The following is a 288,358-nucleotide window of genomic DNA, read 5'->3' as shown; positions in this document are numbered from 1 at the left end:
TCAAGAAATTAAAATTCATCGTTCACAAGGATGTGCCATTCTGGATACTGCTGACAAGCCCCCATCATGAGCTCTTAGTTAATGGTTCCCTTGATACATGTTACACTGCTTTACCTCAAAATAATCTGGATCTCTTGGTGTGTTTCTCTCCAGATCTCCAACACTGTTCTATTGCTATTAATGTGCACCAAGACACTATGATTTGGAGCACCAGTATTTGCCTCTTCTTTTTGCCTACAGTTGCTACTGAGAATCTGTGCCAGATGAATTCACATTAATAGACTGAATCCTCTCGGAGAAAGCAAGCTTCTTTCAAGAAACTTCTCACCCTCTGAAGAGCTCAAATTGCCCTCCAACACAACCACCAATCTGACAAAAGCACAGTATGTACTACCCCACTTCATATGCAAACATCACTTACATAACATGTGCAACAGAAAAAAAACCCAGAACTGTATTTTTCTGTTCTCATCAATGCTTCTACACTAACCACCACACTGTAGCCATCAATAAAGCAATCACTCCCTTGTTACTTTCCAGATTATAACTAAACAGTGCTATTAAACGGCTATCATTTAGCTTAATCAGTTTGCTATAAACCAAAAGAATGAAGAAATGATGAAAATAATTTCCAATCACTTTCTAATCTGGCAGTGAATAGCAAACCAATGCATCTTGAGGAGATTGACACCTGGTGATCATTTACTTCCAGCCAATTACTATTTAATGAAGCACAAAACCACAATGATGAAAGACACCAGGGTGATTGCAGAGTACACTTTCTGTAGCATATTATTGAATAATTAATGTTAAGATAACTTACAATGCAATTTCAGCATGGTGAAATAAAGGTAACTAGGACTTTAAATAACACAATGCCTGCTTGTGGCATAATAATGACAGATTGGCTTTGCTCCAGTGCTCAGTGCTTAACCAGCAGTACTCATCCACCAGTAAGTCATAAACACACTTCACTTGGAAGTTTTGATTGTCAAGGGATGCATTGACATGTGTGTTGGCATTATTTAGCACTTCAGAGCTATGAAATTAAAACCATACTACTACACTAATTAACAGTATGTAGTTCAAAGTCCTCTTGGAGATTCAAATTTTACAGAATCATTGACTCAAAAATAATACAATACTTGCTTAGATGTTTTGCCAAATATTAATGGTTATTTCAATTTCCCCTTCTATTTCTAGCTCTTTCGGGTTGCCAAAGATATTTATCTTTATAACAACAGAAAAACAGTAGCTCCCATTAGGTCACAGCCATGGTGCTCCACAACTACCTTTTCATTCCATTAGCAAAACTTGTGACAGCATCCACATATAAAGTTCTTAAAGCGAACCCCAAAAGTGAATAAAATGTCAGGTTTGATGTATTTAAAAAGCAAAGCTGCATTTCTTTTTAAGTCAATTGACAGTAAACAGACTTGCCTGTCTATCTGTCTTTGTCTAACTTTTTCCAGCTGGATAAACCCAATTGCTATTAAAGCTGACAAAAGCCAACGATATTATTAATGAAAGCAGCTACATGATGTTAGAGTTTTCATTACGGGCTTCTATTGAGCTTCAATTAATTGCATGGCTGCTATCCCTAAAAAGGCTGCAGATGAAAAGTTGGGGACATGGAGGGAAGCGGGTATTTTTAATGTTTTGCTTTAAGGTCTTGAATCCAATAGCATTTCCCTCCTCAACTGCAAATAAAATATTGCTTCAGAAAAACTCTTTTTAGATTAACCAAAAGTTTTCTGCTTTTAAGCATAATCTATATTTGCCAACTCTTTGGATAACTTCTGATATAATGATGTTTATATCTTGTCTTTGGTGAAACTGTCTTTGGTCAACAGATACAATTTTACACAAAGAATTTATGAATAGAATACAGAAAAGACAATGTCATCAAAACCAACATGTACTTAGGGAACCTTTCTCTTGCCCTTCTCTTTCTAGGATGCTGTCCCTGATCACACAAAGGCACTCCCTCCATACAAACCTTTAGCCCAGCATCATTCAGAATCATCCTGTGCAGTTTTGGTAAAATACCTCCAAGCACTCTCAAGCAATATACTCCCTGCTGGTGGGTTTCTGACCATTTTCTCTTAATTTGAAGCTGCAAATACCTCATTAGAAGTAGAGATGCAAATGAAAGCTGTGCTTGACTGGGCTCTTCTTGACTGAACTGTTCATAAATTATTAATAATTCATATTTTAAGTCCTCTTTCTCACCCAGGAGGGCACCATTATCTCCCTCCGAATGCTTTCCATACACTGAGCTTTGTGCACCTCTAAATATCAACATCAACAATTCATACAGAAAAAAATTGAATTAATTGCTGCTCTTCATTAAATACTCTCCATTACTGACACATGCAAACTCAGATACTCACTTTAAAATGGCTGGCCCTCTAGCCCAGCTTTGGGACTTATCAACAGATACCCAAGAGAAACCACAGATTTGCCCAAAAGAAGGAGTGATATTCTTTTAGAAGTTGTTCCTGATATCTAATATCTCACTCTCTTTCAGTACAAATTTAAGTAAAGGCTGGAAGAATTGAAGTTATTTCTTGGGTCATAGACTTCGTCCTTTGTAACAAATGCCTCAGCTATCCAATCCCATTTCTACAAATACTAAATCCAATTGTCTCCCAATTAAAGCAAAACAATGAAGCCTCAAGAGCTTCTGAGAGCATTATTCCTTTCTTCACTTGACCTTACTTGTAGGTTTATCAAATTCAGGCAGCTTTGGTTGGGTTTTGCTTTTACTGCTGCTGTGATCTCATCCCTTGCAATGACCTCAGCCCATCTTCCAATTTGTACTTCTAGATCATTTTTACACTGGTGATGCTTTTTCTTGAGTGTTTCTGGCCCTCAGAGTAGAAGATTCTATCCCAAACAACTTGTGTTGAGAAGTCATTAAAGCCTCACTTTCCTTCTCTACAACTTTTAATATTCATCCCACTTTGAGAAGGCCTTTTAGCCATTGTACTGATTTTCATTATGGTCATGCTGAAAAGATGGTATTACAAGTATTTTCAAGTGTATAATTCTGTTCTGTCTTGGGTTTTCTACTCAACCCATTTATTGTTCTTTCCATTCTTCATTTTTATTGATCCTATCTATTTTTATGAACAGGTAAGACGCAGTAGTTCAGAGTTCTGTACAATTCTTTTCCTGTTATATGCATTATACAGTTATAAATTACCATGCCTTGGGTAGCACACAGCAGAGTTCAGCTAGTTTTAACTAACCTTGCAAAAAGCAACCATCAGTTAAAACATTTCCATGACTAATACTCAAACTGGCAACTCATGTTTCCACTAGCAGTGACCAGCTGGTTGCTGCTGCACTAAGGAGAAGAGATTTCTGACTGAAGTCTTCACAAGTTCTTAAGACAACATTCAAAAAATGCCTTAAAATTCTTAACATCTTAAAGTATGGATGGAGTCTAGAAAGAAAGGTTTCTGTTCATACTTTATAGTCAACAACTTTCAAAATCTGATTGTATTACTTTTGGAACCCATTGGAACACTCATACACACAGGTTACATGAGCAGCTCTTCACAAAATAACAGACTGCACATTTGATCAGTAAGTGCCAAGAGCTGCTTATTGTGCTCTGTGTGATCCAGAGCTGGCACACATGGGTTCGGAAAAGCCTCCCTAATGATGTCTCAGTTTCACATCTCTGAAAGCAGAGCTTTCATTCTAGGTCAACACTTGAGAAATTCACACACACACCAGCAAAAGCCACTAATGAGTATTTTCATAACCTTGCAAGTTAGCAGGATTATGGAGAGGGAATCTCTTGTTTTGATGAAATTATATGAAACTGCAGAAAACTCATTTTAGTATTTTTTTTTAAATTTATTTAAACTGCAATGTCTGCCTAATTATCTTTTGAATTTATATCATTTATGTCAGAGATACTACACTGACCAGAAAGGAGATACAGCACACAAAGCTAAGTGGCACCTCACTGGGCCAGCTATCTTCTCCTAATAATTCCATTATTCACTGGAAAGAAAGTTAATGTGTTCCAGGAGGGGATTTCTGTACATACTACCCATCATTTCCCAGAGTCAGCATTCCTGGAGTTTCCGCTTTTAGTTACACTTTTCATTAAAAAGAAGCTAAACTAGTAACTTGCAGTGTACACAGAGCAAGCAGGCAATAGTCAGGGAAAAAAGGCTAAACCAAATAAAAGGTATTATTTGTCATAATTTTAAACAATATTTGGAACTTGTTCCATGACTGTTTCCTCATTCAATTTTGCTGTTTTGGGACTTCCCACCAAACATCAGTTCTAACTTTGCAAGTTTTTAGCTAACGTACTTCTTTCTGAGCATTTTAAATTTACGTCATAGTATCTGTTCTGCCTGTTTTCTGTTAAGCAAACCAGGATGTATTCTTTTCTTCTGATAGTGCTGGGTTTTGCACTGATATCATCTATGAGGAATCAAAAAACCTGTGCATTTCATCATCATGGTGGAAAGGTGGAAAGGATATAAGTTCTGGAAGAAGTGAACTCCACAGCTGTACAGTTTCTGCCCTTCCAGATTTAGCTTTGGCTCAAAATAGCTCTTTCAGAGAGCAAAGATGAGGGCACCCACCCATCTGCCATATTCTTATGCAAGAGGAGTATGTACTTGAATCTATAATTGGAGAAAGAAATCCATGTTGTGAATGTAGCAAGCAATTCTTTCAGTGGGCTTTTAATATTTATAAATATTAAATACTGTAATATTTACATTTTGTGATCACAAAGATATTTACATTTCATACTAGCATATACCCAGCAAGGAGCATAACTGCAGCTAGTGCCAGGCATCAGAATTTTTTTTTTATCTTCAATAAGCAATGCAATGTAAAACTCTCAATAATCCGTAGACAGTACAGTTTCCAGTCTCCTCACTGGAATGTGAGAAATGACTGGAAGTGACTCTGATGCATCAGAGCTCATTTTTAAGTCCTTTTACATGCATTTTGTAAAGGAGGAGTCTGAAAAATCTGGCCTAACTTTAAAACTAGATCTTCTAGGACAGGCTGGACTGGACAACCTCTTACAGGCCTTTCTAGCCTGAATTATTCTGAGATTCAATAGCATAATCCTGGCCTTGACAGAGGGCCTTTTGATAGCAATAATCACATCTGCTACATAAACTGGATGAAATGGAATATTCTAAACATTGTTATTCTCCTTCACAGGTAAGCATTATTAATTTTAATACATGCACATCTGCTCTTTATTATTTCTCTGTGCTTTCTTGAAACAGGCTATCTACATAATGGACTTTAAAAAAATCGCTGGGGAAAAAAAAAAACAAAAAACCCACAACATATTAAAAGCACCCTAAAACAACATATTTCATTCTGGTAATGGAGAAAAAGAAAATCTTTCCAAGCCACAATCTACAGACCCTTAAATGCAGACACATTCAGTGATAAACTTCACTCTTGTCTGAACAAAAATATAATAAATGGAAGGCTTAAGTAAGGCTGCACAAAGAACCCTCAAATTTTATTAGTTTCAGGAAATACCAATTAAAATATTCATATGAAGATGTGCTAGACATTATATATTATCTCCTTACAGAATCACTAGAGCATTTCTAAAAAGCCTCCAAATAAAAACTATATCCTGCAATGAATCTATGGCACAGTGCAAGGTAAATCTGTCTTGCTTTCTGATCCACGTTATCTATGCTTCAACAAACACAGAGCTTAGAATCTCTTCTCCCCATGCACTCTTTCAGAGACAAGGATCTAAGTCACATGAGGGCTCCTCACACTTGCAAGAATCAGTTTCTTAAAGGATAACCTGAGGAACTGGTACAAGAACACAAAGACAGCTCTTGCACCCACTATAATTAAGTACTGCAGGATTACAGAGACCACCACCTTACTGTAAGCGAAACAAGGAAACTAGCACACGTACCAATTGTGTTTGTTACTGTGTCTCCTTATTAGCCTCCACAAGATTCAGTCATTCATATTTGCTCACTTTTCCTACTCAAATGGGAGCCAGTGAGGCTCACATCCACATACCCTTCAGCCACACAATTTATTCTGCAAGAAGTATTAGTTACGTAAAAGTACTTCTAATAACAAGCTTTGTGGTAAGTGATACTGCATGCTTAACTGTTCCAGTGGAATACAAGGGGGGAAAGAAAGCATTACCACAATGTCATCTTTTTACACTTCTGAATTTTATTTTAAAAAGTCTCCATGAGTGTTAGGTGAGGATAGCACATCCCTGCAAAAATAACATTAAAAGCTTTCAAACTGACCAAATAGCACAGTTAATAAATGTTAGCAGAGGTCTACATTTTCATAGGTTACATTCATTTTCCTGTTAAACAAGCATTATACTACTGTGAGGAAGCCATCCTTTTGATAATAAGTAGTGGAAGTCACATAAATGGTCTATTAAAGGATAAAAAGTGGAAATGAAATGACTGAAGGTCTTTCAAATCGCTTGTGTGGCATTTTGATGCATTCATCGTGGTACTTAAACTCTTATTTCACAGCATGCACAAAGTTTGTGATTTAAAACAAATTTCCTAAGAGACTGATTTGGTCCTCTGCTTCTGACCCATTTCATGATTAAAAGCAGGCAAAACTATGGGATCACAAAAAGATGTGCTATCTGAAACTTGCTACCTTTGCATATCCTTTACATTGAAAGACTTCTTTAGTGAAATTTCTATTCACAGTCACAAATAGCTTTTGCTTAATAGTTTTAATGATTGCAGGGCTGAATGAATGGATTTTAAAAGTGGGCAATTAATAAAAACACCAAGTGATCCCTAAGGTCTAAAACATGACTGAACAAGGATTCACCAAAAAAAGGCTCATGAAGAGATATAATATATTCTATGAGTGTTTTGGTAATCTGCTTACAATTTCACCCCTTTGTGGCTATAAATTTGCCAAAAATCAGTTTCTTAATCTTGCTTTAAGTTCCATTTTCAGGAAAGACAGCAATAATCATATCTTTCCTGCCAATACAGCAATTCAGCTGGCAGTTAGTGGAAATCAAACTTAAGAAAGAATACTTAAAAAGTGAGTTTATTGAGTTGCAAAGGGGTGATTTGCTTAGCTCAGATTGAATTGGTTATTTCAGATTTAACCTTTTCAAAGGTGGCCAGGAATAAAAATACTGCAATGAACCCTCCATAAAACTTTGAAATATACTTAAAAAAAACCCAAAAAACCACAAAACCAAACACAAACCAAAACACACAAAAACATCACATACTTCATGATTTGATCTAGGTACCAAGATAGTTATTTAAAAGAGCCCCTGGAAAGGTGCTGAGACTGGCAAGAGCCCAGTCAGATGCCATTCTAAGAGGAACTTAGAGATGTAGCCTTTAAGTGTACTGCCCATGTTTTAGTTATCCATCTTAAAATTTGTAGGTATTAAGAGTATACTACTGCTCCTCACTGGTATTGCACCATTGAACTTTTATATTGCATTCCTGAGAAACACCCCCACAAATATCAGAAACGGAATATCCATAAATATCTGTTGAGAGTGACAGGTGAAAATAGAGCTTTAGAAGTACAGTGGGGACAAACCTCAGCCTTTGACCCAGCAAAGAATTATGATTATTCATTTCCTCAATTGTGTTTTCTTTTTTTTTCTTATTACCTTCAAACTCCTATAAGCAATATGAGTTATTATTGCCAGTGTGTCACTCAACATTGCTGTTTTCATTGGGTTTTCCTTCTTTTTTTTTTTTTTGTATCATAAGATATCACTTGTAAAAAAGAACCTTTATTTTACTTCAGTGCTCTCAGAATTTTCTGCAGGCCTTAATTTAATTATTTTTTTTCTGGAAAACCTGGGGTTTTAAGAGAAATATTGAAGCTAAAGGTTACTAAAAGAGAAAATACTGAATCTTGAAACGTAAATGAAATTGATTCTCAGACTAACAGATTCAAGACCAATGGCAAATTATCACCAGTGATGACAACAGAACCCTGACTCCCAAACTGCACTTGCTCTCTTTAGGCTAAAACACAATGCACAAGCATTTCCTGACCTTTTATTGTCTGCACTTCACTACCAGATCATAATATGATGCATATAAAATATCCAATACTGATTTGTTGCTAATCACTAGAGGTTACTAATAGTGTACACATTAGTTAGATAAGAGTATATGTATCTAATTTTCATAGTTTTTTTAATATTTGAAACTCTGAAGTGTCCCTTTAGTAGAAATAAAATATCTTCTGCCACAGTAGAAAGATTTGGATTTAGCATAACTAATACAAGCCAAATGGACAACCTTAGCATTCATTCTCATGTTACAATTATTTCAAGAGTGTGTAATTGTTTATACCTTTTCTAATATACATATAAATTCTTGAGTCTATGCATATGCTCATTTCTCACTGTCTGTCATGTTTTCAACTAAATAGTGAGAATTGGGCATATGCAGAGACTCAACACACAGCCAAGCCAAGGTCGAGCCAAAAAGCAGGTTAATCTCTCCTGAGTGAAGCAAAGAGAGAAGAGATCAGAAAAGAGAAAGAATTGTTTTGGTACAGCCCATCTTACAGCAAATATCTCTCCAATAAATATGTTTAGAATAATCTTTTGTTTTCCTTTTTACACCCAATAGTGATTTATTGATATTTTCCCTACTTTTCTGCTCAAAATCTGTAACTAATTTTAAAGGCAGAGCCTAAAACCACCATACCAGCATTAAATCTGCTACTCTTAGATTTGGACTCTAGATTTTGAAGGTGAAACAATAAGAAAATGAAATAAAATTTTGCCAGCACTATTGGAAATTTCAATAAATAAACAAATAGAGATAGAAAACAGAAAAAAAGGAGGATGATTGCTAGAATTGAAACTTAGGATCAGTACATCAGCCATTTTCTTAACATAAAAGTATTATAAATTCACCTGCTACTCTGTCAGGATTTAGGATTGATCAATAAACTGCATCTCCTGTACAGGTGCAGACTTAGCTGTGCCATGTACATCGGTTATAGCACTGCACTTTGAAATCGATGGTCTCACCTGCTATAACTTGCTTATGAGATGGAATGGCAATGAAAAAAGAAATTGGCCTGATTGAATGAGTTATGAAAAGCAAATTGAAAATGTGATAATACCAGTTCAGAATTCAAAAGAATTAAATTAATATGTGGCCATTCCACCCTGAAAAGATGAGCTACAGAAGAGAGGATATAGTAGTACAGATGGCATTTGAAAGAGGACAAAGATAAAATTTTGAAACCATAAGTGTTTTTTATGGCAGTCTATCACAAAGTAACATACTTGGATTTGAAACTTGACCTGTTTTTAAGGTCAGAAAAACACTGGTGGTGGAGAAACAGAAAAGAAGGTGCCTCAATACTACTGTAAAGAAAAACAAAAAGAAAAATGTTTCAGTCTAGATTATATGGAGAAACTCACCTCTATATTCCCATTTTTCTTCTAGGAGAAAACAACAAAATCCTCTAAGAAGCTATTTTCCCTCTTCAAGGCTAGAAAGAAGAAGATCCATGCTACTGTCTGTATCTACATGTTTACCCTCACTGCTCCCCATGGCTGTCCAGGGCAACATGTCCTTGGCCAGAAGCAGCACCCCAAGGGCTGGTACCCCAAAAGCTCGTGCCCAGCCCTCAGACCACTTATATGTGCACCAGGTAGGAGATGGAGACACCATTTTAAACCATTGTCCATTACCCCAGAGATCTGTATGTTTCTGGGTTTGGGCTGAAACTGCCATTCGCAGATCAAACTCTTCCAAGATACACTAACCAAGATGCCTAATTATAAGGTTTACCATTGCCACAAGGGCATCATTGTACTACACAATCCAGCACACCACGCAGTTTTGTCACATACATAATCATGCAGAAGCTGCACAAATAATTCAAGATTTTAATTTCTTTTCTGTCAATAGGGGACAGGCTAAAGGTTGTGTATTAAGGTCATTATACCTTTGTCAAAAGTTACAAGGAAGAATGGTAATTTGCTTGTAATCATCATGCATAGAATTGTAAAACTCACTTTAGTGTACTCACATGCTCAACACAGAGTTGAACATTCATCACCATTCCCACCCACCTCCCCCCCATTAAAACAGTGAATCAGTCAAATAAACCTTTACTTAAAATGAGCTTTGGTCAGGACAGTAGAAGTAGTCGATGTATTTCACAGAACCTCCAGCAGGTGTATTTCAGGGAACAGACCAGTGATATTGGTTGAAATTCTGGCAGGTGTTGGAAGTGCTGATTTTATCAACTTACCTTACGTCCTGTAGGTCAGTGATGACCTCAGCCACATGGTTGAACAAATCTGAGCACACACATTTTAATATGAAAAGAGACTTGGCTTTTGACTTAAAACAGTTATGAAAGCTAACAATTCAGGCACAGGAAAAATGTGTTACTGATATAGCACTGTACTCTGCAAAAATACAGATGTTGGATACCCTACAGAGATACTACAGCAGACAGCTACAGAACAATTGTTTTTTCTTCAGCATACAGGGGAATGTTGCCAGACTTAATTCATATCTGGACAGAAACCTTTATCATAAAGAAACTCTGTGCTCAGAAATGGCCAGGGGCCTTTCTGGACAGAAGTAAATGCGCACGTGTTTGTGCAAGGGATGGCACATCTCTCCCATCATAGGAAACTATTAATAGAGCTGTTACTGTGGGTGGAGATGCAGGCACTGGGCTAGCCAAGCAGTGCCATAAATAAAGCTCACCTCCATAGATAGGATGGCCCATTTTTCCATTTAGCTTTCTCTACTTTTCTCCTCTGTGGAGTATTAATTTATCAAAAAGACAAAGGCAAGGTAATTCAATTGATTCAGAAATAAAAATACATACCTATCCCTTACAGCCATTAACAGCATCACCATTATGAGCTTGGATAGGCTGGTTCCAGGGATTTGTACCAACAATAAAACTGAAAGGAAGGAAGGAAGTTGGGTTTTATGCAGCATTTGTCACTGGCAGTCTGTGCTACATTTTCACCAAGAAGGTGTGTACAAACGGCCCCAGTGTTGCTGGAGCAACACCACTAGACTGCAGCTATGTACTCCCTAAATGCAGTATCAAAAGGAACTTTTATCAGATCTAGAAGGTATAGTATTTTAGAGCTTATTTCTACCTAAACAGATTCCTAGTTTTCTCAGTATCATGCCAAAATGAATTATATCAAAACATTAAGAAACAGCTACCTGTAATATCTCTTACAAACAAATAATCACTTCAGTAAAACTGAAGAACACACAGCATCAATCACTGCCTGATTCATTAATGACAAAGATCTAACATCAGTGCTTTTATGATCCAGGTCTCATACTAAAATACCAACAGCCCAAGGACAAAATACCAAATGGCTGAATGTTTCACCTAATGCTTGCAATATCTGATCCATCATGTCAACAACAACAAAAAGAATACACCAAAGGCACACAAAGTAAACTACATAATGCTACTTTAGGAGTCCAGGGGTGACTGAGTTTACACACAAAACATCTGGACAATGTTTTAAGTATAGACAATGCCATGGCCTTAGTTTGGCTTGTATATTTATCGTATAGATGCTCATCATATTTAAATGTTTGCGCAACAGTGCCTTAGCAGAGACTATGTCAATGCTGTCACCATACACATAATTCTATTAAAGCTTCAAAATGGTCAAGTTGCCAAAGCCTACCAGGACCTCCCACAATCTCCAAAACCTTTCAAACTTGATAGTGAACAGCCACAGCATCTCAGCCAGCTCTTCCAGCACACTTGAATGACACCCATCCTTTCCTGAAGATTCTGTATAGTTTCAGGCTGCTCAGGGGCTCCCTAACTCAAGTCTCTTCAGGGGCTGATAGGCTGAGGAGAGACCTCATTTCTCTCTACAACTACCTAAAAAGAGGTTGTAGTGAGCTGAGGGTTGGTTGCCTCTCTCTAGTATCAGGTGACAGAATGAGAGGAAATGGCTTCAAGTTGTGGGGAAAGTTTAGGTTGGCTATTAGGAAAAAAATCGTTATTGAAAGAGTGGTCAAGCACTGGAACAGACTGCCCAGGGAGGTGGTGGAGTCACCATCTCTGGAGATGTTCCAGAAACGTGTGGACATGGCACCTTGGGATATGGCTTAACGACCATGGTGGTCTTAGGTTGACGGTCAGACTCTATGATCTTAAAGGCCTGTTTCAACCAAAACAATTCTGGGATTCTGTGACTAACTAATACACATAGGCATTAAAAGAAAAAACAAAAAACAAAAAACTAATAATTAAAAATAAGCATTCAGCAATGTATTGCAACTCAAAAGGAAAAAATCTGTCTTGACAGAAAGCTTCTACTACCTTTGGCCTTCACACTGGGGCAGAAAGTTATATCCCTCAAGCCATGCTCTTCACAGGTACTGAAGAAAGCCATTGTTTTAAGATGACACTTCGCTCCTTGAGTAATTTTGCCTGTACTGAGACTTTTTAGCTATAAAGTTACATAAGTTTACCATGAGCTTGGGAAAAGTACCACTGACTTCCATTACAAAAGTAAATTTCGCAGCTGGTGTTCATAACCTGGGCTCAGCAGCAGCAGTGACTCACAAGTTACTCCAGTTATGCCACGCTGGAGATGCATAGACATCTTGTCTCACTGGTTCTCAACTCTAAAGGTGCAACAGAAAGGAAAAAAGAAAAAGTTTCTAACATAGTTGTTAAAACCTTGTGCATAAGGACGTCCATTGGCTTGATTAATCCATATGAGTGGAAGAATTTCTGAAGTGATGATTGAAAAACTGCTCTAGTTCAATCACCTTAGTAACATTACAGCACAAATGCATCGGGATCGCTTTTTCAAAAGTTGGCCTTTAGTCTTCAAGGAGTGTTTGTACATAATGCCAGATTCAGAACTGCCTCTGATGATGTGAATTTTAGCAACCTGATCTATACAACTGTAACAGCAGCCTGACAGATCTGCATCTTAGTGACACAAAAAGTGACACTGAACATTTCAATATCTGATAGATTAGACAATAAATGATAGATCACTAAAAATGGAAAAAAAAGGAAAAAAAAATAGTAAAAATGCTGCCTCAGTAATTTACAGGGAACAATCATAAGTACACATATACCAACATCCCTCCTTGAAAAGCCCACCAAAAAAAAAAACTCGCCAAAAATGCTTTATAGCCTTCTGAACATCAGCAGTCATACAAAAAGTGAATGTTAAGAGGAAAGCTGGAAGCTTATTCCCCTCCCTGTCCTTGGGGGAATCTGTTTCAATCTGAGAACAAAATGAGCTTAAAGGTAGTTTGTTAACCAGATATCTCCCATCTTCTTTTTATCCTACAGCATACATGTCATTTTGCCAACTTTATTCCCCTGAGATCTTGAAATGCTTCAGGTACAGAACTGGGTCTGCAGTAAGAGCAGTGACTTTTGCAGAGTTATTACTGATTAATATTGCTATTTCTAAGGAATGTTCATGTTCACTTCCTTCTTTAATTGGTGTCTTTTTGGTCAGAACATTTAATCTCTGGCACTTCAAAGTCATTGTACGTGGCTGTTACGTAATACAATTGTACATCTGCAGTTAAGTGATTATATTCCATACATTTCCTCCAGTTTGGATTGTTCAAAACCAGAATTTTCATCTTTTATGTGACCTTTGCAGATGTGGTATTGTCATTATCGCCTTAAGCCTTTGAATGTAAAGCACACACAATGAGAAAATCATTCACCTTTTGCAACTGCTGCACTTGCAGACAACTCAAAAGGCCTTTTTAAGGTTTTTATATGGTTAAGTCCATGTCACCGAATGCATAATGCAAGATTCACAGGAAAAAATGTCAGATTCAGTATGTACCCACAATATAACTCTTCCTGTCACATGTAAGGTTGCTAGCCTGCTGCTCTGGTTGTCAGTTTTCATGACAGGGAAGTCCTACAGAGGTGACAATTTTAGAAGAAGTTTCATGCCACACTACTCTTACTGGACCCTCATCTTCAGCGTACAAACCTTTATTCCCCGTCTCATTGCTACCAGAAGACTATCAAAGACTATCAAATGTCCAGCAGCTGTAGGAATGAGTTAGCTTTAGGGGTTTGGGTTGTGTTTTTTATTTGTTTCACAGTATGAAATCACGTAATTCAAATTCCCTAAAGGCAGACAAAAAATAATTACATTTAGCAGCTGAAAAAAACCACCAAGATAATTGAATTCAATATTGTTATTAAACAAAATACTAGTGGCATAGATACTTCATTAAATTATGTTATAGTGCAATGACATCTACAAAACCCATCAAATGTGTCTTCAGAAGTTTCAGCTTGTATTCTTCCTGAAGTTTTCACTTATTGCATAAAATTTAAAAGCTGTTACATAGCGTGCAGGGATGGAGAGGAAACCACATCGCTTTCATAAAGGCTTGCACATAAATCCAAGACATTACCTGTTTTAACAGTTATGAGATACAAAATGCATGCTTCAGAAAAATTCTAGTTACAGTCCCTGAAGTAACTGGGAATAAGATTAGATGATCATGCAAGAAAGAGCATGGTACTGAAACATGCAGAGTTTCTCATTCCTTTTTTCCACATTTGTAGCTCAAATGAGGTAAGGTTTGAAGAAGGCATCTAAGATACAACCACACTGACTGTAGATTTTTAGTCTGCAACTTTGAATAGTTCTTGATCCTAGACACAACACACAAAGTTTGTGTAGTGCAGGAAACAGGAATAGCTGATCTGATTTTTGTAAAACTAACCCTGAGTGGGCCAACCTGTCATGTTCTGCCAAAATTCTAAAAAGCCAACATGATACGCTTTTCATCAGAATACATTAAAAGATGTATACACTGGTACCGGCCAGAAACTGTTACAAGTTTTTCAAGGTAGGTCACCTTTACTTGCTGAATTTCAGTAAATTAGAATGGAATTGAATTGACCAGGTTGGAAGAGACCTTTGAGACCATCGAGTCCAACCTGTCATCCAACACCATCTAATCAACTAAACCATGGCACCAAGCACCCCATCAAGTCTCTTCCTAAACACCTCTAGTGATGGTGACTCCACCACCTCCCTGGGCAGCCCATTGCAGTGGCCAATAACTTTCTATGAAGAACTTCTTCCTAACATCAGCCTGAACCTCCCCTGGTCCCCTCCCCCTGTGTCCTCTCGTTCAGGACACAGTCTCAATTGTTTCCTTTCTTTAAAATTAAAGTTCTACATCAAAAAGCTTGTAAACTTTTCAGTATTTGAAAAGTAAAAATACAATTATTAAAATACTTCAGTAAGAATATGGTATGTATGAATACAAATGCATCTTTAGGGGCAAAGGAATTTACAAAGCCCCATTCACTATAAATATCCATTTCATTTCTAACTGAAAACTGGCTCTAGTTCCTTCCAACTTTTCTGACACTAAAAATTCCTTTAATTACATGGAAGGTCCATCATCATGAAATGTAGGAGCACAGAGTAGACTCTCTTTATTTGTGTGTTTCACATGGTATCTCTTCTCTCCAATCTCATTTTTATGTGACCACTGATTTGTAGAGTGCAGTAACAACCACACATACATGCACTCACAACCATTAAATAAGTTCATAAATCCTTTTTCTTCAGGAAATAGAAGTAGTGACTATGAATGCTGTCAATCAACAGAATCATATTGCCCATCTTATACTTCCCTCCCAATTTCTTTCCTCCTCTGCTTCCTCACTCCTGCAAACTCACGCTAAGAGGAGAAACTAAGCCCTAATTTAAATAGTAAAACAAACAAAAAAAAATCTAATGTCAGCTCATTGAGTCCAGAAACTTAAGATGTTGATCAAATAAGTTTTGTCATGTGGTTATGCTGCTACTTAAGTAGGAAGGATGCAAATTGCGCCACTCTATTCAATGCTGCTGTTAAACCAGATGGGATGGCAGAGATGGTCCATCCAAAAGTCTGTCTCTAGTCTCATTTGTGGTACAGCAAAAGACAGCAGCAAACAGTCATTATGTTTCCTTTTGAGCAGCCTGTGTACTGCACTGCTTTTGTCTTTTTGTGGCTCTGAGTTATTTGTCTTTGCAGAGAACTACACCTCAGAGATCACAGAGAAGCACTCAGCACAGCTCATTTCAGAGCAGCAGATGTCTTTAGAGACATCTTCATCCTGTCCTGTGCTAGCCTAGATAGCTGATGTGGACCTGTTACCTCACTGAAGTTATGAAAGATAATCCCAGTTACTGGGTATGCAATACTGAAATATTCTTGTCCAAAAAAAACTTTTGCCCTAAGTACTTTGCTGTCACCATTACTATTACAGATGCTAAGCAACTGAAAGTAAGATCTTCTAATCACCTCCATTCCCCAAGAATAAGAGAAACACAGGAGCCTACACTTCAGCAATAAGAAACCTATTGTGAATTAAGTCAGGACTGTGACTTTTAATGCAATTACTTGTTAATTTAATATCCCTGAATCATTATTGCTCTGGGGCTTTTGCCTGTAACTCCATTAATTCTTCTCATTTTCTTCAGCTTGTAGTGTACTGAACTATACTATGCTAATGGAGAAGCTGCAATTATTTATTCTGTGCATTTCCTGCTGACTGAGGTTATTGCACCATGCAAGAAATGCCAGTGTATTGGAATAAAATACTGATAATGGCACAACATAAAATAAGAAGAGACTGCAGTTTCATCATTTGTCATTGAGTTTTTGCCTTTTGGGTAAGCAGAAAAGCATTAAGTTGTTAAGAGAAAGCACGGCATTAGTAAAAGTCTATCTTCAATTTTTAACAAGAATTAGATTATTTTTTCCATTAGTGAAACTATTCCAAATTCCATTTAATTTCCTTGAGAGTCAAGTTCTTACTGTTCAATAGAGCAATAGCTGTTTAAAATGCTTACTATAAACATGTTCAAAAATTCAAATGCATGGAGGTTTGTAAGAAAAAGGAAAAATTAAGTGACTTCTCTGTAAAAATCTGGATTACATTGCCTTATTTTGTACTACTAGGTTATTTAAAGATCAGTAACACAAGAATAATTAATGAAGCAAAAGGTCACACTGCCAAGCTCTACAGGACCTTTATCCAAGTTTTATAGAGGCAGGGCCTTTCAATTAAAACAGACTTAAAAATAATATTAAGAGAGTTAAAAGTGAAATAAATTTTCCCATGTCCACTTATCATCACACTATATGACATTTTCTTGCAGAGAGGTGAAGCCTAAGGTAACACTGCTACGATGCAGTCATAGAATCAGGGAACCTCTGGAGACCATCTATCCCAACTCCACTGCCAGAGTAGGTTCACAGTCATGGGACTGGATTGCTTTCTGAGTCATGACAGGGTTAACAATGTGCCAGTAAGCTACTCCAAACTATAATTAAACTGTCTTCGGTATACTAAGGAAGACTGATGTGATTCAAATACACTAGTCTTTATAAAACACACCAATATAACCTTACAAAACACAAAAGCCTCCAACCTAGACAAGGTATAAAAACAACAACAAAATCAAACCAAAACACATAGATTAAAATATAGTGTAATTAATTTTTAAAAAAGTATAAAATGTTTACAAATGTGGAAGGAAAGGAATCAACAGGGAAGGCGGGGGGGGGGGGGGGTGGGGAATAAAAGGGCAAAAGCCAAGAGATGGGTCATCAAAACATGATAGACTTCTAAAGTGTAAAACACAGGTTTGAGTTTCAAACGCAGTGAAGAGTCCTTGGCTGGAGTGAATTTTTAGCAGAAATGCTCTCTGCTTTCACAGTCAAAGTCAGAATTAAAATAATAGATTTTAAAAGCAATCAGGGGAAAAAATGCATTCACTTGGTCTTGAATTTTTCTCCACAGCAGCTCTTTTATTGGTTGTGGTTTTTCTTTTTACTAAAGGAGAGAATTGTCATCTATAAGGTCATTCACACAAAATAAGATGTAAACAAAGGGGAAGAAAAAAAAACAAACACACACAAAAAAACCAAAACCCAAACACAAAACCCCAAGCCAATTCCATGAAACTTGTCATATAATTATAAAGACTCACCAATAGTAGAACTGGATTCTGCAAATCTCTGGTGTTCAAAGAGTTTATAGATAATAAGTTGGAGAACAATTGAATTAAGACCACATATTCCCTACTCATGCTACTGAATGACAGAACTATTCTGCTTCTTAGAGCCACTTTCACCATTTCAAAAGCAACAGATATCTTTCTTCTGCCAGAGCAAGTCTCCAGATATGAAACTCTGGAAAATGTCTATTTTAATGACATTAAATCAAGCAGAATTTTCACACTATTAAGAACTAGAACACCTTCATCAAACATTCTTTGGCTCCAAACAAACACCCCCGTTACACAGGCAAAATACTCCTTACAGAGAATTTCTGTGAACCTTCAGAAAGCAAAACCTAAAGTCTATATAGTCTAAACTATCTTGTTAGCAGATGTTTTACCACCCGAATTTTGTAAGCTTCTCCATAGTCTCAGGATAAGTAGCTGAAATTTCTCAACTCCTATACTTTTTGTGCCATTTAATTCACAGACATTCCTTGAACATCCAATTTTTATAATGAAAGAGCTTTCATTTATTATCCAGTCACTTTCTACTAACACTATTCTATTGCTTTCAAATGCAGGAAGAAGTATAAAACAGTCTGTGGGGCTTATAACAGCATGGAATGAGAATTGCATTAAAGTTGGTGTCTCTTGACCCAGAAAAAAGCACTCCCTGATTGTACCTTTCGCTCGGGGTAAGAACTGTCAGTCAGTCCACTCAGCAAAAGAGCAAATCACTCAGGAAGCAGCAGGTATTTAGGACTTGCAAAAGGTTTGGAAACATGTGAGTTTCACGGAAATATTAGTATCTTAAACATCAAGCTTAAAACTAGGTTCATTATTTTGAAATCCTTCCCTAAACTGAAAGGTTCCACTGATGGTGCAGGTGGGTCACAAAATCAAAGCTACTACAAAAATTACATTCTAAATTTGGTGATAAAAGTTAAACTATAGTTTTAAATTAAAAGAGTATGAAAGTTACTGACAGTACCAGAGAAAAGCACCTCATACGATTTCATTTCAGCATATGTAACACAGCTCAAAGGACAAACTTTTATCTGGAAAAGATGGGTTTCAAACTGATAAGCATCCATCAATGGGTGCTCCAAAGTAGACCCCCAAAAAAATTAACTTTAAAGGCAGAAAGGAGGGTAAAGGGCAGCTCCCAGTGCAAAATCAATGCTGAGGTGCTCAAAAAGCCCACAAACCCGACTCTGTTCTTAATAAGGCACTTATACTCGTCACGGGCCAATGTATCAGTGATCCTTGTTCTGCTCTGCAGAACAGCATGATAGCATCAGAATTGGCCTGACCTCAACAAGAGAGAAAAAGCAAATAGTCATAGAGTAAGAACATGCAATGGAAACCGTTCAAGTTTCTTAAGTTTATCAAGGTCAGCCTTGATAGGGCTGTGAGCAACAGGGATCTAGTTAAAGATGTTCCTGATTACTGCAGGGGAGGTTGGACTCCCCTCCTAACACAATTAATTCTATGATTGTATGATCTGTTTAACTGCACCTTCCCCCAAACAGGGCAGGACCCACAAAACCAGAACAAAACACAAACAAAACAAACAGCAAAACAAATAAATGGCCACAGAAAAAGTCACAAAGAGGTTTTGTACAACAGACAAATCAGTAGCAGGCAGAAAGACAAAAAGAGGATGGACTAGTGTCTTCAAACTTCATTCTAAATTAGACTAAATTGAAGTTCTGAACATGTACTCAATAGGAAAACTTGAGTCATCAATAATTAAAAACCACTTTTGCAGATCACACAGCAAGATTCAGCTATAAACTTCAAAATTATAGACAAAGTAGAAGACAGCAGAACTGATGTATCAAGACTTTGACAATAAATGGCCAAAGTAAAGAATATAAACTTTGAATGACCTTGTAAGACACACCTCTCAGCATTGTTCAAGTATTCTGATTATGTCAAAAATGCTGGTATTATCCTGTACTACACAATTTTTTCAGGGACAAGAGTGATGAGTGATTGGAAGTGATGAGAGTAGAGATCAAGGCACATCTACAGTAATGTGGAAGAATTTACAGGTCACATCAACAACTCACAGTCTATTTAAAAGCAAATTAAAGATTGGAAGACTGCTCAAGCTTATGACTAGTAAAGAGTATTCATTCATGCTGAGTTTCAAGCAGCAATCTTCCTGCAAAGATGTTGATTTAACGTGGTGGTCAAAGAATTCTACATCACTAAATCACCCCAAAGAGAGAAAAGAAAACTCATTTCTCCTAGTTTAATGTAGGCATAGTTTCTTGATCAAAATACCTCCAGCCTGTCAGCATGCTCAAGACCAGTGTAGATTTCATCTTCATATCTAAGTTAGGAAGACTCCCAGATGTATAGATGGGGGAGAGATAACCCTCCAGGTGATTAATTCAATGCTTCACTTCTTGGACAAGGTGCTCCTCTTAGGCTTTATTTTGAAAAGCCATTCTCCCACTTTGTTATCTTAACATTATCTAAAAATTCTTTAATTTATGTATTTTGCAAGGCTAGAGAAAATAAAATTAATATAAATTGGTGGTTTATCTTTACCATGCCTCTTGCGAATTTCTGTCCTTCTCCCATCAATAGGTAATGTTTAATCTAGTAAACTCTGGCATAATTTAAAACAGCAGTAGTCTCAAAAGTCTTGCCAATCTCCAGAATTTACAATGTTATTCTTCAGGGAACCCATTAATCTTCACAAAAAGGTCTCAATAGGCCATATTAATTAACAGATCCAAGCAATCTACAAAAACTGAAATACTGCCAAACCACTCTACATGTACTCCCAGCTCATTAAAATTACCAAAATCCTCAGTTTAACACTAAATAATTCCCATAAGACTTGCAAAAGAAAAGAAAAAAAAAAGCTCACAGAAGTCTGATATTCAAAAACTGGTTGAAATGCTAGGGAAATTGACTATGATTTATTATCACAGTTACACATAATAAGCCTTGCAGAGCTAAAGTTCTAACATAAGTTTTAACTGCTACCGTGTGATAACATGCTTCGTTGCTGTGTCCTTTCCTTATGGATTTTGCACTCCCACCTGCCCCCTCCCTCACCCCTCCCCCCACACACTCTTTTTATGGAGCATACTAACAAAGCTTTCCTTTTAAGAGTTGTGACACTGAGAAAGTCACAGAAGGTGTGTTATTAAACAGTTACAGTAACCTGGAAACCATCAAAACAGAAACACTTCCAAGTCCCTTTCTGCTGTTGATCCTTCTTTCAGCATCACCTTTACTGACCAGTGGATACAGATTTTACTTCATCTATGCCAAATTTCATAAATATACTTGAAAAGATCCCAGTATTCTTACTTGAGGTTGTTACCTTCATATGGCTGTATTTTTATTCATCACCAAAAATAAAGGTCTAGAGTAGGTAGTTATAATTTTCAGGGTAAAAAAAAAAACAAAACCAGATATCAAAAATGTACTTTCCCCTCATCAATCCAATCACAAAACAATCCTAAATGCCTACAGAAACAGACTCAACATTCATCATGATTGATATGATGTCTAAAAAGGATGAAGAGCTCAAGAAGCAATACTAAAATATGACAGTAGACAATCCTAAAGAGATGAGGAAGCAACTACGGCCTCTCTAACTCCCTCTGAAGGCAGCCAGTACCACTGCACTTAACATTATAGTTTAGAATAATTAAAGTACACTACATAATGTAGTTTTTATAACTGTATGGAACTGCACCAGGAATATTTCTAACTGGATCAGAGCAAGAGAAACAACAGGTGCTACTCATTTTCTGACTGATGGCACCTCTGCTTTTGAAAGCAGCTGTATACATATGCACATATTTTATTAAGACAGACATCTTTACAAGGAGGGCTATATTAAAATAAAAGTTCTTGGGAAAGCACCATAGAATTTGGCAGCCACTGATTCCTGTAAATTTTTACCAACCACCTTAAAGATGCTTAAAAAGTTGATTTATAGTTATTTAGACACCACAATTATAAGATTGGTTTCCTAGTATTTAAATCAATAACTCCTGAACCACATGCAAATTCAACCACATATCGAACAGATATATGGGAGCTTTATTGATTTTAATTTTGAAAAAACCAACAACTATATTTTAAACATTAACCATATTTTGATAGATTTTACTTCAAAGAAACTAAAAACAAAGTAAAAAACCACCACAAACCTGTGTACTCTACAAAGGACAGTTGATGAGGCCACACCAGAGATACCACACAGCTATAACAAAGGAGCAGCAGCTGCTCACCTCAGACCCCTCTGGTCCTCAGAAGCCACAGAAACTTCTCCTATTACCTTGCATGGTCTTGAGGTTTGGTTTGCTTATGAAGTATTTGGTGTCAGAGCACAACAGCAGGTAAAACAGCCTTCTACTGAGGTAAGTAACTGACACAGCAAATTACAAAGCCTACCAGAATGTATCAACAGTAAGTGACTATTTAAGACCAATTTAATGACATTAAGGTCTAGCAATGACACAATGAGTGAGAAAACAACAAAAGCAGTAGGCAAACCCTAACCCACATTACCCAAATGACAAAAACCAAGGAGAACAATGAATTTGGTACCAAAAGATCAGCTACTAACCAGTAGTCATCTGCTAAAGAAAGAGTTTATCAAGTAAAAACTAAAATATGCTTACCTAATTTGCCTCCACTAAATTTAACACACCAGCATTTTGGATTTTTAGAACTTTTTTTCTTTGTTCTGCTCAGGTCAGCCTTAGGACACTTCCTCTTGCATGGGAGCATTCAGACCGTTACCCACCACCCATTGCTCCACAGGACTCTCACAGCTGCTCCTACTCAATTACCACACAAAAAGGGGACACCTGTGTAGTTAGTTATCGTGCAGTTTTAGATAAGGTGGTGGTTTTTCGTTGTTGTTGTTGTTCTCAAACCTGTAATTTCAAAGACTATTAAACACAGAAGAAGGTTTTGAATATCAGCTAGGAATTAATCCAAGATATTTTCATTCACAATAAAGCACAAGTTTGCTCTTTTCACGAAATTAATAGAAAATATTTTAAATAACCTCTGTTTCTGAATTGATTTTTAAATCAAAATAAAAACAATGCAAGCAAAAAAATCCTGTCTGCAGCTGCACAGAGAATTTTAAGCAGTAAATAGTTAGAAAGCAAACTGGTATTGTTTTGAACAGCCTCTGCCTAAAACATGCCATTTCACATGCAGATGGTTTTATTTTTAAGGGGAAGAAAAACCCCCAATAAACAAATAAATATCAACAGTACAGAAGATTAGTCTGGAAACAGCCCTGGAAAATGTAGAAACCTTGGTCTCCAGTGTTGCAGTCCATTAACTTTCATGACTAGAAATGCTCACGAGGAAACAAGGGTGATCAGAGTTTTGGAATGACATTCACCTGGCTGACATTTTTATTTTCAAATGCAAATGCCTATGTCCCAGAGACTGGAAATTTGCATCTCTATCAATTTTTTTTTGTTTGTTTGGGGGTTTTTGTTGTTTTGGGTTTTTTTATATAATTTAGAGTTTTGAAAAAAGAAAAGAAAGGGATGAAAGAAAATCTGGCAAGTACTATACTAGCACTTACTATCAATTAATGTAAAATTAAAGTTAAGATGTTCTTTTGTCTGGTTAGATAGACCTCCAGAGATCATCAAGTCCAACCCTCCTGACAAAGCAGGATAACCCAGGGCAGGTAGCACAGGTATGCATGCAGGCAGGTTTTGAAAGTCTCCAGAGAAAGAGACTCCACAACCTCTCTGGGCAGCTTGTTCCAGGGTTCAGCATCTTCACCACAAAGTTTCTCCTCATGTTGAGGTGGAATCTCCTGTGTTCCAGCTTATACCTGTTGTTCCTTGTCCTATCCTTAGGCACCACCAAAAAGAGACTGCCACCTTCATCTTGACACCCACCCCTCAGATATTTATAGAAATTAACAAGATCCCCTCTCAGCTTTCTCTTCTCAAGACTTCAGCCCCAGTTCTCATAGTGTTTCTTTATAGGAGAGATGTTCAAGCGTTTGCATCTTGTTACTTGGTTAGCTCAATAGATACTCTGTCCTACACTGATAATAGAAAAATCTTATAATGAATTGAATCATTTGCTTTAAGACTGAACTAAAAACTCCATAGATTTTCAAATTCTAGCAATATTGAGATGAGATTTTCAGAATATGCTGAGCAACCCCACCATTTTGTGTAAGTCTCTGTGTGGGAACTTCTTTCTTCTGGAATATGGATGCTTGTTTACACACCTGCATTGAAAGCTGGATCTGAATTTGAATTTGAACATTCAAGTGATATAGGAAGTTTGTCCCTTAAACTGAGCACAGACCCTACATTTTTCCACATTGATGAAAATATTCATGTAAGATTATTACTGCCATGGATCTGCTCCATTTCATAGTTCCTAAATCCCTAGACAGGGAGGTTTCCCTTACTCCTTAGCTGATCTACATAGAACCTAGTGTCATTAAGAAACACAAACCAACATGAGCTGGTTATGATGTCAAAGAAATTCTCCAGTTCTACGTCAGTCCTGATTAATTATAACAGCAGCAATTAAATTCCATTCAGTAAATAAGCCCATAACCATAACTCATCATTGTCATGCATCTTCCACCTGCTGCCAAGTATGCACTTCAGTACAAGGACATGCCATCGTTCCCATAGACAGGAGACACACAAACGCCCATTACAACCTCTTACATTCATGGCATGTCCTTCAAACAGAAGTTTTACAATCTGGATTCCTGGCAGTGGTGTGTTATTCCAAGTAGTGTTAACTATAGCAAGAAATACAAAATTTAGAATAGAATAGAATAGAATAGAATAGAATAGAATAAACCAGGTTGGAAGAGACCTTCAAGATCATCACGTCCAACCCATCAACCAATCCAACCCACCTAAACAACTAAACCATGGCACCAAGGACCCCATCAATTCTCCTCCTGAACACCTTCAATGATGGTGACTCCACCACCTCCCCAGGCAGCCCATTCCAATGGGCAATCACTCTCTCTGTATAGAACTTCTTCCTAACATCCAGCCTAAACCTCCCCTGGCACAGCCTGAGACTGTGTCCTCTTGTTCTGGTGCTGATTGCCTGGGAGAGCCCTCTGTAGAGCCCAATACAGCCTCTGTAGTACCTTAAGAAGCCTCTAGAGAGCCCTAAGGAGCCTCTATAATGCCCTATGGAACCTCTATAGAGCCTCTGCAGAGATTCTGTAGAGCCCTAAGGAGCCTCTGTAGATCCCTATGGAGCCTGAATAGAGCCTCTATAGAGCCGTAAGAAGCCTCTATAGAGCCCAATGAAGCTTCTATAATGCCTAATGGAGCCTCTATAGATCCCTATGGAGCCCTATAGAGCCTCTGTAGCATCCCATGGAGCCTCAATAGAACCGCTATAGAGCCCAATGCCGCCTCTATAGAACCCTACGGACCATCTATGGAGCCTTTGGGAGATTCTATAGAGCCTCTAAGGAGCCCCTGCGGAGCACTATTTCTTGGCCTAAAATACCAATACAAAAATTGCTATTGGGTACAGAAGTGAAACTACTGAAAACTTGTGGGTTTGGGGGTTTTTTTGTTTGTTTTTCTTTTAAGGCAAATTTTGGTGCAGCACCCCAAATATAAAGGATTCTCTGTTGCTTGATTTTCCAACCAATTGGGTTTGGACACTTTCAATACAATACCTGAAATTCTCCAGGGAGAAAATTAAGAATAGAAGCCAGTAGAAGAACATGAAATGAATTGTGTTGAGAACAGGCCAACAGTTGAAACAAACCTTTAACAATCAGTTTTGGCATTTCAGGTCATAAACCCAGGGGAATTTACGCTCCTCCCATGGGACTCGAACATGGTTTTCAATGTTTTTGAAACTTCACTTTTCAAACTGAACTCAGCACTTAATTTTTCTGTTAGTCTAATTGGCTCTATAGCTCAAAGTGTGTCAATACTGATATTTTCAGAAATTACCATGAAGAAAATTTTGAAATTAAAATGGAATAAAAAGAAAGTCGACACTAGGAGCGGCAAAATAGAAGAAGCAATATGTATATTTTATGAGCATGTTCAATACGTACTCTTTTATATCTGAAAAAGATAAATCCGCCTGCAAATGGGACAGTAGTGGAAATGTGGAGTAATTCCCATCATCTGATTTGAAAGGAAATCAAAAGGTCAGCATTTAGCCATAAAATCAGACATTTCGAATATATAGTATCTTTAATTTAATTGAATTATAATTCTGTCTTGAAAGTGCAGATGTATAATACAGAGTATTTTCAAGTGCAAAGGAACTGGCTCTTGTTCAAGAATGCAGAGCCCAAGATACTTAAGTTGCAGCCTTGGAGATGCTTTTTCTGGGCAGTTCAGATCACCCCGTAGTGTTAAACCACAGGACTGTGTTGTCTTAGTTTATCTTTTAGGGAGATACCCCTAAAAGGCAGTCCCCTGTTATTTTAAGAACAGCACTTATTCCTTTGTCCATTCTCATCTTCATGTGCAGTGTACAAAACTGACTAAATCTTTTTAATGCTTTTTCTTTTATATTATCCCAGGCAAAAATTGTGGAATAATCCAACCACTTTGTCATAGTTTAATAGTTTATTTGGTGACTTACAGAAGAGAGTATCCACAAAAACCTCTGAAATGGATATTAAAAGCTGAGCTTCTTCTTAACCATATTGAAGCCAAATAATGTGAATGTCCTGAGGAAACACTTTGTACTATAGTTACAGTGATTCTGTCAGTTCTGTTTTTACAGATAGTGCTCCTTTTTGCTCTTTAGTACTAATGAACTTTCATTCAACAATGCAGCAAGTTTGCCTACATTCCAATATTTATTCTTTTCCTACCGCATATTTACTCACTGGAACACAAGGTGTAAATATGTCTATTTTCTTTGCATTTTTTATATCTGTCTGTCTTTTCTTCAGAGACACTGTAGCTACTATAACTCATATGCTAAGTTCATTTTAATAATTGAAAATCTCCTTCAAAAATATTTAGATACTGGGAAAAAATATTACTATTTTTTTAAGCTTTGGATAGTAACAACCCATGGGATGAAACACCAATATGAGGTCTTCAAGCTGAAGGGGTTAGGAGATAGAGTTATGCAAATAGAAACCACCATCTTTATGTACCTCTCTGTTACTGTTGTATCTCTAAATCACAGCAACCATAAACACCCAAAGCCCTTAGTGATTTTACATTTGGGTTTATGCAGTTGGCCTACAAATGAAGGGTAGGTAATTTCAGCTTCTATTACCTTAGCCAATAAAAAAGGCATCGTTACGATAGTAGATTTCTAATACGTGCACATCTTTTCATAGGTCAGACTAGGAAGAAGGAAAGTGCAGAAGCATTACGAGATCAGTTCAAGATATCTAAAAGATAGAATCAAATTGAAATCTGCTTTATGGTATTAATTGCAATGCCCTAAATGTTTTGGCAAATGGAATTCCTCATTAAAACACGACATGTCCAATTTCACACACTATTTTAGAGTAGCAACTGATTTTCGTACATTGTGCATCATTCTTTTACTGATGTAAGGCAAGTCTACCTATTTATATAACCTTTAATTTGGCATTACATTACATTTCTCTTCCTTTTTTCTACACCACAACATAATATACATTGAACTCTCTCAGGCTCTCAGAAACACTGCTTGGCACTGCTCCTGGCTCTCCCAGAAAAAAAACTGTTTATCTATAGGCTAATTGTATATACATTGATGAAGTCAATTAAAGTTTTGATGTGACTCCTTCTCCTTTAAAAAAAAAACAAAAACCATAAAACCAAAAACCTTTTTATTCCTTCATATTGAGAAATTCATTGCAAAGTTCTGGAAAATGTATGTATTGAGTTTGCCCGAGCTGGAGTTAACTCTCCTCACAGCATCCTTCTAGCGTGGCATTTTGCAGTACTCCAGATGATAAAGAATCATAGAATCATAAAATCAATAAGGTTGGAAGAGACCTCAAAGATCATCAAGTCCAATCCATCACCACAGACTTCATGACTACTAAACCATGGCACCAAGTACCACATCCAATCCCCTCTTGACCACCTCCAGGGATAATGACTCCACCACCTCCCTTGGCAGCCCATTCCAACGGCTAACAACTCTCTCTGCGAAGAACTTTCTCCTCACATCAAGCCTAATCTTCCCCTGGCACAGCTTGAGACTGTGTCCTCTTGTTCTGGTGCTGGTTGCCTGGGAGAAGAGACCAACCCCCCTCCTGGCTACAACCTCCCTTCAGGTAGTTGTAGACAGCAATAAGGTCTCCCTTCTCCAGGCTAGAAAATACCAGCTCCCTCAACCTCTCCTCATAGGCCTTTCACTACCCTCATTGCCCTTCTCTGGACATGTTCAAGAGCCTCAATGTCCTTCTTAAACTGAAGGGCCCAGAACTGGACACAGTACTCAAGGTGTGGCCTAACCAGTGCTGAATACAAAGGTACAATGACTTCCCTGCACCTGCTGGCCACCTATTCTTGATGCAGGCCAGGATGCCATTGGCCTTCTTGGCCACCTGGGCACACTGCTGGCTCATGTTCAGCCAGCTGTCAATCAGTACCCCTAGGTCCCTTTCTGTTTGGCTGATCTCCAGCCACTCTGACCCCAGCCATTAGCACTGCATGTGGTTGTTGTGCCAAAGTGCAGCATCTGGCACTTGGACTTGTTGAATGCCATGATGTTGGACTCTGCCCATCTGTCCAGCCAGTCAAGGTCCCTCTGGAGAGCCCTTCTACCCTCTAACTGATCAAAATCTGCTCCCAATTTATTGCCATCTGCAAATCTACTGAATACTGACTCAATCCCCTCATTCACATCATCAATAAAGATTATCACACTAGTGTTTTGGCTACTGCTGAACAAGCACCCAGGCTGTGCTTTTCCAACATTTCCCTGCCCCAGGAGTATGCTGAGGGGTAGCAAGATCTTGGGAGGGGACACAGCCAAGCCAGCTGACCCAAACTGGCCAAAGGGGTATTCCATGCCATATGACATCAGCTCAGATATGAGTGAAGTGAAAGGAGGAAGTGTGGGATATTTGTCCATGGTGTCTGTCCTCCGGAGGACATGTTGAACCCTGCTTCCTGGGAGTCACCGACCACTGTGTGCTGATGGGAAGTAGAGATTAACATTTCTCTTTGCTTTTCCTTCCATGCATGGTCTATTGCTTTGCTTATTGTTATTATTAAATCTCTTTTATCTTATAACTGGCCTCTCATATTTTCCCTCTCCCTTGTCGTGACCGTTTGAGGCTGTGCCTTTAAGAAAGGGACACTCTGGCTGAATATTTTTGTAAATATTGGTATTCTAAACGAATTTCATTGGTAGATAGGTGGGAATGCAGTTTTAAGTTTTTGGTGCAGTTAGAATCTTGGGCAGTGTGGGTGTGTTCCTGCTCCTTTCTGTTCCTCTTCGCTGTCTGCTTCTGGGCTTCTGGCCAAATAACAGATAAGTATTAATCCTGCTGCACTAAGCCTCTGCCTCATTAACTCCCCTTTTCTCTTTCTAACCCTCTTTGGGGAAAAAGGGAGGTAGGGGGGTGAAGGGGGTACAGGGGGAAACCCCCTCTTCCGGGGGGTTTGTTTCTGTTCTTGTTTCCTTGCTGTATATTTCTGTATATATTGTAAATTTTGTATATTTGTGTACACAAATTCCTTGCGTCCTATATTGCTTTGTAAATACAGCACTCCTTTAGCTTCACTGACTGAGTTAGTTGTGGTTATTCCTTCTTAGTAGGGGAGAGAAAGCTAGGCCTTCTTTCTCAACCCACCACACTTGTCCATTCAAGAAAGGGGGTGATAGAGCAGCTTTGGCAGGCATTTGGCCCCCAGGTAGGGCCAAACCACCGCAACATAAAACCTGCCATATGAAAACAAAGAAAGCTTCTCAGATAAACACTTTCCCTCACATTTCTTGACAGAGAGTAGTTCTGAAAGAGTGCTAAAATTATAATAAAAAATTAAATGCATTTTCAGTTTATAAGAAAATTTCAGGATTGTACCTTAATTGAGGATCTTTTTGCAGCTAAATCTTCAGAATTGTATCAAATCTGGTGAAGTGTCAAGACAGATACTATTCACCTCTGAGAATTCCTGGAGTTCAGCATTTCTCCATTCTAAAATAAATTGACCACTTTTTAAACAGAAGCAGAAGCACATTTCCCTAGTGTGAATTCCCTCATGCAAATGGGTGCAGGTTTGTATGCTCACCAATATATTTCATTTCCATAACATCTCAATCTCTTGTTCAGTTTATAAAATGCATGGATAAACAAACCTATTTTCAAAATAATTTTCTTTAAGTTAGCACTTCATCCCATATGGCAAATGTCAGAATTTCTTTTATTTTTTATAAATTACTTTTGTTCAAAGTCAGCACACTTCAATTAAATATTTAGTTATTAGTGTATTTGGTGCTCGGAATAGTTGAATCACCACAAGCTGACTGATTCCAGTTAAAATTACTGACTCAATCTATTCGACCTTCCTCTCGCCCACAGACTATTTGGAAGAAAAAGAAAATAACCCACATTTAGTAGAGCTGATAGTTATCAGGTATCATAACCTTCAGTCTGTGGAGAATATGCAAGAGCCTTAATAAAGCTAAGACAATATCTTTTTACAATTATGTTTCTATGGACAAGTACTTCCAGATTTTTCTACAGTCCATGAAGGTAACTAGTGAAAAAAACCCAAACAACTATACTCTTTCCCTCTGGTGACCTTCCCTGAATGCTTTCTGGTTTTCTGACAAAGATGCTTGTTCAATAATGAAATTACAGAGATACCCAAGCTCATTTCAGGTGTGCACCATAAAAGAACACAATATGACTTCAAACTATTACTGCTACACTTCCAAGATGCCTGTGAAAGTGATGGCCAGTGCCTTCCCACAGGAGTAATCACTTGTGGCCAAATTTGCAGACAAAGCTAATGAGAAAGAAAAAGACTTCTTAAGACTATGATAACCAAAAACTTAGAGAGAGGAATAGGAAGGAACATTTACTGGGTAATAAGTGAATGGGGGGAAGAAGCAAATGTGGAGCCAAGGGAACCATTTACTTCTCTTATTATTACTGTGTTAGATAGAAAAAGGCTACAAATGAGGTTGAAAAGGTTGTAGCCAGGAGCTGTGCATTCATGCTGTTGCTGCAGCAAGCCCTCGCAGAGCTTATCAAAGTGTGATCCACATAGTTTCCACTGATTATTCACAGAGTGCTTCCTTTTGCTCCTTATTACATTGCATTATAGGGAGCTAAACTACATTTGACATTTTCCTATGAGTACATCTTGCACATAAACTGCATTAAAGCTGTTACAGAGACTGTACAGTAATGAAGAGACTGAAGTCCATGAAATAATCTCTCTGTTACAATGTGGCCCTTAATGCAGAAAGAAATTAAGAACTCAATTTGTATAGGAAACAGCAATACTCTGTAATCGAAGGTTAAAGCACTGAACTATGACTCAGAAGACATGAATTTAATTTCTGGATCTTCCACATAGGTAATCTTGCAGGTATTTTTTCACATGAGGATAATACCACCTCACTCACAGGACTGTTGGTGAGGTGAGTGTGTGCATGAGGTCTCATCCAGCAGGACAGTCAAAGCCCTGCAAGTGCAGACACAGATATATATGCCTGCTCTGTTTTTACTGCATGTTCGATGTAAATTAAATCTGCACTGCCCACTGCAGCCTGGCACTCTTCACTCCATGACTCAGCTTTTGAGTTTTTCATGCAGCTGCTTGCAGCACATTTGAGAGCAGCTCAAGCCCAAGCTGCTTCACACATCAAGCTGTGCCTGAGATGCAACCAGAGCCTCTGGGGAAAGGATCTTGGTGCCAGTCCATGTGCCTGCCATCAACCACACATGCAGAACAGAGGCACAGCCAGGGCTAATGTTAGACAAAACATATTCTTGCCAAACCACTGTAGGTGTTGTTGTGTGTAGCCACCACACCATGAAGCTTTAGAGTTCTTGGTCACTTGTTCTTTGGCAGGAGCAAAAGAACTTGATTTACTTGCAGTGTAAACACTCCTTTATACCTCTTATCAAGGCCCACAAAATGACTTTTCAGTCATTAATGCCAGCATTTACAAAAGCAAATTACTTGAATTTCCTACATTGCAAAAATCAATATAACAAATTAATTATTAGCTGTAATTTAATGCTAAAATACTTGACAGGATGCATCAGATAAAGATAACAGTTTAAAACACCACAAAAAAAAAGAACTTTCTGCAAGTGTGCAGATGGATCTGTCCAGTGACCCAGGCAATTATTCCTGTTTCCCTCTTGTGTCTGGAAGATCCACTGCGTGACTGCTGCTAATTCTATATTTAACAACCTCCTTCAAATATATGTAAAGGTTGTTAAAATGGGGAGGAAGATAAATAAAATAGGAGAAATAAGAATTTCTTTGCAAGGAGATAAGAATCAACTGAAGCTTTCACTCATATTTCTTCTGCTTTTGAAGAAAAAGGAAGAATTTGGGTATTTAAAAAGAGACAGAATGTGAGTATTTGAATACTTTAACAGACAAAAATCCAACATTGCAACCTTACTCACCTACACTTATTCAGCAGGCATTAAAAGCATTAGATGTTTAGATATGTATAGTTTATAGAATCATTGAATCACTGGGGTTGGAAAAGACCTCCAAGATCAAGTCCAACTATCTGTATATGTTATACGTGTTTACAGAGGTGTTTATGTGCATTTCTACATACAACTAAATCATAGGATGATCGAACTTGGAAAGGGCCTCTGGAAGTCATCCAGCCCAAGTCGCCTGCTCAAACAGGTCTACATAGTTGCCCAAGAACATGTCACAGAGGCACCCTCAAAACAGACAACAACAGCCACCAAAAAAATGTGGAATTACTGTAACCAAAATACTCAGCACTCCTTATGACACAATTAAGTTCCAAATTCAGATGCCAGTCAGAAATATACTACTATGCAATCAAATAATCTTTGACCTTAAGATTCAAGGAATATTCTTGCTACAACGATGAACTAAAATGTGTGTGCACTCACTCATTAAGGGCAAATCTCTCACTCAAGGGTACTCAAAATATACACTCACCAAAAAGGGGGTGAGGATTCACTCAGTCCATGGTTGTAGCCAGGAGGGGGTTGGTCTCTTCTTCCAAGCAACCAGCACCAGAACAAGAGGACACAGTCTCAAGCTGCACCAGGGGAAGTTTAGGCTCGAGGTGAGGATAAAGTTCTTCACTGAGAGAGTCATTCGTCATTGGAATGTGCTGCCCAGGGAGGTGGTGAAGTCACCATCCCTGGAGGTGTTCAAGAGGGGATTGGACGTGGCACTTGGTGCCATGGTTTAGTCATGAGGTCTGTGGTGACAAGTTGGAATTGATCTTTGAGGTCTCTTCCAACCTTGGTGATTCTGTGAAGTGGCCTTAGATGGCTTCCGGGTTTGAGGGAAGAGGATCTGACTGCCAGGGCACTTGCTGAATGGAGACCAACTCAATATGTCTCTGTAGCAGGGTGCCATTTATAACCCAAGTCAAGGGTGCACTGTGTTAATGTCTAATTAGCTGGAGGTTCAAGCCCAGAGAATCATACCAAAACAGGGTGAGGTCCTGAGCCTGGAGCTGCCAATTCATGTGTGGGAGAATAGGATAGGATAGGATAGGATAGGATAGGATAGGATAGGATAGGATAGGATAGGATAAACCAGGTTGGAAGAGACCTTCAAGATCATCGCGTCCAACCCATCAACCAATCCAACACCACCTAAACAACTAACCCATGGCACCAAGCACCCCATCAAGTCTCCCCCTGAACACCTCCAATGACAGCGACTCCACCACCTCGCCAGGCAGCTCATTCCAATGGGCAATCACTCTCTCTGTATAGCACTTCTTCCTAACGTCCAACCTAAACCTCCCCTGGTGCAGCCTGAGACTGTGTCCTCTTGTTCTGGTACTGGCTGCCTGGGAGAAGAAACCAACCTTCCCCTGTCTACAACCTCCCTTCAGGTAGTTGTAGAGAGCAATAAGGTCACCCCTGAGTCTCCTCTTCTCCAGGCTAAGCAACCCCAGCTCCCTCAGCCTCTCCTCATAGGGCTTGTGTTCCAAACCCCTCACCAACTTCGCTGCCCTTCTCTGGACTTGTTCCAGCAAGTCAACATCCTTCCTAAGCTGAGGGGCCCAGAACTGGACACAGTACTCGAGGTACAGCCTAACCAGTGCAGTGTACAGGGGCAGAATGACCTCCCTGCTCCTGCTGGCCACACTGTTCTTGATGCAGGCCAGGACACCATTGGCCCTCTTGGCTGCCTGGGCACACTGCAGGCTCATGTTCAGTCTACCATCGACCAGCACCCCCAGGTCCCTCTCTGCCTGGCTCCTCTCCAGCCACTCTGACCCCAGCCTGTAGCACTGCATGGGGTTGTTGTGGCCAATGTGCAGAAGCCAGCACTTGGATGTGTTAAGTCTCTTGGAGGTACCAAGCTGATCTAGTAAGCCTCAGCCATTTGTCCAGGGTTTGCCAGGCTTTTGTGTTTCTGTCATGGTGGCTGTGCCTGCTAAGCCATGTTCAGACAGCTTTTGAGTACCTACAAGAATGAAGAATTTACAACCTCTCTGGGCAGTCTGTGCCACTGCTCAGCCACCCTCACAGTGAAAAAGCATTTCCTGACAGTCAGAGGGACTCTCCCCCTGTGCTTCAGTTTGTGCCCATTGCCTCTGAAAAGACCCTCACTCCATCTTTTTGTAGCTTTCCTTCTGGTATTTGCACACGTTAATTGTTGAGATCCACTCCAGGCATTCTTTTCTTCACGCTGAATAGCACCAGCTCTCTCATCCTTGCCTCACAGGAAGGCTGCTCTGGTCCTTTCATCATCTTCATAGCCTTTACTTGACATTCTCCAGTGTGTCCATATATCTCCTGCACTGGGGAGCCCAGAACTGAACACAGCACTCCAGAGTGGCTTCAGCAGGGACAAGTAGAGCAGATGAACCATCTCCCTCCACCTGCTAGAAACACTTCTCCTATTTCAGCCCCAAACACCATTTACCTTCTTTTCCACAGGCCCCAAAGTGCTTTTCTGACAAATTGCTTTCCAGGTGGTCATTCCTGCCCAGGTGCAGGACTTTTACAGTTCTCTTTTTGAATTTCATGAAGTTCCTGTAGGCCCATTTCTCTAGCCTCTTGAGATCCCTTTGGATAGTAGCATGAGCCTCTGGCGTGTCATCCATTCCTCCCAATAATGTATCCTCTGCAAGCTTGCTGACGGTACACTCTGCCCCATTGTCCAGATGAGTAATGAAGGGCTTCATCAGGACCAGAGGTAGTACTGACCCCTGGGATGTGTTGCTAGTTAGTGGGCTCCAAGTGGACCTTGTGCCAGTGATCACCACCCTCTGCACCTGGCCATTCATCAAGTTTTCAACCCATTTCAGTCTGTAAATAATAGGCAAATCTAGATATTAGGAGACTGAGTATTTTTATACACAGGTGAGACTAAATTTCTTCATCTTTGACTGCAATATTGTGTGTAAAGTTGAAGAAATAATTAAAGTTTGGATTCTGAAGAACAATAATGGAAAATGAACATCTGTAGTTCTAATAAAAAAATAATTTCTTATATAATAAGTCCTTGAAAGGTTCATTATTATAAATTATTTGTTTACAGAATTACAAGGACACAAATTGGTTTTAATGGAATGTCTGAGATCTGAAAACAAGGACCTTCTCTCCTAAGCAGATTTTTAGAAAGGTGCTCTTTTGTCTCAGCCAAATAATATAAATGTTTTCAAAGTGCTAACATAAAAGTTCACATGCTGGGATTGTTTGTCCCAAGGAGATACACATACCTCAGGCTTCCAGAGCAGTTTGATAAGGAAAGCGAATTCCATTCTGGAGCTAAAACTTCACTATCAGAGGCACAGCTTTGAAATCCATACTTTCAAGACTCCCAAATTAAATTTTAAGAGTTGTGGACTTGAGTCTGAAGTATGCAATGGAAATAAGTAAGATACAAAATGAAGTGAAAAGAAAAGAAAAAAAACCCAAACCCATGTGTCCTCTGAATCACAGAGGTTGAAAGGCAGGGAGCAGCATACTGGCCCAGCAACCCATGGAAGACATGCTCCGAAAAGCTTTACATCTGCTGTGCTGAGGCTAAATTCATCAAAATGACTACAGCATGAGAGGTTAGGATATGTGGTAGTTACCTTGCATGTCATATTCCATTAAAATCAAAGAAACAAGATCTTTACAATGAGGGTAGTGGAGCAGTGGAACAGGTTATCCAGGGAGATAATTGAGGGCCCCATTGCTGGAGTTATTCAAGGTGAAGCTTGACAAGGCTCTGGGAAACCTTGATCGAGTTGGGGATGCCCCTACTTACTTCAGAGGGGCTTGGACTAGACAACCTTTGGAGGTCCCTTCCAACCCAAACCATTCCATGATTCTATGAAAATTAAGCAGCAGCTAATGTCGCTAATGTAAATCTCCAATTCACTGCAGCTATTCATGCCAGAAAACAGCACACGATGGCACAATTAAAAAGTTTTATTGTTAATGGGAAAATGTTTAATTAAAACATTTAATTAAAAAAAAAAATCTTTTCTGATGCTCTAGGGTGACAAAAACAACATTTAAATAACAACTGAGGATTTTTCCACCTCCCTATATTTTGTCTCCTCAACAGGAAATTTCACCACATGAATTTCAGACACTGAATTCTTTGTTTTTCTAGCTGGTGTTGTAAGAGGTCACAATATGATTCATATGACTGATCACCTCTTGGTAGATGGACCTTATTTTGCTTGGCATTGTTCAGACATGGAACACAATGATATTACTTCACCATCTCTAAGACAATTGAGAGATGGAAACACATGGGCAGAACACAGGAAGAAGGGAGAAAACATTCATCAGTATGACAGGCAGCAGCCTCAGCAAACCAACAGGATAACTCTACAGGCATCATAGTAAAGAAAAAAATACCAAGGAATGACAAGACTATGAGAAAGCTGCTTTGAGATGTTAATAAATAGCTTTTTCCAAATGGGAGGGGCAACAGAAAAAGAAATCTATCAAGATGTTTGCTAAGAAATAACCTGCAGTACTTCTGTTACTTTGTTTATGCAGAATACAGTCTTAACAGCCTGCTCTTCCCATTAGCAACTCCATGAAAACAGAAGTTTGGGTATGGAACAGAAAACTTAGAGCTATGTCTAAAAGAGACCAAAAAAAAAAGAGTACAGCCCAAACAGCAAATTCTGACCCACACAACAGAATGTGTTGTTCTACACATTACTTCCAAATTCTCTCTGCCTTACCACTATATAAAAGGAAAACTTGAATTTCTAAAGGTAGAGTACAACTTGGAATTATCTAATTTTACAGCAAACCTATGACTGTAATCTATTTCAAAAGAAGTCTCTCATGTCACTCACAAAGAATTCTCTTTCCTGCAAAGATTATTCCTCTGTGTGCATGTGTTTGTACATCTGTGTGTACAAATGGACTTACATGTTAAGGAGAAACAGTAGCAGAGAAGAAGTACAGGGGTTTGCAATAATTTCTGTGTGGTTTTACCTCCATAACTTTGCACAAGGCAAAGCTACAAGACTGTAACTTTAATTCCAATTGTGAATGAGTCTTGTATATTCACCTACACTATTTAATGCTGCAAATCAATTTGCACAGTTCCCAAGGAGATAAGTTTTTTAAAATCTTCTCTGGAATCCACTGATAAAAATAAATAAATAAATAAGTAAATTTTTTAAAAGGAAGAGACTAGTAAGATATAATGATGAATTAGTCCCTAAAGAAAAGCTATCTTTCAGTGAACCCATCAGGAAAGCTTAGATAACAACTAAACATTTTGTATCTAATTTTATTTTCCCTTTTTTAAATATTTTATCTCCAGCTTCACATGATTACTGTGCCTAGGCAGAGCATTTGCAATTCTCTATCTTTTTCTTTTACAAAATGTCAAACAAGGATAAAGGTTTTGGGGAACATCAGGTTGCATGTAAACAAGAGTAATATATGAGACATTTTCCATTTGTACAGATACACTTACAAAGTAAGCCATATACTTTACAAAATTCTACCCACAATCAACAGTGTCATTTTTATAGCAATTACTATACATGATGAACATCAAATCAGCTTTGAATGGACAACTGAAACCTCTGTTATATGTCAGAGAAGATGATGATGTCATCTTAAAAAAACAAACAACAATAAAAACCCCACACAAAATGCAAGGTGATGGAGACTTCACTTGTAATTCTGCTTGAGTTAATGAGTCTCTAAAAAGTTAATACTTAAATTGCAAATAGCTACTATTTTCAGAACACTAATTTTCTGATCAAAGATTTAAACATGGTAAATAGAACTATTTTCTATCTACAAAATACATTAAATTGTATGCTAAATATAGTGTTGTACTAATCTGAAACTGTCATGCCATTACTGCTGATTTTTCAGCTGCATCTTAGGTAATCATCTCTACAAACTAATACATGACATTTTTGCATTTTTCAACACCGTACTAACCATTAAAAATCACAGAATCACAGAATGTTAGGGACTGGAAGGGACCTTGAAAAGTCATCCAGTCCAAGCCCCCTGCCAGAGCAGGATTACCTATACCAGATCACACTGGAACGCACCCAGGTGGGTCTTGAATATCTCCAGAGAGGGACACTCCACAATCCCTCTGAGCAGCCTGTTCCAGTGTTCTGTCACCCTCACAATGAAAAAAATTTCCTTCAGGTTTCCATGGAACTTCCTATGCCTCAGCTTCCACCCACTGCCCCTTGTTCTGTCACTGGACATCACCAAATGCACTGAACAATGTTTGCATGGACATCTTTCTTTTGCCAAGTGAAAGCAATATAAACCATGTCAGATGCACTATTGTATATGGTGATTGTAGAAGTACCTTCCATGGAAAGCCATGTAAAACCCTTAGGGTTACATGAAAGATGTAGACAGCAGGTGAGGAGAAAAGGAACAGTAAGCAAGACTGGGAAGATCATTTCAGCATTATAGATCTTAGAGTGACTTCTTGTACACAGAGTAAGATTTACCAGGGTGTTTACAAGGACACTAGGGAAATGTTAGCTTAATGTAGAAAATAAATGCCTATGTGATGATGTGAAAAGTGGGAAACATTCAGATTGGCAGAAAACTAATATGTTTTCCCAAAGATATTTACATACGCACACCCCTTTTACTAGTATAAGCTTCAATGAATGCTGATGAACGTCAAAAGAACTAAATTCCATCAGCTTTAAGGCACATAAAATCTGTGAATATGGATTTGCAGGTGCTCCAATTTCTTGAGAAATGCAAAGGAAGCCAGTAATATACATATATGGGAACCAGATTCCATTTTGTCTTTTTGATACACTGGTTCTGTGAGAAAAGACTAAACCATAAAAAGGCAAATTTGGTTCCTTAAGCTGATAGTATGTCTTCTATCTTATGAAGTACAAGAAAGAATTGATTTTCAACCGGTGGATACTGATTTCCACCTTCTGTCTGTAAAATCAAATAGACAATCATAATTACTACAAATACATTTTGTGAAAGTTCAGGTTATCTTTCAATGGGCCATTTCTATTTAATTCCCTGTACAGAGAATTTAATCTAAGTCATTCTTTTCTGAAAGATCTTGATTTATGCATTTAATAACCTCTTGGAGCTCCAAGGAAAGTCAGATTCAGGACTGAGTAGTTAGTGAGTCAAACCAAAAATGAGAAACCATAATATTCAGATAGGGAAAACTTTGTTTACTGAAATGACTATAAATTTTAAGCATTTTTCAGACATTGTTAAATGTGTAGAGACTACAATTCACTATGTACACAAAGGTTTTTAAGCAAAAGACAAGTTTAACTACGTTGCTTACATTTTTTCAAGGACACTTGAAAATTCTTCTTTTGCTCTTTACATGCTATTATGTTTTTACATCTTCTAAATAAGCATTCAATTTAATTTTAGAGCACTATCACAGGCTCTCACTCTCTTTAAAGCATTATCTTTACATGAAAGTCAACATCGTATTGCCAGGCTATGAAATTAAATGTACCTCCTCACTGGGTGTTTTTTGTGTTTGTTTGGAGTTTTTTTTAGTTGCTTTTCCTTCAAGCAAGTTCCAAATTAGTTTAAAAACATGCAATTTATTTTTCATTTGCTTTCAATTGCTTTCTGAAGTGCTGTTGTATCCTTAAGGTGCTATATTAGGCTATATCACACTTAGATATAGCCTAATACTTACAAAATACTCAGAATTCCTCCATATGTAAGAGCACCTCTTCTAGCAATAATTAGAAACACTGAGTATAAGGATCTAGAATAATGAGTTCCAGTAAGAAATACAAAGAAAATGAATGAATCACAGAATTACAGAATGTTAGGGGTTGGAAGGGAACTCCACAGGTCATTGAATCCAACCCCTCTGACAAAGCAAGATCACATAGGGCAGGCCACACTAGAGCACACATCCAAGCTTGTTTTGAGTCTCCATACAAGGAGACTTGACAACCTCCCTGGGCAGCCTGTTACAGTGCTCATGCACCCTCACCATGAAGAAGTTTCTCCTCATGTTAAGGTGGAACTTCCTGTGTTCTAGCTTGTACCTGTTGTTCCTTGTCCTGTCATTGGTGTGGTAGTTTCACCCTGACTGGGGACCAGATGCCCACCAAAGCCTCTCTATCACTCCCGTTCTTAGATGGACAAAAGCGCAGGAGTTGAGATAGAAGAAATTTCTTAAAGTGCAAAGCCAAAGCAAAGCCACGCATGGAAGCAAAAGCAAAGAGAGATATTATTCTCCACTTCCCATCAAGCAGGTGACGTCTTATGACACAGAATACTCCTTTAGTCAGTTTGGGTCAGCTGGCCCCTCCCAAGATTTTGCCCACCTCTCAGCATACTCTTGGGGCAGGGAAATGTTGGAAAGCCTTGGTGTCTGGCCCAGCAGTAGCCAAAACTTGTTATCAATACCCAGCTACAGCACTGGAAAGATGCTCTGGGAAGAATTCACTCCAGTTCAGCCAAACCTCATTTTGAGGTGGAATTTCCTGTGTTCTAGCTTGTACCTGTTCCCTGTCCTGTCACCAGGCATGAACAAAAAGAGCCTGGCACCTTCATCTTGACACCCACCTCTTAAATATTTCTAGACATTACTAAGATCTCCGCTCAGCCTTCTCTTCTCAAGACCCTCTGTCTTTCCTTAAAGGAGGGATGTTCAAGTCCACCAGTCATCCTTGTAGTTCACGGTTGGACTCTCTCCAGCAGATCCCTGTTTCTCTTGAACTGAGGAACCCAAAATTGGACACAATATTCCAGGTGTAGTCTCACCAGAGCAGCATAGAGGGGGAGCTGAACCTTCCTAGACCTGCTGGACACACTTTTCTTGATGCACCCAGGGATGCGATTGGCCCTCTTGGCCACAAGGGCACATCACTGTTGCAGAAAGAGAAAGAATACAAGGAATAGTTTTACATGAACATGTATGATATTTATCTGTTGTTGTTCAAATAGAAGATAACTGAAAAACGCGTAAAGGTGTCCTTTCTTGACTGCCCTATGAGCTTTACTTTTTTCATAGGACATATTTCAACGTCCATGAATAATTTGCACCAATGTTCAAATGTAATTTTCAACTTGAAATTAACTTTGTACTACAGGTAAAGGCAAACTTTTAACAAGGGGAACATCAAGATGAAAAAGATTACTTGAGTTTTGCCCCTCTGCAGCCTGTCATGCACGTCAAACTTGTGATGCAATTTTGGTCATCCTTCCACCTGAGTCACTGAAAAATTTGGAAAGTGTGAAAGTGTCTTCTTGGAGACTGGGAGTGGTTTTAGGTTGTGATTATTTTTGGTTTGGGGATTTCATTGGGTTTTGTTTCTTTGAGTTTGGGAGGCCGGGGGGGGTGGTGTTTATTTGTTGGGGAATTTTGGTTGGTTGGTTTTGTTTGTTTTGGGGGGAAGGTTGGGTTGTTTGTTTTGTTGGGGGGTTTGTGTTGTATTTTTATTTTTTTAAACACACACCGTTCTTGCACCTCATGTTCTTCACAGAAGCCAATGAACCCACTGACATTTACTACAGCCTCCTCAGAGGAGCAGCACAGAGACATGACTTGCAATCTTTCTTTCCTGATAGGACCAATATGTCTATACAACACAGAAGAAAACTATTCAAGATGTTACCTTAGGAATATAAGTTAGAGAAAACCAGAATTTAGCATCTAAAAGACTAAGCAGAAGCCTGCCCAGCTAGACCAAAACTCAGGGCAGGTATTTACTGCAAAATATGGGCAGTCAGCTAAAGAAAGTATCTGTGTCATTTGCACTGTGATTATTAAATGTGTGAATATTGTTCCCATTTTCAAAGACAGGATTTACAACCCACCCACATCAGCACACTCAAATTTGTACCACTGTTTTCCTCAGCTGTGATTTTGTCTATTGGTTTTATGGTCCACTACTCTATTTCTTCACAAAACTGATTTTTTTTTAACAAGTCATCCAATTGTTAAAATTTTTAATCTGTGTGGAAATTATGTTGCCCAAAATCCAAGGGTTTGGATTTTTGAAACATTGAATTGTGTTTCTTGGATGTAAAAAGAAATTAAGTTTCCAAAATTAAGTGTAGGAATATAGTTTTTCTTTGGGGCAATGTCTTCAGAAGTAATCTGAAGTCTGAGTGCAGCTAGAACAGAATGAAGACAAATCAAAAGGTTATTTGAATAGCAGAAGTATTCACAGAATCACAGATTGGTAAGGTTTTGAAAGGACCTCTGATGCTCACCTAGTCAAACTGCCCTGCCAGAGTGGGATCACCCAGATTCTTCTTCAAAAGCCTTTCCTTGCAAGGATAATGCTGATAAAAAGCCCTAGTACATATATATACATATAGTCGATCCCGAAGCCTCATTTTCAATTGATGTGGTCTAAAATGACAAGAAATTTATTACTAACTCTAATTAACCAAGGTAAATGGCTGTATTAAAGAATAGATTGTCATTAAAGAATGTAAGGAGGGTAGCTGCAGCCAGTATATTTTAAGGATTGCATGTCATTACAAAACTACTTACAAAGGCTATGCAGTTTTCAGAAGACTTAACAGATCCTTTGCATTTGCAACATTTTCAGACATCCTGCTGTGAGAAGCTTCAAAGGAAAGGCTTGAATTACCAATTTCTTTAAAATGTCCATCAACCACTAAGAGTAAGAGTGAAATAAAATCAATGTGTTTTAATCTGGAAATGTACACACACAGCAGGGATAGTCACTACTTTGTTGTTGTTGTTGTTCTTAGTTTCATTTAACTCGAGGGCAGCCGTCCTGTTAATTTTGTAGGAATGAGGGTACAGCAAATTTCAGAGCTATAGACTATCAAAAGAATATCATTTTGGCTCCATTTCAGAAGCTCTCTGCACTGCGTGTTCTAGAAGGATGCTATTAACCTGAGTCCAACTTTTTGAATTATTATGAAAGTAATTAAGCTAATGACTTAATGATCAGTGCAAGCACATCTATTACCCAGGACCTGGAAGATATTTTTAAGTGGCTTAAATCACATACATTACCTGACAAAACCACTACACCACTAGGGTGGGGGTTTTGTTGGTTGTTTTTATTTTGTTTTATTTTGTTTTTATTTGATTATATATAATAAAAATAATAAATTAAAACTGTCTGATAGAAGCTGTAGATGTTCACTGCTCAGTTTTTGCTCCACTTAAAACATATTCATGTTTCCTCTTTAAAGCTAAGAAGCTACATGCAGACTTTTGTCTGCAGATAAACACCTCAATATTTTTATCCTATGCAATTATTTTGTAAGGTTTTGTAGATATGCAAAAGCTTAGCTTCAAATTGCTGTAATGATGCTCAGAAATCACATTCCCAGAACACTAGACTCAATTTCCATGGAATAGTAGGGACTTAAAATGATGACTGACATAGGACATCAGTCTTATTATCTTCCTTTCCTGACTGAAGAGAGACAATCTGGGAATCACAGACAACAAATTATCCAAATCACACTTTAATGTCTTAACTCAGACATCAGCAAGACACCTACATCTTAGACTAAAGTGTTAACTAAACATCTATGACTTGAACTAGCCATTTCACACAGATTAGCTGTGTCTAAATACAGTTTTCTTTATTTCCACTTCTTATGTGTACTTAGGTGTGTACTAAGAAGCAAGGAGGTGTCTAGAAAGAAAAACCTCAAATGAACACCCAGACTCTAAAAATTCTATTTGAAACTTGTAAAAGATAATTGTTAATAGAAATCAAAGGTTTTGACCCACAGATAAGTTTTGGAGAGAAACCATGTGGGAAAGAAAGAAACAATAAATAAATTCAGAATTAGGAAATAAATATGTGAAGTACAAATAAGTAAATATTAGAGATTACTTTAATCTTGCATTGTCCTAGGAAGAAATCGTTATATGTTTGTGGCTAAAGCTGCACATTGTTATAGAAATACATGTCAAGTCCTGATTGTGTTTTGGCTGTAATATTCCTGCAGAAATCTGAAGCCAGTTTCAAGAAAATTCTATATTTTCCAAAGTTAGGACTGCTTAAAATGGGTCTACAGAACTGATTATATAGAAAGAGTAAAGACGCTAACTAAAAGCAAATATAATCTGAATATGTGGCACTGCCTTCATTCAAATCCTAGAAACTTTATGTGCTCCTTGACTTACAAAGTTTTACCTTTCAAGTATTACAAATTTGAACAACTAGAATTACAAGATTAAAAATGCATACAATCAACATGCTTTCTGTAACTTGTGCCTCATTACTCTCTACAAATACCTGAAAGGAGAGCGTAGTGTGGTGGTGGTCAACTTCTTCTCCCTGGTATGAAGTAATAGAATGAGAGCAAATGGCCTCAAAGTGCACAATGGGAGGTTTAGATTGTCTATTAGGAAAAATTTCTTTGACCAGGTAGATGGTGGAGTCACCATCCTTGGAGGAATTCAAAAACCATGTAGACATGGCACTGTGGTACACGGTTTAATGGCCATGGTGGTGTCAGGTTGATGGTTGGACTTGATGATCTTAGAGGTCTTTTTCCAACCAAAACAACTCTATGATTCTACAGTTCTATAAAATGTCCCCGTTTACTGTGGGGGATTGGACTAGATAACCTTTAAAGGTCCCTTCCAATCCAATGCATTCTGTGATTCTATAAATTTTCAATTGCTAAGTCTTCAAGTTGAGATCTTGCATAACAAGGCTTTGTGAAACAGTTATTACGTACATCGATGCACAGCAATGTGCATGCCAAAATTCCAGAAACACATGTCCTGAGTGCTGAGGAGCCAGAGCACAGCATTATGTTTTTCATTCACTCTTGTATCAGCAATGTACCAGACATCTGTACTATGACGAACATAAGAAGCTATTAAGCTTTCCTCTTACATCAGTATAAAAGAGAAAGTAATGCATTCCCTGCCTGTGAAATTAAACATCCTATTACTTTATCATCAAAGGCAAGGAACATTACGTTCAAAATAGTGTCCTAGAAAGAATCTCTGTGAACCTTAACCATTCTGAATGCATGTCCTCAGTCACTGACAATGGTAAAAGCAAATGGTGCATTGTGTTTGCCCAAACTGTCATTTAGAAATTACACTGTCATAGCTATCTATAGTTTCAGGTGTAACAGACTGTCCGCCATGACTCTTAGTCCATGGAGTATTTCCACAGCTCTCAAAAAAAATATTAGGAGGAGTGAGTAAGCATCATTATCTCCATTTGTTCTATAGGTACAGGGAAGATATTCCAATACCAGATCCTTGGAAAGGTAGTAATGCAAATGCATCTACACCCTCAAGTCATAAAAAGATCTAATACTGATTATTATGATTTGCCTAGAGAGCTCTACAGAAACCATAACTGCATGAAGTCATAAAGGCATACTCTGCCCTAAGACCTTACAGGTTCAAATACAAAAATAAACTGGAAGTGAAGAGGAACAGCTTGCCTGGCTGGGGACTTTTTTTGTGGTTTTTTGTTTGTTTGTTTTGTTTTGGGGTTTGGCTGGTTGGGTGTGGGGTTTTTTGGAGGAACTTTTTAATGGGGCAGTAGTTGGGAAGACAGGGTGGGATTTTTGTTGTTGCTATCTGGGTTTTTTTGGTGTTGGTGGTTGGGTGGTTTTTGTGTGTGTGTTTGGGGTTTTTTTGGTATTGATTTTGTTGTTTGCTTGTTTGTTTAATATCCTGAACCACAGGAGGATGTAGTGATTTACCCCAGATGAGGCTGGAATTCTCTAGCAAACCTTGTCAACCAAACTCATCTTCAGAGTCTCAAGCTATAACTTAATTCTCCCTAATAAGACACAAATCTCAATGGAAAATTTACCCTTAAAGCTCTCAGAAATATTTATTGTCTTTCCTGTCCTGAATTTGTATAGCAAGACTGTCTTTTTACTTGTAATCATGGGGCTTCTCACAGCAACTCTACAGCTTTTGTTTTTCTTGAGGAAGACACAAGAGACTAATTTGTCAAGATGCACAGAAAGCAATGAATAGATGAGTGGAACTGATCAAAATCGTCCCCCAGCTGAGAAAAATGTAGCCTGTTTAATACAAAACAGAAAACATCCAAATCAGTTTATCTAAATCATAGCTCGGCCTTGTCTATATCATTATTATACATAGTGCTTAGTTTCTCCTTACTCAGATATTAAAAATTAAAGTTGAAAAGAAATAGATTCCCTAGGCAACTACAAGCAAGATCGAGCCTTGGTACTGTATTTCTAAAAGACAACACAAGCCTAACTGAGGCAAAGATCATTGCAAAGCAATTCAGTGAGGAGACAGTCTCAAGCTGCGCCAGGGGGAGTTTAGGCTCGAGGTCAGGAGAAAGTTCTTCACTGACAGAGTCTTTAGCCATTGAAATGTGCTGCCCAGGGAGGTGGTGGAGTCACCATCCCTGGAGGTGTTCAAGAGGGGATTGGACGTGGCACTTGGTGCCATGGTTTAGTCATGAGGTCTGTGGTGACAGGTTGGACTTGATGATCTTTGAGGTCTCTCAACCTTGGTGATTCTGTGATTCAGTGATTCTGTGATTCTGTGATTTTGAAAATCCTTTCGTGATGATTGTCATCACCAGGAGTTCCAATCTGAAAATCAGCATAGTGATAGAATCATGGTATGCACTGGGTTGGAAGGGACACCTGGAGGTCATCCTGTCCAACCCCCACTTCAGTGAGCAAGGACATCTTTATCAGGTGGCTCAAGTCCCCATCAGGTTTGACCTTAAATGTCTCCAGGGATGGAGTCTCCACCACAACTTGCCACAAAGCACTTAATATTAACTAATAATGTAGTATTAACTATTAAATCAATGCTAATTTAGTAGTTTCCTGCTAAGTATTTTGTTTCTTTTGCAGCCACCTATCTCCATGGGATATAAGTGTACAGTACTTGGCCAAATACAGCAAAGCAGACAAAATCCTGGGGTTTGGGTGATTACTGAGAACACAATATTTCCATGAACATATTTAGTAACAGAATCCAGATTATCTTGCAGAATATTAGACATAAACAATAGACCTGCCCTAACTATAATTTAATTTTCATTAATTTGCTCTCACTTATGAACAAAATATTTAGTATTTGTTTTTTTAAGTTGAATGGGACTTTGATTGTCTACCTTGTGTCAGTGTTGACCGCAGACTTAGAGAGAACTCCAAAGAGAGGCCTCAACCCTGGAAACATTCTATGATGCTAAGATTATAAAAGTGACAGTGAATTAATATAAAATACAGTAGCCAACCATTATTTTTGTCTTCTTTTTCTTGTTTTCCTGTAACTAAAGGAATAAATTATCCTTTTCCTGCAGGCTATGACAAAAAGTGAATGAGGATATTTAGTGCACCCATTGAACAGAATGCTGTCAGCAATATACTCAGTAGTCAGTGCTGTACAATTCGCAATACTGAAACAACTCAATGTCAAAATGGTCCAGGGTTTATAGTATCTGTACTACAACAAATCTTCCTTTTATTTCATTATTTTAATCATGACCACAGCTATTTTACAAACACCCAAAATGTAAGGAGAGGAAGTTGAAAGCAATAGCAGGATTGCACAGTAAAGCTTTTATTATATACTACATCTTGTTTGGCTTGCTAATAAAAAAAACCACCTACAAAGGTTGTGGCCACATATATCCTCCTTATTCAGTTTATAGTCCTGACATTTTTGCCTTCTAGTATTTTTTTTAATAGAATAAACAAGAAAATAATATGAAATAGGAAGCAAAATTCATTTTAATTAAAAAAGCAGCAGTAAATCTGTTCCGTCCCCACGTTCAGGGCTAGAGTATTGATGAAGCTCTTCAGACAAAGTTTGTGAACTGGTACTCACAGTAAATTTAAGCTTGAAACTGCTCCTGACCATGTCAGCTTTAAGGGTCTGTCAAATAAAATCTTCCTATGGACATTTCCTATGCAGGAAGAAACAACTATAAAGCACCACTACTATCAATGTATAGCTGTACTATAGGCACTTCATACCTTTGTGACTAGAGGTCTTACCAGCACTTACTGATTAATTTACAGAAATTTTTTTTCTACTGTAAAAAAGATAAACTTGAAGATTGAAATCTGCTGCACCTCACTAGTGTTTTGTTTCTTTCATGGTGTCTGTTAAAAAGAATATATTTCAATGATTAATAAACTGAGAGATTTGAAGAATTACAGTAGGCCAACAATTATAGAAAAATCCATCACTGAAATGCAGTAACTTTCTTGCGATTTTTAGTGCTACAGCTTGTTTAATTTTTATTACCACTACTTCAGAAAGTAACAATATGAGTTAAAAACAATCTATGCAAAACTCGCAGCCAACCCTATAGAAATAAAACAAGTGAAACATTTTAGTTTCTGCAAAAACTTTAAAAACCTCTTGGCAAACACCCAAGTAAATCACATTCCTCAGTTTAAAGCAATATGATTGTAGATGATGCTGCTAAGGATAAACACAATACTTACATGTGAGGACTGTAGCACAATTTGGACACTAGAGACAAACATCCAGCAAGTTGCACAGTTCCTCAGAGGACAGCTTCAATCTCAAGATGAATAGACTAGACTAGAACAGAATAGTGCATTAGCATATGTGCTCTTCAGCTAGGCTGCTGGTTTCACCCTTGACTCCAGCTTACCACCCTCAGACTCCTGTTTGGAGAGACTGGTTTCAGCCCCTTCCCCCTTCAAATCTAGTTTAAAGCCATGTCAATGAGACCTGCCAACTCCCTACCCAAAACCCTTTTCCCTCTGTGGGATAGGCTGAGCCAAGAACCTCAGAATGGCTTATTGAGCTTGCTCAAGACTGACCACAGAAAGATGAGTAGATTTAAGATGAACCCACATTGAATGGAAAACAAATACTTCAGCTTTATAAAGATTAACAGATTATTTTTTCAGAGAAGCAACACTCCTCAAAATAAACTCTTCACAGAACACCTGCTCTATCTTAGAAAAGATATCTATACTGTGCAGAAATACTACATGCAGTTTCTTCCATCACTTTGGCTACTCCAGCTCCATCACCAAATGCATTTTTAGCCCTTTGTGGCTAATCTAGTCTGTTACAGGATATAGCATGGCCAACAACCTGTGGAGTTAATAAAGGGAGTGAATAGTTACAGTGAAGTTATTCTAGTACATGAATGTCCTGATAATTCTGAATTCAGCTATAGGCTCAATAAGGTGATAAAAAAATCCCTCAGCTCTTCATTTAATACTCCTTTATGGTAGGAATTTAAATTAATATATGCAATTAAAATTAATGTATTAATTGAAAATTCTGTAATTCTGTATTACAGTTGTAAGAAACTGGTGCTGATATGCTTGGATTTTAAATATCTACTTCTGATTGACATTAACAGGAGTGGTAAATGTAAAATCATCACACATGAAAGAATTAATTCAGTACTATTTTACTGGTGTCAGTCCGGAATGCATCGACCTGATTCTTGTCATCATAGCCTAACCACATCAAACCAATGAAATACGTTCCTGGTTTTCAAAATATCACACAGATAAACAACCTTTTACAAAGCACAAAACCATATTCCAGACTCACAGACCATTAGGGTCAGAAGGGACTTCCAGAGATCATCGAGTCCTACCCTCCTAATAAAGCAGGATCACCTAGGGCAAGTCACACAAAAATGCATCCAGGCAGGTTTTGAAAGACTCCAGAGAAGGAGACTCCTCTCTGGGCAGGCTGTTCCAGGGCTTTGTCACCCTCACCATAAAGCAGTGTCTCCTTGTGTTGAAGTGGAACCTCCTGTGTTCCAGCTTGTAGTCTTTGTTCCTTACCCTATCACAGGGCACCACCAAAAACAGACTGTCACCTTCATCTTGACACCCACTTCTCAGATCTTCATAGACACTGATACAATCCCCTCTCAGCTTTCTCTTCTCAGGATTAAACAGTCTCAGTTCTCTCACTCTTTCTTCATAGGAGAGATGTTCAAGTCCCCCAGTCATCCTTGTAGCTTTCCATTGTATATGTTACTACATATAGCACACATAGTACATATATATAACATACAATATATGAACGTATCTGTGTTTATGTACTATAGATGTACATCACAACTACATATATAACCTAATCTTGCATAAATCAGTGAAAACACTGTTGAAAAAAACAAGCCTGATTATCTGCCAAGGAGAAAGAAAACAACATTAATGAAAATGTTGCAATACATTATGCTGATATGAGGCATGCCTTTGACTGCCTGGATTTTCCAAGCATTTTTTTAAGTCACAAATAACCACGTGCTATTCCCAAAGATGTTCCCCATCCCTTCCTTTAAAAGGCCTGTGCTTGAAAAAGCAACTAAATTTATGATCAGTGTTTAAATAAACAATGGTGCAATAAAATATAGAAAAACTTCTAGCAATTTTATTTTGTAGCTTTAAATGTTGATTACAGTGCAATTAAACTTCAGCGATATTTTAAGTCACAGCGCTACGCGCCGCATGTGTCATATAATTCAATTGCGCATGCTAAAGAGGTAATGCAGATTATATGATAGGCATCAAATTACTGCAGTCTTCTGACACACTCCAAAATACGTTGCAGTATTGTCTTTTTTTATATGTATCCTTAAATTTGTCCATAGTGATTAATGCAGCATCACAGCCTGTATCAGGAATAGTGCGGCCAGAAGGAGTAGGGAAGTGAGTATGCTCCTGTAGTCAGCACTGGAGAAGCCACACCTCAAATACTGGGGTTCAGTTTTGGGGTCCTCACAAGAAGGACACTGAGGTGCTGGAGTGTGTCCAGAGAAGGGCAACAAAGCTGGTGAAGGGCTTGGAAAGCAAATGTTATGAGGAGCAGCTGAGGGTACTGGGGTTGTTTGGCCTGGAGAAATTTCTTTTCTGAAAGGCTGGTCAATCATTGTAATAGGTTGCCCAGGGAAGTGGTGGAGTCACTGCCTGGGAGGCATTCAAAAAACCATGTAGACATGGCACTTCAGGACATGGTTTAATGGCCACAGTGGTGTTAGGTCAGTGGTTGGTCTTGATGGTCTTACAGGTCTTTTCCACCTGAAACAATTCTTTGATTCTATAATACGAATTTTCTCTACTACAGAAGTATCCTATAGTAGAATCAAAAAACAAATTCAGATGCTTTCTTCAAACAACTTGTCGAACTTCTGGTTCCTTCCTTGGAACAGCCAGATGAATTTTAAAAAAGAGTTATTAAACATCAAGTGTTCAGATCTAAGTGTATGAAAAGTCCCCTACATCATACATATTGATGCATGTTACAGTATCATAGATACCAAAGCATCATTTTTATTAAATCGTAACCTATATCAAAGCCACACTTCATGTATGATTCATCTTATTGCAGTACTTAAACTCATTTAAAATCTGGGATTAGAGCTAGTAACAGCTGGTTTGCTGTCCACTGTTGGGGAACCTAGCATTAACACAATAAATATATTAAATGTGAATAAAGACACTCTTAAATTCAATACATATTACGCAATAAGTTACCATGAAATATTTGTACTGATAACCTGAGGTTAAAGTGAAAGATAAACAATGAAAACAATTTTCTGATGTGCTTAATAAAATTGTATTTCATCCAAGCTATGCATCTAAAAAATACTTTTTGTTTTGCATACCATTCTAGCACAGTGCAGTTTGGCTGTGAAAACAAAATTTGCTCACATCACCACCAAGGCAAAGCACACCTTCGCCTTCCCTGAGAATGTGTCAAATTGTAAGCTCTATGGGCTGCTTTAACCCTAGTTATCAAGTCCCAATATTTCACAGAAACACTCTGGTTGGAAAAGACCTTTACAATCAGAGTCCAACCATTATCTAACTAGCAAGACTGATGCTAAACCATGTCCCTCAGCAGCACACCTACATCATCCTGATACTAGTTCTGAGTTGGGTTTTTTTTGGTTGGTTGGTTTAGGGTTTGGGGTTCTCACCCCTCACCCCACTGAGGTATATATGGAAACTCTTAACATCCAAAAATAGAAAATATGCCTACATATCTACAGAATCCAAATGCACATTAGAAAAATAACACTGCAGTTGCACAATAGGCTGGGAAGATGAGAGATTTACACAGGCAAAGATTGGTTCTTTAAATACAGCAAGACTGCACCACAATATCTCTGAATACTGTTTATAAATAGGCTTATTTGTTGTAACAGTAAAACTAACGCATTGCTCTATAATAAGTGCAAAGTGTTTTACTCATAGAATAGCTATTATATATAAGGACTACATCTATTGCATATGTACTAAATATAAATATAAATTTTAGATACACAGGTACCTGTAAGTCTCCCTACAAAACCTGTGTGCAAGACCAGAAGAAAGCTGAAGAATCTGCATTTGACAATTTTAAGTTTTACTGCCTGTAGTGGATGCTGTTTTTTCTTTAAACCAGAAACACGAAACTAATTATTCTTTGAAAAAGAAAACAAAAATGTTGCCACTTGACATAAGCACCAATGAAAAGAAATGGAAAGTGAAAACTCTTGTAGAGGCCCTGTCAGGCTTTTGGCTGGTATGTTAAATATTGATTTATAGTTATTTAAGTTAATTTATAATATTTTGCCAACACAGGCTTGTTAAGTCATTATGGAGTTTAGTCCAAAAGATTATAATAATTTAAATGAACATCACTAATCAGCTATCAAAATGTTTTGATACTACAGAATGCTGCCAAATGTTTCTTCCCTAATTCCTTCCTCCAGCACATGCAGCATGTCTTTTGTAAGAAGCATCTTCCCCACTGATCAAGAGAGCAAAATCACAAGCTTAGTGCTGAAATAACAGCAAGATCTTCATCAGAACAGTTTTCTGATCATATAAGCTATTGGAAATATTTGTCATGAAGCTCAAACTACATCCAAAAAAAAATTGCTAAGTTTTTCCAAGGTTACTGGTTAAAGAGCCTTTTTACATAGCTCCTGTATTTAAGCTAAGCAGCAGCAATTACACATGGTTGGAGTCCCAGAAGTTTAAGCACTGTCCTTACAAATTCGGTAGAAATAAGCAAGGATGATAAAGCACCAGCAAAGCCGCCCTCAAGACATCAAATGAGTGCACATGAAAGAGCAGTGCTGAAACAGAGAACACAATTCCTTAGAAGCTAATACAAGATCATACATTCATTTAACAGCTGTTCCAAATTACAGTTAATAAAAATTATTTTTTATTTTCTTTCTAATACTTTATTGTAAAAAAAAAAAATTGTGGAAAATATATTTTTTTCATTATTTACTTTGACAAGATCCTACCTTGTGTTTGTAAGCAGAGAAAAAAACATTCTCTCCCAAATATTCTCCTGTCACTAGTAATGTCCAAATTCTGATGCTAGAGATTCAAACATGTTTTAAATTTTGCTCTTTTTTCCCCCCCACCAACATTACAAATACTACCAAACCAGTTTCCTTTTTCTTCAGATTAATACTCCACATCTAAAGCATTGTCAGGAACCTCAAAAATGCATCTATATTCTCAGTATCTAGCATGCACTAATTTTTCACATGACTGAAGTACATATTGTAACCATTTCAGTAACTGTTATAAGGCACATAGCGTTTGCAAAGGTCCATATATCACTACAATGAACTAGTAAACACATTCAAGGACCATTAGTTATTGATTTATTTGCAATTACCCTGTACAGATGCTGTCCATGTTACTCCTCTTTGCATTTAATCATACAGTTTCAGTATAGGTAGTAATGGTTATTGCAGCTCCACATAATGATAAATAATGAAAACAAAGCTGTAAGAGTATTTTGACACGCAGGTACAAAGCACTCCTCTTGCCAATACTGGAGAATAATGGATTCTTTATAATAAAAAGCTAATTAATTGATTATTATAGCTGTTAACAGGAAGTACTATATCAAATAGTGATAATGCTGATTAAATATTACTGTAACTCAGCATAAATATTTTCATCACTGCAGAATGTGGGTAACTACACAATCTGTGAGGTGCTGCCAGACTGATTTTACAAACATGCCAGCAGTGAAACTGAAACTGCTAAACACTGCCTTAAGGTGCAAAGAAGTCAGTATGTTCTAAATTCATCAAGACACGGATTATAAAGCCAGACCAGACAATGTCTGTAATTGATTCTGGACTACATAAACCCTGTGTTATTGCTTCTTCTTGAATTAATATCTATTTGAGCTAGACACAGTTTTTTTAAAGTCATTATCTAGAAATTGTCCATTTTTTTCAAGACTGATAAATTTCTGCAACAGCCAGTACATTTGTGACATGCCAAAGTACATTCTTTGTTTAAAAACAACACTTTATTTCTAATCCAGAATGTCCTTAGATTCAATTTATGTCTACTAAAATATACTCTATTTGTCTCCCAGGTAAACAGTCCTATTAGGAATGTATTGTGCTCCATTTCTCACAGTTAATGATGAAGAACTCCTTAACAAAACCTGATCCAGTTGAAGATTTTTCTGCTCACTGCAGGGGTTTGGACTACACGACCCTTAAAGGTCCCTTCCAACCCAAATCATCCTGTGAGCTTTAACATACACAGCAGTAAAAAAGTAGATTTTTATTTATATTTATTTTACCCAAGTGATGCAGACTTTCCCTCTTCATTTACTTGGTGTCTTCATTAAATAAGACACCATCCTTGTGTCAGCTCTTAATTTAAGCAGCATCTCTGAATGAAATCCTAATCAGATTTTTGGATTATTGTTCTTTAGGTCACACATAAAACTGCTAAATAGTTAATGAGAAAAAAAATAATCTCCAAAAACATTTGATGACTCTCCTTTTAAGGTTTCATGTGAGACTTTACCATACGAGTAACACTATTTACGTTGATTTTGTACAATTGCTTATCTTCTACAATCATGGGATAATTTCTATCAATATTAGACCTAATCATGTACACTTCAAGGTCTCTGTATTATTCTAGTTCTCCATTTCATGAGTCACTTTTAACATCTTAAAGATAATCCACAGATTGCTGGCACAAGTTTACTGAGATAATTTCTTGGCCCAGAAGTAGATGAAAGAATGGAATTAGTTTATTACCACTGACTCCTAAATTACAGGACTGAAAGACTGAGCTTTTGCAGGGGATATCAAAACCTGCAAGATTTTATTCAGTTCATGAGACCTAATTTGTTTATGTGAGTTAGGCCAGATGGCACAGGGATTAACAATGAGTTTTACTCTGAAAAACACCAATGTTTTACCCAATAGAGCTGTTATTTTTTTGTATGCAAAGTCATATATTCTTAGTAAGAATGCAACTAAATGCTTTTTATTACTATTAGCCCCTTAAAACCAAATATGTTCTGAAATGGCACTAGATTCTATTTTTTAGTCTCCCTCATAGAAATGTACGATATACTATCATACGGAGTGGCTTTTTGTTCTGTTCACTCTGAAAAAGCCAGAAGGAATATCTGAACCAAATTCTCCACAACAGCTGATCCACAGACAGAACCAAGACAACTTGCAATTTCATTCTGTATCTAGGCACTTGGGCACTGCCTTTTCAAAGCTTTTATTGGAGATGTCAAATTTCATTCAGCAGTGATATATCCTACAGCACAGGAGAGTATGAAAAATGTGAGCATTAGCTTTATTAATTTTTAAGAATGTTATATATCAATATACCTCTGTGGGCTCCCAGAGTAGTGGTATGGCCAGTTTTGAGCTGGTGTGCAAAACCCCACAGGATTTGCTGAACACAGTTTTGAGCCTAATGCTGAAAAAGACAATGCTAGAAACTTAAAACAGAGAATGATATAAAACACTACCCAGAAAAATTAAAAATTTATCTGATCACCAGACCAGTGTGCCTGTAATTCACAGGGCATTTATAGAGACAAACCCTGGACACTCTGTTTTGTAATTAAAAGACAGTCTGGATGTAAGGGGAGTGAGACACAAGTGGGGAAAAGACCAGACTGAGAAGTGGAACCCCCAAAGAATTCTCCATAGAGCATATAGAACTTAGCAGCATCCACAATAAGTTTGCAAGAAAATAATCAAATTGCACAAACAGTGCACATCAATCCAGCTTTTCAGGAAATTACCCTCTCCACCTGTTATTTTGACTACCTTATACCTTAAGCTATTGCCTCTGTTTCCTCCATCTACTCCTCTAGCAAAGGCTTCTTTTAATAACTTCCCCCATTCTTGAGAATCTACAGTGGTTCAAACTCTCCCTTGAGTCTTGATTCACTAGTCATAAAATTATGTCTTAAGTGCCCTTTGAATATGCCTGAGTAGGTGTGACTCTTCCTTATCCATAGTAATAAACCCCACAAAATTAATTAATCAGTTCTAAATCTGAACTACACTCCCACTTGTATTATAAAATCCCTTGTGTTAGTAAACACCCATCTTCCACCTCATATTCTTGGCATCTTTCTCTACGAGTTTAGTAAAAGCTTTAGGATAACAATATCACAGTATCACAGGAACATTCAGGTTGGTTTCACAACAACAACAACAAAATTCCACTACAACTTTCCATACACAAATTTAACTGTAGTTTTTTGCTCTACTTTTTCTTCTGAAATTCTAAATCATAATAATCTTCTATCTCTTTATTTCTATCATCTATAATACATATAATTGCCTCACTCTTTCTTTGCTTGCAGTGCACAGTCATCTGCCATGTTCTTGCCATTATTCTTTTTCTGGCTTCCATATATTCCTAGGTAACTATATTATGGTATGTGGAAAACTGTGTGGACCATAATTATTCTGATTATGCAGAATAATTGCCACCTTTCCCATTTTAAGTCCTATTCCAACTGATACGAATTTCACAGTATCATTTAGACTGGAAAAGGCCTTCAAGATCATCAAGTGTTCAGAGAGAAAACAATAACATAAAGATAGGAATAGTCTCAGAGAAAGAGCATTTCTGGAAAATGCTTTTTGCATCTAGGTATAAGACCTGTTTCTCCTGGCAGATCTTCAGTTTCTCATTTCTGATCTAGAATTCATGACTGCAAACATCCACTTCTTGGTAATTCAAGCAAACATACAAGTGTTACAGCTTACTTTTCACCTGCAACACAGGACTAACAGACACCTGCTCTCCTCTATGCTTCCCTGAGCCTGTGCTAATTTCTGCATTACATTGCAAATTGCCTTTTTATTTCAAACTCCCCAAAGATCCAGTCATCTCACTCTCAGGCCTGCCTTGTCTTCCTCACCTGGCATTTCATTCTTTTACCTTTCATTTCTACCCTCAGGTGTCACACCAACACCTTAAATCATTTCATTCTCTGTTGTGCTTCTGTTTTCAATCTGCAGGCACTGAAGGCAATATTTGGCAAGAGCTTTAACACAGTAAAACTGGGGAAAAACAACACAATTCTTACTCAAAAGGAACTGCAAGTTACTAAAGGCATTTAATACATTTAAAAAGATCTTTTCTACATTATCACAGCCATTGCAGCACATCAGATAAAAGGTCTGTAATGTTTCAGCCATAAACTGTATCTCTGGGCCTGCTTTGTATTTGCCCTGGAGGAAATCCTAATAAGGTCTCCAACTTCCAGCTGCTAACCGAAGACAAATTCTGTAATACCCTGCTTCCAAATCACACTCAGAAATTTACTGGAATCACACTGGCAATTTTTTAGCTATTACAGAGTTTTGGTTTGGGGGTTGGTTTGTTTGTTGTGAACATTCAAGTTCAGCTACAAAAAGTAATGCTCACTAAAATATACCAAACATAATTCCTCCTTCAATTTCTATTATCCCCAATGTTACACACATACTTTTTCTGGAGTTGAAAAAAGTGTAGCTTAAATATATACAGGTGACACATTTGAATTTTAAAAAGGGACAGTATCACTGATTCTGTTCTCTCAGGTTTACCTTCAGACCGCTCATTTCTTCAAAGAGTGTATTAATTTTTCAGAAGAGTAACATTTAAAAGAAAATGCCTTTTATAATTAAGAAACCTTCTCTACCTTTGGTTTTCAATACACCATCTAGAAAGACTGGTAAATCTAAATTACTTCCAAGTCCTTTAACTGGTGTCAATTCAGCTAATGAAGGCTGGAGACGTTACCACACTAAGGGACCTCTACAGAGGAATTCGACTTTTTTGATGCTTCATCTCTTTTTCTTCTTGCCTTTGAAGTGAATGCTCAAATTGATTGCTGAAGTACTTCAGTATTGTCATCAGTGTCTAGTATGCACAGTACTGACTACTTCTATGGGTGAAACCTACAACATGCAATCACATTTTCATTCAAAGAGTTGGAAAAAGAGAGAAAAAGAGTGAGTTAAGGAGTGAGCTAAGAAGTGAGTGAGGAAAACAGTGAAGAAAAGACTGAGTGAAGAAAAGAGTGAGTGAAGATAAGAGTTTGAAAAAAACATAGGGAAAGAGTTAGGAAAGGAATTAGGAAAAGAGATAGGAGAAAAAAATATGCTGCAAGAGCATAATTAAAACAGTTTACATAATTGTGTTTGAGAAGCAGAATCCTAACTCTTCATTTCCACATCTAGGTTAAGCTATATAGGATACTTTCACCCAAGGTTTTTCTGCTAATACAAACTCACATTATTTGTGTGTGTCTGTGACCTTCTTACTGTCATAATCACATTTTTTGGAGGCTTCTATCAAATTGATGAGTAAATTAAATAAAAAGTTTCCTTTTCTAACTCAGAATCTAAATTGAATAAAGCAGAAGATAAATTGCTATCACAGAAACTCAAAAGAGTAACACTTAACTATATCATATTTTTATTCAATTTAAGGCTTAAAAATTTTAACTTATAATACTGCATAAAGGACATGGCAATAAAAGAGCACAGAATTACCTGGGTGGAGGTGGAGGGATAGGGAAGGGCAAGGGGAAGAAACAACCACAAAAAGTAGCCTTTGAAGTGACAGCTGGGAGCAGAACTTCAAATATCTGTAGAAAAAATGCTGAATAGAGGGACTAAATATATAACCAGTATGAGTTTTGCACTAATATATAAAGTCTCCGTATTTGCAGCTTGCATGCACACTTCAATCAAAGCTAAACACAGTGATTTATATAGCAGATGAGCCTTTTTCATAACACCAGAATTTCAGCTACCTCAAGCCTAAGTCATGTCTTTACTGTATTATCTGAACTGGACCAGACGGAACACTTAAAGATGTAAAGTTGAGAGGAAATTTGAATATGAAGCATATAGGCATGAAGACCTCATTGTAAACAGACAAACATTCACCACTAGTTCAATTAGCTTACTCATTCCACAACAACTTCAGTAGAATTCTGTCTCAGGTGTAGAAAGGCTGTGTAGATTACAGAATCACAGTCACAGAATGTTAGGGGTTGGAAGGGACCTCCAGGGATCATCAAGTCCAATCCCCCTACCAGAGAAGGATCACCTAGAGTACATCACACAGGAACGTGTCCAGGCTGGGTTTTGAATGTCTCCAGAGGTGAATCCACAACCTCACTATTCCATTTTTTTGTCACCCTCAGAATCATCACAAACTTGATGATGAAACTGTCACCTACTATGCAGTGAATAGGAAAGGAAAATCAGAGTTCATGTAACATACCATTTAACAGCTAGCAGCCATAGAGATGATCCTCTACCCTCACACATGCTATTGCAGCTTCCCCTTCCCTTGCAGTGGACAGCTTTACTTTCAACTCGTGGTGACGCTGATCACTAAACTAGCAGAAAACCACAACCAGAAAAATGTATTCTGCTCTGCATAGAATGGAAGAGAGGAAAGACAAGAAAACACAGAGAGAAAATTGGAAACTTGTCGGTGGAAACAAGCCATTAGATCTAGCTGACCATTAAGATACTACATTACAAGAAAATTAACCTCCACAGTACATTATAGAATGATAACTTATTTTAAACAAAACTTGGATATTTAACTCTCTTAAGCATGCCTGGAAAATTCATTATACAATAATGCTAATCCAATCTAAGCATATAAGCCTTATAGTGTAGCTAAAAATAATAGGCAAATTACAGCTGCTGCAGACTCACCAAAAAGATAGCACTAATAAAATCAAATCTCAGCTGTGTCATTAATAGATTAACTAGAACAATCCAATGACATACTAAAATTATATTCAAAGGGAAACAAAAAGGTTACCCTTGTCTTGCTTCCTCATTACTTTTATTAAAGTAAATTCTGACATTAACTTCATGATGAATGATTTCAATTAGTAAAAGGAATTTTGGAAGTAATATAAGCAGGATTTGTAATATTAAGAACAATATTTATAGCTCCAAATCTCCAATTTAAAAGCTTTCCTGACATTCAGAAATGATTTAAGAGAACAAACTTTTTATTCCAAAGAAACAGAAGCGGATTGCTTCAAAAGGCACAAAACATAAGGCTATCTAAAGCATTGTTGAAGAGCTGATATAGCTGAATGAGAAGAGTCTCCTGCACAGTGCTGGCATATTCTGAGTAAGCTCCTAACCACAGCTTTGGCACATACAGACTGGTTTACTGCCACTGAGGTTGTCTACTCATTACCATATGATGGCTGGAAGCTTACTCTGTATATCCTGACAGAAATAACCTGCTCTCAGATGCAAAGAGCTCCTTAGTGTGATTCACAGACCAAGAGTCAGTTAAATTAGCATGAAGGTTAAGAATAAATGCGAGCATATCAGTTTAGCTGTGTTTTTAGAATGAGTACAACAGTTAGGGAACACAACACGGGACACAGTATCATAGAATCACATGGGTTGGAAGGGACCTCAAATCTAGTCCAACCCCCCCTGCAGTCAGCAGGGACATGCTCAACTAGATCAAGTTGCTCAGACACCTGTCAAGCCTCACATTGAATATCTTCAGGGACACAGCCTCAACCGTCTCTCTGGGCAGCCTGTTACTACCCTCATTAAAGAACTTTCTCATAACATCCAATCTAAATCTACTCTTCTCTAATTGTCCCATTAAACCATTGTACCTCATAATATCACTGCTGGCCTTCATAAACAGTCCCTCTCCAGCCTTTCCGCAGGCCCCCTTCAGGTACTGGAAGGTGGTAATTAGGTCTCCCTGTAGCCTTCTTTTCTCCAGTCTCAACAACCTATCCTAATAACAACATATCCAAATAACCTTAAATATGTTCCAAATAATGTCAGACTTCCCCTCTCATTCTTTTTCATGTTTACATAGGTTCAAAAATATTTAATTAGTGCATAATAGCTGTCTTACATTGCAATAAAATGAAACTATAAATAAACAACAGTGCTGACAAAGCCCTTTAAGCTACTCCTCATTATTTTCAAAACTATTTAGCCTGGGTGGATTTTTGAGATCAAAACAAGTATGTATACACTGGTTCTATAAAGCTTTGGTGGCAGGCAAAAACTGGCCATGAACTACTAGCTTGCAAAACAGAAGGGATGCTAGACAGGCAAAATCAGAATACAGGAAGTTTAGTCAGCAACTGGACAGAAGAAGCAGAAGGAAAAACTCCCAGAGCCTTATATCCTGGAACTCGAAAGATCCTCTAATTATTGTCTTTGGACAAACAGGATCACATCAGAACTGTTTATCAAAAATTCCAAGTACAATACACTCTAAATGAGGTTTGGGGTGGTGTGTGTTTTTTGGGGTGGAGGGTTTGTTAGGGTTTTTTTGTTTGTTTCATTTTTTTCCCCTAAAGGATAATCTTTAAGAATAAAAACATATATCCTATTTCATCTCTACTATAATTTTACAAAGTATATTGAAACTGTTCACTGAATACATGGCAATTTGCTATCACTTCAGCATGTTTGGGCCTGTATTTGGAGTAACTGAATTCTATGCTAGACTTTCAAACTTGTGTAAATAATGTTTTAATTCATCACCTTAAGTTCAAAGAATTTAGAGGGCAGATGTAGGAAAGACAAGGCTCTTGTGGGTGAGAGAGAAGTGAACAGAAACAGAAAAAAGCATTCTTTTGGATGAGCTGTGAAACCACTTGAGTACAAAAAAATACATTGTGCTTTTTGCCCTAGAGACAAAGCTCTGAGAGATCATGGCCAGACTCCATATCAAGAGACTTGACTGCACTTACTTGAAACCAAATACTTCTTGCAACATAGTATGAAAATATTCCCAATGTGTCCACAACTTTTTGTCTGTTGTAGAGCATATGCTGCTCAGCAGTTGTGCTCCTCACAAGTGGTTGTGCTTTGCAGCAGCAGCAGATGTGATTCATCTCTGTTACCTAAACATCATTGTGAAGTTATTTCTCTTCCATGGGCATAAAACTCCCACCTGTATTTACATCATTACAGGTTCATTTCCAGCAAAAATCCTTCACCAAGGAACATTCTCCAGGAAAGGAAAGACCTTACTTGTCAGGAGTGAAGGTGCTACCATTTACCAATTGTTCAGTAGGCTCTATAAAACAAGCTGGTGTTAAGCACAAAGCAATTACTAACAGGGGTGGAGGGAAGCAGCCTCAAAGGATCTCAGACACAGCAAGGCCAACACCAGCTCCTCTCCATCTCAGTCATGTTCCTCTTGAAGACTGTGGAGATTATAAATTGCAGTACACTGCCAGGCCTTAAACTTCCTGTGGGCAGAGATTTTGCTTTGATCATTGTGTGTAAAAGAAAGTAAAACCAACAAATCCACAATTATACAACAACTAGTTTTAATCATGATCAAACCTGTCAGGCGTAGATTTGAACTGGAAATCCAATTATGAAAAGTCCTCTGACCCATTAGTATTATCTTCATAGTATGTAACACTCCAGTAAAATATAATTGAATCTTCTAGAGGAAAAAGTCTGATTATTAATTCATAAACACTTTGGAATACAGCCTTAGCATTTTATTTCATTTCATTGTATTCAAACAAAAACAATTAAGGCTTTACTTTCTACTCCCAGAACTACTGTTTGAATATACAAGACAAACAACCCTGAACACAATGAGCAGTCCACATCCTTGCCAGAGTACTTACAGCATGTTAGAGAGGTTCATTACCATGAACACTAAATGCTAATTTTGAATTTCATTTTCCTTAAAGTGATGTTTACACATGCAAAGGCTTTGTTTAAATATTGGGAAAAGAGATTGAAACACCAAAATCCATAACTTAGCATAGAATAGTTAATTTAAAATACAAATACCACAGTCGGTGAGCACCTGAGCCCACCCTTCCAGATTTTAGGGGTCTGAGTACTTATTTTATATTTCAATCACATTTCAATAATTTGAAAGGGATCTCATTTTATGCATGAATAATGCAAGCTGAATTACATTAAAATGGAAGAAAGGAAAACAATTAGTTGATAACTTTGGCCTCATTTAATCTACTTTTTTGTGCCTGTGTAAGTATATCATGCACTACTTCACATATTTTCCTTCCTTTTAACTGCATTTCTGAACACCAAAGTAAGTCAACTGCTGAACTATATATTGCAAAAGTTTCTTCTGAGAAAAAAAAAAGAAAAGAGTTTTCTTAAAAGTATAATAGTTTTTTTCCAATACATTTACCATTCTGAACACCTTGATTCGCAATTGCATGTCAACTGAAATTAACTAATTAACATTTTAATCTGTATTTTATCAATACACAAAAATACAAAGCCAGATTGCTTTGGTGTTTTGGAAACTAGAACTCTGTATATAAGGTTCAAAAATACTACAGAACTCTTCCTACCTCTTGGAGTATAAGTTTTTTATTATAAAACAGACCTTAAAAACTGAAAGAATTGCAATTCCAGATAGACTTTTGTGGGATTTAGATTTTAATTCTCTCACATACACACACAATTATTAAACACCATTTCTATTTTTCAAGTGCAACAAACTTCGCATCAGTAACTTCGTAACAAAGGTCCCGAAACAAGGGTACAGCTCTACAAGCCTTGTGCAGAGCATTCTAAGGATACTTAGTGACTCCTTTTTCCCTTTAGAAGAGCACAAACTCGGCTAAAGTGAAACACTGCAAAGAGCAGGACTGCAGTGCTACAGGCAGTATCCCATTTGTTGGCATTTCACGTAGCACATTTCAGAAAGTGTGCTGTAAGCACCATACACGTTAGTGAAAGAACAAACACAACTAAATCATTCTCATCCTTGACCCCTCCAAAATTCCCAAATGATTTCCAAGAGCAATTGAAGGTCTTGACATTTTAATTAAAAGGAAAACAAAGCATTATTCCAGAGTTAACGATTATAGTCTCAAAGGCCAACTACAGAAACAACATTCAACTACAGGAAGAGTTATATGGATGTAATGCATATCTACAATCAGAATTAGGATAGAACATATCTTACTTTTCCTGTTTTCACTTTTGGGGGCCTATTTATTGTTATTATTAGCAGAGTCCAAAGACTCAAATTATGCAATATTCTTTAGCGCTTTGGATGCTGTGCAAGGTAATTTTGTCAAGTACCAAAGGTTTCAAACACCAAACAATCTATTTCTAGAAATGCATGGCACTTTGCATGGCTTTTCATGTCTTGATTCAGCATAGCTGCAATCATGGATGAAAAATTAAATCTCTGTTGTCTTTTATAATTTTTTCTTGCAGATGTTTTTCTATACAGCTTTATTTGTAATTGGCATTCTTAAACATATTCTTATTTTCTCTGTGTTGGTCTGACATATTTAAAAAACACATTTAGGCAAAGCCTAAGACTAAAACAATCATCACACATCCTCTATTTCACACAGAATGCATGGATTGAATCTAAAAGGAGCATATTCTTTTTAGCATTTTCAAGCCTACAGTAGGAATTTTTAAAAACAGTAAGAGACTGCAATTCTTTTACATTAAGTTCCATCAAAACCAACTAAAGAACACTTTTTTGCTTACATCCAGTTAATCTTGGATCGCACTCTTAACATTTTAAGTCACAGAACATTAACTCCGTAAGTTGAAGCATAGTGGCATCATATTCTAAAGACCTGTTCTCTGGTGCTCAATATTCACTATCTCTACGATAACGCCAGCTCCCACTGTGTATCTGATGAGAGTTCCTCTGGAAGAGAGGCTGCACATGCTGTACTAGTTCAGGAGCTACAGGCATGCTCGCCAGTTCACAAATACACATTTGCTGCCTGGCATGTCTTCCCTATGCTTTCTCATCTGCAGGCACTAATGCAGGCACTTTTTTCCACAGACATCAGGTCTAAAGGGAATGGTAAAAACTCATTTTTACATTGCTGTTCTTTAACAGAAAGTTAAGAGTGGCATACTGCATTAGGGCAAGGCAGAAATCTTCTTCCCTTAAATAGAATTTTTCTTGGAAAAATCAAACTAATCTATGGTTAGACAGCTTCAAATCCTCTCCTGCTCTAACAGTTCTTCCCCTTTTCCAAGGGGTCACTGCACCTCAGTTATTCCTCAGAAAAATCTATCCTACTCCACTAACACTAACTCCCTAGGCAATCTATTCCAGTGCTTCACTGTATTACTATCATCAATTGTTTAATATGAATCATACTTACTGGATTACCATTTCTTGTTCTAAGAGGTTGTGGTGTTGTTTTGGGGGGGTTGGAGTTTTTCTGTTTATTTTTAAACAGAATTCTGTCAGATCTAAGGATGTATTCTGTCTCCCCTCAGTATTTTCTGCAGACTATGCAACATTTCCTTTTCATATTTTCTTTGACACATTTCATAGACTTCTAATCACTCTTACTGCCCTGTTATAGATGCTCCACTAGCCACCTGAAGAGCTGTGATCAAACTGAACCCAGTACTGCAGCCAAAGCTACGTGCCAACTGAACAAGGCAAGAGGAACATTCCACATCCTCCATACAGTACTTCTGGTTTACTCTGCAGCATAGTGCTCAACGTTCTGCAATATTTCTGTCCTTGTTGACTAATGCTAATCTTGTTTTATACCAGCCCTAGAGCCTATTCCAAACTAAAGCTATTTGATCACTTTTTTTTCCCCCCTCTTATCTCCATGTCCTGTATTTATACACATGATCATTTTTTAAAGGTAGGGCTTTGTACCTTTTCTTAAATTGCTTGTTATTTCTTTAGATCAATTCTCCAATAGGTCAAGTTTTCAATTGTGCTCCTGTCCTTACTTGTACTTGCTGTTCCACCTCCACCAATCCCAGTGCACTCTGCAAGTTTAGTCAGCATATTTTCTGTTCCATTTTCCAGATCATCAATGCAAACATATCCCAGCAAAAGCCTATTAAATATACATGCATGTTTCCAATCTATTTTCCACTAATTTAGGAAAGTTTCCATCAGGCCAGATTTCCACAGCTGCTAACAGGAATGGTCTGTAAAACAATATCCAAATCCTTATTAAAAACATAAAAGCTCTTCCATCTTAAGACAAAACTACAACATTTATTGCTCCCCTTCCATCCATGAGACCTCATACCCTATTATAGATGCAGTTTAGACTGGATTGAAACACCTTCCTTGCAAATCCATTTTCACAGTTACTTTTCCTGGTTTCTTCCAGATGTTCAGTAAAAATTCATTTATTCACCACAAATTTCCTTGGGGATTTAAGTTATACTGTCTACTCTGTAATTTCTTAGCTTTTACTTTTTAATCTCATTTGAAATACAGACATTGTATTTTCCTTTCCTTTCCTTTCCCTAGACTGCAGTATTATATCTTTGGAACTGGTATTAATTTTCTTAGCTATCTGCCTGGCATTTTATTATTCCACTGAAAGACTGCAGAAAAAAAGTATTTCCAGTATTATCTGCCAGTCATCTTCTCTCTACTGAATATCAAATCAGTGCTTTCTTAGTAACCTTACTATAAACACAAGATGATTGCCTATTTCATTACAACTCTTCCTAACTATTTTGGGACCTCAGCTTTCCAATTCTGTCCCAATATGCCTGTGCTAATTTATATTCAAACTCAATAGTCTGTTTAAGTACTCATATGATTTTAGCTCCTCTTCTCTTTGAGAGCACAGAAGTGGGCGTTGTTCTAAATTTCCACAGAAATGAGGGGAAATTTGGGGTTTATCAATGTACATATGATATTTTGACCCAAAGTCTCAAAAGCTATGCCTGCATGATCTTTGGATTTTACTTTATCACTGGCCATAATTCCAAAAGCCTTTCCACAGAAAGAGATAATGCCTCAACTCCAGAAATACCCAATGCATCTTTAGTAAAGTTTTACACCAAGTAAAACTTCAGAAAACAAAACTGCACTGTAATACAATAGATGTGGAAATTTACTGAACAAAGAAGCTGCAATTGCCGTGCTAGCAACCAATTAAAGGAATCAAGCATAGAATGTTCTCTGTGAGGAACTTGGGAGACCAAAAATACATAAATACGAAATGTATATTTCAACATGATAATGAAAATCACATTATCAAAGGTTCCCTACAATGTTAATGACCTGTGAGTGCATTTTAATTAATTTAAATGTTTAAGGCCATTCTCTACGCACATTCTTAATCTAAGAATATTTATGGTATTGATACTGGCTTATTAAGGGCTAGATATCTAAACAGTTTAGCCTAATAGCCTGCTACTGCATAATTCAACTGAGTCTTGTAACAAAGGCATTACATTCAGGAGAATACATGCTCAGAAAAACTCCTGTTGCTTTTTGACTGTTTCAGTGATAAACTCCGTACCAAAGCGACCTTAGGTTTTAAATGACGTGTCAGCTTTTACAGGATATTACAATAACACAATATATGTCTGTCCTTGAAGTAAATGTTCTAGCTCAGCTATGAGTCATATTTGCATCTACTTAAAAGCACAGGCATTTGTTAGATCACTATGCAGCTACAAGAAACAGAAAAGATTTTAAATCATTTTCATCACCATAGTTCACTCCTGTGTAACAGTACAGTTAATAAAAACATTTATTATTTTGTCTCAAGGATACAATTTCATGACAATATATTTGCTTTTTACTGAACACGATATAATCCAAATGCCTATATTTTAAAATTGGATTAACTGTTCACTCTGAACTTCTGTAGGCTTTTAGCATTCGCTTACACTTACTGGACAGTGCTAAATAACACTTGACAGTGAATTTTACCTAGATTTTCCTTTATTTCCTCATTTCTTTTCCTCTTCTTGTCATAAATGTGCTGTTTGAATACAGAAGTTTTAATTGCATTTAGTTCTAAATATTTCTCACGTGAACTGCATGGCACTGACCAGTTAATGCTCCAGCCTTACTTCCTTTGTGGTATAAAGTGAATTTAAATTAAGTGTGACCTTAATCTGAACACATAAGTTAATTTTACCCTCCCCAAAACATTTAAAGTGTATTTTCATTATTGTAAATGAGAACAAGACTATTATTTCTGGTATGCTCCTCAACAGACACATTGCCATGTTGAATCATTGTAAGAAAGCAACTAAGTTATATAAGACATGTCAGAATTAAAAAGGTATTTTGACACAGGTCCATAAAGCACATAATATGATCTAAGGAAGGTAAGTCTCCATCCTAGAGATGATTTTAAAAAAGCCATATGGATATGGTCCTGGGCAGCCAGCTCTAGCTGGGTCTGCTTGAGGATGGAAGTTGGACTAGATGACCTCTGAAGGTTCCTTCCAACCTCAGCCCTTCTGTGATCCTGTGAAGTGACTCATTTACGTCTAATCTTTTTGACTAAACTGTTGAGTTTACATCAGGAGTGTAGTTCAATAAATATGCTCAAGACAGAGTTCTGTGAGCATGGTTTAAACAATTTTAACTCACCTTTTCACCTTCTACACACTCATCATCCTCTCCACCGTTTATTTCTGACAGCCTAAGAAAAAGGATCATTCACAAGCAGTATCTGAGACAGCATCCTGAAAAATAACAGATTCAGGAAATGTGAAGCAAAAGAAAGGTATTGTTCTATTGCTGGAAAAGATTGCCTAGTGATGGTAACATCTAGTGCATTCAAACATGCCCATATTTTCTGATGTCTTATTTCTGGAGTTACTCCAGTTTTCTAATTCATTGATTAAATAAAGTCATCAGGGTCTCTGCTAGGACTCATTTGGGAAACGTAAGATCTGCAGAAACACAGATGCTTGCCAGAACCCTTCAACTAACAGTGCTCGTGAATTTGAAAGAACAAGAGAGTCAGACAAACACACTACCTGTGTAGAGTTCATATATTATGGGGTGAATAATAACTGCACTGAAGTTCACTGTAAAAATCTTGATGACTACAGTAGAAACAGGGACAAAAAGTAAGATTTTGTAAGCCAAGAAATACTCATCTGTTCACAAGTCAGAATGAAAAGAAGAGATATATGTCTGAGTCTAAGAGGGAAATTTCTAAACACTGACAGAAAAACAGGGAAAGTAGAGAAGGGCTGACTGGTGGGTGCTTCAGAAATAATCAGACACTAATAGGTAAGGAGACACGGAAAATTATTTCCAGTATGTGGTGAGAAATGTTTCAGAAAGCAACAGAATATGTAATTACTGTTTTTAATTTGGGGCTTGAAAGAATACAAAGAGATAAAAACAGAAATAAAATGGCTTGTTTGTCAGAGGAGAGTTGTCAGATAGAATAAATGCCTTTGCAAAACCAGACAGAAATAAACAAAAAGAACAACAATCACCACGGATTTTTGTGGATACAGGGAAAGGGAAGACTGAAGCTGTTTCAGACTACCTCAATGTAAACTACAAACTTTTCTTTTTAATTCTTAAAAAACATAGTGTAACTGTGGTTGCCAGACAAAAATAAGCCAGTGTAACAATTTTAAGGCTTAAAGAAATGTTAGATATCAGGATGTTAGATATCACTGACTTGGAAAAGTAAAAAGCACCGTTATATAGTCCAAACTGCAACTCCAATAAATCAATCAAGTAGAATAAAATAAATAAAGAAAAATGCATTTCAACAGTTAAAACAAAACAAAAAAAAATGTATTCAGGGATTAATTTTTATTTCCACAACTTCAAAACTGAAATGGCCACATGCATTTGGTGTACTCAGGTTTAGAAACTTCCACTGACTATCAAGAAATGACCAAATTTTTTGCCCTTCTCTCCTGGATGTTACAGCTTTTAAACCCAGCTGCAATGGATACACTGAAATGCTTGAAAGTGTTTGTACACAGTATGGAACAGGTCAGGACTTCTCCAGTTCACAAAAGAAAGAGAACAGAATAACAAGCAGGTGCTCTTCCTCTGCAGGGTGATTACATCAGACTCTTGAAAAGTGGCTTGCTAGCTTCAATTCATCAGTTTCCAATTATTCCCTGAAAAACTGCAATAGAAAATAATATTAAAAATAAAAGCCTTGTTATCTACACCACAACTTAGAAGCTGAAAGTGCACTTTGAAACTGAGCAACTGGAAAGAATACTGCATACCTCTGCGTGTTTCTTGTCTACTGTCTTCCCTTCATCTGCGACTGGTGAAGAGCTTTCAGCATCTAGGATTTTTCTTTTGCCTGGCTTCCCGAAGAGCTTTCTGGGTAGGACCTTCCAGCCCTTCCTCCATTTCACATTTGTGACCCACTTATAAAACAAAATCAACAGTAATATAATCAAAATGCATTTTTTCACTCACTCTTCTGGAAGATTTCTCCTTACTTAATATTAGCTAGACATGTGAAATTCTATGAGAAACGCTCTTTTATAAAAGAATATTCAGCTTACTATGCCATCCATATTTAGTATTCCAAGACTACACAGAACTCTGCTCCACAAATTACTTCAGTGTGACCAATTTCAGCTTACCTAATGGTACCCTAGATTTTGCCCTCATAACACAGTATTGATTTTGAATATTGCAGTAGAATGTCACAGTAAAATGGTTGCAATTCTTCACTCAGACCCAGAAGAAACATCACCTCACTGCACCATACCCACTATCTGCTCCCAAAGCACTATTCCAATTTACAGCCTTCATTTTGCTTCCCTGCACTTTCTCCCAACCCATTTTCAACCAAGGAGTTACTTTTGAACCAGCAACTAAGCAAAGAAATCCTAAGCAGAAAAGGCTGAAAGGAGCATAAGGCGCCGTACAGCTCATGTGGGCTACTGCACAATGCATCTGCCATAATCTGGCAGAAAGAACACTACTTTCTGACATTGTCTTTGTATTCGCAGCTCACACATCTTAAGACAATTCCCTGTGGTCTCTGTATTCTGTTGCAGTATGTGCATGCATCTACAGAAAAGAGGGGGAAAAAAAAGAATGGAATAGTGGATTCCAACAGCATTTGAGCATTTTAGTTCTTTGAAAAGAAATCTCAGACTGAAAACCACATTATACAGCTAAAATCCAGACTGAAACAAATGTACTTCACACTAAGTATTCTAAATGCTTGCTCTTGTAAAATATTTCTATTAAGATCTTGACACCAAAATACAAATTTTCTGGCTTAAAGTGGAAAAAAACCCATCCTCTCCATTCTTGAGGAAAGAAAAAAAGCAGATCAAGTAAACACAAAACCTTCCTGGATACTATAATGTGACTGAAGCCGAACCTAATAAAAAGAATTGGCCTAACAATATGTATGTATTCTCAGTGCTTTAAAAGTTGAAGCTGCTGTCACAGATGTCCTGAATAATAACTGTCTCTGAGGAACTGTATCCTGCAAAATTGGTTTATATGTCAAACACTTGCTACACACTCAGTAACTGCTACCCGCTAGTACCTCACTCACAGCATGTTTGGTTTCTTGGTGCTTTTGAAATACAAATACTTATAAACCAACTGAGTTATGACATTTGAAAGGCTTTAAAAGTCAGTAACCATTAAAAAAATGAAAGAACAAACTCTAAAGAACTCTTTTGATTGCACTAAGATGTCAACAGCTTGTGTTTACAGACTTCCTATTCCAACTGCACTGTAGATGGAATGGGGACAACAAGCCTTAAGTACTTGAACTGGTGCATCTGAAATTTCTTTTTGCATGACCTTCTAACAGCAATTACATTAGATCAAGACAGGAAAAGCACAGTTAACAGGCTTAGCAATGAGTTAAGTCAACCATGAGTAAAGAAACTCACTGAGTTCAACTTTTGAATATAATTGGGTAATAAATAAACAGCTGCTGTTTTTAGAAAATACAAGAAATGTACTGAGCAAGTAACTGGTTTATAACATGTTTTTAGAACCAGCTGTTAGAGCAGCATTCACTTTTGTTTGCAAGCAAGACACGATCAACAGCGTTTAATTCCTTCAGGCCAGGCAAAAGTGGCCTTTTTTCAGAGCTCTACTTAACACTGTGTCCTGAACTCAAAGTATGGGTGGAAGGGCTCTGTTCATATACACTAGTAACTGAAATAAAAACATCAGTTATTTCTCTTTGATATTTGGATCCCTCTATCCCACATCAGGGATGGTCAGATTTAAAACAAAACCAGCTTTTAACACACACTTTCTTACATGAAACATCCAAACCTTTAAAAAAAAAAATCTAACTCAATATATTTCTCTCTCAGAACCGGCTACTGAACGAGCATAGCACAGAAGCAGTCTAGAAGATGACTGAGCCCTAGGCCTAGCTCCTCTCCAGCTATTAAATGTCCTTCATATAAACTTTAATCAAGCAAAGTAAACAGGAAAGAAGAATTTAAACTTCTGTTCATGTTTAGAATACCTAAAGAAAGTTTTCCCTGAAAGGACTTGTGCACAAAGCACTGTTTGCAAAAATAAACAGCAGCCTGGCAGTGGGACTGCAAATAAACCCTAGCAAATAAATTACATGATCTGTATTGTGGATGCAACTCCCTTCAGTTGATTGAAATGAATCAAGCTGAAAGCTGTTACATCAAAAGTCTAAGTACTAAGTCCAGAATAATTGTACTACAATAAACATTAACTACTGTTAAATTTTATTTCCAACTAGCCATTAGATACAAATCCACACTGCATACTCATGGTCAATACTGCAGAGCTTCCCTTTGTTTTCCATTATGCACTATATGACTCAAAAAACCCCAGCATAACTCAAAACAAAAAATGAACCTACAGTGGTTGGATGTGCAGGACCTCACTGCCACTATTCTAAACTTCAAACGATTCAGCAAGTCCAAAACTAAAAGCCACTTTTAGTGCACTCCAGCCAAAGCCAGCATTCCAGATATTCTCTGCAGTCATGTCAGGTTGTGGGACAGAAGCAGCACCAGGAGCAGCAAAAGCCAATCTCTTGCTGCTGGACATAGCCATTCTTGGTCCTTCATCCTCTGCACTGCAGCAAAAGCAGACAGCTGGCCAGAAAAGACATCTTACGTTGGCAAATGGTAATTTGTCAGTCTGAATGTCTGTTTTCTAAAATGTAACAATGTAGTAATACACAGAAGCCAGCCCTAAAAAGGCAGGAACCAACAAGAACAAGAGGCAATAGGACATGACCATCTTTCAAGAAGCATCAGAAAACATCTGAATAAGAGGCAGAAATCATGCACTGAAACATCAGTATGGCCTACAGAGGGCAACAAAACTTATGTAGAATAGAGAGGGCAAAGCTCTGGTAATAAATGAAGAGTAATATTGCTTAATTTATGATACACAAGTTATGAAGCAAATTAAAGTCTTGTATAAGCACATAGGTGACTGATGAGCTTAAAAATTTGTGTTGAAGACTATGTGACAATTTTCTTTTCAATATTATTATTTATAAAGTGTTCCCTGCTTGTTACTTTTTGGTATTATAACGTTTATTTTCCACAAGTATTGAGAGCACAAGTACTGTGAACAGCAAATGAAAGTATAGGTAATAGGTAATATGAAAGTGACAGAATGGGCTAATCTATAGTGTAAAACACTAGCAGGGGGGAAGACCCCACACTGTATATCCTCAAGCCAGAGTATAATGAAAAGTTGACTGCTACATGCCCTAAACTAACATTAAACAAAAAGGCTCTTCCCTAACTCCCTATCAGAAGTGGGACTGTCATAGGTTAAGTTTTAATCTGCTGCTGTTACTCGAAACCATCCTGCCTCATGCCTGCTCCAAAATGAAAATGCTGTCTCGAGTGAAGTATTATAGGGCTTAAAGGTCAGATTGTAACATTAGAGGCTTCCTGTTCTGGTTGCTACTTTTGGGTTCCAGGGTTTTGGGTGTTGCCTTTCTTCCACCAAGATGGCAGTGTGACAGGAAGGGATGGAGGGGTAGCTCCCTGGCTTAGGTTTCAGCTTGCTTCCTTCTGCTTGTGGCTGCTTTCTGCTGTGCTTTTTCTGCAAAAAAAGAAGGCTAAAGCAATTGTGATGATCTGATTTTGCTCAGTAAACTCTTATCTCACTCTTTTTTGCCTCAACCCCTGGTTTTGATTTAAAACCATTACAGGGATGAAAATGAGCACTATGCTTTTTAGAGGGGTAGAGGTTTACGCTTTTACTTGTAACAAGATTTAAAGCCTACAGAAGACCACATGTAGTTCATACAGCCACACGAAGGTATTTTGAGGGCCTGTAACATGCCTTGCTGAGGAGACACATAGAAAAAAAAAAAAGGCATCAGAATCCAAAACCAGAAGGATATTGTGAACACTGAACAGAGTTGCTGCCAGTAACACATCTGAATTCTGCATTCAGAAAAGTTATTAGTTTAGTAGCTATTTGTTTGTATACAAAGTAAAATCACTGAAAGCAGTTATGCTCTTAACAGTAGTTTAGAAAAGGAGTAGAGCATGCTCCAAGACTTCTCAGCAACGTTAAGTCTCCCACAGCTGCATGGAAAGACCTGAGCTAGGAAGAGGAGTAACTTCCAGATTATTAGATCTCAGTCCAGTGGTCATAGCAACAGATGACAATTTAGGAGAACAACTGTTTCAACCTACATTAAACAGAGAGGAAAAAAATTAAACGGAATGTGCTATGCTCATAAAAAGCAGACACCAGCAAGATCTGGACAGTAGTTGAAGTGTCTGCATTAACAGTAAATAAGCCTTTTATCAAGCAAAGAAATGCTTGTTCTTCTCTCAATTAAAAATCCAAAAGAAACCAAAAATCTTTGTGGATACTGTTCTTCTTTTCAGTCTTTTATTTCCTACAGGAATTTTACATAATGGAAGTAACTCCATGAACAAGGGAACAAATGAAGCTTGATTGTCAAAGGCTGGTGTAACTCAGTGACTTTTTACCTGGGGTATATTACCAGTGCAAAGGAAGTTTAGGCCTTTAAGACACTGGGAAAAAAACAAACAAACAAACAGACAAACAAAAAAACTCTACCCACAAAAGAAACAGATATAAAAAAATGCCCTAAATGTAACAAATGCTTCACCTGGAAGTTGTATGTTTGATACCTGCTCACCTACACGGCTAAGAAATGTAGGATTCTCTAATGTCAGACAAACTACAGTCTCTGATTTGAGTTCTACTCATGATTAAGGCAGGTGCAACATCCCCTGTTCCCTTTTTCATTAGGTCATCTATTTTCAGGAATCTTCTAGAAGCCTGGTTTCTTTGAGACTTACCTCACTGTCAAATGTAGCTCCAATTGGAAAATAGGTTCAAAATTATTAGTAGGAGCTATGTTCACGAAGAATATGATAGCATGAGCTTCATTTAATTAAGAAACCAGAGGTGCTATTTTTTTTTCTGATGGAGTTAGAAAAATAATTTAATAACAATACTTCTATTCAAAGCACCAGGGAAGGAGAGTAGTACCATGTAGATACAGATATTATTCCAGCAGGTATTGTATAACCCTAGCAACCTCCTGTAAAAATGAGACAATGTAAAAATAAGAGGCTGGATTTCCTCAGTATCTTCAAAATTCTTCCAGACTACCAGATGCATCCTCTTAAGAGAGTGAGGTAAAAAAGAATACTCACATGAAACAAAAAAAAAGAAAAAAGAAGAATGCTGCTAGTGGATAAAATAACAAAATCAGACACAAAACATATTTCCAGGATGAAGTCTTTCCAGTTACTCAAATACTCCATATTGCCATCAGAAATCTCATTGTCCTCATTTTAGAATAAGTATCCAAACGGCAAAACTGCTCCTCTATCACCAAGACAGCTGATAAAATCTTTATAGCTCAAATATTTTTTATTTACTATTATAAAAGATTTTGAAATTCATGACAACAGAAAACTCCAAACCAATCTGAGTTTGGAGATGAGAATACTTTACCTTTTGGCAAAGGAAACTGAAGAGCATGTATGGATGCTAAATTTTGCAATTTTGCTTGCAAACCTGTAACCTAATTTTGAAATGAGGGGAGAAAAAAAGAAGACAATATGAACACATTGCTTTTGAGCGATCTGTTACACATGCAACATTTATACCAGCATATTTAAGTAATAAATTGCATCTCTACATTTTTACTTTGCTGATTACTTCCTCGAAGTTATAAACATTGATCCTAATACAAGATATTGGAAAAGCCCAGTGAAACGATGGGGCAAAGTACAGGCCACAAAAAATCTTTCACAGCTCTATTAAACCAATGCGGACAGGGAATACTAGGGCTCTTACTGCACCATTGACTTCCAGCCATGGTTATCACTGCACTGATCTTTAACTTAATGGCACAATATGACACAAACAGCTTTGTCATGAGAAAATGCCTCAAAATATGGTGTTATGTGTTGCCAATTAAAGGTCATTGCTCCAGAATGTGCACAGTTCATAACAGGATAGGTCTTTCATATGTTTCTGTCATTTCACAGCATTGGAACTGTTCTGATATTTTATAGTCCGAATACAGCCTAACCATATATGGACAGTAACTTTGCTTTTTTTGGAGCACATTTTCTTTTACTTATTGAAATTTCAAACATATAATCCCCAGCCTTTTAAAAGTAATCTCTCAGGTGACCTGAGAAAAATTGGAGGCAAAGGAAAGGAGAAAATGAGAGATGAGGACTGTTACAGAAGGGAGTGCAAGCCTGATTAATTCCTTTCATGTTAGCACATATAATTGATGCTACTGCTGAAATGCCATGCATTTTGAGAAGTTCTTTTCTTTCTTTCCCCTCTGCCTTTTTTTCTTTTTTATTTTTTTTTAACAACCTATTGGTTAAACACATGCAAGACAAGTTTTCTGTTCTTCATCCATCCTATCTATGCTTATACTAACATCTTGTATACCAATCTATACATCAGGAAGATTATCAAGTAAAATGCTACGTTATTTTTCCACTCACGAGACAAAAAAAAATAAATCTCGTCTCTGGTATGTTATTGTATTTTTTCCTACACTAGTAGCTCATTCCTAAATACATTTCAAGGAAAAAAATAATAAAGAAAGTTAAAGTAAGAGATTTCTAAAGGCATACAAAGAAGAAAAGAAGCATGTGAATCTGTGGAAACACCATGCCTTTTCTTAAGCTGTCAATACTGGAAGTAGAACAGGGTCTGCACATTGCTGACACTGAACACTGAGACACTTGAACATGTCCAGAGAAGGGGAATGAGGCTGGGGAGAGGCCTTGAGCACAAGCCCTATGAGGAGAGGCTGAGGGAGCTGGGATTGTTGAGCCTGGAGAAAAGGAGGCTCAGGGGAGACCTTATTGCTCTCTACAACTACCTGAAGGGTGGTTGTAGCCAGGAAGGGGTTGGTCTCTTCTCTCTAGCAACCAGCACCAGAACAAGAGGACACAGTCTCAAGCTGCACCAGGGGAAGTTTAGGCTTGAGGTGAGGAGAAAGTTCTGCACTGACAGAGTCTTTAGCCATTGGAATGTGCTGCCCAGGGAGGTGGTGGAGTCACCATCCCTGGCGGGGTTCAAGAGGGGATTGGACGTGGCACTTGGTGCCATGGTTTAGTCATGAGGTCTGTGGTGACAGGTTGGACTTGATGATCTTTGAGGTCTCTTCCAACCTTGGTGATTCTGTGATATAGAACAGCACTGAGCAAATAGAGACTGAAAACTACTGCTCTGTGGACATGTTTGACACACTTTCAATATTAACATTTCACTGGATATCACAAAACTCACTAAAACATTCTGCTTCAAACTACTGCAGGAGTTTCTTTAACAGAAATATCCTATGTATTTATCAAGGTAAAACCCAAAGCATTCCTTACAGCTCTGCAAGTGGTGTTCACCATATTTTTACCTGCTCAACTGCTCTGTCTCGCTCCAAGCTAGTTAATGTTTTCTGTCTCAGTAGAGTCTGGTATTTTTCAGTCAGCTGCTTCAGCACTGGTTCATATGATGCATAGTGTGCCTTCAGCCTGCAAACAAGAGAACAAAGATGAGTTAAATCAGAGACTTATGCCTGTGTAACTTTTTCCTTTCCCAAATAAAAGTGCCAAAAGGTCAACACGGAGAAGACAGAAAAGGTATTTAGTATGTAATCACCCAACTCTGTTCTCATTAGATCCCATCTGGAATACTGTGTCCAGTTCTGGTGCCCCCAGCATAAGAGGGACATGAAACTGCTGGAGCAGGTCCAGAGGAGGGCCAAAAGTTGATCAAAGGGCTGGAGCACCTCACCTATGGGGACAGGCTGTGAGAATGGGAGCTGTTCAGCCTGGAGAAAAGGCGGCTTTGGGGAGACCTTAAAGCAGCCTTCCAGTGCCTGAAGGGGGCCTACAAGAAAGCTGGGAAAGGACTTTTTACAAGGGCTCGTATTGATAATATGAGGGGAAATGGATTGAAGCCTGAGGAGGGCAGATTTAGCCTGGAGATTAGGAAGAAATTCTTCACAGTGAGGGTGGCGAGACACTGGAACAGATTGCCCAGGGAGGTCCTGGCTGTCCTCTCTCTGGAGGTGTTCAAGGCCAGGTTAGGCAGGGCCCTGAGCAACCTGGTCTAGTGGAGGGTGTCCCCATTGCAGTGGGGCTAGAAATAGATGAGCTTTAAGGTCCCTTCCAATCTAAACCATTCAATGAATCTAGAAAATGGGAATGCCACAAGAAAACAAAACAAAACAACAAACTGCACATAGACACAAAAAACCCAAACCAAAAGCAACCAAACAAAAAACACCAAAACAACCCCACAAAAATAAGAAGTCAGATCAATAAAAGGATTCAGTTTGTTTAGTCCTATCTTTTAAAATAACACATTCAATTTTGATCTGTTCTTAATTCTTCACACACATACTGCATATTTCTGTTCATTGGTTTTCCTGCAGAGGGATAATATTTCATTGGAAGGAAGAATTACAGCTATTACTCGACTACCAACTAAGATCCTAACCTAGACAAAATAGTCATGTGATTACTATTTCTTTCTCCACTGCACATCACATCTAGAACAGTTAACTTGAATTCTTCAGACCAGTTAAAAGTTAAGATACACAATCTCTCAAGCAAAACACAGCTAACAGCTTAAAAAATAGTGCATTTTGCAAAAAAGCTGACAGACAGAGGCTAAGCCAGTGAATAATGCTCCCTTGTATTATTATATCTGGATTTCAAAGTTAAAGGTATAGAAAATGTAGCTGCTATTAAATGCATTGACTGATAACAATAGCAACAAAACTCTGTGAGGGGTTTGGAGCTGCAGACGTAAGCCACTCTCCAATGTTACTTTAAAACAAGTTCTGGCATAAACATGTGCACAGAAGAGATTTTAAACTCAACTCTTTCATCTGGTCCATCAGTCTTCAGATGAATATCAAAGTTCTACTCACGGAGACAAAAAACAGTTAATAGAAAACTTACAGAATTCCAAAATGACAAAGTCACAGAATTAAATATTATAAATTATTATAACTCAGTATCTATGGACTTATGATTTGCTGCCAAAACAACACAGTAAGTTTCATATAGGAAGGTCAAGACTGAAAAGGACCTAAAATCTCAGCTATGGCAATCATTACTGTCATGTTACACCAATACCACTGAACTCAGTGTAATACCAATTACCCTTAAACTGGACAGAGGATCTCAAATCAGAAATCACTACATATTTACAGGGAAAAAATCTGGGTAAAAGAAAATCTCATTTATATTTTCAACTATTAGACATACTATGTACTTATTAATGTCACATTACACAGGGAAAATTGAAGCAATGTCTTATGATTTCTTGGTATGAGACATGGCAGAATGGTCAGACGACACTGCTCTTTACCAGGACACTAAATGCAGATGGCTTTAGTTCAGCACGCTGAATTTCCCAATGTTACCGCATTACCAGGCAATAATTGAAAATATTACCTTTAATGCTTCATGCATATTAAAGTATTTACCTTTTAATGTCAGAAATAAGCTTGGCTTTCTCCTGGAGCACTCGCTTATGGTGCATTCGATGGAAGTCACGTTCTTTCTGCATTTTCAGGAAAGCTTCTTTGGCTTTGCTATATGTCAACACAAAATGCAAGACAGAAGTTTTAGTCTCCTAATAATTGCTCATCAAGGTATACTGAATACATACAGAATTAATTTTCAGATATAGACATGCCTATTTCATTCAAGCTGGAAACTTTTGGTAGCATACCCTGTGATGACAAACATGAGGTCTTTTTCCTGCCATCTTATGTAAGAAATCATGGGTACTCTTCACCCTCTTTCAGTGCCTTTAGCTGGAATCCATAAGGATTGAGTGCACCCTCAGCAAATTTGTGGATGATGCCAAGCTGAGTGGTGCAGTTGAAAAGACTGAAGGATGGGATGGCATCTAGAGAGACCCAGACAGACTGAGAGGTGGGCTGAGGAGAATTTAATGAGATTCAATAAGGCAAAGTGCAAGGTGCCACACCTAGGTTGGGACAAAGCTCAGTATCAATCCAGGCAAGGGGATGATAAAATTGAGAGCAGCCTTGCAGAAAAGGACTTGAGGGTACTGGTGGATGAGAAGCTGGGCATGAGCCAGCAATGGGGACTAGCAGCCCAGAAGGCAAATCACATCCTGGACTGTATCAAAAGAAGCATGGCCATAGGTCGAGAGAGGTGATTCGGCCACTCTAGTGAGTCCTCACCTGGAGGTGTCCAGTTCTGGGACCCGCAACACAAGAGATACATGGACCTGCTGCAGCAGGTCCAGAGGAGGGCCACAAGATGATCAGAGGGCTGGAGTTCCTCACCTGTGAAGGCAGGCTGAAAGAATTGGGGCTGTTCAGCCTGGAGAAGAGACAGTTCCAGGGAGACCTTATAGCTGTATTTCCCAGAGAAGTTGTGGAGTCTCCTTCTCTGGAGACTTTCAAAACCCATCAGGATGCATTCCCATGCAGCCTGCCCTAGGTGATCCTGCTTTGGCAGAGGGGTTGGACTCGATGATCTCTGGGGGTGCCTACCAACCCTGAACATTCTTTGATTCTGTGATTCAAAACCTGAAGGGGACCTACAGGAAGCCTGGTGAAGGACTGTTTAGAAGGGTTTATAGTGATAGAATGAGACACAATGGTTTGAAAATGGAGCAGGGGAGATTTAGGTTGGACATAAGGAAGCAGTTCTTTACAATGACTGTGGTAAAATACTGGAACAGCTTGCCCAGGGATGTGCCCAGGAGGCATTCAAGATCAAATTTGATGTGGCCCTGAGCAGCCTCATATACTTGGAAGTGTCCCTGCTCACTACCAGGGGGCTCAACAAGACAACTTTTGGGGGGTCCCTTCCAACTCAATGCAATCTGTGAATCTGTGCTTATGACACTATAAATCTCAGGACTTGAAGTCAACCTTACTTTAGGCACACAGGGTCTAGTGGAGGTGCATATGCCAACTCCACGAGATTAGAATAAAATACTCCTGGTATGGGTTTAAAATTCTACATGACAATGTATTGCAATACTGATTTTCTGCTATTTATATCACCTTTGAGCCCAACATCATGATGCATGCTAGAAGGACACACAAAGAAGCATAATTCTTGTAGCTTCTGGGGGGGGAGAAATGTGCTAGAAAAGTTCTAGGCTTTGTTCAATCATGTTTGTAGTCAGTCCCCAGGTGTCCCTTGTATGTGACAGCAGGAAGCAAAAGGAATCAATTTCAAAATTAATTGCAAACATACTGATAACCTGTTATTCTCTAAACACATTCTACACACAACCATGGGACACCCTGAGATGCTTTGCTCCATAAACATAAAAGGAAATACTCTCTGTATATTCTTTAAATTTTCTCTTTGCCTTCCCTGATGTGGGTTTGGCAGGAAAGATTAGGAGATTAATTGTTTAATTGCAATAGAAGCTTGAAATTACCTCTCACAGAAAATAGATTACTTGCTTTTTGCAAAAATAAAGCTAATTTCCTCTCCAACAGGAGCTGAAGAATTAGGAAAAAAATCTGTAACAGTGGAGCATGCCAAAATCACAGGTCCAGGAAGGAAACTCATAACTGCCACTGCATTGTATTTAATTGTAGACATAATTTATGATATACGCATTTGCTGTATTTATTACCTATACAAGCTACCCTAGATATATATATATGTACATGTACATTTATATATGAATTGTTGCTTGTAGCAGGAGCAGTTAGAAAGAGCATAGTAAATCAGTGTCCCTGTATATCAGTCAAAGCTCAGAAAAAAATGGCAGGGAGATGAAAACAGGCAGGGCTGTCCCTGCAGTAACACTGAGAAGCATAAAGGAGCTGTGGGCACACACAGAGCTTTGTGTATACATGTTCACAAATACCAGCAGTCAAGAAACAGAGTAACTTAGGACATCGGTATTGAGATACAAACTACAGATTAATGATTCTGCTCAAGCTCCTGTGAACAGCCAAACATTTGAGAGGTAAATGACTCAGTGGTCTCAGGATAGTTCTGTGAAACAACTCCATTATGACACCACTCACAAAATTTGACGTGCCATAAGGTCTTGAATACAAAACCTGGCACTTCAGAGCTGAGTAGATGGCTTGTTCTAAGAACAATATATGTTGCTACAGCCACAGCAAAGCCAATATCCATTCCTTTTAGTGAAGATATATATCAAAGACTGCAGGTCTCTCCATTTAAACTCTTCTCTAACAAGCAGTTTCATAAAAGCAGCAGAAGAGTACAGGGTCCAATAAATCCAAAGAGGAATTTTCAAAGGTGACTTACATGCCCTGTTCCCACTGAATTTAGGTGGGACTTTATTCCCCAAGACACTGCAAGTTGTAGCCCTAAAATTTTAATCAACACAGTTTCAGAAACCATATACTCTTATGCTTTAACTCCTCCTAGTTTATATAGCATTTAGCAGCAAGCATGCTAAATGTATCACATAATTACACAGAGGCATTTAAATATGGTGCACAGTACAAAAAGTGTGCACTTAATTTTTTATGGTCTAAGTTGGGAAGTGTGTGCAGGAATGACTAGATTTTGGCCAAGAAATAGGAGAAGAGCGGAGGATTTCATTGCTGTTAATAGTGCTAGCAGTAACAGTAAATGTGATTTCGAGGATTGCTTTATATTTTGACTGTTACTGTGGCTGTAAACTGGATGTATATTTGTGAGCATACTCCAAAAAAGCAGGACAGAAAGATACCTGTAAATATTTAAACTTTCCAGCTGACATTTGTGAACTCAGTTACACACCTTAGACAAGAGCTGCACACAATCATTGTAACTACTAAATTCCTAAATGTTTAAAGAACTTAAAATATCAATTAGCAATCCCTGTGATTAACACAAACTTAATTCTGATACATCATGATGTTGTCTACCTACTCATTTAAATACAAAAGCAATAGAAAGGGTTTGACCACACGAAAGCACCAAAATGTATGGGATTGCAGCTATTTAAATTACCAGATAGGCAGAGTTTAATGCTGTTATGAAATTACAGTTATAAAACTGTGCTGCTTTAACGCAGCTTTTCCCGTAGAACAGCAAAGTGAGGGGAAAGTAACACACAAACTCTGGGTTGAGATAGAGTTGAGGTCCGAGTTTACTGAATAAATGAGATAATAATAATATGCACAATTACCTGAGCCTATTTGCAGAAAAAGCACAGCAGAAAACAGAAGCAAGCAAGCTAAAAGGCCAAGTCAGGAGCCACTCCCCCATCCCTCCGTGTCCCACTGACATCTCAGTGGAAGAGCCAATCCACAAAACCTGGAAACCCAAAAGCAACCAGAATAGGAAACCTCTCATGTTACAAACTGATCTTCAAGCCCCATAATACTTTGCCCCTATCAGCACTTTCATTTTGAAGCTAGTATGAGGCAGGATGGTTTTGAACAACAGCAGCAAATATTCAACTTAACCCAGGACAACAAGTCAAGCAAGTATGACTAGACTATTAAATACTTGAGTGACAAATCAGATATGTTATTTCCAATTTTTTCTTCCATACTGAAAAGGATATTTATGCTTCCATTAGAGAAATGCTGCAGTAGATAACATCCCTTATCAATCAATCAGGGCTCAGCTGTAGCCTTCAACATCAAAGAAAGAGAAAGGGAGTACACTTAATGTATATTTTAAGTACTGTCACATGGAAAACCAAGGTACAATTAGTTTTTATTTCTATCACAACACAATGTTTTTAGAAATTATCTAAATACAGATTAGTAGCATAACTAAACATAACAACTACCATGAGCTTTGGCATAAAAGAATTACACTGATACTTATTTCTTCTAATACATGCATTCAGAGATTATGTTACGTCTCAAGACGCCTCCGGAAACTGGACAGTCTATTAAAAATACATACTCATTGTGTACAGGAAAGGAACCTAATTGGGATTTTCTCTCTAAATAATGAAACATCACACTAAAATGTAACCAACAGCCTCCAGACTACTCTCTGCTCACCTGCTTGCCGTGCAATCATGTAAATACTGCACTAAAATACCCAAAATGTAATTATAGTTAGCTTCTAGACACTGAATCTCCTCCAACAATTGCTAAACAACATTAAAGCAGGAGGTAATTGGTTTACAGCCATTTATTTATTTTGGGCCCCATGCTGCCTAAGTCCCAAATGACATCTCTTTTCTGCAAGATGGTTGCCAAGAGTACCAAGATCAGACACACCAAATGTAATTAAAAGCTGTCATCAAATACACTCCACAGCACTTTACCTCACAATGGAAGATTTCTCACTAACGCCCACAGCAAAATATGAGATTTTTTTTCCTCACAAATCCTTACTTTCTAACCAGCCAAATCAGCATTTCTATGGTGCTCTTAGGCATTCTGTTTTCAGTGTAAGCTGGTGAGTTTTTCTCTCAGTACCTGAAATCTCAAATTGTCCTCCAGGTAATTTTGGCTCCTGATGGAATATTTGCTTTATCATAGTAGGAGTATCAATGACTCTGGTTATTCAATGTACAAACAAGAAAAAAATGCTGTTAACAGTCACTACAGTAAAGGGATTTAGTAGAGAGCATTATGATCAGGATTTGCCCAAAAGACACAAAGGAACACTCTAACTCATATTTCATACAGCAGAAATAGTCAATTTCATCCATTATTCCAGAAACAGCACTGCTTTCATTCATAAATTATTCAAAACAAAGTCAAATTAATTTCACAGAGGTGCTGAACATTAACATTAGCATCAATGAAAATTTTGACTGTTATTTGAAATTAAAAGCTTGGAATATTACGTAGAGACCACTAACACAAACCAGGTTTCACAGCTACATATACTTCATTCTAATATTAGCAGAAAGGCTATGAAAAGAAAGTTCTCCCTACAAGTGGACAAAGGAAGACTATTTTAAGAGTATTTTAACAAGGCACATGCAGAATAAGCAGCAATGCAACGAGACAGGAAAACTTTAATTAAGTCATAATCCTCTCAGATTATCTTGTTATAGCATGGTCTGCTCAGGGAGGCAGGGGTCAGTGGATTAAAAAAAGGTGGAAAAAAAAAGAAAAGCTTGTTAAACTGCTGTGGTGGCTTGAAAATCCCCCCCTCCCCCAACATTAAATTTACCAGACCAGCTCAGCTGGAAGCAAATGAAAGCTGTATTTACAAGCAAAACTACAATCTACAATGGAGTGCAACGAATATGTACAAAATATACAGTATTTACAATAGTTGCCCTCTACAACTACCTGAAAGGTGGTTGTAGCCAGGAAGGAGTTGGTCTCTTCTGCCAGGCAACCAGCACCAGAACAAGGGGACACAGTCTCAAGCTGCACCAGGGGAGGTTTAGAATAGAATAGAATAAACCAGGTTGGAAGAGACCTTCAAGATCATCGTGTCCAACCTATCAGACTCGAGGTGAGGAGAAAGTTCTTCACCGAGCGAGTCGTTCGTCATTGGAATGGGCTGCCCAGGGAGGTGGTGGAGTCACCATCCCTGGAGGTGTTCAAGAGGAGACTGGACGTGGCACTTGGTGCCATGGTCTAGTCATGAGGTCTGTGATGACAGGTTGGACTCGATGATCCTCAAGGTCTCTTCCAACCTTGGTGATATTGTGATACTGTGATATTTAAAGGTATTTACAACTAATGAACATCACAAGGACCGCCCTGATCAAAGACCAGGGGAAGCTAATAGCTTCTTCCTCCCCGGCCCTCCTTACCCCCTTGTACATAAAAAGGACAAGAGACAGAGCAGAGAAGATAATACCAATCACAAGAAAAGCAATGCCACCAAGGTCAGTAAGGCCAGTTAGTATCTCCCAGCCCAAAGAAGTGAAGAGAGAAATTGTTTACATTACTATCTTAAGTCCACTATCTTTCCAATGCAATGGTTTAGAACAATCATTATTTTTCAGTTTACACCCAATAGTGATTTATTTACATTTTACCACTTTCTGTTCAAGATCTGTGAACATTTTTTAAAGGCACAGCCTAAAACTACCACAACAGCCAGTAATACATTTCCAAGTGGCCATAGCTAGTCTTTCCTTCTTTTACTATGTATTACTGCTTCTTACTCTCCCATTCAAAATGAGGACAATCCCTAACTGTCCATCGCCCAAAGAAGCTACAGAAGTAAGAACAATGTTTTCTATATGGCCCACCTCCCAGTGCAACAGCATAATCAGACTGCACAGTATTTGCTGTTTCCTTAACTATTAGAGTACGGCAAAATAATTTATTAATTTAAAATGTGATAAATCATTATCATTGGAAACTAATCTATCATTACTATCAGCAGCAATGATTATTTTAGATCTGAGTAGCTATTTTTCATATAAAAAAAAAATCTAAAGAAAAATTAGTAGTTTGAGCAATCCTGAGGAAAATCAAAGAGATGGGTTAACATTTCTTTTACAGCTCCATATTTTAAAGCTATGCACTGCCAAAACTGAAGTGACTGTATTATTAGGTTTCAGGGTAAATTCTCAGTGATCATGTACATGTGCAGACCTACCTGTCTTCAGAAAAGGCTATGTTACATAGAGTTCATTATTGCATCTCACCATTATAAAGGCTAAACTTTTTAACTCTCATACAACTGGCTTCTAAAATCAACTACTACAACATACACACAACTATATGAAATTATGGTAATTGACTCTGACATATTACTTACCTGTAGGGCCATAGTGATAGATGTTTTGCAATTAAAAACATGATGAGTAAGTGTATAGTGATTTTTTTCCCTATGTTGATAATTCGTGGTAGCTGTAATTTAAAGTGCTATATTTTAATACAAAATGCATATAACCATTATTTTTAGTTCTACATATTATACTCTCATGATTCTTTGTAGCAATTTGCTGTGATTGCTGGACATGGAAAATTATTTTCTACAGCACAGGCTGCCCAGACAGGTTGTGGACTCTCCTTCTCTGGAGACATTCAAAACCTGCTTGGATACATTTCTGTGAGACTTAACTCAGTTGATCCTGCTCTGAAAGGGGAACTGGATTAGATGATCTTTCAAGCTCCCTTCCAACCCCTAGTGTTCTGTGATTCTGTGAAATCAAGATTTAGGTTTCTAACAGAGCTCAGAGAAACATGAACTTTAAATTACAAATGTCACCTATAAGCAAAAATATATGCAGCCAGCACAACAAATTGGAACTTAGTATTTCCCCTAAGCACTTGGGTTTACTTTATCTGGTCATTTACTGCTGTATATCAAAGCTTCATTAAGATCCAATAACATACTTTGCTGCAAGTTTATAGTTTTCCAAATCTTTCCTCAACTGCATATTCTCATCTTCAAGTTGCTGGTTGCGGGTATACACAGCTGGAACCAATCCAGCATCTCCAACTGCAATCACACCTCTCTCTATGAGTTCATACCTAGTAGAAAAAAAAAATATATGTATTTTATACCATTTTCCCTTTTATTACCTCATTGATATCTTCCTTCTCATGCTAGCATTTTCCTAAACTAGAATCACAAAGACATTTATCATCTTGAGACATTTACCTTTTACAATCATTAGCAATTAGCAACAGTATTATCCCATCACACTGTGCTCTAATTTACTGCTTTGCATTCTAGACTGAATTGTTGTTCATAGCAGTCAAAAGATGTCTTGTATAATACAGCAGTTCAATTTAAACAATTTGTTCTTCTCCTTCCTTGCAAATAGTGTAAGTAGGACAGAAAAACAACATTCTTTTTCAAATAAAAAGGTCTGAGTATATACAAATGTTACCTCATATGCTCAAATATAAGATCTTTACTTACTTTAATTTTATGCAAGATTTTTTTTTCTATTTTCTTTTTTAGGACTCAAATAAGATGACAAAATGGCAGATAACCAGATGAATGACTCTATGAACTAACTTCAAAATGGAATACAGACCTTACCTAGGGAAATACCTTCCTTACTTCCCATTCACCCTCTACTTATTTGATTATATTTACTCATACCTGCCTATTTTACCAGCTCCTAAGAAAACATAATTCCATGATGTAGGTGCCCGAAGCCTGCTTTAGTTAAGCACTTGTAGAGGTTAAGCTGTATTTTGAGAATTAAAAAATCTAGAGCAGTAGGTAATGCTCTGTAGCAACCTAGGAATCTCTACAGACCCTGGTGATAAAGTCTGCTCAGTCAATCTTCTATATTTAGAACCTGCCATCTTTTGGTAGGATGCCTATGAAAGACAAGAATAGGCAGGTAAAGGCATTAAAAAGGACTTAGGCATTGATGCTATCCATTTTAGGCTTACTTTAAGGGCATTTAAACACAGAGCAACTGAAAGAATCTAATGTTTTTCTGTACAAAAAAAAAAGATGTTACAAAGAATTCAGAAAAGCAAAATTTGGTCAAAAAAATGTGACTGTCACTACATAAAATAAATGCTTCTGCATAGTCATGCTTGTTCCAGCAATGGTTAGAAGCTACTAGGATTTGCTAAAGTATTTAAAAAAGACATCAAGACATCTACATGTACAAGAGTAAGATGCTTCTATGTAAGCACACGTTCCAGAGGTGATTGCATAATCTGTGCATGTGCAAAACATCTATTTCTTTGTCTGCTTCTGTCTAGGAAGACAGGAGAGCAAGACCTTCAGTTGGTACATCCACTGACAACAAAAATATTGTGCACTACTGTAGCCATATCAGTTCAACATAGGTTCAATGGAACTAGCCTTTATTTCACATAAATGATTTACATAGTCTCACAATTTTCTTCCCACTGATCTTCATAAAATCATAAGATGGTTTGGGTTAAAAAAAAAAAACCACTTCTTTTTGTTTGTTTGTTAGTTTGGGATTTTTATTTCTTTGGGTTTTTTTGGTTGGCTTGATTGTCACTTTGGGTTGGCAGGGTTTGAGCTGGTTTTTTTACAAATAAAAAGTCTTTTTAACAATCCTGACAGCAGCTTTAAAGTGTTCAAGGAGAGAACACACACAGAAGGAGTAATATGAACATTAATTACCTTTTCAGGTGAAAAATATGTTGAACCCATGCAATTTTTTAACTAAGTATTATAAAAGTATGAAAAGAACAGCAGCAATTAGAAATAAAAACTATACTAAATGTTCTCTCTCGCACTTGGCCACAAGCAGCAGATTTGTAACTTGAAGACAGAAAGCACAGCATTCCTATATCAGCAAAATACACTGCAGAAACCAAGTGTTTGTAGAGTAAGGGATTCTTGACAACCAACTTTAGCTAAACAAAAAAAAAAGGAAGGGGAATGTTAGAAACTTATGTCCAAATCACGTCCCAGAGTCAGCTGCTTATCTGCATTCTGTGGATACTTCCAGGAATGCTCATCCCTATCAGTTAAGCCACAATTATTCACCACCAGTAGGAAAGAGTTATTTTTTAAATTTTAAACTGAACATGTCCAAAGCAAGACTAGTTAGGCTACACCTTGAGTACTGTGTCCAGTTCTGGGCCCCTCAGTTTAGGAAAGATGTTGATTTGCTGGAACGTGTCCAGAGGAGGGCAACAAAGCTGGGAAGGGGTTTGGAACACAAGCCCTACGAGGACAGACTGAGGGAGCTGGGGTTGCTTAGCCTGGAGAAGAGGAGGCTCAGAGGAGACCTTATTGCTCTCTACAACTACCTAAAGGGAGGTTGTAGACAGGTGGGGGCTGGTCTCTTCTCCCAGGCAACCAGCACCAGAACAAGAGGACACAGTCTCAAGCTGCACCTGGGGAGGTTTAGGCTGGAGGTTATGAAGAAATTCTTCATAGAGAGAGTGATTGCCCATTGGAATGTGCTGCCCTGGGAGGTGGTGGAGTCGCCATCACTGAAGGTGTTTAGGAAGAGACTTGATGGGGTGCCTGGTGCCATGGTTTTGTTGATTGGATAGTGTTGAATGATGGGGTGGACACGATGATCTCGAAGGTCTCTTCCAACCTGGTTTATTCTAGTCTAGTCTAGTCTAGTCTAGTCTAGTCTAGTCTAGTCCATAATCACTTTGCTTTCTTAAACAGCAGGCTCCCCTCACCTTCAAATAAGCAAGTACTCAGATACTTCTCAGTGCAAATGATAACAACTGAATCTCCACTGAATGCCCTAACTGCACCTCATGAAAACCACAGGATTTCTGCACAAAGACACATTAGACATGGATAACTGATGAACTTAGCCTCCAGCAGAGCTAAGAACTCCGAAAGACAATTTTAATGAAATATGATTAATACCAATACATTCACTATGCCCTTGTCTAAGAACACTACTAAAACATGGAAGGCTTTCGTGCATGTAGCAGAAATGGAGCAGAAAACCATGCAACAAAATTGCATTGTGAAATTTCATTATCTTTCATCAACCTAGTCCTGTAAAACTTGCAGGACTCTTACATACATTGCCAACTCCCAGATAGCTATTGTTCTCACCTCTTTCCCTTATGGAAGGAAACTGTGATGCAAATTACATTAGTTATTTCCATGCATGCACAGATAAGCTTTTCAGAACAACTGAGTTATTATTCTTCAATCATTATTTAAAATTAATGAAGAATCTGGAAACCTAAGGAACAGATGGTCAGCTATGATTTTATGATCAAAGCCCAGTGCAGGCTGACTAAAAATAATACACTACATACATTACACTGAATACAAGTTTCCAAGAGTTCTAAAGGAATCAAGTTGTACAGAGGCCCTGAAATAATCCAAATATTATGTAGCTCAGGATAATCTTTTACAAAGAGACAACTCTCCTAGAGATGCATTCAGGGATAAAGATTTTTAAGTTTCAACTTTTACAAGAACTTCTTGCTGAAAATTATCATCCCAACTGATAACCTGTTACATAGTTTCAACAGAAGGCTAAGAAAGAAATGAGACAAGGAAAAGAAAGCACTTTTTTGCTCAAGTGTACTCCTCCAATCTGTCATGGCAGGTAAGTAGAAAGTCTTGATTACCATGTTATGCTTGTTATGTATGCAAGAAAGTAGGTATGTCTAAGTGGCTTTTTGCAAATCAAACTGGAGGTTACTTCACTTGTGCTCTCAGTTCTAATCCTAAACTGGAACCTGTTTCAGTCTGATGCTGTCCTGAAACTGACAACCCTTGTTTCTTTCAGGGTATTCTTAATTACAGTGTCCATTAAAATGACCATACAATTTCCAGGCCGAAGAACAGACAGAGTAGAAGAAACTGAGGTCTACCTAAAATAAGCAGATTGTTTCTACTGTCTTCAGGGAGTTGTAACATGGAGGATTGCAACCTACATCCAGGTTCTTCACTCTGCAAAAAGGACTGGGTTTTGTAATGAGCCTAACTTTATTCTCAAAGTAGACATAGTAGAGTTGTTGCATGTGCTCCAAGATACAGAAACCAGGCAATCATTGCAAGACATGTACAAAACAGATAGCTTTTAACCTAGGTTGGCCACAAAACTTATTCAGAATTTTAAGCACATCAAACAAAAGAATTTTCAAATAATGTTTCCCTAATTAGTCTGAAGCTCTCCTTTTTACTCACAAGCTGAAACACAGCCAGGTCTCTCAGAATACTTAGTCAGAGATTACCAGTTCAAGGAATGCATGAAATCATCACAGCAATAGCTTGGTGCATGTGTGTGAACAGCAAATGATTCATTTGCTCATCAGACTGGCAACAAGCTGCCAACAGCAGTGAGCTCTCTGGGATCAGGAGGTATAGGCTGTCAGATGCATGAATTTACAGTCGATCAGCCCTTGCACTTTATACTCCAAAGCTGCCAATCCAATATTGTTAATATGCAACAAAAGCACTATAAAGTCTGCTATGGTAAAGCAATAGAAAATTTAATGCTAAATTAGGCACTCTAAAAATAATTTAAGTGAAATTTTAAGTTCTTCAAAGCGTAACTGGAAGAGAAAAAGTCTATGTGCAAAAAAAGCTACAATAAAAAAAATCACCTGAAGTGTGATAAAATTATTCATTATGTCACAGAAAAAGAGTGAGTTTGGCTAAAACCAAAGCATAACCAAATGATGACATCTCATACAGCTAGGTAGAATAACTGATTGTTTTCTCAAACTCTGGAATGAGCACAGATAGTTTGGTCCAATTTAAGTGACCTTTAGATCTCAGACAGATAATTTCAAAGCAAGCATTTTGATAAATTTTCCCTACGTTAATTCATTTCTCATTTTAAATTCCATTAGTACTTGATCACCACAGCATGAGAGTGAGAGTGTCGTCCCAATACATAATGAGGAACCTGAGTACACTAATCTGCTCTCACTTTCATTAATATTGTAAATTATCTATTTCAAACCAACATGAAACATTTTGAAATAAAATATTAATGCAGAAAGAATCTCAGTACAGTAAGATTAGATCCTGACACACTGAGCTCATTTGTAATGCTACTGAAATTAAAAATATTACTTATAGAGGGGAAAAAAAAATATATGTACAGCTAAGGATTTACAAGATAGGGCCTGCACTTCCTCTATTAAAAAGTAATATGAATTTTGCCATTGATATAAATTCACACTCTAAGTGCTTCAAAGAATGCTGTAGCTTCATAAAAAGGTCACTATTTATATCTGCCTAGTATTAATTATCTTTTAGCACAAAAAATATTAAACTTCAAATTTAATGTTATTCATATCAGTTCTTTTGTAGAGAAAGAATGCAGAATTAAAGTGCTCCTTCCCTAAGGAATCATTTAAGTTGCATTGTTAAAGGCAATGCCTGATTGGTGAGCTCTATGTTAACTAGACCAGAGCCTTGCAAATCACAGCAATGATTCCCTTTTAGAGACTGTATCTAAGAAAATGTAAAATCTTTAGAGCTTTTGTAGAAAAAAATAAGATGTTTCTACCTGTTCAAATTTACTATCTTTCAGACTGAACAATTTCAAAAGACCTTATCAAAAGAACTTGGAATGTCTCATGTTTAAAGACTGACTACAAGATAATTCAAAGAGAGGTGTTTCTTCTTTTCAGAGTTTTTCCAATGTAACTTTCAGATTGAGCTTGTAACTAACGTGTCATTCTGCTGCAAAATAGTTAATCTGTCTTCTCAAGCTTTGTACCATTCCTGATACATCATGCTTAATATAAAAAAGTATATACACAACCTGCAGGGTTCTATATGTGAAGATGCTAGAGGAAATGAGTATTTAGACAAAGTTCCGCACAAAGTATGGACAAAATCCTTGTAATCTATAAAAGCGGAGGGGGAAAAAAGGATAGCAACAGCTCAAAAGTTTACTCTTCTAATTACTATAGGAATTAAATTTTAAAAGAAAAAAACAACCAACCATATTATTTTGACTGATGTACCCAAAATTACCAAGTATTACAAATACACTTAAAATATAAAGTAACAATGGTGAATGTCCAACCCCACAGTTAAGGTGCAAATACCACAGCATACTGCAAAATATTCATTTTTTTTAGGTAGGCACCCATGTTCTGGAAAGCAAGAAAATAAAAACACATGATTTCTCAAGCACAGCTGAAGGGAAATGCTGGTCATTTTGCATTGGGCTCATCTGATCCACTGATGATCCCTGTACTGTAGCTGCTCCTTTTAGCTTTCCTTGGTAGTCAGTGGAAAGTATGAAAGACATTAAAACATATAATTGAATTCATTTTATTTGAAAAGTGCTGCCTTAAACTCAGATAAGTTGTGTCCTGAAAATGAGTATTGCTCTTCACTGATCACAAGGGGCATCAGGTGGCCAATTCAGGCTTGTAAATGTCTAGAGTTAGGAAAAAAGCATCTAGGTCTTCAAAGGTACCTGTTTAGGATCTTCCCAGAGCCAGCTTTCTTGAAAGCCTGCCATTTAAACCACAGCTTGCATTCTCATTCTCAATATTTAAGAATTACTTGTCCTCAGAAGATTTTTCTGCAAGTATACTCTGAAATGCTGGAAATATCTGAATCTTGAACATCTACTTCCTAATTCTCAAAGTAACACGGGCATTTAAAATATTTACCATTCAGTTTGGAAGCAGTCAAGGGTTCTGGACATTCCCAGTCTGACCAGGAAATTGCAGAAGAAGTCATCAATTGCTTCAGGTATTTCAGCCACTGATTTCTCAGAAGTCAGAACTGATTGCAAAGTCTGAAATTAAAAATTGATACTTATTATTAAACCTACACAAGAAATGCAGTTATCATACTTTCTAGTTTTGAAATCATTAAATCTAAAGTCATGGGTCTACTGAAGTACACTTGAATGTTTGCCTCCATCAGATCTGTAATCACTGATCCTTCTAATGCTGAGGTCTGACTCTTCTAACATTGAGGCCTGTGAAAACTTAGAGAAATAACTCAAAAAATCAGCTAATTTAAGCACGTATTCTGAACCATACATAATTTGAAATTATTTAAACTGATGGATAATCTTCTGTCACTGATCAGAGAATAAACGCTAGTTCTCATAATCCTGCACCCTTCAGCAACCTTCAAACCTGCTGATGAGAAAAACCAGTACTTCATCTAACACAAAAGTCCAAGGTGATAGTAAAACAGCTTACATTCTTTTTCTAATGATGCATGGAATGGAGAAACTGAAAGAACTGCATCTCCATCATTAGATCTCTGAGGAAGTCTCGTGAAGATCAATTCTCCCTTCTCAATATCCATATGCAGACACTCAGTGAAGCTGCCAGACAACACTGCTACAAGTGTTAGAAGAATGCAGATGGTGTACCTAGGCTTCATACGCAGCTCCTCCAGTGCCGTCAAGATAGACAGCTATTCAGATAAGAGCAGCTCATGGGTCAAGCACAGTCATAAAAAGCAGAATCCAAGAAAAACAGAGCAATCCCACAACAGAGGGGGAAAAAAAAAAAACAACAACAACAAAAAACCCAAACAGCTTTCTGTTGCAATGCAAATTTCTTTCATTCATCCAACCCTATTCAGCTAACTCACTGCAAAGCCTGATATTAAGATTTCCTAGAAAGATTTCAGGATGCAGGGATATACAAGAAAAGGTAAAATACAATCAATTCTGAGACTACCCCTATGCAAAATGCATTTAAAGGTAATCAGATGATATAGACTGCCAAACTTGGTAGCCAGAGATGGCTTTAATTCATTCAGACTCCAAATTTATTGCAGCAACTTGACATACCTAAACATGAGGATTTGGGAACTCCACATGGGCACAATGTTGCAATGGACTTGCTCAACAATGCAGGCCACTATCCAAGACAAGATACTGAACTGCACGTACCTGCCCCCTCAGCTTGCAGCTATCACTTATTATGCTCTTGAAAGAAACTCCAGTTCTACAATGTGTGCAACATATTGTTCAAATAAAAGATATCACTGCAGAAGCAGTAACAGCTTCCACACATGCCTACCTTCTTTTCTTCATTTCAATATGAACAAAACTGAAAAAATAGTCCAGTGAGATTTTCATCAAGACATGATAAGGGTTGTGACTGTGAGTTATTTATTCCATCTATTTAAAAAAGACTCTGTGGGCCACAGGTTTTTGATAACTCCATTCATTTATGGCTTATTCATGTCCTTAGTGGGAGCTCTATCAACAGAACTGCATAAATTACCTAGAGATAAAGGCATTTCTCTTGATAAAATAAAAACACTGCAAAAAATCTCATAGCCATTTTGTACAACACAGAAAGCACTGTGTTACTGGAGAAGAGAAAGCTGAGAGGATCTGATCAGTGTTTATGAATACCTTAAGCATGGGTGTCAAGAAGATGGGGCCAGTCTCTTTTCAGTGGTGCCCTGTGGCAGGACAAGAGCAATCAACACAAACCAGAACAGAGGAAAGTGCACCTCAACATAAGGAAAAACGTATTTACCATGAGGGTGCTGGACACTGGAATGCACTGCACAGAAAGGTTATGGAGTCCCCCTTTCTGGAGATTTTCAAACCCTGCCTGGATGTGTTCCTGTGTGACCTGCCCTAGGTGACCCTCTTCTGGCAGAGGGGTTGGACTAGATGATTTCCAGAGATCTCATCCAATCCCCTACCATTCTGTGACTCTGTTTAATTCAAGCAACCTACCTAATGTAAACAGCAAGAATTGTGCACACACAATGACAGCCAAGTAACACTGTCATATGAATAATACAATATGCCAAGGGCAATACAATATTTAGCATCTTTCTATTACTAGAGACAGCACATCAGACACGGCTACCTTCTAATTGAGGTAGTACAGGAACCAAAGAGGGTATATCTGCAGACAGCTGCATCACTTTCTTGCTTCTTTTCTTTCTATAAGTGAGGCAAATGTCTAACATTGTTGCTTGTAGTTTCCCAGACATATCTATAAAGCCAGTCTTCAGAAGAAGCAACACAGCTTGATTCCCCTTAATAAATGAAAATATTATAGGAACTCACTTCATCCCTGCAGAAAAGAATTTATTAACTAGATACTAGCACTGAGAATCATTTCAGGAGCAATACAGGGAAAGATGAATGCAGTCTAACAGGCAGTGTTGGAACAGGGCTTCAGGAAACCAGAACTGTTTTGTGAGTCATACTGATGCTCTAACTTTCTTTAATCTTAACCATTGATGGCTACCAAAAGAATGCCATCATTGTTGTTTTGGTAAATATATTTATCTCTTTCAAAATGAGGAAAATACAACTGATGAACGTGGTACAAAAAGACACCCTATAGAAACTATATACACAAAAATACCTTGTTAATCTTTTGGTCAGAATCCAAACTAATTATTTGCTTTGGTAAATATTTTTTTTAATTATTTCTTGGTTAAGCATTTATTTTTGAATGAAAATCATAGACTTATAGAATACTTCAGGTTAGAAGGGACCCTTAGGGGTCTGCTAGTCCAATTCCCCCGCAGTGAGCAGAGGTATCTTCAACTAGACCAGGTTGCTCAGAGTCCCAGCCAACCTGACCTGGAATAGTTTTCAGCAATGGGGCATCTACAAAGCATGTATTGCCCAAAACAGGTGTATTTTGAAACAGCTGCCATTTCAACACCTGACTAAAGGAAAATGATACTTAGAGATTAGAGATCCACCTCTCATTTCCTTGTTGGGATCAAAACAAACACATGAAGTATAACTGCTGAGGAAACCTCACCAAACTGTAAGGATGAGAAGTTTTACTGCATGCACACTGAGATGCAGAAGAAAAGTGAACATGTCTCAATGTCACCTGCAGAAACACCTTTAATTTCTACACACCCATTTTTCTTTTCTTTAAAGGTAAATAGCACCATCTCTCATTTACTTATGCTTGCTGCTCTTCATTTAGTAATTAATTACTTTGGAAGAAAGTTTGAAATAAGTATTTTTATTATATATTCCTGTTTATACTTGACCTTTTTAACAGAGTCTAAAAAATCCTGGACTCTCTCAATTTAGAAACTCTGGATATTTATAGTATGTGGCTTTGGCAAATCACTGAAATATTTGTTGATGCTCACTTGACACGTGCCTTTTCTGTGTAGGCTCTCCTTTTTTTTGTTTCAGCAAAAAGATTTGCATCTAGTATTGAGATGTAATTTATAATATGGGATTAGGTATATAAATTACAGAAAATATATGCAATCACTTAAAACTGTTTCTCACAGGGTAAGTATTCTATGACATGGTTGTTACCTAATCTAACCTTTTTTTAGCCAATATTAGAAGCTAGTAATTGAAAAAGTGTACCCATTATTTATCACTTGAAGAAGACAGCCTTCTGCTGTGCTTCCTAGCTCAGAATCTGGATATTGATTCAATATTAATTCACAGGGAACAGTGCTTCTAACTTGAGTCACCAAAAGCACTTGGTTTTTCCAGTGAATTGGCATCAATCTCATCACTGAGTCTCACAAAATATACAGTAAATCATTATGAAAGCTGTCAAAGAACTAGCAAGTGCATGAAAACATTTTTCTATCCATGTCTTTCTGCCTAAAGTCTGACAATATTTCATAATTTCAAAATGAGTCCTTTGAATAGAATCTCAGAAAAGCTTGGGATGGAAGGAACATTAAAGATCATCTAATTCCAAACCCCTTGCCATGGGCAGGGACACCTCCCACTAGATCAAGTTGCTCAAACCTCTATTCAAGGATGAGTCAAGATGCAAGAAGGTAAACATCTACCAGCATTAAGCACTGAACCAAAGAGAATTTGTATTTTAGCACACACGTTCTTCTTTTTGTTTTAAAGAAATGTAACATTTTCTTCAGTTTGATTAAATGAGGTATTATCATACCATTTCCTACCACTTAAAGTTTAACAAAGCAATAAAGAGATAAAAGTTTAAATACAGCACTGTCAAGAGATCAATAGATCAAAAATATTCCCTACCACCCAAAGTTTAACAAATCAATAAAGAGGTTAAAGATTATTTAAATATAGCACCGTCAAAAGATCAATAGATTAAAACTATTTTTCCACTTTTTACTTGAATGTCAACTCAATAAAACAGACATAGTTTTAATTATCCTTGAAAGGCATTAAAAATTTCCACTACAATCAAACAATAAGCATGTTCAGTCTTAAAAACTTCTGCTATCTCACATTCATTTTCAAAACACGGAAGACTTCAGTATTCTCACTTTTCATTCCAAGTGTGTTCTAAAATACAGTAGCGATCTGCTGATATGCACTAGTGCAGAAGAAACTGCACATTTTCCCTCCATTTTGATGTTAAGAATGAGTAGCATAATTTTATCTTTTCATTATTAATCCTTTTCTTTTGCAAATCAAAGACTACGGTGATAGGTTACTAATAAGGCTGGGATACCGGTGGCATTAGAAACAAGGAAGGTAAAAGCACTTTTCCATTAGATGGTTATAAGCAAGTAAATTCAGGTAATGCAATGTAAGAATCCCATTGTGGAACTCATGGCTGCTTTGAAATAAAATTGAAACTGTAACAAGTGTCAAAAACCAATGGTGTGAAATGACTGATAATTTCATTAATATTTTGATTCAACATGATGTAACAGCCCATTGTGTATTTTCAATGTATGAATATTTTTAGCAAAGTACAAGGCTTTTGTGGGTCTCAAGCACATGCAGTTTTCTCCCGTGTCAAGGATCACACTCTGATTCAATCTCCTCAAATAAAGAAACAAATCCTAAAATACTGATACATTGTAATAACAATATATTTTTGATTTGCTATAGTTGTCACACGTATTTGCAATATCGGGTTGTTCAGAATGTACGGAAGTTAAATGTAGATGAAAACCAGGAAACCTAAGTTACCTTTCCCACTGCGACATACACTTATCTCCAGAAACTTCTACAAAATAATAGACAAACTTTTCCATACAAATATTCCATAAATGAAGTAAATTGTGATGTGTACATTTTAAGCAATTAATGCCAACTGAATTACGGACAGAGTCTTAGAATGCTTAGGAAGTTCTTACTAAAATCCGGGCATCTTCAGCCTGCTCTTGAATAGTCTGCAGAGCCTTTGACAGATCCTCATCATCCTCCTCCTCAAGACTAAATTCATCATCTGTTGGAATCTGAATGAAATTATTTAAGGTCAGGTATGAGCCCATCTCATATACATTTAGTTCAGAATACAATTGTTTCTACTGCCAGTACATTTATTAAAGATAATCTCATTCTTGTTAAAATATTTTGCCACGTTTCAATAGAATTTATGTTACTGAACTTTCCATTATAAATTAGTTGAAACATCTATATAGAAGTACTGGAATCTGAATGAAATTATTTAAGGTGAGGTATGAGCCCATCTCAGACACATTTAGTTCAGCATACAATTGTTTCTACTGCCAGTACATTTATTAATCTCAATCTTGTTAGAATATTTTGCCATGTTTCGATAGAATTTATGTTACTGAACTTTCCATTATAAATTAGCTGAAACATCTAAATAGAAGTACCTCTGTCTTTAAATAAAGTATGTCATGTTCAAATAAAAGCAAAACATAACAAAACAGCTGACAGTAAGATTTTCTCTTGAAAAATAAAGATCTGCCTAGCATCACTGTTCTTTATAGGTGATTTGTGTTGGTTTTCCAAGGAGGTTTTTGTGACAAATGCAAAGCACAACAAAAAAATGAAACATGAATACTCTACCACATATGTCAGAAGACTATGAATTTAATAAATTACCTCTTCATATTGATAATCATCTTGAGAATCATCTGCTATGGTCAGTTCTGGACATTTTGTTAAGTCTGAAACAACTGATGCATGTGATGAGTTCTAACTTAAAAAAATGCAACCATAAAACATATATAAAAATATATAATATATAAACATATCTATATAAATATAGAATATATAAATATATATATAAATATATAATCTATACATCTGTTATCACCACTTATCTTTTTTCTTCTTTTTTTTTGTTTTAACACAAGACTTTATAGTCCCAAGGCTTTTTTCACCCTTTGGGTGAATAAATCCAGCTCCAGTGAAAACTACATGCCCAGAGATAAAATTTATAGCTTTTATGGCAGGTTGAAACACTATTAAAATTTGCCTCATCAGATCCAGCAAAGTTAGAAGTTAAGCACTGTTTGAAATTAAAGAGTAGCTACATTTTGCTCTCACACAATCATCAGTTTTCATCAGGGTCTTACTGCACTGAGGTTTCCATAGACTTTATGCTTCTAGGCATAACTAGTGTCATGCTCTCTAAGGTGTTGATGTGGATGTGGTGCTTCAGGAAATAGTTTAGTGGTCATGGTAGCTGGGTTACGGTTGGGGTTAATGATTTATGGCTGGGCTTGATGATCTTAAAGGTCTTTTCCCACCTTAATGAGTCTACGATTCCATGTTCTCAGAACAGCATTTTTTATCAAATTGAGATATACATACTAAAACACGAACATCTGAGATCAAAGATTGAGCACTGAAGCCCTATTTACTGAATCTGATACAACACATATTACAATAAGCAGGTAAGAAACTGTCAAAATATAAAAAAAAATAAATCTGAAAATTATCTACAGTTCCTCCAAAGGTCTAAGAAACACTTTTCATTAAAAGTAACTGTAAATGGTGTAAAATGCAAGCCAAATAGAGGATTTTTCATCACCTAGCCTCACAGCCCACAAAAAAGATGCTCTGTTGACAGTTTCCCTAGGAAATCTGTTAACCTACACAAGACCTTTGTAAATAAACAAGAAATTAACTTGTGAAGAAAAGCTGGCAATTCAGTACTCCACACACAGAGGAGGGGAAAAAAAAACAACAGATTATTTTCCATCTTTGCATCAAGTTTCCCAAATCTGAAATCTTTTCCTAAAAAACAGACCACTTACTACAGTTCTTGTAGTACAATATACACGTAAAAATATCATCTGCATTCAGACCCCACCCATCACAGGACCAACAAACCATCAGTTAAACTGTAACCATCTGGAAGGGTAACAACTGAAGTTCACATCCCAAAAAAAAGGATAACTACCATTTCTTTTGCAGAGATCTTTTTAGAGGTTTGAGATAAATGGTGGAGAGATTTCACTTTCTCTTGCCAACAATAAAAAAACCAAATAAACAAAAAACCTACCCAACCAAAACAAACAAACAAACAAAAAATAGGGAAGTCAGTGAGTGAATAAGACCACAATTTTCAAGTAACCAATTCAAAGCACACCTGTGTTATTTCAGCTGCAGGATAACATTATATGCTTACTATAAAAATTGTATAACTACAAAGGAAACTGGCATGAACAGTTTTCAAGAACCTCCTATCTAGGCTTAATATTGAAAGCAAATGTCAGTTACTATGTGCCCCCAAATTTAATTCCCAAATTGCTGTGTCACAGACTGCAGATGTGGAACACAGGACTTTAATTCAGGTCACCACCTCTCTGCATCTCAAATTTTGTTCTCTAAAAAAGCTTCATTTTGTAACCTGACTGATTCTTAAATCCTTAATTCTAAGATCTGAATTATGCAGAAATTAAAATAATAAAAAAAAAATGCTTATCTGCTTTCTTTCATTAGGAGATTTAAAGGAATCCCCAAACCATAAGATTACACAGATCAAAGTCCATTCTCTACCTCACCAGAAATTTGGATTAACTCTTCTGGATTTTAATAAGAGAACTAAGAAATTGTGTGGTTCAGCAAATGCACCTTTTCTTAGTATGGTACTCCAAGACCATATGTGGGTCTGCCCACAGACAAAGAGAACAGATATAAAAACATCTCATGTTAAGACACAACTTTGAAGAGCTGACCCAATAGACTTAAAATCATGGAATCATAGAATTATTTCTGTTGGAAATGACCTCTAAGACCATGGGGATCAGGGGCATCAGGCTAGCTTTCAGTTGTCTGCCTGCTTGCCAGTGCAACGGGAATGTTTTGGTCCTCACATCAGTGTTTTACCACATCCTAATCAATCAGCTCCTAATTACTGGACTTTGTTCCTTCAACTCAGAGGGAGTAAAGTTCATCTGAACAGCTGTGTACATAAGAAAAAGGGAACAAGAGCAAGGTGTGACTACAGGAGGAAGAGGTTTTGTTTATTATTTGAAAAAGCAAGGAAGATGCTTGCAGCAGTCAAGATAAAAGACAGCAATGCTGACTGACTAGTTATAGAATCTAATTTTACAAAGGGGCTTTTTAGAACAAGACATCTTAGCACTAGCTAGCTGACTACACATTCTCTCTTTAAAGAATGAGACTTTTTTTTTTCTTTAAGTGTGGTTGTGTTTGTATGGTGTGAATACTTGAGTACAACATTTTTAGTATGAAGCAAGTGAACGTTTCCATATATACGTAGAGTAATTCCATGTACAAACCAGGTATCTGCATACTTCTCTGGAAACCCGAAGTCTCTTCATTACCTTATAGCACAGTATTTATCACCTTGAAATTAATTTAAATAAACCACATCTAAATAAAATACTGAACTCAATGATTTTTCATACCATATTTAATGATTTGACCAGAACAACTATTTCTTTCTGCATTTATCAAATCTTTCAGTGCAGAAATGTCACCACAGTATACCCTTGATAAGTACAACACTTTCAAACACTGGCTTTTTTAGTAATTTTTCTACTGACCTGACTGTCCTTGCAGTCTACTATGGTCACAAATAATGCATCTTTGCAAAAATGGGCTAAAATACTACTTTTAAAAAGATCTTTATTATTTTTCCCTCCCTTATCCGCCCCCCCCCCCCCCCCCCCAAAAAAAAAATAAAAATTAATCCTAGCCAGGTGCACAGTAACATGAAGGAATTATTTTTAACTATTGTATTTTCCAAAATACTGTGAATTATATATATTTTTAGCATGTCCTGATACAGGGCTTTTTAAAGCACCCAGCACAGCATAAAAATAGCTGTCAATTTCAAGAAGATAGAAACTGAGGCACAAGCTTGCAAAGGACAATCTTCCATCTTTTTCTTTTTTTTTTTTATTTATTTTTACTTGCTTTAATACTGGCTTACATCTTAATTCCATAAAGGCAGGAAAAACTAAGGTATTAGTAGGGCCTAACACTTAATCAAACAAAGCTTAAAAGACCTTGATTTAGCCGCTCCCAGCTGTAAGAGAAAAGATAGATTTAATCTGATCTAATGTGGGGGGGTGGAGGAGAAACAAAAACAACCAAAAAGACCCACACCAAAACCCAGAGTGTGGGTCATCTGACCAAAAATTACACATTTAAGAGCCATAATGTCCTAATACAATTTGTTAAACTTAATTGTGAAAATATTTCATACTGTTCTGGGTTTTCTTCCTCTTAAAGTCACAGCAAACAAAATTATGTCTAGGTTATTGCATCATAGTCTTTATATTTGGTCATACACAGCACTAAACCAAACCACGGATATCTCTCTGTGCAGCAGGCAATGGGAAATGAAAAGAGCAGCATGTTGGGACTGTGGGCCCTACTCATAACTCATTTCTCTGTAAATGTTTTGCATTTACTGCCAAACAATACAAGTAAGGCGACAAGTGTCTTTCATGTCAGGATTTTAACTCTTGCTTAGATTACTTCATCATCAGGGGAGGGAAAAGTTACCCTGCTTTTCCGAAGGGTCAATCAAGGAGTCTTGCCATCAGCACTGAAAACAAACCACATTTTAAAGCCAGCAAGACCCTACAGTCTCTGCAGGGAAAATCCCCAAACCTCAGTTTTGTCCCGTTTTCGCTTTCAAGGGCAATAACACACAAAAAGAAGCAAGAAGGTGATGGGCTTTGAGGTTTCTTTCCCCCTCTCTTAGTGAAACAAGTTGGCTCCCCGGGGGTCTCCTGCCAGGACGCTCCTGGCCGGCTCCCAGCGAGCAGCCCTCGCCCTGCTTGACTCCCCTCCCAAGATGCAGCCGAGGCAGCCCTCGGGGTCTCCCTGCCTGTGGATAGCGTGGGGAGAAGGGCAGGAGCGCTGAGGCAAAAGCCCGTTCGCACCCGTCGCCGCCTGAGACAGGGAATCGGAGTGATCCTGGGGCTGCCCGATCTCCCCAGCCCCTTGCCTCCCAAGGAAGGATACTCTGGAGGTAGAAGGACTCCTCGGAACGCCCCGCCGCCGCCGCGAGCTCCATGGCCGTTGCCCGGCCGCTGCAGCGTGGTGCCGTTGCTAGGCGCGGCCTCTCGCGAGAGGAGGCGCCCGCGCCCCACGCCCGGCCGCTGCGGGGAGCTGGCAGAGGCGTTGTCCCGGCGGCCGTGGGAGGGCTTGTAGTGACAGGAGGGAGAGCGCCTCTAAACTTGAGGAGGGAAGATTTAGACTAAATATTAGGAAGAAATTCTTTACAGTGAGGGTGATGAGACACTGGAACAGGTTGCCCAGAGAGATGTGCATACCTGCTTCCTGGAGGTGTACAAGGCCAGGTTCGATGAGGCCTTGAGCAACCTGGTCTGGTGTTAGGTGCCCCTGCCCATGGCAGGGGGTTTAGAAATACATGATATTTAAGATTCCTTCCAACTTAAACCATTCTATGAATACGAACTGTGAATATTTAGTGCCCTGCAGTTTAATTCTGCATTATGCGTACTTCACTTTCTTGCCCTTAGAGGTGCCAGCAGATGGTGGATTTAAGTCAAGGCGAAGCTTCCTTTTTACTAGCAAAGGAGTCACCCCAGAGCCAGAGGGACTGTGAGGATGTTCCTGGAAGTTCTCAGGGTTGTCAATGGCAAAGCCAGAGCAGGTGGCTGTCCTGTGAGGATTCTCCCTGCTGGTTCTGCAGCCATTCTGACAAGGGATTACTATGTTTTCTTTAGTAGAAGCAACAGAACAGAAGGGAGGGGGAAACTGCTTCAGTTTCACTAAAAAGGAGTAGTTTCTTCAGAGGGAATGTTTTTGTAGCTGAAACAGGTGTTTGCTGGTTCACCTGAGCTCAGTCCTGTCAGAATGACTGCTTAATTTAAGTTTCTGCAGTATGTTCAAGTTTAATGAGCAGTTTTCCCAGTCAAAAATTTGGGAGAATCATAGAACAGTTTTAGTTGGAAGAGCCGTGTAAGATCAAGTCAACTGTTAACCCAGCACTGTCAAATCCTCCACTAAACTATGTTGCTCAGCACCATATATACACTTCTTTTAAATACCTCTAGGGATGGTGACTCCACCACTGCCCTGGGCAGCCTGTTCCAGGGCTTTACAAGCCTTTAGGGGGAGAAATATTTCCTAGTATCCAACCTAAACCTTCCCTGGTTCAACTCAAAGTTATTTCCTGTTGCTATCCTAAGCATACCATCCCCTATACATTTGTGGAGAATACATGTTATGGCCCTTAAGCATCTGAGACAAAGTTATAAGAGTCAGAAAATTTTCTCTTCCTTCTTGCATTTCAAAATAAACCTAGAGATCCCAGTCCATTGAGTTAATGGGCTCTGTGTGCAGTAGGAATTCAGAATCAGTGTTTGAATTCATTGAAAGTAACTGAAAACAAATGTCCAAATTATCGGGGGGGGGGAGAGAGGGGAGTGGGGGAATACCAGCCAAAAAAACCCAACAACATCCAAGTTTGATGTATGTTAGGGCTTAAACTAACCTGGGTTCAAGAGACAGAGGGCAAACGTTGACCTATCTTTCTTTTTGTCTTGTAGGGTTCTTTTTTTCCCTTCAGTGGGAAGTGATGTGGCAAGAGCAAAGTTTTATCATCCATATCCAACCCAAAAGAGCAGTTGTGAACTGCAGCAAACTGCAGTTGTGAACTCACCACAAATCACAAAGTGTAGCTGTACTTACATAACCTAGGCAAGCATGGCTGATTACTCCAAGTTAATACCACTCACTTCTCTCAGCAACAGGTTTGCTGTTAGCCTTCACATAAAGAATTGAATAAAATGCTAAGCAGCACCCTTCTCCACTTCTGAGTTTTCTCTCCCTACAAATCCTTCACCACACTCCTCTATCTTACTACAATATGGAAATGTATAGTATCTGCAACTGAAGAAGGCTAATGAAAGCTTAAGAAGGGCTCAGGGAAGTGCTTCAGGGAAGATTAAGATTGGAAAACAATTAATAGTGAAGGATAAAAGAATCTATCTTCTTGGTTTATTAAAGAAGTAGTTTAACAGCTCTAAGTGCAAGGGTAATAGATCTGATAAGGAAGGATATGCAAAGATAAAATCATGTCAAGAATTAAATCAAAATAAATTACACCTGAAAACAAAGAACAGATTTTTAACAAATTTATCTACTGGACCAGATTTCAAGTATAAGGGAAACTAGTTCTGGAATATTTTAGACATGCCAGGGGTTTTCATAGAAGTTATTTTCTACACTCAGACACCAGCAAGTTCAGGGCATCCTAGGGCTTACATTTTCAAAAAGTCAGATATAATCACTGCAATTGTGCTTTCTAGGGGGCAAAAAATGAAATGAGAAGATAAAACGTTCTACTGTATATGGAGATTTGCCAGTATCCTAAAGGACCCACAGAGGTTTGGTGTGGTTTTGCTTTTAAAGAAGAATTGGTTTGTTACTGTTTGCTATTTTCTAAACTTTTAAAGCTTTGTTGGGCAACAGTGTTTGTTTGGCAACCTTTAAACTATTTATGTCATCCCATCATGTCTATATAAATGACCTGGTAGAACAATATTTTTCCTTCAAAAGACATAACAAGCCAATTGTTTCTCTCTACCTTGTTGAGAGCCACCTACCATAAATACATTATATTTGGTTATTGCTAAGCTGAATTCCAAACACCCGATTCACCCTGCTTTATAGCCTCATAACAGTCTGAGTTATAAATGATTATCTTCTCCCAAATGGCAATAACCAATGTTGTTACTGAATCCCATAACTTCTCTTGAGAAAGACACAGAAGCAGCATCTGCTATAGTTGGAGCATTTAATTAGAAAGGCTGTTTGCTTGTCTCACACAGCAAAAACTAAGCCATGCACCTTCACCAGATATATCTGCCAGACAAGTTATAGTATTTGAGAAAGATTGTTCATGAAAACTGGGTAAATTGGAATGCTCCAAAAGTGTTGCATGTGCTTGCAAGCTCTAAGGGCAGATAATCATCCAGCTTTATACCACCAACTGAAGGCCTGCGAGACTGTCCTGTCATTCAGTAGGAGGGGATATTTGGCTCTGAAGTCAACAAGTAAACTGAGCAGAATTCAGACAAGTTCAGTTAAAAACTAGGACATCCAGGTAAGCAACTTTCCGTGACTTTCCCTACACATCCCAAAGGTTCAGTTTACACACTTCATCACAACAGACAAGCTGCCAGCAAAGAATTACCTGCCCCACTGACTTTTACACACCCATTTCTGATTGTTCTTCAGTGCAGCTTTTGAGGAGAACAGTCAAGAGAATGTCATTGATGGGAATGAGCACATAACCTGGCCAGTAACGCTCTAAAGGCACTATCATTTTGACAGTCAAGAAGCCATAGTTTGTATGGACATGGTGGAGCACAGGACCACAGCTGGAAGCCAGAATGAGTTGGCAAACATCCTGTTCCAACTTCTGCTGTGCCATCTGGCTTCCAGTTAGGTGACTGACGTTAAATGCATTTTCTCCATATTACCATCTGGCAGCTGCTTGTACAACAACAGAGTAACATGCAAAATTTGGCTAACAGTTATCCTAAGAAACACATCAAGGATACTTGCAACGTAGACTCTAAAATGAAAAAAAAAAAAAAAGTGAAAAAGCTTACAAGGAAAACTTCTTTAACTGAGAGCATTACATGCATGAAATATTGCAGGTGGGGAACAGGGAGTGGGGAGTTACACATTCTTATGTTTTCTGCAGTTTTATTTTACAAAGTTCCTGAAAGTTTTTCTAAAGAAGGGGGCATACAATTTTTCAGAGGATGTGAGCATTGTATCCAATGAAATGTTCATTCCTGCAAAGCATCACCACTTCTGCCATGGTATGGAAATATATTTATGTTTTCCAAAATTAGAGGACCAGGACTCATTGGTTGTTTCGTTTGGTTTGTTTAGTTGGTTGGTTTGGTTGTGGTTTTTTGATATTATTTTTTTTGGTGGGGGTTTTTTGTGTGTTTGTTTGAGTGGGAGTTTTTTGTTTGGTTTTAGTTTTGATAAAGGAAGCAAATTAAAGGAATTGATTAAAACAGTCTCGAAAAGATGGTACTTCAAAAAAAAAAAAAGGTCATCTAAAAACTTAAGGGTTGCCAAATACAGTATAACCACAGCATGAAATACAGTGTAATAGCTGTAATGCCAGGCGTTCATATTTATAAAGGTCACATTTGCAAAGCTTAGGGGCCATGGTAACCTTGCTGGGCTTTAAATGTAACAGAAAGGAGTGCTTGAAAAAACTGAGCAGGTTTTACAATAAATAATGATCCCATGACAGTTTAAATCAATACATTTCCTACTCTACCTCCTGCTGCACATTCCTGCTGCTTTCCTCACTCCAGTACTGGTGCTCATATAATTCTCAAACAATTTAAACCTTAAAAAAAAGGCTAATCCTCCTTTTTTAAACAAAAGGAGGTTATTGTGGGGTGGGTTTTTTGGGTTTTTTTTGGTGTTGGTTTTGGTTTGTTGGGGGTTGTTTGGTTTTGTTGGTTGTTTTGGTTGATTGCTTCTGTTGTTTGGTTTGTGGGGTTGTGGTTTTGGTTTTTTGGTGTTGTGGTTTGGGTTTTTATTGGTTTTGTTGGCTGGGGTTTTTTTGGTTGGTAGCTTCTGTTGTTTGGTTTGTGGGGAATTTTTTTGTGCTTTGGGTTTGGGTTTTTTGGAATGGTAGGAAAATGCTAGAATTTTGTCATTCTGAGTTAAACTGACTTATTAACTGTAATATTGTTTTGTCTTTACACTGCAGAAGAATGCTCAATATATAACCTTCTGCTAAGTTACCAGATATTCTATAACTCAGATCTAGGTTATACTAAATCTCTGGAAAGAAGGGTTTGAGTTGATCTTTGTATGAGGACAAGAATGTCAGTTTCCTAATGCATCAGCACTTCTGATGTTCATTCTCCTAAGCAGTTTATGAAGAGCATAACCAGCATTAGCTGGAATACTGGTTACACTATTTAATCACCTAATCCCAAAGCTGATTCTATTAGAAATCTCAAAGGTTTGTACTGGCTTCAGTTTTCCACAGCTGTTTCACAAGAAAGAGAGGCAATGCTCTGCTCAACACTCAATGAGTGCCAACAGAAGAAGTATGAAGAGGTTTGACTCCACTTAACAGAAAAATTTGGGAACAGTCAAACATATTGTTACTAACACAGAGTCAAATCAGTGATCAACACATCACAGATTTTACAGGGCACAGGACTGTGACATGCTACTTTCCCACCACAGATGCTGGTGGTGCAAGGTGTACAGTCTGGTCTGTACACGAACATGTAATAGTTATTCTATCCACACTGCTGCTGCTGTTTCCCAAGAACTACAACCTCCAATCTTCTGCTGTTTTTGCCTTTGAAAATTCTCAGGAGCATTGGACAGATGGTACACTTTGGCTCTTTGTGTACTAAATTTGAGACTATTTCTGCATTGCAGACAAGAACAAATTCTGCTAAGAGAGAGAAGAGAGGTGGCATACAGTATTTTTTTATTTTCAAAGTGTTAAGTGACCCATGTTCTCTCTAAGCTCCATCCTTATGAACACAGTTATTTATGCAGCTTATAGGAAATAATGATCATCTGTTCCTGATTAATTAGAGGCTTTTGGTTTCATATTTTCTTCTCCTCTTCAAAGTTAAGTTTAGGTTAAGTTTAGTTAATACGATTTTCAGATTCAGGTAACTTTAACCACAAAGCAGATAATGTAGTCTGTGATAACGTATATGTGACAGCTGTAAAATGAAGAGCCACCATCCTTAAATCAGAGAACACAAAGTGCTTGACTGTCCTAATCCATGCTTAGGAATAGAGGCAAGAATTGAGGTGCCATCATGTCAGAAAACACACAAACTGAAGGACAAGCAACAGGAAAGCTAGCAGACATGATTATGTTTATTTTGCCCTGCTTCCAAGTAATCCACTGCTTGTTACCCAGGTAATGCATCTTCCCTTTGGAAGTCTGAGTCTCATACTCATTAGCACTCGCCAGAATAATTTTAGCAGGTTTCCTGCTTGATTTTTGTTGTGAGAGAGAATATGTATATGCAGACATCTAGACCTCACATGACTAAATTTTCCCTGTGAAAATCAGATTGAAGATATAAAGGAATATATCTGGCAAAATTATACATTATTCACAATTGCTGGGTGCTTCCTCAAGATTCAGTTTTCTCCCTGCACCAAATCCACTCTCTGTTATCTATATCATGATTGGCTACAGTACTTCTTTTCATCCTTCTTACCCTCAAACACATTTGCCTGCTTGCTGCAACTTTCCTTACTTTGGTCTGTTGCTTCCTTTTTGCTCAGATTTTCCCTGTTCTGGCCAGTCTCCTTTGAAATCTGGCCATTTCCATATATGTTTTAGCAAGCTCAGCAATCCTTGGGTATTTCTTCAACACATATCTTTTCGCAGATACACCTAGAAGATACTCCATATTCCTATTCCATGAAAAAAAAAAACAAACAGGAAACTAACAAAAAAACCACTTGTCTGAGAGGTCACAGAATTTGAAGCAACATGGGCAAAGGCCAGCAGGGGATTTGTAGCCAAAACTCGTTTGCTACCAGAATGTTTATCCCAGCCTTTCACTAGCTGCTTAAAATCATTTGTATTGATTGAGAATTGAACATAAAATTTTAAATTCCTCTCTAATATTTTGTTTGTTCCTACTGCAGCATCATTTTCTCACGCAGAAAATGTGAAGATACAAATAATTAGAAGTCAAGTCATCCACCTCTTATTTGCCTTAGCTGAGGGTGGCAGTGTGTGTTGGTTTCTGTATGTCAACATGTAAAGGAAACAGCACAGCTTTTATGTCCACCTTTTACCTTTTTGCTTTCTTATTAATAGAAATAAAATACTTTGGGCAACAATTCTGTAAAAATCCAACATTTTGGATAAAATGTGTATTTCTAAGAGTCTTCTACCCAAATCCTGATTGCAGTTTGATGTGAATGAAGCATTTTATGGTTTTCATTTTCATGTATCTCTGATGAAAGCAATAGTACAATATTGACACCCTATACTTAAATGTCAAACCTTTGCTTTGTGTCTTTTGAACATTTTGTTTAAATATTGAAGTACCACGAAATTGAAGTCTGAAAATGCTATGTTTAAGTTCTTTCCTTTTACCTTCATAATGCTTATAGTACTGCTATAACTTTTGCTATCAAGCCATTTGCTCATTTTGATACAGAACAGAATGAGCAAATATTGGTAATTCAGCTTTTCTTAAACTATACTTAAATCTTGGGCACCCTGTGTTGTGCTTGAAGATTCCCAAAACGGTTTAAAATGTGCTACCTCGCACACTACCCACTTAATGTAAACTCTTACTGTGATTCATGCCACTTCATACTTCAGATACATGCCCACTAATTTAGAACCAAATCTCTAAAATAAGGTGAGAATCTAGAGAGGCCTAAAAGGAGCCAGGTACCTGAAACCAAGGGGAAAAGCTGGTGGGTTTTCATGGACTGTGAATCCTTAAAATTGCCTCTGCCAGAGTTGTCTGAAAAGAGCAATTGCAGTGCCAGGGTCCAAGAGAGGTCTGCTGTATGCAGGCCCCAGTGCTCCTTCAGTCCACTCCTGTAGATCAGAGATGAGGTACCCAAACCCTTGAGAAGGTTGTAATTTCAGATACAACTCTTTGCAGCTCTGTGTTCTGACCAGATGAGACAGCTCCTTGCTCTGTGTGTTGATTACTATACTATCCTCTTGAGGAAGCTCACTGTCTAAACATGTATTTACAGGGCAATCTGAGGGTTGCTGGTTCCTCTCCACTGGTCAGGAGTAGAGAGAAATGTAGCTTTACTAGTGGTTTATTCCAGTGGCCAGCAGATTGAGAGAAGTGATTCTGCTACTCTGCTCTGGTGAGACCTCTCTGGAGTCCTCAGCAGAGGGAGGACATGGACCAGCTGGAGTGGGGTTCAGAGGAGGGCCATGATGATAATCAGAGGGCTAGATCACCTCTCCTAAGAAAACAGGCTGAAAGAATTGGGATTGTTCACCCTGGAGAAGAAAAGGCTCAGGGAAAACATTATAGCGGCATTTGAGTATCTGAAGGGGAAGAGATGGTTTATGAGGGCATGTAGTGATAGGATGAGAGGCAATGGTTTTAAACTAGAGCAGGGTAGATTTAGGTTGGACATTAGGAGGAAGTTCTTTACTGTGAGGGAGGTGAAATACTGGAACAGGTGGCCCAGATATGTGACGGAGACCCTTATTGCTGGAGACATTCAAGGTCAAATTTGATGGGGCCCTGAGTAACCTGATCTAGTTTAAGATGTCCATGCTCACTGCAGGGGGACTTCAACAAGATGAGTTTGGAGAGTCCCTTCTAACCAGATGCATTCTGTGATTCTATTTAAGGACTACAAAATATATCTCTTTAGCCAGATTTTAAAACAAATACCTCCCCATAAAGATGTTTCTGAACCTTCAGAATATACAGCTGGCTCAGAAGAGAAGTGTCAGAACTCCCTCATCTAAGTTCACCTCTACTAACTTCAGAACATGGATTTGTACTGGGACATAATACAAGTATCTTCATAGGCCATCTGTCACACCATGATCGACAACTCACCTTGCTGTGCTTTGTAGAGTTGCTCACTCTGGAAATGGTTCTGCTCAGAAATGACTGTTTGATACTGGCTGGTGTGCAGTTCTGTATCTACTGCCCTTTCCCAGGGCCAGAAGCAATTCAATGCCCACATGAGAGCCCAGTTCCCTATTGTTCATTCCATATCATAGGGAGAAATTTAAAACAAAGGATGAAAGAAAGTCCAAGTAGGCTGAGTAGGCCATATATATCCCTTTTGATATTTCCATCATGGATGTGCAATGTTCACTTTCTATACTTTATAAAAAAGGGTTTTATAAGCAGAAGGAAACATTACAGTTTTCACAAGCCAGCAACTACAAATGAGTATTTGTGAACATATGACAAGTGATTGCAGTTGTAATTCTCACTCTTGCAGAAGGCACACCACTTGCTTTAAAACAAACAAACAAACCCACAAGCAAGACAAAGAAACACTTGGCAGACAAAAACACCTTCACACATGTAGTGGAGTTCTGAGTGAGCTGGAGTTGTTGCAGGAGTACATGCCTGTCCAACCCCAAATTTCTCTTTCTTTTCTCCACCTCCCCCCTCAGGGAGAAGCATGCATCTATGGCACAATGCAAGTGTATATCTGTCTTCAGTTGTCCTGGTAGACTACACATAATGTCAAACCTCTGGTGTCCCAGCAGTTGGAACACTTCAAAACCTGACCAGTCTTTCTTTTGCACTCCACAGAGCATCTTGCCAAGCCTTCACCCTCCTTAGCCCGTGTTTGGTGACTTTGCAATGAGCCAAGTTACTCAGACTGACATGTGGTCAGGTCATGTGTCAAAGACATGTATCTCACTTACAGGCAGAAGAGTGCCAATGAATAATTCAAGAAGAAATAATCACCTTCATTGTCAATTTTTTGAACACAAGACTCTGCTTCTAACACTTAATCTGGTGAAACATGCTGACTACAGAATAGACAGATCAAAAAATCATTGTTTATACCACACCTGCAGGCATTGCCCTGTGGTTTTACTTACTGCTAAAGACAAAAAGCAACCTGTTTGCCCAATGCTTAGTGAAAACAGATGAGGTTTTCCTATCAACCTAAGATGGATCTGATAAAGTCAACTTGTAATGTCCACCATTCACAGGCTCTCATCACAAGGCCACTCACTGACTTTTTGGAAGTTACTTGGTATTTTCAACAGCTGTGGGGCACACTGATTTGCACCAAAGCTTATAAAAAGAGCAGTAGCTGCAATATGAACCGCCAAGCAAATCTAAGGCCAAGGAACGCAAAGTTGATGTCAGCAGTGTTTTCTTCATCCCTCCTTTTTAAAAATGAGATTTGCCACACTTCCTAAACACATGGCTAAGTCTGTTTTCTCTTAATTTGTGCATGCACTTCTATTATAAATGTATTAAAACAGTGCAGAGAACCTAATTCTTACATCTGTATAATATCCCACGGGTTACCTTGCTTTGTACAAATGAAACAGATTAAATTTCAGCAATTAGATTACACAGGAAGACGATAATTTGTGTTAAATAACATCTCCGGGGAAAAAGTGTAAAAATATAACCTTTTTCCCTCTAGACTTTTTCCTGCTGAGAAGGAACAGCGTAATCAACGTAATTGCAATGTCTAGCCCAAATCCTCTTATACCTGAAGGAGGACAGGTAGGACCAAATGCAAGTCCACTTTTCTTAACTATCAGCTAGTCTAATTAAAAAATATTATCATTCCCCCAAACATTGCCTAAAACCCAGCAATTTTAAACACAGGAGGAATGCAGGAATAACCTTTGAACTTTGCACACTAAATTACACAACAGTCAAATGTGACCATTGAAGTTCCATGTGACCATCATCGCAGAACACCATGCCCTAATTAGCATTTAATTAGCACTATAATTAGTGTAAATTAGTGTTAACAACTACAGTAAAAAACCCACCTGTGTCTAGGCACAACAGCAGTACCAATGTACACAGACCAAAAGCTGCCTTCTGCAAATCCAGTCTGAATTGGCACTGGAAGCTGGAAACCTGCTCTGGGTCCAGGTTTCACAGATGGACTCTGTAAAGTCAGACAAAGACACCACACCTAAACATTTATTCTTCCACACACGTGTAAGTCAAAGTCTCAGCTTTTTAGCTCAGTCCACCCTGGATTTATCAAGCAGGAGTTAGCAAGCACAATGACATTTCATTGCAAATGAAGTTTTATAGAGCTACCGGTTGTTAGGACACAGCTTTGTTCACCACAGTTAACCATACCATCTCAATTCATCATGTATCCACTGTACCATAAATCTGCTAATTAAGGAGAGACTCATCTTCTACTACAGTGTTTTATAATAGCCTTCCTCCTAGGCACGCAGTCAGTTATGCTTCTTTCACTGTACTGTGTCAGCTTTATGTTTCCACTGGTCACAGCTAATTAGGACTGAGTGAGCTATTGCTATTGCAGACCTAAACTGTTCATGTTGTAAGCAGCTCCTGCCTATGCCTTCAACATGGGAGGGTGAAAGGAACCCTTTGTAGAAGCAGGACTCCCCATAGCAGTCTCCTCACTTCCCTGGCCATAGCTGCTGCTTTCTGCATCCTCCTTAGAGCTGTCCGGGAGGACAGACTGAGCTGAACTTGGACCAAGCTCAGGTAGTTTCAACACAAAAGCTTGTGCCCAGCTTCTGTGAAGAGCAGCTCATGTCCAGTGGTTTAGAGTAATATGAAAAATTGGTAGAAGAGAGGGTCTCCACATCTGAACACTTACAGAAGGGACTGTTTGACTTGGTCACCATGAAGCCACCTGCAATATCAATGCTAATACCCTCTGTGAGGACTGTTGGCTTTGCCCATAGAAGTTCCCTGCTTTTCAAGCAATTGTATCAGTGGAAATGAGGGCCCTTAATGGGAACATTTATAATCTTTCTCTAACCCATCCTTTTACTCCTTAGCCATTACTTCATAGAGATCTCTACTTTTGTGCAGAGAATTTATATTTCAGCTATGTCAGTTCCTCAAATAATGTACTGGCCGTTCATTCATTAGAGGAAAGATTTGAGATCTGTTAAAACAAAGGAAAAGATCCCATGAGAATTAGGTACCTGTGAAAGCTTTATTCCCTCCTGACAAAGCAGAGTAAGTTTCCTCAGATCAAACATTATTGAGGCGACACATTAGTAATGAAAAAACAAAACAACAACAGAAATTTGCAGTTTTCCTTCCCATTTCATCTTCTCAAGTATTGTCACATCAAATTGCTTTCCTATGGCAGTGATAAACCATGGCCACTGAGGACATGTATGTTGTCCACAACTGAAGGCGTGACAGTGAATCTCTAACACAACAGTTCTTTCCTCCAAAGCAAGTAGTGATACACATAGTAAAGACATAAGTGGTAAATTTCAGCTAAAGTTAAAGGGTCTTGAAATGCTTTTCCTAAACAATCCACAGATCCTTATCCCCTGGTTACCTTCTCCAAGCATAAACAGACCTAAAATCCCCTTTTCCTTACCTGGCTCATGTAGTAAGACCTTTCCAAAACTTCTCCATGCATCAGATTGTCCTTTCATTTAACAAGAGAGTTATTCTTTCAATGTTTAGGGAAAGCAAAGCACTTTCAAATTATCAGATATTTGACTCTTAAGTGCGAGGCCATCTTGTAGCTCATGCCTTGAATTCATTGTGGTATTTCCCCAAGGATGTTGTCCTCCCTAGCTTCTTTCCCAACTAGCAACTTTACAAATTGACAAACTATAAGAAGGGCTTCTGCTACAGAATGAAGAATCAATATCTGTCTACTTGGATAGCCTCAAAAAGCGCTTAACTTTTAATTGAACGCTGGAAAAGAAATTGCAAAGCACAAGACTCAAAACAGCATGAAGCCTGCATAATTATCTTTCTCCTTGCAGTTCCTTATACAGACTAGAGATTAATTAAACACGTGTGCAAGCTAGAAAATGATTTGCCAAGATATATCTTTTGTCAGTTTACAAGGACACCTAACCAGAAGGAAAGTACTAGCAGAGAATGGGAGCCATTGCCACCTGTCTTGTACTGTCATTTTTACTAGTACCTTGGCATTCAATTTCACTCATCTAGAGCAAGGACAAATGAGATTTTGCTTCTGCTTTGCAATGAGATAAATAAAGTTCAGGACAACAGTGAACTCAGGCCTCAGGAGTAATATGAGCAGATATACAGGGGCTTTAAAGGATTTTGGTGCTAGCTTCATGCACTAAACAAATATATTTTTCATTTTAAAGCTACCTATAATCCATTTACAACATAGAAGCAAATTAAAATAAGCATTTTTCTTCCAAAACCCAAGGCAAAATGAAGTAAAGCCTTCCATCTTAAAATTCATTCTTTAATATTTATCAAGCTAGCAAAAAAATATTAAACCATCTGAAAAACAACACCAAACACAAACAACAACAAAAAAAACCCAAACAAACAAAAACAAACAAACCAACCCCAACCACATTTAGCAAAGTCTTTATCCAACAAAGTTAGCATCTACCTCTTCTCTCTCCTTTCAAGGGGAAAAAGGAAGAAGAAGCGGGGAGGATGAGGTGGGGTGGGGGGCAAGGAAACAAAAAGAAGGAAAAAAACCCAGAGCACCTTAGCCTCCTCACCAGGGCCTCTTTTCACATCCAAAGTGAAGGCACCTGCTCAAGCTGGGTCTCAGATGGCAGGATTGAATAAGAGCTCAGCAACCATTGCCCTAATAGGAGGCAATATTATTAACTTTAATTCATTCACATCAGCATTGATCAGAAGCAGTTACTGTGTATCAGGAAGACATTGGGATGTCAGTACATGGTGCTCAAGGCCACTATAATTACCACAGAAAGGAAGCATGCTGTGATCAATCAAACAATCATGTGTATGATAATGAAAAATTCTGATATTCTGTGGTTTTCATCCCACATACACCATCTGAAGACTCATGTCATTCAAAGGGTTGTGGTTTCTGTGAGTCTAGGCCTGGAGTCCAAGGGAAAAAAGAGAAAAAAAGGCAAAAAAAAAAAAGCTTCAGCTAGTTGGTCTGAAAGCTGTAGTTGGGGAGTACATTTTTAAGGTGATGATGACAATCTTCAAATGATATTTCCTATCAGTGAACCACTGAAGGGCAAGAGAAAAGGGACTACAGTGCCCATGAACTGTGCTGTTCCAGTCTTGCAAGCCCCTTCACAAATGAAAATGAAATTCAGCTCCAGCAGAATGGTTCGATGTCACTTTAGGATCCAAAGAGAGCCGGTGGAACAAGATTGCAAGACTTTGCATGTGTCAGTGTCTCTAATTAAATATATATATATATATATATATATATATGTATATATATCCAAAACCCTGAAATTCCACAAGCAAAGGGATGCCTTCCTGAAAACACATTTGCTGTGAGAGGTGCTGTAGTAGAAATTGGGAGGAGAGAAATCTTCTGAGATGAATGATCCTTTCTCAGCTTTCCTGGCAATTGCACTCTGTCATCTTTTTGAAACCTCCTGTGTAAATAAATCACAGAATCACAAAATGGTTGGAGGGAGAAGAGACCTTTCAAGGTCTTCTAGTCCAACACCCTCGCAGTGAGCAAGGATATCTTCAACTAAATGCACTGCTATATCCTGTTTCCAGTTATAATCCATTTGCCTGATTCCTCTTCCTCATGCCAGACACTCCCTTTCTCCCTCCACAACAGGGGAAGCACAGGAAGCTTTGGGGGGATAGAGCTTTGGCATGTGACTGGTCTCTTTTGCTCTCATTCAGTTTCTCTCTGCATGAATTCACTTTCATTGGCATCAATGCCCCTCACCCCAGCAGGAGCTTTCTGTCCTCAAACTCCATCCATCTTCTTTCTAAGACACTGAAAATGGAAGGGGACAGCAGAGACAAGAGGTTTAGTTGCTCACATGTGTCCTCACTGTAGCAAATACCAGGCTTAGATTCAGCTCCGTGAATACAGCTGGCTACACATAGATGTCTTGGACCACTTCATGACATAAAATATCCCAGAGCTGTCAGAGAGTACCACTTCTAATTTCAACCTGGTGAAACATCATTTCTGGAGGAGTTTTGCAGGGTCTGGTGGTACATGCATTACCAGACTGCTTCATGTCCCTTGATTGCACAGCACCTATAGCTCATGCAGGACACGCAGTAGGGGCCGAAGCAAGTCCCCATTGCATGGCCAATGCTGCCACCCTAAGCAAAACAAAGAATTTGTCTGCAGAAGGCAAGAGTGAAGAGCTTCTCTCCCCATCACACAGATCCTACCAAGGAGCCAAACTGGGGGCATGGAGTCCTGGGCTGAATGTCAGTGATTCAAGAGTAGGTGCAATGAGCCTCCTGCAAAGTGCGGGAACTGGTCAGGAACTGGTTGGAAAACCATCCCAGGCTGGTGAAACTGATGCTCAGGGGTCTTTGCTGATGGGACATGGGGAGAAGAGAGGCCCATTTGCCCTTCTCACACCTTGCATGGGCAAATGAACAAACAATAATTTCTTAAATGCTCTTTCTCAGTTGTACTCTGAAAAATCCTTGAAAGAAACCCTACAAAGAATATCTGGCAGAGCATTAAACTGATGGCAAAAGACACAGCACTGTCATTTTTATCCATTTAAGAGATGAGGGAACATGAATATTTTCCAAAAAGCCTAGAAATATGCAGTCTGGTTAAAACAAACGCTGTTGCCCGCTGCTTGTGCATTTCTTCCGTGCGCCTCTGCTCCCTGATTCCTTCCCCGCTGCCGCCTGCCCCCCGCAGGCGGCGGGGGCCGGAACGTGGAGCGCGGCCCCGCTGCCGTTAGGGAATGGCAATGCTGACATCTACTGACGGCAGCGGAGCCAGCCCCGTCTCAACAACTCCAGCCAAGGGCAAACACACACGGTCAGTAATACACAGAAACAAAGCTCACGCCGTGATGTTCCACCCCGAGATAATGAGCTGAAGTGCAGATGTTTACAGAAGGTTGCACTGCGCCGATCTCACTGTTGTTTCTGGGCTAAGGTCCTGTCAATATCATCGGACCAGATGATCTCTGGAGGTCCCTTCCAACCTCTACCATTCTGTGAAAATGTACATACCCAGTGCAGGTAAACATTTGCTTTCTTCAGGCAACCTCACAGGACTTCTATGCATTAATTCTCTCCTCCTTCTAGATTTATGTTCTCTATTAAGTTTTACACTGCTCCTTTCATCTGATGAGTACTAAAAGTTTTCTTGTTTTTTCACCATGGCGCAGATAGGAAACATGTTTTATTCCCTACAGCAAGAAAGAATAAACTGCTCTAAAGAAGAAAGCCTTAAAGATTACAAATGAAACTTACAGTGTTTTTTGTGCCTCTGCCATGGTGTTTGAAGGCTGTGTCTCCAATAACATTTAAGTGACATTCAGGAGTCTCTTGTTGTGTGCATTACAAGAGCCATCAACAGGGTGGGGAGGAATAAACCTCAAAGCTGCAAAGCAAACAGAATGTTGAGAGACTGGCAATTAATAGAAACAGGGAAATTCTGTGTGGCTATGCATGCATTAGGAGGATATGCAGAAGGCACACACAGCAAAGCAGGAAAAGCAGCTTTTGGTTGTATGTCAAAACATTGCAGAAGTTTATTGTAAGATGAGTTACTCCTAATGACATTTTTAAAGAGTGCTCTTATTGGAGCATTTCCAACTATAAGCTAGTTAATCACATAATTTTTTCAGATGTAAAAGACCTGTAAGATCATCAAGTCCAACTGTCAACCTGATACCAACATGGCCATTAAACCACATCCCAGAGTGCCATGTCCACACATTTCTTGAACATCTCAGGAGATGGTGACTCCGCCACCTCCCTGGGCAACCTGTTCCAATGCCTGACCACTCTTTCAGTTATGAAATTATTCCTGATCACAGAATCACCAAGGTTGGAAGAGACTTCAAAGATCATCAAGTCCAACCTGTCACCACAGACCTCATGACTAAACCATGGCACCAAGTGCCATGTCCAATCCCCTTTTGAACACCTCCAGGGATGGTGACTCCACCACCTCCCTGGGCAGCCCATTCCAATGGCGAATGACTCAGCGAAGAACTTTCTCCTCACCTCCAGCCTAAACTTCCCCTGGCACAGTTTGAGACTGTGTCCTCTTGTTCTGGTGCTGGTTGCTTGAGAGAAGAGACCAACTCCCTCCTGTCTACAACCACCCTTCAGGTAGTTGTAGACAGCAATAAGGTCTCCCCTGAGCCTCCTCTTCTCCAGGCTCAACAATCCCAGCTCCCTCAGCCTCTCCTCGCAGGGCTTGTGCTCGAGGCCTCTCCCCAGCCTCATTGCCCTTTTCTGGACACATTCAAGTGTCTCGATGTCCTTCTTAAACCGAGGGGCCCAGAACTGGACACAGTACTCAAGGTGTGGCCTAACCAGTGCAGAGTCCAGGTGCACAATGACTTCCCTGCTCCTGCTGGCCACACTATTCTTGATGCAGGCCAGGTTTGTCAAAAGCCACTTCAAAATAAGAGAAACTTGAGGCTTGTCTTTCCTCTCACCTCCTCACCAGTATCCAGAAATGGTATGCATGAGGCCCAGCTGTGGTGCATTCCCATGAAACTATGTAAGATGAACACCTGATGAGCATTTTAACTGTAATACAAGGTGTATTTTGGTGGGGGTGATGATTTTAGTGAGGCTCTTGGGAGGAAGACAGCAGCTGGGTTGGGCAGAAGTTGTCTGATCAAAGACTTCCTCAAGAAGAGAAACTCCTCAGACAGGTTGGTAATAGTGGCATTCTCTGGTATGTTGGGGAGCTTTAGCCAAGCCCCTCTGTTGCTCAATCTGGGCTCAAATCCCTTTCTGGCTTCCTTTGGTGTTGGCTAATCTGGAGGAGCACTGTTTTTTCTCCCTGCTTCAACAATATTGTGTTCTCCTGGGGAAAGAGAAGGACCTCAAAAAAGGCTCTTTTTTTGCAAGATTAAAAAATGGTATCTTTCTGAACTGTTCTTTATCCTAGTATTTATATTGCAACACCATCTGCCTCTTGCAACATGTTTGCTGTGCATATGTGCTACAAAGATCTGTTTGGTGGATGGATGCAGGAAGACCAGTGAGGTCATGGTGCTGTCTTTATCACAGTTGTTCTTTTGTGGTTAGTTCTTATTTTCTCCTTTCAGGAACTAGCATGTCCCTCTTGCACATCACCTCCTGTGATGATGCTCATTTGTATTAGGAAAACATCTGCAAAGCCTCAGTAGGGAGAATAACTTTGTGGGCACTGAGCACTGAAGAACTACCAGAAGAGGAAGAAGAATTACATGAGCCATTAAAGTCAGGGCTGGGGCCTGTGGGATGCTGCTGGGCATAGACAACCCTGCCACCACTTAGCAATGGGGTATCTGAGTTAATATGTTGTCATCTTGGCTGGAGCTGTTTGGGGAAAGAAGAGATCTAGACATCTTCTGGGAACCTCCAGTCCTTTCATTGCAGCATAGGAGGTCCCACCTGCAATGCCTGAACTGGGGGAAACTATCACCTAGGTGGAAGAGCTGCTTTGAGGGAGATGCAGTGCTTTCTGACATAATAAAATAAACTCCAGCTGTCTTTAAATGGAAAGAGGAAGAAAGCATTGAGTGCAATTCTCTTCTGTCCCAATTCAGAACAGTCAGCCCTACCTGCATGCCAGGGTGCAAAAAAAATAAATGGTGCATTATCAGAACAGAGACAGTGTGGTGCTGGACTGGGGACAGCTGCTCTAAGTCATCCAGGTACCTCCATGGAGTTTGGGATGTCTACAACTAGCACCTTCCAGCTGAGGGAGAGGTGGGGAAAAGTATTTTGAAGTAATGATATAATCCCACTCCATTATTTTTTTTTCCCCAGTGTATGAGGTAATGAACATCTTTAGTGGTTAAAGGTGCTGTGAGAAGCTGCAGGCCATGTGTAAATGCCAACATTTTATGGAAGGAGTGGTTTTACTGCCACAGACTTTAAAAAAAAAAAAAATATCCTTGCAGTTTATATTAATAAGAGTGGATGTTATTGCATGCCAGGAGTTATTGTGATTTATAAAGTACTTCTTACTTGGTGTGTAATGAAAACACTTGGCTCTCAGTTCCAGTCACTAACGGGAGATGATAGTACCTTTATCTGCAATAGCCAACTTGACCTGGAACCTTCTATCATTTTTAATGATATTTTAGTGCTGCCTTTTGCTTTCACCTGAGCTTAGGGAAGTCTCAGCTTTCCTAATGTGAATAAATAATAGAATCCTTTTAAAAAAAAGGAATTTAAGAGAGAGAACTGCACTGCTTAATATTAATGCCCCAAACAGTCCTGCTCCATGAGGGCAGATCCTCACTGTACAATGCTGCAAAGTTGCAAAGTTGGTCCTTTAATAACATGCTCTGCATGCTGTTCCCAAGCCTCTCATTCAGGACTATTATTCTTCTGTTGAGAATCTGACACATATTAAAGATGCCAAAAATAAAATAGAGGGAAAGGCGTGGAGATGGGTGTATGTAGACGGATGGGTCCAGAACTAAGTAATTGTTCCCAAGTGTGCTGCTTTAAAAAACCACCCTGTATTTAACATCAGAAGTGTATTACTGTGAAACAGCTGTGGGTGGGAGAAAAGACACTTTCAGAAGGGCATTTCTCAGGACTACATTGGATTATTATTTGCTCTAAAAGTGTGTGCATTTATATGTATATATGTCTGTACACTTTAAGAAGCAAGAGAGCTGATATACACAGGGCTATCTTTGCTACTCTTCTGTTCAGCCATTCTTTATATAATTAGGTGAGGTAAGGGATTCACTAATCCTGCAAAGGTAGGGCTTGCCCCAAAGATAATGCCTGTCCCTGTTGGCTCCTGTCATAAGAATACAGCCCAGCATGTAACTTTCTACCTGTGCATAATCTTTGCAACAGGAGCTATTTCAGTATGATCCTATGGCATCCCTAGGGTTAGAGCAAGTGGGAATTACTGGGAACACAGAGAAGAGCTCAGCAACCTCCCTGTGTGGGGAAAGGTGAATGAAGTAGCTCCAGGCTGAGCAAAGCCCCAGTGCGAATTAACACTGCACTGGCTCCCTCTAGCTGCAGGGAAAACTTTATTGTACAAAAGAATTGTAAGTAGCTTCTGTCCTTCCCTGGGAGTAGCTGGGAAATTGGGCATAGTGACCACCTCCTCCTGCAGATCTAGGTTTCCTTGCTGCACATGTGGTCACAGGTACAGGGGAAATCCTGCCCTTGCTTTTCCTGCTGTGCTTATGACACTGCCTGCAAGAATTCTGGCCCAGCTGGCTGGAAGCCAGCAAAAATCATCATGCTTGAGCTGCTTGTAAGTTGACTACTGGAAACAAGTACATATGACCCTTTTCCAGAGAGAGGAAAAAGGGGCTTCCCACCTGAAGAATATCATAAATATCCAGAAATGTGGTAATTTTTGGCAGTGAAGATGAGTGATGTCATCTGATCTACTTTGGACCTCTTGTCCCTGAGAAGGGCTGGCCCACTTTGAAAGGAATAAGCTCCCATCAGGCTCTTGCTGAATTTCCACTCCTACAAACCCCCATGAGCTATTGCACTGGCAGCTGGGACATGTGGTAGGGCCAAACCAAGAACCTGGAAAAACCTGGATGAAAGGAATTGCTACTAGATATATTGACATTGTACTTGGCAATCTTGTCTTTTAGGTTGTGCTTATTTTACAGCTAAATGCAAAACTGGGTCCAAGGCAGAAATATGAGAAATGATAAAAAATGCTTAACTTTAGGCAATGAATACCATCCTCCTGTGAGATAGAAAGATGCCTCAGGAGCATGGCAAGGAAAAGTCTTCTCCAGAATCACTGTGGCAGCCCTGAGAGCCAAATGCAAGGGACAGTACAGTTGCCTTAGAGAATGGCAAATATTTCAGAGGCAGCTTCCCTCTGAAATGCGGGTGGAGAATGACCACAGATGCTTACAGGATGCTTGATTGTCCTTGCCAGCAAGGCTCATTATCCATACATAAGCATATGTGCTGCTTCTTAACTGCAATTTTTTTCAAGAGAGTATTTTAAATTTGAACTGCTTGAATATCAAATTAGTTGAGTCTGGCTTCATTTTAATTACACCAGCCATTGAATCATGCAGGAGGATGAGGGATCTGCTACTTTTGTAGGCAGAAGAATATGTATTTGCGAAATTACTACCTACATAATATTGCTGTGCCATTCAGCATTGCCACAGGAGCAGTGTCAGAGGTCAATAATGAGTCTGAGTGCCTCTTTTGGTGAGGTTGTGATCGGGGCCTCTGCCAGGGTTACCTTTTTAAGAGGTTTCTGCCTCTCACTGATTGAAGCTGCGTTAAGTGAAAGCTGCACCTTGGGTCTGTTCTCCACGCCTCCTGCAGTCCCTTACACCAGAACAGGCAGGTGCAAAACACAGACAGGTTAGACTAATAACTTATTTAATCCTTGTTCTGCATTTGTGTGAGGCACCGGAGAGAGGCACCCCAGGGAAGCAGGCAATTTCCTGCAGGTATTTAACAAGGTGCGGTAGGATAATGGGGAGAGGGCAGCATCTCCTGAGGCAGAATTAGGGACAAAGAGGTTTTCTCTCCTCAGACTCCATTTATAACCACCTTGCTGGTGATGAAGATGAAGCCCAGGTATGTCAAAATATGTCTGCTGTTGGGAGTGGGCTCAGAAAGAGCAGCCTTTGAAGTGTGAATTGAAGAGTAGTGGGTTGGGCATGGGATGAGAGGGGTGAGCACCTGACAAGTGGAACAGGTTGGATGAAAGGAGGGAGGGGATTTCCCCTCCTCCCTCCCTCCCCCCCCCCCCCCCAAACTATCATATAATTGTTAACCAAGAGACTTCTTCACTTCTCTTCAGCTTGGCCATATTTTTCAAATAATAAAGTAAATTGTGGTGGTGGTGATCAAACTGCCAATTATTCTAGTGGATAAAATCTGACTTAAACATGCCAGAACCCAGCTGTAGTCAGATGGTGCTCAGTGAGCAAGTGGGTTGTTATGGGTTGATGTTCTGTCCTTCTTGTTCATGGGAGGGAGCAAACAAAACTCACTTCAGCAAGTGAGTTGGGCTGGGCTTGGCACGATGCCCCAAGCCTGCAGAGCTCAGGCAGTCCTGCACTTCACAGAAAATTAAATAAATCACCAGAGTTGTTTCACATGTACCCCAACCTTTGGTGCCCTGGAGATGCCACCACTGTAGCTCGGCAGTCCACTCTGCTAACATACAACTTTGTTGTCTCCCCACACCCTGAGCATGGCTAAAGCACAATTTGTTATTTATTTCCTAGTACTGGAAAAGCTGCCCAGGAGAGCCCAGACAGTTGTCAGTGTGAGGTGCATCCTGCCATAGATTTCTCCCAGGAGCAGGATGGCAGATTTTATAAGTGTGTTGTTGGGGTGTCATTTTCTCCCAATAGCCAGCTTATGACATTTGAATGTGGATTTGGTGGAATGATGAAAGCCAGAGCTGCTCCTTGAAAAAGTCCATCTGTCCTCACACTGTAAACTTAGCAGGAAAAGCTCAGAGCGTGTGGGAATGGAAATCCAATGCCTGCAGCAAGTCTCTCTCAGCTCATACCATTTGAGAATAAAGGTTAATAATGTTTGAAACTCTTAAAACTCTGAGGCCAGTCTGCCATCCTTAGGCAAAAACAAAACCTTTAAGAATTAATTCAGGATTTCCCATGTCAGAGCAAGGCCATAGACTGAGGCCCTGCAGCTTCCTGTGTGCTGCTTCCAGAATCTTGAGCCACTAGATGCTCTTCATATCGAAACTGGGAGGAGAAATATGAGTGATGCCTGTTCCTTCTCAATCAGTACTGAATTTGGGAGTCCTGTCTGTTTGTAGTGAATAAAACATCATGCTGGGAGGGCTGTTTGCTGACCGGTTCAGGCTAGTGTGAGACTAAGCACAGAAGGAAAACAAGTAGTGTGTTTTGTCCCATCCACCACCACAAACAGCAAACCAATGTGTGCAATCAAGTCCAGGCATCAGAGGAAAAACAACAACAAACACCAAAAAAAAGTCAAACTGACCAAGCAGCAAGAGATTAAAAATCAGAAAAAGGCACTACAGTCTGTCATAATTTCCACCTCTCCTCTTGCCAATGTTCCAGCATTTAGGGCTCACATTTTCATTTTTCTCAGATGAAGATACGTTTTCTACCTTCCCTTCTACCATAAGCTTTTACTTACCAAAAAAAGGACATCTAGAAAATGAGATGATGTCCCAGGACTGACATCACAAGCAATGCCAAGCAGGGGTGAAACCCAGGCAATTGCAAGAACACCCAACATATTTATATCTCTCCCTCTTCATTAGTAAGGCCCCCAAAAGGCACAAATCCCCCCCAAAAAAGTCCTGTTGTGAATACAGGGCATGAGTAGGAGGCACATGTAAGTCCTGTTTGGCTGTTACAAAACCTTCGGTATTTGGTTTTTGCCTTGTATTGAAAAATTATGAACTAAATCCTGCAGAAACTAAGTTAGTGGCTTTAAAGAAAAACAGTCCAAGGCAGGGTTTTTCATTGATCTGTTGTTTGTTTTCTTTGGGGGGTTTTGAGCCCATTAAGTGTTGCTGAACCAGGGTTTTCCATAACCATGAAAGCTACACATTTGCTTCTACAAAACTATGAAATCACTTGGTGTGCTGACAAAAGTCTGGCAATGGAAGAGCTTTGGGATTTGGCTGCAGCTGAAGGCAGTCACTAACAGCTTTCAATTACCATCAGCTACAAGCTGGAGTCTGGAGCTTGTTAAGAGAGGAGTAGTTTTGGTTTAAAAGCCCTCTGCACCCCACTTAAGTGAGCTCTGAGTGAAGGATGGAGAACTTTAAGCTCTTGGCTACATGTGGCTGTGAAGTTGCTTGGTGAGTCCTGTTGCATTTATCCTTTGGAGAATTTGGATGTCTGCTCTCCAGCTGGTTCTCTCTGCCTGTAATGGTTTTGCAAGCCTGGTCCTGGGTGCTCACAGAGCAGTGGGTCTGTCTCTTTCAATGTAAATTGCATCCTAACTTGGTTCTCTAAGCGTGAACAGAGTATAAGGAGAAAAAATTTCGTTACTGTGAGGGTGACAGAGCACTGGACCAGGCTGGTCAGAGTGGTTGTGGAGTCTCCTTCTCTAGAGACTTTCAAAACCTGCCTCTATATGTTCCTGTGCAATCTGATCTAGGCAACCCTGTTTTGGCAGAGAGACTGAGCTCAATTTCCAGCGATCTGTTTTGGCCTCTATCATTCTATGATTCTATGAATATTCCTTCTTTGTGCTAGGTTGGCTTTTTCTCCTACCTTGCTTGCTTTTAAAGAGATAACTTGCCCCATGTGCCCAGCTTTCTGGAACAGACCACTTACAAAGCCCAGCTCAGTGACAGCCTCATTAGAAAAGCCTCACTTTTAGAAACAAGGTTATAAACCTTTTCCAGTCCCATACTGGGCTGATTGCTCTTCCAAAGAGTTTGCTTGGAACTTTTGAAATGATTGGAGTCTCCTACTGTGCATAGATCAAAAGGAGTAGCTCTCTGTGATAAAGGTTGGAGCTATCAGGACATCAACAAGTAAATTAAATTTCTGGCCAAACTGTCAGAGCTGGTGAATGACTGCAGGGTGGGCCATTATTATAGAAAATACTGTATCTGAGCTGATATCCCTCTGGCCCTGTTCTCCCAGGTGCTAGACACACAAAAAGCCTCTGCCTTGAAGAGCTTATTGCTTAAGTGAAGGATTAAATTTAGGGAGCTCCCTAAATTTAATCCTTCACTTAAGTACAGTTACATTGGGAGGCTCCAAGTTACATGACAGCTTAGGGCAGAGCTGCAGACAGACCTGGGTTTTCCCAGTTGTCCTAGCAGAGCTTGCACTTTGCTCCTGCAACAGAAGCAGGCTGTCAGCTCCCCTATCACCCTATCGCAAGGGCAGAGGCATCTTACAAAAACAATCAACAGTTTTTCTTTTCATCTATTCTTGCTCACTTTGCTATTTCTAAGGGGTCTTCTCCTGAAAATCCTGATGCTGTAGCCTTTGAGTATGTGGAGCAAGCTTCCTCTGTTTGATGTCATCCTGCTGAACTCATCTCATGTGTTGGCTATAGCCTCTGTCCCCCTCCCCAGGGAGCACAGACTGCAGCCCCTTCCAGGTGTGCTGCTTGAAAGGGCTTTGCCGAGGTGTTGCATATGAATTTGATGCCATCAAGGCTTTCTTTGTTTTCCTTTTGCTGAGTTATTGTGAACATTTAAGTTTACTAAGACAAGAGCCTCAAAAGTGTTGGCTTCAGTGCTCAGGGAGAGGGATTGCTGCTTTTTTTTATTTTTATTTTTTACCTTCCTGTGTTTTCTCATGGTTCTCACAGTGTGCATCACAGATGGAGAACTTGGGCAACCAGGGCCAGCAGCTGGTAAAGTAGCTGCCTGCTTGGCTTCTCTTTGCCATTTTTGGGATGCTCAGGTGCTGTTCCAGGGCACACCAATGAGTTTTCCATTGCCAATGAGCCTGCAAAGAAAGGCTGCTCTGCGTGGGTGATTATTTTCTTTTCTTTCCTTTCTTTCTTTCCCCCACCCCAGCCAGCGCCTTGGCACAATTTCTGGCTCTCCTACGTTACCATCTGACTGCAGTGCATGTTTTGCATGGTGGTTGGCACCCACAGAAGGCCCTATCAGGCATGTCTTTTAGCAAGGAACCATGAAGCCTCTGCTCTGTGTTTGGGACGTGGTGCAGCAGCATGCGGCCAGTCCTCAGGTTAAGTGTGCAATATCCCTCCTGGGGCTTTCCCTCATTGACAAATGGGAAGCTCCTCTGCGAAGGGGAGAACAGAAAAAGGACAACCAAAATTGAGGCTTCTACAAGATACAGTGTGAATTAGTTAGCTTAGTTTTTAGTGACTGGGGGGAATATCAGCATCATTGTACCTCTTGCTTGTTTTTGAGACCAGGCAGAGCTTCATTACCTGTCACTGCAATTGCACGACATTCCCTTCCTACCTTTTGCTTTAAAAATCAACCTTTCTTTTTTTAGTTCTTTGTTTTGTTTTCTCTCCCTTTCAACTAGTGGCAGGAGAAGGCTCTTCAGCTACTGAAACATACTTGTTGGTTAATTGTATATGCTCGTGAATTTGCTTGGAGGGCTTCAGTAATCCCCAAATCTGCTGCAGAAGCCAGCCTTGTGTCTCCATCCTCTCTTCTGTGAGCAGCTTGTGGCAGCCTGACCTCTGAGTGGCCAAAGGCACTTGGGGGTGGCCGATTAGCACATTTATTTCTCTGAAATGCAAGGGAATGCCTCAATAGGGAGGAAAAAAGAAATTAGGATGCTTAATTAACTGACCAAGATAATTAATATGCCAGCTTCAGGCCTGCAGGAGGGTACCCAAGTCAAGGGGAAGAGACATGTGAGGCTTGCGGTGGTTAACCCTGCTGCACTGCTGCTGAATGATGAGCCACATGGGGATCCCTGGTTAAGGGATCTTGGAAGCTTTGGGGAAATGCATTGGGTTTAATGGCCAAATGTCCCTGGCCTGTAGATCCAGGTGTTAAATAGCAGTGATAAAGCTCTGCTCCATTGGGGAGGTTATGAGAAATGTAGTGGACTAACGTAGTTGAAATATTAGGAAGAAGCCATCCTAACTCTTTGAGAGCATCAGGGTTTAAGGGATTTTTCTGCTTCTGGCCAGGAGAGGCTTTCTGCACAGGGCAGAGCCAGTTCCTGCCTGACCCTGGCATGTCTGAGGTGGTGGATGGGAATGCTGAGCTTCTCCAGGTGCCTCTGGGGAAAATGTTGCCAGGCTTGGGATCTGCCAAGTCTTCCCTGTGGGTAGACTGGAGGTGAAAAACAAGCAGGTTTGTTCCACGCTGAACATGCCCACGTCTTGTCACACAAATGTGCAGCAGGGATGAAAACAAAAAACAAGCTACAGATGGACACTGGCAACCTGTCGCTAAGCACAAGACTCTAAATTCAAAATAAACATAATGCAGCAGCAAGTGTCTTCTGAATGGGATCTGCTGAATTTCCATCACAGATTCTGTAATGTCCTGATCATCGTTTGCAACTGGGATTTAATTTTCTCTTAAATTTCATCTGTGTATAAAATAACTTCCTGAACAGGTCACAAATTCTTACATTGCATATTGGTGCTTGGTCAGAAGAGACTTTTGAAAGATGACTAGATCTGTCCTGAGACTTGTATATCTGCTTAGGTCATCCCTGAGAAGTTTCTTCAGACTTAGACACCACAACTTTCAAGGGCATGTGATCTGTTCTCATGCCTGTGTTCCCCTGTCATTAGGAAGGGGGTTTTTTTTAATACCTCCAGCTTGCCCTGTCCTGCACTGAACAAGGTCAGGAGAGGAGGCAGCTGTCCCCAGGAGGTCTGGTAGGCTGAATGTGACAGATAAATTGCCAAAGGAAATGATGCAGGTATCATTTGTGATGTATATGAAACTGTCCTGACTAAATGGGGTCATTTCTGGAGGGCAGGAGCTGAGGCAGCCTGGGGAGGTGGTGCAGACGAAGGCATTTCTCTAGAGCTGCAGCTCTTCTGGGCTGGCTCCCACGCAAAACCTTTTCTGGAGGAACTTAAGAAGCTTTAATTCAAGCTGCTTGCCGGTGCCAAGGCTTTCTTCTCCTACCCAAGCAGATAAGAGCAGCTGCACTTGGCCAGACCCAAGCTACCTCTTGCCTGGTATTTTGTCTTTGACTGAGATCAGAGGTGGCTGAGGAGGGGAAGACAGGCACTTTCCCCCACTAACCTCCTTGCTGGCCACATATCACCTGTCTGTGGCTCCCCCAGCACCAAAAATCCCTGTGCCCACCTCTCCCTGTAAGGGGCTGCCAGACAGACACAGGGAAATGAAGGGCCAAATTGTGGAGAACAGGCTTTTGTTGAGTGTGGCGGAGTCCCTGCAAAGTTCATTGAGCTCCGAGTAATTAATTGTGGAGCACGTGTATTTGCGTGTGTGCCCAGAGTAATTAACTGAAGTGAAACACATGTATTTCTAATCTTACATGCTGTGGTTAAGATGGAAATGAAGATGACCGTCAAATTGAATTATTTCTTTATTAGCAAGGCTCAGGGACATCTCTACAGCTACGTAATTAATTTTAATTGTGTATTTGAGTGACTTCTATCAGGGATTCGAGTGAGATGCATCTGCATCCCACGAGGAAGACCATAACTATCAGTGCATGGGAAAGTATGTGGACAGTGAAGATTTGGTGACCTGCTTTCTTTTCACATCTGAAAATTTTCAAGCTGATGAAAATGAGGAAACTTCTCCCTGAGAATGCAAATCTTCACCAGCAGGCAGAAGAAGGGATCTCTACACATCAATATAGAGCTTGATGTTTTGTATTTGAATTTATACAAAAAGAGACTGAAACAGAACTAATCTTCTTGTTCTGCAAGTATCTTAAATACTATAGAATGGTTTGAGTTGGAAGGGACCTCTGAAGGTCATCTAGTCCAACCCCCTCTCCAGTAAGCAGAGCCCTGTCAAGCCTCACTGAATATGTCCAGAGATGGGGCCCAAATCACCTCCCTGGGCAACCTGTTCCAGCATTCCACTACCCTCATGGCACAGAGCTTGTTCCTAACATCCAATCTAAATCTACTCTTCTGTAGTTTGAAAACATTGCCCCTCATATTATCACTGCAGGCCTTCATAAACATTCTCTCAACGTCTGTCTGTAGGCCCCCTTCAGGTACTGGAAGGTGGTTATTAGGTCTCACTGAAGCCTTCTCTCCTCCAGGCTGAACAACTGCAGCTCCCTCAGCCTGTCTTCAGAGCTGAGGTGTTCCAACCCCCTGATCATTTTTGTGGCCCTCCTCTGGATCCGCTCCATGAGGTCCGTATCATTTCTGTATTGAGGGCTCCAGACCTGGATGCAGTACTCCAGGTGAGGTCTTAACAGAGCAAAGTGGCAAATCACAGTATCACAGTATAACTAAGGTTGGAAGAGACCCCAAGGATCATCAAGTCCAACCTGTCTCGATAGACCTCACGACTAGACCATGGCACCAAGTGCCACGTCCAGTCTCCTCTTGAACACTTCTCTGGATCTGCTGGCCACACTTGATGCATCCCAGGATGGGATTTGCCTTCTGGGCTGCAAGCACACACTGCCTGCTCATGTCCAGCTTCCCATCCATCAGCACCCCCAAGTCTTTTTTCATAGGGCTGCTTTCTATCACCTCATCCCCCACTCTGTATTGATAATGAGGATTGTTCCAGCTGAGGTGCAGAACCCTGTACTTGCTCTTGTTGAACCTCATGAGGTTCACCTGGGCCCACCTCTTCAGCCTGTCCAGGTCCTTCTGGATGCCATCCCTTCTGTCTGGCATATCAACAGCACCACTCAGCTTGGTGTCATCTGCAAACATGCCGATGGTGCATTCAACCCTGCTGTCTGTATCATTGACAGAAGCATTAAACAGCACAAGTCCCAGCACAGACTCTTGAGGGACACCACTTGTCACTGCTCTCTGTCTGGACTTCAAGCCGTTGAGCACCACTTTCGATGTGACCATCCAGCCAATTCATTATCCACTGAACAGTTCACCCATCAAATCTGTATCTCCCCAACTTGGCAAGCAGGATGTTGTGGGAGCCCATGTTGAACACCTTGCGGAAGTCCAGATGTATCACATCCATAGGTCGTCCCTTGTCCACTGATGTAGTCACTTTAGCACAGAAAGCCGCTAGGTTGCTCAAGCAGGATTTGCCATACTGGCTGTCTTGCATCACCTCCTGTCCTCCACATGCCTTAGCACGACATTTGGAGGATCTGTTCCATGATCTTCCCAGGCACGCATGATGCTAACAGGTCATTGTTCATCTCATTTCAATTAGTTAGGGTTTGTTACCCAATATCTGTTCTTCTCGGGGTGGGGGGGGAAGGGTGGCCTCCAAGTATGTCAAGCAGTCTTGAGTACATTAATATGCATGCAGCAAGTTACAGCATAGGGAGGAGAAGAGGCCATAGAAGGACTTTATTCTGTACTTCTGACATTAAGTTGTTGGGGAAAAAAAAAATAGACAGTGACAGCAGCAGCTTGATGACTTTCCTTGCTGTTAAAAGGTGCATCATTTCTGGGTCTTTGCAGCATCATCACAAAATCATTCAGGTTGGAAAAGACCTTTGGGATCATCAAGTCCAACCATTAACCCTACTCTACAAAGTTCACCCCTAAACTGTATCCACAAGCACCATATCTACGTGATCTTTAAACACATCCACGGTTGGTGACTCAACTACCTCCCTGGGCAGCCTATTCCAATGTCTGACTGCTCTTTCTGTAAGGCAATGTGAGGATGCTCCAAGATCCTCACCAAAAAAAAAGAAGTTATTCATGGTTAAGCTGGTGGAGGAGGTGCACCTGTGAATGCAACACAATTAGAGATGGGGGTTTGGAATGCCAAAATGGGAAACTCAGGCAGAACAAGGCAAGTCCTGCACATCTCTCTGTTGGTCACAAAGGAGGTATAGCCCTTCTGGGTGATACACAGTTTTTAGGTATTTGCATAGTAAATTCACATAATATATTTTCTTAAAGGCTAAGTGCTAAAACACAAAGCAAAGTTAATAACTGTAGCCTGTATCACGACCATGGTGGAGAAAATATTTATGTTGGTTTATCTTTCCTTTGCTGATGAAATACCATCTAATGGCACTGAAAAAAAACAAACAAAAAAAACCCAACCAAAACCCAAACTATGCTATTATGTTTTGATTGCAGCCTGGCTTTTGATCAGATGCATATTTCGGGGGGGGGGGGGGGGGGGGGGGGAGGGGGAGTGGCGGGGAGAGAGAGAAGAGGGAGAAATGTGGCTTTGTGTGTTTTCTGTGTTGCATTATTATTATTCACTAAGCTTTAAACCACAAAAGCTGCTACGGGAAGATTCATTATCGCATTAAGCATGAGATAGGGAGGGGATGCCTTGCTAGCAGTCATAGACAATATGTTGCTTTTTTACTTTGTTTGGGTTGGTTCCCCCTCCCTTTTGGGGGCCGCAAGCTCTAGAGAAACAGTGTAAGACACAGTTGGATGGCGGGGGGGGGAGGGGAAAAAAAAGAAGGCAGAGAGAGGCAAGTGACCGCAGTGTGAAGCGCTGCTTCGCCAGGCTGGAGGTTTCTAACGGCTCCCCTCCAACTTTAAACACCACCCCAGCCTGCGGCAAGCCCTCGCCTGCAACTTTGTAGCCTGATAAGTATCACCAGTGAGAAATGCCACTGTATCCAGAATCACAGAAGCCAGCCTTACAGCTCAGGCATCTCCTCGTTCCTGCAGAGGATTCAGGCTCTCTTGCCCTGCGCTAAGTATCTCGATCCTCTCTACTTCTTTCCCTGCGGTGTTGCTTTTTTATCTTTCCTCTTTTTCTTCCTTTGTCCTCTGAAAGCTTTTTGTGCTTTCCCAGGGGAGCAGGGTACTGTGGGGTGATGGGGAGGGCAGTGGCCCAGCTCTGTCAGGGATATGACCTTCTGAAAAAACGTTTCCAAAGCACCCACATCTTGTTGCAAGTAACAGAGAAATGAAAGTGGTTTAGTCCCTGAACTGCTGATTTACGGTGGCTTAGCTTGTGGGTGACTGATCTGAGCTAACACTGGGGGGGGAAAGAGCCAAGATTTTGTAAAACACTTAACACCTGACTTCTGACAGGAGGCAGGTTTCAGGCCTGTTGTATGGGATGCTCACTAATGAACCCTGGTAAGCAGGGTTTCTTTTCTTTATTTATTTTTTTCCCTAAAGTGTAGGCCATGTTCTCATAGTGATGATACTTTTTAAAAGGAACAAATATATATGTTAAAGCTCTGCTCTGCTTTGAAAACTAAAATCCGTGTGCTAGAGGCCTGGCCTGGATTTTTCTTTTGGTTACAAACCCCCATTCTTCTTGCGAGGGAATTCCACAGTTTCAAGACTGACTGGTTCCCTAATTTGTGTCTTTAAAAAGAAAAAGAAAACAACAACAACAACAACAACAACAAAAAAAAAACACCAAACAACACCAACCCCAAAAAACAAAACAAAGATACCTCATTTGTGCATTACATTTTATTGATGTTACTGTAAAATACATATTTGCTTGCATTCCTAATTGGGGAAGCACAGATGGCAGTGGCTTCTGCTAGAGTGATACAGTCTTTAAAATATCTGGTAACATTACAACAAAGTGTAGTCATTAAAATGAGTGGCTGCATGTGCTGGAAGAATTTAATTCTTGGGACCAGGGCTCTCTTTTGGTTTAAGGAGAGAGGGCTTGGTACATGTCACAGTGGGATAAATCCAGCACAGTTCACCTGACTGTGGGGCTGCTGGAACGGTTTGCTTGAAGGCAAATTTGCCCTTTTTGCATGGATGTGTTTGGTAGGGGGTGATGTGCCTGCAGGGTCTGGAGCTCCCCAAAAGTGTGCTGGTGCTTATGGTGCCTTGAGGACTTGGCCCTTGGAAGGATGATAGCACTGCTTTGGGGGGGGGGGGGGAAGTTGAGGGGAAAGAAGCAGGGGCGGGGGAAGGAAACAAAAGTAGCATTCGGTACAGGTCACCCATCTTCAGAAGACTGTTTTAATTCTGTCTTCTCATCCAAATCGAGCTGTCATGAGCAAATGCAGAGCAAGTGAGCAGCATTTTCCAGTGTTTGCAATGTGTTGGCAGCAAGCAGCGAGCACATGCTGGGAGGGAGGGGAAAGCTACCACCATCGGGTACCCTGTGCTCTTTGATACACTCTTCGCCCTGCACCATAAAGCTCAATGCAACCGGGGCATTTTGCCACTGATGCCTCACCCGCCCCAGTTTAGGGACAGCTCTGCTCATGTTAGTGCCCTTATGTGTTACTTCATGTTAAGAGTGTTAAAGCACTCACAGCTCATCTGGAGCTGGAGTTTCATTAACTTTATATTTTAAGAGGCTCCACTCCAGCCATGTGCATACCTGGTGTTTGGTTTGCAGTCTCTGGTGAGGCTAATAATGTACTTGGCTTCTTACTTCCAGCATCCCCATCAGCCATGTTGTTTTTGGATGCTTTCCTGAGCCTTTTCAGAGCTGTGCAGGTTGGGGCAGGGGGGTAGAGGTGGGGGGTGAAGGGGTGGGGTTAGGGACAGACAGTAAAGCCCCCTTCCACAGCTGGGGTGCGTGCAGGCATTATGCTTTTAATTAGAAGTCACAGCCATCTGCCTTATGGAGCTGTGAAGTTACAAGATCCTCTGTGTCATGGTTTGTGTTGGGTTAAAGTCGGCTGGTAAAAACCCAGGCCCTTGGTGCAAGAGAGAGTGAACAAGGTATGGAAACCATATACCACCTACCCATCTCTGCCTGCTCTGCGCCCCTTTGCTGGAGTGGAAAAGATTGCTAGGATGGGATACAATGGCCAGAGGGTTGTTATATGCCTTCTGATGGTAAGACTGCCCTTGGTTCAGTAGCAGCAGGCTTGAACGAGCCATAGGGAATGCCATGGATGTAAATATGTCTCATTGTTTAACAGGATATGTGACTTATTAAAGGGGTTTCCCCACACACACGCCACTATTTGTGGGTTGAATTTAGTAGGTGTGAGAGGATTTTGAGGAGAGGGAGAAAATCAGGAAGGTGAAGCCCTAGGGAAGGGTTTCCCTTTTAACAAAACACTTTCATGTTTGCATTATGGACAGGAACACATTTCCAATGCCTCGGACTGGGGAAGGTGAGAGAGCTGACCCATTCTCTTAGCTGCTAAGAGAACTGGAACTGTTTAGTCTGAAGAAAAGCAGGCTGAGGGGAGGCCCCATTGCTCTCTACAAGTATCTGAAGGGAGGTTGTCTTGAGGTAGGTGTTGGTCTCTTCTCCCAAGTAACTAGTGATAGAACCTCAGGCTCCAGCTGCATCAGAGGAGTTTTAGACTGGACATTAGGGGAGGGAGGGGTGGGGAAACAAACTTAAAAAAAAACACTGAAAGGGTTGTCAGGCATTGAAACAGGCTGCCCAGAGAGATGATTGCATTCCCTTACCTGGATGTGTTTAAAAGCCATGCAGGTGTGGTACTTGGGGATATAGCTTAGTGGTGGACTTGGTAGAGTAGGGTTAATGGTTGCACTTGATGATCTTGAAGGTCTTTTCCAACCTAAATGATTCTATGAGTCTAAGTGTCACATGAGCTGTCAATACACTGCTAAGAAAGAGTCAGCTATGGAAGGAGATGACAACCTGCATCCCCCATGGGACACAAGCATGTCTTGTGCACAGTGAGTGAGCAGCCATAGTCACAAAGCACTGGGTTTGTCTAAGGTATTGATACACCTCCAGACAGGTGGGTGTGGGGGGAGGAAGGCAGCCAGGAGGGGGATGAGGTACCAGCTGTGTTATTAAGCCTTATCCCAAGCCCTTTGAAGTCAATAGAAAAATTATCCTCGACTTTGGTACACTTTGGATTGGGCCTTTTAAGTCATGTGAAAGACATTTGTGTTATTAAAACAGCAGCAGCAGAGCACTGTCAGTTACATCTGCTTTTATTTTTTAATGGCAATGGTAGGTTTAGCCTTGGGCACTATCTGAGACTCATAAATAACCCATGTCAAGTGTAACACACCTACTGAACAGCCACAGAAGACAGAGGACTAGGCTGTTTATCTCCCTGCATTTTTCAGTAACGAGCCACTTCTACGTTAGGAGGGGGTAGATGTCCTCTAGCATTCATTAATAAAGCATCCTTAAATAGCCAGCCTTCTCCTTGATCATGCAGGGCTAATGCGATAAATATCTTCTTTCCACACTCTCCTGACAGCTGAAAGACAGGAATGCAGTCTAACTTACAATGTTGGTTCTGCAGGAATATTACAGGATTTATTTCTTGTCTGCATGTGTCTGTGCAGCAGCTGCTTGCTGCCCAGATCACAAAAGCAGAGCAGAGAGGCTTTCCGAGAAAGCTTTCCCAGTACAGCAGTGGAGTCACCCTCACCATGGTCACAGGGTTGTGTGAAACCTCATGGGAAAACCAGGATCATAAGAAAACATTATTCTATAGGCACCTACATGGACATGTATACAAGCCACAGCCTGCTCAGTTAGCAAGGTGTGGCTGATGAAGGTCGGTTCACAGAATGGTAGGGCATGGAAGGGACCTCTGGGGATCATCTAGTCTACTACCCCTGCCAGAGCAGGTTGCAAAGGATGGTATTCAGACAGGCTTTGAATAACAGCAGAGATAGAGACTCCATGACCTCTCTGGGCAGCCTGTTGCAGTGCTCTACTGCCCTCAATGTTCCTCCTTATGTTTAGATGGAACTTCCTATGTTGAATTTTGTGCCCATTACCTCTTGTCCTGTCACTGGGCACCACTGAAAAAGACTTGGCCCACCCTCCTGATACTCACCCTTTAACTATTTATAAGCATTGATAAAATCCCCCCTCAGTCTTCTCTTCTGGAGGCTAAAAAGCTCCAAGTCCCTCAGCCATACTTCATGAGATGTTCTAGTTCCCTAATCATCAGCCCTTTGCTGTACCCTCTCAAGCAGTTCCCTGTCCTTCTTGACAAGCAGCCCAGAACTTGACACAGCACTCCAGATGAGGCCTCACCAGTGCAGAGTAGAGGGGGAAGAGAAACTTCCTTGTCCTGTTTGCCACACTCTTCTTGATGCAATCCAGGATACAATTGACCTTCTTGGCTACAAAGGCACATTGCTGGCTTGTGGTCATCTTGTTACCCACCAAATATTCCAGGTCTTTTCCCAAAGAGCTGCTTTTGAACAGGTCAGCCCTAACTTGTACTGGTGCATGGGGTTATTCCTACCTAGATGCAGAACCCTGCACTTGCCCTTGTTGTACTTCATAAGGTTACTCTCTGCCCATCTCTCCAGCCCATCTAGGTCATGCTGGATGGCAGCACAGAATTGTGGTATATCAGCCACTCCTCACATTTTGTGTCATTATCAAACTTCCTGAGGGTACACTCTATACTTTCATCCATGTCATTGATGAATATATTGAACTGGACTGAACCCACCATCAAAATACTTCAGGCGCCATCATTGCTCTCAGAAGCTAAAGTGGGCCTATAGTATCTGAATCTGTCTATTGCTGCTTTTTCCAGTATTTTGGTTTCTTTTTCCCCAATAGTTCATTCCAGCAGGAAGGCCTTATGTAAATGTATATTGCTCTTCACACTGATAAAGTGTAGATGCAGCCACTGACCTATGGCATCAGCATGTCCCACAGCAGTCACAGAGAAGAGTTGGTTTAATTCAGGCAGCACCAAATCGTACCAGAGACTCAATTTCAACCCTCATATCACTTGCAACACACCAATCCTTGGAAATCTTACATTTGTGTGAGCTTGCATTTGGGTTTTCCACTTAACTGACATGTTTTATTTACTTTCACCTCTTTGCAAGCTTGTGGGCAACTCATCTTAGCCCTGCTGTTCTCAGAGAGAAGGGAGCATTTATCTGTATGTTTGGGGTTCTCCACCCTCACACCCCCACAACATGCGTGTTCCTCATCCTCTTTCTTCCAAACTCTGCCACCTACTAATGACCAAGGAGGGCTATACCACCCCTGAACAGCCCAACAGCTCTGGAGCTGACATTGCTGCATAATGTCGTCTTTCCCTCATTTTGTTTCTAAGAGCAAGGCAAGGCCAGAGCTTCCCATTTAGGAAGTTTGAGATGTTTGGTGGATAACAGGTCTATGACAACCTGTGTTTGTAGTTCAAACAGCAGGATTACTGGGTACAGCTGGTTCTGAAACTCTGATCTAAAGAGGTTTTGTTTTTAAAGCTATTTAACCCCTTAAAAGAAGAAGAAAAAAAAATAGGTCAGCCATGAAAGGGAATTTAATAAATGCAGCTCATACATAAATATTTGCTTCTGCTCCCAAGTGGCTGTTTCCTCTAGCTCGTCTCATTAAAGAGGAATACTTATGGGACACTGAAGTTTAAAAGCATTTCTGTTTCCAAAGCTTTTTAAGGACTGTTATGTCCATGCAGTCTGTATTGTTCTGGGGCAGGGAGAGGGGCCAGAAGGGACCTCCCTAACAGAAGTATCTCTTTGATATTTCCCCTGCTTCCTGGATGAGGGTGAGGAGCAGACCCCTCCTCCCTCCAAGAAGTTGTTTCCTTGCCATACCTGCACCTTGGCTTGGCCGCAAGTGGAGATCTGTAAGCTCCCCGCGGGCTTTGGGAGCGGACCCACCCTGTTGTCAGGGCAGCAAAAGAGCGGAGCGCCGTGAAATAGCATCTCTGGAGCTGCGAGCCTATTTCCAAGCCGAAGGATGGAGCTCAGGCTACAGCTCTTTCTGTGCCCAGGAACTGGGCTGCAGGAGTCAAAACAGGATGGAGCAGGCAGGGCTTTGGGCAGAGGCTACTTGAGGGGAGTGTGAATTAATCCCCCTCCTTAACCCCTGTTTGAATGGTCACAGGCCAGAGGATATTTTAAAAGCTAAAAGGGAGGCACTTCATTGTGTTATCCCGATGGCTGTGGATTTTCAAAGGAATCTGAGTATCCAGAAAGATTTTGATGCTGCAGAGGCCATGTATTCTCAGTAGTCTCCTTTTCTTATGCCATCTTTTCATCTCCCTGATCCCTTTCTCCCCATCACTGAGCCACATCTGCCTTTCCTGAAACCAAAGCCTCCATTTAAAAAAAAAAAAAAAAGACAGTTCAAGTATTCAACCTGGTTTCCCTCACTGAGATTCAGCCAAGCAAGCGACAGTCCTTTTTCAGCAGAAACTTTAAAGGAAAAAGTGTTAATTGCTCTGGGGTTTGGTTTGCTAACCACAAATGCAAGTGGAAACAGCCTTGTAGGATACAGTTGCACTGAAAGCTGGCAGGTGTTAAATAGCACACCCAGGGCTTCAGCATCCTCCAGCTCCGCAGCTTTGTGGTGGTTTCTGACTAATAGGCACCAAGTTAATTTTTACCTTTGAGGAGCTTTGGCAGATAAGTCAGTGAACCCCCTCTTTTTTCCCCAAGGCTCAAGGCACAGTAAGTTAAAACTCTACTTAAACTCACAAACTGATGTATCAAATGAGGTTGCTCCAACAACATCTTAAAAGCAGCTTTCCACTCTCTTGCATGTGGGCAGAAACCCTGAACCCTAATGACCTCTTTCATGTCGAGCAGCTTCCATCTAAGGCACTGAACTGAAATTTTATTTTGATGTAGGAAGTGTACCTGATGTTAGTGTCTTAAAGGACAGGAGGTTTCATCCAACCATCCACTTTAGAAAACACCATTTAAGCATCTCCTTTCTCTCCCCAACCTCCTCTTTCCTCCTCTTGATCTTTCTCACAGGTAGGAACAAAAGTTTGTTTTCCTGACTTGCTGTATTTCTAGCTCCAGGTGCCCCAGTGGGACGTCTGTACTCATACCAGTTTGGAGATCCAAAGCCTGGACCTGCTATAGTTTTACAGCAAGGGGCTGTTGGTTCAAGCACACACACGTGATCCTGTGTTTGGACTTTACACATTTATGATCCTGTGCATGAAACAGGGTTTTTCTAGTACAAGAAGTTGGTTATTGTGCCTTTCTGGATCAGAAATGCACCAAGATTCCTTTTTAACTTCTATTAAAAATGGGACAGCCAAGAAGCTCCTGATTTTGCCAAATCTCACAGCATGACTACTTAAGTCTGATGAGGGTTCAAAATAAGAGCTGTTTCTTGCCCTCATACTTCCAGCTAAAAGGCCAAGTGTGGGACCTTGCTAAAAGGCCAAGTGTGGGACCTTGCATGCGTGCTGAAAGCCCAAACCAGAGCAGTAGCAGGGACCAGGACCACAAACTGAAAGCGTATTTTCAAATGGTTGAGGGAAGAACTAGGTCTTCCTAGCCCTACTGATGCAGAGTGCTCCCAGTCCAAATGCAATCATGCCAGAATTAAATCTAGGACAACTACATGGACTAGGGGTTATTTTGTCCTCCTGGCATGCTGTAGAGCAGATGTGACCAAGACTTTCCAAACAGGGGCAATACCAGCACACAGACCATGGTGCCATGACTGAAGAAGGGGTTGTGTGCTCCTTCTGCCTGTCAAAGATATGAAAATGGATTCTTAGATGCAGCTTTTTTCTCTCCAGGACCTCATCCTAATTCATATCTCTCATCTCACCCTTCCCCCTGCACACCTGCTTCTTTCTTTTGTTGGCTGGTTTCCTTCCTCTGCCTGCAGAAAGATGCCTGCAGCACAGTGCTAAAGGCCAGGGGACACCCCAACTGCAAAGCATTTCCCTATTTCCTCTCTCCACCCACTCCAAATCCTCTGGGTGCTCCTGGCACTCCTCAGCCAGGTTTGGTGGAGGGGCAGCCACATGGGAGAGGGGAGGCACCCAGGTGGATGCTTGGTCTGCACTGACACATCTGGAGCCCACAGCTGGCAAATGGGTCTATAGCTTGCCTTGCTGTCTGTGGCTTTTCCTTGGAAAGGAAACTTTTTTGGGGGGAAAGGTGAAGAAAGCACAAGAAAAGGGCTTTGAGGGGGCCATGATGGGGTGGTATTGCTGTAGCTGGACAGCTGGGGAAGCCACTACCTCCTGTGGCACATTTTAGGGGAAGCCAGTAACTCACCCAGTCCTCTGCTTTCAGAAGACTCGATGAAATTAGTTTCTCTCACCATGAGGAACCTGCTCCTCTGAGACCCCTCTTGGTCACACCTTCTGCAGAAGCAACAGGTTCTCCTGCAAAAAACTTTCCCAAACCCTGGCTGCACAATGCCTTCCTTCTCCCTGGCTGTCTTGGATTGTGCCCTTTTAGTGCTGCAACACTCAACCTCCCTCCTTGGGGATGTCAAAGCCTGAACCCCACAGTGCATCTTGGACCAATGTGTGGCCTCCCCCAGGCTGCAGAGACATGAAATACCTCTCAGGGGTAGCTTGTATTTCAGTCCAGCAGTAGGTGATTCAGTGTCCCTATTGAATGGCCCAGCTTAATTCATCTTCTGAACAAAAGTAGACCCTTAAAATGCCATAGGAAGGAAGAGGTGAGTATTCTGCAAGGGCTGCTAGTACAGGACTTTTGTAATGATCACTTTTTTTTTTTTTTTTTCCTTATTTTATAAAACTCAACTGGATTTTATCAAAGTGGCCCTTCTTGCACACCTGGTAAGAGGGAGGAAAACAGCATTTGTTTAATTATTTATTTATTTAACTTCTGCAATATGAAAGAATTAAAACATCTCTGCAGATCTTATACTCCTGCATTCACTCAGACACCAAAGATGAGCAGAGTTTAAAGTCCTCATTCTGTGCCTTTTGAAACAAACACTTTCTTCTTTCTGATCAATGATTAAAGCACCAGCAATTTGTTTTTTAAAGGAAAAGATCACAGGAATTTCCACACCCTGACTCAGGTATAAATTTGTCCTTGCTAAGGTGATATTCCTGTGCTTTAACTGTCCTGTACTTCTTGCACTAGTATCATGGAGAACAAAAAGGTGCTGCCCCAAAATAACAAATGCAATGACAAAGAAACTGTGACTTAAGTAAAGTTCTGCTGGAATGCTTAATATGCCAAATTCCAACACTGAGATTGTGACACTGAATCCATGTAATGGTTTGAGCCGAATCATGTATAAATCCTGCACCCTTCTGAGCAATGCTTGCTGCATGACTGCAGTGAGCATTGCTGGGATTTGTGAGGCTCACGAGATGTTACATAGTTTGCAAATTTCCTTGTTCCAGGGTTGGGGCTGGGTGTTCTCCTTTCCAGTTTTGATTTTCATGTGGGGTCTTGGCATGGGTATCTGCATGATTTTGGTCAGGTATTTTGCCCTTTTTAAATTTTTTTTCCCCCTGTCCCTTTTGGTGTAATCTGCTGGGGAGGCAGGGGGGGAGGGGGTGGAGAAATCGCCATTCAAATTATTAAATTGCAGAATCACCATGGTTGGAAGAGACCTCAAAGATCATCAAATCCAACCTGTCACCACAGACCTCATGATTAAACCATGGCACCAAGTGCCACATCCAATCCCCTCTTGAACACTTCCAGGGATGGTGACTCCACCACCTCCCTGGGCAGCCCATTCCAGTGGCTAACGACTCCCTCAGTGAAGAACTTTCTCCTCACCTTGAGCCTGAACTTCCCCTGGTGCAGCTTGAGACTGTCCTCTGTTGGAATAAACTCCAAAGGGAGATGATATAGTTTCAAGGCCCAGCTTGACATGGTGCTAGGCCATCTCATTTAAACTATATTCTTACCATGAAAGGTTGGACTAGATGATCCTTGAGGTCCCTTCCAACCTAGTATTCTATGAATCCCTGCAATAGATTAGTAAACCACAGTGTATCTCAACTAAAACTCTCTACCTCCCTTTTGTTATTCCCAGTCAGTGGGAGAAAGAGAGGGGGGGAGGTGAAGAATGTATTAACCCCTTACAATCCAGGAACAGTGAATTTGGGTTTTCACAGAGAGTATTTGTGTGCTTTGGCTTTTTAAAAAGTTATTACTACCAATGTTATGGACAAACTTGAAGGTGTAAGATTTTATTCTGCCTCTGCCACCACAGATAATGAAATTTTATCAACTCTTTTTTATTATAGTAATCTAAAACTGTATTCTATAATAGAGTCATAAACATTTAATGAAACTGGACGCTCTATGAATAAAAAAATAGGGAGAGAGAGGCTTTAGGGTGGACAAATGGAGAACAAAAGAGAATCCAAACAACTCAGGTATCTGTAGCCCAGGGCCTCAGCAAATGATGCTCCTCCATCCTCATCTCAGTGTCAGCAGGTAGCTCAGACACCTCTTGCTTAATTCCTATCAGTGGGATTTTGTCCTGGGTTTGAACTTTACAATACCCAAACTGACATGCTGAAACACAGCCCTGATCATTGTGATTTGTTTTTGTTACTACCTTTTAAACCCTTTCTGGTATGTTCTGCAGGAGCTTTTAATGTATTGTTTCATTGCATACTTAAAACTAAGGGGATCTTAATTACTCTGACACCATGAAAAACATAAATACTGCCTAACTGACATTCACCGGTGCATATCAAAGAGCAGCTGTATGTCACTGTAGCATGGCAGTTACATGAACTCTGCAAAATGTCAATAGGAAAAACTGATAACATTAAACTTATCTGTCCTTTACCACAGGAAAAAAAAAAAAAAAGTAAGTTCAAGTGTAGTGGAAAGTTTTTGGGGTTGTTTTGTAAACTACCCCTCACTTTCTTGCTCTAAAACCTTTTGTGGGGGAAAGTTTTCAAGTCAAAAAAGACAGCAAGCAGCCCACACACTCCTTAATTCTAGATATGCAAGACACTTGTGACCCTGCCTTCCTCTTGTGTGTGGTTTTTACCAGGATATACTCACGAGGATGATGATGACTATGGGTTGGGGATGAGAGATTTATAATGCCCTACACAGATGGATCTGGAGAGCACTGGAAGCTAAGTTATTAGAAAGACATGGAGCATGTTTTGCTCCAGAAAGGTTATTCAAAGAGATTCCCTGCAAACACCTGCAACTGCAAAGGCAGTCTCTGTGATGCAGTGTTCTGTCATCTGCTTTTGCTCCTTCAAAAATGCCCACCTGAAGATATTCACCGTTAATTTGGAGTACCCAGCCAACTGTAAATGATAAAGAATGTTCCCTCACAAAGAAGTAGCTAATGTTAGATGAAATGTGGCAGCATGGCCTTTGCCATGCCGAAATGGACTCTAGTGCCCTAAAAAAAATAGTCATATATAGGGGTAGAAGATTACATACATAGTGGCAAACATAAAAATGGCCAGAAATATTATAGATTCTTTTGTGTAAGGGCTGGTTGATGGGAACCACTCACCCTTAGCAATGTGAATGTCAGTTTCTGGGGGGGATAAACTAAATAGCCAAAAAATTATCTGGAACACCCTAATATTTGTGACTGTGGCATTGGTTTATTTTTTTACATAGGTTGGTAAGAAATCATAGACTATTGGGGCCTGCTAACCCTGAACAAGGAACCTGATCAGAATAAGGCAAATAATATTAATTGTTAGTTGTTATCTGTGTGTTTCCTTTTCAGGGGACTTCTCTTTGTTTCTGTTCTTTCTTCAGTTTGTTGCCATGCCTGCACATATGGACTAAAACCAGAGGAAAGGTTAAAGCTAGACAAAAATGTGTAATAAAAATGGTTTAACAGAAAATGTGCACTTTAACTAAAACATACAAACAAACAAAACACACACAAAAAATTATTCTCATTCACTGTGCTGTTTATTTTCCTTGAGAAAACTAAATACCTCAAATCCAGAAATATGTTTCCAAAAGTAGAGAATTTAAGTTTGGGGTAGACATTTTTCAAGTTTAACTGTCAGAAATGAAAATGCAAGGAAAACCCCAAGAGTTACATAGAATACATAGAATACATACATAGAATAAACCAGGTTGGAAGAGACCTTCAAGATCATCGCGTCCAACCCATCAACCAATCCAACACCACCCAAACAACTAACCCACGGCACCAAGCACCCCGTCAGAGTTTGGGGGGGCTGGATAGAAAACATTCCACAGAATTGCACGTTTTCATCTGTTGAGGTAAATTGTGAAAGATGGGTCCTCAGGTGTACAATAAACTTGCATAGCACCTTTTATTTTGTCTCATTCTTCTACTCTGATCTGATGATCTTAACAAATATATAGTAATTTGCACTAAATTCTACTCTTCCCTCTGTTTGTTGTGTTTTGTTTTTAGTGTTACTATTCATGGGGTAGATTGTGGCCCAAAAGGACTAATGTGATATAGAGAGCAACATGATGGAAATTTTATTCTTCATCTATACAGGTATGTCATAGATGTTTTGGCTTTGGTTTGGGTTTCAGGTTTGTTGTTTTTTTTTTGGGGGGTGGGAATCAGGTTTTTGTTTTGGTTTTTTGTGTGTGTGTGCGGGGAGGGGGGGGGGTTGGTGGGATTTTTTTGGTTGGTTTTTGTTTCAGGGAAGATGGGGAACGTCATTGTGAAAAAGGAAGCTTTAAAATAACATGTGATCTGGAAGCGTGAGTGCAGAACTTACCAGAGCCAACTTTTGAAACATGCATTTGCAAGTGTTACAATCAGATGCCTTTCCGAAAGTAAACTGTAGTAGTTGTAAGATAAATGGCTCCCCAGAGGAAAGCAATAAATAGTACAGCCACACACATTTTTTTTTTCTGCATCTTGGCTGTGTATTTCCGTTATTTATGAAGAGGTAGAAAGCAAGCTACAATTCCAGAAAATCCTTTGATCATTTATTTTTCAAATGCTTGTAAAAATAATATTAAAACCCCCCAAACAGAAGAGTCATTGAAAGACTAGAAACTGGATATGGATTTTAAATATGCATGAATGGCAACAAATTGGGATGAGCCCAGAGTTTCCCTTGAAACCTCTCCTTGGTATCCATGATACTGCAAAAATTTATTAGACCACTGAAAGACAATCCTTTCTCCTATGCTGCCTTCTCTTCCTTCTCTCCGTGTTTCTTGTATATGTCAATTATAACATCTTTGAGTCTTTTCATTCTGTTATGACCACAGGAGAGTCTTACAGAAAATATTGTTACTACTAATGTGTGTGTGTGTGATGACTTACATTGGAAGGGAGACATCTGGAGTTCTTCTAGTTCAGCCTTCTGATGAGGGGGAAAACCAAATTACAAAAAAGCTAAATACAAATTAAGATGCTGTTTTAAGTGCTATGATGGATTGAGATCTAAACTTGAAAATTGAAAAGAAAAATTCTACATGTTTCACACAGCTGAAAGGAAGGATAAAATACCAGGAGCCAAAAAAAGCAAACAACCACATGTACAGTTTTTAGTTATCAAAGGAAAAAATAAGCAGGTGTGTCACAACAGAAACATAGCTGGTAAAATCATGGCAACACTGGTTATGAGTGTATAAACGAATTTGCATTGACAACACAGTTAAAGCTGGCTCTTGGGGTTTTCTCTGTGAATTCACTTGCAAAGTTTCACTTACAGAAAGTGTCTGGATTGCATGTCTAGAATAAGTGTCTGGATTTCTCTATAGATGTTGAGATATCTTAGTGAAGGTATGGGAAGTCAGAAGGGCTTTAGGGTTTCAGTATCTTGAAGTTCTTCTCTTGAACCTTCAGCCAACAAGTTAGCATATATAGACATAGAGTAACGTTATGCGGCATGTAACTAGTCTTTACCCAGTGCCACAGACTTGTTGGGTATTGTTTCTATTTGTGACATTAGTGTAATATATAATGACTTTGAAGGGTCTCCATGCTCTCTCTCGGAGGGATTTCTCAGCATCCAAACATTACAATGTATCCATGTCAGTTTGCAAAGGGCTCCTGTGTGCTTTTCAGAAGTGTCCTCAAATCGTTTTTTGCTACCTAGGAAAGAATACTTGTTTCTGTTGCTGCAGATATATTGCCAGATATTAACATGAGAAGACAGAAACACAGGTAGTAAGATACTAACCTCACAGTTTATGGCATAGTGAAGTGGTCTCAATAGGATGCAGTAGAGTGGTCTCAATAGGATGCAGTAGAGTGAATGTGATGTCTAGTTTATAACAAGTCTAAAATTAATGAGGTCAGGGTTGTACATCAACACCGCAGGCTTAATATGGAGTTGGGAAATTGCAAAGCAGACACTGCCTTGATGGGGTCCTGTTAATGCACCCCATGATACTGTTTGCCTTCTTGGCCATAAGGGCACATTTCTGTCCCATGGATAACATATTAGCCATTAAATATAACTCGCATCCAAGCAGGCCTAGGCTGTCAAAACCATGACCTGATAGCATGGAAGAGAGCAGGGACTCTGTTCAAATATGTCCACCAAACTGGGTGACTGAAATGGGTTCTATGCCTCTTCAAACATACAGCCTCTTCTTGTGCCCCCATGTTGAGAGCTAGAGCAAATTATCCCTCTTTGGAGACAGTGAATAAGCAAATACTCAGAAGGGTGGTGGGGTGGGTCCTTTTTCAGAAAATGCTTTGAGAAGAAAAATCTGAAAGCTAAACATGAGGTTCATCTATGTATATAAACCATTCTTTACCCCAAGAATCTCACTATATAGAGACAAATAGTGTCTGAATAAGGAAAAGAATATTCAAACAGAATCACAGAATCACCAAGGTTGGAAGAGACCTCAAAGATCATCAAATCCCACCTGTCACCACAGACCTCATGACTAAACCATGGCACCAAGTGCCACATCCAATCCCCTCTTGAACACCACCAGGGATGGCAGCACATTCCAGGGGCTAATGACTCTCTCTGTGAAGAACTTTCTCCTCACCTCCAGCCTAAACTTCCCCTGGCACAGCTTGAGACTGTGTCCTCTTGTTCTGGTGCTGGTTGCTTGAGAGAAGAGATCAACTCCCTCCTGGCTACAACCACCCTTCAGGTAGTTGTAGACAGCACCAAGGTCTCCCCTGAGCCTCCTCTTCTCCAGGCTAAACAGTCCCAGCTCCCTCAGCCTCTCCTCATAGGGCTTGTGCTCAAGGCCTCTCCCCAGCCTTGTTCCCCTTCTCTGGACGCGTTCAAGTGTCTCAATGTCCTTCTAAAACTGAGGGGCCCAGAACTGGACACAGTACTCAAGGTGTGGCCTAACCAGTGATGTGTACAGGGGCACAGAAGCCAGCAGAGAAAGAGTATCATTTGTGCAGGCATGAATTGAGGTGGGGACTTACCCATATGCTCATGACCCCATGATTACCTAAGGGATAGCCTGAAAATTCCAGGATTCTTTATTGAACATGTTTCTTTCCCTCCCTATCATAAAAAGCCATTTACAGATGAATTGTTCTGATGTAATGGATCTTTGCATGCCTGAAATCATGGCTAAGTTTTAAGCAAGAAAAATCAATAAATGCCATCAGCCATGTGTATGGCAGCTCAGTACTATTCTACCCATGCAGAAGAAAGGCAAGGGAGATGTGGCTGCTGCTTCAGTTCAGTGTCGTATGTGCTCCCTCCTCTGCAGAGGGAGCTCTGTCCCCTGCAGTGAGGCCATAGGGTGTTCCCTCTATCCTACCAGCAGCCACCACCTCTGGGACATGGTGACCATCTGGAAATGAATGGGCTCCATAGTCTCCAAGTAACCACCTCATCCTCCAGCCATAAGGCTGCACATTGTAGTTTGGGAGAACTGTAATTCAGACAAGACTAGAAACCAAACTGAGAGGCAATAAAGAATATTTGTACTGGGAGAGACAGGTTCCTGGTTGGCACTTTCTGTAATAACTCTGCTAAAGCCAGCAACCCTTCCTGATATGTCTGCGTCCAGATGGGTATTTCCCTCCAACTCCTTCCCTGCTGCTCCCGAATGCCTGTGCATGTTCACAAAAGGAAAAAAACAAACAAACAACCTCCCACATTGTACAGCCATGGACCAAGTAGTTTTGTCTTTTTAACCAAGGCCCAGGACACGTCCCCTGTGTCCCCTGTGAAAGGCTAATAATGCTTCAGAGTTATTCAAACCAGGCTAAATCAAAGCAGCTGGACCCTGGACTTGGGAAGTCAACATGGGATCTTTCTCCCCTGTAAAACTGATGCTGGGTATGTGGCAAAGAGTGGCCTTAATATTTTTGGCCGGTTCCCCAATGGCACTATCAGAGGTGCTTGCACTCAGGTTCCCTAAGGACCTACCAGCCTGTGATGAAGCATGTCTTAAGTCAGGCCATAGGCAAGGGGAATTTGTTGAGACTGAAGTGTACATAAATAGCATTAGGGAAATGCAGAACACTGTGGCCTCTTCCTCTTAGAGAGGCTGCTGTCACATTGTCTTCAACTTATTAATTAACCAGCTATTAAACATCTTCAAATAATCTTGTAACTTCATCAAGTTGCTCTAAAGCAATGTGAGGTGCTGCTTTGCTCTCCTGAAGAACTGTAAAATGAAGTCAGAGTATCAGTTTCTGTCGGGGAGCTTAAAAAATCATCATTTACAATATTAGAGTAGCTTGCCTATTCTCAAAACCCCTTGTGAGACGATCTGAATGTGTGAGTGTTCATAAAGGGAGGGCACAGCTTACCCTAGTTCCTTTTTCCCTTGAGGCTGAGCCAATTCTGGCAGCAGCACAGGCAAAGAGAGCGTGCAGGGAGGAAGCTGCTCAGTGCTAAAAAACATTATTCCCTCTTTAACGACGTAAGTTACTATACACTGCCTGGAAACTGTGATAAGAAACAGGACAGCGCTTCAGAGATACCATGCTTTAAATTCTGAATAATGTACTACCAGGATGTTTAAAATAGCTAAAGTGCAAACTGATCATGCAGGCATGAAAGGACCAGCGTGGTTACATAAAATACAATAACTTCAGCAGAGTGACATGTTCGGTGTAGAATACAATGTACTATATGAAATCAGGAACATGTAAGAGAGTAGAGGAGAGTTTCAAAGACCAGATGGAAGCAAGGTATAATACCAGAGAGTAGCACATGATGGTATATGACATGTGGAGGAAATAAAAGAATCCGATGGAATCTTGAGGAAGATTGAAGTTCTCCATGAGGAGAACTGAGTACGTCTGGCTGAGTAGCAACCAGTGCATGGATGGCTGCTTGCAAATAGCTGATGCAGGGAAGTGTGGTGGACTATGAGCATAGCAAGACTGATCAAATGAGATGTCTTCTTGAATTTCAGGGAAAAAATGGTCAGTAAAGCTGGTCCATCTTCCTACAGGAAGGGATAGGAGCCTTGTCACTTGTCGTGTAAAGTAGGTTTATATGACTGATTCCCTAAGGAGTGAAAAAGAGACAAAGTGTTACATCCAGCATTGTCCCACTTGATGGCAGTGGGGGGTTGGGGCTACCACTGACAAAGCTGAGGTTGTGCACTGTAAGGAAGAAGGGCTGAAGTGAGCTAGAAGGTTGTTCCACCTCTTGTTTCTCCTGCTCTGCCTTGAAGCAAGGACTGCTCAATAGCTCAAAACGTTTCAAGTACTGGGGGTGGCCAGTGGGTGTCAGTTTTGCTCTATGAAGCAGCTGATGGAGCATCCCTTATCTAAAGTAAGAAACTACTTCTTAAAGGAGGCAGTGGAATAAAAACATTCCTATGGAGAAATATGAGGTCATCCACACAGTTTGGCACTTTGGTTTTTTTCATAGCTCTGTCTACTTTAAGAGTACTCACACATTCTTGAAGAAGTTGTTGCCTTAGTTTTTCCTCTTTCAGTATCTCTGCTTTTAGGGCAATGACAACTAAGTGAGGGGTTTCAACAGAGTTCTGTCTTACAAAAGAAGCAGCTACTATCTACAGTCAGACAAACACTATTTGAAAGGGCCATGTGTGCAAATGTGCAAAAGTCTTGCATAAGCCTCACTGGAGAATCATGATCTGTTTGTCAGCCAATTAAGACAACTCAATGTAGTATAGAAATAACTTACAGATCAAGTCAATGCTAAAGACCAATAGGTACTTTTGATACAATTTCAATGGGAAACCTCTCCAGATTTTAAGGATCATTTTCAATAAGCTATTTTAAACCAAACTTCACTGGTGAATGTAAAATTATACCCTTGTTGAATTGAAAAACATCCCAACAAAGCCAAACCAGCAGCAAGCCACTATGAAGAGCATTTGCCTTTCTAAGGCAATGAGTAAGCCAAGATCTACTTCTGTAGGGCTTCATGCTAAACTCTGCGAGCATCTTGCACGAGGAAAGTTTTGTTGTGAGATGAATACCCTTTAGCAGCATACAGATACAAGACACCAGGAAAAGCAATCCAGAAAAGAATTTTTAAGACATAAATGATGATAATATCTGCCAAGGTTATTCTGTTCATATCCTCATTCGTAATTCTGTAGAATTAAAATCTGTAGTTTTTTTACTTTTGTAAATTTTAGATGGGGTCTTTGCAGCTGAATTCAGTAGGAGAATTTCTGGTGGTATTAGTGGTATAAGCTCAGACCTGTGCAATGAAGAAAAGCTAAAAAGACTTCTTTGGCGATCATTCCACCACCCAAAATCATAATTAGAAGAATCCCTTATGTTGCTACTAAACAGAAAGTAACAATTTTTCTTCCAGATCTCAGGGGGGAAAAAAAGAAGCACAGTAAAAGATTGTCTCTTAAATATAGGAACCAATTGATGTCCTAATTGATTTAAATCCCCAAAGGACAGCTAGAAAACAGATACACCTCCCTCTTAAAAACAAACAAACAGGAAAAAAAAGAGGCATTTTCAAGCCACAGGAACAAAGTTATGCTTTTTTTGCTTGCACAGTTATGTGTGGGTAATGTCTGGACGTAGAGAAATGTTAGTGTTTTCCTGGAGCAAAATAAGAATAATAAACAAAACAAAACAAACAAAACAAAACAAAACAAAACAAAACAAACAAACAAAAAAAAACAAAAACAAAAAAAAATAAATCCTCCACCACATAATGAATCTGTCTGCTAAGGGAAAGCTGTGGAGCACTGCATCAGCTCTGCTGCTATAGCGAGATGGAGGAATGCTTTTCAATAAAAATTAACTTGCAGTTTTAAAAGGCTGTGGTCAAATGTTTCATGTAACACTGGGAGGAGTGTAAAAAGATGCAACTGGTTTATTTTTATGATCTAAATTGTTGCCTGTGGTTAATCAAAGTTAACCTGACTCCAGTTTAAAACTCATTATGTGGCCAGTTAATTTCAGGTGACTGTATTTTGCGAATAAAACTCCAGGACACTTCTATGATGACACTAATTATGGGCACAGAAGAATGTCTCTCTCTTGCACATTACAGCCAAGATGGAAGCTGTGCTATCCAAGTCCATGGCCCTCTTACTGACCTGTTTCTGATTCTCAACACAGTTGACAGAGGAGAAGAAATACTATCACCTTTACTTTCTAGGTGAAGAACAGAAAAGTGAATGAGACTATTCACCCACTGTCAACCAGTAATTTAGCCAGCTGATATCTCCAGCCTCCCTGTGTAGTCACAGGAGGAAGAAATGCTCCTCTGGAGAGTGCCTACAAGAAAGAATCTAATTTTGGTGCTTGGAGTTGCAATCTCGATGCATCAGTCTTTTCTATGGACTTCAGAAGCAGCTGAGGAATAGGAGGATAAACAAGGTGCCTACAGCAGACTATCCCTTGTAAATGGAGGGGGAAATGAATATCCTCCTCCAAAGCAAGGCATTGAAAGTGAGTCATCCACAATCCAGACTGAAGCTTAGTGCCTGGGCTGTCCTTCACCTCTGAGATGACAGTGTCAGCCTTTGGCTCAGCTGTGCCACTTCTGGAGGTGGAGGACCGGGTGTTTCGTTTTCTCAGACAATTTCACATTCAGACTTCATTTCTCCTGAGACCCTGATGACCTACAATTTCTGCAGTGATCAAAAGACTGGTTTGTATGGCAGCTTTTCACCCCCAGTGCTCACTGCAGATGTGGTACTTCACACTGAACTGCCTACTCTGAGTCCACACATTGCACTGAGCATTGCAGAGGGGGGTAACTTCCTGTTCTGCTCCACTGACTTGGCACTACTTGTCCCTTGGCTCAGGCCATGTTACAGAGCCCCACACCTACAGGAGCTTCTGTCAGCCTGATTAGTCTGCCTGTTTAGTCCCTGACTGCCACAGCAACTACTGACCAGCACCACTGCCTCTCCCTGGCACCGTACAAGCATCATAATGATCCTGAAAAGGTGGTGAACAAACAGGAACAAGCAATAATGAAGATAAAGTACAGGTCAGTAAATCTGGACTGGCTTTTGTGTGGTGATGCATGCTGAACAGGGGTGGTGGTGTTTTTGGAAGTGCAGTGAATGAGGAGTGATATGATTAAAAAGGACATCCTTCAGATGTTTTGAAGAAAGGCCCTGGGCCCCTGAGAGAAATCATGCCAATACTCAGGTAGAATCATCAAAAACAGCCTGTTGAACATCCAAGGACATATGCAAGCTCCTGCCAGGTAAGGTGAATTTAAGCCATGACAGTTCCTTCCTTCATGCACAGCATCACTCTTCAGCAAAGGAGCAGTGGGATTCTGAACAGCTTCTGCTGAAGGACAGTGTGTGCAGTCAATCTGTCTACCTTTCTGATAAGGACAGCTATTTGTGTCCTCATTTGAAAACCCCTATCCATAGTCGTTCAGAGGTGGAGCTAGGTTGGCAGTGTCAAGACCCTAAAAGTGCTAACAAACCTTAATGACCCCAAAGAGCCTCAGCTGGGGCTGAGGCACACACACAGACTCCTGCCAGTGGGCCAGGAGCCCATTTAAGCTCAGGTCCATACTTTGCTCTATGTTTGGGTGGTGCTGGTCTCCGGCTTTGTTACAGTTATGTTCCTGCCTAGTCATGGGCCTTTCTGATCCTGACCTGCAGTTTGACTACTTGGCTTGACCTCACACCTGTCTCATCACTGTAGACTTCCCTGAAGATCAGAATTCTTGACTAGAACTGCCCATCATCTCTGGCGGGCTCAACTCCCTTGCTGGGGGATGGGGGATGGACCTTAGCTGGTGAAGTTTTGCCAGGATGGCCTGAGGCACCCCTTTGGCTCTTGGCTACTGGGAGACAGTGGCTCCTGCTGTGCATTTGCATGTAGATTGAAATCAAAGAGAAAAAGTCCTTATTCCTCAAACCTTTGCCAAGCTTTGAAGAGCTGTAGTGGAAACTCTTCTCAAGTTCAGAAAGGTATGCACATGGTGGCCTTATGTTTATTTCTATTTCACCCAGGAGAACTATGAATATAGCTGTAGTGTATCACATTGAACCTGGAAGGCAGGTGTCAGAAGCATTACAAGGCCTGCTCCCATGATGTTTGCAGACTAATTTGGTAGAACCTTTCTGTATTGTAGAAGCCTCTACAAACCCAAATGGAAACTTCTGACTTTTTACAATTCTACCTTCATGTTAATCCTGTCAGAGACAAATGGAAGAACTCCACTGGCACCAAATTTTCAGATGTTGGAAAGCATGGGTGTTTGTTGCTGAATGTTCCCTGGTACTTTGCAATATTCAACATAACTGGCACCTAGAATTTTGCCAGATTTCAGCTTGAGTAGCAACTATCTGTATAAATGCCTTCAGCGTTTAGGCAGATTCAGTACGCTTTACATCAGCTGCTTCATCAACTTCAGAATTCTTCATTGTTCACCATTCAGTTTCAGATTTATGTAATTCTGCCAGTGATGTGATTTCCAGCCACAAGCAGAGCAAGAGTTAATTCTTATTTTTGTTGAAGTACTGAGTTGGAAGCTGGGTCATGCATAAATCCTCATTGTGCTAGGTGCTGTACAAGCAAAGAATAAAAACAATCCCAAGATCAAGGTTTCTCTGCTAGTTGCTTGTCATAATTAAATTTTGTTAGGACACTTTAGAATTGCACATACTCGTAAGTGATGTGTTCACATACATTTATATCTCCATAGTAAAAGAGAAAACCTGCACACTTTTACCATTGATAATAAAACAGAAAACATAACACTGTTTTCCAAGTAACTTGGGTATAGCAATTGGAATACACAGGTGTGAATGAAAGGATCTTTGTTTCTTGTGTACTTTTGGGTTACACACACCTGAAGGTGTCTACTTTCTAGAAGAAGGAAGAAGCATTTGTTGAGAAAACTGTTTCTTGCTGAGCACACTGAATTCAGGTGGAGAGTACAGAGCAGGAGTTGGTGCCCTTTTAAGAATGAAATATTGTATTTTCATGAATAAAGCTCCAACAGTAAAGATAAGAGAAGAAAATACAGCAACCATGTGATATATTAGCAGAATGTTTTACAAAGTCCCCCACAAAGCATCCGCTGCTCTTGAAAAGCCTAACCAGCCCAAGTGAGAAACTATTCACAAATTTAGTATTCAGATTACATACTCTGCCTTTTCAACTCTCTCTGTACAATGAATGCCTGTACAACTACAGTAACAGACACAGATCTACAGTTTCTGTGGCCTTTAAGCTATTATGAGTATTGTGCCTCTCCATAAATTACATCTGCATGTCGTGAAAATACCAACTGTTTTAATAGGAATTAATCTGTAGGCTTTTATCTTGGTGAAATACAAGGGGTACAGTATGCTGTGTCCCTTTTAAAATTAATAGGGTATGCTCTGAAGATATTCAAGGATGTTCATTATATTCTTTATAGGTCTCTTTATTGATACGTGTAAGCATAAAACAGTGCTTTATTGTAGTAAAGAGGAGGAGATGGAATAATAAATAGATTAGTGCTTACATGATTTTTTAGATTGCCCAACACGCAGTTAAGTAAAGAAAGGTCTACGTTTGTCCTCTTCAAAGTATTTTGGGATTTGTTCCAGTTTGTTTTCAAAGTGCCCCTTCTGTGGGTAGAGAAGAGGGTAGTCTAAAGGCAAAAAAGCTGATGCAGGGGTCTGCTGTTCTGTAGTGTTCATACTTGTCCAAGGCATCAGTGTGTTAATCTTCTTAAAATTTGCTACAATGAAATAAAGCTGGAGCTTTTGCTGTGATGAACTACTGTTTATATGAGTAGCTGATACAAGCTTTTAGGAGTGAACTCCTAAAAAAGCTTGATCTTATACAGGCATATAAAAAAATAATTAGATAATTTAAACCAGAATTTACATAAAAGCCATGATGGTTGATTTGAGTAACAATACCCACACACGTTTATGTGCATATGCACACAGAGGGGTTAAATTATTAAAATATCTTGCTGAAAGCAGGCTGAGCCCATCACTGACCTATCAAAGCACATTACTTACAAGCAATGAGGAATTAAATTCTCCTCCCAGGAGGGTCCTGGTGACATGGACACCTCAACTATCTCCAGTGCACAGGAGGAGAGCTGAGGCCCATAGAGAATGCGCTAATGCCTGGAATGATATGATGGGTCTCAAAAGTAAGTGGCTGTTGGCACAGGCTGTGATACAAGCAGCTGGGCTTGTGTGGCAGGACACTGTCCCAGGGCAGGCAGGGCTGTGTGGAGGCTGCTTAGGGCTCGTCAGTAGAAACAAAAAGGAAAGGGGCTGCCCACCAATCTTGGAGGAGCTCCAGAGATGGCTCTTTCCGAGGTGTGCTGAAGTGTTCTCTCTAATGTGGCAGAAGTCCATGAAAAAGCCAAGAATTGCTCTCAAGGCATTGTTCTGCAGAGTTACTCTCCACGTTTTAGAAATGGAGAACTGAAACACAGAAGTAAAGACTTGGCTGAAGCTACATTGAGGACCTCTGACCTCTGGTTGGATGTGAACTCTGGTCTCCTGATCTCCAAACCAACACTTGGTGCTCCAGATCATCACAGCTGCTCTGCCAGGGTCCAGGTGTGTGACGGATGTAAATCCCTATGGAGCTCTTGCTGCAGCCCATGAGGTGAGTTTTTGCATTGAAACCAGTGATTCACCCTCATGTTGTTGAAGAGGTGCTCATCTCTGCAGTCCTTGGAGTTAACAGGCTGTTTTTTTAAAGGCAAACCCTTTCACTTTAATCCCTGTCCCTTACTTTTCCTTTGGTTACTTCTTGTTTCCACAGCTCCATTTGGTTGTGATAGCTTGTGGAGCAGCAGGACTAAAAAATCAGAAATAATTACTGTAGAAGATGGCTCTGACTTTTCCCATCAGCTATCGTGGCTCAAGCAGGTTCTAGCAGCTTTGGGAGAAAAAGCTGTTAGCTGTTAAATTATTACCTGTAAGGAAAGCCAGCTGGAAGCTTTCAGTTTTCAACATTTTGATGAAAAGCACCATAAAAATCTTGACAAAACTTGTAGCATTTCAATGACATGTTTTGCATTTGCCCCTGCTTTTCAATAGTCTGTAAAAGTGATCAAAGGCTCCAAAATGCTGCTGAGACCCGCATCTTGGGAATCTTGACCCCCTAAAAATTAAAAGGAGGGGGGAGACAAAACCCAAAGTATGTGCTGTTGAGTGAATTCATTTGGACAGATTTTGGGAAGTCACTTTCCATCTGGAGGAAAATGTCCACAAGGAGAGTTATTCCGGCATAAACTGTTATGGTCTAATTACACAGCTATAGCTATGCCAGTCTATTTTCTGATGCAGGCAAGCCAAGTCTAGTTGTTGAAACGTAGGCGTGGGAAACAAGAAGTCTGCTTTCTAGGCTCAGCTCTGAGTGCTCTTTGTGGCCTTGGGCCAGTCCGCTAACTTTTCTGCCTCCTTCCTATGCAAAATGAAAAGAGTTAAATTAACCCACTTCACAGATACAGCGCAATGACTAATTGGCTAAAATTTGTAGTGCTGGGGAGAAAGCTGTCTTGACTTCATTGTCTTCATCTTGCTGAATAATTTATTTTTAAAAGTAGAGTTTGTCTCCCTCTCTTAGGACATGGTGGCTCTGCCGCTACAAAGCAGAATGTCATTTAATGTGAAGTGCCTGAGCTAGTGAAACCTGGGCATACTTTACTGCTTTTAACACTACTGTGCTTATATGTAGCTGAGTTAAAGCTGTAGTTAAGATTTTACTTGAAAGCAAAACTTAAGAGGTAACTAAAGCCTTTGTGGGGTCTTGATATACAAAGAACATAAGTCCATAGTGACAGAGAGACTCGTCGCTGCTTGTCTGAAGCTCAGCTGGCAAAAAGTGTGTCATTGCTCTTTGATACTAGTGGAAATAAAAGGATAATTCTGTTATTTCTGTTGGATGAACAGGTTCAGGGTGTATGGGCAACCTGAATTCTAGAGTTTCCTAGTGTTTCTGTGCTGAACTTTGCAAATTTAAATTCAATAATACTGGTATGTAATGAATGACATACACAACCCCAGCTTCTTAAGGGATAGTTAACTCTGGTGCCTAATGGCATTACCTTGGTCACCAGCAGTTCAGCTTTGATGAAGCAATGCTTGAAAATAGGATGATGCTATGCCACCTGATCCAAGACCTGTGGAAGACAAGGGAAAGCTCCTGTGGGAAAGCACACCACACGTTCACCCACTGCACAGAAGCCACAGGGTGCTGGAGATGCACCAACTGCTGTGTTGGGTTTGGGTCAGGCCCCTGAAGTGGGGACTGTGGCACTCAAAGGTGTTACTTTAGACTTGGCCAGGAGGCAGCGCAAGAATTTTCCTCAGGAGAATAATGGTTACCCCATCATACCTTTCCCAGTTTTCAGGAGAGGGGGGGAAACAGCGTGGAAATGCTAGGCTTTCTCCCTGACAGTAACGCTCACGAAAAAGGAGAAAAAAAAATCTCATCTGTACTTCGAGTATTAAATCAGACGAGTGCGGTAGCTCCGAACCCTTCCCCCGGCTACCCCCAGGGTTCCACCGCGGCGGCAGCCAGCAGCACGCAGCCAGCACCACGCAGCCAGCCCCGGCAGGACGGGCCGCGGCCAGGAGCGGTGGGCGCTGCGCGCCCGCGGCTGCCCGCCGGTTAAAAATAGAACTGCTGAATCATGACTCTGCCGGCAACTTCACCCGCCCGGCGGCGGCGGTAGCAGCGGCCCAGCGGCTACCGCTCCGGAGGAGGAAGAGCGGGGACAGGGTATGGGGGGACGGTGACACGGAGTAGCCCGGTGCCCGGAGCAGAGGGGAGACACGCACACAGACGCGACACATCGCGGACGCGCCGCTGCCCTGAGGGGGCGGCGCGCGCGCGTGTGTCCGTCCGCGTGAGACGCGGAGCGCAGGCGGCGGCGGCGGCACTTGTCCTGTAATCGATTGCCGAGCGTGCTGAGCCGAGCGGCCCTGCCGGCGCGCACCCCCCCGCCTCCCTCCACTCCTATTCCATCACACGCGCCCGCACCGGCCCTCTGGGCGAGGCGCCGCGGGGCGGCTGGGGCGGCGCGCGCCCGCCTGCCGGGGCGCGCGCCCGCCGGGGTGCGCGCCCGCGGCAGTACGCGCGAGCGCGCGTGTGTGTCCGTGTGTGTGTGTGTGTGTGTGTGAGTGAGTGAGTGAGTGTGTGAGTGAGTGCGGGCGGGCGGCTGCTGCCGCCGCCGGATCGGTTTCTCGGGGTTTGACCAGCTGTCCCAGGCTAACCCTGCTCTCTGAAGATGGAGGAAGTAAAAACAGGATTACCCTTAGCTACAGCTCCACTGCCTTAGTTTCCATAGCCAACTGCCGTGCACAAACACACCTCCACTAGGCAGAGAGAGCCGACACTAATAAAAACACAAACAAAAGGGGGATGGAAGTGATTCACTGCCTGCGCGGCTGAGGTAAATCTGCGCCTGGCTTCTTTTTATTTCTTTTCTCCTTTTTTTTTTTTTTTTTTTTCTTCTTCCCTCTCCCCCTCCCCCCCATCCCCTTCTCTTCTTCCTCCTCCTCCCTCACCCCTTTCTTTCCCTGGTGGGGAGGACAAGCTCCGTCCGGTGTGCGAGGCGGCTGCGGGGACGGCGGGGCTCCGTGTGTGTCTCTGTGCCTGTGGTGTGTGTGGAGGGGGTCCCCGAGTAAAGTGCGGTTCTGCTGCATCTCTTGCACGGCGGTGGGGCTCCAATGACTTGTTGCTGATAGCTCCTATAACCCCCCTCAAAAAAACCCAAAAATGGCAAAAAGCGCGCCGGGGCTGAGCGGCGGGTGTGTGTGTGCCGGGGGCGGCGGGGCTCGCCCGGTCCGTTAGCCAGCGCCGGCCCCAACTGCCATTTCCCTCAGCGCCCGCCGCCACCTGCGGGCCCCCGGGGGGCTGCGGCCTGGCGCGGCGGCGGGAGCCGGGTGCGAGAGGGAAAAGGGCTGAAATGAAATAAAATGACAAACGAGGCAAGACTTCCATGACTTTGACAGGTTGTGGTATGGGCGGGGAGAGGCAGGGATGAGGCATGGAGCCCAGTGTCGCCGAGGGCCGGGCAGCGCTCTGGGGAAGTTGGCCTAGGTTTCCTGCGCGGGGTGTGAGTCCGTCTGCCGGGCTCCCCCCTAACCCCATCGCTCTCCAAATCCCCTCGCCCCATCCCGCACCACAGCCCCTCCTCTCCCCCGTTTTTCGTGCCGATTCGTAACGAACCGGTGGATCAAGTTTTTCTCTCTCTCCTCTCTCTCTCTCTCTTCCCGCTGGTTAATCGCATTGCTGTAGCACCGGCTGACCTCCCTCCCTCTCCCTCTTTTTTTTTTTTTTTTTTTTCCCCCTTCATCTTCCTTCAAAGTATGTGCCATTCCTGAGCGAGTTTCCCCGCCGGCTCATCCCCGGGGCTGCCCGGCTCCGCATGCCCCACCTGTAAGTGTCGGGGGCGGGTATCTCTCCCCTCTCCCTCTCCTCCTCTTCCCCCTCTGCCCCCCTTCTCTCTCTTTCTCTTTCCCCTTCTTTTAAAAATTATTTTTCAAACTTTCCCCATCGTGCTCTGTCTTCAGCCTGAGCAAAACTCACTCTCTCTCTCCATTCGTTGTGGAGAGGGAGGCTTTGCAGCTGGGATTTGACATCACCAGCCTAAAAATGGTGACCAAACTTTCTTCCTTGCGTCCCCCTCCCTGCCTTGAAGAAATATAAAATAAAAATCAAACCGTGTGTTAATTTCGGTTATGGATGTTTCTGTGTTTCTTTTTGTCTTTCTTTCTCTTCCTCCTCCCTTCCTCCCCTTTCTTTCCTTCCACTTCATTGGCTGGGATGATCTTTCCCCGTTGCTTCTGATGTTTCTTCCTTTTTCTCAGTGTGTGCCTGCCTACCTGGACTAGGGGGAAGATAAGGTAATTTTGAAGGGCTTGAGGAAGTGGCTTACCTGTCTTGGAAACATTTTTTTGATATTTCCTTTTAAGAGTCCTGTGAAAATCAGTAATTGAAGAGAGTTTGGTAGCAGCTGGGCAGGTTGAAATTTAAGTGTTATGTGTTGAATGCCTTGGGAATTTGATCTGCTTTATACCAAAGAAGAGCACAGAGAAACGTATTTATTTATTGGGGGACAGGAGGGGAAGGGAGGAGGGAAGAGAGGAAAGCGGGTTAAGGGAGGGGGAGGGAAGTGGTTTTGGAGACAAGAAGTGAAGCTGCCTGTTTTCCAGTAAGTAATGGAGAAATTCCAGGAGCCAGGGCTAAATATACTTGGCGATCAATACAGAAATGGCTCATTGTGAATAATTTAGCTGCCTGGTGCAGTGAGAGTTTTGAAACTAAAGGCAAAAAGGAGGCCGTGGAGGGAGAGAGGAAATAAAATTCTCCTCTGGTCATGTCAGATTCTTAACTTTTCCACTTAAAAGAACATAGTTATGATTATTGATCTCTCTCTCTCTCTCTTTCTGTTCCCCCCTCAATATATATCAAATGATAGCTAGGGGGTGTCATTCTATACAGTTACTTGGGTTTCTGGAAAGTAATAGCTTGTTCTGTGTCAGCAAAGTGCTTCCAGAAACTTTAAGATTGCTTCATGCCACAAAATGCACGATCTGAGAGTATTAAGTGTGACGTCTGGCCTCATGCTGTGGCAAATAAATAGGGTTAGAGTGAACAGGTGTGTGTACAGGTGTGTGTGTATGATGGTGTGAGACCAAGAGTTGTAACATCTCTCTCAAAGGGGAATGGGCACTGAAGGGCTTTATTTTACTTGGATCAGGATGGAGCCTCTTGGAGTGCATGTGAAAAGAGCAATTGTTAATAGTATCCATCTCAGTTAATAGTTCTGTCTGTGAGAGCTGATAATTGATAAAGCATTACCATCCCAGCTTGAACAAAACAAGTGGAAAGTCTGGGAAAAGACTCTCAGATACGGTGAAAATGTGAGTGAGGGGCAGAGAGGGGTACAATCAGACCAAGATGATTGCAATGCCTCCTGCCCAGGAGGCAGCTGAATTTCTCACATAATTTGCAGGAAGAGTTCAGTGATTTGCAAATGAGCACGTGCAGTACACTTGAGTGTTTCTAGAGGCAATGGTTGCAACAGCAGTAAAATGGGCAACTACTTAGGGCTTTAAGTAAGTTTAATCATTTAGTGGTTCATTCTGACAGGCGTCTTTGAGGGTGTACTTTTCTGCCTTGCAGCACTGCACTTTGACTATGGAAGCAGAGGCTGCTGATGGATATATAACATGTAAGTAGTAATTTAATTTGATTATCCTGAATTACTTTTCTTTTTCTACTATCCTTTCTATAATGTAGACACCTGAAACTTTAGCTTCCTTGTGTGTAGTCGTTGCATTGAGATGGCACTGAATAAATAGCATTTAAACTTTGTGTATGGCTGAAAAATGCATGGGGATGAGGGCGTGGGTGAGTACCTCCAGGTTTAAATATTTGCTGAGGATGAATGAGCTTTGCGAATGAGAGCTCATTTTCAGAAATTCAAATTGCAGCCAAAAACTTTTTATGCCTTTCACTATGCATTTCTCCTGTTTTCTCTGCTGGGAGTTCTATAGGTGCCTTGTTTAATTGTCAGTTAAATCAGAGCTTTGTGGGGGAAAGTCTGTATAGTGGAAGTACTGTTTCAGTCTACTGCTTAGCCTGGATTCTCAGTGTCTGCAAAAAGTAATCCTAACTTGAGACAAAGCAGCTGGAAGGTTTGTCACAGGTGTGTGTGTAGAAGACTGGTGACAGTAGGTTTAGGGGGAGTGCTTAAAATCTATCAGTCAAATACTTGTGGCCGTTGAGAGTTTGGCTTTTAGAGACTGTGTGAAATCCCAGTGGTAGAAGGGGGAAGGGAGCAAGCCAGTCATACTTTTTATTCATTGTGTTGCTCTGCTGAAGGAAGGGATGGAAACTTAACAGGGGACTTGTTTTGTGAAAGCAGGTGACAATGAGTTTTCGCCCGAAAGGGAGCACTCCAGCATGGCCATTGACCTCACCTCCAGCACACCCAATGGGCAGCATACCTCCCCCAGTCACATGGCAAGCAGTAAGTCTCTGCTTAAACCTGTTTCTCTGTAGCAGTGGGTTTGGGTTAGTCGGGTCCTCTGGGTCCTCGGCTTCTTTACCGGGTCTTAACCACTGGTGTATGCATCGCTAATAAGAGAAGGACAGGGTAGATTTATTGCTGTTATTTTTCTTTTCGTGTTCACGCTAGTGTCTCATTTAAACATGAACGGGATTGCTAGTCTGAGCTATGCCAAGGTCGCATTTGAGAGCTGGTCCTTACCTGTTCCAGGTAGGAAAACAGTAGGTTTGACGTGCTGGTTTTGTTTCATCAGGTTTTGAAATCCAAATAGAAACTGTTGTTGTTATTATTATTACTTACCGTGCTTCCCTAAACAGCCTGAAATAGCTTTATTTGAAAACAAACACATTTTATTTACCAAAAGGCTTTACTCTGGCAAAAGTGTGAAGTTAAAATATCTGAGTTTGATGGCAGGTTGTATTTTGCTATTCCATATAGAAAGTTCAGCATCCTATTCATTACTTCAGCTTTAGCTTGGCAAGTCCAGAAGTGGCTAGGATAATTCAAAGTTTATGGCACTCAGCTGCTGACTCTCTAACAAACTGAAAGGATTTTGGTTTAGTATGTCAAGGGAGAAATTGAGGAAATGCAGCAACATTTGAGAGTCTACTTAGTGTCGAGTGCTTATAATATAGCATGAAAGTAATTGTGAAAGTATTTTGGCAGTGGATAAATGTAGTTTACACACATTTCATAGACCAAACATCCATTCTTTTCTCTGTGTGAGTGCTATAGCTTGTCCTGCTGTTGGTTACAATTATTGCATCAACATAGTTACCTAATAGTAACTTTGTACTTGTATTCAAGAATAATATAATATGCTTTGCTTCCCATATAGTTTCAGAGGGTTCTTTTTGATGTGATACTGATATTCTTTCTAAGCATGTGTACCATAGGTACATACTTATTTTTAAAACTGAGTGTATAATAACCCACCCAAGACTGTGAAAGAAAAAGAGAGCTTTTGAAGTTGCTTGCTCTAAAATACAGTGTATTGCCTTCAAAGTCTTTATTAGGTAGAGAAAGATGTTACTTTCCTTGAAGAATTCTTCTTTCCTCCTGCAAATTATGAGTAAAACACAGTTTTTATGAGCCTTTAAAATGGAGGGTTATTATGAAGATCTCCCAATTATATACATGTTGCTAGAGAATATGATTGCTAATACTCCAAACTGAACTTTATATTACAACCGATCATAATTCAGCATCTTTAGATAGTTCCAATCCTGATGCACATGGATTCTGGTATATTTTGTTATGTTGTAAAAGTTTTACTACTCACTTTCTTCATTTTCTTTGTTTCCTTTTTATTAATGGGAAGCCTTCATGAAAGGGAAAAAAGCCCTCACTGTTTTAAATCTTCTTTATAATCTAGACTGAAAACCAGAGTCAAAGTAGGGAATAAAAAGATCTAGGATGAAGTCATGCAAAAATACTTGAACACATTCAATATTTTCCTCTTCATTGTGTTAACATTTTCAGTGTTTTTTAAGCTTTGTTAGTTCTTGCAACACACTTGTATCTGCAGCCTTGATGAACATCTCAATTTTAAAATGTGTTTTGTGGTATCTCACAGGTGTCTCAACTGCTTTTATCGCTGCTGCTCTGTGTTAGATGAGCTCATGTTGAAAAATTAGGGGCTCTGCCTGGGGTTTTCAAGCCAAACAAAACTTGAGCTTCTTAAATTTGTTATAATTAATTTATTCTTTGCAGCTATAAGAATGTTTTGTAGAGATGTGGTTTGTGCTGCCTTAAACATGGAAGTATTGATTAGAGGTTGTCAGCTTTTGTGGCAGCTGTTACATTGGCCAAATCTTGACTCTGACATGTGTAGACAATTTAGTCTGCCAGGCTGTCCTTTAGAGTTTTCCACCTGTTTTGTGGGGTACAGGAAATCCTTTTAAATGCCCAGTAACCCAGGGGCTTGTGACTTGGTTTGATTTGGTGGATTTTCTTAAAATTTTTTTTTGAGTGGTGGAGGTAGGAGAGTAAGGAGGAATGGCTATTCAGAATCTTTTGTATGAATTTCGTAGCTCCTGTTGAATCAATCCATCATCCTTCATTGTAAATGAAGGAAGTGTCTGAATTATATTTCAGTATGGTTTAATTTCTAGTGTATTCACAGGGGACTGTTCTGCTGCTGAGCTACCCTCACAGTGAAGCCCAGGACATGCCATTCTGGCTGGGCAGGGTTTATTAATAGAGGAGGTGGTACGGGAACCAGTACATATGGTGGTACATGGATCAGACCCCAAACATCCCCAAATTCCTGGGTTTGTTGCCAGTCATCCCCAGTATGAGAATGGTCCTATTTAGCTGTGTGCCCAGGATGTGCACCTGCAGGGCAGAGATCTAAGTTTTGACCTTTCTTCTTATGTTCCATTGAACTGTTTTGAGCCACAGCTCTTAATTTAGCCTTAATTTGTGTCTGGCTGAAATGGAGACAAAACCGTAAGAGGCACATTTCTTGGATCTGAACTGAAATGAATGAGCAGTGCTCATCTAGCAACAGTAAAATTATGTGCTAGGTAAAGAGTTTTCTATGTTCATTAGCCCCTGGCAATCCCTGTTAGTCGGAATTCTGGCTAGGCTACTTATGTTTTCAGGTTCTATTCCAAAAGGTTTCGGGTTAAATATTTTGGCTTGTGTTGGAGTTGTCTGCTGCATCTTTCAGCCTATTATCATTTTCAAGTATCTAGACGGTATGCATAGGTTATGGATGGGGCTGACACTCAATTTTCCTTGTGAATGAGATGATCCTAAAAGATAAATCACAGTAAATCGTCTGTCATAGCTAACTAATGATCTTACATATCCCTTACAGTATGTATCTGCCTTTAGCAGAATGCTGGGTGTATGTTGGCAGATGCTCTGTTCTAAAATACTTTATTGTCATTTTATGTAAGCAAAGATTTAAAATACGTGTAAATAATCAAACTGAATTGGTTGATAGATTATCTCACTTTCCTCTACTGCAAAAGATAAATTAGTGCTATACCTGTGGAGACCAGATGATATATTTACATACCCCCCCAATCTGGAAATCCAGATGTTCTTCTGATCCTCTGCAGGAAAACCCTACCAAAGGGTAACACTCAGAGCTTGGTGTCAAAGGCCCGCTCAAATAATTTTGGGTTGGTTCTAGAGAGTTCCCTGCATGGCCCAAAGCCCTCCTGTAGACCTCAGTGACTGTCTGTCTTGATGCCTTCAGGGAAGATTGTGCTGGGCTGTAAATGATCAAAAACTGGCACACTAATTAAGGGCTGATAGGGAATCCTTATAAAAGGGGCTTTTAAAAGAAGTAATTCCCAGTCACCTCCTTATAACAACACACTCTGTTCTTCCTATAGTTATTTGAGATTATTTTTAACCCCCCTGTATCTTAAAATTGTCTCAAGAAGAACATCTGCTTTAGGAACTGCAGGAGCACAATTGTTTGGTTAGTTGACTTGATGACTACTTTGTGTAGGGTGAAGAATACTTTGCTAAGCTCTCTTGCCTGGTCTCATAGGGAAGGTAATAACAGCAGCCATTAGCATCTGACAGTGACAGAAGAAATGTCCTCTTACAGTGGGTGTCCCAGATAACTTTATCTTTGCCTTCATAGACAAAAGGAGCACTTAAACAAAACAGAGTCAGAGAAATCATAAATATCAAAGCCAGCATCTGATGTTTAAAACTGATTAAAATTGTGTATGTTTTCATGATGTTTTGATATTAGCTTAAAGTGTTACTAATTTATGAGAAATAATTGATTAAGAAAATATGCGTTGTCAACTGACACTGCTGAAAATAGTGAGGCAATTGCATTTTCTGTGTGATGGGGAATGATTGTGCTATTTGACAAGGTAATTATTGGGACAATAGTATTAAGTGTGAGTGATCTCAGCAACAGTATTTAAAGAGAATTTGGGCAAGGTCTTATAATATAGACTGCTATGTTTTCAGTCACCAGGTTAGACTGGAGTGACTTATCAGTTGCCTTGGGGTTTTTTTGTATCTTAAAAGCTCTAAATCTTTCCTGATTACTTTCATTTTCTGACTCTTCTGCCACAGCTGTGTTGACCTAAGCAAAAGGTTTCATGTACCACAGTTTTATCAGCACCATATCTGCGTGGCTAACAAAATGTAGCCGTGGATCCTGCCTTTTGAAATGAAGTTGTAAAATTGAAGTTTGCGTAATGCCTCAGCCACACAGCAAACAAGCCTTGCCATCACTCCAGTGATGCCATGCCCAGGCACCTGAGGATGGACCTTGCACTGGGATTCTTTTTGGCTCAGTGTGTGGTTTTGTTTGGTAGAGTGGAGTGATGGAGGCTGAGCCTCTGCAGGAGGCTTTTCTTTAGGGTGCATGGTTGAAGCTGTCTGGGCTGGGTTGCAGGGGGGGACTGAATTAGTGCTTTGCGGCAGTTGCTCCCCTGACATGTGCACTGGGGCGTGAAGAATTCTGGCAGCTAAACTGCTTTACTCTGAAGTGGCGATTCAGGTCTCCAGTTCTTCCAAATATCTTGGAAAGTGTGAAATACTGCATATGGTGCTAAAAACCTGGACTGGATAACCTCAAGAGGAATGCTGAGGAATCTCTTTTCACAGCAGCCTTTAAGGTATAGGATAAGCATCATCTCTATTGATCTGGGCACCTTTGATCCTGCCTTAGCACAGGGAGGTGGACTTCTGACAGTCACTTGAAATGTCCTCCAGTCCTTTGTGTCTGACTTTGCAACCTTTTCAGTTTGATGTTTAGAAAGCTTAGTTGTGAAATTTCACAGTGATGCCTGATACAGATGTACCTGTGGTTTCACAGGTGGAAGGGCAGTGAGGATGCACTATGCCAAGATGAGCTTAGACTTAAGGGATAAACTCAAAGTGTGGCAGAAAACTGGAAGAAGTGAGCTCCTTTGACACTTAAAGGTGTACTGACTTTAATTCATTGTTTTAACCTCAAACTCCTTCGGAATTGCTGGGGGAGTACTCATCAAAGCTTTAGCCAATTGGTTAGCTTCCTTGAAATTTAAGGAGAAAAAAATAATAAATAAAAAGGTGATGATCAGGCTTTAAACAGAAGTCTAGGGGTTTGTCCACACCTAAGAAAGCTTTGCAGAGTAGTGCTGTACTGTTTGTTTCTTTTTACAAAAAGAAAAAAAAAGGTTGACCTGAAAATTACTTACTTATGGGATGCACTTTGGATTGTTTTAGCTTCATCCACATCAGTTTAGATTTTTCACTATGGTTAAAATAGTGAAATAGTTCCTCTGATACAAACTCTGTATGTAAACAAATACAGAGTAGCCTCTGAAACTGGGAGGTGTTTAATTAACTACTGTCTATAGGTCACACTTCAGCTATGGAGTGTTCCCTATTTATTTTTCATACCTTCTGTCCAAGCCTTTCTGGCATTCCCTATGGAGTCAGATACTTGGCTGCAAAAACATTCCTCCCTCTCGGTGAGTGTTATAATGAGGGTGGAGCAAAATGATCAGTTAATCTCATTAAATAGGTTTTTATTCATTCTGATGGAAGTCTTTTGAGAGGTCATCTGCTAGGGCTTTGTTGCAGCACACACCTTTCTTAGGGAGCTTCTGTTATTCTCTTGGACTGTCAGGTTCAGTTAACTTTCTTTGGTACACACCCTGTTACAACACTCAGTGCTCTTGCTAGCTTGGTAGTCAGCAAGTTTTCAGTGTTTGCTTCTGGAATTTCAGTTCCTTTTCAGACATGCCAACAAAAAGAACACTCCTCATCTTCCTTGAAATGTGCTTTGATAGCAGCTGGACAATGAGATACCTGTTAGAGAGCACTCTGTCCTTCCCATCCCCAACTCCAGGGGAAATTGCTACTCCTGTTGAAATCCCTGGGTACTTTTTCCTGGGAAATTGGATTGAGGGCTTGTTTCCCATTCTTATGGGCCACTGCCTCTGTCTAGTCCTTCAGCTAATGCCATTTTACATTATGAGGTTTTACAGGTGGAAATGAAGCTGCCCGTGTCTTCTATGCACTACTGAAGGTGAGCAGTGGTTATCCTCTTTCCAGTGCCAAGAGGGCACTGTGAAGGAGTGCTGTGTTCAAGCTGTCAGGAAAAGGCATAGCCCCTCCATAATCCCAGTGAATGAAACTTCTTAGTGGATCCACTTTGAAACAGCTCTATAGAAAATTTAGGAGCCACTGCTTTCTGTAGTGACAAGACCTGTTGCCAGCCCAGGCATGGAGCCTGTGCTGTGGTGTGTTATCCCTTGCCTTGAGCTGTGAATCCTTGTTCAGAGTTCAGGCAGCTGACTACTGCATCCCAATGGAAGGAAGCTTAGCTGTGACTATCGCTGAGAAGCAAATGAGGCTTGACAGGTATGGCTCTGGGTAAAGGCTGACCAGAGGCCCAGGTTTTTTTCTGAGTCTTGTCATCATGGAGGTGTCCTTTCATCTTTCTGTGCTGCTTTTTTTTTTTTTTTCCCCTCTTGCCTTTTTTTTCAGATTACAGGGGCTGTAGATCACATAGGATGGAGGTTTGGATGGTACTTGTTAGGCTTTGTCAAAAGTAGGAATTTCATTACAATACCACCTTTGCTTAGGGGTTGGTTTGCATCAAATTTTCATGGCCCCACAATGAGACACATTCAGAAGTACCTTAATACCAGCACAGCTTATTTCCTGTCCTGCACGGGAATAATTGTGGTAGTCCTAAATCTCCTTTATTCTGGTGTGATTACATTAGAGCAACCACAGCATTTTAACTCTTCCTATACAGTTGAACATTACCAGGTCTGTTTGGACAAACCCCTACTTACACTACCCAGCAAAAAGTGTACTTGATCCAGAGCCAGGTCTACGTTACCAGCTTCTGCTGGCACTGTTGTGTCAGCCTGTGGCTTTGAAGAGCTGTAATCCCTCACAGCCAGAGTGATGCTGGCAGAAGCTTTGGCTGTGAGCATAGCCCTGGCTGTCAGGGTCACCTGCAAGTGGTGTTACAGGTGGCATATGAGAGTGTACTGTAAAACATCAGACACTGTTCCTGGAAAAGCATTGGGTTTGATTGATCCCCCTCATTTCTGTGGTATTAGGTCATGTAAACTTCTGTGAATTAGAATCTCTTTATTTAAACTGACTTTTGCTTTCCCCACACCCTTTATTTCTGAGGTTTTATCCTCTAACTCTGTGTGACCAAGGCACAGCACCGCAGAGGTGGTGAACTCCATGTGCATCATACCTGCTCTTTTAGCTCACGGTTGCTGCATTTGGCCTGTCCAGAGAGGTCACAGGGCTCTCAGTTTTCCCTCTGGTGAAGCTGAAATTGCTGGTTGGATCTCTGTGCCCCTTCAGGAATTGGGGAACATCTGTAGGTGTTTGGAGTTCAGTCCTAGGGCCAAACTACACTCCTAGCCCCTGCATCAGAGGTGTGAATATCTGCATCTACCAGCTGGTGGTGAACGAAAAAGAGAGCAGTGTTTAAGTGCATCATCCTTCTTAAATAGGTAGGGCAAATAGGTAGGAGTCTCTCTTCTTAGCAGGCTGTGGGTTTTATGTAAGGCATGAGCCAAGGAATCTGATTCACTCCAAACCTACCTCCGCTCTCCCCACATTGGTTTCATGTTACCTGGAGAAGCTGCAAAAGCTGTTTACTTTCACCCCCTCTTCCTATTGGCATATTGGTACCACCTATGAGGCTGTTCTGGGCACAGGTGTAGTTGCTGCAGTAGGGGAGAGAGAAAAGGAGGACTAGTGGGAATATTGAAGTCCTTTGCCTATCACTGGGCTGGGGAAAGCCTATTGAGGGCTCATTTCTGCTGTTTCCCCCAAAGCTTCATTCAGTGAGAGTAGAAGACCCAGCTGTATCTTGCTGCTGTTGGGTATTTTTCCCTGGAGAGTGGCATTTTGAAGCAGTTTCCAAAGAAAATAGGAGGTACTGAGGCACAGCAAATCTATTCACTTTGTCTGCTTGTCCCACTTACCTCCTTTTTTCTCCTAAAGTTTGCTCTTACGTGAGCAAGTAAGAGAGTACGTGTTTCATCTCCAGCTAATGGAAGATCTGGGCAGGGCTTACAATTGCAATGCTTCATTTGTAGTTAAATCACATATGTGATGAAGTTTAATTTTCTGATGAGGCATGTTTTCTTATTTATCCCTTCTGTTCCTCCACTTGAACAAAACAAATGTTATACTAAAGGTATTAATGCTGTGACCTCCAACAGTCATGTTTCCCTTGCATTCCCCTCAGCCTGCAAAAAACCCTAATTCCATCCGAAGAGAGTGATGTTGTCCTTTTTTTCTCAGGGCATATGTATTCCTTCAGTCTATGAGAGTTATGTTGCTGAGTGACCCAGAAAGCTGACCGGTGAAGCCTATGATATGCCCAGGTCCTTGTTAATTTTTCTCATAATTACTCTGATTTGGGAATTTGTGTATGCACAGTCATACAGGACTCTTTCCTAGTCCTCAGCTTAGCCTTTGGACATTTTATGATTCCTTTTGAAAGAGAATGTGCTCTATGAGGTGGCAATGGTGTAGCAAATAAAACAGAAACTGAGACTTGCTAACTGTAGCTGTGCATCTCTTTAACTCCAGCAGTGTGGATTAAACACCTGTTTCTGGCCAAAGAGCAGCAAACAGTACAGTGTGAATTCCCCTTTGAAAATGAAAGAAGTTGCTCTTTCTATATAAAAAACAGCAATTCTTTCTTCCTTTTTTTTTTTTTTTTTTTAATACAAAGAGATATGAGGTCTCTTCATTTGCAGAAGAGTAGCTATTCTTTTTAAGTCATGGATGGATTTAAAAGTTTCCAGGAAAAAGTTGCAGTGGATTGAATACCTTGTTCTGTTTAGCAGCCAGGTCTGTAATAGGGGGAGAAGGCTCAAGTAAAAGAAGAAAATGGGGATTTGTTTTGGTGGGTTTTAGTCTTGTTTCTTGAGACATTCATATCCTGGAATGTGTGTCTTGCCTTGTCCAGATAATGGCCTCTGAAGTGGAACAAATCTTATTAATTAGCAGTTTTGCATACTGCTTTTGTGTGTTCCTAGGTGTACTGCCTTTCATTGCATGTGCAGTATCATGGTGAGGGGCCTCTCTCCCTGCATCTCTGGAAAGTCTGCAGTGATTTGCCACCTGGGTAGAGTTTGCCCAAGTACAAAAATATCTTGGAATACACTGTTGGTCCTCAAATTCACACCATGCCTTAATCCTCCTCCACTTTCAGAGGTAGGCATGTCCTAGACATAGATGTGTGTAATAGTTTTACGGTTTAATCTACTGAAATTGGGTCAACTTTAGCAGTTGTTTTGACCTTGTTACCAGCACAGGTGGTCTCTGGGTGAGTTTAATACGTCTCCAGGCGGCTCTGTGGAGCAGTTGTGGGTATCAGCTTTACTTGAACCTCCCTGTTTGAAAATTTCCTCTAGTTTAAATACACCAGGCCTCTGTCCTCATCACTGTTAGGAGTTATCCTTCTTCATGAGTGTAATGTAATAATATCTCCTCATTACATCATACTCTTTTAAAAATAAATCTTAAGAGCTTCACAAAGGATGCCAGTTGAAGAGATACAAATGGGTGAATAAAATTGTAGGCTGAAGAGGTGGAGAAAAATTAGAGAAATTAGTGTTAGTATGAATTCCTCCTGTAAGTGGGAGGCAGTCAGCTTCATCATTTATGTATGTGACTTCAAGCCTTCAGATTATAGCTAGCTCTCAAGAGTTCAGAAAAATTATGTACTAGTTGTGTATTTAAGGGTCAAGTAGTATATGACGTTAGCAGACTATGAGCACGCTGTGAGTTTGTTTATGCATTCTTTTAAATATGTATTCCATCAGTTGCACAACTTTATTTCTCCAAAATCACTTATATATGAATCCCAAACCAGAGTATTCTCAGAGTATTAATGCTATTGCTACTTAGCTGCCCTGAAATTAGCTCATGCCAAGTAGAAAAGGTTGGCAGCTGGAGGGAAAAAAACCTACAAAAATGCAGATGAGTCCAGCCCAGGTTTATGACAAGCCTGTACATGTGTAATGTGTGCAAATACAAACTGAAGGCACTTATAGGGGATTTTGGTCACATACAAGAGAGATGTACCGCCTTGAAAAATATTAGAATTGTGCCAATCTCATGAAATTAGGAAGCCAGAAAGAGGAGAGATATGTGAAATGTGCCTCTGCTGAAGGAAAAGCTATTAAGCACCACCCTTTTCAAATGTCAGATGCACGGGGAAAAGTTGTTGGAAGCCAGTCTCTGCGAGTTCTGCTTTTCATAGAACCTACTTATTTGTTAGGTGTTTCTGCTGGTCAGCCTGTGTGACCAGACATGACTCAGGCTATCAGCAGGTAACATGGTTTCAGGTTGCTGACTTACTGCTCTTGCGCTAAAAAGCTGTAAGGAAATATTTGCTTTTTTCTCACACTTTTAAAGTGCTTTGTTTATTTAATGTCATTAGTGCTATTGTTACTTAAATTTAGCTTCTGACTGCTAACCATTAAATATTTATAGAAAAGTCGATAGTAGTGGAATTTTTTCTCTAGTGAATATATATCACATATGTATTCAAAACCAAAGAAAACTGCAGTGCATTCCAGGAAAGAATCTATAGTCATGCTCTGTAAAGTACTTGCTCATCTTCATGTCAAGATGCTTTGTCTGTGTCCCAGCTGCAGCCGTTCCTGCAGTGGAACCCTGCTTCTTCTTTTCTTTTTCTCTCCTATTTTTTTTTTCCTTTCTTTTTTTTTAGCAGCCTAGAACAACAGACTCCAGTGCCTTAGGAAAAAAGTAAAAATAGTGTTTTCATTGTAGAATCATAAATTATAATTACAGTATAATTATCTAGAATTCCGTAGTGACTGTATACAGGGAGATCCTTAAGGTTTATGTTGCATCTGATAGACAGCACCCCAGCAACAGACTACTGTGCTAGAAGAGAATTGTGCTAGGGTATTTGTTCTGCTTTGCTTATGCTGATAACTTTTGTCTGTTCTGGTTTCTGACATACGTGAATGTCATTTGGTGCCCCAGCTTGTCATTTTTCCTCACCTTTGCTGTGGCATGTGAATGCCCTTACGAAACTAGTGGTGTGTGAGAGTCCCTTTGAGGAATTTCTGACGTGTCTTCTGTTGTGAGGTCAGTACTTGGGTCTGGGTGGAGGCAAAACCAGCCCTGCATTTGGGAAGGGGAAAGTGTTTTTAGAAAAGGTGGCAATGTGACAATTTGTTATGATGGTTTAAAATCTATGTCTGGTTGAAATAGTAGGACTGTGACCTTAAAACTGACCTTAGAGTTGGACTAGGATTCACTTGAGGGATATGGGCAAAGGTGTGAGATATATGGGATGCCGAATACATGGAGAAGACAATTTAATTTCCAGTTTGGGTCTCTGTATTGTTCTCTCATATAGCTGTAGATGAAATTGGTCTTGGTAGACTATCAAGGAGTTGACCTGAATGAATTGTTCTGGCCAGGTATTTTGGAAGGAGGAAAGCTTCCTTAGGAACTGGTAATGAAATTTCAGTTTATAGTTATAAGGGTAGTTTATAATAATAATTCTAATTACATATATAAACAGTTTGATCTAGTATAATGTAATATGGTAACATTTGCTGTGCTTTGTCTGCTATCAGATTGTGAAAATGTGCTGGTGGTTGTTGGCTAGGATTCAGAAACGTTTGTCAAAATTTTGTGTGCTATGTGAACAACTAAATTTTGTGTGGATTAAGCAGTTATTAATTCTGTCCCATTATCTGTCAGATAAAACTACAACTACCTCATTAACCAAAATTAATCATAAATAAAGCTGATCTGTTTTTCAGGAAGCTAATTAAAATGGTAATTGTGTAACAATGCTGCATTTGATTTCAAAATGCAGATTTAAAAGCTATTCCTTTTGGCAGAGATAGAGCAAGGTGTTCTGAAATGGACCTGGTTGCTTATCATTATTGTTCTCTTAATTAATACCACCAGGATTGTCTGTGTTTTCAGCCTTATTAGTGTCCCCTATAGAGCCCTCAGAAATGTCCTCATTCTGCTCACATTGAAGCCAGTGGTTAAACTGTTTTTTTACTTCAGTGGGAAGTAGGTGCTGTGTGGAACTGCTAGTGTGAGACATTGCACACTACTGGATTTAGTACTGTAGCAGCGCATCCGTGTGTCTGAGCTCTGGGAATACCGGCTGTGCTTTGGGATTTGCTACTGACTTGCCATGGAGATAGATCTGGAGGTTCAGGCTAACAAAACTGAATTGTGACTCAACGTTTTAAAAATGATTGAGTGAGTAATTTTCCATGCAGTTTCATTACATTATTAACTGTAGATTAACTTCCAGCAGTTTTTCACTGCTATATGTAATCTAGATTTTAATAAGAAAGGAATTGTTTAAATACGAGAGTACGTTTTATCCCAAATTGCCCAGTTCTAACAATAAAATTAGCATCATTAGTTGTACCTGCTAGCCTGTGCCCATTTGGGAGTTTTGGTGGTTTTTTTTTTATTTTTTAAGTATTATTATTTTTAATCTGTTGCCAAAGTATTTTAAATGCTGTTATGGGGTGTTGGTGTTTTGGTTGTTTGGTTTTTTTTTAGCATACTGTGTTTTAATTTAACGAACTACCGTTTGAGTAATTAACAAGAAAAAAAATGGGTATTGGATCCACAATATGTGATTCACCTTTTCTCAGCAAGGTTCAGAGGAAATTATGAAATTGAAGCATTGAATTAAATTTGAATATTCCTACTAATCTGACTGCAAGGGAATACTGAGCATAAATGCATTTTACCTATTTTATTTTTAAGTTGTCCCCTGTTAGGTGTTTTTTTTTCTTGTTCTTCCTGGTTCATGGGGGCAAAAAACCTACAAGCATATTTTAGTTACATCACTAATATTAGAACTGAGTAATAGAGTAGCTTTGCCAGCGGTCTCGTTTATAAATTGTTGGTGAGCAGATGGCTCACCAAGTTGGCATGCCAACTCCAAACTTTTACAGTCATGAGTCAAGTTGTAAATCACAAGAGTGTCTTACATGCCATGAGATTTGTGTGTGTATGTGTATTTGTTTAATAAACATAATTCTCAATGCACCTTTTCATTTCTGACCTGTGTTCTGCAATGAGGCATGGCTTTTCAGCAGTCTCTGGGGTTGGGAATGCCTTTCCCCCCTTAATTTAATGGAACAAGAGATTCTTGTAGTCACATATCTGAAAATCTTGATGCAAAGAAACCAGTAAATATAAGGCTAAGGGACATAAGTGAGACTTGGTAATCTTGGTTAATGTAAAATAGTTCAAATGGTTGAGATCATTCACAATTACACTTTCAGTAATTCCTGGTTTGTACGCACAATAATTTGCTAGAAATAATTTGCTGACTTCTGTAATCCTAGATACATAAATCCGTGCCAATATGTTTGTTTCCTGAGTGCAGGGCTTAAGTTTTAGGTGGCATAGAATACAAATGTTACATTTTGAAATGCAAGAGTGAGTATTTTCTGTAAGCAAAATGTTGCAATCAGAAAACAGAGCTGAGCTGGGGTGCTCAGATGTCCTCACTGTGAGCATGCAGAAGTTCCAAAAGGGTCACATCTTCTACTTGATAATTTGGATAAATACTACTGGAAGGACTTTTTTTTTGTGTTTCTTTTTGTTTGTTTATTTTGTTTGGGTTTTTTGAGGGGTTGTTTGGGAGTTTTTTGTTTGTTTGGTGGTTTTGTTTTCTTTCATCATTGTTGTTCCTTTTAAAGCTATTCCTTCAAGTGAAATTAACATGGTATATGTGGGCTATAATGCATTGTGGGACCTGTTACAGAATGATAATTAGACTTTATTTCTAAATGATTCCACACAGTGTGCTGTTGTAAGTGCTAAACAACTGTGTTTCATCCACAATCATGTAATTGGTGTGTGCAGTTAATTAGTGTGTGTTCAATTTAGGCCTAGATTTTTTGGAAATGTGTCCTGTTCTGGTCCTGATTTAGCAAAGCTCTTAAACAGATGATTAACTTCCATTGACTTTAATAGGACTTAAGCACATTCTTAATCAGGGCCAAATCATGTCTCTTGGTGACAATCAGAACAACCTGCCAGAGCTGTAGTAAAAATATCTGTATGTCCTCCTTAAATTTAGATTAATTATTTCTTGAACTTGTGAAGCATTTTAAACATTTTGTTTGAGAATCTGAAACTCGGTGGAGATTTCTCTCTCTATCTTTTTTTTTTTTTTTTTCCTAGAGCAAATGCTTATTGTCACAATCTAATTGTATGTATAATGTTTAAAGATTTTTAACTAGCTTGGCAGGAGGCTGTTTACAATCAGCTTTGCTTAATACACCTTTGAGAAGGAGAAGAGGAGAATATGCATCTGAAAATGCCTTGCTGGAATATAAATGTCAGCGCTGATAGATATCTGTGATAGAAAATTTGTGTGGGAGTAATAATTTAGTAATAAAATAGGTCAAATTAATTCTTATGCTGAAGGGGATACCTTACAATAACCATTTTGTAATTTTATGTTTGACAGTTTGCTCTGCATTATGTGGATAGGTGGAGCTGAGATAATGTAATCCATTTCCAATTGTAAACAAGATTGCTTTAAGAGCTGCTGTAGTAAGATGCACGTTGACTGACTTTAAGCTGAAAGGTAATTGCCTCTGAATATTAATGTGCATGTGGGGATTTTGTTTTTAATTCTGGGATTTCATCTTTGCCCTATAGCAGCTCTGAAGAGGCCCTTGTTTTCCCAAACCCCACTTTGCTGCTAATTGAAGCTGATGGCAAGTGTTGCACTTCAGGCCCTTAGCTTTTATTTTATGTGGCCTGTGTTCCTTGGAGAACACTGCATACATTGCCTGTAATTTTTTTTTTTTGTTAACTAATTTTGAGTAGATGAGGTTTTCTTGGAGATGCTCTTGCTGTCCTACAGCGGCTGTGACTAGTTCCTGAGCTAGGGAAGCAACGATATGTGATGAGAAAGGGGCGAAGTTGCTGCACTAATTGAATTGTAGCTTCTTAGAGAAATGAGAAATAGGGTGCTGATCCTGTGCTGTATAGCTGGAGAGCTTCCACAGGAATAATTTAGGACCTATCCAAAACCCACTGCACTGTGTGTGAGATTCTCCATCTAGTTCCACATGGAGACTGCTATCCTTGGGCAATTTGTATGTAGTGACAAGCTTAGTCTGAGGGAACATCAACTGGCTGCATTTATATATGAAAATGTTTTAGGCAAGGAAGGGAACAGCCAGCTTACAATCAAGATGTACTTCATCCTTCCATTTAAATTTTAGCAGTTGGCTTCTGCCAGCTGTTCTATTCCACACTGCAGCAAGGCTCAGCACTGGGTGCTCAGTACGGTAGGACTGGTGTTGAGCAGGGAAGGTTGAGCTCTGCTGTGGAACAAACTGCAGTCAAAACAGTGCTGAGGGAGACTGAAATCTGTTTTGTGCCAAGTTTTAACCTGCATGGGTTTTAATGGCAGTAGATGTGTTGGCTATCATTAGTTAGAACTGTTTAAAGATGTTCTGAATGGAAAGTGTCCCACATGCCTTTCTAGCAGAGATGACTATTCCTAAGGCCAGTGTTCAAAGCAGAGTTCAACATGTCTTGTTCTCTGTGGATGCCAGCAGTGGTTTTTTGGTGTTGTTTTTGTTTGTTTGTTTGTTTGTTTTGTTTGTTTTTAAGGAAATAAAACCCCACCAAGCAAAACACACAACCCCCCCAAACAACCAAAAACCGAACAACAAAATGGGGTTATTTCAGCTTGGATTGATTATCTGATCCAGTTTATTGCATGGTATCACACAGTGAGAGCATGATGTCTGTGCAGGGAGGGGGAGCTCCTGGTGCTGGTGTTTCTGCAGAGGCAAAAGTATGCTGAGCTGTGCTAATGCCTGGAGCCAACAATCTATAAACTGTTTTGGTCAAGGAGGCAGTAAATTGGCTTTTCTGCTGCCTCTGCCCCAGTGCGAAAGGTGATCATCTTGTGCAGAGATGTAGCCAGCAGCTCTGAGGCACTGGCTTCCCAACCAGTCCTTTCACGGGTCGCCTCTAGCTGCTGGCTCACAATTGGACTATAACCTCATCTTCAGGTTTAACAAGAGACTTTATATAGGTGATATGATGGGTGGGAACCACTAAACAGCCAGATTTAAATCTTCATATTCCTGCACCTTGCACAAACTTTGGGGTACTGAGGATTTATATTTTTTTAGGATTATTTTAAATTTTTATAGTGCCCTCTCTCCAGTGATTTGGTCTGACAATTCTTGAAGTCATGTGGAGCCCATGTGTTAGTTCAGTCATTTTTGCAACATGATACTGCTTGTAGCAAAGCTGTTCTGTGGATGCCTTTGCTAAAAAATTACTTAGCTACAGAAACATTTGACTGTAGGCTGGTAAGCAGAAAAAGTGAGGGTGTGTGGGCTCGTGAATATATGTTGCCCATTAAGGAGTCTCACTTTCTGCTGGGGCTGCTTCATTATTATGATAAAAATAACATAAAGGGACTCTAATTAACTTGATCACTAATGGATCAAGCATTGTCTGTCTTAAGGGCAGCAGTTTAAAAGAGTCCATTTAATTGAAGTTGACTGGAGGTGTGTCCTGTAGCTATTGCAAACTTTGTTTTATAATGGCATGTATTTTTCAGTAGCTCCTTGCCACACTGTAATGTGGTTGGGTCGGGAGAAATAGAAAACTGGCCATTTCCCAGCAGATAGCGATAAGTTTCTACACAGTCAGAATGCTCTATACACTGTGATAGATTTAAAATTATTGTCCTAAGATTGATGTTTTTTGAGGGGAGTGTAAATTTGTGCAGCAGTAATCCATTAAGAAATCAATAATCACTCCATCGTGAAATGCAGTTTCTCTGCAACATTATAAATACACACCAAAGATTTGAAACTCTGCTTGTCTCCCCTTCTCCTCTGTCTTCTTCCTGCTTCCTTGAACTTCAAGTTCAATGTCCTTTGCTGTGTTGGAGAAGCAATTATGTGGTAGAACTCCTGTGTTTAGAAAGAGCAAGAGTGGTAGTATTAGCATAATCCTGAGAGCCAGTAAAACTTTTAGTGTGGACTTTACTTTCTCCCCAGTACCCTATTGATCTTGGGGAAAATCCCCTTCTCCTCTGTCTCAGTCTCATCCCTGGTAGATGAGGAGTGTGAAGATTCATACCTTATTTCTCTAGAGAGTTGTGAAGAGGAAGTATTGTTTAAGTGTGAAGTTGGTGTACATTTCCTCACTCAATCGTGGTTCTTCATGTAACTGCACAGAAGTTTGACTATCAGAAGCCAGCACATCCTGCAGGACTTCCTTTTTTGCTCTATACTTTCCCCAGTTGGGCAAACATGTTTTCCAAACACTACTGGAAGTTACCCCCTGATCTAGAGATCTAGAAACCTACTTTATCTCAGAGTAAAGGTGTTTGTAGCTGATAAATAGTAGATTGTATAAGGGAAATTGAGAGGATTATTTATGTTTTATAGTGGAAGGTTAAGTTATGTGGAGCAAGGTGCTGGGCTGGTATGGCTTTGGTTTTGCAACAAAAATTGTGCATGGGACAGAGAGATGCTATTGCTGTAGCAAGGCCACAAAACATGGAGTAATTATAATTTTACATTTTCATATCCTCTATTTTCATTCTTTCTCTACTTCTGTTTTCTTAGAGGAGTTGAAAAATCAGTTTTAATGAAAAATACCTCTATTTTCTGTTTAAATTACTGTTATTTTTAGCCAGCTCTGCTATTGATTGAAAAATGGGACATTCCTTAATGATAGTGTTTTGTCTTTGATTCATGACATTTGTTGTTCAAGCCTAATTTTACTTTTTCTTATCTGCTCCAATAAAAACCATGCTTGAGTTGGAGTGGGTGTGCTAACTCAGTACCTGTCGTGTACTGTTCTGAGAACATTGTCAGCTAGTGCATGAATGCTCGCCAGCTTTTTCAGCATTGAGAGGCAGAGAAAGACCTTTACGGGTTTGAGAATCTAGGTTGCAAGCAAATACCTAGCAAGTGTAAAGTTTGGGGTTTGCTTGTGATTTGGCACGTGTATACCTTGGTTTATCTGAACAGGCCATGGGAATGCCCACATAGGTAGAATTATTCATGTGCTTCAGTGTTCACAGGCTTGCATCTTAGGCATGGGGTGTAGAAGAGCAGGTGATGAGCAAAACCGGACACTTCGAGGTGAAACACTGTTTTTCATCTGTGTAGTTACCCTGAAACAATGTAAAGGTTACTGTGATGGTAAATTCCCTCACTGTTATCCTGTATGGGGAGAGATTTCCCACATGGCTTCCCTGTGGAGCAGCTTGACTTTCCCTAGTTTGCATTGGAAAGTGTTAAGTTGTGATGCTAATAGGAAAAGGCCCAGATGCCAGCAAAAAAGTTGGTCTTGTCAATTGTTTTCAGTAGGTTTCCAATCAGCATTGACTTTTTGTCTGATTAATTGTGGTTGTTTTTTTTTTCCCCTTCTTTAAGGCCACAAACCCCATACCAAGTTGCTTTCCCATCAATAATGAGTACTCGTTCATTTACCTAAAACTCAGCTGCTGGTAGCATATGAATTTAGTGAAGGCTGGGACTTTGGGGGTTTTTACTCTTCTTAATTCAATCCCTTGTAACTTGCATCACTTCTCTGTTGACCCTCGTACCAATTGATGGCTTTTGCACATAAACACAATTCTTAATTTTCAAAATCAGGGTATTTTCCGCAGCTCTGGTCAACTTGTGATATAGAAGCAGCAGCTGACTGACAGCTGATTTTTCTGTAATGATTTGCTTGAGGGGTTGATGCAGATGACACGTAGCTTTTGAGTGAAATAGGGAGACTTTATCACATCTTTTGGGGTTTTACCCATTACCATTTTTTTCCAGTGGTTTGTTGAATGGTGTGTGCTAAAAGCCCAGTATCAGCACACAGGATGCTGAGTTTAACAGATAGGGCTTTATTAGCTCTCAGCTGTATTTGTCTTTCCTTCACAAGTGGCTGTTTAGAATTACCTCTGCATTATTATTTTCCAGTGTGGTTTTCTAAGACAGGCTGTTCTTTTCGGTTTGGTGGTTGTGTTTTTTTTTTGGTGGTAGGTTGTTTGGGGTTTTTTGTTTGTGTTGGTTGGTTGGTTGGTTTTTTGGTTGTTGCAGCTCTTCTTGGGTGGAGTGGGTTTTGTTTGTTGGGTGGGTTTGTTTTGTGTTTTTTTTTAACTACTGAAAGCTCATCACTGTTTATATAACTCTTTGTAATGTGTATGTGTCCACAAGTAGATTGAATGGCAAGTTACAGAAATTGGTGTAAGTGGCTCTTTGAAAAGAAAATTTTTCAGAAAGAAATACTTAACAAATTGAGTGATTTAGAAATGCCATTGAAATCAATAAGTTAAAGTTAATTGGCTGTGTACAAAGCATTTTTGAACTCTGTGTTTTAGACTTCGAGTGCCTTTTTTTTTTTTGAGGCTAGACTGTGAGGTTACTTTCAAAGAGCAGTTACTTCTTAAAAGTGTGTATTTTCAGTTTTGTTGTTTTCCTGATTTCCAGAACCCAAAACATTGTGCGTTGTAGCTATGAGTCTCACTAAGTTAATTGACAATGGTTTAATAACACCTATGCAGTTCTTCTTTCTTGTGCATATGCCCCCCCAGGAGTATCCCATGCACTAGTGACTGCAAACTTCTGCTGTACAAAACAGTCACCAACTACTCTCAGCATGTGGGTGACAGCAATTGCAAATGCATTGTGTTCAGGTCTCTGTGTCCCCTCATTTTGCTGTTGCTGTGAGCATTATCAAAGTCTCAAGAGTGCAACACAGTGACCACAAGCCATGTGTAAAGGCCAATGGTCCTAAATTGCTAGTTCAACTTTATGCTTGTAGACATGGCTTAAACTCATTTGGAATTGAAAGGGTAAAGAACCCCAAAATCCCTTATTAGTTCTGGCAGGCTATGGGAGTATACTCTCTCTTTCAGCAAGAGCCACCTGGGATGCCTCACTTGGGATATTATGAGCCTAGATTTTGAAGAGAGCATGGATTGTCAGACCATTTGAAAATGGGTCAAGTATATGTGAAGTTGGACTATTGAAGAGTTGGTCCTAAAAGACTTGGTCAGTGATATGCAGTGAGTCAGTGACCAAGCCACAACCAAGCTGAAATGCTTGTATTCCCACTAGGATTTCACTTCACCAGAACCGTGCTTCTTGCTATGTGACTTGTGTAGAAGTGTTAAAAGTGTTTAATTGAGGTCCTTCCCTCTTTGTTTTTTGTGCGTGTTTTCTTTTGTTTGTTGTTTGGTTGGTTTTCCCTCTTTTTTGTGGGTGTGTTGGTGGGGTTTTTTTGTTTGTTTGTTGTTGTTTTTGTCTTTGACATAATGGGCTTTGGGGGGGGGGGGGGTTGGGGATTATTTTGGGTTTTTTTCTTGTTGTTTTTTTCTTCCCCTAAATGTAACCTCTAAAAGTCAAGGTAAGCTGTAAGAAAGAAGGAAATCCCTATCATAAAATCAGTAGAATTAAACAGTTCAATGCAAAATGCCTTCTCTTCCTTAAATTCTTGTCCTGGAAATTGTCTTTTGGCCCACCAAAGGTCTTCACCGAGACTTGTGATCTGAAGGAGGGTAACAGTTCTCAAAACATTTGGGCAGTGCTGTGTTCAAATGGAGAAATGTTACAAGTCTTGTTCAGGCTAGTTCTCTCTAGCTTGGGTGGGAAAAGGAGGGGGGCAGTAAATCATTGAGTAGGTCTATCTTCCATTCAGGAGGAGCTGCACATGATGGGATTATTAGTATTTCTAAACTAAAGCCCCTGACAGATCCTTGGATGCCTAAAGCTGTTGTGATGCTTTACCAGATGGTTCAGAAACTCATACTGGAGTATCTCATTGGCTGGTGCTGAACAATGACATTTCAAACCCACACGTTCATTTGGATTTTAATTTTCAGGAGGATTAAAGCTTTTTGGGATATGGGCTGTCTCTTTCCATATATATGCTCAGCACCTTACGGGGTTTAGATGCTTCAGCCGTTTCTTTATAAATCAGGCTATGAGTTACAAAAGAGCAATATGAACTGTTGCACTTTTTTATCTGTAGAGCTGGTCCAACAAAGAACAGGCAGGATAAGAGTGCAAGTTGTTGCCTCAGTGTAGCATGACAACTGCAACTTCTTTGTCTTGTGTCTGGTAATTGTGTGAGCAGGTGATTATGCAGAAACATGCCATTTCTGATGCTGTATCCCTCTGTTCTTTTCACTGTTCAAATCTTGTCTTTGATGCTCCAGTCCTGGCAATACTACTGCATTTGCGTAACTAGTTATCGAGTGGATTGTTAATGTTTATTCCTGCTACATGTTGAGCTGTTCAGTCCTGACTCTACAAAGTACTTTGAATGACATCCCTGCTTCCCTAGGGAAGCAAATCACTCTTGGTCCTATGGCATTTTGAAAAGAGGATGGAGTGTCCCTTGGCAAAATGTTAAAAAAAAAAAATAAATTTAGGGCCTGCCAAGTTTTAGGCAGCCTTGCCTGGCTGCCTTCATGACTCTCCTGGTTACAGCTAGGACCTTTCTGCTATTCCTGAACTGTCATGAAGCAAGGATTGGATTCTCTTGTAAATTTCTTTGCCCTAAGCTTGGTGTTTTGTAGTATATGGCTATATCAGTGTCAATAGATTACTGTGTTAAAATATAAGTGCACAAATGATTTGGGGATTGAGGGAAGGGTTTGAGCTTAATGTTTGAGGGATGGAAAACCTATTTATAAATAATGTTTGTTATAAACAAATGCTTGTTTAAACAATAGTGTTAACACACATTCTACAGAGTAAGAATCCAGGATGCTTTGCTGACAAGTCTGAGAGATTTTGCCTTTGTTTCTGTCCTCTCTTATACCTGACAACTCTATTACGAAAAAAGCATTGTTGGGGAAAGAATTTGGTTATACTGAGATCAAAAAGGACATTTTTATATAATTATTTTTATGTGTCAGACTGCTACATTCAATCCCACTGCTCTCTGTATGATTCATTCTATTTGTACACGACTGTTGCACAGTACTAAATAATGTGCAGGGTTTTTTTCTGTTGAACAAGTATTCCCTTAGCTTGTCACAAAAAGCTGACACATGTTCGTTCTTCACTCAGGGAGTTCTGCATCTGTCGACACTTCAGACATAATCAGTTTAGATTTCAACAGCTGATTAGTGCTCACCTCTAACCAAACTGAGAAGCTGCTCCTCCAAATGGTAGCAAATAATATCCTAATTAGTCCTGTGCATAACGATAGTGAGAGCCTTAGCTGAAAGCTACTGATCTCAGAGGCCTTTCTATTCTAGTCCACTAGCTTTACAGACTGTTATACCACCATTTATGCTGAGCTTTTATTCCCCCTGCCTCAAAATGCCTCACAGAGCAATTAATTATGCACCTGAAGATGGGCATTAGGCACGCAATGATATTCCACACATAGTTATGAACGTTTCATTAGTGCCAGTTAATTTATGTATGATTATGAAAACAAGAGCTGGAATGCTGGGCAGGACTCCAGGATTATCCTATAGCACTTGTAGATGTTAAGTGTCCCTGTGAAGCTGTTTGACCTGGCCGGCCAGTGCAGATGAGTGCAGCCCACGTTGCCTTAAATTATGGTTTGCTCAAAGGAGGAACTCAGAGTGAATGGAGCAGAAAATGAAAGGAGGAGGACAATATGGAGAGCAACTCCACTGTACTCCAGTGACTGGATGGTTGTGACAGCACTGGGTTTTACCAGGAAGTTTTAAATGGGTTTATGCTTTTCTGAGTCTGATTAGCTAGTTAGCAAAACATGCCCATCCCTGTCTATTAAACTCTGTGTACTTCCTCTTAGCTAACACTATTTTGCACAGGCCTGGGGGGTTTAAAATAAATAAATGTCCACAAAGGCATAATTTAATAAATACCACTCACAGGGATGGCACTGTAGCCACTGGCATATCTCAGGACAAAAGTCATGTGAGCAATTACAGCAGGATTAGTATGACCTCAATAGTACAAAGAATTGAAAGAAAAGAGAGAGAGGATGAGGGGGAAAATGCCTTAAGATGCCTTCAGGAACATGTGCAACCCAAGTTGTCCGAAGGCAGACTGAGCAAGCTGGACAGCAGAGTACATAAATATCCAATAGTTCAAAAAGGAAGGTTTAAAATACCAATTGGATGTTTAGGTTCGATTCAGTAACTTTTTTTAAACGCTGTTTAAGTTGGGAGACCCTATTTTAAAACATAAATTGACTGCAACAGAAAAATCACTTAAATAACCGCAGAAGTGCTAGTTAAATATTTGCTGCTGAAATGTTAAAGAATGTCTAGCTGCTAAAATTGGGGATGTCACAAAATCACCACCTAAAAGCAGAGCTTGTTGCTGAAAGTGCTTTATTACTGTAGTTGTTGCTTTTTCTGTTGGCATAGGGATATTTTCTTCAGTTTATTCAGAGTTCAGTCAAAGTGGGTACAATGGCTAGGAGATGAAAAGGCAGAAAAATTTGTTCTCCTCTGCAAGCTGGTGAATAAAAATTGGTTTCAGAGGTTGAGACCAATTCCAATTTGTGTTCAGGATAAGGTTGACATTAATAATGAATTTAAAATCATCTAGGAAATGAAGCCGTTAATTATCTTTAATATATTAACATGTAAACCAAATGTGTGAATAAATGAATGTTAAGCTTTTTAAATAAGTACATGGTATGTCCCCTGAGGTAATAAAAAGAAATGTAAGCTTTGTCGTAGATCATGCACTTATTTACAAAATCATTCGTCTCTGTAGCTAATAGTTTTTGTCTAGAAAACAACTGAGAAATCCAAATGCGAGGCGAGGTTAAGCTACAGTATTTAAATTGAAGTTTCCTGTTTGTTTGGGTTTTTTTTAAACCTTGACTTTAAAAGGTGATTAAATCACTTGATTATAAATTGATTCACCACATCTTTCTCTTTAATAAAATATACTTGTCATAGAAACAAGGTGTACAATATAGCTAATCTATCTGTATTTTGATAGAGCAGTTGGTCTTCTATTACTGAGAAACTGAAAAGATATAAATTAATACATCTACTATAAAGCATGTGAGAAAAAGTCTAAGTGGAAGATCATGATAGGTTATAATAGGTAGGAATTACCAGGCTGCAAGAAGCTTGCAAGCTCCATCTAGTTCAGTCTTAAAACGAAATAATTTAAAATATTTGCTAATGAATTGTCATTTCAAATGAGAAAGTATTGATGTATCTTCCAAGTCAAATCAGAAAGCAATATCAACATGAAAAAGAATCTGAAAATTGTACAGCAAGAGTTGACACACTTGGGCTGGACCAGTGAAAACAAGGTGAACTGTGGCAGTGCACAGTGAAAGGTAGTGACACACAGGGACTAATATGAATTTCTGTTGTAACCCTGCATACCTGAAAATCACAGAGGAAAAGCTCTGAAGGTCTGCAGGTGACACCAGATACTGTCAGGTCAGGCATGCAACGTGGCGGTTATAAAAAAGGCTTGTGCCATGATATGATATTGCAGGTGAAGCGTTTCCAGTGGAGAAGGGAAATATTGATGCTGTTTTCTGAGCTTGAGAACCAGGGTAGCTTAGCCCACGCAGAGGTCTGCGCTTCAGCGACTAGACATCTTCCGTTTCACCATCTCGTTTTTCAAACTGGTTCAGGAATCTCTCCCCTCTGACAAGAAGTGAAGGCGCATTCTGCCACATCTAGTCAGCCTGCTTAATTAAACCTTTTGAAAGGGCATGAGATTGGGCCCATTGAAAAGTATAGAAAGAGGCAAATATCAGATAGGAGGTAAGCTATTTAAACTTTCTAAGTTGTCATGACAAGCAGCAGACAACAAATAAAACAGTGTTACCCCTTCACTTCTCCAAAAAATGTGGACAGGAGTCTTGACATTTTTTGGACAAGGATAATATGGCATGATGGCTGAGGGATGAAGTTCACATAGGGCCATGAAACACGTTTTGACTTCGTAGAGGTAACCAATTGTGTGGCTGGCCTGGATTTGTAAGCTATGCCTTCCTCATGTTCTCACTGAAAAGATTAATGGCAGTCCTTCTCTGAAGAGCAAGCCAAGGCCTGCAATGTCTGTGTCTATAAGCAAGATGTTGCTTTTCACAGGCCACAGGTAGTTGTGCAGCAGCAGAGACATCACTTCCATGTACTTTACACAATTTTGTAAAACTCTAGCATGGGTTTTCTACCCTGTTAATTGATGTGAGCTTCAGTAGGGAAAGCAAAGTTTTAGGATTGTGGAAGCTTTAAGGGTGAAAAAGATCTCCAAGATCATTGAGTCCAACTGTCAACCCAACAGTATCATGAACTCTAAACCATGTCCCAAAATATTCTACAAGGTAGGCTTACGGTAGGTCTATAGCAAAGAATCCATTGCCTACAAGAAGCCTCAAGATATGTGAAGGTGTGATTATGAACTCCTGTTAGTTGGGAAATGTGTTCCACATTTTACTGTAGAATGGGAGGAGCTTGGAGTGAGTCAGGACTAAGGCTCTCTTTAGTTTGCTGTGCCGCACGGTAATGCAGAAATGAAAGTCATTAGACGTTTGTGTTTCCTTCTCTGCCTACAAAAGGAAGCAAAATAATCGTGTTGAGCAGCTCTGGAAGGAGTCTAAACGATGTGACATTTTGGCACTGTTCAGAGTTTTCTTTCATTAGTTGGTGACTTCGCTTCTGTTAATAACTGTTGCATTGTTTGGTTTCCTTTCCCATATATTTATCATGAGGAGGACTGGTGGTGTTCTGCAGTATGGTTGAAATCATGAATTCACTGTAATGATCAAAATTCAATTTTACAACCTACCTCTCTTCTATTATAGAATAGGATGGTATAATGTCCCTTCTATCAGACAAACAAGCTTTGATACCCAGATACTAAGTGAGACAAGGGATTATTTGTGGCTAGCTAGCTGGAATTTTTGGGCATTAGTTAGGACATTTTTTTTCTTGCGAATAATAAATTATAATGTCTTTGAGGTTTGTAAATGTGCATGTTAATGCCAAAACAATCTGGGATATATTTTTGAAGCAGTGTTTGTAATCCTGTTAGCAAATAATGAGATTTGCGCATGTACCTCCCATGAGCTGCTTGGAAAACATACCCTTAAGTGTCAGAAGTTTTCTGGATGCATGTTTAAGACTAAGACTTGGAATTTCCCAATGCTGTCAGCTTTTACCCTGTCTAGAGTATATACTGAAAGAACCTACTGCAAGAGATTATTGAGAAAAACAACAATGAAACAAACAAAAAACCCCACAAAGGAACAAAAGAACTCAACAAACTACCTCAAACCAAATGAAAGTTGAGTTCTTGCAAATTTGTCCACTGCTGGATTATTTTCTCTACAAGGGCTGCTTGACAGAAGGAAGGAAAAACACATTTTGGGTTGAAAACTATCACTGAATTTGTGCTTGTTTCCTTTAAATGGAAGAATGAAGATAATGCATCTCTACTTTTATCAAGAAATTTGTTTGCTGGAGGCAAGCAGGAAAATAGTACCTGCGGTCAATGGGTGCAAATAGACCTCAGTGTAATATAGCATCCTTTAAATATTGCATTAGCAATATAAGTAAGACCTGACAGGTCTAGGATTCTTCTATGTCCACAGCCTGCAGTAAAGCTGGAGGAAAGCAAACCAGCTGACTTGAGAAATATCTGTGTTGAAAAGCAAGGAAGGAAAGAAGTGTGTTCCTCTGCTCTTATGGTAGTTCAGCAAGAGAGTCACTTGCCAAACAGCTATAATACATTAGAGAGGCTCACAGTTGCAGTTGAGGTGAAGGATATTTTGAGAGGCCAAAGGCTTTGCTAACATTTAGCTAGATATAGGGAAATCTGTGTGATGAAAATGTGGTGTCCTCTTTTTCTTTAAACCATCTCAGTCATCTGCAGCATTTGAAGTACTTAGTTCTGTGCAAATGATCAAAGCTCATGTTTTTGTCTGCTTGATAGTGGTGGAACTAGGAAAACTGAGGACGCTTTAGAGAAAGGAGACAGTCTTTGGAACATTATCTTTTTTCCCCCACTTCATTACTGAAGGAAAGCTTTAGGTGGCCTTCTGCTCACTGTTTTTTTATTCCTTCCAAGCTCCTGGAACAGGATTTTGCTTTTGTCTGGCTTTTCAGCAGAGACCAGTTCAAAACAAACCGGTTGGTCTGGGAGCTTAGGTGGATTCATCCAGAACCACCCTTGAGTAAGTCTCCTCTAAAAGCCCAGTTAAAAACTTCAGTTTTCTTCTTCACTGTTAAAAGCTTCAGTTTTTTTCTCCAACTTACGTTTGCCTGAGATAACCAGGCATTGAAGCAAATGCATACTTCTGTTCTTTTTACGCTGCTTCTGCTTTTCTGGACCTTTTACCACTGTGAAACAGTTGGTGTGTGAACGATGTCTATCCCTCCTGTACTGATAAAAACATTCAAAAAACTCTCCTAGAAATTGTCTGTTCCACTGGGAATCAACCTGCTTCGTTCAGTTTTCTTCATCATGTATGAAGTTTAATATTTGGCATTTTCCTGATTGCTTTTCATTGAACTGTTTCTGGAACACTAGTGATATGTCCTTGAGGAACTGCACTGGGATTTATACAAGTTAATCAATATGGGTATTTAGCAAATGTCTTAGATCTGACTTTGGCAGCACGGTATTTGGTGTAACAGTTATGTCCTTGTTTATCTTTAAGTAATTCACCAGAGGTCTGAAGATACTAGCAAGCCCCGTTGGCTTTTACAAGACTTGAGCATACACCTAAGAACCTTGTTAAATTAAGCCTTCTAAAAGAATAACCACATACTCTGCTTTATTTAATGATTCCTGTGTATTGTACTGGAGTTTCTCAGCCATATTTCTGCTGTGATCCCTAGCCAACAATGGAGGAGCTCTCTGTCTTCAGCTGTGGCAGTGGCAACTGTGTGTCAGTTCCCTTAAGCTCTGTCTTGAATTTGGCTAGTCTTTTAATCACCTCATTCCCTACAGCTTTTCTAGACCTTTTCTAAATTCCAGAATAAACATCTTTATGAATGCAGCTGCATGTGTTTTGGGTGGGCATGTATGTTTGTTTGTTTGTTTGTTTGTGGTTTTTGGTTTTGTGGGGTGGTTTTTTATTTTCTCTTGACCAATGTACTGAGTTGTGGGTTTTAGTACTTGTGTATGCTAACCCCCAAGTATGAACTATTTAGGCAGACATGGCTGTATACTGATGAAACTACTTCAGGCTTACATCTGTCAAGTCACTTGTCATATGATGGCTCTATTTATTCACTCATCTAGTCCTGTTTCAATTTAGTTTAATTAAATGTAAAGATGTGCAAATGTTACACATGGAAACATGGAAAAGGAGAGCAAATAAAAACCATGTTAGGGGCTTACTATACTCCTGTTAATCACATCAATAGAAAAGAAAAGCCTGTATAAATAAATGAGTGCCTATAATATTTTTGTTTTAAGAGGTAAAAACTGGCCTTGGGAGTGTGGTCTTTTGATTCCATTCCAGCTTGAAATGTTTTCACTTTTGGTACCCTTTGGCAACTGTTCTTAACTCTATTTTACTGTGTGTTCTCCAACTTTGGATCTTCTTCCTGGACTCTTCACCTTAGATCTTGCTGTCTGGTGCAGGATCTTGTGTATGTTTTTTAAGGACTCTGAGTATACAACACCCCCCAGAATTCCTTCATGTCACTGCAGTTTCATGCCTAGGAATTCCAGAGGTTTCACTAAGCATGCCCTCTTCTGCCTTGGTCCAGTTGCCACAGTCTTAAATGCATTGCTTTCCACATTTTCCTAGATTTGATTCTTATGGCAAACTTTCTCCCCACAGTTCATTTTCAGCATTATTACTAATAACTTTGCTGCTTATCTCTTGACCTGATATAAAGTGATACTCAACTGAAGGCCTTTCCAACATAATTCAATGACGAATAAACCTGTGTTGTGGAAATCTTGGTCCAGGGTCATATGTGTGACAGCATCATTCTTGTGATGGACTGGAGGTTAAGCTCCTTTCTATATAAAAGCTCATATTTCTTTTAGAAGTTTCATGTGAATAAAAAAGTGTTTACTTGTGAGGATGTAAGTTTGTGGCTTTCCTCCTTTTTTTTTTTTTTTTTTTTTTTCCCCCCCCTCTTTGGATGGCATTATCTGAAAGCAAAATAATATGCTTATTTCTGGTTTGCAGAAAGGGCATTTTTAGAGCAAGCTGACAGTGGACCAAAAAGTCTCTGAACCTGAAAGTTGTGGTTAGCAGATATCCAGTCTAGGAATTTAGGTCACCATTACCTCACTGGGGTTTTATTTTGTGTGGTTTGTTGTTGTTTGGGTTTTTTTCAAATATATTTTCTTTTTTAAAAGTATCCTGTAGTAGATGCTTTTGCTGTCTTACCAGTGATACCCAAGATGGTTTGAATCCCAAGCTGACAGCATGAGGGAGACTTGAAGGAAAGGATCTGAGGCTTCAGAGAGATTAATTCAGAGTGTGAAATCAGTGTCAGGAGTGGAGCAGCCATAGAGGACAGCTGGCTTCTTTGGCAGGGAAAGTCTGAACTGTAAAGTGGTCTTTGACACTTTTAGGCAAAGGCTGGGTTTGAGGATCAGGGTGGTTTGCAGAGCTTGTGATAGGAGTTACTTCCCTGAAGACTATGGCTCCGCGAAGAGAAGGCCAGGCATGATCATGGTCCTTTTTGGGGAGGCAGTTGCAGGTGTTCTGCTTGCCTGAGTGGGTATTTGCCTCTGTGCTCTCAGCTGTTACAGCCTCCACTGCAGCAGAAATCATTCCCCATGTGGGTTGGCTGGGATGAGGTGGGAGCAAAAGTAACTTAAAAACCCATACCTATTTATATAGATACATATTTTTTTTCTCTTAGAAATGCTATTAGCTGAGTCTGGGAGTAGCTCAAAGCTTTATTCCCATCTGTTACACTGTGCATGGCTCTTCTAAGGTGTGACCTTATCAAAATTGGAATCAAAACATGAAGTAAAACTCAAGGCAGGCTTGATCTAGTTGAGAGTCCCTTCAGTAGACCATGGCAGTGGGGAAACAATAGCTGTGCTGCTGAAGTTCATTCTTCTCCTGAGGTGTGGTTTTATCAGCATTTAGTATGTAAAAAAAAATAAAATAAAATAGCACTTAATGGTTTCAGGATCCTTCCTTCTACTTTCAGGCTTGTATTTGGTCACTTTGCCTAAATATAAGGGAGGTTTCCACTCTAGCTGTAGTATTGACTGGGTCATAACTGCCACCAAGAACAGGTATTCATGCCTCATCAATAGAAGTATTTGTTAAAGTTCCAGTTGCAGAACTTTTACTGTTCAATTTTCTTCACAGGCCAGGAGAACAATTTAAATCTTGGATTGTCTTTCAGACCCAGGAAAATAAAATTCTTTCAGAGAAAGCTAACATATTCTATATTGTTGTATGGAGCTCAATTTTATTTTTATTCTTTTTTGCTTGCTTTTCAGGTGTGCTTTCAATGCTTTGTGAGGGCTTTCATGAGTCAGTGGGAATATTGTGACTAAGTCAGTCATGATACGTTGTAGGGAGAAAAGAGTCTGAAAAGGGAAAGGCGAGATCCAGTGGGCAGACTTTGTTATTTGTGCTTGTCTAATCCCCTGACTCTGGCAGAGTGGCAGACTGCTGAAGCAGATAAAGGTACAATTGGCATCTCCCCCGTTAACCCAAGTCTCTCAGCCCGCACTTGGTGTCTAGGGAAAATGTTTAACCCCAGGGGTTTGGTTTTATGGAGAGTTGTTTTAGGACAGGCAGTTCTTGATGCCGGTTGGAAGATGGGAACTGTATTTTCTATGTTGTTGAAACAGTTTTTAGGACCTTAGCAAATACTAAAGCATCAGCCTTCCCTTTTTCTATTTTGCCTTTTTTTTTACGTTATTTTACTACTTTTACCTGTGACAGCTTCAGTTTACAGACTCCATTCTTCTTGTGGAAATTTAATTGTGTGACCGTTTCCTTGTTTAGTAATAGAGTGGCCTGAGAGGAAGCAACTTTATACTTTTGATCTAATTTTTAAGCCTCAGAATAGGTCATTCATTCCTCCAAACAATTTCTAAAGATTTTCAAATAAAGCATAACTTGGTTTAGAAGGCAAGGAGTAAAGTGTCAGGGCCAAAACTTTGAAGACTTTGAAGGAGCTTTTATGTGTAACCTTATTGGGATTTTTAATGGGCTAAATACGGCATTGTAGGCAGAAGCTGTAAGATGAGAAGCCCTCCATCTCAGCAGATCCTTGGGGATATGCCCTTGGGAGGATTTCAAACTGAAAGAAAATGTGGAAAAACAAGAAGATTGCTCTGCAGGGATGGACATAATATAGGGAGAGGTTGGGAAAGATAAATCCTTCTGGCCCCCTTCATTATGAGAGTAAAATGACACTTTTGGCTAGAGGCCAGTGAAACCTGGGAGATCTAGGATGGTGCAGACAGGACTAGCAACAAGTTTTGTCAGGGAATGGATTGGATGAGTGCAGATCTGCCTCAGTGTTGTGGTTTTTGTTCTGAATACAGAGTGTTAACCCCTCTGTTTCTGCTCCTTTCCAGAAGCAGAAATGAGGCAGAGGCACTCAACCCCTCAGAACAGATGGAAATAAAAAATCATAGTGGATTTTAATTAAACTTGGAAAAACAAGTGGAGGTAGAAGAATGCTCTGACAGGAGCTGTAGGATTGTTGGAGGCGCATATTATTGTGATGCTGACCTGATGCTACAGAGGTTAACGGCCATCTTGACATGCCCACATGATCAAAATTCAGCAGTGCTGTGGAGAGGGAACTGCCAAGCAGATTACTTACTCACAAAAACAATTTAAAAAAAATCAAAATAACCTAAAAACTACTTTCATTAAGAAATGTTTCAGTTTGTCTTACTGAAAGGTACTTGACAACAGAGTTCAGAGGGGCATCATCAGTGGCACAGAGTCAACTTGGAGGTCTGTGGCCAGTGGTGTTCCCCAGGGGTTGGTATTGCTCCAGTTTTGTTCAATACCTTTATCAACGACCTAGATGAGGGGATTGATAGTGCCCTCAGCAAGTTCACTGATGATACAAAACTGAGGGGGTTGGCTTACACCCCATGGGGCTGTGCTGTCATCCAACATGATCTGGACAGGCTGGAGACCTGGGTACAGGCAAAGCTCATGAAGTTCAATAAGGACAAGTTTGCCATGGGACAGCAATGTGCCCTTGTGGCCAAGAGATCCAATGGTATCCTGGGATACATCATGAAGGGTGTGTCAAGCAGGTCTAGGGAAGCTGTTCTACCTTTCTACTCTGCCCTGATGAGACCACACCTGAAATGCTGTGTCCAGTTTTGGGTTTCCCAGTTCAAGAAAGAGAACTGCTGGAGAGAATCCAACAGAGAGCCATGAGGATGGTTAGGGGACTTGAACATCTCCTCTATGAAGAGAGATTGAGATCCCTGGGGCTATTTAGTCTTGAGAAGACTGAGAGGGGATCTCATCAATGTGTATAAATATCTGAGGGGTGGGTGTCAAGTTGATGGGGCCAAACTCTTCAGTGGTGCACAGTAATAAGACAAGGAACAGGTTTAAACTTGAACATAGAAGATTTCACCTCAACATGAGGAGAGACTTCTTTACAGTGGGGGTGACAGAGCACTGGAACAAGCTGCCCAGGGAGGTTGTGGAGTCTCCTTCTCTGGAGACTTTCAAAACCCACTTGGATGCATTCCTGTGCAGACTACCTGAAGTGACCCTGCTTTAGCAGGGGGGTTGACCTGATGATCTCTTGAGGTGATTTTGGTTTACAATTTTGACGTGCCCTTTTGGTGTCACCTATGTTGGCCCACCAAGGTATGGCTAAAGTGGTGGTTTCAAGCAGGAGGGGAAAATGCTTCTGATCTTTAGACTCCTAACTCTTAAATAAGCTAAAATACAGCATCTTTCTTATGCCTGTGGAAGCTTATTGTTCTGTAACCATAAATGTGCCAGGTCTGTGATAGGTGAAAACATCTCTTTGAAATTAAACCACTAAGGGCTAGTTTTTCAGAAGAATTCAGGGTTGCTCTGCTCCCCTCAAAGTAGATCTGTAGTGTGGTCAGAGGTGTGAGTGTAGTTTCTGCAGGTGTACTTGGGCTGGCACTAGCTCATGTGGATATGTAGGGAGGGCTAGCACTGTAGCCCAGCAGCTTTGCGTATTGCACCTGGTTGGAGGCCAGGGGAACCCGTAGGCACTGTGGCTGTGGCACTGGTACCTGCCAGAGGAAGGAAGCAACAGATGCTGCCTTAGAGGAACCTTGATAAAATTGGCTTTGGCCAAGGTGAGCATTCTTGGGAGCCTGTGTGTGTTTGAATGATCTCATGATCTTCAGGGGATGGTGGTGTGTTGTTGGTTTTTTTTAATGGGAGTTGCATGTAAGCATGGGAGGATAGAGCTTGGCCTGCAAATAGGATCTATTTGGGAATAAGTCTTTTCCAGAGGTATATAATGATAGTTTTAATTTCTTCAGTTAGAAACAGACGAGGGCCAAAATCCTAAAAAGGCTTACGTGGAAGCTTTATTTTAAGATTCAGCATGTACTGAAATTAGCCTGTAACTTCAGGGCTTTTAAGTGTGATCTTTTTCAGAGCTTCTGGCCATAGATGGTTTCATCCTGGAATACTTGTACTGTTCCAGCTGCTGTAAGTCTAGGCATGATATCTTTCTGTTTCCAGAGCCTAAGATTTATTTTAAAGTCAAACTTCTTACAACTGTGAGATAGCAAGGGACATTACATTATAATGACATGAGGTAGAGCTGACTGGCTTATAAAACCATTTATAACTTGGAGGTGTAACTTGTGGTGTAGAATAGGAGGTCAGAAGAATGAAAACACCCATGAAGGATAACTCTGAACAGCCTGGTGTCATTTGAATATTTCAGCAACCAAAACCCCTAGGAAATACACTTTACAAGAGTTAAGGACACAAGGAATTTAATTTTACATCCCTTGGGTTTTTGTACTGGCAGTGCCCTAAGGGATGATACCATTGATAAAGATTTTTCTTGAATCTTATAACTAATCTTTTGATGCTCAGAGAGGAAAAATGTGGGGAAAGGGTGTTGAGATGTTAACTGGATGTAGTACAAGAGATTAATGAATGAAATCTGAAGTGCCTTGTGTCTGAAGTCTTCTAAGAGCACTGGAGAAGTGTGAAAGAAGTTGCTGTTTGCAGTTAGGTTGCCACACTTAGCATGGCGCTGTAGCTCTAGTCCTAATTTTATGCTTTTACCTACTCATTTTTGAATACCATCAGCCTCCATTATTCCCAGGGTGCTTAGTTATAAATCACACCAAACCTTTGAATTCTTTAGTTGGTTTTCACTATGACTTTTCCTTCTTTCTGGTATGAAGTACATGTGTGTTATCTTCTTACCTGGAGCAGATCTGAGAGGTGGTGTGGTTTGCAGGAACGAAAACTGGGTTGGGAGGCCGGAGGTGGTGAAATCTAGTTCTGCCTCACAGGGCAGACTTAAGCAAGCTGCATCACCTTTCTGTTTCATTTTTCTACCCTCTGCAAAGAAAGGGGTAAGCTTGTTTCCTTGCCTGCTTCCCAGGATGTGTGTTGGGCAAAATTGTTCCTTAAATCCTGTCTGAATCTTGTGGATTATCACTGTACAGCACAGGAATATCCTTTAGTGACTAATAGCAGTGGTCTGATACACAGCAGTGGTCTGTCCTTGCTTGTTCTGCCATTGGTCTGTGTGATGCATGTGTGTTATGTGCTTTCTGCATTCCTGGTCATGTTTACCTGTGGCTCTGAAGGAGATGTAGCAAAGGTCAGCTATCCTCAAGCATTTTAATAGAAACCATTATAAGTGCCAATTTTCTGCTGTGAGGTGCCTTTCTCCTCCAATGTCCACCTCGGTTGCTCAGTGTGGTCGAAATGTGCATGTCAGCTGAAGTCACTTAGGGGAATCCTGGCTCTTGCTTTTTACTTTTCTTCTGTAGTTTCACTTTATGAGCACCTTTTCTCCAGCTGGGGGAAAGGCTGGCAAATGCAGATCGTCGCACCTGCCAGCGCGGACCACACCTTGAGCTTCCTGCAAGTCATATCAGTCAATAATTTATTATAGGGAGTACAAATGTTTTTCAGCTCTGCTCAGACAGCAACCAGAGAACTCAAACCTGTTGGTGATAATGCCTGTTAGAATAATTTCTAACATGATAACAGCCATTCTTGATATAAGCCAAACAGTATTTTTTTTTCCCCTTAATTAGCACAGAAAACTTGTTGATCCTTCACAGTTCCACTGTAGGAAGGGGTGATTATTTTTTTCCGTCCCTCAGATAAGGACCCAGACTCACACAGTGTTGCTGTGCCATTGTGCTAGCAGCAATGTGACTGGTAACAGGGAGAGGATAGTACCCTCATCCTTGCAAGCACAGGCTATGTGCTGCATGTTCTTCTGAGTGAGTTATGTGTGACCAGACTGTGCTTCAAAAATCAGGAGAAAACCTGAAGCTGTGAAAAGCCAAAGTTGAAAAAAACCAAAAAACAGTGTTTGCTGGGAGTGGATTTTTCAGTTTTTCATTTTTATTTTTCAAATCTGGTTTAGAATAAAGCTGATACAATTCTCTTGAGCTCTGACTAGCTTTAATACAAAATACTTCAAAAAACAGGAGGTTATTAAAATTTAAAAAGCAGGTATTTTTCTTCATTGCCTTTTATTTTTAAGAAAAAGTTCTAGAAAAAACACGTAACTAAATTCTCTGTGTGTTTCTTTAGCACTTCTTTTTCTGTCTTTTTCTTGTTTTCCCCGTTGAGGAAGTCCATAGGGTTTCTTTTCTGTTTAAGTTTATAGGTCTCCTTGACAAGATTGCTTCTTTCAGGGAGGGTGGGGAACTCTGAGTCAGCCAGCAGGACTTCTGCCTTAGCAATACTTGTGAGCTATGAGGAACTCCATCTTCTCTTAATCTGCCCTTTTCCAGTGGTGTGCTCTCATACACTTTCATAACCTAGGATTAAAACTGGCCTTGCTCAGTGTCCTGGCTGGAAGCCTGATGGAAAGAAAGATTTAGGGTGGTGGACAGCCACGTGTCCCAGTATTTTCAGGGCGGATCACAGCATGCCTGTAATGAATCCTGAGCTAATTACATTGGTCACACCATTAGAGTTCAGGACTGTCCTCAGAGCTGTGTATGTAATGTGCTTGTCGTTTACAAGGGAATGAAACAAGCTGATAGGAACCTTTGAACTACATGCCTCTGGCACCCACAGAGAAAGAGCATCAGTGGTTCAGGGAAAGATAACAGCTAGCAAGCTGTGGCTTCTATGCAGGCATTTGTAGGAGAAACTCAGTAGGTAGAGAGGTCAGACTAGAAGATCACTGTAGCCTCTTCTGATCTTAATGTGTCTGAATCCTACCTGACTGGGCTTCTCAAACCTTCCTATCTCCTTTGCTATTGGTAGTTTTCCTTTCATTGTTTCACAGTGACTTAATGGTGGGTTCTGTCTCATCCTATGATGCTTCGCATGAATGCTTGTAATGTCATCACAAAGCCATAGTATATGAAAGCTTTCACAGAGGAATGTGTTTCTCCATGTCTTCTCACTCCTGATATTTCTTTGTAATCCTTCCACCCTTGAGAATTGGTGAAAGAAAAGGGTCTGGTTTTCACCACTGCTGAGCAGAAGAGCAGATCTTGGGCATTATTAAAAGCAGCAGCATTGGAAGGAGTTTGACTGTGTATGGAAGACAAGTGTTTGTTATCTTTTCCACTTAACAGTTTAGGTTTGCATTTCTTTTTCCAATAATCAATAAAATAGTTAAAATAAGTACAAGATTTTTCTTCTGTTATGAATTAGTCTATGATCTATAAAAGGAAATTTGATACAAATTTCCAGCATAAAATACAGTAACTGAAACTTTCTCAAGACCAGGCTTGGCTTATAATATTATATGAAATTTACTTCAACATTATGTGGAAAATAGGGAAACAAAGGCACGGGTAAACCATGTCCTTTTAGGATTTTTTAAGGGATTAGAACAAGCAAGAAAGTAGAACTCTGGTGGTGGTGGGTAATCTGTCTCCCTGAAGTTGGGAAGGCATAGCAATATGATCCAGGTTTGCTTGCTATAGAGTAAGGATGGCTTGCTCTGAAGATTAGTTAGGACTGTTGTCTTAATGGTTTCAGCTGAAATGGCTTGTTTTCCAGCATCTGTGGAAGGATCTGTGAAGTTCTACACTGAGTAGTGCCATCTTCATGGAGTTCATTTTGTGGAACCTTAGAGAGGCTAGATGTCTAGTGCAAACTAGTAATTTAATCTCATTCTCTGGGCTTCTCCAGAAGTCGTCATCTCACAGAACAGGTGGGATGAAATTATTTGCCCTCTGGAGATGCTTATTTATTTGGACTGACTTCACAGGGAACCGAGACAGTGCTAGCTGGGACTTGGCTAACTAGCTGTTAGATGTGTAAAACTAGGTGGCAAAAATTTGCCCTCATAGCAGTAAATGGTGAAGTGATAGTTAAACTTGCCATGGGGAAGGACAAAGAGAGATGGGAATGCATGCATGAAACCATTCTGGAATTTGAGCATGGCAAGGACATCTCTCATGTTGGTTACTTTAAATACAGTGGTTGTTTTGATATACTATATGCTCATAACAGTCATGATCTTTGTAGCATCATCCAGGCTGCTGGCTGCTGGTGGAACTAGTATGCACCGTAATGAGGAGCTTGGTTAAATGCACTCACCACCAGATGATTACATCTGAGATTAAACTGGGGGAAAAAATGGCAGACAAGAAGTTTGCTCAAATAACACAGATACAGCAACTGCTGTACAAGCTTGAGGATACTTTTTATCCCTTCTGGTATTACTGCAGTACCTGGAATTCTTACAGAGGAGCAAAGTCCTTCCAAAGAAATATTTATTTAACTTTATAAGTATGAAACACTCACTTTGTTCATGTGACAAACTAAACCAACCAACCGATCGCACTGCAACACTAATGTGTCTTATGCAACACTTCACTCAAGCTTATTCCTCCATCATCTTTTATCACCTATCTCTGCTGTGGTTGTTTAGTCTCTGGACTTCATGGAGTTTTCTGTGATTTTTAAGAAAGAACTGGGGAAAAACTGTCTGGAAAGGGCTTACACTTGCATCATGGTCAGAAATATATCAGGAGTCTTCCTTGTTCTTATGTGCCCCCCTGGTTTTCATTTCCTTGAAGAAGTAACCAGCCTAGCATCACATCCAAAGTGCCTTTGGTACCTGTCTCAGTTAAATATCCATTTGCAGCTGAATTGATTCAGAATTACTTTAGGCTTCATTTAGAGCAAGGCTTCAGCATCTGCCTCTGGATCTGCACCTAGACAGCATCACCGCTGTGCAAGGGGCTGGTTTCACTGAAGTGGCCTTTGTGTGTTAGGGTCCAATTTAGCATTTGTAAGGTTATCACAAGTACAGCCTGACAAACAGCATTGTCAATAAAATAATGCAGCCCCTCTATGTACTGTGGTTCTCTGCTCTAGATGAGGTGCAGAGTCAAATTTTGGAGTTACTAGGCCTGAAGCTTCTCCTGTTCACTAACCCACAAATTCAGAAAAAATAGTCTTCTGGAAGGCAGCAGGGTGTAGGCAGCATATAAGACCTGCTCCTGCTGAGTCTGGGTTTGTGAGTGTTGGTCCCGAGTGTGAATGGTATAGAGAGGGACATATTTATATTTGTTTTAGTTTATAACAGCATCCTGATTTCTTCTGCTGATAGCTGCTGGACGTTTTATAGCAGAACTTGTGCTGAAAATATGAAAAGTTTGAATACATAATGGAATATGAGACCAGTTCATTATCTTCAGTGCATTCCACACTATCTCTGTTGCATCTCCAGATAGGTACCTCTGCAGTGCAGGCTGACTAGATCTTTTCCTCCCCCACACTCCCTAATCCATCAAACTCTGTCCAAACTGCTACAGTTCTAAGGTTTTCTGCTGTTGCTTGATTTGGTTGTGGTTTGGGTTTCTTTGTTTTGTTTAAAATTGGGACAAGTCCATATTCTCAGTAAGAAATACCCTGACACCCAGCCAGCACAAATAGAGAGCTGGCTACTAATTACTTATCATTTGTTTTAAACTAATTTTCATGAGGCTCCCTCAGTAGATCCACAGTTCCTTAAGAGAGCAACTGGGTATTAATCCCGTGAGCAGACAAGGTATAGAGAAGCTGCTGCAGCCTTTGACCAGCAACGAGCAGTCTTGATAGCATCTGTTATGCGAGGATAAGGATTAGAAATGGCAAGGCCAGTTCTGGAACAACTATATCCTTGTTTCCCTACCCTTGAGGACGAGGGGGACAAGTGCCTACATGTGTTGGATTTTGTTAGCTGGATCCAGTTGCTGTGTTGAGTTAATGAAGGTCATGTTAGTCTGTGGAATGCTGGGAAAGCAGGGGAAGCTGAAACTGAGCTGGCCCATCCCCAGGCAAACTGGTTTTAACCAGGAAAAAGTCAGAGAATGCGAAGAAACTTCTTGTACATCACCTCAGGCGGTTATGTATTCTGTTTCCTAGTTACATTTTTTTTTTTTCCTGGTATCAATTCCAAAACAAACAAATGGAGGGAGAGAGAGAGAAGGGAAAAAAAAAAGGCATTCCTTAAAATAACCCTTTAACATCTTGGATCAAGTTCTCTCCTTTTGAGGCCTAAAGATGGGGTCTATCTGTGCTTATACTGGTAGGGAGCACCCCAGATACATGCTGCAATGATTGTAAAATGTAACTCTTTTATTTATTCAGAAGTAGTGTCTTAAGACTGCATCATGTATTAGGCATTGCACTAAATAACAGGATAGATAAGTGGGCACTGCAGGTACAGAACATCCTGACTTTCTACTGTTGCACCTTTTCCTTACACCGGGTAAAACAAAACACCAGGCAGGAAAGGACCCTGGCATCATTTAGGAGCTCTAGACCCAGCTCTGATAGAAGGGGTAGTAGTAAGTCTCTTCAAACAGTAACTTGAGTATTTATAAATAGTAGTTCAGCACAAGTGTTTCCTGTTGGACTTACTGGGAGAAGTGGCACAGCCAAACACAGCTCCCGGAGTGCTTCAGCTAGCTGACCTACCTTGTGAATGCTGAAACCTCAGGTCTCCAGTACTGACTGCAAATTTTCACTTCACTGGGGCATTTGCAATGCATGATTGTCATACTGCAATGCCTGAATAAACTTTCCTTTTTTGTCTGTGGGTGATCACATCCATGTTCCACTCCTACTCTGTGTTATTCTTGTCTTTCAACTAACTTTTGACTCCAAAAATTTAGGGAGTTTATCATGCCCCACTTTGTAACTGACCATTTGATATGTTTCACGGCCAAAGCAGAAGACATTTCTCAACTTCCCTGCACTGCTGCCTTCTGTGTCATCCTGTTTCGAGCTCCTTTATACAGCTCTTAAAGTGCTATATAAGGTTCTGGAAAGTATCATGTTGCTTGGCTCAAGTGCTTAAGGCAGTAGGGCACACCGTCTATTTGGTGTGTTCCAGCAGCCAGTGGAAACAAGGGTAAGCCAGCTTATGTACATCTTAGCTTTGGCATGGATGATCAGAGCAATAGCTCAGCAAGAAATCAGCATTCCCTCTTGCAAGCAAAAGGTCAGGAATGCAGAAAGCTTACTGCCTTTTTAAGAAGGTTGAAGGTTTGCCCTCCCCCCCCCCAAAAAAAAAAAAAGTAAATAGGAGGATAACAATCCCTTTTTCTGGTTTATGTTTGGCTGACAATGTGTCATCTAATCTATGTAAGGAATGGTCACATGTAGTATTTTTAAGTTTGTAACCTCTGTGTCATATCTACTCCTTTCAGTCCTGATGTTTGCTTGACTCACTGGTGGGCAACAATGTTTGATATCCACCTGACATCCACACTCTTCCTTGCACTTAAATTCTCCAGCCAGCAGATAAAGATACAGTAGAAATCATATCAGCATAGGCATTTCCTCATTAAAACCTCTGGTGATGGGCTTTAGAACAGTGCTCTGTTGAATTCAGGATGCTGGGATAACTTTGGAGCACATGTGTGTATGTATGTGTGTCTACCTTTGCTATCTAAAAGCGCAGGCACAAATGTACTGTTATCAGTTTTGCTGTGAGAGTGGGTGGGAAACTGTTCAGAGAAGCCTTTTTTTTTTTTTCTCCTGCTGGAAGCCTTTGGTGTCTAGAAATCAAAGCCCTCTGCAAATGTGTACACATCTTCATGAGATCTAAATTGAGAAGATTTCTAAAATCCGGGTGGAATTTCTGATGAAAACAGATGCGTGATCAGCACCCATGTCAGCTTAGAAAGTTGAGGCTGTAGCAGTGCCACTGAGCGCCTGGGCTCAGTCAACCTGAGCAAGTGCTCAAAGTGTCAGACAGAAGTTTGTCTTTCTGCTTGAATCAGGGTCTGCTTCATCGTCACAATTTTCTCAATGACCACCTTGACATTTTCTGTATGATGCAACCCCTCCATAAAGCCAGCACATGTTTACAGAGGGAGAAAATAAAATATATTGAATAGGATTTTGTTGTGTCTCTTCAAGTATGTTATTTTAGCAGATACAGTTATTTTCTTCCCAAATTGCTATCAATAACATATTTTGCCTTAATTTAACATCCAGATTCAGGATCTTTTTAAAATAATTCTGTTCTACTTGCAATATAAGAAAAACTTACTATAGTGACACAAATTAATTTTTCCTTCTTAGATAGTATCCAGCCATAATTTTAACATTGAAAATAAGTATGCAATCAAGAGCACTTGATGCGGTCTTTGTGAAAGATATCTCAACTGGCATGGGGTCATGTTATAAGACATAGCATTAGAAGTTTCTTCCCACTCTCTCAATTTTTCTTTTGTGCAAGCATATGCAAAGTCCTGCCGATCTGTCTTGCAGCCTGTGTTAAACTTCAGTTGCCACTTGAATTTACAATCCAACTTCTTTTCCTTTAATTTCATAGAACCCAACAACAGAGAACTTAAAGGACATATGAATTTTTAAATTTTTTTTCTCAAAGGCTCACAAAAGAGTCAGGCTGCTACTACTTCCCTGAGCCAAAATATACGGACTGAAAATTGTGCAAGCTCCTTTGCAAGCAGATTTGTGTTGTCCCTGCTAGAGAAGGCGCTGGCTTTACAAATGCTGGAATTCCTGTAAGCATTGTATGTCACTTAGGCTGAATTAGAATTTGTTTCTGCTTCTATTGACTTCAGCACATGAACATTAATCTACAGCATTGATAAATTTATTGTTAGTGAACCACCATAAGATAAAGAATTACAACCTCTGTTTTGTAGATGAACTGATTTGCAGAGAGATTTAGATTCCTGTTTAAACGTGTGTTTAGACACCTAAAGATGCAGCTGGATACCAAGTAAGATTTATGAAAGTGCCTTAACTGATTTTGAGTGGATGTTTAGGGCCCAGAGAAGTCAGGGGCTTTTATAAATTCAGCTGGACAGTGGTGGGTATATCTGCAGCAATCTTGTGCTGATGTCTCTAGTTTCACCTGTGTTTGGGAGCAGAGCAAGAACCAAACCCAGGAGGCAGGAATTGCATGCAGGACAGGACAGGTGGGTCCTTGAGGAGCCTGGAGATTGCATTTGGGGACAGCACTACTCATACAGACCTCCACAGCCACTATTCCCCCTTTCTGCTTATTCCCAGTCTCATATCAGCAACTCAACCTTGGGTTATTTTTCAGCTGGATGAGTTCCAGACACAGCAGAGTGTATGGTTCCAGGACCAATGGGGGTGTAGTGGCTGCTAAATTCCTGTATCCCTGTCGTGGCTAGGCAGCCAGGAGCCTGGTGAAGGCTTCTGAATTAACCATCTGAACAAAGGGATAGGAGACACAGCTGTTTCACCACTGTTTCACTCTCCAAAAATATTATGTAACCGTGTCATCATACAGTTAAGGCTCTACAGAGATTTCAGAGGCTTGCCTTTTTTAGTTGTAGATTTTTTTAAAACCATATTTATTTAGCTTTATACAATGCCTATTTCAGAAACTCTTTGATTTAAATTAATTCAATGCTTCCTAAGCTCCTGATGCAGAAGACTAGCTTGAGACTGGTTTTGCCTGCTGGGAATGAGCTTGCTGTAGAAACTGCTAGGTGGAAATGACAAGTAATAGATTTGTGGGGAAAAGGCAGCTTGTGAGCAGGACCAGAATGAAATTTCAGTCAAGTTAGATGAAAACATTGAGGGAGAAAACACTTTAGGAACGTTGAAATGGCTTTTGATGTTTAAAAGTAGAAAACATTTCCACAATTGTTTCAAAGTGATGTATTTCAGCTCAAAAGGGCCAGCACTTGAAAGGGGGAGGTTATACAACTTCAGAAGTGTTTTCTTTTTGCTCAAATAAAGGTCTGGAGTCAACTTAAATTATTTTCATAGCAAATGAAACATTTCAGTTTGTTTGACCTATATAATTATTTCTTTCTTTTTGTCTTAAGTCGTCACTGCAAAAACTCTATTTTCCTTTTGTCTCCCAACAGAGCTGAAAGTTGGAGACTGGAATATTCCATCTCCATGTGTGCAGGGTGCAGCTGCCTAAAATAAATCTCCAAGCTTTAGGCATCACAGGCTCTGCCTCATGGTAGATGCTTTATTCTTACCCTAGAGTGAGAATCCCCTGTTGATGATGTCTTTAAGGAAGCCAATGATCCCAAAGTCCCAGGCCAGAAACTTAACGAAGTAGTTACAAGATGTTGCTTATATGAACAAGTCAGTTTCTGCAGAGACCATTTAGCATATGTGCATGAATAATAGTGGCGATGAATGTTCAGAAACATTAAAGGAATTCAATGGATTTACTCTGCACATGAAAACAAATAAATGAAGCATCACATGTGATACATAAAATTATATGTTCTACCTGGGACTATGCATTCTGCCTTCATGAACCCCTCAGATCAAATTTGGTACCAGACCAGTTGAATCTGACGGGGTTCTGATCGTAACCTTTGCAACTAGAATTGTGCATGTACATAGACTCGATGAGAATGTGACAACAGAAAATAGAATGTAAAGTCGGCTAGACAGTCAATGAATTTGGCTTATATCTTTATCTTATCCTTGCCTGGCAATTACTTCAGCAGGTGTTGAACTGTTTTCTGCTTGCTGTGAGCATGGCTACTCAAATGACCTACTGTAAATTCTTCATATTTCCTGTATTTATGAGAAGACATAATCATCTCAGAAACTTGTAGATTGAGTGTGGATTAAGACAATTTTTTCAATAATGCCTTTTTTTAACTTCCCTCCCCCCCCCCCCCGCTATTTCTTTAAAGAGCAGGATTGGCCATAACTAATGGTAGCTTACTTAGTACTATGCATATGAAATGTGTTCAAATTTGTCACCAAACTCCTGTTAAAGTAGTGAGGTGGAGTCATGGCTCAGGTCTTTCTGCTTATTTCTTGTAGGTCAGTAGACTGTTAATGACCTCATATTGCTCATGGGTTGTAGCCAAGGTTATGGTTTTTAGAACCATAAAGCAAGAATTGCAGAGTTTCAGAGGTTGATTATAGAGAGGAGTTTCTTATGCTTAAATCTGCTGGCTAAGTTTAAACAGCCAAGTAGGAGATGAGAAATAGAAATTATGTTCAGTTAAACATTGAACAATCTCTACCTCTTCTATACAGGAGAGCTATTAAACTATTGCTTGTTGTGCATTAGCATTCTACATTTGTTACCAAAATGCTACTACAGGCAGTAGTTTGATCAGGCTGTTACGATTTCTAACTTCATGCTATGGTGTTCTCACTCATCTGCACAGTTGACCCGATCCTGTATGTTGTCAGGGAGGAGATGTTTAACTTGTGACACTACTAATCCTTTCCTGAAGGCTTTTCGTTCTTCCTGCACATTGTCCTTTCATTGCTTTTGTGAGCTGGAACATGCTTGCTCAGCCCAATGATGAATTTATGTAATTACCTATGTATGTAGTCAAGTTCTGTTGACTTCAATGTTAAAGATCAGTGATTGCTTAACTATTGCACTGAACTGGGATCCCCAGGCATTTTCAGATGCACAAGCTAACTTGGGAAATGGTGCGCCTTCTTGTGGTTCTTCACCGATGGGAGGGAACAGCAGGCTCAGGTCACTCCTGCAGCCCAGCTGTCACTGCAAGTGCCTGCCCTTGCACAGGGAGAGTTGGGAGCACAGCAGCCCAACAAGGTGCCTGTCTTTGCACCCCCCCCCCCCCCCCAGGTAAATCTGCAGACCACAGTTGGTCTGTGTGACTTTGCATAAAAACAAGTGGCACAGGTAGAAACAAATCATGATGTGTGTTGGGTTAATCCAGTGCTAGAAAAACTCATTAGTCTGTGTGCAGATATGAGTTATGCAAAAGGACATGTCTGTGCTAGGAATCTACACCCCCAGTACAGCTCTCTGTGTGTGCACCACTGCAGAAACTGTTTGCAGGAGCTTGTGGTACAGAGTCTGTCCTTTCTCAACCACGTTCTCACACAAGGATACAGGTGACTTTGTGTGGCTCTTAAAAATGTGCTTGTCTCCACATTCTTATTTTGGTGATACACATACACCTAATGCATTGTGGTAGTCCTGTGTTTTGTAGAGAAGGCCACACTACTATCAAATCTGAAGAGTCTAGGCTGGTCTCTGTGTACATAGGCATCAAGCCTTTAACTAATATGATTGTCCTTAGCTGGAATGACTGACAGCCCCAGTGATCACATCAGAATTACAAAATCACCATCTCTGGAGGTGTTTATAAGCCTCATAGATGTGGTGCTAAGGGATACGGTTTAGCACCAGACATGATAGAGTTAGATTATGGTTGGACTTGATGATCTTAAAGGTCTTTTCCAACCAAAATTATTCGATGATTCTGTAACCCAGTAGACACATTATATATTCCCCAGAGAGGTTCATTTGTTGATCCCTGCCAGTACAGTTTGCACTCAGAATAGCGTTAGCCCATTGACAGGAGGAGAGAAGTTGATGTTAGAGCAGTTTCAGTCTGGGCTTCTGCCGAAGCTCTTAGACATTTCTTTCCTGAGTTGATGATGGAGGAGTGGACTTTTGCTTCCTCCATCCCTGCAGAAGCCATCCATGCTGCTTCCTCAGTGCTTTGACATTCTGCCAGCTGAGGGAGGGAAGAGCCATTTATAAATATTTCTGGTAATACAGTAAGTACTCTCACATGTTTTGCTCACTCATTTTCCGTATCCAGAAATCTATCCAACCAGAATTGGTTCACTCTCTTTTATTAGCAGAAATAGATCCACAACAATTAAAATTGATTTTATTTTTTTTTAAAAAGGAGGAAAAAATAAAGAGAAGCAGCAGCAGTAGCAAGCACATCATATTGACTGACTGTGTGTATATTCACACTGGCTTCCAATCCATGGATAATTACCCCTCAGAGATTGTGTGCTAGGTACAGTATGGTGATGGAATTATGCACTTTAAAGAGCTTTAGTGAGTGAGGCTCTTAGGATGCCAAATTCTTTCCATTTTTTTTTTCTTTCTTTTTTTTTTTTTTTTGTTCTCCTTCTTATTGCAGTGAGTAATGATTCTTAAATATACATGACCTATCCTCTAAACAAAGTAAGGCATGTCAGTTTTGTGGCTCTGAGACTGACACCATAGAAGTGTACTCATGAGATCTGGGGTATGGTCAGTGGATCTCTTGGGATTGCTGGCCTTCATTAGTGAGGGGAAAGATAAGAGAAACTTGTCCTGTTTGGCAGCAGGTACCTCAGCTGGGATTACTGCAAGGAAAGAGGTCTTGAAAGAGGCTGTGGATACAAATACATAGCAAGCCAGGCTTCATTAGTGTGGCCAGTCATGGATCTCCTTACTTGGACACTAAGAATCGGGGGTGGTGGTTTCTCTGACCTCTTTGTCAGAGCTGGTTGAACTGTTTTGATGTGCAGTTTCACACACACACAAAAAATATTGCCTATAAATTTCAGCCTAAATTGTTTTTTGCAAAGTGATAAGCAAGTAAGTAAAAAACAGGGCCTTGTCGTAGGAAGTGTCAAGCAATCTTAATTTTAGGCAGAGATACCAGCTCCTCCTAGAGGAAAAGAGCCAGTACGTAAATAGCTCCCAACAGATCCTTTACCCAAGGAGACAAAAGGGTGACGTGCAGAAGTTGCTGCTAATGCCAAATTTAAGCTTTCCAATGGGAATGTGTCACATAGATGAGGTTTGAATTTGTCTGTAATATGTGACTTGATGTCAGAAGTGTTTCTTGGTATTTTCTGATATTTTGCAGGCATTGACAGCTCTCCAGATTCACTGGAGGAGCTCTTTGGAGAACATCTCCAAAGGTACTATCATGGGAATTGAAAAAGAAGGTACCTTTTATAACGCAGTAGTCAGGAATGTTGCTGGGCTGCTGTACTCCTATGTGGCAGGCACTTATTCTTTGCAGTTATGTTTATGGACTTCAATCTTTTGTTAGTGTCTCAATGAATGTTTAGCAGCAGTGAAGGGTGCTGCATCCCATTCCACCAGGCTGGACCCAAAAGCTGGTATGTTAAAGGCAGGGCTCCCAAAGATGACTTGTTGCACAAAAAGAGACTCTTTAACTGGGACAGAGTGTAGCAGCTCTGAGGTCCCTGCAGCTTCCTTGTTCCAGTGAAGGTGGGCCTGGGAGTGCTCATGTTCAAGGGAGGGCTACATGTATCTTCTAGGGAATTACGCCCTAGGGCATCTCAGATGGCACTGGATGCCATTAGTGGGCATAACCTTAAGTGTCTGGAACTAGAGCAAAAGCCCTATGAGGAGAGGCTAAGGGAGCTGGGATTGTTTAGCCTGGAGAAGAAGAGGCTCAAAGGAGACCTTATTGCTCTCTACAACTACCTGAAGGGAGATTATAGGCAGGAGGGGGTTGGTCTCTTCTCCCAGGCAACCAGCACCAGCACAAGAGGACACAGTCTCAAACTGTGCCAGGGGAAGTTTAGGCTGGAGGTGAGGAGAAAGTTCTTCACAGAGAGAGTTGTTAGCCATTGGGATGTGCTGCCCGGGGAGGTGGTAGATTCACCATCCCTGGAGATGTTCAAAAAGGGATTGGACATGGCACTTGGTGCCATGGTTTAGTAGTCACCTGTGGTGACAGGTTGGACTTGATGATCTTTGAGGTCTTTTTGAACCTCACTCATTCTATGATTCTATTCTATTCTATCATATGATTCAGTCTGTGAATCTGCTATGTCTCCATCTTCTTGACTCTTCTGGAATAATACTGAGCAGTGCTTAAAGCCACTCGCAGCATCTTTCAGCTCATTCAGTGATGGTGCGTCATACGAATTCCTTAGCAATCTGAAATGTCTTAGCTTGGAGTTCAGTCCTGCAGTCCTTCATCCTTTCTTGTTTGAGCAGTTGATAGAGGTGTCTGCTCAATGCTCTGGGGTACTGTGGTGAAAATGTGATGGCTGCTTTTTGTGTTTAAATGTGTCCATTTATGAGTGTGTGTCCATTCTTATTGTTTTAATATAACTTGAGGAAATAACTCCTTGCTTGTTAGATATGTAAATTTTTAGGTACCTAATTAACTGTTTAACTTGCAAACTCCCTCCAGCTTTCTTCCATAATCCCACCAGCCTCTTTCCTTCTCACTCCCTTAAATATGTGTAGCTGATGAATAGCAAATATTCTCACAGAATTCTTCAGGAATATTTATTGTAGGGTTTTGCTTTTGTTTGCTTTTTCTAGTGACTTGGAGATGGCATGGTGAGAAAAGAAACATGTGAGCTAAACCTGTTGGTTTGAACATTGTGTCAGAAAATATCCATAAATTGCAAGTTACTACACAGATGTATAGATTTAATGAGACTGTGTAATGCCATTTATTTATGCTAAAGAATCTGACACATACGGTACTGAAAAAAGTTAATACTCTAAGAGGTTTTTTTTTTTATATATTTTTCCATTGCCATCTGTCACTGCCTACAGAATAATGATACAGGTGAAAGCCTAGCACTGCTTTAAAAAAAAATCAGAATGAATAGTCATTTAAATATCTTGCTGCTTTAATAGCTGGTATGTTTTAAGTTGTGGGAAGGAGGCAATAGAGATACCCTCCCCCCATTTTTAGTATATTAAATTGTGAGTTTAAACAGATTTAGACTCTTGAAGTGACTTCCAAAAGTAGAAAATTGCTATAAACTCTTCTGTCTTTTAAATTTGGAAAAGTGAAGGGGCTAAACCAGACTCTACAGAGACATCAGGCTCTGGTTCTCAGAGTAGCCTTTTCCTGTGCATCATTAGATGCAGATGAATTTTGTGCTCTATATCCTGCCTTTAATGTGTTGGCTTCAATACTGCTGGAATCTCAAAAATGTGAACTGGTCTCTCTAGATCCCAGATCTCTAAATCCTGGTCCTCACTGGCCATCTGAAACCAGTAAAGCTGTCTCAAGTGAAAATACATCTCTCAGAGCATCACTGTGCTGACAGAACTCAGCATTTACAAAGACATTGGCTTTTAAGAGTATCTCTTCAACTTTATGCAGTTATACTGTGATTAGGCAAAAGTGCTGTTTTTCTTTTAATCACAGTGGAGTCCAGCACAGCAATGACTGTGAGGTGTATGGTGAGAAGTCCCTATGCTTAGATGTCAAGGCTACAAATGGTTCTGTATGTGGGGAGCTGCCCACTGCTCTGCATCAGCCACCTGCCTCTACAAGGCTTTGAGTCAAGTAAATGAAACCAGTTTTGTTGTTAATTTCCTTTTTACAATATACTGGCAAAGAAAATATTTTTGTGGCGGGTGCCTATCCTATAATTTTCTGTGGGTTGATGAGTCAGGGGAGGTGCTTGCTTTAGAAGAGGAGGATATGGCTAGGTCAGGTTGGATTAAGATGGTTTAGAGTTTATATAATTAAAAATAAATGCATCTTTTCCTGAAAGCTGTGAACAATCCAAAGGTGTAATTTTGTAATTAAATCCTTTCACTTATTTAAAATAATGTCTCTAGTGGTAAAAAATGCCAGAAAATGAAGCCAAGTAGCTGGTCCAGACCCAAAGAAGTCTTCCTGTTGGCTTCAAACAACTTTTTTGGGTGTATTTGCAAATAGTGCAGATTCCTAATGGAAAGTTCCTTATAAATTAAATAATCATTACTGTTATAATTAATACTCTTTGCATGTGTTGGAAAGCATTTTAGGAAGTCCTGCACTTCTTAAGAAGCAGAGATGACAATGAATGAGCTGTGAGGTTTTGGTCACCGAAAATGGCTGTTATAAATCACTTTATTTTTGTTAGTAAGAGAGGATCCTTATATAGATGTCATTTGTCAGCATTTTCCATTACAAACTTGTAGTTTTGGGTACTGTATAGAGCTCTCAGCAGCCTATTAGAAAAACTACTTAGAGGTGAATATGTCATTGCTTAATGAGTACGTTTCCTCTGCTCCCTTATTAGAATTTGAACTGCTCTTAAAAAACACAAAGGTGTTGATGGTTTAATGTTTAGAGACACAGTGTGTTTCACACAGGAGTGAGCCTGGTTTTATTTTCTCTCCTCTTTCTGCTTTTCCAGTGGGCATCAGAAATAACTCTACTGAAGTAAAAAAGAACGGTGGTAGGAGAGGAGATGCAGTGTTTAATGTACATGTTGCAGACAGTAAGAGATTTGCTTTAGACCAGCAAGGGAAAGGGGCTGTGAAAGACCACCCACATCACTGAACACAGCCTCCTGTAGTTTACGGTAACTGTGAAATAAAAGTTTACAATGAAAAGGGGCCCTGGAGAACACCTGATATGCACCACAGCCCCCTGCCCACCAACATCACCTGCCTGCCTTTAACAAGCATAAAGTCATTAAGACAAGGGCAGAAAGTCTTGGTGACTACAATATGTGACAGAAGAGAGCAGGAGAGCACAGGGGCTGACCAGGTGGCACACAAAGGCAGAAAGTTTGCTAGATGACATTTGCCTAGACAAGCATGTTTCATGCAACAGCAAAATGAGAGGAAAAAGAAAAATCCTACTTTCTCTCACCCCATCAAAGCAGCCCAAAAATCAGAATGAACAAACAGGTATACAACAATTGCCCCTAATTTTACCTTAAATAAAAATCCAGGAATCCAAGCCTTATAACTGTCTTGGGGTTTAGGCATCAGCAGAGACAACAGGAGCTGGAGCTGTGTACCACTGTATTCCTCTTGTCTTTCACAGGGGCCAAGTTCTGGCATTGCAAAAGGATAGGGGGGCATGGAAATGAGGAGTCAGCAGAAACCTTGTATTATGTTAAACACAATACTTATTGCACCATAATTTGTAAGTATAGGAAAAAAGGTGGGGGAGAATGGCTCATCTGGAGTACTTTTCCTACCCTGGGTTATGAATACATGGCTCTTAGTTGTGTAAGTACAAGTTGCATGGATGCATTTGTGGGTGAAATTTGGCCTGAGGTCTTTCTGGAGATGAATCTTGCAACACTGAGCAATCATATATATTTAATTAGGAGTTTTCACTCTCGCCAGATGAAGGTATGAGGCATGGGTGACTTGTGGTGAGCAAACAGCCATGCCTAAAGGCTGGGCATCTAGGGAAAATTCTGGTTTGGATACTCCTATCTTTACTTATACCAAGGTAGTCCTTACTCAGCATCTCAGATGAATGCGACTGGATACTGCTATCCTTACTTTTACCAAGGTATTCTTTACTCAGTATCTCACTGAAGGCAACTCAAAAATCATTGAATCAGTCTGATTCAATGATGGAAAAGCAGTTTCAGGTCTCAATGCTGCACTTGCAGGGACTTAAGCACAATCAGAGCCCTTGAACTGTAACTGGTCTTTTCAGCTTAGTATTTGTATAAGCTTGTATAGCCATTTGAGCACAAAAGTTGTTCCACAGGTTTCACTGCTTCAGTCTTCATTCCTTGTGTCTGGCCATGGACAAGGCCATTCCTTGTGTCTGGAAAGCCAGCTGGTATTTTAAAACCATTGCTACTGAAGGTGTGCAGTGGCATCCACGGTGCTGCTCCATATCAGCCAAAGCTAGTTCATGTAACTGCATGGTACACCTAGTCAGGGGCCTCATCCAGATCAAAAATTGTTGATTTTTCTCAGGAAGGCTAGTTTTCAGCTAGTCTGGTTTACCACCCAGTTCCATGAGCACTGATACCAACACAAAAGATGGAAGGAGTAGGGAACAAGAGGATGGCAAGCACAGTTTGTCAGCTAAAACCTGACTGAAGCTTGGCTTAGCTATGCAACTACATCCTAATTTAAACTAAACTTGGGTGTAACAGACCTGTTAGTCTACACTTACTGCACACACCACCTCCAGAAGATATGAAGTAAGTATTCTGTTGCATTTAGCAAGAATTTAAATTGACTTCAGAGGTATCAGGCTTAAACTGAGATTCTTCAATGTGAAAACAAGCAATTTCCAAAGATGCCTAAATAAGCTGATCATTTCTCACTGAATTTCTGGCGTATTAACCACCTCCATGTGGGCTTGAAGAATCCCGCTTGTAGCATGCAGAAAAGGACTCAGTACAGAGCTTCTAAATCTTTCCCTCCTTATTTTTATTAGTTATTAAATACTTGGTTTGATTTGACTGTTGCGAATGGACATAACTCTGCCGAGGTCACCATGACAACATTGTGTCACCATCTAAAATTTGCTCATGCTCAGTGGCCAAGAGCTAAATCTTTGGCAGCTTGCACTAAATAAATTTGACACCCAGCAATGGGGATGCCCATGTGTAATCTGAGAGGCCCTGCTTAAGCTTTTGTTGCTTGACTCGAGAAAGGAGTTGGGTAATTCCCTGTACTTTGCAGGTGACATTCACCCTCATTTGTTCCATCCAGACACAGCTTCACTTCTCTCTAAGCCTTCTGAAAGCCTCAGTGTTCTCTGAAAGCAGAACTGGCTCCCTTGAAATATACCTTTCTAACCCCCAACTGAAACATTTTCCATTACAGTCTTGTTAGAGCAGCATTACCTACAGGTGTTGTTTAAGAGACCTCTTCCTTTCTCCTGAAGATCATGGTTATCAACCACAAAGCAGCAGATGCACTGCCAGTACCTTGAACAGACTTGACGCTCCTTTTTCCTCAACTTTGGAGCAATACCTGCTTCACACCAGCCCAGCACAAGGATAAGGAGGAGGCCTCTTTGTTTCTTAGGAACTAAAACAGATTAGCTGGAAATTATATTTTCAATGGCAGCCTGTTTGCCAAGTGCTTTGTGGCTGTGAGGTGACAACAGAGCAGATTCCTTGCCTCATTCTGTCGCTTCTCAGCTGGCATTCTCACCCTTGGTATGCCTGCCTTTTTTAAAAGGAAAGATTTGTTAGTGCTCCCTTGTTTACACATTTAATAGCTCATAATTAAGCCAAAATGGACTTGAAAACCCTCATTAATTAGGAGATCAATTCTACTAGCAATAAGAAACTCAAATATTAAGTTTTCTTCTCACTAAGACCTCTTTCTATTATTCCAGATGGAAGGTATGTTTATACATGCCTCAAAGTCTCACTACACTTGTGGAGTGGTGTAAACACCCTCCTTAAGGACCCTTTTTTGCTACCAGAGTGCTCTTAGGCTGAACAAGAGTTAGGGCTCATTGTTTGCAGCTTTTGGCATTCCTTGTCTTGAATTTTCAAAATCTACCAAGATGAAAGAGTTCTCCCCCCACTCTTTTATTTTACAAAACATTTACTGTTTTGTGTTTCCGAGTCTTACAATCAACTCAATGTTTTTAATAGTATAGAAACAGGGTGTTTAATAGTATAGAATCATTTAGGTTGGAAAAGACCTTCAAGATCATTGAGTCCGACCATTTACCCTACCCTACCAAGTCCACCATGAAGCCATATCCCCATGTACTGCATCTAAATGGCTTTTAAATATATCCAGGGATGGTGACTCAACCACCTCCTTGGGCGGCCTGTTCCAATTCCTGACAACCCTTTCAGTGATTTATTTTTTTTTTATTCCCTCCCCCCCGCACCCCCTTGCCACCAATGTCCTGCCTAAACTTCCCCTGGTGCAGCTTGAGGCCATTTCTTCTTGTTCTATCACTAGTTACTTGAGAGAGGAGACAAACACCCACCTCATGACAACCTCCCTTCAGGTAGTTGTAGAGAGCAGTGGGGTCTCCCCTCAGCCTTCTTTTCTTCAGACTAAACAGCCCTAATTCCCTCAGGTGCCTTTCATAAGACTTGTTCTCTAGGCCCTTCTTCATCTCTGTCGCTCTTTTTTGTGTAGAAACACTTTGTATTAGACTAGTCTTGGGATGTGTAAAAGAATAGGTACCCAGGTTCAAAACATGGGAGAAGCTGGGTCATTTTCTCTTTGTCTTTAGCTGCCAATTAGCAATGTCATTAATCCACTACCTCGAAGAGGTTCATGATTAAAATAGATGGTGTCACTGACCGCTGACAAGACAATATGCAGAAGGTTGTACTGTAGCTGACTGTCACTGTGCTGCAGTGTTCAGAGCTTGGTCTTTTTCTAGAGGGAAGTAACAATTTCTTTGTATTCTACGGTAAAGACATACACATTATCCAGGCTTTGAATATTGCATTATATTGTGTTCTGAACAGAGAATCTGCAGCAGCAATCTGGGAGAGCTAATGCACTACCTGCCTCCTATTATTAGATGAGTTTGGTTAGAGAACACATTGTGTCCACATTAACAGCAAACGTCCTTCTCTGTGTTCACCCACAGAGTCACCCCAAGGCTCTTTGGGGGCGGAGGTTTGAATTTTGCCTCCTCAAGGATGAGGATCTGAAGCTGGGCCAAAGCTTCATTTCCTGCTGGCAAGAGAAGAGGGGTAGGGGAAGAGGCGTGGGAGGGCTCGAGGGGTCAGGCTTGCTTTTTCTGCTGCACCAGGGGCAGCAGGAAGAGGCTGGTGATGTGCGGCCACTGCCAGGAAAGGCTAACCTCTAGCTGGAAACCACAAACCCTTGGTGACAGTGGCCAGTCTGGTTTTCTAAGGCCATAGATAAAATAAGAAACAACCTAGGACAGCAGACAGTGGAGGAAGCAGGGGGCACAGTCTTGTTCCCTGTTGTGTTGGACAGAAGATTTTGTTATTGTTTGGCAGTGGGAATTGCAGTCTAGCTTGCTTTCTCAAGGAAAAAGGTGGCCAATGCTTTAATGTACACCCCATCTGGCATCCTATCTCTCAGAAAGACAGGAGGGTGTTTTTGCCCCCAGAGCTCTCTTTTGAGAGGAAAAAAAATTTCCATGACAGAGGGTGAAATACTAGGAATATTTTTCTTAGGTGGATCTTCCAAATTCTGGTTTGTAGGTATGCTAATTTGTGGGTGAAGGAAATATTTTGGTACTGAGAACTTGCCAAAATGCTGTTTAACAGGGAATTGCAGTTTAATTAGCACTTATGAGACATTAACAATAATTATATTCAATTTGGCCACTCAGGATAAAGTGTGATTCAGGATCAGCTGGTTGGTGCTCTGGGGGAGAGAAAAGAGAAAAAGGAAGAAAAAAGAAAGAAGCATTGCTGTGTGGTCTGGTGAATATGTGCCATTAGCTTCATGTTCACAGGTAGAAAGTTTTGTGGCTGCTTGAATCTCTTTTCTTGTGAGGTGTTGTCCTGGACTGGGAAAAAGTGGAAGGAGTTTTTATTAACTGGAGGGAAATGGTTTAACTTCAATGTCATGTTTTTGCAGCGAGCTGGATTAGCTTATCCCTGCTATCTCTTTTGCTGTGATTTTTAGGAAAAGTGCCAAAAAGTTTAAATTTTTTTTCCATTTACTTATTTATGCTTTGTTCTGCCAAGGAATGAGAAAGCCTGCCGCTTTTAGCAAGTGTGTGAGTGAGAACAGCGAGGGAACCCAGGGTGAAATTTGACGTGGAGACTTGTGTACAACGCAGGGTAGCCATAAACATCCCTTGAATACTTTTGGCTTTTTCTTTGCAGCAGAGTTCATTGTGGACTCTGAATCTATGGCTGTAGGTGAAAAGAAAGACAGTGCCACAAAATTCTTGTAGTTTCAAAGGGTGGCTGAGAACATGAAAAACAAGCTGCAATTTAAGCACCTGTTTGTATGCAGGCTACAACATAAGCCTAATATATATGATGTAAGGTAGCAGAGATGACCTGATTAGCAAAGCCCACACAATGAGCTGAGGAGATCCCTGCTGCACCGGTGCATCACTCCTTGGAGACCTGCAACTAGTCCCAGCTGAAGAAACCCTTCATGCAGCAACAAGAACTTGCTGAGGGTTTTTGAAATTGGCCATGACAGTGCTCTGTGTGTGTATGAAGGTGAGGGAAATAAGGAGAGTTAAAAGCCTGCACAGGTTTGCATATTAGCTGGCATATTATGAAAGATGCAACATAAACTACTTGGGGTTTGTGAGCTGTGTTTGCAGGCATTGTGAGGCACTGTGAGTTTGGGACGGTTGTGTTTCAGTAGAGGGCTGGCTCCATTTTGTTGTGCTGTTTATCCTTTTGGGTGAAAGCCATCATTCGGCATAAAGAAATGAGAGTGCAAGATGAAGCAAGTGATCTTCCAGTTTGTGAGCTCTTGCAGCCAGGCTTTCATATGTGCTGAGAAGGCGGAGGTCCACAGACTTGAATGGGAAACATGGTGCTCAGCACTTATTACAGTTGAGTGTTTATTATTTCATGTCAGAGAAATAGAGACAAAAATGTATATGCATGAGACAACACGTAAGATACAAGACTTTCTATATTTCTTGTAAGTATGTGTAAATATACACAATTGGTATGAGGTTTTGGGGTTATTTCATGCATTACTGTGCATGGAGAGTGTGCAGGCTTGTGGCAGCCACCCAGGATTTTAGGTGAGGAGCACAGGACACTATTTCTGGCTGAACCCTAGCTACTTGTGTGGCCAAGAGTATTAAATCCTGCTCCTGAAGACAGCAAACCATTTATTCAGGCTTCATTCTCAGACTTGCTGAATACTCCAAAAGGATGCTATTATTAGAGGGAACTGCCATTCCTTAGCTCTGAAAGTGGCCTGTTCATAAATCACCAACATGTGCTTTCCACAGGGAGGTGGGACTAGAACCTCAGCTTTTTCCCTGCCAGCCCACGGACTGGGCAGATCTCCCACTCTGCCAGCCCCTCCACCAAGCGTGCATCTTTCCTGGTCATGAGGCTGGTGGTTGGTGTGCCACTCACTGTACCTTGAGCTCTGCACAAGCATGAGATGGCTTCCCTTTGCTTCTCCTGCTACTGTAGTAGGCCAAGCCCCAACATGCTCACCATGCAAAACAACCTCCTGTTACCTTTCTCTGCCTTTCTTACCTCATTGAGGTGATGGTGACCCCACAGAAGGAAGTTATTAAGAAAACTATACCTTATCCTTGGGGGTGATTGGCAATTACATATAGTTTAGAGTGTCTTTGTCATGGTCACCAAGAGGTTGCTTTCCTCCATGTATTTTCCTGTGTGTGCTGTTAGTACCAGAATTAGCACTGTGGAGCAGAGAGCTGTCCCCAGGGGACTGCATTCTTCCACCACACTGGGTGTAGGACTGGGTGAGGACAACCATCCTGTGCCCAGGCTTGGGCATCAGCTTGGGCCAGGTCATGGACAAGCTCAGTCTGTGCTCATATTTCTTTTCATAAACATTAAATACATCTCTGTGAGTCAAATATTTTGCCCTCAAGTATTTTGTAGTTAGATAGTGTTTCGGTGGCAGTGCTGGTGCTGACATTAGTCTGCTGTGATCTGATCTGGCTGTGTCATTGCTCTCGATGTGCTTTGCCGTAATAGTACTTTCATTTCTTACCTTCCATTAGTGCCCTGATGAATAGTGGAAGACATGTTTCAACAATTTTATGATTAAAAAGCAACATTGTACCACTGTTTGGTCTCAGGTGCCTTTACCCCGTTCATTATGCTTTGCCAAGAAGTAACAGCAGTGACTTAGAGTTGCAACATCAACATCAGAATCTGAGTCTTGTGTTTTCTTTAACTGTAAATCATAGGGAGGGTGGAGAAAGGAGGATGGAGGAGGAAATCCATGTAGTAAGATTTGTTCATTTCCAGGCTGACTCTTTGAGATGCCCACAGTGATCAGACACGTTTACTCCTGTTTTGTTGGGTTCAGACAGGGCCCCATGGGCAGCTGCTCTGGAGATCTCCAAGCCAAGGTTTGGAGACACTGACCAGGCTGAAGGTATGCTTTTGCTCTCCAGGTGCTCTGCTGCCACTGGCACTCATGCTAATGGCCTTAGTACAGAGGTCAAAGACTGCTTAGATATGAAGGCTGAATCACCTCTTTTTTAAACCCCTCAGCAGGATCAAGGCTTAGGGAAGCAGACACGTGAGCTTGCCTTCTGGCTGGCAGTATGGATGGAGAGTGTGACTCTGGGACAGCCCTTTCAGCAGTTTTGACCATTCATTGAGGCATTGAAATGGGGGTATCTGGTGATTAATCACCCCTGCACTGACACCTCGATGTGAAAAAGCCTGATGCATTAATTTTCTTGAAAGATTTGCTGATCCCAAAAGCCCTTGATAATTAGAGGTGGTTTGTCCTGTGGTGTGAGGATCACAAAAATCAGTGGTGAGCCCATACATCTAACCAGGCAGATAAAAAAGATTTTAAGCTGCGCTTACTTCGCTTGCAGATAAAGTTAGCCAGCAGCACAGGTCTTGCTTCAGACCTGTTTGACTCAGCAGCATCCTGTTTACCTGTATCAGAAGATGGTAGCAAAAAAGCAGTGGAGTCGCATCCAAAGTCTAGTCTCTCCTCTGTCAGGAAACCTGCCCATGCAGGCAGGGTGATTTGGAGGTTACTGACACAGCCCACAAGCCCGCCTTCACTAGGTCCCTGTGTCTTGAACAATCCTGTCTGCAGAGTGCTTCTTTCTGTGAGCTGTGGTAGTTCAGTGCTCTGTCTTTTGAAACCCTGTGTCTTGGTGCACCAGATACCTGGAAGAAGCAGCTGTGGCTATGGACTTTGCTCTTATGACTTGGGCTCCTTGAAAGTCAGGGAGCTCCTGTGTTTCAAGTTGAGGAGCAGGAGGTCAGTTCTTAAGCCTGCTGCTTTTGGTAGGTCTCTGGATCACACCACACCTTAGTTTCTGAATGTCAAATAGGGATAGAAATTAGGAAAGTAAGAAAAAAAGCCTTGAAAAAGTACACGATTATAAATTGTTCTGCCGTCACCACCATGAGGCCTTCATGTTGGTTTGAGCTTCAAGGCTATGTTTTAATATTGATAATAGTAGAAAATTATAATTAAATTAGCTATTGGGAACTTAGAAAAATATAAGTTTTTAATTTTTATTTTATTTTATTTTTATTTCAGCAAATTCAGTAAAGCTAGAAATGCAAAGTGATGAGGAATGTGACAGGAAGCTCCTGAGTCAGGAAGATGAGATCAGGGCTCATGATGAAGGAAGCAGCCTGGAAGAACCCCTCGCTGAGAGTAACGAGATGGTGGATAACAGAAAGATCCAGGAGCTATCAAGCGAGGGAGGAATCCGGCTTCCGAATGGTAAACTGAAATGTGACGTCTGTGGCATGGTTTGCATTGGGCCCAATGTGCTAATGGTACATAAGAGGAGCCACACTGGTAAGCAGCTGAAAGAAATCCGATGCCTGCCTGTGGCGTCTGATGTTGATATTACCTGACAATTCTTTTCTCTTTTCTCTTTTCATTCATGGGGTAGCAGGAGGCTGGGAGGGGAAAGATGGGCTTCATTGTTTTGGTTCTTTTCCTTCTCCCCAAATTCTTGTGATGCTGTTTCTGGCAAGCACGATGCTTCTTTTGGTTTCCAGCCTTTGATTCTTAAAAATGTCACAAAAGTCTGGAACTTGTCTTGACCAGGGGAAAGGTGGTGAGAGTCATTCTATGGCATGTGTGTGTGAGAGCGTGTTTGTGTGTGCGTGTGCAAGGCTTTCAAGTCTTTAAGGTGAGGCTTAGATAGTCTTCCCCTGGATGTGCTCACAGATTGACAACACCGGTAGCTTCCTGAGGATTTTGCACTTCCTTTGCAAGTGTTGGGCAAACACAGGAGTAGGCACTCATTTCCAGGTGATCCTGATGCCAGGGTGGGCTAATAGCTCAATGAATGACAGCTCCTTCAGGGAAATCTCACCTGAACTGCTCTTGTGGGCTAGTGCTTGGCTTCTGCTCACCATTCACGTATTATATTTGCAGCACCTTTCAATGCTTGCATTCTCCTATTATTAGTATTTTTTTTTAATTGCTCCTGTTTAGAGATGAAACCATCTTACTAGGCTTATAGATGTGAGAGTTCAAGCAGCAGACAAGAGCTTTGCAATATGCTGTGGGGTTTTGGGGCCTGAAAGATGAGGCATTGAGTTCAAAACAGGGAATTTCAGAAGAGTTTGAGCTAATCTGACAAACTGGGGTACCCAAGAGGCTGGTAATCATCTGTACTACTTTTCAGATGGGAGTGACAACACCACCATAAAAAGTACAGATGGTGCCAGAAGACAATGCTCTCCGGTCTTACAGTGTCTACTGTAAGCAGAGCCTTTGATTCAAAAAAGCACTTAACCTTGTGCTTAAATTTTGTGAGATTTAATCACAAGTAAGTCACCCAAAGTGATACAAATATGCTTAACTTAAGATATGCACTTAAATCTTTCTGAGTTTTGTGCTGTGTGGGTGTTCATTTATATTTTGTTTTTTTATCTTTCTCTGTTATTATTTATGGGGTGAGACTAACACTGGCTGAGATATCTGTTAAGATAAAAAGAGTGGGGGTTCAAGGTAAAGTAAGAAAGACTTTATGTAATCCCTTTGTATACCTGATAGCTTGCAGTCAAGTGCTGTGCTCTTGAGAAAAAAAATCAATAGAATTTCTGTAGAGAGGAATAGTAAATATATATTACATAGTTAATGCCCTGTATATAAGCAGTATTGATAATAACTTAACAGAAATGTATAATGCAAAACATTGCAGTATTGTTTATGATACAGTCATGATTTTAGACAGCAGTTATGACAAGGGAAAAGCATTAGCTGGAGAAGCAAAACGTTGATTAACAATTTGACTTGCTCTTAATAGGGAAGGGAAAGAGAAGAGAGAATGTAACAGACTGAGTCCCCAGCTTTCAACCTCCCTAAAATTTTCATTGGCTCTTGCACATCTCTAAGCATATGTATTGTAGGTGCATCACAGTCCACATATTTGAACTTGAGCAGCTAATTTAGACCCGTTAAATTTAGATGTAGGTACTTAATTAAACGGTTGGCATTTTTTGAGATTCTGAACAGCTAGCCCATCTTTTGAATACGGACAAGCTGCCCTTTTTCACGTTATAGAAGGCATGCAAATCCAACAGAATCAAATCTCAGCTGCGTGCAGGCAAGATGCTGTATGCGGGTGCCAGGGTAGGAATTGCATAACTGGTAGCTTTTTCCTTCGGGCTACTGCTTGTTCCTTGTAGAACTCTGACTCTCTTCCCATCTGAGCAGAGAAGCTGTGATGTATTGCTCCATACAGATGATTTCAAGCATATCAAAATGGCATTCCTTTTAATGTGCAGCTTGATGCTCTCCTCTCAGTAAACCAGTTGGCAAATTTTGCGGGGGATTTATTTTTCCCCCCACCTTGTTTGTTTGTTTTTTAATGCATGCTGCTACTTTGCTGTCCACAGCAGAAGGAGAAGTTTGCTTCGATTTCCACATCCTTGATTTTAAGGAGTATTTTTAACATGCTGGTATCTGTCTTTTAAAGTGCAGTATTTTAAAATATATTGCCACTTCCTTGGCAGCCAGGCATGACGGGCTGGCCCCAGCTATGGAATGAGCCCTGACCTGTGGGTAGTCTAGTTTTGCAGCCCAAGGGAAAATGGTGGAGGGAAGGGAGGTCATCCCTCTTGAGTGGAAATGGATGATATTCTTTATCAACTCATGTAACCAGTATGTAATTCTTACCTCTCAAAGTCCATTTCAGTGTGTTATGGGAGCTGAATCCCACCTTGCTCTCCACTTTATCCATACACAACCAAAGTGTGGTTGTTTAGATTGGCAAAAATCAAAGTCCTTTTTCCTTCCCAAAAAAAACCTGTCAGCATTCTGTGTAAATCACACAAAATGCTGTGGTCCACAGTAGAGGCTGTAATTAGCATGTATGATGGGATGAGAGTGTGGCTTTCCTTATAGCAGGGACCAAGGCTCTGCAAGAAACTGTGCCCTATGGCATCATCTGCGTTATGCACATAGAGAAGCACAGTTTTCTCCAGCTGTTACTCATCTGTCCCTGAGGAGCAGTTGTCTTTCCTGACACACTGGGATAGTTCAGTTAAACAGATAGAGGGATGGGGAAAATAATCTGTGCTATAGATGAGCTTAGTGTTCCATATCGCATCCTTATGTACTGGAGCATCATTTCCTCTGATGTTTTCAGTTACCCATTCCCATGATAGACCAAGCTGGGGATTTCCCATTCATCCTTTGGATCCACCTCATACACATGGTGCAAGTGATGCTCTGGTCCATGGCACTGCTCATATGACACATCCAAACACTGAAAATTCAGGTGAAGCATTTTGGTAATCTGCATAGGTATCAAGAGAAAGCCTTTCTATTTATTTGTCATTGCTGACAGAAAACAAATAAAACACTCAATGTGGGAATTAAGCATGATGCAGTCCCTGCTTTAGTGAGCAGGGTAACCCCCCTCACCCTCCCTCACATGCCATGTCCTCATGTCAAAACAATAGCATGTCAAGTTTGATTTGTTTTCCTTCTTTCCCATACCAGCTTCTTTTGATCCAAATTTGATATTCCACAGCATATGCCCCAAATTGCAGCATCTTTATCAGACTTTTTTGTTACTGTAGGAGATGACTGGTTGCATAATATTGCCACTGGATACTCCAGGGGCTTGTGCCTGGGGATGCTGAGGAGAGGGGAGAGGAAGAAGATAATGTCAGTAATCCAATTTGTCTGAGGTGATGAAAAGGAACACCAGTGATTTCTTACCTCTTTTAGCTTTCTGCTAGTGGCCTGAATTAAAACGTTCTTGCTCCTCATTTTTGGTGAAGCAGAAACCATTTGCTGGTACATCTGTGCTGCTGCATCTGTGATCTGTGAGGTCGACATGTTGTTCTCCCTTGCACTGCAAATTGTATGTTTTTCTCTACTGTAACACTCAGTCCATTAGGTTACTGCTTTGTTCTGAAACAGTTTTTCTTTCTAAGGGAGGATTGTGATCATAGAATCGTAGAATGCTATGAGTTGGAAGGAACTGCTAGAGATCATTGATCATCCTCGTTATTTTAAGAACAGCCAGAGGTTAAATGCTTTCTGTGTTGATGCAGTGAGACAGTGGCAGAGCAAAGCCGAGTCGTCAGGTACAGGTCATGATGACAGTGAGGACAGTCATGCCTCACTCTCTCTTTGGGCTTCTCATAGGTTATTTATAGGCTTTTTGGGGTGCTAACTACAGACGGGTCTCAAAACTCTCCTTAAATGTGTGTGCTTTAGTACTGTAAACCCAGTGAAATGACATACATTATGAGCCCATGAGGAAAATCTTCCAAGTTCTGCTTTAAGATCCATAGCACTTTAATTGAACAGGTGCAATACTGGAACTCTGAATAACTTCTCTTTTTTCACTTTTTGTGCAGAGTTCAAGTTTTTGGGATGCAATTAATAAATGAGGAAAAACCCAATCATGCCCTTCACTGAAAAAGACTTTTATGCTTAAAGCAACTGAACAGGAGCAGATTTTTAAAAAATTATCCTAATAACATATTACATTTAACTCCATTGGACTGCCTGGCTTATTCTTCTAATAGAAATTATGGTTTCTGCTTAAGTTCCTAAATCTAACTTTTCTAAAAGTCTCATTTTCCACTTAAGTAAATGGATCAGGAGCTTAGATTTACTTTGTTTTTTAATCCCTCTCTGTATAAGGAGGTATTTTACTCACAGTGCTCTTCTGATATTTTTGCCAGTTCACTTAAAGGATTTTTCTGTATGAAGAATTTGATCATAAATTTGTGTACAGAGGATTTGCCAGGAATTTTTTCATGAGAGATTTGTCACTACTGTTCTATAATAAACTGCTCTATCTGGAAGCAGGTTTTCCTTGATTTCAAGTGATGAGCAGCCCCTTAAGTGAATCTGATAGAACAGTAAGATAGGTGTAGAGCCTAGAATCAACAAGGTTGGAAAAGACCACAGAGATCAAGTCCAGCCTATAACCCAACACCTCATGACTAACTAAACCGTGGCTTCAAGTGCCACTTCCCATCCTTTTTTTAACACCTCCAGGGATGGTGACTCCACCACCTCCCTGGGCAGCACATTCCAATGGCCAATCACTCTCTCTGTGAAGAATTTCTTCCTAACATCCAGCCTAAACCTCCCCTGGTGCAGCTTGAGGCCATGTCCTCTTGTTCTGGTGCTGGTTGCCTGGAAGAAGAGACCAACCTCCACTTCGCTACAACTTCCTTTCAGGTAGTTGTAGAGAGCAGTAAGGTCTCTCCTGAGCCTTCAGGCTAAACAACCCCAGCTCCCTCAGTCTCTCCTCACAGGGCTTGTGCTCAAGACTTCTCACTATCTTTGTTGCCCTTCTCTGGACACGTTCAAGAGTCTCAATGTCCTTCTTAAACTGAGTGGCCCAGAACTGGACACAGTACTCAAGGTGTGGCCTAACCAGTGCTGAGTACAGAGGCAGAATGATCTCCCTGCTTCTGCTGGCCACGCTTTCTGATGCAGGCCAGGATGCCATTGGCCTTCTTGGCCACCTGAGCACACTGATGGCTCATGTCCGGCCTACTATCAACCAGTAATGGTGGACTCAATCTCCTCATCCAGATCATCAGTAAAGATATTGAACAGGATGGGGCCCCGCACTGATCCCTGGGGGACACCACTAGTGACTGGCTGCCAGCTGGATGTGGCACCATTCACCACCACTCTCTGGGCTCGGCCCTCCAGCCAGTTCCTACCCCAGCACAGAGTGCTGCTGTCCAAGCCACGGGCTGACAGCTTGGCCAGGAGTTTGCTATGGGGGGATGGTGTCAAAGGCCTTGCTGAAGTCCAGGTAGACTACCTCTACAGCCTGCCCCACATCCACCAGGTCCCCCTAATAATAAATACAAAAATGGAGCAAAGCCTGCTGCTCTGTGTCTTGCTTGAGTAAAGGCAGGTGGCAATTCCCTACCTGTCAGTGTGTTGGTAGCACAGCTCCTTGAGCAGAGTAGTTGCAGCATCTGATAAATCAGAAGAAATGTTTCATTTTAACTGCATATTAATAAAAAGCCTGCCACAGAGGAGTGAAAAATCAATATTATTAGTTAGTATGAGCAAATACCTTGATGGCAGTGTGGGCATAGTAAATTTGCATTTAGAGGTTAAAAAGGAAAAATCCTCCTATTTGAGAAGTACCAGAACTGTCCTTCACATATCAAAAGTATAAGTCAAAGAAGAAAGGCTGGGATCCTAGACATACAGAACAGATGTTAAATATAGTCTTACTGTACATGGTTCTTATATGTAAAAGGACCTTATCTTGGCTTTCTTTTTTATTGCAAAGAGACTTCAAAACCTGCAGTTTTTCAGATAAAGGTAATAAAACATCAGCAGGAAGAGACTTAAGTACCACTGTAGAAATAATCAGGCCTTTCTGTTAATGAGAACTCATGAATTATCTTATGAGTTACTCCACCTGATTTCAAAAAGCTACTAGCCACAGGTTATGAAAATATGAGTCTCCTTGGTTCCAAAGTCTGCAGGCTCCTTGTCCCCAAACAAATTTCTGTTTTGCACTAGTATAAAATTTGAAGAAGGGTAACTCATAGTGAAACTCCTGTGCAGTGCTTCTGTGCTAATGTGGGAAAGGAGAGGTATTGTGCAGGGAAGCTTCCAATTAAGCAGGAAGAGGAGTCTGTTTAGTTTTTAAAATAACATTTGCCATATATGTGGTAAAATATGCACGATATCATTAGGAAGCTAAATCACTTCATTTACCTGGTTTCAGGTTGTGTCAGCTAGACAGCATTTGTAGCTCATGCCATGAAGTTTCCAGCCAGCTGCCATGTATTAAAGATATTTATGGAAGGACCATGTCTTGCTAATAGCCCTGATTCTGTTAGCCCACTTCACCTTTCATCTCAGAATTTGTTTACACAACAGCACGTTAACTTGTGTACTTTAGATACTGAAGTAGCTAAAGAGCAGTAATATTTCAATATTATTTTTCCTGGAGGAGACATAGCTGTAGTGAAGGCATGTTAAACAATGAAGTGTGAAGTTTCAGCAGTATTTTACTGTATTTTAGGGGTAAATATTTGAAATCATACCTTTGAATTATTACTTTATCTAACTGTAAAATGATTAAACCCCATGGATTTATGTATTTGTTAACTTAATTATCAGGGTGGTTCCCTGGCACAGGCCCCTCTTTCTAAGCCTTTGGGGAAAGTAATACTTTATAGCTCTGATTTACCTTGCCTTGTCCATTCTTGAAGTAGGTTTAGATAATTAAATCCCCTGTGCTGGAGAAAAGGGATTTTTTTAGGCACTCTTGGTTTTGTCTGGCTTTAAGGTCTTAAATCTGGAGTTGAAAGGAAACATCTTTTTTGTTTGGCTAGCTCTTCCTCCCCCTCTACCTACTTGGAAAGTCCAGTCCTCTTTTTTTTCTTTTTTTTTCTTTTTATCACTAAGGTTTGAGGTTTTTCTGCCCTGGTTTAGCTCTGAAATAGAGAAAAGGTTTAATACTTAAAAATATTTTGCAGTTATGTCTCAGTCACATAGTCTCCAGTAATGAAAACCCAAAAGTTTGTTTAGTTACCTTTTGAATAAGTTTTTATTTTAATAAATCAGTGTACATAGAGAGACTCAAATGGTAAATGCAAAGCTATAAATGGTGAAAAATACACTGTGCTTATAATAGTCCTTACCCCTAGTAGTTTTGTATGCCACCTGTTTCATAGGTCAGTAATTTCTGGTATGTCTGTGCTGACATCAACTCCAAAGACAGGAAAACAGAGACTGTCATGTGGAAAAGAAATGTGTTTAAAGACTCTTGTTTAGTGGATGTTTAGTTTGAAGTGTGATTAATTTCAGCCCATGGGTAAAAACTTTTAGTTTTCACAGAAGAGTAAGGAAAGAATGAGGTTGTCAAGATTGTTATTATGAAATAGTAATGCTGGAGAGCTGCTTACACACCTACTAGGAAAAGACATCAGGAGAAATAACTGAAAAACAGTCATTTTAAGACACTGAAGTGATAAAGAGGCCATTTTGTCAGTATCTGGAGTGGGCATCAGACAGCACAGTTCTTAGAAAACCAACAAAATCTTGTTACTGTTCAGTCTTTACAGTTTTTGTGCAGCCTTCTATTGGATAATGGTCTCTCAGATTAGCTCTGCTAAATGTAAAAGCTGCTAATCAATAGCACAAAGGTGTGACTAAAATTAAGTCATCCCACAAGACTGCAGCTTAAAACAGGGAGCAAGAATCCAGTGATTGGACAAAAGTATAACAGATCAAAGCAACGATTTACCCAGAATTAAGCCAGCAGGAAAAATGAATTCATGCTGGCTTTAAATAGGTACCAAGGTCATTTAAGGTAAAATGTGCTGTTGTAGTAGAGTCTGTCTGTTGCAAGAAAGGAGCAGACTATGGGGGACTTCATAGTGAGTATTTTCATGATGTCTTTGCCACTGAACACGGTGACTATCTGAAGTCCTGACCAAAGCCTTCCAGCATCTCTTAATGTGCCAGTTTATCAAGGAATCATGCTTGCTCATATGTGGTCTCCAAAATATTGAAGATAAGTGAGTGATGTAGCAGGTAAAACATATTAACTGTTTTACATACAGCAGGAGTAAAAGCAAAGACTTCAGGCTTGGTAAGAAACTCGCTATCTTCTTTAATGTTGTCATCCTGAAAGTGAAGCAATCATTCCTGAATGCTGAAACATGTCAGAGGAAGGGGTTTTGCCTGTTTTCTCAGACAATGAAAGCAAAACAGAAAAGAATATATTTTTCAACTGCAGTCTCTTTACATACCTCTGTTATGGACGTTTTGAAATGATATAAATTAAGATAATGGTTAATCAGATCCTTTAAGTATAGTGTGGGAGTTTGAAAGGGAAACCACAAACCTTTTATCAATTCCAATGAGCTTGTTTTCAGCATATTTGAAGATGAGCTTTATGCTCTGATTTCTTAATTTTTATTTTTTTAATCACTACTCTATAATGGTTTTTGGCAAGACTGTAGGAACCTTAGTATCTTCTCCAGTGCATCTGCAGTAATTTCAGGTGTTATTTCCAGTTTATGCACATAAAGGGAAGTTGCAGTTGTTTGGCATATATATGGCACATCTGCCTTCTGCTGCCCTCCTGGCAGAACTGTAATGCTGACAGGTGATTTAAAACACTGGAGCAAGAATTGCTTATGGACATCTTTAAGAGCTCACATCCTCTCTCTCTCTCCATCTGAATCTATGGATGTATCTTAGACTTTGCACTAGACACATTTGATAAAAACATAGCATTCATTTTGTCCAGCAAGAAAGTAATCTCTTTAAAGCAATTGAGAGAGGCTTTGAGAGATGTGACAGATCACAGAGTGTGTTTGTTTTTTCACAAGATCTGTCCTTCAGGCCAGTGAATTCAACCTCAGAAAGTCCCACTAGGATTTTACCAAGGCTCTGTAATAGGTGATGCATGGAAAAAATGAATGGGTTTGCTTACATCTTAAACCTGATGTTCAAGACCTTGTTGAACTGGGGCCCTACTTGGTGAAAACATTTCAGTGTCTAAAGCCCAGCCACAGCAAAGTACTTAGACAAGTGGCCGGTGCAAGTATATGCTTGTGCCCTACTGATTTGCACAGTGGGACAAAAGCAGATGATTAGAGCTGACTGGCTGCCCAAGAATGATGCAGTACACTGAGTGGCACCAACAGATGTTGACATAGACTGTGCTTTTGATAATATTTCACAAAAGTTGTCTGAGTTTGTCAGGGATTTTCCTCTAAATAGTAATAATAATTTTCTAAAAGGGCATTTGGTTTTATGGATCCATTCCCAACTGTCCAAGGCAAATATGAAGGATTAACATCAAACTAAGTTTTGGATGTTTGTGTGTGAATGCATGGGATGAATGGACAGGGCAAGGTGTAGAGTTTGTGTTCTTTTGTGATTTTTTTTTTCTTTAATTATTTTTTCCATCAAACAAGTATTTTCAATTAGTTTTAATTAGACCACAAATTTGCTTATTTCAGAGTTTCATGGTGTAAGATTATTCTCAGTGTTTGCTGATCTTCACTTGCATCAATTCACTTCATAGCAATCTAGCACTGCAAAGCAGCCTTTTAAAAAGGATTTCAGTTAAAGCATAACGTAAGCAAAAGTTTTGGTTTGAAGCAAAGGCCTCAACACCTGTCCAAGTCCAATTGTTATGGTCAGTTCTAAATGCTTATGTGCACTGGACCTATGCTAAAATGAAGTGCAAAGTCAGAGGCTGCATTAATCACCTCGGAATAAAAGTATCGAATCACTGTTGGAGGCTTTTGCCACTGTGCAAAACAAACAGCCTTTGACCTTTAGGTGTCTTTTGATAACGGTAATGGGGAACTATGTAAGATGCTACTGTTACAAAGTGTGGGATAATGGACACCATCTCCTGATGTTTCTTGACATCTCTTTCCTCGCTATTTCCCTTTCAGGTGAACGCCCCTTCCACTGTAACCAGTGTGGAGCTTCTTTTACTCAGAAGGGCAACCTGCTGAGGCACATCAAGCTGCACTCTGGAGAGAAACCGTTTAAATGTCCCTTCTGTAGCTACGCCTGCCGACGGAGGGACGCCCTCACAGGACACCTCAGGACGCACTCTGGTGAGCCTGCCTTGGCTTCTCTTCCCTCTTGGGTTTTTTCCTGTGACATTACTGCTCAGGTGAAGCAGGCAGTGAAAATTACTGTGTTTCCTGATGGTTCTGGGTCTGTATCATCCTCTTCAGATAACACAGCTCTCAACTTTGGGAAAGTCTTGATGTGAATCAGAAAAGCTGTGGTTCAGCCACACCTCTCCTTTTGTATAACTGAGCTCCTCTGTTGATAGGATCACATTTCCCTTTGAATGTCTCCATGGGTGTATCCAGGCTTTTGCTGGCAGATTGTATTGACACTCTGGGCCCCAAAGTGACTCTGTGCCCTTGGTAGCCTGCTTTGCAGTTCATACCCATTTCTTCATTTAATAAATGCCATATGCTGGTGGAATTTATATATGTTGGTCTTTCAAAAACCTCCTAATTGCATTTCTGATTCAGTTACATCTTGCTGTAAAGTCCTAATTGATGGCAGCCACAGCACTCACCCCAGAGCAGAAGGTTGTGAAAAGAGATTGAATTTGTCTTGCCTTGTTACTTAATAGTATTTTTGTCAAGTCTACTTGATACAGTTTCTTGATGTGTTCTGAAATACCCATCACGTAACTGCATGTTAATAGTCACGTTGGGAGCCCTGATGATGAGGATCAGATATGCTTCTAGTCCCTGTATGCCACACTAAGTGGCCACATTCTGCCCACTTACTCATCTGTGTAGGACTCTTGAGTAAGATTTTAACTTGCTGTATTTTTTATCTCTGATGTTCAACTTTTGTGTCCAGGCCATTTATAGGAGACTGTGTTTTTCATTGTTGAATGAGCAGAGATAATTGGACTGGTTACAAGCGACAGCATTACAGATGAACTTTTCTGAGGTGTTAGCAAATGTGTGACCACTGAAACACAGTAGTTGAAATGCAGCTGCAGATAGAAAAACTCTGCATGTGAAAATGTAATCATGAAGCTTCCCTTATACATATTTCTTCTACAGAGTCAGCCTCGCTTCAGTACAGGTTTCTGTTTTGTGAGCGGTAGCTTGCTCTTGGGATACAGAGTTGCCTTGACATTTCCAAGAATCAGAAAGGATAAGCTAGTAAGTTTCTCCAGGTAGACTTTGGAATACACAGGAGGCTGTGTGGATGCAAGCATACTGCTTCCAAGGGAGTGCAAATGTGGGACTAGGCTGAGAGAGAATTGCTTAAGACTTGTCAGCTGAGAGGATTTGATCTGAAAGTCAGAAGAGAAAATGTCTCTGGAACTGTGAGGTGCGATTTTCACACATCTGACCATAATTGTAGTTTCAACTTGAAATTTAGTAAAAAAGAAAACATGATAAAAATATTCATAATTAAAATAAAAAGGGAGTTATGAGATAAAACAGCCCACATTACAAAATGTGAACATTGTGGTTGAGGATTGTTTTTGTAATATGAATATAGATTTTGTTACCTAGATACAGCCATTGATAGGGATTGTTTTTTTTCTTTCTGTGTGAAAAGTACATGGCTGATGTTTCAGCCTTTTGCATGAAGATGAAATGTAAAGGTGTGGGATTTTCAGAAGGCTCGTAAGCTGCTTAGGCACACAAGGTCCCCTGGAACTCTGTCCCTGACTGATTTAGCTGTGCTCAGCTGTGCTCAGTTTGTAATTTTGCTTTTTGTTTTCCACGGAGAAAGTGTCACCTCTCTAAGTAGTCAGCCAAAACGGTTTTCAGCAGAGGGCCAGCAGGCACAGACAAGTGCTCCCACAATACTCTCCAAGGCAATTCTTAGAGTAGCACTCACAAATGAAGAATTAAAACCTGGAGTATTGCCCTAAAACCTGGCACCCAAGAAGGTGAAATGCCAATCTGAAAGTGAGCATGGCAGTTAAGGTATCTTTTTGTCTGTGTCATAGGCAGACATGGCTGGTTTATGCATACATATGTGGGCCTGGTTCACGGAGAAGATGTGTAGATGCTCCATAGAGATCTTAAACAGTTTCATATCAGTGTGCTATACAAGCACTTTCTGCTTTAATAAAGCACACACCAAACTCTGCAACTAGACCCTGAAAGTACAGCAAATCTGGTAAAGTTCATCAAAGGTCTTTTCCAACCTAAATAATCCTATAGATATTTATGTCTTCTGTATCAGGTGAAATGTAAAATCTGTGTCAGGTACAATATATAATGTAGTGGTTGAAAACTGTTTTGAAATGTGAAACCAGTTTCAATCTGGCATACTTAATATCTAAATTGTAGTGAGTCTGACTATGTTTATATCTTTGTAAGAGGAAAGCGTTTTATATCAGATTCTCAGCTGATACAGATTGGAATTGCAAGGGGAGTTCTGCTGTTCTGCACCAGCTGAGAATATGGCCATGATTTCATAAATGCAAGACCACCTTTCTTTTTTTATATGTCCATTTCTTCCTTAAATAAGAGAGTGCTGTTAATCAAAAGCACCCCACTCTTTTTTCCTTCAGGAAAGTATTTTAAACTACTCAGTTTTTTAATGGGAGGCAGAGTATGCAAGAAAAGAACTGAAGAATTTGTTTGTATCTTTTTTTTTTTGCCTCCCAGTTAGTTTGATCCATGAATTTGAATGCACTTTGTTTGTGTCACCACTTAGTTGGTTACACCTTCTCACTGCAGCCAGTTAGTCAATTTTTCCTGTGCTCTGTGCAGGGTTTTCATACAGTGAGACAGGAAAGGTGAAAAACAAATGTAACTGCAAACAGAAATTAGCGGAGGTGTCCCAGAGACAATTGAAATTGTTAAAATTACTATTAACTTTTAAAAAAAATGTGGGATGGCTTTTTTCCTTCAGATCAATTTTTTTGTTCATGCTTGTGAATATTATTTGCTATTTATTGGAAAATGTGTCTAAGCATCACAATCCACATTTTGCCTCCTCTTCTTGTGCACAATAACTTCTTAGTATATAAGTGTTCCCAGAATGAGTGGTTAACAAAATATTACTCTGCATCTGTAACACTGCTGCTGTTTAACCCTAAATAATTAAGGCCTTATCTTGCAGTGATTTACTCCTGTGATTATTTACCTTTTACTGACATGTGGAGTTCTGATGAACTTTGTGTCTGTATTTTCCTCCCACACGCAACTTCTTTGATTTCAGGAATATAATGATGCCTTCAGGACATCAGTAAGATAATGCCTGGGAAGAGTTTCGTGCACAGAATTACACTAAGAGTGGGCATGAGCCTCAAGGTACTTAACAGGACTTTCAGATGTTATCTTCAGAATTAACTATATAAGTCCATAACACAGATAATACATGAGAGGTGCCCAAGGGGGCTTACAGAATGTGAGTGTAAGGACATGCTGGAGAGGGCTGGAACAGCACTTAGAAGCTAGTTTTCCTGCCGAATGCGCTTGAGAAGCAAGGAGGGATTGGCTTCACCTTGCCTAAGTTGGGCTAGTTTTAAAGAGGAAAACATCCAGGCAAAGGTGTTCTCCTGATGGCAGTCACAAACTACCTGCCATCTCACCCCAAGACATGCCTATCTTCATTATCTCTAGAATTGAGTAACTAGACAAAGGCAGATGCAAACCAGATGAGAGGAATTCTACTGTAGGCAATTAGTGAGCAAAATCCAGAAGTTTTAAGGAAGACAGTTGATCTGACAGATCAGTCTGATGGTTAAAGCACAGAAAGATACGATGTACAGCCTGATGTTTTACCCTGAAAAGCTAAGCATCCTCAAATGGATGTGTAAAATTAGCAGTTATGTTTTGACATGGATTTCTCTTGTATCTAAAATGAAGCCAAATCAACCTTCCCCTCATAATGCTATTGTAAACATAAATGCTTTGGGAGTTCATAAAAAAGTCAAGGCTGCAATGATGAGCAATCGTGAAGAGCCTGTAGAAAACATTAGTGCATTAGTTTTCAGAGCAGGATTTGGGCCATAAGCTGTAAATGAGAGAGAGAATCACATGGTAAAGGGAAAACAAAACAGGTTTTGATTGAGAACCATCCATCCATCCTTTGCAGTAAGAAAGAATGGTTCTGTGGGCAAAATTATTTTGTGATTTTTGTGATTAAAAGACTGTCTCGTCGTGAAGACACAAACTGAAGTCTTCTCAGGCAACCTGAATTCTGGAATTTCCTGATTTTTCTCTTTACCTTGGCAACTTCAATCATGTTCCCTTACTGTGGGAGTATGTAAGTGTTATTCATATCTGAAAGCAGTTTCACTTTTTATTTCTTCCTAAAAAATGGGTGTTCAGATCATTGTTTTTTCCAGTCACGGAAGCTTTTTCTTAAAATACCTTTTAAAATTTGTTTCCAAGCTTCCTCTTTCCTGTTTAGAAAACACTTCTTTCCCCCCTTTTCTGCCTTTAATAAATATTTGCTTTTTCCTCCTCTTCTTCCTGCATTGTAACTGCACATCATTTGCCCAGGTCTCCAGTAGCACTGATCTAATGGTATCATTTTATTTGCAAAATAAAAGCAGTGAAGCATTTGTTTTGAAAATAAAGTCTTAGGCAAAAACTCCCAAAAGCATAATCTTGGCAAACTAGGTACAGTGTGCAAGGTAAAAGACATGTATAATTAAAAAAGGTAAATGCCCTGTTCATGGAAAGGCAGTTTAGTGGCTCTTCCTATGTTTGCAAGTCTATCTTTCTTGTCTCTTCCTCTCCATGAAGACTTTCTACTTAGCTCCTCCTGCGTGGTAGCGAGCCATTTGAGATGTCGTGCATGCCTGCAAGTGCATGGCTGTTACAAAACTGGCAAGTGTGCAACTGTGCTCAGAAACAGGAGGAACCTGGTTCCTAATTCCAATAAAGTGCCTGACTCAGTACATGTTTGGGAGTCTCTTTCCACCTGTGAGTGTCAGTCCAGCTGAAAAATTGGATGAACAAGCACAGTGCTGGAAAAACCAATGCTGTACGTGAAGTCCTGCCTGTCAAAAGCCAGTGAAAATTATTGAAGCGGTGGCAAGGATGGTTATTAAGAATAATGAAGAGTCAAAGTTTTAAGCTGCTTTTTTCGTCTTGAAGAGACTTTTACCACTATTAACATCTCTGCTCTCAAAAGGCCTAGTATCGACTCTGCTAACCATATTTTGAGGATGGGAACATCATAATTAGGATAATCTTGGGACCTGAAATTCTCATTACAGTCTGAGCTGGACTGGCTCAAACACATTGTGAATGGGCCGGGGGGGGGAATTAAATGTGAGCAAGTAGGACACTATCTGTGAAAAGCTAAGCAAGTATATGAAGAAGTGAGGGGATCTTTTGCATACAAATCCCAGTACTTCAAATAGATTAGCAAACAGCATCTTCCCTCAGTTGTGATGAGCCAGTGGGCATTTATTCTGTTGATCTGATACTCAGGGCTCTATTTAATCAGGCAGAGCTGCTCTTCCTCTCAGGTTTTCTTATACTCTTTCACTTCAACTCAGTGGAATTAACTTCATCACAAAATCATTTTGTGTTTTTCTTATCAGACTCCCAGTTCCAAACTGTTATTAGTATGTACCCAATATTGCAACACCTCTGCTTTCTTATTAATGCTTCCTGTACCTAGAGGCCTTTACTCTGTGTTGTAGAGTCTCTGGTACATTCTCTGGTATTCTGCTTTCCATATTGTTTGTATATGTGTTTTTGAAAGGTAAGATCAAAATGTGTACTAGGATAGGAGTTTGATATGCCAGAACTTTCAACCCCTAGACGTCCTTATCTAAAATTTAGTCCTCTGGTAGAGCCAGCTTAGATCCCATGCTTTGCTAAAGACCTATCTGACCTGATTCTTGAAGTGGTTGAGTCCTCTTCACCTCCAGAACACTACTGTGACTAGTATTAATATCAGCTATATGAAAAAAATCATCTTTTATGTGCTCAGAATTATCTTGATATACAAGCTTGGTCATGCTAAGCCTTTTCTACAGTGCATAATTATCACTGAGAAATCATCTCTGGTTTAAGATGCTGTAGCATCGTGATCTTTCCAGATGTTCATTTGGGTTTCATTTTGGTGAGACCTTGTGAAAAGATATGGTTCCACCCAAAGTAAGCGGTATTCGCTTCTTGACAGCTGTACTTTTAAAAGTCTTGAAATCCCATAAAGAATCCCTCTTACCTGCAGTAGTTATGGATCAGTCTTTGACTGTTCAACCCAGGAGTTCTGTTTCTGCAGATAAGACAGAGAAACAGGAGATGTGGTCCTGGTGAGGATGTGCTGCCTACCAGCCTCATTAATCAGTCTCTCTCCTAGGAGTGTGTATCAGCTTCTTTCTTTTTTTTTTCCCCCTTAGTAGTTTTTGTTTGTTTGTTTTGCTCTTGTTTTGTTTGTGGAATTGGGGGTTGGGTTTTTTTTGTTTGTTTGTTTGTTTTGGGGTATTTGCGGGGGGGAGGGTGCAGGGGAGGTGCTGGTTTTTGGTTTTCTTCTCCCCCTCTTCTCAGGGTTTCTGATTGAGATGGCAGGAGAACACGTCTTGTACAGCTCCCTGCTTCTTGTAGTATCCCAGTGTAAGCAGGAAGTGGCTTGTTCCTTTAGTGCTCCGGGTCTGCCTGTAAATTGGCTGAACAGAGAAAGACTCACCCAGTCTGCCAGTGATGGGAGATGCTAACACCATGGGAATATCCATGTTCTAGATATCAGTTCACAGTAAGTTTGGGAGGTGCTAAGATTTATTGTGGTATCGGTGAGACAAGTCTTGTGCCTCCTGCTGTATCACTCAGTGGAACGTGACCTTGTTTTGTCTACACCACCAGCAGGTCTACCAGCAAGTCCTTCATTCATCAGCAGAATGAAGGCAGAGAGTAGGTCTGGAGGGAGGTTTCATCATCTCTTCCTTGCCTTGATCATCTAAGTTTCTCCTCCTTAATGAGACAGGGTAGCAGAATTGTGTGTTTGGTGTCACACCAAGTCTCTGGACCCTTGGTATGGAAGAGTTTTGTGTTAAGGCAGAAGATCCTGCACCCCAAGATGAGCAAGAATGCTGATGCCCTAACACTGCAGCTTCGCCATGAGGCAAAGTTGCTCCAGGGCAGTTTTCAGTTCTGCAATGCAATGAAGTCCTCACAAGGAGGGGACAGGATGTCCTTTGCCCCTTTCTTCAGACTTCCTGAACTTGCTGTCACCTCATCCAGAAGGTCAGATGGCACCACAGATCTTAGTAGTAACTTTGGTCCTTGTTTAGATAGCATCTTCATAGTGTAAGATTCACATTAGATCATTCTTCATTATTTTTGACTGGTTCCTTTCATCCTGATGGAATGCCTGTGCCAAGATGGAAACGTGTGTTTGGGACGAGAATGCTGATGTCCAGTTTTCTGTCTCCCCTCCACGTTAGCAGTTCACATCCTGGCATCATCAGCCACATTCTGTCCCTCTCTGTGTTGCTTCAGGGCATACGCACCCAGAACTAAGTGCCTGGTCCTGCTCTACTGCGCTGCTGTTTGGAGAGAAAGCAGGCACCTCTGTACTGCTGGGTAATGCCAGTTCTTACACCAACCATCCTGTTTTGGAGGAGCACACGAGACAGTGACTTCCTTTTTCCTCTGGGCTTTTATTCTGCCACAGTGCTATATGAGGAATTTCACTGGCATCAAGAAAGCAGACTAATGTTGTAAGACTTCTGCATATAGAGCAGCATGCCTAACCTGTGTTTTAAACATCCAGAGAGACTGTTTCTGTCTCCTCCCTAGGGAGACAATTCCACTTCCCATCTGCTTTTTATAGCTGTGCCTCTCATCCTGATATTTAACCTAAACTATCCATTCTTCTGCTGCAGATTATTGCTCTTCCCAACACTGCCTTCTGTGACTGTGAGTAATTCCTGTGCTCAGTTTACTCTGTGATAGGCTGTAGTCATATGTCTGGCATTGATTCTGTTCTAGTCTGTCTTTATTTTACAGTCCTCTCATCTTCTCCTTTTTTTTTCTTTTCCCCTCATTGCTAATTTTGATTTTTTTGCTACTCTAAGTCACTCATTTATGAGGGACCCAAATTGCTAAGTCATTTTACGCTTTGGAAACACAGGCCAGTACAGATGCAGACCACTTAACCTCGTCTCTGCCTCAGTTGCCTGTCACTGAAATCAAAATAAAGAGCACTTCTCAACCTTGTCAAGATGGTGAGAGGGCAGCACGCACAAATGGTTGCAAGGCACACACATATTGCTGCAATGAAGGTCATGTCAGTACGTAGCAGAGTATTCCCATGCTGCTGGTGCCCCTGCTGTATAGCATTGCATATTATCTCTTTAGATTTACTTTGCCTTTGTGCAATAGTGAAATGAGATAATTACTAAGTGGAAGGAATAATAACTTTGTATTGTTACCGTAACCACTGAGATATTATATCCTGATAGCAGCATGATTATCTTAGACACAATAGTAAGGTGATTATTAATAATGCTAAAGGACTTACTACTTAGCCTGCAATTTTTGTCTTGTTTCTTTTATGAACCCTATCTGTTTCATCAGCCCAAAGCCTGTGTGAAGTGGGTATATGTTGTTCCCTCATTGTTATCCATTTTTCAGTGACAGGAAAATGAAATGGGGGAAAAAAAAAAACATGAGACCCAATTTGCAAATTCAGGTACCTAAGCACTAAGGTAGTTTCACTAGTTTTTCTGCACCAGAACACCTATGGACAGGCTGATAGGTGAGCATCCAGTACCTTAGGTATTGAATGATATGTAGTCCTATGTTTCTTTCAGATCAAGCTGTAGAGGCTTCTTTTGGCCTTGTTCTCTTTGTTATCAGAGGTTGTTTCACAAATCCAGCATTTTTATATTGAAGTTGGTATACGTACATACAAAACTAGAATTTAAGGTGAAGGTATAAACACAGGCATTATATGCCCACGCTCCAGACTTTGAGAGCCCAGTGTCTTATTGCATTAGATCAATCTTGAGGGACATGATGCAGTGCATCAGGATTCCTCCTGCTCCAGAGGCAGCTTTCTGAGGTAGCTGCAATATTTTTTGCAGAACCAGAAGTTCAAAAGGTGCTTTTTGGTGTGCTTGAGATGAGGACATGGTTTTGATTTGACAAAGCCAAAGACCACTTCTTGAACATACTCTGAGCAGCAAAATACAACTGCAGCTCTAAGGAGGAAAAAGGTTGAAAAAAAGTTGTGTGGGTTTGTGTTTTTGCTTTTGGTTGGTTTGTGGGTTGTTTTTTTTCCCCCTCTAAGAAAGTGATTTTTTCCAAGGGAAAAAATATTTTCTGTATTGTCTCTCAGAAAACTCTGAGATCCAGCATTTGGAGCTGGCCTTTTTTAGGAGATTTTGAAACCTTTCAGCTTAAGAAAGTTTGAGTTTGGAATCGGTGTTTTGAGGCCATCTTTCACTGCTATCTCAGAGCTGGTTTTTGGGCCAACGCAAATGGAGAACCGCCACTGACTTTAAGTTGTAAGAAAAGGGTCTATTTGTCATCTGGAAAGGAAGGTAAGAGAAACTAAAGTGGAGGGCCAAGAGAGGGAATCACACAGTTAACACCGTGCCATAGCAGACCTGTAGAAAGCTGCTAGTGATATATTCTCCTGAGCTCTCAGCAACCTGTAATTGTGAATTGGCTTACAGTTAAGATATTGATGGATATCACTCAAGAGGGAAAATGAGAATGTCTAAATTTCTTTACAGTGAACCTGTACTGAACTCTCTGTGACTCTCCTCCTATTTATAACCCTGTGTGAAGTTCAAGGAAACTTGTCCTGGAGGCTTCCCATGAGAGGGAACTGTGTTTTTACCTGACTAAAGCTTTCTGGATATTTTCCCATTTTTTTATTTGATGTAAGTGTGAACTTTCTCCACCCTCTGCCCCTCCTTCCTTTCTGGAGTGCTTAGAGAGGTTGATTACAGCCAGGATTGCACAAGAGATGCCAGTTGCCTACATGTTTTGCATAACTGTGCTGTGTTGATTTCAGACGGGGTGCCCCAAGTTCCCTCTGTGCCTTGCAACAGAGAGACAAGATCTCTATCTTCATTCCTGAAGCTGGAGAAATGCTTTTGAGGCCCTGCCTATTGAAACTTTGACAAAGAGTACCTGGCTGGGACCCTCCTCAACCACATGGTTACCTGTATGGGGCCAAGCACTTGCTTTCAGAAAAGCCTGGGCTTTAAGGTTGCTTCCTTCTCTTTGTCTTAAATATGAAAGAGCTGCTGTTACCTCTGTGGGAAGTGCTGTGAAGGATTAGTGGGGCAGTGTAATTCAGTAGGATTTTCAGGGTAAATTCCCCAGGATGCTGTTGCTGCTGCCCTGAGACTCGTCCTACCCAGAGAGCCATCTACTCTGTATTCAGGATGGGGTGTGTTCCCCAAGCACATGTCCTTTCTGTCCCTTCCAGCAAGACAGGCATGAATGCTCTCACATGTTCAAAGATATTCGAAAGCTTGTGGTGAGGATCCTGAACAGAAAATTAAGGCAAATTCATCTTAATGCTGGTTTTGGGGCCAGTTCACCCTGACTTGTACCTTCAGAAGCACTGTGGTCTGCTTGATTTTGAGGCTTTGACAGTCCAAGTGTTAGCCTGTGTTTCTGTTCTTTTTGCTGGGAAATAGTCACTTCCCTCCTCCAGTCTCTTTGGTTTGGAGTGGAAGTCTAGGTCAGCAGAGAGTCTCCCCTGAGCTGAAGAGGACTGAGACTGTTCTGAGCTGCGTATGGCACAGTACCTGTCTCAGAGGTAGGCAGAGCCCAGACAATTTAAAGGCTTCAGGCTCTTTCTAGAAAATAAATCGCATGCAAAGGCTACAAGGCTGAGAATCTGACAATGAGATTTTTGTATAGAAAAGCGACATGGGCCATAGACTCTCACTTGGATACCCTTCATGTGCATGCATTTTGCTCGTCTCCTTGGAGACAGAGGCTTGTCTGAGAGCAGCTAGCCTTGGCTAGGAAAGGCCTGACATTTCTGGTTTGTGGGATGAAGCTGTGCTGCTGAATCTTCCAGCAACCACAGGGGTATGATTTGATACAAGCATAAGCAGTTCTGTACAAGGTTATCTAAAGAGCAACTCTCACTAATACCTCTCTGGGGACACTGTTAAGTCCCTGGTGTGAAAGACATGTTTGAAGATCCCCAGGGAGAGCCTAGCAATCCCCATCCTTCAGATATCAGAAACATTTGTGAAATTTTTCCCTTCCTTCTTCCAAAGAGCTGAGTCAGCTGGACTGGCATGTCTGGAACTCTGTGGCACCGTGAACAGGCAGTCTGCCAGCTGCATTACACACCACATCCAAAGGAACACGTCACTCCCCTCTCTCTCTCCTTTTTTTTTTTTTCCCACCCTTTGCAATCTCCACCCTCTCCCTATTATTTTTCCTTGTTGATCCGTGTAGGTGAGTCAGAGAAACCTGCTCATCCACAACCTGTTCCTTCTTGCCAAATCCTGGAGCAGCACTCCCAGTTCTTGTTAGGTGTCAGGAATAGGTTATGAAAATAAAGGCTGATACAGGCAGCGTTGCTGGGTATAGAGCACATACTGTAAATAAAAATGAAATGCACAATGATTGTGCTTCTAATAAAGTGATGTCTTTTGTAGGAGGCACTTTATTCTGTGATTCATATATAATACTAGTTTTGTTCCTATAAAATGCCAGGATGGAACAGCAAAATGATTTAAGGCATAAGTAAGAGAACATATAGGGAGAAAAGCCATCTTAACTCCACTGAATTTTTAAACAGGAAAGTGAAGGATTTCTAATAGGAAAATAGGTGGTTCAAACAACATGACGAACTTTTGGTATCAATTACAGTTGTGCAAATCTGAAGAAACTCCATTGGCATGATTCCTTCAGAGTTTATGCTATTGCTGTGTTTCTAAACCCAGGAATTCAAAAACATTGTGTGTAGGTGCAGTCATATCTTAGATCATAGACACTGTCAAATGAGAAGACTGAAAGGTGATAGATTTGCTTTTCTTTAATTTACCTTATATTATTTATTTCATGAATAAAGAAGGAGCACTGAGTTTTCTCTTCAGGTAACTGCCTCCAGGAGCTGGAGTCAAAGGAGAGTCTATAGTATCATATCTGACTTAAGGTGAAACTGCAGGTGATGCTATAGGATCAAGATTCAGGAGACTGCATGTACAGCTTTGGTTAAGGTGCGCGAGATTTCTGCCTTGGTCAACATGAAATCCAGGACTAGTTTGACCTGGCTGGTGTACAGTCCCTGTGATAGGAAGATGCTATTGGTGAAGAGAAGGATAAGGGCCTTTTTGTGTCAGGGAATATATACTTCATAGTGAGACACAGTCACTTCTTAGATTGTTCAAGCCCAAGATGAGAAGACAGCAGGGTTTAGTGCCCAACCACCTTTTGCAGAGGGATGAACCAAGAGTATAGACAAAAGGGACTTGTCAAAGCCATCAGTGTCACAGGTAGGAATGAACCCAGATGTCATAAATCTGTCTGCTGAGATGTAAGAAAAAAAAATACTTTTCTTCTCCCATGTATTCAGAAATGAGAGGTTTTACACTGTTTCACTCTTGAGTCAGACCTCTCAGAGAAAAGACCTCTTTCTAATAGCCTAGTGGAACAATCAGTATGAATTTTTGTTTGGAGTTTCATCCACCAAGGAATGCACTTAAGGACAGTCAGAGTTTTCTAAATTCCCTGGTTTTACAGGAAAACTTTTTAGAGTATTTATGGCCGTTCAGAGAGCTCTGTTTTGTATTCTTCAACTTTTCTGTCTTTCAGCTGAAGTAGTTGCTTTTTCTTTCCTTCCTTCCTTTTTCTTCCTTTTGGTTTAATTTCACACCCATATTTAATTTTCTTTCACTTTGTCTGTCTCCTTTTCAGCCATGATAACAGTTTCTGATTCTGTCCAGGGCTTGTAGTGCAAAACTAATTGCACCAAAAAAGAAACATCTTAAACCTCCAAATCTTTTCTTCCTCCCTTTTCATTCTGTCCACTGATCAAACCTAAACATTCCTGGGCTTTAGGAAGTGATCTGGAACTTGGGTTTTGGGTTGGGTTTTTTGTTTTGGTTTGGTGTTTTTTTTGGTTTTGGTTTTGGTTTTTTTTTTAATTGCATTTAGGGAAGCCATTGAGGCTAGCAGGAGTTGCTGCATTTTAATGTCCAGAGAAGATTAAGGTGGCTTCACTGTCAGACATAGGCACTTGATGTAGAGGTTTGTTCTAGAACAGAAGCTGTCCAGTGTCCCAGATTCATCTCTCAGAGTTAAAGAATCCCATCACCCTTTAATTGATATCTTTACTGCTAACTTTTGTGCTAAGAATTGTTTTCGTGCAATACATCCCTGACTCTGCTTGCCAAATACTGTGGCTGACTTTGAATGTGGAACAGTGAAGACCACAAGTGTTGGTGATGAGTGTGGTGGGGAAAGGAGGCATCTGCCCATCTCTGGCAGATTCATTGCCTTGATGAAGTTGGAATATATGCTCTGGATGTTGGGAAAAGCATTTGGGAGCAGTGAGCTGGCCTAAAAAGCCTCATCCTGGAGGAGTCTTTAGCATAGCAGTTTTTCTGAAGTATGCAGCACAGCACTGTCTGCTTTAGAGAAGTCCCACCCTTATTTCAGGCTCCTCTGTAATACTGGCAGTAAATATATATGTTGTCAGGCAGAGAGCAACAGGAGGAGACTGGAAAACTGCATAGGTAAAAGGAGTCATTCAGCTCTTTTTCTGTTTGACCTCATTTGACATCTGTGCAAGACATGACAAAACCACATGCTTGAACAGCATATATGTGTGAGGGTAATACAAAGGCATGGGCTGCACTGGTTCTTGAGCAGTAAAGCAAGTAGGAATAAAAATTCTTGTGTCCCGAAGGAGCCCATTAGTTTCATAGCCTGACCTGGTTTTGGAAGCAAGGTCTCCTTCACTGCTGGCCTTGATCAAAATAAGTGAAAACTCCTAACTTCAGTGGTTTGGAAAAGAAGAGGACCTGTCAATATTATTCCTCCCATGTTGCTATTATCTTCCTGACAGCTTGATGTTAATAGTCTGTTTCCAAAACTTTGTTTCTGACAGTGACGAGAAAAGGGAAAACTTACATACGTAAAGGGAAATTGGAGCATGTTCTTCCTATCTCCTAATATGAGGCAGAAAATTGAAAGGTGTCAGGTACTAAAAGAAATGCGTTTTCTTGTGCAGGCGTCTGTAAGTGGAACGGTGGAATTCACTTCCATGGGATGAGAAGAAATGAGCTCGAGTTAAGGGCATATTCAGTGGTTTTACACGGAATAAAACTATCTAGTGCTATAGTGAAAGTTAAACCTCATGTATTCTGTCTCCCTTTTCTTATGTAGTGTAAACTAACTGGTAACACTCTGCTTGCTTCTAATAACTCGTAGATTCTGTTGGCTTCATAATGGTACATGTCTTCAGCAAGATGTGCAGGAGGGCTGCACTTGCAATCAATATAAACTATAAGCAGCTCATGTAAATTGGCTTCAGGATATTGCTTCCATTGATACTGCCTACAAATCTGGCCCAACATCTACACTTTTTTTATGCAGAGTGGGGGAAGCAAACAACCCCCTCTAAGGAGAAAAAAAAAAAAAAAAAAAGGAGGAGGAAAGCACTTCTCAAGGGAGTGTTTGTCCAGCAGCATTCCTGATCTGCACCGAGGTACCCACACCCTGCACTGCTCTGTGTGTGAGCTGTTCCTCTGCCGGCAGTTGGTCTCTCCTGATCTCTGCTTGCGATGACGTGTGGATCTTGAGACACCTCCTTAAATTCCTGCTAAGCTGTGGCACTGATGGGGAGCAGACAGGACAAGGCAGAGAAGAATAGCAGACCAACCTAAATTGTTTTCATTTTTCCTACTCGCCCCATTGCTGGAGCAGTATTAAAATGAAGTGAAGCCAACAAGCACATTCAGGAAGGTTTGTCGTGTGAATCAATTAATGCTCTGCTTACTAAGTCAGCTTTAATATAATGTTAAAGGTCTGAAGGGGAGTGGAAAGTACAGAGCTGGTACATACAATTAAGGTTCAACCTCTGTCTTAAGCCAGTTCCCACCCACATCCAGATACATTGGAAGCATTGCAGGGAGGAGCCTCCTTTCCAATGTCACCTCTCATGTTCATTCCAGGGCCTCTCCCCTTTTAAAGGTAAGCTGCCGTAAACCTGGCTGTCTTTAAGCAATTTTGAACCTAGCCAGGTTGTACAATACCCAGCTATTTTGTAAACTTCCTGGTTCATGTTAATTTATCTCACCACCAAAGTGCTATTTAAAGAGTCCCATTTTTAATAGTATTTAACTATTTCAGAGTCCGTATAAAATTCCTGGGAATCCCACCAGTGGTGGGAGTGCCTGGAGTCCTGAGAAATGTTGGTAGGAGACAAGGACAGTGTACCTGACTCAGTGGCTTCACTGTGCAAGTGCAGAACATTAGCACTTTAAATTCTCAAATATGTATGAGGGGTAATCTGAAAGCAATATTGCCATTAGTATAAACTAAAAAGTCAGTGTCAGCTGCCTTTTGCCAGCTTGGAAGCTTTTATGTTGAAGGAAATAAAGGTAAGCTAAGAGAAATGTACGAAAAGAGCTTCTGTATGGTGTAGTGTATGTTTTCTGGTGCCATGGAACTAAAGCAAGTAATCATTAATTTAATCATTTGCAGAACTAATTACAACATTAGTGTCCTTATCTATTTGATTTAGTATGCAATTTATTTGCATGGTTTAATACAGGTACATTTTCCTTCATTTTTCACATGTATATAGGTACAATGTACAAACCTGAACTGTTTGTTTTCTGTGCTGCAAAAGACAAATGAGGTGCAAGATTCTTGTTTTTCTAATGATTTACTGGATGCTGAGAGACTGTGGCAGGAGTCCTGCAAGTATCTGGACAGTTGGGGAGATTTTAGTAATTCTGTGACTGTGCCAATGAAACAGGAGTTGGTTGGTTGGTTTGTTTGTTTGTTTGTTAAACTTCTGGCACAAAATTGCCACCTACTTATTTATAACCCTTGTGGCAGATTGGAACATTGTTTTATCTGTAAAATCCAGCAGATTGGTTAATAAATAAACACAATCTGATGAATCAGATTAAATAGCAGAGCCACCAGTAGCTGCAAGACAAATTGTAATAAGCTACTGTGGTAGGTTGAGAGAGGGCTTAGCTCTCCCTCCTCCACAGAGTAAGAAACCACAGCTAACTCAGTCGAAGAGCAAAAGCTATATATTTACAAGCGTATATGGAAAGCAGGTTATATATGACACAATATATACAGGTATTTACAATATATACACAGAAATACACAGCAAAGACAAATAACACAACAAAAAATCCCTCCCTCAGGGAGGGATCCCCTCTTTGGAACCCCCTCTCTCCCCCCCTTTACCTCCCTTTTTCCCCAAAAAGGGGTTAGAGAGAGAGAAAGGCAAGTTACTAAGGAAAAGAGTTGTTAGCAAGCTTCAAAAGCCCATGCAGGATTAGTGTTTGCTTATCTGAAGGCCAAGTCCAGCAGTTCGCAGAAGAAGCAGGCAGGGAGAACAGGCTGAAACACCAAACTCCCCCAACTCCCAAACCGAACTGAACTGAGGAAAAAATTTTCCAACCGCTTCACAATCTAAAGCTGAATTTTTGTTTATCAACCAATGAAATTCGTTTAGAATATCAGAATGTTTTGGTTCTAGTACCAAAAACATTAGCCAGTGTGTTCCAGCAGTGTTTGTTCTTAAAGGCACAGCCTCAAACGACCACAGTCCACCCCTTTCTAAACAATTTCATTGGCTGTTCGTACTGTCCATCCAATCCAGAACAATATTTACAGTTCGTAAGTTAAGTTCATCGTCCATTCCGGCTATACTCAGATGTAGATGATTCAGAAGTCCAAGAAAATCCAAAATCAAGAAAATGGAAAACAGTTTGTCTCTCCGCAGACGAAGCGAAGAAAAAGGGAAACAGGGACTCAGGGACTCTCAGTTGACTCAGGGCTCTCAGGGTTCTCAGGGTTCGTGCACCGTAGATTCCTCAGGGACTCTTTCCTTTGGACGCGCTGTAGCTGTACAACATTCTGAAACTAAACTCTCTCAGCTAAAGTTAAATCTCTTTGTGGAATACACTGAATTTCACCATTCTCTTGCATTACCCAATAAGTGTGACCCGGACCTTCTGCTGAAACCACCCCTCGGACAGGTTTAGCCTCTCCTGAGGGCGAAAATACCCAAACAGTTTTACCTAACAGATTCTTTTCCCTAACAACAGGAACTCTATCACCTTCTACTTTCTGTAGCAGATCAGAATGTGCAGGTCCAGCTCGGTTCACTGAACCTCTACTGTTCACCAGCCAGGTTGCTTGTGCTAAATGTTTCTCCCAGTTTTTCAAAGATCCACCTCCCATGGCTTTGAGAGTGGTCTTCAACAAACCGTTGTAGCGTTCAATCTTCCCTGCAGCCGGTGCATAGTAAGGAATATGGAAAATCCACTCAATACCGTGCTCTTTTGCCCAGCTCTTTACAAGGTTGTTCTTGAAGTGAGTTCCGTTGTCTGACTCAATCCTCTCTGGAGTTCCGTGTCTCCACAGGATCTGTCTCTCCAGACCCAGAATGGTGTTGCGCGCAGTTGCATGTGGAACTGCATAAGTTTCCAGCCATCCAGTGTTTGCCTCTACCATAGTAAGCACGTATTGCTTACCAGAACGAGAACGTGGTAGAGTGATGTAGTCAATCTGCCAGGCTTCACCATACCTGTACTTGGACCATCTGTCACCATACCACAAGGGCTTAATTCGTTTTGCCTGCTTAATAGCAGCACAAATGTCACAGTCATGGATGACTTGTGTGATAGCATCCATGGAAATGTCTATGGATCTGTCACGAGCCCACTGGTATGTTGCATCTCTGCCTTGATGTCCTGACGAATCGTGAGCCCACCGAGCTAAGAATATCTCACCTCGGTGTTTCCAGTCGAGATCAAGTTCAGAGTCCTTGTCTACTTGAGAAACTCTTGCAGCTAGATCTGCCTGATGGTTGTGCTGCTGTTCCTCAGTAGCTTTGCTCTTGGGAATGTGAGCATCAATGTGTCTCACTTTCACTGGAATTCTCTCGATTCGATCAGCAATGTCTTGCCACAGTTCAGCTGCCCAGATGGGTTTTCCTTTCCTCTGCCAACCATTCTTTTTCCAGTTCTTTAGCCAACCCCATAGAGCATTGGCTACCATCCATGAGTCGGTGTAGAGATAAAGCTTTGGCCATCTCTCACGTTCAGCCACGTCGAGAGCTAGCTGGACAGCTTTTACCTCTGCAAACTGACTGGATTCTCCTTCTCCATCCTTCGCCTCTGCAACTCGGCGTGTTGGACTCCACACGGCAGACTTCCACCTTCGCTTGTTCCCGAAGAGAAGAGCAGGAGACCGATCCCGGTGAGGGAACCTCTACTAGACAGACTGATCCTGGTGAGGGAACCTCTGCTAGGAAAGTGCCTGCTGAAGATGAGGAGAAGATTTGTCTTAGAGATATAGCTGAGTTATTGAGATCATCACAGGATGGAGATGCAGCTAAGACAGCAGCTGGCAGTGGCGCTTTTCAGCTTAAAGAGGTCCTTAGGAGAGTGACAGCAGGATTATGGGGACAAAACGTTCAGGAAGATGTGATAGATGAAGAGGAGGATGACCTGCAGAGCTGCTCGTCACCGAGGGAGGAGATTCGCAATGTCCGCAAAGATTACCTCAGAGCAGATAAGGAACCCATCCTATCTTGGCTTGCTAGGTGTTATGATACAGGTGCTCCAGCTCTAATAGTTGGAGACAAGTCAGCAGCCCAGCTAGGAACTCTCTCAAAGGATAATGGAATAGATAGACATCTAGGCAAGGCTCTCGGTAAGGTTAATCTGTGGATACGCCTTCTAATGGCGGTTCTCATGAGATACCCTTCCCGAGATGATCTTCCATGGAATCCTAAGCCCTGGACTACCATAGATGAGGGAATTAAGCGTCTGAGAGAATTTGCTGTTAGAGAGGTACTCTATGGTGAACATGAATCTCTGAATCCTGATGATGTTCCTGTAGGAAATGGTCTTACTAAAAAGCTCATCAAGCTTGCTCCTTCTAATTATGCAAACATTCTGGCAATAAAAAAAGTGTGTGGTGGTTTGAAAGGAAAGGCTCTGCTTTCCCTCCCCCACTGAGAAAGAGACCACGGCTAAACCCAGTCGGAGAAATGAGATTATATTTTACAAGGAAACAGATTATATGTAACACAACAAATACAGGTATTTTACAGTATATACAGGAATATACAGCCAATGAACTCAACCAGAAACCAGACCCCCCACAGAGGGGCTTCCCCCTGTGCCCCCTTCACCCCCCTACCTCCCTTCTCCCCCAAAGAGGTAGAAGAAGAGATGAGGACAGTTAACAGGGCAGGAAAGGAATAAAGGCCTTGCACAGGGAGTTAGTATCTTATCTTAGTTGGCCAGAATCCCAGAAGCAGATCCAGCCGAGAGGGACAGCGAAGGAAGGAAGACTGAGAGAAAGTTCCCAACTCCCCTGGGTCCAATCTCTCCTCCCACAATCCTACCAATGAAATTCGTTTAGAAAACCAAAATATTTTACAAACATTTAGCCCGTGTGCCCCTTTCTTAAAGGCACAGCGTCAAACGGCCACAGCTACTAAAGTCATAAAAGGCAGCAGACAGAACCACCTCGAAGGTACAAATAAGGACCTCAAACCCTTAGCTCTCACACGCAAGCACTAATGTCTACTGATTTACACCAGACTGTGGCCTGTGGTTTCATATGTACAGATGCTTGAAAGTTTGTCCTGACCAGTGTGTTTCCTTATTTTCCATGTGTGCATGTTTTTGTGATCTGTTCTACCCCAAATGCAGCAGGGGTGAAGTCTTTGGCGTTTACATATAATCTGTTTAATCCTACTTGCTGCGAAAGATCAAGGGAGGACAGAACACTAGTGCAGTATTTCACTGCTAGCTGCTTATTTTACAATACCGTAAACAACTGGCAGGTAGATGCAGGTGTCAAGCTGCTGAATTGTGCCCGGGAGATATTTATAGGAAAGGCAGGTATGCCTAGAAGACAAAGGGTGTGTAGGTGCAATGTTTTGCCATCGTTTGACTGTGTGCTGATGTACCGCAAGTATGTAGTGGTGTTTCTCTGCTAGCTGGGCTACTCTAATAGCACGTGGTTGTTGTCAGCAGAAATAACTTAACCATCAACTGCTGCTGTGCAGAAAGCCAGGATAAGTGATATTTCATTTTATGAGAGGCTCACCGAGTGTTGTGCAGTAGGCCAGTGCAATTGCAAGGTCCTGCATCTGAACTGGGCCAGTCCCAAGCACAAATACAGGCTGTGTGCAGAGTGGGTAGAGAATAGCTCTGAAGGAAGAGGCTTTAGTGTATTGATTGATGAGAAACTCAACATGAATGGGCAGTGCACTCATGCAGCCCAGAAGGCAAATCGTATCCTAGGCTGCATCAAGAGAAGTGATTCTTCCCCTTTACTTTGCTCTTCTGAGACCACCTCCTCAAACACTGTGTCCAGTTCTGGTGTCCCCATCATAAGAAGGACATGGAGCTGTTCAAGTGAATACAGAGGAGGGCCACAAAGATGATCCAAGGAATGGAGCACCTCTGCTATGAGGAGAGTTGGGGTTGTTCAGCCTAGGGAAGATAAGACTCTGGAGGGACATTGTAGCTGTCTTTCCATGGCTGAAGGGAGCCTACAAGAAGGCTGGAGAGGGACTTTTCATAAGGATGTCTAGCAGTAGGACTAGGGGGTATGGCTTTGAGCTGAGGGAGAGCAGGTTTAGACTGGATCTTAGGAAAAAGTTCTTCAGTGCAAGGATAGTGAGACTCTAGAATGGGTTGCCCAGAAAGGTTGTGGATGTCGCCTCCCTGGGAGTGTTCAAGGCTAGGTTGGATGAGGCCTAGAGCAGCTGAGTATAGTTGAGAGCTGGCCCTGTCCATGGCTGGGAGGCTGGAGTAGATGGTCTTTAAGGTTGCTTCCAACCTGAGCCATTCTATGAAGATTAAGAAATTTTTTTCATAATGTGATTAGAGATTTAATTCTTTCTGAAAATCAGACTGCTTTGCAACATCCCAGGCTGGGCACTCAGCAGTGGAGGTACTTCACACAGCATGTCACCAGCCTGTGTGTTTGTGTGCTCTAGCAGCCTGGAGCCTTATTTTAGATGTTTACTTGTTGTGACTTCTTCATGCAGGTTGTCTTGGACAATCTCAGATTGACTGTGGGACTTGCTGTTATTTCTAAATTCCAATATATACTGACATGTGTGTGTGTAATCTCCCAGGAATAAAAAAAAAAAAGGCAACAAAGCAAAGATCCCCCATGAATTTCAATGAACACATTTACAGTCATTAAGCACAGCAGCGAGATACAGCATCAGAGTGGGAGGCAGCTTCTTTTGCAAAGCTACGTGCTGCTTAGAGCCAGCATGGGCTTAGGTCTCGCTTTAATTTTTTTGTGTGATTAATTCGTTCAGGGGGCTATTATTCATGTAAATATTTTTGTGTGTGAAGCTTTGAGCCAGGCAGTTCTAGAAAAGCCAAAGTGTGCTCTTTAATTACAGTAGCAACCTGGGGGGACTGTGTGTCTCGTCTCTACAGCCTCAGCCCTCCTGCCGAAACCTCAGGGCTTCCTTGTCTCTCCCTGGCTCTCACAATTGCTTCCTTAGCTTGGGGAAGCTGGAGGTGGGAAGGAGCACAGCAGCTATTTTAGCCACCTTTTTGTAACTATGGCACACTATCTTTTATTGTCCTGTGTGATGTTAAATGTCACCAAGCTCAGGGGCATTTTGCATTTCCCTGGACTGACCATTTCATGGCCAGAAATGACACCATGCCTGCAAATTGTCTCATATACGTATTTGTTTGTTGGGTTTTTTTTCTTTCTAATTTGATTTTCTTATTCCTGCTTCATCCTCTACACTGTGCCATCCTAAATATCTCCTCCTGCTCTTTAATGTTTGCTCCCATATCTAATAAAAGCACAGTGTATTATTAAGACCTTAATTTCTCAGTAGAGGTACGGGCCCTATTTTTCTGTGCCTACCTCCTTGTGTGAGTCTCACCAAATTAGCCTCTCTGCATCCCGCAAAGTGCATAAATTCATTTACATGCTGTGAAGAAGGGAATTATTACCTTAATCATACCTATGAATAATTGAAGCAGAGGAAATCAGAATAACTTGCCTGCAGTCACAAAATCTGTAGTGTAACTAAGAGTTGAACCCTACGCTCCCTAGTCCCGACCCTGCACCTTAACTGTATTTCTTAATTTACTGTTAAAACTGATCTTACAGTGATCAGTCCTGTTCAAGGCAAAGAGATGCTTTGCGGTAGGTGCCGTGTAACTGCCTCTCCCAGGCAGCTTCAAATTTGGGGAAGAAATAACAAATTAATACTGGTTATAAGCATGAGAGACAATTCTGAAGCCTCACCAATAGGTGTAAGTATCAGCCCAAAAGAATATTTTGATTTCTTTGCTGCTGCTTGAGAAAACCTTCAATGAGAGAGTGCTGGGGTTTCCCCCAACTCTGGGGTGCAAGGGGTCGAGTGGGAGTTCAGATTTTACAGAAATAAGTCACGCTCAATGCTCTGCAATCAGACTTCCTTGGTCCAAAAGTAGCTACCTCAGGTGGTCACACAGTTCTGAAATTTTGGCTGGCTTCCCTTCCAAGACCCTGGTAGGGCAATAATGAAAATATAGTAAAGTTCTGGTACAAAGCTCAGTGCAAGTCTCTAGTCCTTGGCTTGGGCTGATGCATGTCCCATGGCTGTAGTGGTGCCCTTTCCTGTATGTGCTGATCATGTCAGTGGTTGAGCTGTCACAGTGACCTGGGATGTGGGCTGGTGGACAGGCAGAAGGTCTGCTCTGTACTATTGCAGAGGAGGATGTGGTACTTGAAGTAGGGAAATGTAGGGGAGTAATTAATCTTGACTGCTGAAACTGGTGTATGCTTTGTCAGTAGTCCTAATGGAGGGAGGGTTTTAGCTCCAAGAAGTGTATCATTGCTCTTAACTTGTTCTGTAAGTCTTTCTTATGTTATGTGCTTATGGCAAGGAATTATCTGGGATGCCTTCTTACTTCCCTTTGACTTACTTTATATTCTGCTATGCACTCCCCTCTCTTTTGAGAACAAAATGCTGCGTGAATGCCTTGCGGGCTCTTTCTCCTTCACTGACCTTTTTTTTTTTTTTTTCTTTTTTATGACTTTAAAGAAGTTTCCCTAGGCCCAACTCTGCTTTCTGTCTTGAATATTGACCTTAGAGTTACACCATCTCATTGTCGCTGCACGCAGACTTCTTGGCTATCAAAGCTCACCCACAGGACTCAAAGTATTCCTAACTCGGAAACACCTTGCCTTTTGTGTCATCCTCTTCCCCCTCCTCCCTCCAATTTCAAAAGCAAACTGAATTTCAACAAGTGGTTTACCTGTTTCATGGTAAAAATTGTACTTCAAATTGAAATGTGTTTTTCACTGTGACTGTCATAATATTTTCCATTTGAGGCTGAGACTCCACTGTGGGGTTTTTGTGCCACATTGTCATCTGCACGAATCTGAGCTTAAACGCATGGAAATTCTGACATTTCAGGAAAAAACAGAAATTGTTTTTTGATGTTCATCAAGTTAGCTAGTTCATAGGTGTGGCCACTGGGTTTTGCCCAGTGCCTTGGCCTTTCCCAGTTCAACAAGTGATTGAAGATTTCTCAAGATTTTGCGCTTGTTTGTATTTGCTGTATTGTGTCATTTCTTTGAGAATGAGTGGTGGTAATTTTTTTAATCATATTTCTTACCCTGAAAAGGTGATAAAGGAAGAATTACCTCAAACGAGGGTTTTCCAAACTGACTTTGCTTAGGCACTGCTACCGTCGGCAGTGGTTGTTACACACAATGTCAACTGTGGCGTCTGTGTACCATGCTATACAGTGAAAACTTCAGAGAAGCAGCTTCATACCTGGCATGCTGAACCAAACTTTGAGTGGCTTCACAGCGTAAATAGTTCCAAGGTGGAAAGAGCTGCCTTTAGTAGGGGCTTGGAGAGGGTTGTAGTAGACACTGTTGAACACTTTACCTTCAAGTCAATGGTCTATAGACCAAGACTGCTTGTGCCCAGTAGTGCAAGCCACGTATTTTGGGGGCAAATTTTGGCTGTTAATATTTACCTATTATATTTGTCAAGACAGACTTCAGCCTTTGTCAGTCATTCATTTTCATACAGTGGTTTATTACGGGGAGCGAAATAAGCTGTTGGGGAGATCACCAGAACTGAGTTCTCTAGTACACTTTCACAGCTTTCTGTTGGGTAATGGAAAAATATACCTGCTGCAATGTTCACATCTACAAAACTATATATATATATTCACAAATATATATATATATGTATTTGCCATTACTTACTTTGAGAATAAAGTGGAAATTTGCAGTTATTTCAATGGCTTGACATTTGTCACAATGACGGGGTTTCTAAAATTGAGACCATAATTGCTACCCCTTACCAAACTGCTTGTGACACAAACTGCTACCAGAACTGATTCTGTTGTGGTCTGACCTGATCAATTGCGATGCAACTCAAGTCACAGTCACTTTGTGTGATTTTATAGTATAATTCAGATTTTTCATGTATGTGGCTATGATGTGATTGCATCCATAGAGCAAAGGGGACAGAATTTGAAAATGAACCCAAGGGAGTTTTCTTCAATCCTGCTCAACTGCAGCTCATAAAGTTTGTTCTTCATGGTTGTCTCTGAGTATCTTCCAGTTGCATATTAAGCAACATGACTAACATTTGTCACATGCTGTTTATTCTCTTATCTTCTCCCCAGAGAAAGGAGTGTGTGTGCTGGAGCCTCTTTCCTTGGGGATGTTCTTCAAATCCCATATTGCCTGTAGAAATTATGCCTTTAACATTAGCTTTTATGTTTTCTGTGAACCATGAAATTTGATGGAATTTGGATATCTGCCTATCCTAGATACCATTTGAAAAGTTCAGCCTTGTTGTGTGTGAATAGTTTCTGAAATGGTTGCAGTGCAGGGAGCAACCTATTGAAGTGGTGTTTGTTGAACTGATTTGTTTGTACTGTGAGCTTGTAGTAGAATATGTTTCTCTGTGCTAAATGGTAATGTATTAATTAATTGTAGCTACCTTTTTAATAGCCAAAAGCAATCATCCCTTTCCCTTCAGTCATAAAGTTTATCCAAGTTATTTGATAGCCAAAATAGGTGGGCTCGGTCATCCCTGCTTCAGATTCATTGACTTGATCCCTCCAATTGCATTGGATTTATTTTCTTTATTAGACACCAAGTTAGATTCTAATAAAGTTTTCAGACTGACATTGATGCCATCCAGGTACATGATAAAGCATTGTAATGGTGATTATTCAAGTTTTCCTATCCTAGGGAGCTTATAGGTGCTTCCAGAATGAGATGGCTGGTTTTAATGTTTAGAAGCTGGAAAGCTGAGGCTTGATCCAGATCATTCTCCTCAGGGAAAGATAATAAGCTTCACATTTTGCCTCCACTGGGATTTCCAGTACCAGCAACAGTGCTAGCTAGTACCAGCTAGTAAGCAAAATGAAATAAAGACCACAGCGACTGTTTGGTGTAAGATGCAATACTTCTCTAAAGGATAAGTCTGTCTTTTCTAAATAATTGGGTGGGGGGGAGGGGCAAAATGTCCATAGTTTGGATGCCTGCTTTAGAGCAACTTCTTCCCACCCCCCGCCCCAGTTGGACAGCCTGGTTGTGTCAATAAATTGCACATGCAAACAAACTTACAGAAACTTTCTGCAAGCTTGTTCATTTCATCAAATCCTTTATTTTCTGAGTCAAAACATTCTGAAACTTTCACCAGCTCAGATACTGAAGGCTCAGAGGTTTTTTATCTTCCATCACATGGGTCATGTGCAGCACATATTGTACTAGTCTTGCAGAGGCCCTAGAGAACTTCCCCTCACTCAGTCTCTCAGGTTTGGGGCTTCAGCCCAAACGCAAGGAGCCCGCTACTCAGCTTCTCATTGGCTACAGGTATCCTCCCCACGGTTTTCACTGTATTTTCCCATCCCTGTGGTGATGGTTCTTTTTGGCTGCAGTTAGTACAGCTTGGGTTTCATTAAGTAAATGACTGTGAAATGGTTCCAATGTTGGGACAAACTTAATAGAAACATGTATATTATCCAACAGAGGATGTTCTCAATTCAAGTCAAATTCTTTCCTAAGATTTTCAAAACTCTGGAAGAAGTTTGACCTTCCCTATCCATCAGCCAGCTCTGAAAATCACAGCCGATGGTATTTTACTTGCAATGCTGACTTAATAGCTCTTTAGTTATTAAAGAATCAATGTTCATGTTGTACAAATTTAAATTATATTAAAAGCCTTTATTAACACAGCTTGGCAAAATATGCTCCTGGCTAGCTTTCTGGCCTTGGGTTAGGCCATTCTTGTGGTTTCTTAATGACATGCTACGAAAAGGAAATACTTTATGAGAATCCGGTGCCAGGTTTTGCACGTTTTAAGAGGCATTTGCCATTTGTTCATAATACTATTGAGTGAAACAAAACAAAAAGTGAAGTTGTCTTGCATTCTTCTGGCTTGATTTTCATTGTATGTGGCCATTTATACTTTTAAGATATGTATTTATATTACATATATCTTAACATTATTTTGACTCTGCAAATTACTGGTGGCAGCTCCATTCTGGCCTGTAACAGTGCTGTTACCAAAGTTATTTCCTGTTGTCTGTTTATTTTCCAACCTTCCCTTAGTAATTTCGGCAAAGTTTTCTGAGTGAAAGAATGACTCCTCTGGACCACGTAATGGGTTTCCCCACAGCTGGGAGCCAAATTAGGCCACTGGGGCAGCTTCTTTCTTTGAAGGCAATTGTTCATACCATGGGCAAAATGTCTCAGAAGTTTCTTTCCCATGAGACTTGGTGACATTCAGGCGGCTGGGGTGTGATTCAGCTGATTGGTTTGGTTTTCCCTCTTGTCATCTGTTTATTTGCTTTGCAACCAACAAGTCTACCTCATTTTCCTTCTGCTGATAACCATGCATTTGTGTGAAAAACTAATGGGATAAAGTCTGTGGCAGGTGGGAATGGGTGTGCATGGTGCAAAATTGGGGCTGGGAAAAAGGTCAAGTACTTACATAAACTTTCTTGGGTTCCGTTCCATCAGAAGAGTTACTTGTTGCAAAGGTGTGATTTTTGATAGTAAATGTGAGTTGCCATGAATTTGACCTACTGCTCTTCTTGTTTCTGCAGTGGGGAAGCCTCACAAGTGCAACTACTGTGGCCGGAGCTACAAGCAGCGCAGTTCACTGGAGGAGCACAAGGAACGCTGCCACAACTATCTGCAGAATGTCAGTATGGAGGCTGCTGGGCAGGTCATGAGTCACCATGGTGGGTAGAAACTGCCTTTTGAGGTCTCCTGGACTTGGCGCATCTCTTGCGGGATTTTTCCCATCTACTTTTCTTCCTTTCTTTCAGCTTTGCAATGCTTCCTTCTTATAGATTGCATATACTCAGATAGGCAGGGGGAGGACAGGCTAAAATTCTCTGTCCAATTTGACAGCATGGGTTTTGCTGATTTAGTTTTTTATTTCACTTAGTATTTAATGGTTTAGCATGTATAACTATGCAGACATGAAAACAAAGCAAAGTCACCTCTGCAAAGTTGCCCTAAAAATTAACTGAGCCATGTTAAAAAAAGTGTAATTCCCCTACCCCTTCCTTTCTGACAGTGACTGATAATTATAAGAGATAAGGATGATGGAGGTATTCAGAAATCATTACTTCTCCCTGTAATATTATCTTAGAGTCCCCAAAAAGGGGGAGGAATAGATAAAAAAATCTCCATAGCAGAATGGAATTCAGCAGTGTTGATGAAAGTAATTATAAGCGGAAAAAAATAATGTTTATATGCATTTACATGTGTTCATATTAATATGTTCACTAACACTGCATGTGTTAATATACATAAAGACTGAAGATTGCCAAAAAGCTTGTCGAAAGCAGGAAATGTCAAAGTCTTTGAATTTGTTTTCAAAAATTTCTGCAGCTATTAGTATGGATAACGAGCATAATGTCTCAGTCTGTAGGGTGGTAGACTTATCTGTAGCACTAAATACTAAACGGTAGCTGTTCAAAACTGCTATAATTTCATTCAAAATTAGTATTTCAGAAACTCTTCTAAAACGGAACGTGTTTTAACTTTTTAAAATTGTCTTCAAATGATGGGTACTCAAAGTATTTAAAATTTCTGTCTGATCAGAAAACAGAACTGCTGCCTTTTCCATTTTGATTAAAAATTGTCAGATACCCAGGGATCCTGAAAAGTTAGACTGTAGGTAAATGAATAACTGGAAAGGTGAAATACCATTTCCTCTTTTGTTTGGGGTTTTTCCCCTTTCATTTTGCTTTTTATTGTTGAATGAGTCATATGGCTTCATTTGGAAATTAATTATGTAGAAGTTCTAAAAGATCCTTTCTAAAAACCTAAAAAGGCAAACTGAAATAAAACATCTTCAGCATTTCTAATTTGGGCTACTTTTTTGGTGAAAACAAATCCCCCCACCCCCCCCAAAAAAAAAAAGAAGAATGCTTCTCTATGAACAATTTAATCATAAGAAGCCATTCTAAACATATTTAAGGTGTATTTCCAAAGTATTCATACAGCTCTATTAAGTAATTACAATCTTGGTAGACAGCCTGGAGACTAAAGTCAACCTTTACAATGTAATGGGTGACATCAATGTTTTTAAAGTTAGTGATTGTCTGCTTTAGGCCTGACTTGATGCTTGTAAAAGTCAGTGAAAAGACTGATTTCAAGGTTTTGCTATTCACAGGTACCTATTGTGTGCTCGGTGTGTTAGTTGGAGGACTTCGTTGATAGCAGGAGTTTTAACAACTGACTGCATTCCCAACAAAAGGCAGGCTCTTCCCTACAAGGCTGTGCTCATCTTATTAACCAGTGGGCTGATACAGTTATGACAACTAGGATGTTTTATGAGGTTCCCAAATTGTACTCAGCTTCTGGCTTTATTATTTGGTTGTTTATTAAAATTGTGTTTACTCTTGTTAATAGATTACTTCTGAGGAAATCTATTGCTTTTTTAAAGCTGCTTAATGCTAAGACAAGAAGAGTAGGTCCTTAACCTTGTCTACCCAAAGAAGTTGGAATGATTGACCTTGCATTGATTTTTCCTGCCAACTGAAGTTAAGCCAGTGCAAACCCCATGTGGATAGTTCTCTTATTTACAGCCTGACTGACTTTGCTTGGGCTTAAAATAGAAATGTTCACACAACCACTTCACCTTTCTCAACAAAATTAGCTTAAAACAGCACTTTGAATTCAACTAGTGCCTCTTTCTCCTCTGGGCAAATATGTCTAGATCTCCCCTGGTGAACATTTAAGGAGTTATTTGATCCACTGTCTTAATTTAGCCTTCTAGGAAGGGCACAGCAAAAAGGCATGGTGACAGGGAGCTCCAAATTCAGCTGGGACCAGTTATAAATCTCACCCTGCATCCCAGCATCACTCCCACTCATGAAGTGGGAGTGCAGGGTCATGAGCACCAACCTGTAGCAAAGTCCTTTCTCCTGAGACTATAAAGACACCAGGGATGAGCATACAAGTGATTTACTCTGCTTAAAGTTAAGTCTTAGTCTAACCCTGAAAAATGTATTGGTGTCCTTTTCTCTCTTGCCACATCACACATGGAAAGGACATTCCTGAGCATGAGTGCATGCGTGCTTTGAACAGTTTGATAATTGGTTTATTTTGCATCACACTGGGTTTAAATTTTCCTGACTATCTCTCCAGATACTTTAAAAGTATTTTGTTCTTGTGGAATTTTGAAGGCTCTGAACGCATTTTGGTCATCACTTCACCGTTACGCACAGAATGGTTAGAGATGGTGATTTTTCTTAGTCCTACCGAGATCCTGCTTTAAGGACGCAAGTGGCTGTGCTGCATCTCAACCAATACAGCCAGTGTTTAGCATTGGTCTAAATTATTTCTGCAGAGATTAATTGTTCCAGAAAACTGGAGGCAGCCCCTATAAAGTTTGAATCTTTTCAAAGATTGTGCTCAAGTTGATCAGTTATAGACATGTTACTGGCATATGTACTTGGGTGCTTTCACAGTGCCCTTTAACTTTGATGATCTTGGTCCTGCTGATGCCTAGATCACCTGACTAAATCCACAAGAGGAAGCAAGAGGAGAAGTTAGGGATAGGAGGGCTAGTTTTGGGATGTGGATAGGAATGTACAAATCTCCAGGTCTCTCTCTATCCCCTCGCAGGGTGCCAGTTGCTTGCTGAGCTGCCATTTGTTGTGGCTAGGTCCTGTTCCCTGCTCAGCTCCACAGCTGCTGCAAGAGCTCCCATGTCTTTGTTGTTGGCAGATTTGGCTCAGTAGTGCTGGCCCCAGAGGTAGAAATCAGTCTGTGGTCTCCTAGCTAAGTGTGTTGGGGGTGGCAAAAGTGACAGTCTCTAAGTGCCAGGAACATGACCTTTGCTGGAACAAATGCACAAATGTTGAAGGCTAGCTATGGTTTACACCCAGTTATATGATGTTCTCCATCTCCACAAAGCAAAAACTCCAGGGAAATTCTTAAAGCTGAGTAGAGAAGGATACTCTTTTTTTTCAGGAGGAGAAAGAAGCATAGCCCTAGGCTGTGTGAGGCTCAAAGGCCAGCTCTGCATAAAACACACAATGGCTTTGTGTCTTTCCCTCTTACATAGTTGCTTAAAACATTGTTAAAATGCTGGTCCCCCAGGAGACTTCACACCAGGGTCCATGGGAATATTTCCTGTCATTTCTCTGTGCACACACTTCTTTTAAATACCAATATTGTGGGTTTAGGAAAGGAAATTGAGGTTGATGGAGTAATGCTAATTTATGCCAGCTGAGACTCAGCCCAGTGTCTGTTGTCTGCACACAAAAAGTATTTATCAGCAAAATGCACACTGGGTAAATTTATTTATTTTTTTCAATTCTTTTTTTTCCCCCCTTATTCTTTCATCACTGAGAAAGTATCCATTTTTAACAGTGTATCTGGTTTCTCATAAATTAGGAAGCAAAAACTAAAAGATCGACACTTTGAACGCTATGATTGAAAGATCAGGGTCTTCAGGACTATAAAGTCTTTCTTTTGAACACCATCCATGTTTGTATATTGAGAGTTTGGGCTTGGAAACAACATTTGGTGTTAACTGTGCCTGAGGACATAACAGTGTCAGAGGTGATGAATGTTTGCATGGGCCATCCAGGAGCATATCACGGTAGCTGACTAAGAACATCCCTGAACAGAAATGTACGAAACCATGAGCTTTCCAAGCTGAGACCAAAGGTTCGCAGCCTAAAATGAGTTGTTGCATCAAAGCTTGTTATAACACATCAGCTGTTCTTTGGTAGCTCCCACTACCGAGGGAATAAAATGGAGTGAGATACAACAAAAAAAGGAATTATACTTACCACCAAGTAAATGTGTACACATGAGATTCCACTACAGAGCAGCTGACTTGTGAGAAGTGTTAGCTGAGGGTTGTTGGTTTGCTTTTCCCCTTTTAATTTTGTTTTTCCTCAAAAGAGGGGGGAAAAAAAAAGGCATGCTGGGCTACATATCCCTTATTTTTATATATTTTTATTTGAATTAAAAATTAATGTCTCTAGAATTGACCATGTAATCTTTAGCTTAACTTTTCAGGTTTCTAAAATATTATTTCTCACCTGTGTGGTCAAGTTTTTTGTGCTGTAAATGGTTTCAACAACTAGGCTATTTCCATTTCTCCTTTCTCCCAGGAAATCTACATAACAAAACACATTCCAGTAGCTTATTCCCACCATAACACAAGTACTGGTATGATTCAGTGATTCTGTTGCGAAAGAGCTGTGCCCTGGATTACAGAGGTGGGGAAGAAAAGCTTGCAACATGAAAGATAGAAAAGAAAATGCTTTTGGGGTGATGATTTAACTTTTAAAAGGAGTCCATGCAGAATTTTTGCCTGACTTAGAGAAAAGCAGTTCTCCTTTTTAGCACTATTCATTTTTCATGGAAGAAATTTTTGAGGTCTTTTCCAACCTTATTGATTCTATGATTCTATGAAAGGTTTCACTTTCCATCTAGGAAATTCTACACACCTATGCCCAACAGTAGAATTATTTATTACTTCATTGTTATAAGACATACAAATGTCACTACATTTGGAGCTTAATTGGTTGGCTGTGAAAGTAAAAGGAAATTTCTAAGTGATTTTGTGGACAAGTACAGTCCTACAAATCCAACATATCTTTAGAAAATCTTCCTAGGAGGGCTTTAGAGCCCTCTGCACCTCCCCAGGTCACCACTACCAGCTTCGTGTGTCCTGTGCACTGATGGCTGCCAATTCTTGAAATGACACTCATGTGCAAACCTGGCCCATCACAGTGAAGATGAGTATTGCCGCTGAGTAGGGATCCAGGGTTTTCTGCAGAGTATGTGTGCATGTGCATGTATACACTGATTTTTGATAAACCAAAAGAACAGCCGGATGCCAGTTCCCAGTGAAAATCAACACTCGTAGTCTTCTTTCTTCCAAAAGCTCCTCAATAGATACTTGAGTAGAAATAGTGCAGAACTTTCTGACCAAGCACAGTATTTAAATAGCCATGAAAATTTAACCTTAAAATTATCCAGACTTCCCATTCTGCACCAGGCATTAGTTAGGCCACTCAAACACTGCATCCCGTTTTGTTGCAAATTAGATTAATTTTATATTTATGCTTTTTCTTCCTCTTTCACTGATGCCAACAGGACTGCCTTGGAAATGAAAAACCATTGTGTTTCTCAGGAGGAGCATCCTGTACAAGTGAAACAGCAGTGGAGTAAATCACTTTATAGCATATAGTTGATGCTAAGCCTCTAAGTACTCAGCTTTCCATAGCAGCAGAGGCACAAATGGAATCAAATTAATAAATTGTAATGTTTTCTTATTATGAATGTCTGAACTGAGAAGTTCACCTGAGCAGATACTGTTCTGTAATTGCCTGGTATTTGCTCATCCTTACTAGAAAGAAGGCAAAGACAAGGCTTTTATCACCCAATTTTTCATATAGTAAGTGCTAGCAAACAGCTGCATGTTTCAGAGCAGGTGATTACTCCATATTAGGATCCTGAAGGCAGTAAAGTTACACAGGTGGAAAGTAGGCTGATGGTGTTCATTTAAGGCACGGTATCAGGGAGAAGGTGTCTGTGACGCTAAAGGCTGCTCTGGTGACAGACCAGAGGAGGACTAGCAAAAGATACCTCTGCTATACCACCTGTGACTTCACTATCACTCCCCTAATAGAGATGATGTGCAGTGTTGCTCACAGTTTACAAACTATAGGAATTCTGACAGGATCATCCCACTTTCTCTTTCACTGCTCTTCTCAAATAATTCCTTTCATCTCAAGCATCCCATTAGCAGCTGGAGTAGTGGCTGATCCTTCTCAAGTTTGTCATGCAACCTTCTGAAGATGAATGTGGAACAGTTAGGTCATGTATTAAATTCACAGCAGCGCTACATGTGGATTCACACTCAATGTATGTTGCAATTAAGTCTGACTCTTTGGGCCAGTTTCGTACCATTGGTACCACTGATACTTCCTGGTGTTTGTAAGAGGATGCTCAACAAAAACAGAGTACCTTGTGGGTAGTAAATAACTATGTCAGCAAGTGACATAAAACCCGTTGTGGGTCAGTCACTATTCTGATCAGAAGCTTGTGGAATTCCTGTGCTTCATTTATTCTACCTGCTTATTCCCTTAACCCAACAAGCAATGAAGAGGGACATAAGGACGGAAGGGGGTCATTGATTTCTTGACAATGTACGAGCATTCCTCGAACACAGTTAACACAAGAATGCTCGCTGTTGATTCCAAAAAGTGGGAAGACAGATGCAAAGACTTGCATTCATGGATTGTTAGGTCTGTGTTTGAAGGGATAAGATAGTAATCAAAAAAATTGATACTTGCTGTGACTCATGCAGTGTTAATCCTGTAACTTCATTACAGTGTTGATTCTGCAGTCTCGTGTATAGAGAGAAGACACATGTTTTAACAAACAGATCCTTCATTCAGAAAGCCTTTGTCTTGGGGAACATGCAGCCAGACCCAGGAAAGATGAGTCATCAGTGCCTTGTATGTGTTTTGGTCATTGAGATTAGCACAAAAAGAAAATAAGAATGATAAACATGGCATATGATAAACGAGAAGAAATACACAAAGAATGGTAACTATAAAGTTACACTGGCAACAGGTGACCATACTGAATGGAGAACAGCAGAAAATATTGGCTAGAGTGAGTTTTCAAGTGTCCCCTTCTCACTAGGTATCTTGAACAGTTAGAACAAACCAAGTCCTGTAATAAATGCTTAAAGTATGCTAAAAGTATGCTAAAGCTAAATATAGCTAAAAAAGCTAAAAATATTAAGGTCTCAAAGGCAGGCATTTTATAAATGTGGCCCTGCTTAAAGGTGATTGCCCAGTGTGTTCTTGCATCTTGCTTTATTTTGTGTTGCACTTGTGCAGTCACCAGGGCTCAAATGATTTGTGTTGTTTGTGAAGTGTAGACCAGACTTGTCTGATACAATTTTTTGGTTTTATGTAGTACCTCCTATGGAAGATTGTAAGGAACAAGAGCCTGTGATGGACAACAATATTTCTCTGGTGCCTTTTGAGAGACCTGCTGTTATAGAGAAGCTGACAAGCAACATGGGAAAGCGTAAAAGCTCCACCCCACAGAAGTTTGTGGGTAAGCTTGAAATACGCCTTTTTCTTATTTCTAGTGCATAGGTACAGGTTACTTGTTATCTGGAATAGCAAAAAGAACAAGATGAAAAGTAGCACTCTCAGAATTTGGTTGTGATGGGGAGGGACAGCAATGGATATCATCAAATCACAGCAAGAAATCCTGGAAATTATTGAATATTCAGAGAATTTGGAAGTAAGGTCCCAGAATCATGAAATTACTTAGAAAATCTTGAGCTTTTAACTGCACCTTAAAGCTGGTTTGATTTTCTTAGCTTTTCTCTGGCCATTTTGAGTTTTAGACTTGTCACCTTTCCTCTCCCTGTCCAACAAACAAACACTAATTATCTCTCGGGGAGTGTGTTTGGGGGCTGTGTGTGTGTTAAAAAAACAAACAACAACTATCTGAAAACTTGTATTAAATTCTTGAGAGTTGGAAACAACTGGTCTGGTAATAACAGCATGAGGAATTAAAATCACATCACTTCTGTTGGAAGAAGTTCTTGCTCCAAGTGCAGTGTTCTGCACACAATGAATGTATTGACACATGAATCTCAAACTGCATTAAATAATTTTTGGTTACCAAATTTAGAATCCCAGGCCCAGAATTCACGTTATGCTTTGTGTCGTGACATCTTAAAATTGTTCAGCTTGTAACAGCAGACAGTATAGGGCATTTTATGTGGCTTGAGCTGTGTCTTAAAGCTCTTTTTACTGCTACTGAGGTAGCGCTAAACTTCTTAGAAGGGGAGCTGGGACAGGGAGTTATTTGGTGTAAGTGTATGCTGCAAGGCCCTAAAGTCTTGTAATACACATTTTCCACTCTCCACGGAAGGACGGTTGTACAGAATTTAAAGGTGTCATATACTCATTTTGCTTACACTGAGGATGCCTATCGAGAGAGGATCAGAGGACTGCAAGCAATTAATGCAGCCATTTAGAAAAGTCATTGACCCTCAGCTAAGTGCCGATTCAGGTGGATTTGTTAAATCACCACTGAAGATGGTGTTAAACTAACCCATATGGGTTTTGAATAGTAGGGGGTTAGCAGCATGCAGCAGCTCACCTGGAAGGCACCGACACAGTGACCTGGCTGCTCTGTCATCTGACCATTCCTAAATAGCCATGCTAAGCCAAGCTAAAGTCAGGAACAATCCAACCCACAAGAAGAATGCTGCAAGGCGTCAATATTTCCTATATTGTTACTAGTTCTTCTGAAATAAAAACTTAATTCTGAGACTGCTTTCTTTAAGAGTAGTCTGAAATTACTGTATAGCTGATAAGAACTGGAGGATTTGTACTCGGATTTAATTTACTGCTCTGACAACGGCTGGGATTGAAGAGGGTGTAAATGGGAAAGGACTCTCTACTGACAAGCCAAATACAACTTTATGAGATTGTAAACATGGCCCCATGATAGCAGGTTTCCTTGGTGATTTCTTAGCACATGCTGTACATTCTTGCAGCTTGTGATCAACACTGAAATAGTTAACCGTGCTGACACTTAAACTGGTGTGTTTAGACCTCAGAAACATTACTGCCTCAAAAAGGGGGGCAGTTCACACCTCTCACTTCTTTTTAACCTCCCAGGTTGTCCACAGACTTGAACAGAATTGTATTTGCAACACCTGTCAGAAGCTATCTTTGCAGGGGACAGAGGCTTTATCAGAAAAGGCTGGAGACCTTGCTCCCTTTCCTTGAATTCTGGTGTCCCACGCCTGCTCTCAAAGAAAGATCCTTTACTGATTATAAGTGTACTTCACAACTGGGGAAACCTATGTTTTGGGTGTCATAAATAGAATCAGGTTTTGGAAGCCGTGGATCATCTTTTTTAGACCAGGACTGTTATTTTACTTGTCCATACAAGTGAAATGGACCATATGTTGTTATTGTCTTCAAAGGTAAACGTACTGATTGGAAATCCTGAGATATGTTGTAGCAGACTGCTAACCTCTTCAGTAGGGTATACTACTTAGTTGTTAGATAAACCTGTTTCATCAGTAACTGTAACAGATCATTTTGGTATTCCAGTTCTCTGGAGCTAGGAATTCAGGGGTTTATGTAACATGCAGATTTTTTTACCCAGAACCAGCTGTAGGGCAAAAGTATCCTCTTTCCTATCTACTAAATCTTGTTTTTTTGCTTTTTCTGATCTGTCATGGCATCACAGTGTTTAGATTACAGAACTGCAGTATCTGCTTTGCTAGTTTTCTGTTTCACCATGGCCTTACTTTTCTTCCCCTTTTCTCCCCAAAGACATACTGTTCAATTCTATCAGGAAGAACTTGTAATGGTTCTCTTGCTTGCAGGAAATTTTCCTGTGCATGCTGCAAGTGTGGCACTGTTCCAAAACAACTTAATGGTGTTTATGAGAAGGTCATGTAAGCATAAGCTAAAATCTTTGCATGCTACATCTATCAATGCTTTACTGTTATTTCTGATCAGCAATCTCCAAGGGACATTGGTTGTCGACCACATTCTCAACTCTGGCTGAAATTTCAGGAGGAAAGGAAGCAACATACAGTGAACAGAGTTAATTTCCGAGTAGGAGACTCAGTTATATATATGCTGTCAAGGTACTAGTCTTACCAAACCTGTTGAAATAGTGGGTTCAGAAAGTACAATTTATGATGCACTGGTGTTTCAGTACTTCTTTCTGCTTCCCCTTCAATGAAGGGGGAAGCAGCCACTAGCTGAGTTGAAAGCAGCTATCTTCATGCTGATTGCATGAAGCAGATTCATGTATTGTCAGCTGAATGTGGTGCTTACTCTCACAGAATGTCGCTGAGGTTAAGAACTGGCAGGGTACAAAAGGAAACATTTATGTGGCTCATGATAAGACCGCAGTTGTTATAGTAAGAATTAAAAATACACAGACATCTCACAATAGATGAAGATCAACCAGCTTCAAAGTTAGATCCAACCTCTAGTTAATGGACTGTGTTTGGCCTCTGAGTGAGGCTCTCACCAGACCCAGTTCTTTATTCAAAGACAGGAATGTTACAGGTGGCCAGAGCAGGTGACAGGAACCCATAGACTTTTCCATTTTCTCATGTTTCTTCCCACCATTCCAAAGACACCACATGTCTTCTAGAGCTGTCCTCCAGTCCCAGTTTGGCCCCACCTGGGAGGTAGATGCTCAGTTTCAAGTGAGGCTGGAGCCATGTCTTGTTACAGAGCTGTCAAGCAGCAGGACAGCCATCACAGACAGCAAGACTGCCTGCCAGAAGCACTGAAAAGAGGATGTCTGATAGCAAGAATCATCTTTAAATCATGTAAGATGATAAAGGCCATCTTTGTAGCTCTGCTTCTCCCTTCCATGTTTTTCTCCAAATATGTAATGTGTAACAAAGGAACAAATTTCTACATTGTGCTTTCTTTAGGTGAGTGTAATGCGACCAACCATATGGAAATGTAGTGAGGTATACGAGTGTGGTGTCTGATCAGAAGCATGAGAGCAGTACTGCTAAAGAGAATAGGAACATTCCTGTGCTTCACTTTAGACTTGCATTTAATTACCTTGCTAATCAGGGCTAAGATCCCAACCAAAGGAGATGCATCATCTCCCAGGATAACCTGATTGTTCCATGGGTAATGTAAAATTGTTTCTTACTTTATGTGTCACTTTAAGGTAAGCTGCACTGAGTGGAATGAATTATTGCAGTCAAAAATAAAATGCTGAGTGATAGCTGTATTGAAAAGCACTAATGCTTTTTGGAAGAGTTTGGGGATTACTAATCTGTTTGTTTCTTGTGGTGGTTCCTAGCAATTTTGGCAAAAGGTGGTAGAAGGTTTCTGAGTTCTTTAACGCTTGGATAGTCCAACCAGTTGTATGTTGTCACTCCATGAATTTATTAGCTTCAGTATTGAATAAAAGTCTGATCTTCTGTACCAAGGCAATTAGAAGTAAGACAATGAAAACTGGCCATTTTTTTAATCAGACTTTGTAAAATAATTTTGAAAAGTTAACTCTCAACAACTACCTAATTTGTGTGTGTGAACACATATAAGCATGTAAATTGTGTCTTACACATATAGTTAGACATATAACCTTTTGTATTTAATAAGAGTTATTCTATGAACTTGCTTTGAACATACTCTCTAAAGCCATCACTGGAAAAGCAGTGCCACTAAACTAAGCCCCAGTACAAGGTAGTAAATTTGTTGGCTTCAGAGGAGAACTGTGATACATAACATGCTCTGTGTCTAGCATAATCTACCAGCATGTGGTTCTGGTTTCACATATCTGTAATGCTATTGATTTAAACAGATTCTAAGGATATGAATTTGGATTCATATAGTGGTGAATCAGCCAGCTTCATCGTCATGATGCATTTGTTTATTCAGTGTCAGTGAAAGGTGCCTTTGTCTTTTATCAAGTGAAACCAGCAGAGCTTCATTGAATTGCGTTTCCTACCAGTTAATATGTATTTCCTAACTAGAAGCATGGGCAGAGTCAGGCTCAGCAGAAGGTTTGGAGTCAGTCTGGAGGTCACGGCAGCCCTGTGCTTCTCCTGAAAACAAAAGGTTGTTGATGAGGTTGCTGGTTTACCCATCTCAGGACAGAAACTTTGTAGGAGGTCAGTAAACAAGTAGAAAGAGGCCTTCAGAACTAATTTCACCCCAAATCAGGAGTTTTCTGTCACTCCTCACCCCCTTTACAGTGAATCCTTGGAGCTGATTTATATTGATTTGTCTTACAATTTGCTCTTGTCCCTTAGGTGAAAAGCTCATGAGATTTGGCTATCCAGATATTCCCTTTGATATGAACCTAACCTATGAGAAGGAGGCTGAGCTGATGCAGTCTCACATGATGGACCAAGCCATCAACAATGCAATCACCTACCTTGGAGCTGAGGCACTTCACCCCTTGATGCAGCACACACCAAGCACAATTGCAGAGGTGGCCCCGGTCATCAGCTCAGCTTATGCTCAGGTCTATCATCCCAACCGGATAGAAAGGCCCATTAGCAGGGAAACAGCTGACAGTCACGAGAACAACATGGATGGCCCGATCTCCCTCATCAGACCAAAGAGTCGAACCCAGGATAGAGAGGGCTCCCCCAGCAATAGCTGCCTGGATTCTACTGACTCAGAGAGCAGCCACGAAGACCGCCAGTCCTACCAAGGAAACTCTGCCTTAAATCCCAAGAGAAAGCCAAGCCCGGCTTATATGAAGGAGGACGCCAAGGCTTTGGATGCCACAAAAGCTTCTAAGGGCTCTTTAAAGGATATCTACAAGGTCATCAATGGAGAAGGGGAGCAGATTAGGGCTTTCAAGTGTGAGCACTGTCGCATCCTTTTCCTGGACCATGTCATGTACACCATCCATATGGGCTGCCACGGCTACCGGGACCCACTAGAATGCAACATCTGTGGCTACCGAAGCCAGGACCGCTATGAGTTCTCATCGCACATAGTCCGAGGAGAGCACACATTCCACTAGGCCTTCTCATCCAAAGGGGACTTGTATGAAGTAGAAGAACTGCACATGAAGAAATACTGCACTTACAATCCCACTTTTCCTCAGACATTGAGACACCTATTTTGTTGTTGTTGCTGTTGTTGTTGTTGCTGTTGTTTAATTATTATAATTAACCTTATTTTTTTTGTGGACCTAACCTCATTTGCTCTGCCCAGCTTAAGAATGGAAAGAAGGAAGGGAAGGGAAAAAAGAGGGGTTTGTTGTTGCTGTCACTTTTTGGTGAGTGACCCATCTAGCTTTTGGTGGGAATTGAAAGGCAGTCCATTTCTGTCTCAGTCAGCTGTACATCATGTCCTGTTTTGGGATATTGCTCAACCCTACTAGGTGCTTAAAAGTCGCAATGAGATGACACTCATTTGCAGTTTCAGACAAATAGGTAGAAATGTTGCAGAGGAGATCCTTTTTCAAACATGTGGATATGGTACAGGGTTTCAGTGGCTGGAGGAGAGTGGGGGAACTTTATTCTGCAGAATGAACAATTATTTTGAAAGCGAAGTAGCTAGGGATTTAGCAGCACGAATCAAAGTGGATATTCCTTTCAAAATTACTCTCCTAGGGTGAGCTTTTTTCCTGGGTTCAGTGTGTATTGCCCCTCTAGAATGTAAAAATTAAATAAATAAATGTATGTCTTAACACTGTACCACATTACAGCAGTTTAGTTTCATAAGTCTGAGGGCCTTCTGTGGTAAGTCTGAGGCTTTTTATTTTTATTTTCCTTAACTTATGAAGCACCTTTTTTAGAATTGTTGATTTGCTGTTACTGCATGCCTACATGTTGACTCACTGGCTTCTTAGAGACCCTCAGGAGCCTTACTTATTTAGTTGCACCCTATGTTTTAAGAAAATAACATTTAGAAATAACATCCAAACTTGCTTCTAGGCCAGGAAGTGACCTAGGAGTGGATGAGAGTCTGTAGTTTACTCAAGAGGTTCTGCTGCTCTTCTGAAATAATTTTGTTTTTAAAATTATGGATTTTGTAATGACAAAAGTACTAGTAGCAAAGTGTTCTTTAAATATAGGTATATCTAGATATATGATTATATAAATACTTTCTCATTCTATTATCACAGTGTTAACCTCTTGGCAACAGCCTAAACTGAGACTCGCAGTTGGGACAATGCTGGGAGCCAGATCCTTAGCCAGCATCAATCCTTCTAGCTCCATTAATTTAATGGAACTGCCCCAACCACTTCAGCTGCATCAAGATACAAGCCTTGACTGTTCTTTCTCTAGGTGACCTCTTACTTGCTAATTTGCTGAATCAGTGACTTCCTTTTGGTTTCAAGTCATCAATTCTGCTCTAATTTAGCAAGTTCTGCTGGATAGCCTTTGCTCTTAGAGAGCACAGAAGTTCTGCAAATGAACAGGTTGCATGTAACCTTCCTTACTTCTTCAGATAGTGATACATGGAGATACAGGTGCTGTGATTTGATCTGAACCTGCAGATTTCATTTTTATTCCTAATTTATTAATTTCACTGTAGGGAAAACAAATAGAGAAGCAAACTCCAGAGCAAGTCCTTGAACTACACACTAGATAAGAAACCCCACCAATCTGTTTTGCTTCCTTTCTTTCTCTCCCAATAAATAACAAAGCCAGTAACCACCCAGCAAGTTGCAGGTTGTATCAGTGAAAACTGAGCTTAAACCTGCGTGACAGATTGCCATTGAAACCCAACTGTTTGTACCAATCACAATTGAAATGTTGTTGTTTGGCAACAAGAGCACAGCTTGAGAATGGAAAGATCTGCATGGGTTTAACCCCCTCCAGCACACGATCTCCATGTGCTTGGTGAGACCTTTTCCAAAGTATAAAGTTACTAAAGTATAAAAGAGAGAGCAAGATCAGGCCATAATGAATTCCCATCTGCTCACTTCAATCTGCATACTTGATGCATATGCCAGTTTGCTGTTCGTTTTGAGGGTACTGGGTTTTTATTCTGCTTCTCTTCCTAGACCTGGAGCATTTGAAAGTAGGAGCTGAGTGGTATTGATTGAAATCTTTTTATGGTGACATTCTTGGCAGCTAGAACCTGTGTTTAGAAAGGATACCTGATGACTGCTTCCCAGCACTGAAATGCTATTAAGTAGGAGCTGGTAAAGTCTTACAGTAGCCTATTAATTATAATACAATATGGAAAGAAATGTCATCTTATGTAATGTGAGAGCTATCAAGGCTGGGAATATACAGGCTTTGGAGAGACAGATTTAAAGACCTATTCCCAACATTGTTCTTAATGTCATTGGGCTCCTCCCCCTCCTTCTTTCTTCCACCTAATGTAGAGGGAGCTCTGGCAAATGAACCACTGCTGTCCTCCAGACCATTCTCACTTTCTTGTTCTTGGTGCAATCAAAGGAGTTTGTGCAGGAGAAAAGTGTGCAGGGAGATGCTGCATCACTTTTACTCCATGTGGTTGATTCTCTGCAGCTGTGAAAGGTGATTTAGGAGGTAGCCAGCCATGTTCTGTATCAGGATGTGCTTAGACATTTAGAAAAGAGGGTTGCTTTTACAACATGCCACTACCAAAAAAAAAAAAAAAGGTGATTGTGACTTCTCCTGATGAGGCAGGAAATGTCTTTTAAGAACAGTGTGCAAAGGGAAAGGTGCTGGGCCTGAAGTTCACTAGGGATGCTTGGGCCTCCAGAAACAAACATGCGTTAGCCAGGGAAAAAGGTTTCCAGCAAACCCTTTTGGTCTCTGAGGGACAACACTCTGCTCTTCCCTCTGTGGTCAGTGGAAAAAATGTGGGCTATGGTTTATTGGAATAGTTAGCACTAGGGAAAAAGTGTTAAAAAAATTCTGCCTCTGTTTGGGAAAGCACTAGACTACGGGAAAGGCAGAAGCTCTCTGGTGTATCCACAAGTAAACTGACTGCAATTGTATCTGCAGTTCCTTAGTGTGCACTTTCAGTCATTGATGATTCGTTGGTACCTCCTGTAGTGCATATGCTGTAGATGTTTAAAGGATGAGAAGAGGGGAGGCTCAGTGGATTTGTAAATGACTTCAGTTAAGCCCAACTTCTTCCAATTCAAGATCTGTATGTGGGCACTGCCATGTCCTGGTGTCATAGGCACAGAGAACAGGGGAGTTCAGTGGAGACACATGTTGCTTTAGCTTCCAAAAGCTACCTGTTCTGCAGCGCAAGAAGCTGAGGAGCTCTGTTAATTTCTAGTATCAGTGTCCTGTTCTGCACAGTTGCTAAAGGTTTTCATCCTAGAGCTAGGAGAAGGAGAAAGACTAAATTCTAATTCAAGTTTTGGTCTAGAATTTAATTTAGCACCTACTTTCTACTGAAAATTATTGGAGGATTTCATATAAAGCAGTTTGCCCCAACATGGAAATGTGCAAAATAGGGCCTCTGAGATTTTAGGGGTGTTTTTCATGCTTGCTCTCTGCAGGTTTCTAAGAAAAGCTCTTGAGTTTTGTCAAGTTCATTAGTCATCCACAGTGTACTAGGAATTTCAGCAGATAATCCTTGGCCTGCGGATCCGTTTGTTCTAAGTATTTGATGTTGGAAATCAAACCTGGCTGATTTTTATTGGACTCTTTTGAAATTCTTGGAATCAGGTTTCCAGTTAAAAACCTGCATTTGCAAATTTACAATTGGCTTCCTGAGAGCATTCCTCATTTTTGTTTGAAGGGGAAAAAAAAAAAAAAGAGCCATTTCTGCACACATCCTTGCCAGTAAACCCTTTTGCTTCTTTTTATATCAAAAATGGCAACTTTCTGACTCAATTTAAGATTTACAAACCTATTAATTAACATTAGAAGCGTGACTGCTTATTCTGCTCTTGGTATTATCCATGTTCTTGGAGCAAAGGACATTATCTATATATCTGCTATTATGACCAATAAATTTTACAGCCACCTCTCTTTGCAGCCAGTTAGGAGTGCACATCAAAATATATAGCATTTTTCAGTAAAAACCAGCTCTTTGCTTGGTAACTTATGGGATGAAAACAATTCTATTCTCCTTAAAAAGTTCTTCCATCTATAATGTGCTGTGAAAGGTGTCTAGGCATTAACCTCTATTGGTCTGTATTAGAGAGAAAGAATCTAAATTTGATAATTGGCCTGATTTTTTTAATGGTAGTAGTTTCTACAATATGAGGACACAGCTCACAAAATAGCTGCGTGGAACTGAAGTATATTTAGTAAAAGAGGAAGAAATTATCCATTTTCCAGTTTTTTGTGTTTACAAGGGCATTCCTAAATGGAGGCTGTCAGGCAAAAGAGGAGGCCAGGAATTAAACCAAACCCTTCACAACTGGCATTTAGTGGGACATTATTACTGTTTTCTAGGTTCTGAGCTGGCTTTTTCATATTTGAAAAAAGCCAAACAGCAGAAGACGCTACATCACCTAGAAAGGAACTTTGGAAATAATTTGGAAAGATGTTTATTTTAGCCAAGGAGAGCTACCACAGTAAGACAGTTCCTTTGCTAGGTAATATTCCTTTCCTTAATTCTTCACTGTGGTTTACAATGTAAGGAGGAGGGAGGAGAGAGGCTGCACTGAAACCTGAATCACCTGAACTCAATGTGGGATTGAGGAGAATTGTCATGAAATTAGCTTTGGCACTAGAAATTTGCATCTTAGCTTGGCTTAGTATCATTGAAAAACAAAGGTGGATGGTAGTAATGGCCTGCAGCCTAGGGCAGCTGGGGATTTTGAGAAAGTATATTTATATATGTATAGAGGGTACCGTATGATTAGATATATGCTTTATTGTATATGTGCCTTTTTCAAATGCATTTTGGAAGTGTGTGATGTCGTTCATGATATCCTACCATACCCTTTCAGAATGCACGACAAAACCCAACCCAAAGTAAACTTCCCTTCTCCTGTAGTGCAGTGAGGCAGATCCCGCTCCCCTTCTGCACCCTCCTTGGCATCTTGACCCAGAGAGAGTCCGAGTACTTTGCTGTGAGATTTCCTGCAGTCAGCTGGCTTTTCAGAGTGGGAAGGGCTGAAAATTACCCTAGCAAAGTGCATTCCAGTTATCCAGCCACAGCTGGTCTCAACCAACACAGTGTCCCCAGAGCGGCACAGAGACTCATTGCAAAAGCCCTGCGGAGTGCCAGGGAGCCATCTCCTGTTTTCTCTCCCTCCACAGCTTTAAGTAAAGCCTACTTGAAAATGGGCTTTGCTGTGCTTTTAGGTTCCCATTGTGGAACAGGAGCAGACTTTAAAGCAGCTGCTACTTGCTTCAACCTGGAAAAATAGATCTGGCAAGAAAAAAGTCCTTTGGAAATGGTTTACAAGTTTGCCTCCATGCTGCTGCCACCCTAATAATAATTGATGTAGAGATGAGGAAGGCCCATCTGTAGATGTTATGAGGGGTTTGTTAGCTGGGACATTTTGGTGGAAAGCAGCGTGTCTGTTTCTGTACTTTCCTGGTAGGTTGGTGACCTAGTTTCAGATCGAGTTACTTATCCCATGCAGGTGCAGCACCTAAGCGTGCTGGCATGGGCATGGTGTGAGGCCACCTGACAGGAAGGTGGATAGACCAGCATGCTTTCTGTCAGATCCTGAGCCCAGCAGCAGCCCTGTGCCAGCTCCTTGGCACCTCTCTGCTGGGATCTGGACTTTTGCCACAAAGACTATTTGGGAAGAGGAATTAGGAATTAAGTAGAAAAGAGGCAGAATTTGCTTAATAGAAAATATATCCCCTTTTATTCTATTGAGAGTTGTCCTGAAGTATTGGCCAAGGAGAACATCACTGGTTTCTAATTTAGCTTCCTACAGCCACACCTGGAAGCATGTGATTTGTATCCTTCTCCTCCACTGAGAAGAACTCTGAAACAAACACAGGACAGTCAGGAGGAGGTGGTGTGCTGAAGTTTTGCCACGCTGCACACATAACAGTCCAAGATAACAAAACAACTGTTACCTATTGAAATCACCTAGCTTTTCAGCTGGTCTTGCAGACAAGCATTCCCTGTTCCTGTTTGCTCCCATTCTTCAGAAAGGTGGTTATTTGTATGCTTCTGTGGATTCTCATTGGGAGGATAGCTGCCCACCCTCTCTCCTTCTGTAAAAACTTTGCAAAGAAGTCATGGGACCTAATTAATCAGTGGACAGAAGCGACCATTTCAACAAACACTTGCATTGCTGTAATAAAACTCTTGTTACTTACAGTTACAATAAGAAATTTTGTGATGTATTTACTAGCAGTTTGTGAAATATTTTAACAGAGTGAATGATGACAAAGTTAAGCAGCTTGTGTGTTGAGTGGGGCTTATACTCTGTTGGGAGAAAGGGAGTGCCTTGGCAGAAAGCTTGGGCTGATGCTTCCTTCCTGCAGCAGGTATTGATTTAGGCCACAGCACTGCAGCCCAGGAAAACATTGGAGCTCGTGATTAGCCTCCTTCCATCCCTTTGATTAGATTTGAAGCATAGAAGAGCTTTGCAGTTAACCATGTGATTATTAATTACCGTTATTTTTGAGATGAGGGCCTTATTTCCTAATTGGTGCAGCCCAGCAGCTCTGGTTAGGTCTCAGTTGTCAGCACTCAGTGGCAGGGCTCTGCGGTGAAGATGCATTTGCTTTCATTTGTGTAGTAGCCTTAATCCCTCGTGCTCAGCAGTACGTGAGCACCAGTAGCCTCCAGTCTGTATTAGCAGTCATGGATAAAATATGGACACCTTCTGCAAGGCATGGTGGAGAACGTGACTCCATTATTGGCACAACAAGGCCAGTTTGCAGTAAATTGGGCCATTTAGTTTTACCTCAAGTGATATCAAACAAGAAAAGCTTCTTGAAGGGGTAGAGGTCACTGAATCCCCTACTATGCACTTACTGGGATTTGACATTGCTTACTGGAAATGGATGTTCATTCCTGAACATGCTGTAACAAGGGAAGGACTTCTTGGTTATTTTTGTAGTCATTCAGATTCTGAAACTGTGATGAATTATTTGACAAATTGTCAAGTGTCCTCAGAGCTTGAACACATTCACTTCCTCTGCCATGTAGCAGTCTCCTCTGGCTTTCAGTGGGTTTCTCTTTCTCTCTCCCCCTTTTCCTTCTCTGAGCTTTAAGTCTGGGCCTGCTCTTATCTCCTGTAGCTTTGGGCTATCTAGAGAGCTGGGAGTTTGTTTTTTGGTTGATTGGTTTTTTGTTTTGTTTTGTTGTTGTTGTTCTTCTTGTTCATTGGCTGTACAGTCTGTTTACATATTTTTGTACTCAAGTGTAGTTTTATATTAAAAACAGGAAAAACAAAAAAAGATAGTTGATTTGAGGAAAAAAACACAATAATTAAGGTACGTATTCTTTGTAACACTTTAAAGACCTAGGGTACCTTCCAAGATGACTCCACAGTGATGTAATTATGATATTGTATATTTGCCTTTGTTTTTAGTTGGTCTTATTTTCTGGTTGTTTTTTTTTTTTTTTTCCTAAAATGTATATCTTTTTACAAGAAACTGGAAACTTTACTGCAAATGTTTAGAAAGATTTAAAATTGTAAAGTAAAAAAAAAAAAAACCACAAAAAAGTCATATAATCTTTCTTTTCCTGTTGGAAGAAAATGCTTTAAAAAAAAAAAAAAAAAAAAAAGTTTTACTACTGTTGTATTCCAGGGTGGGGGTTACCAACCCCAAGTTTGCTTCTCATTCTTCATTCTTGGATCCTGCTTTCTAAACTTGCTCTCTGCAGACAGGGATGATTTGCTTCTGTTAGTTTAAAAAAAAAAGTCACCAAAAGAACCACCTTTTAGAGTTATCTTTCTGTTCAAGTGCAATACTTTCCCTGACATCTTATTATTGTACAGTGATTTCCTTTTTCTTTCCTCAGTCCACACAAATCAGTGAAACAAAACACTCTGTCTTAAGTACATTCAAAAATAAGGTTCAGGTAACTGTAAATTGAGTTGTGATTGACAGAAGGTGAGACACTGTAAGTCAAGGCTAAAGCCCATACATGTGACATTGAAACACATCCAGTGTATGAATTAAGACCATACCTGTTCTTGCCTCTTCCTTCCTTTTCTAATTGCAGCTTTTTTCTTTTTTTTCTTTTTTAAGAAAAGCACTTAATATTGATGTTTATTGAAAATAATAATAAAAAATAATAATACAAAGATCTCCTGGTCTGATCCAAAATTCACTCAGTGGAGACTCTTGTTGGCTTTGATGATGGATTTTGGATTAGGCCTAATCTCTTAGATAGGGCAAAACTGCCATTTACTGTAATGGGAGAGATTTGCCTGTGTAAGAATTACAGGACTCGTGTCCTTTATCTACCTGAGAGACCAGAGAAGCTTCTTTAGAGTTGTCCTTGTCTTATATAAGTTTAGATGGGACTTGTTTTGCATATCATACATATTTATATATAGTGTATTTTTAATGCCTTTTCTCCCCCCCAGTAGACTGAAGCCGCTGTTCTGTAAATATGTATTTAGGTACATAAGAAAAAAAAATATCCCGTTGAGATTTCTTCGAAAGGCAGTTACTGCGCATGCACAGTAGCCACTTTTGTCTTTTAAATTTGTATTGGAGATATTTCTTTTTAATAATTACAAAGGCAAGAAGACTGTATCCTGTTCTGATTGGTTGCCAAAATTATTTCCCAGACTCTTGGATTTGAGTTCAAGAAGAAAAATGCGTTTGGTGGGTGACTGACATGGTTACCCATGAGTTCACGCTTCTAGGGCCAAATTCTGGTAACCTCACATAGGTTGTTCAAGTCCTTCTGCAAACAGGGACTGCACTGAAGCAGTGGGATCATAGCAAAGCACGCGCCATTTCGTGAGCGTAACTTCAGGCTATCGAATCTGACCCATTTGTCACAGCATCTTCCCTGACTCACACAGGGTTGCACTCTGCTCTCTTTAGTGCCGTTTTCCTGAAGCAAGCCGGGTGAGTAACCTGGCAAATGACCACTTTCCTCAGAGGTTACAATTTTTCACTTCTGTGACCGATGTTCTGAGTGCAAATAGAGGAATCTTTTCAATTTAAAAAAAAAAAAAAAAAAGAGAGTAAATTAAAAATAATAATAAATTGGGGTTTATTCCAAAGCCAGTGAAGACACTGGGGATTGTCCCTTTGCTTTACGTGGTCATTGGAATGTGCTCTTATAAAAGGAGTTCAGAAATGACCACTATGACAGTGATGCATGTGAGCAACCCTGACGTAAACCTGTATCCCCCTGCTAAAAAAGCTTTGCCGCTATAGGCCGAACGATGGGACTTGTTATTTTAACTTTTTTTTCCTTCTCAGTATACATGCATACATATGGTTCCACATCTGTATGTGTGTACTCTGTACCTGTGTGAGTGTTGTACAGCCACGTGAGAGTGTGAGTCTGTATGTGTGTATAAATAAAAGACGCTGCAGAAACTTTGTAATACTTTGTGAAAAGGATTATATTATAAAGGTTTGTACTGTCTTGAGTGCACAGCTACTGGAATAAATGTAGGGAATCTCAGGAACAAGCATATAATTTGTCCAAGAATTATTTCTTCTCAGAAGTGTAAGTGCAGTTTTTAATTCTGTATATTATTTAATATTTTACCAATAAAAATAAACTTCTGACATGAAAGGTTTTTCTATTCAAGCTTTCTGGAAATGTTGGTGAATACATACACTTTTCTCTCTTGCAGCAGGCAACACACATGGCAATTTGGCACCTCACAGGAGTCACATTTCTACCTGATAACAGATGCTCTTAATTAACTGGAGAGAATTAATGCATTTTGAGTTGGGGTTGTGAGTATGGGTTATGAGGTTGGCAAACTGGGTGCAGATCCACTTCTAATACTCATTGAAGCTAATGACATTCTTTTCATCAGCTTCAGCGTGAGCTAAGGAGGTATTCCCCCTAAGGTCCTACTATGTAAAATGGTGGCATCAGTCACCTGCCACTTGGTCTACCATAAGTAGAGGCCCAACTTTCTGGAAATCACTCAGACCATATAAACAATTCCTTTTAAACCCTTCCCTCAGCATTGTTTTTTTCGTCTGAGTTCCACTCTGTTGTATCCAGAGGTGATCTTTCCCAGTAGGTATTTATTGGGTAGTTCACATCACTGAACTCATTCTGTCTTTCGTAATGCAGCTATCAATCTGGTAGCGTTCACAGTACAATCTCTTCAGAATGAAAGGAAGATCTCATGAAGCTTCATAAGTTGTTTGTTGTTTGTTTTAAGAATCTCTTGTAAATTCTTGGTTACAAATTAACTAGCCTCTCCCCATAATAAAAGTGTTCATCACTGACGTGAGAATGGAAACTCCTTAAGATATCATCTAAATAAAACTTAATCTTCCTTTAAGTCCTGTTTGATGTGTTGTCACCAAGGAATGCCTCTGCCTGAAGAGCAGAGTTTCCCTCATTTTCTTTTGCTCAGGACTGCCAGACCGTAAACTGGTTTGCTTTGGAAAGGCCCAAGAGTCAGCTATTGGGACGGTCCAAATGTTTGGTGCATGAAGGAGAAATCACGCCGTGCCATTGTCAGACAAAAATGACTGGTTTGACTGACTGAAAGGTCCTGTCCCAAAACATACTGGAGATGATGATGCTGTTTTCATTGACTTCTGATAAGAGTCTGAAAATGCATGGGCAGCTCGCAGGTGCAAACTGGATAACTGATAATCATTAAGGCTGCTGAGTCATTTGCAGGAGGGAGATTCTTTGCATGGTCTCATGCTGTTAAGGAAGAGAGTATTAGAAATCTCCTGGCAGTGGGTCAGGGCCAATGTGATGTTTGTGCTTGCTGAAGTGTCTGGGCGACAGTCACACCGTAATGTGCCATCACCACCTTCTCTAGATTGCCTTGTCAGCAGTTGTGAGCAAAGGGCAGGTTGGCCTCACCCATTCAATTATCTAGACCACAGGGAACTGGATCCAATCCTTCCCCTGCTCACATTCACTGGGAAATTCTTAACTCTATTGAAAATAGTATTTTCCTGCTTTATAGCAAGAGAGGCTTAAAAATTAGTCCAGCAACCAGTGTCTGCATATGCTGTTACTGAATCTTGATTTGGTCTTTGGGAGGCAACTGGTTTAATAACATTTCTTGATTTTTCTCTGCTGCTGGACCAAAACCTGTAGTCACAGCAGGTCTTTTAATCTATACCATCACCCTTCATGTTGATCAACTGGGATCACTTTAGTAGCCAGGTAAGCAATGTATTCTGACCTTGGCATTAAGCTGAAATTCCCTGTGTCACAAGTAGGCCATGACAGCTCAAGTGAATTCTAAGCAGTGTGTTCTGACAAGTGCTTTACCAAAACCACTATCATTTTTCCTGGTGAATAAACATTGTCAGTTCCAGCCTTTGCTTCAGTAGTGCTAAAATTCCTATTTTTATGCAATACTTTGAAGAAATTACAAAAGTTTCATCTGAGGGTGATGTCCTTCGATGAATCATTTCCCAGCAAGACAGTGCAGAGTATGTTAACAGAACTGTCTTAATGGGATGTGATGGTAGTCCCTCAAAATGATGAAACTCACAACAGTTGAGGGACTGAAAATAAATTTTGCTTGGATTGCAGTTTGAACATGTTTGATTTTATTATTTTTCTTCTTTTTAGTGAACTCTGCTGTAGTTAGGCCTCAATAAACTCAGCTTTACCTTATTGCCGTTCAGTGCTTATTTTTGTCTCTTCTTGCTGCATTGTATAAGCATGTCATAATTTCCAGTATGCAATTATCAGTGCTCATGTTGTGTTTTTTTTCACAGCAGAGTACCTTAGGAGCC

At 40.3% G+C, this 288,358-nt stretch overlaps 1 protein-coding gene across 9 annotated transcripts; it reads left to right on the top strand.

Annotated features, from left to right (window-relative positions):
- Positions 1–162,918: 162,918 nt before the first annotated feature.
- IKZF2 (IKAROS family zinc finger 2) lies at positions 162,919–279,082 on the top strand. Of its 9 annotated transcripts, none has more exons than XM_054171754.1 (8): positions 162,919–163,119; positions 165,858–165,906; positions 166,603–166,707; positions 225,962–226,150; positions 236,323–236,490; positions 263,664–263,801; positions 271,033–271,176; positions 275,894–279,082. In XM_054171754.1, the coding sequence occupies exons 2-8, from the start codon at positions 165,873–165,875 to the stop codon at positions 276,616–276,618; spliced, it is 1,503 nt and encodes a 500-aa protein (XP_054027729.1). In that variant the 5' UTR covers positions 162,919–163,119; positions 165,858–165,872; the 3' UTR covers positions 276,619–279,082. The 9 variants fall into 9 exon arrangements, with proteins under 9 accessions (XP_054027729.1, XP_054027711.1, XP_054027720.1 ...); XM_054171736.1 differs by having other exon boundaries at positions 225,962–226,228; XM_054171745.1 differs by having other exon boundaries at positions 166,600–166,707.
- The last annotated feature ends 9,276 nt before the right edge of the window (positions 279,083–288,358 follow it).

Source organism: Dryobates pubescens, chromosome 2 (genome assembly GCF_014839835.1).
Source record: "Dryobates pubescens isolate bDryPub1 chromosome 2, bDryPub1.pri, whole genome shotgun sequence".
Classification (NCBI taxonomy): Eukaryota; Metazoa; Chordata; class Aves; order Piciformes; family Picidae; genus Dryobates; species Dryobates pubescens.
This window is presented reverse-complemented; position numbering and strand designations above follow the sequence as displayed.

Excerpts from the sequence above, each read along its gene's own strand:
- IKZF2 (XM_054171730.1), top strand. The coding sequence starts at position 165,873 with ATGGAAGCAGAGGCTGCTGATGGATATATAACAT. Across the intron at positions 263,802-271,032 it reads GCAGGTCATGAGTCACCATG|TACCTCCTATGGAAGATTGT; the intron begins GTGGGTAGAAAC and ends GGTTTTATGTAG. Across the intron at positions 271,177-275,893 it reads CACCCCACAGAAGTTTGTGG|GTGAAAAGCTCATGAGATTT; the intron begins GTAAGCTTGAAA and ends CTTGTCCCTTAG.